Raw genomic sequence first — 288,358 nt, forward strand, 5'->3', positions numbered from 1 at the left:
GTCCCCATTACAACATTGTTGGATGAAGTGGTATGAAATACCTGTCTATTCACGAAAGTGGAAGGATTTGGAGGTGTTGTAATTGTAGTGGGCGAATCGGACGAACTCGGAGTCGAATTTAATTGGGAACCAGTATCACAACTAAATCGACGACTAGAAATAGAAGTCGATGTCAATGTTATCGCCAAAATGGGAGATCCTACTGTCATCTCACGATGTAAAAGACTGTGGTGTCTTTTATTGCAGTAAGAACAATTAAAACGGCTACTGCAATCCTTGACATGGTGCCCACGAGAAAGACAGTTGGCACAACAGTAATTCCGTTTTTCAGTACCAAAACGATCAGGAACTGAAAGTTTTTTAAATTCCCCACAAATTCGAAGATGATGTTTCTGTCGGAGACATACTGGACAATATTTCTTAGAATTGGAAAAGGGCGAATTAGAAGATGGTGCATTCGGGGAATGTCTTTTTTGATTTTTACCATCGGAGATGGGTTTCGAATCTAAGCCCTTTATATTGCGAAGACAATCTAAGGTTTGGATTCTTTCCGTAAGAAAGATATCCAGATCTTTCCATAAGGACAGAGCTGATTTATTTGTAATGCTTTGCTCCCATAAGGTAACAGTATCTCTTGGTAATCGCTGAATAGAAAGAAACACTAATAATGGATCCCAACCGTTAGTTGACACATCGTAGATCGTCAGGGCAGAAATGCACCTATTTATACCACGTTGTAATTTCTTCAGACCTGAACTTGTCTCTCTGTTTATGACCGGAAGGCCGAATAACACTTTGATTTGATTATTAACCAAGATGCGGACGTTGTCGTATGTATCTATCAATGCCTTCCATGCTAAATGAAAACTTCGATGGGTAAGAGGAAACTTGGAAACAAGTTCCCGAGCCTCACCGCTAGTTTTATTGATTAAATGGAACAACCGTTCAACATCGCTTATGCTGGAGTTCTTAATATAGACTGCTGAAAACAAGTCTCTGAATGTTGGCCATGACTCCAAACCTCCATCGAATACATCAATATCACAAGGAGGTAGGTTAAGATTGTGCGTAGCACTCTCTATTGTACAATGACCGAAGTGTGACTGCTAGATGGATGCGAATCATCCAACCTTGGAGTCATATTCGGCTGAATGGAAGGATTTGGTGTTGCACGAAGTGCACTTGTCTTTCTATTTAGGCTCGCCAGGACCTGAATATATGATCGGTATGCGATATCATATTTGCTCTTAGCGGAAGTGATGTCACAAGTATTTGACTTTTCGGAGGTCTGAAGATAATACAAGCACTTATCAAATGTGCCTTTGACTTTATTCCATAGTTCTTTGGCCTCTGACCCATAGATTTCTAGAAAATAAATGTCGAGATCTTCATCCCGTAAAGATGTAAAGCTCGCATCGAAATTAATGAGAGTATCAATTGCTCGAATAAAGAAATCGTATGGAGTTAGGACCATTTTAATAGAAGATTAAAAACAGAAATCCAAAAATAGGAATGAAATTTGGAATAAATTCCAAAAATGTTTCTAATTTTGTCGAAAATGTTTGATTGTAACGAAAATTACAGCAAATTGAAATTAGTATATCGAAATATATACTAATAATTTTTAACAGTGTATCGAAAGATGCACGTAATTTTGTTCAGTGTATCAAAAAATACACAATTTTTATAAATTTTTCAAGAAATTTCAACAAAAACAATATTTAAATAATTATTTAATTTTCTTCAGTGTACCGAAAATTACACATAATTTTGCTCAGTGTATCGAAAAATGCACTAATAAATTTTTCTTGTACGGAAACGTACTTAATTTTATTAATAATTTGCAGAATTATATTTTAATATAAATAATTATATTTTGTTACGACCCGCTTTATTATACCGCAAATGTGGTTACCGATTATTTACTTCTTAATAATCAAAACAAAATCAACGAAACTACAGCACTGATAAGTGATCTTATTGTAGTTGCTGTTACTACACACAACAAAATTACAGTGCTGGATATATTGTTGTTGCCAATTTCTTTTATTCTTTTTTATGCATGAAATTGACCACTAAATAGCAAGCAAGCACAGTTGTTTTTGTAAAAATCACTGATCACGGCTGCTAGTTACACCACATAAAACTGCTTATTTTCGCGTAACAAAAATAAGAGAATTATTATTGCAAATTTCGAAAGAGAATATTACAACAAAAACACTAACGCGGCATTATTGTAAGGCGATCGATGGATGTTTTTATTTTTGTGTGGTTATTGTTTAAAGGGTTACACTGCTCACTTTCGTAGAAAACTGACAGTACGTACCTTTTGTATTGATGAAATTGTTGATGATGCCGACGGAGCCAGGCGAAGTGGATGAAATCCTTGCTGATTATTATCCGGTACGAATGGACCAAATGTTTAATCCAGCTTGAAGAGACCAGATGTTTAGCTGCGAAAGCAGAAAGTTTAGGTGGGACACCAAATGATGAGTGGACTGTATATTTTAAAGCGTAGTTTGTGTTGTTGTTTGCCTCGTAGAGGTTGTGCGGTGTAAATAAAAGAAAAAGAAGAGAAATAAAAACACAATGGTTTTTAGTATTGATGTTTGGTATGTTTATTGAATGTTTGCTCGTAAAGCTTTTACCTTTTTTCGTAAACAATAATTGTTGTTAGTATTGTTAAGTGGGCGGAGTCCGTGAACGAAGTTCGTCTATTCTGCCTTGTGTCGAAAAACACACTCTACTCGAACGCAGCTTTAACTAGACTTTGGCGGGCAAACTGTCAACCTCTCTTGTCAGAATATGTCAATATTACTTTGCGCCGAAAGCGCAAAGTTGAATGATTTACGTAGTAGACTATTTCTGACAAGGGGGGTTGACACATGACTGAATGTCTTAAACTGAATGTTCTTAAACTAAGGTATAACAAAAATGGTATTTAGAGACAAGATATAAGAACGGGCCAATGTCTTATAATTTAAAGTACAGGTTTATAATTGCAAAATTGATCCGACTAATTCTAATATATTCTAATATATGAAAAATACATATTAAGTAAGGTTTCAAAAAGCAAAATGAAAGTTAAAATTTAATTAAAAAAATGATAATTAATAAAATAAACATTACAAAACAAAACAGTTAAACAATTATTGTTCTATTGAGTGAGAAAAATAATCTTTTAATTTATTTTTAAAGGTAAATACGTTACTCATGAGCCGTAAATTATATGGAAGAGTATTCCAAAGACGTATAGTTCCGATATAGAACTGCCACTCAGAGACCAGCCCACGTCGCCTTAGTGGTATAATACAGGTACGTACGCAGGGAGCCCAAAGGGCACGTTCATAAATAAACGATCATAAAAATAAATAAATAAATACATAAATACAAAAATTAAGAAATCTATATGTATATATATATATATATATATATATATATATATATATATATATATATAACTTGGCTGACCGTTTTTATAGAGCAGTTGAGTAATCGCCTTATGGACCAATTTAAATCTATGCTCAAAGAACCTTAAAATCGAATTCTCAACGAGTTGGACAGAAAATTTTGTGAATTGCGATCAGATTTAAATGATGTTAATGATCGGGTCCATCAGCTTGAGAATGTTCATAATGAAGTTTCACTTATGAAAGCGGACATACAAGATCTTCAAATTCAATTTCTTAGGCAAGAAAATTCACCAGTATCGTGTGAGATTCGGGTAAATGGTTTACCCTTCAATATTGATGAGAACCTGCCAAAAATGTTTCAAAATATATGCTGTTCCATAAACATACCTACTCCACAAATCAAACCTATCCATAGACTGCAGAACAGGAGTAACACCAAAAAGGTAAATTCGCCTGATGGAGTAATTCTTGTCAAATTTTTGTCGCCTTACGACAAAAATTTCTTCATAAAGGCGATATCTGCATTCAAAAAACAAAACAACAACAAGCTTACATTAAATTTAATGGGATTCAGTTCAAATTCCCAATATTATGTGAACGAAAACCTCTCAAATACCAATTATCAGTATCTACAACAAGCCATACACTTAAAGAAAAAAGGACTTATAAAAGCGGCGTATACAATTCGTGGCATTGTTTATATAAAATCCTACAATAGCGATGATCCAATCTGCATTTGCAAGCCTAAAATACTCGACGACTTTCGGAAATTGGGTGAAAATTCTCAAAATGTACCGCAAAACTTCTAGCAGCAAAACAATCATAGAATGTCGGATATGTGATTTTACATTTCACTCGTGTTTTTACACAGCTAGTTTTATAAAATTTAATTATATTAATTTTTTATATTTTATTTCCATTTTGTTTACTTTAGTTACATTTGCTATAATTCTTCTCATTTTATATGCGCTTCTGATGCCCCTTTCTCTAATGTCTTCTTTATTGATGACTCAATCAAAAAACACAAATAGGGATTCCAAAGACGCAACTTATAACATTGTTAGAATACTTAGCAAGCAACGCAAAGGAATTAAACTTCGTCACGTAAATGCCCAAAGTTTAGTTAATAAAACAGACGAGTTTAACTACATTCTTGAGAATACGGGCATTGATATAATATGCGTTTCTGAAACATGGGTTAGTTCTTTTATTCCCGATAGCTTAATTAATCTACATGGTTAGAAAGTGTTCAGATCAGATAGATAACGTCGTGGGGGTGGTGTAGAAATTTTTGCAAAAAACGCCCTTAATGCAAAATTCCGCCTCAAGTCCAATGTGAATGATGATATTGAACATGTTTTTATTGAATTTAAGTCTAATAATAACAAAATGCTTATGGGTTGCATCTATCGGTCCAACAATACCATTGATTTTGGCCAGTTCCACAATATTCTGGGAAACGTATCGCTCACCCAACACACTTTTCTTCATCTGCCAGCACTCTCCTTGATTCGTTCTTTGTTAATAACCATAATAATATCCTTCTTTATGATCAGGTTTCCGCTCCTTGTTTTTCGAAACATGATTTGATATTTCTGGCTTATAATTTCAACACTCCAATTGATGATGGATGCTTCTCGTTTAGGGATTACAAAAACATAAATTACAGCAACTTAGAGAACAGATTCAACCAAATCAATTGGATGGAGATGGAGACCTCAAATCATAAACCTTGCTTTAATTTCCATATCAAATCAGCCATCATAGATAGAGACAAAGCATATTCCAGACGGAAACGATTTAAAACTTCAGATCTATATGGTGATTTTCGTGCTGCGAGAAGAACAGTCAACAATTTAATTTCTACAGCAAAAAAAGATTATTATTTCAATCCATTTAGCTCAGCTGTTGATTGCAAAAACAAATGGAAAATCATTAATGAAATTGATGTCGGAAAGTCTAATGTTAATGACACTTGCCATAGTGATGCTGATGAACTCAACAGAATATTTGTCAATATTCCAACTATTCTGGCCGATCGATCTTTCTATGTCACTTATGATGATACACTAATTCGTGAGGGCAATTTTGGTTTCCGTTGTGTATCATGTTATGAAACTCTTAAATGTTTTGCAGAAATGAAATCAAACGCCATTGGTCTCGATGGGATAGATCCTAAGTTTATAAGGATACTTCTTCCTCGTTTATTACCATATATTACATTCCTCTTCAATAATATATTAACATCTAGTACTTTTCCGACATTATGGAAGCATGCCAAGAGTTGGGCCGAAATTGATGAAATAAAGTATGCTTTCTTGCTCTTCTTGACCATTCGAAAGCTTTCGATACTGTCGATCACCAAAATATTGACATCGATACATCGATTTTTCAGTTTTTCTGCTCTCATCGATAAAACTTATAATGTCTTATCTTACCAATCGGTCACAATCAGTATACACAGGTATTTCGAAATCTCGACCACTGCCAGTGTATGCGAACGGTCTGCCTTCTCAATTGGTTCACAGTCGTGTCCATATGTATGCAGACGACACGTAGCGACGTGCAGATCTACTTAAGTAGCCATCTAGGTGATACTAATGAGTCTATTGAAAAATTAAACTACGATCTACATCGTATCTATGTTTGGGCCAGGGAAATGGTTTGCTGTTAAATCCCAGTAAATCAAAATGCCTGATAATGCATAAAAATAAGAAATTATCAATACAAGACATTAATATATTTGTTAATAACGAACGGGTATATATAGTTCTCCGTGCTAAAAATTTAGGTGAAGTGTTCAACAAATCTCTTAGTTGGGAAAACCATGTCAATTTGATCGTTAGGCAGACCTTTGCAAAGCTACGAACACTTTGGTTAACACACTCGTTTACACCACTCAACATACGTTGTCTTCTCGCTAAAACCTATCTGATTCGTGGATTACTTTATGGTAGCGAACTTTTTGCAAATTGTGGTGCGACAAGTCTCCGCAAATTAATAGTAGAATTCAATAGCGTTATTAGACATGTGCATGGCTTGAGAAGGTCGCAGCGTGTCTCTCAATATACCACTTCCCTTTATGGAGTAAGTTTCAAGGCGCTTAAAATCGTTGCAATGTCTACACAAAATCATCATTACTCAAAAACCGAAGTATCTTTATCAAAGGCTAAAATTCGGTAGGTCAAATAGAGGAAGGAATATTATACCACTGAGGCGACGTAGTCTGGTCTCTGAGTGGCAGTTCTATATCGGAACTATACGTCTTTGGATTAATCTTCCATATAATTTACGGGGCATCAGTAACGTATTTACCTTTAAACATAAATTAAACGATTATTTTTCTCACTCAATAGAACAATAAATGTTTAACTGTTTTGTTTTGTAATTTTTATTTTATAAATTATCATTCTTTAAATTAAATTTTAACTTACATTTTGCTTTTTGAAACCTTCCTTAATATGTATTTTTCATATATTAGAATAAGTCGGATCAATTTTGCAATTATAAACCTGTACTTTAAGTTATAAGACATTGGCCCGTTCTTACATCTTGTCTTTAAAGTCCATTTTTGTTATACCTTAGTTTAAGAAAAGTAAGGAATAAAGTTCGCATTACATTTGAACTTGCTGCCAATTTTTTCTTCTTTGGTGCAGCATACTCTCTTGGGCGCAGTTTAAATTTTAAAAGGAACACAGAATTCCTTTTAGTTTATCTGTCACTTATTCTTAAAGCCAACATGTAAGAATAAAAAATGGGTTATCTGACCGCTAACGGCCAGTATATTACAGAAAGGATGTAATAACGGGCCATTGTCTTGTTGTACAGGGAAAACAAACTAATAAATAAATAAATAAATACATAAATAAAAAAATCTATATATGTATATACATATATATATATATATATATATATATATATATATATATATATATATATATATTTGAGCTTGGTGATAAGTGACTGACTGACTGACTGACTCATCATCAACGCCCAGCCAAAACGGCTAAAGCTATGAGCTTGAAATTCTCTGCAAGACATGTGTCAAATTAACAATGCTATAACTTCTTGATACCGTAAAAATCACACATAATTTCAAATTTTGTAGTTTACTTCTAGGCGCACTTATTTTATCGTAAACCACTAAATTATAGAAAGACAAGACATTTGTTATCTTCCATTGCAACAGATGTCGCAGTTGGTGATAATTGTATGAATATCAATTACGCAAAAAATACAAACCGATCCTGATTTTGTTTTCACATAACAGGTGTCGCAAGATTTTCATTCTTTAAAAGCCAGTTAGAAAAAATGATTACAAACGATGCATTTATAAAAATTTTGATTTTCAATTTAAAATTAAAACAAAAATTCTTTCAATAAATAATGTTGGGTTTGTTGAACAAATGAGTTGCTTTTGAAGACTAAATTAGGGGAATAAATTCAGAAATCTGCCAGAAATAACAACAACGTAAAACTGTATGGACCTGACTTTTTGGTAATAACTAAATGTTTGCAAATCAATGAAAGTGCAATAAAATTGTGCAAATTACCACGATTTATTTGCAATAAGGAATTTTATCGTATTTGGAGATCAATTTCCAATTTCAAAATCTGTAATTTGAAGTTAATGTAGGGAAATTGCAGTCCTGACATTGTTTCATATGGAGACGATACAGTCAGTGAATTGTCCTAATCTGAACATCTATATCTTAAAAATGGTAAAACCTACAAAAATATCATAAAGGGCAATTTTGCAGAGAATTTTCGATGCTACAACATTTTCTTTATTCCATTTTGATAGGGCGTGAAAACCTAAAAAACCCCAAAACATGTGAACTTTGATCGTGATTTATTTAAAAAGCGCTCAGGCGATTTTTTTTATTCCCAGGTGTAAGCTCCTTTCATTTAATGTTGGTTCAAGAGCACCGCATCATGTTATATGCTGTTAACCGACCCAAACAACAATACTCAACGTTTTTCGAAGACAATTTAAAAAAAAATCAAGATTTTCATTTATACATTTATCTGAGGATGTAGATTTCGTCAAAAACTAACCCCATACAGTTTTTGTTTGAACAACATATGATTACAATTGTATTTTTAATTCAATTGTTCTGTCAACAAACTCAATATTAATAAAATTGGTGAGAGCAGTCCTTTGTCTATACAATCCGTTTTTCTGTGGCATGGGTTGTATATAAAGCAAGGACTTTGGTAAAATACGGATTTCGGAGGAAACATTGAAAAATTATTTAATCGACAACGTCAAAATTGGGTTTTTGGACACTGAAAATTATAAATTATAATATAAACTCTAACAAGACAAGACAGTCTAGACAGACGTAAATCTTATTTACGTAGTACTTGGTTGTTATACAACTACAACAAAGACATCGACACTAAAGTCCAAAGTCCAAATATTAACCCCATTGAAAATTTATGGGTTCATCTGAAGACAGAAGTCGGGAATAAGACAGCCCACTAATATGAGAGACTTAATAAAGATCAATGACACAAATACCAATAAAATATGACATTTCGAATTGTATTTTTTAAATCCCAGGAGTTTACAAGCTGTAATTGATGCCCAAAGTAGGTATAAGTTATATTAAGACCAACTTTTCCTGAAAGTCACGATACGATAAATGTTATACAAATAAAATTTGTATAACATTTAGATAACTAAAACAGTCAAATGTATAAATTTTTCGCAGAATGCTTTCTTCGGACATCCTCAATGTTCATGTGAAAAAGAATGACAAAAGTCGACCAACCCTAAATATGTACATACAAAATGCATATACTACATAAGTTTAAACACATATGTAACACACGTGTAAAGTATCCATAATATATGTATATATCACATATTTAAAATTACAACGAAAATAAAAACATTTTCTCCTCTGCAGAAAAATTACAATTTTCAATACATTTACTATTCAGTGAAAAAAATCTGCGTTTTTGAATATAGGATATTGAATGATTACAGTATAGTAGATTTCTATTAACGCTGAATATTTTAAGACAAAATAATTAATTAATGGCCTGTTTCTCTAAGATGATTCGAAATCAATTCCGTTCGAATTACTACCAACCAAACTCCTGTTGTTGTAGAAAATATTTGTTTGACTGAAAACAAACATGACTCATAAATTTTATCATTTATTATCAATTTTTGCATTTGTATGTAACATGCAAAAGGAAACGAAATAGGTCAATGGTTCCTTTCGATGATCTACATAGCATCACATTCTGAGTCCATTTATGCGTTCCCGTCCATCCGTTAATGCACTTTTGTCGCATTTATTATCCTATCCGGGTTAAAATTTATGATGGTCGCAATTTTGACCAAAGGACTATAGCTATTGCTTTTGACGAGAATCGGTTGAGATTTGGATATAGCTCCCATATATTCTCCCGATTCCGTATATTCTATCCACCAAACAACTATTTTATAACAAATGTGTAATGAAATCGGTTCAGTAGTGCGATTCACTAACTAATTTTGTGAGTTACCGACAAGTGTCGGTAAAATTAAAATGCTTATAATTTCGGTAATTACAGATGTTTTTCGGTAAGTAAGCGATGAATAAAAAGCAGTCGTAAAGTTATACCGATAGCAACAGTGTTGTCAACTTTTTTTTGAACTTTTCATTTTTAATTTTGCGTTTAAATTTTACCGATTTTTGTCGTTAACTCAAAAAATTTGTTAGAGAATCGCACTACAGATTTGGATATAGCTCCATACATTTGAATTCCTAATTACTGCTTGATATGTTTAAGACATTGTCATTGTTTGCACTTATTTTTAATGCCAATAATACTGTAAGTAAGCAGATAATCGAGCCATGTTTAATGAAATACTGCTTAGTGTAGTACAATTCAACTGTTTTGCCCCTACGAGGAACATTGAAGTGACGGTTGAGCTAAGTACTTTCATTACTAAAGGCATTTAGTTATGCCATATTCGAAGTAGTGTAGGGTACCAAATGTTAAAGAAATATGTAGTTTTAACAACAGTCGTTGAGAATATAGTTTTAAAAATACTACGGCCCACATTTTTTGAAAACAAAATTTTGCCGTTGATAGCTTCTAGCTACTTCTACGCGGCATCAATAAAGCAAAATTAACACAAATCGATTGATCGATTTATGTAGTTCTATTTGAAAGCCACAGGTATGATTTTTAGAAAGAATATGTGGTAAAACCTTAAAATGTCGTACTTTACTGGATAATGAATTTGTATATCACCAATATTTTTGAAAATTTAACATAGCTGAAGCCAAGGTTTACCCTTTTGGAACACGCGACTCGTGATTGTATATTATACAAACTAAATACTTTTGGATAAAATGAAATGTTTTTGGACTAGGCAAAAAATATTGGCCTTAAAAGATAATTTGCGTGGAAGCTGTGGCTATATTTATGTTAAAAAATTGGTGAAAATAGGTTGAAGCCACCATGTCTTTTTTTGTTATCTCTAGAGTTGTGAGTAAACCACACTTCTCTCGAGTTTCCTGTCAAAGTAAAAGCAAAAGCAAACTAAATAAGGATCATCTCACTAATGTATTAGTTTTCAAAATTTCGTCTGCTTCTACCATTAAATGATGCTGACATTTTGAAGCCAGATTTACAGTGTTTTTTGAAATTTCCTTCTAATTTCATACCGCAAGCAGGTTTTTCAAAAAACCATATTTGGGATTGTAGTACTTGCGATTCTGAGTTATTTGATACGAATATTGTGAATGTAGTCTGCACAGCTTCATATAAATCTGCATCGAAAGGTTGAAATTTTGTGCGAACATTTTTCTAAAAATCATATTTTTCGGGTCTAATATTTGTAATTGTCATTAGAATACCTCATACTCCATTGCACATTTTGGTTTTTTACGTTCGGGATCCAATATATCACCTCCCGTGAAAATCCATCTACTAAAACGCGAGTTACAAGAAATTCCAAAGTAGAAAAATCATCTAAAATTGATTTTGGAAATATCGCGTATTTTATCGCCTTTTCTGCGGTTCGTTTCCACTGCTATGAAAGAACCAGTACAGCATCTTCGTTTTAGCGGAAACAGAGATTTGAAAACTTCACTTATAAGGGAGCTACATTCATTTTATCCCAAAAAATAGTGTGTGATGCTACATTCACGGTTCTTGATTGATCGCCTTGAAATAGATATATATTGATATAGATTTTCATGGTGAGCACTGAAAACGGATGCGGACAAAAATTGTATGCACTTTGCGCAAATTAGCGATATTTTATAGGTTTTTTAATGCTAGGATGCAGCCGATGCTACATCTTAGCCTCCAATGTAAATTTTGAAAAATATATATAAATTAAAAGATATAGTCTTGCTGTACATGAAAATCAGATGCGGACAAAATGATTTTGATAATTACGCGATTTAAACGTATTTTATAATGCATATTAATTAAAATGTGTTATATGACCTCTGTTTCCGCTTCAGAAGCTTTAGGATATATCCTCATCAGCCCAATTACCTTGCAATATTTACATTAGACGATGATAGTGAAAGTTCTATCGTAGTTTTTAAGTAACACTTGACACTTAGTTTATACGGTTTTACATATTCCCTGAAGATGGAAGGTAACTCATTGCGAAATATTGGAAACCAATAAAAAAAATAAAATCTGGCCTCAAGCTCAAATAAAGTCTTTCTTTACATAAATTTGGAAAAGGTCGAACAAAAACAACACTGAATAAATTTTTTCAAACAAAAAATTCTTTTTTGACCAAAATATGTGCTTATTTTGGCCGTAACATCAAAACTAAAACACCAATCTGAACGATTATAGTCTCATTTGATTCGCCGTGAAGTTTTGATCCACAACAAATTTTTATGTAATTTTATGACCACTAAATGGGCCTTAATTTTGAAAAAAATTTACTTATATTCAATAATTTATCAATTTTATGTACATTCCGCGAATTCTGTGTAACATTTTGAGGGTATTATGCAATCTGCTCGCTGAAGTCACTTCGAGAGAACTTTTTTGTAACAATGGTGCTCATTAAAATAATTAGCGTTTTTATAATATCCTCTGTCTTAAAAAGCGAAATAAAAGCGCCATAACTTTTGTCCGCAACAACCAAAAATTGGCTCGCGACCAGATTCGTACTGGGGATTTTTTTCTTAACCTACATATCAAAAATAGTTGATGTAGCGCGAAAAAAAATTATCCTTTTTTTCTGAAATGGAATATGAAATAATTTACAATATTCGTGATATATATGATATATATATATTTATCGCCCTTTTTTACGAGAACGTCGATTTGCCTGATCTCATTTAGAGTTTCTCAAATAAAAGTTCAATTTTCCGTCACTCTTTGTCAATTATTTCCAATCCATAATGTCGTTGGATTAATTTATTCGCAATGCTGACCAGTTGGTTGCATTCAGTGCTGGAGTCGCTGACGGCACTATACCGTTAACCTCCGCCCAGCTCCTAAAAATTCATATTTCCGAATTTAAAGCCTTGTGGGAACGCGCAAAATCATCCTTTGAGCAATTCATGACCGAGCGAGCTAGTGAAGAGGGTGAAGAAGAGGATGGCGATGAAGAGGTAGCGTCCGAGAGGGACACGTTCCAGGCTAAGTACAATAGCACGTACGTGACTTATTGTACCTGTCTAGCTAAGTTGTCTGAACTTTTGGAAGGTTTTCAGCCACCTTCTGTTCCAAAAACTTCCGAATCCACATCTTTACCCTCCAGTAGTCCCGTTCAAGATCATGATCACTCCTTCCGCCTTCCTCCGTGCGACACTGAAGTCTTCAACAGAGATTATATGTCATGGCCGAGACATGTTCACGGCTGTGTACATTAAAAACTCCAGTCTCACTCCAGTCGAGCGTTTATTCCACTTAACGCAGAATACAAGAGGTGAAGCCCGTGACATAGTCCAAGGATCGCCTTTGACTAATCAAGGTTTCCAATTAGCCTGGCAGAACTTATGCGCTAGATTAGAAAATAAAGGAATTCTTGTGAATGGTCAGCTAAAGGTTCTTTTCAATCTTCCTTTTATACAATCCAAATCTACCTCTGCCTTAAAGTCAATGCAGCGAGATATGAATTCCTGTAGATCTGCGCTTTCATTGTACGATATCGATGTCAAGAGTTGGGATCCAATATTCGTATTCCTGTGTTCCAACCGTCTTCCAGATTCAACTCTGACGTTGTGGGAGCAAGGTCTTACCTATAAAACTGCCATTCCAAAGTGGGAAGACCTCGATTCCTTTCTCACAAACCGGTATCGTACTCTTGAGTCCGTTTCCGAGATGCGCAATAATTCAAAGTCGGAGGACAACAAAGGGAAACCCCATTCCAATCCCAAAATTCCAAAGTTTAGTTCATTTCAGACTAATGTTTCTGTTCCAAAATGTCCTCTGTGCGCCAATTCCGCGCATATCCTTTGAAAATGTCCAAAGTTCATCGCAATGGACATGAAACAACGCTTATCCGAGGTTATGAAGCAAGGGCTCTGCCTAAATTGCTTCTCAAAGACGCATCATGTGCGTAATTGTTCCAGCAAGACCAATTGTTTCGAGTGACAGAAGAGACACAACACTATGCTCCATGACAATTCCGTGCATAGTCGTCCCTCCAATTATTCTTCCAACCCCAATAATAACTCAGCTCTGAGTGCTAGCTCTGTTCTTTCACTCCTAATTCAGTACAGTCCACTAGTCCGGGGAACGGAGTTATCCAATCCTGCTTCACAACAAGCTCAAGAGGAGTTTCATTGGGGACTGCTCTGGTGAACGTGATTCACTCAGGTGTTTCATATCCAGCTCGTGTGCTTCTCGATTCCGGTTCACAAGGAACCTTTGTTTCTGAGAAGTTCTTCAACCCATTGAAGCTTCCGTACCAGAGTACGAACGTGCAGATTTCCGGTCTCAACAATACCACTGCAGCTTCCGTTCGAAAACTTTGCAACCTACTTTTATGCTCCAGATTTGAGAAGTCCGTTCAAGTTGAAGTTCAGGCATTTGTAGTGCCGCAATTATCTGGAAATCTCCCTTCGCAGACTCTGCCGACGTCGTTGTTCTCTCGTCTTCCTAACATCAAACTGACAGATCCGCATTTCCATAAAAGTTCCACTATTGATCTGCTAGTAGGAGGTGATTTTATTCCTGAAATCATGCGATCCGGGGTGATGCATAATTTGTGCGAATCCCTGATGGGCCAAGAGACCATCTTTGGATGGATTCTCACAGGTCTAATTCCCATCTTTTCTCCATCGTCCACTGAAGTCTCCAACTTCTGCGAGGTTTCTTCAAGGTTTACTTCCAATTCTGATCAATTCTGTGAGGAATTGGTTGTATCCACTACGACGAGGAACAAAGATGGCTGGTATGTCGTTCGCCTTCCCTTCCAGGACGGATTTCCAGATGCAATTCTCCTAAGACAATCCCGTCCAAGCGCGGTCTCTCAATTTATCAGCAATGAGAGCGGCTTACTCCAAGACCCAAGCATTAAAATAGAGTATGATCAGGCCACTTGTTCCAGTAAAAACATTGAAACATGTTCTCTTAATTCTAGATGTAGTCTGTTAGTTTCTGATTTGTGGAATTACTCTCCTGGCAGTGTTATGCATCCAGTTCTTTCACTTCCTGGCTCCAATCCAGATACATCCATTTCTCCTTTCCAGGATGAGTTTCTTTCCGGTGTCACTCATCTATCTCTCGATGATTCCAATCCAAAGGACCCCTCCACTTCCGATAGGTCCCCTTATACATCCATTTCTCCGTTCCAGAATGATTTCCATGTCGGTGTTAGTTATCCAGTTCTTGCACCCCATGGTTACAATCCGAAGGAGCCCTCCACTTCCGAGAGGTCTCCTTGTGTTTCCATTATTCCGTTCCACAACGTGAATTTTTCTGGCTTGATGGAGTATGATAAGACCATTTCCAAATGCATTGGTCCGCAAGCTGACATTTTAATTCGTGGGTATCACAACTCCATTCCGATACACATATATTTCAAAGATACGATTTATATTCTCCACTATTGGGAATGTAATCACCTATTTCCAGAATTTATTCCAATTAAAGATACATTTTTAATTATGCCTCTGTGTTGGAATCAAAATTACTCCTTGCTGCTAGAAGCCACTAATGCGTCAAAGATTTTCCAACTGATTCCAAAGTCAAATTCGTTCCTTTTCGACAATCAGACTCCAAATTTGAGTATATTGCGGGATTCGAGATTTCCAGGCCATCCTCCAAAATTGAGGTTCCTACGAAACAACTTCATCATCCATGTGTCCAATATTCGCCATTCCAACCATACTCTATCCCAGATAGTTCATTTTAGCAACCACCTGGGTGATAAATTTCCTGAATTCCATTTACAAATCGGCACATTCCTTGTCGTTTGTAACTCGTACTGGGCTATTCAGATTTTCCATAAACGAGGTCGATTTCCAATTCCTGATGCAAGCAGAACACGGCGTGATGAACTTTGTTGTACACATTCATATGAAGCTGCAATCCGATTCGAAACACTTGCAAAAAGTGCGTTACCATCAGCTAGGTGTTCATTTCGAGTAACTCCACCGACTCCAGATTGGATCAAAGATCGTAACCATTGCAGTTATTCTCCACACTCTGATATCCAGTTTGTCGGCTTCATTCAACGTCCGAGAACCTCTCTCATTATTCCTTTCTACCTGCGAATAGCCACATGTACATCCGTATCCACTCACCAGGGTTTTTCCAATGTAAGTGTCCATTCCAAATATTATTCACGCATTGATTCCATCCAAATGCAATTTTCATTCTCCCAGTTGGTTGTACTGCTTCCAAAGTACAACTAAAAAATTCTACTCCAGCGAAATATTTTCCATATTTTTATACTATTTCCCGAGTACACCGACTCCAGATTGGATCAAAGATCGTAACCATTGCAGTTATTCTCCACACTCTGATATCCAATTTGTCGGCTTCATTCAACGTCCGAGAACCTCTCTCATTATTCCTTTCTACCTGCGAATAGCCACATGTACGTCCGTATCCACCCACCAGGGTTTTTCCAAAGTAAGTGTTGCGCCAGTGGAAACGTTGTCCATTCCAAATATTATTCACGCATTGATTACATCCAAATGCAAGTTTCATTCTCCCAGTTGGTTGTACTGCTTCCAAAGTACAACTAAAAAAATTCTACTCCAGCGAAATATTTTCCATATTTTTATACTATTTCCCGAGTACAAATTCAAGTGCCCGCTTTGAAAAAAGTTGTCCTATACGGCTGTACTCTTTCCGAAGTACAAGTTCAAGCTCATATTCCAAATTCTTTTCTATTCATTCAACACTTCGAAAGCACTATTATATTTTCCTTCCTACAAAGCACAAACTGTCTTTCCAGATACCTACATATCCTATATTCCGAAGAAGAGCTGCCAATCGATGCTGCAAAGGATCCATCCCAGCTGGAATCAACATGGCAGAGCATTTTTCCTTGAATTATATAGTTTAAATATAAAACATGTCTAATTAATTTCAAACTTCTGAATTCTAAAAGTTTTACCATATATTGTCAACGGAAGAGAGTGTACAATGCACCTAGTTGTGTTATCCATTGCAGTAGTACTGCAACAGGGGCCGGGATGTTTACGTCAGATTATGTATCCTGGGTAGCCCTAATAAACTTTTCTAACTCCTATTGAGTGATATTCTCTTTGTGCTCAACAACGAACTTTGTATGCTCTCTCTCCGAATACTTTCCTTTCCATATTGTTATAATAAACACTTGTTACCAGAATACCAACCATTACTGTTGTTCATTCGGTAATAGTCCGGTCAAAATAGACATGCGTATAAGGGGGAAATAGCAAAAATTCCCACAAAGCTGAATTTTGGTGGAGAGCTAGGGTTAGCCATTAGAAGCAACGTCCTAAAAGTCCCCATCGATCCCATGTGTGCAAAACAAGTTATTCGGGGTCAAAGGTCATTTTTGGAGGCATTATTCAGTTTATTTTAATTTTTCTCAAAAACGGTTAGACTTAGCAAAAGCCGGCTAAAGTAAAAGTTGTAGATTCAATAATTGTCTATAAGAGTGGTCTTTATGATACTTAAAAAATACTTACCATTTTCGAGATATCGCGATCTAAAGGTCAAATAAAAAATTAGCCGCGTAAGAACATTGTGAGGCGAACCGGTTAAAGTAACGAAACTATGTGTTAGATGCTTCCGTAATCTTTCAAACGATATCCACTTTGCAGTAATCGGTTCAGTAGAACCGGGTCTAAACCGGTTTTTAAATTTGGCCTTTCTGGTCAAATAACCGGCGAACCGGATTCGCAACCGTTGAAAATTATAAATTTCCGTAATCAGCGCAACAATCCCTACCTTCGGACAAAACTTGAAAAAAATCGGAGAGTTTCCGTTGGGGTCGTTCCCGTTGGCCTTTCGATTATACATGTGGGTTAAATGGGCTATTTTTGCATAAAATGAATTTAACATTGAATAACTCAACTAAACATGCTCCGATTTTGTTGGAATTTTTTTTAGAAGATAGCTATAATCTCGCTCTTCAAGAAAATATATATATTTTCGGGGGACAGACCCGATTACTTCGCTTATTTTAGCCGGTTCGTCTGAATATGTGCATATTTCCCTTATAAGTGCATAAAAATCATGTGTTTTTTAGAACAGCTATATCTCAAGAATGGTTCCTTCTAGGAAAAAAATTATAAACGTCAAACTTGTAGATAATTTTTCTGTGTACAATATTCACTTTAGTCACTTTTTGATTAGATCAACCGTTATCAAAAAATATATCCGAAAACCTAAAAACCCTTAATATTTGACCTTTGACCCCGAATAATTTTTTTTGCACACATGGGATCGATGGGGACTTTTAGGACGTTGCTTCTAAAGGCAAACTCTAGCTCTCCACCAAAATTAAGCTTTGTGGGAATTTTTGCTATTTCAATGTCTATTTTGACCGGACTATAAGCGCTTTATTCAAATATCCAAATTTGAATAAACAAAATAAAGAGCCAATATTGTTCTTTTCCACAAACTTGTACGCTCGTTTTATTTCTTTCTTTCTATTCCTGCCATAACTGCAACCGAGGGGAAAATATTTCGAATTCCTAGAAATATTTTTCTATCAAAACCACAGCTGTATATCAACCTTTTCTTTCCTCCAGAAATACCCATATCTGGCATATATATATATATATATATATATATATATATATATATACTAGCAAAATGCCCGCTACTTCGTATGCGGAAAGGATATAAAAAAAAACAAATAAACAATATATAATATGGAAATGACAAACACTGAAAATTTGGTCGCACTAATACCAATTTTAATCAATATTTATTTTTATCTTAGTACTGTACGTACCCCTTAAGTTCGTTTTTAAAAAAGATCAGCCGTATCTCACCCTTACACATTAACAGCGAGATCAACGTTGCACACCAATACACACCCTAACTCCAAAAAATAAAAATTCCAGCACTGTCCCTACACCCAAAAACAAATTGAGTACCATTAAGTAATTTTCGTATACTTATGGTACGTATTTCGACGACATATCTCAGCCACACACGGACATTAATACAAAATAATTACAGTAAATTCCATAATAATTACAGTAATTCCGAATCTCAAGATTCCAGCTGTATCCGTTCGTCCAATTCCAAATTGTACCAAACTTAGTATCAAGTCGAACTCTTCGTACCCATAAGAAAGATTTTCCAAAACTACCTCAATCCTTCACTTTAGTAGTAATCTTACTTCCAAATTTCAGGATTCAAACTCTATCCGTTAAACCAAATTAAAATTGTACTAAATTTAGAACAATTTAGAATTTTCGTACCAATTTTCAAAACTTCCTCAACGCAACAGGGCTACAATAATCATACTTTCAAATTGCAGGATTCCACCGCTATCCGTTCACCTACATACAAATTGTACTAAATTTAGTACCATTTAGTGCTTTTCGTAACCATAAGTTTGCTCTTTCAAAACAACCTGAATCCTACTCTTCGACTGTAATCGTAATTCCAAATTTCAGGATTCCAGCTCTATTAATTCACCCGAATCCAAATTGTATCAAATTTAGTACCATTTCTTTCCCAAACAAAAATTTCAGGATTCCAGCTCTACCCGTTCACCCAAATCCACATTGTACCATATTTAGTACCATTTAGTACTTCTCGTACGCACACGTACGACTTTTCAAAATTTCCTCAATACTACACTCCTACAGTAATCTTAATTCCTAATTCCAACACTATCCGTTTACTAAAATTCAAATTGTACCGAATTTAGTGCTTTCTGTACCCATAAGTACGAATTTCCAAAACTACCTCAATTCTACTGTCCGACAGTAATCTTAGTTCCATATTTCAGAATTCCAGCTTTATCCGTTCATCCAAATCCAAATTGTACCAAATTTAGTTCCATTTAGTACTTTTCGTACCCAAAGGTACAAATTTCTAAAACTATCTCAATCCTACACCCCTACAGTAATCTTAATTCAAAACTTTAGGATTCCAGCTCTATCCGTTCACCCAAATCCAAATTTAGTACTGATCGTAATCATAAATACGAACTTCCAAAACCATTTCCTTATTTCAACGCCATTTCCCAACCTTGATACTTAAAATTCAGGATTCCAGTTCTATCCGTTCACCCAAATCCAAATTGTAATAAATTTAGTACCATTTAGTACTTTTCGTACACATAAATACGAATTTCCAAAATTTCCCCAATCCTATGATCCAACAGTAATCTCAATTTCAAATTTCAGGATTCCAGCTCTGTCCGTTCACTCGAATCCCTATTTTACCAAATTTAGTACTTTTCGAACACATAAGTACGAATTTCCAAAACCACCCTCATATCTCAGTCCTACACTTCACAGTAATCTTAATTCCAAATTTCAGGTTTCCAGCTACATACATACGTTCACCCAAATCCAAATTGTACTAAATTTAGTACCATTTAGTGCTTTTCGTACCCATAAGTACGAATTTTCAAAACTACCTCAATTCTACACCCCACCAGTAATCTCAATTCCAAATTTCGAGATTCCAACTATATCCGTTCACCCAAATCCCCATTGTCCCAAATTTAGTACCATTTAGTACTTTTCATTCACATAAGTAAGAATTTCCAAAACTTCCCCAGTCCTACACTCCAACAGTAATATCAATTCCAAATTTCAGGAATCCAGCTCTATCCGTTCGCTCAAATCCAAATTGTACTAAATTTAGTACCAATTATTACTTTTCGTACACTCAAGTTTCCAAAAACCCTTTGGTGCATCTTTCTTACTCTTCATCAGTGATCCTCAGTCCAAATTTGAGGAATCAAGCCCTATCCGTTCACCCAAATCGAAACGGTACCAAATTTAGTGCTATTTAGTATTTTTCGTACCTTATGTACGAATTTCCAAAACTTCCACAATATTAAACTCCACCAGTAATCTCAGTTCCAAATTTAGAGATTCCAGCGGTATCCGTTCACCCAAATCCCCATTATACAAAATTTAGTTCCATTTAGTACTTTCCGTACACATAAGTACTAATTTCCAAAACCACCTTCATATCTCAATCCTACACTTCAACAGTAATATTAATTCCAAATTTCAGGTTTCCAGCTCTATCCGTTCATTCAATTCCAAATTGTACTAAATTTAGCACCATTTAGTACTTTTCGTACCCATAAGTACGAATTTTCAAAACTACCTCAATCCTACACCCCACCAGTAATCTCAATTCCAAATTTCGAGATTCCAGCTATTATCCGTTCACCCAAATCCCCATTGTATCAAATTTAGTACCATTTAGTACTTTTCATACACATAAGTACGAATTTCCAAAAGTTCTTCAATCCTACACTCCAACAGTAATCTCAATTCCAAATATCAGGATTCCAGCTCTATCCGTTCACCCAAATCCCTATTGTACCAAATTTAGTACTATTTAGTACTTTTCGTACACATAAGCACGAATTTCCAAAACTACCCTCATATCTCAATCCTACACTACAACAGTAACCTTAATTCCAAATTTCAGGTTTCCAGCTCTTTACGTTCACCCAAATCTAAATTGTACTAAATTTAGTACTTTTCGTACACATGATTGGTAATTTTCCAAACCATTTCCTTTTAGAAGCACCACTTCCCAACCTTGATTTCCATACCAAATTCCTATATTCCTATATTCCTGGGGCCTATTATTGATTTCATTAATTATTTAGCGATTTCATCAAATTACAGATTTTGAAATTGAAAATTGAATAGTTATGACTGTACATCTCCATATACGATAAAATTCTTAATTGCAAATAAATCGTGGTAATATGCACAATTCTATTGCACTTTCATTGATTTGCAAACATTTAGTTATTACCAAAAAGTCAGGTCCATACAGTTTTTAGTTGTTGTTATTTCTGGCCGATTTCTGAATTTATTCCCCTAATGTTGTCTTCAACAGCAACTCATTTGTTCATTTGCGTAATTGATGTTTATACACCATTATCACCAACTGCGACATCTGTTGCAATGGAAGATAACAAATGTCTTGTCTTTCTATTATTTAGTGGTTTACGATAAAATAAGTGCGCCTAGAAGTAAACTACAAAATTTTAAATTATGTGTGATCTCTTACGATATCAAGAAGTTATGGCATTGTTAATTTTACACATGTCTTGCAGAGGGCCAACTAAGTGAATAAGTACGTAATAGTAATGAAAAATAAGGATTTTTGTTGTTGTTATTTTTTGTGGTTCCAGGACGAATTTTCTAAAACCCGGCCTTATCTCGCACATTTGCATCAACAGTGACCCACTGGTAAAATTTCAAGCTCCTAGCTTTAGCCGTTTTGGCTGGGCGTTGATGATGAGTCAGTCAGTCAGTCAATCACTTATCACCAAGCTCATTTAAATATATAGATACTAGCAAAATGCCCGCTACTTCGTATGCGGAAAGGATATAAAAAAACAAATAAACAATATATAATATGGAAATGACAAACACTGAAAATTTGGTCGCACTAATAGCAATTTTAATCAATATTTATTTTTATCTTAGTACTGTACGTACCCCTTAAGTTCGTTTTTAAAAAAGATCAGCCGTATCTCACCCTTACACATTAACAGCGAGATCAACGTTGCACACCAATACACACCCTAACTCCAAAACATAAAAATTCCAGCACTGTCCCTACACCCAAAAGCAAATTGAGTACCATTAAGTAATTTTCGTATACTTTGGTACGTATTTCGACGACATATCTCAGCCATACACGGACATTAATACAAAATAATTACAGTAAATTCCATAATAATTACAGTAATTCCAAATCTCAAGATTCCAGCTGTATCCGTTCGTCCAATTCCAAATTGTACCAAACTTAGTATCAAGTCGAACTCTTCGTACCCATAAGAAAGATTTTCCAAAACTACCTCAATCCTTCACTTTAGTAGTAATCTTACTTCCAAATTTCAGGATTCAAACTCTATCCGTTAAACCAAATTAAAATTTTACTAAATTTAGAACAATTTAGTATTTTCGTACCAATTTTCAAAACTTCCTCAACGCAACAGGGCTACAATAATCATACTTTCAAATTGCAGGATTCCACCGCTATCCGTTCACCTACATACAAATTGTACTAAATTTAGTACCATTTAGTGCTTTTCGTAACCATAAGTTTGCTTTTTCAAAACAACCTGAATCCTACTCTTCGACTGTAATCGTAATTCCAAATTTCAGGATTCCAGCTCTATTAATTCACCCGAATCCAAATTGTATCAAATTTAGTACCATTTCTTTCCCAAACAAAAATTTCAGGATTCCAGCTCTACCCGTTCACCCGAATCCACATTGTACCATATTTAGTACCATTTAGTACTTCTCGTACGCACACGTACGACTTTTAAAAATTTCCTCAATACTACACTCCTACAGTAATCTTAATTCCTAATTCCAACACTATCCGTTTACTAAAATTCAAATTGTACCGAATATAGTGCTTTCTGTACCCATAAGTACGAATTTCCAAAACTACCTCAATTCTACTGTCCGACAGTAATCTTAGTTCCAAATTTCAGAATTCCAGCTTTATCCGTTCATCCAAATTGTACCAAATTTAGTACCATTTAGTACTTTTCGTACTCAAAGGTACGAATTTCTAAAACTATCTCAATCCTACACCCCTACAGTAATCTTAATTCAAAACTTTAGGATTCCAGCTCTATCCGTTCACCCAAATCCAAATTTAGTACTGCTCGTAATCATAAATAAGAACTTCCAAAACCATTTCCTTATTTCAACGCCATTTCCCAACCTTGATACTTAAAATTCAGGATTCCAGTTCTATCCGTTCACCCAAATCCAAATTGTAATAAATTTAGTACCATTTAGTACTTTTCGTACACATAAATACGAATTTCCAAAATTTCCCCAATCCTATGATCCAACAGTAATCTCAATTTCAAATTTCAGGATTCCAGCTCTGTCCGTTCACTCGAATCCCTATTGTACCAAATTTAGTACTTTTCGAACACATAAGTACGAATTTCCAAAACCACCCTCATATCTCAGTGCTACACTTCACAGTAATCTTAATTCCAAATTTCAGGTTTCCACCTACATACATACGTTCACCCAAATCCAAATTGTACTAAATTTAGTACCATTTAGTACTTTTCGTACCCATAAGTACGAATTTTCAAAACTACCTCAATTCTACACCCCACCAGTAATCTCAATTCCAAATTTCGAGATTCCAACTATATCCGTTCACTTAAATCCCCATTGTCCCAAATTTAGTACCATTTAGTACTTTTCATTCACAAAAGTAAGAATTTCCAAAACTTCCCCAGTCCTACACTCCAACAGTAATATCAATTCCAAATTTCGGGAATCCAGCTCTATCCGTTCACTCAAATCCAAATTGTACTAAATTTAGTACCAATTATTACTTTTCGTACACTCAAGTTTCCAAAAACCCTTTGGTGCATCTTTCTTACTCTTCATCAGTGATCCTCAGTCCAAATTTGAGGAATCAAGCCCTATCCGTTCACCCAAATCGAAACTGTACCAAATTTAGTGCTATTTAGTATTTTTCGTACCCTACGAATTTCCAAAACTTCCACAATATTAAACTCCACCAGTAATCTCAGTTCCAAATTTAGAGATTCCAGCGCTATCCGTTCACCCAAATCCCCATTATACAAAATTTAGTTCCATTTAGTACTTTCCGTACACATAAGTACTAATTTCCAAAACCACCTTCATATCTCAATCCTACACTTCAACAGTAATATTAATTCCAAATTTCAGGTTTCCAACTCTATCCGTTCATTCAAATCCAAATTGTACTAAATTTAGCACCATTTAGTACTTTTCGTACCCATAAGTACGAATTTTCAAAACTACCTCAATCCTACACCCCACCAGTAATCTCAATTCCAAATTTCGAGATTCCAGCTATTATCCGTTCACCCAAATCCCCATTGTATCAAATTTAGTACCATTTAGTACTTTTCATACACATAAGTACGAATTTCCAAAAGTTCTTCAATCCTACACTCCAAAAGTAATCTCAATTCCAAATATCAGGATTCCAGCTCTATCCGTTCACCCAAATCCCTATTGTACCAAATTTAGTACTATTTAGTACTTTTCGTACACATAAGCACGAATTTCCAAAACTACCCTCATATCTCAATCCTACACTACAACAGTAACCTTAATTCCAAATTTCAGGTTTCCAGCTCTTTACGTTCACCCAAATCTAAATTGTACTAAAGTTAGTACTTTTCGTACACATGATTGGTAATTTTCCAAACCATTTCCTTTTAGAAGCACCACTTCCCAACCTTGATTTCCATACCAAATTCCTATATTCCTATATTCCAGGGGCCTATTATTGGTTTCATTAATTATTTAGCGATTTCTTCAAATTACAGATTTTGAAATTGAATAGTTATAACTGTACATCTCCATGTACGATAAAATTCTTAATTGCAAATAAATCGTGGTAATATGCACAATTCTATTGCACTTTCATTGATTTGCAAACATTTAGTTATTACCAAAAAGTCAGGTCCATACAGTTTTTAGTTGTTGTTATTTCTGGCCGATTTCTGAATATATTCCCCTAATCTTGTCTTCAACAGCAACTCATTTGTTCATTTGCGTAATTGATGTTTATACACCATTATCACCAACTGCGACATCTGTTGCAATGGAAGATAACAAATGTCTTGTCTTTCTATTATTTAGTGGTTTACGATAAAATAAGTGCGCCTAGAAGTAAACTACAATATTTGAAATTATGTGTGATCTCTTACGATATCAAGAAGTTATTGCATTGTTAATTTTACACATGTCTTGCAGAGGGCCAACTAAGTGAATAAGTACGTAATAGTAATGAAAAATAAGGATTTTTGTTGTTGTTATTTTTTGTGGTTGCAGAACGAATTTTCTAAAACCCGGCCTTATCTCGCACATTTGCATCAACAGTGACCCACTGGTAAAATTTCAAGCTCCTAGCTTTAGCCGTTTTGGCTGGGCGTTGATGATGAGTCAGTCAGTCAGTCAGTCAGTCAATCACTTATCACCAAGCTCATTTATATATATAGATAAAAAACAAATAAACAATATATAATATGGAAATGACAAACACTGAAAATTTGGTCGCACTAATACCAATTTTAATCAATATTTATTTTTATCTTAGTACTGTACGTACCCTTTTTTCGATTTTCGAAAAGATCGATTTCGAAAAGATCGATTTTCAAAAAGATCAGCCGTATCTCACCCTTACACATTAACAGCGAGATCAACGTTGCACACCAATACACACCCTAACTCCAAAAAATAAAAATTCCAGCACTGTCCCTACACCCAAAAACAAATTGAGTACCATTAAATAATTTTCGTATACTTATGGTACGTATTTCGACGATATATCTCATCCATACACCGACATTAATACAAAATAATTACAGTAAATTCCATAATAATTACAGTATTTCCAAATCTCAAGATTCCAGCTGTATCCGTTCGTCCAATTCCAAATTGTACCAAACTTAGTATCAAGTCAAACTCTTCGTATCCATAAGTAAGATTTTCCAAAACTACCTCAATCCATCACTTTAGTAGTAATCTTACTTCCAAATTTCAGGATTCAAACTCTATCCGTTAAACCAAATTAAAATTGTACAAAATTTAGAACAATTTAGAATTTTCGTACCAATTTTCAAAACTTCCTCAACGCAACAGGGCTACAATAATCATACTTTCAAATTGCAGGATTCCACCGCTATCCGTTCACCTACATACAAATTGTATTAAATTTAGTACCATAAGTTTGCTTTTTCAAAACAACCTGAATCCTACTCTTCGACTGTAATCGTAATTCCAAATTTCAGGATTCCAGCTCTATTAATTCACCAGAATCCAAATTGTATCAAATTTAGTACCATTTCATTCCCAAACAAAATTTTCAGGATTCCAGGTCTACACGTTCACCCAAATCTATATTGTACCATATTTAGTACTTCTCGTATCCATACGTACGACTTTTCAAAATTTCCTCAATACTACACTCCTACAGTAATCTTAATTCCAACACTATCCGTTTACTAAAATTCAAATTGTACCAAATTTAGTGGTTTTCGTACCCATAAGTACGAATTTCCAAACTACCTAAATTCTACTGTCCGGCAGTAATCTTAGTTCCGTTCATCCAAATCCAAATTGTACCAAATTTAGTACCATTTAGTACTTTTCGTACCCAAAGGTACGAATTTCCAAAACTATCTCAATCCTACACCCCTACAGTAATCTTAATTCAAAACTTTAGGATTCCATCTCTATCCGTTCACCCAAATCCAAATTTATTACTGCTCGTAATCATAAAAACGAACTTCCAAAACCATATCCTTATTTCAACGCCATTTCCCAACCTTGATTCCCATACCAAATTTGAAGATTCTAGCTTTATCCATTAAAAATATGCAATTGGTACCAAATTTAGAAACTTGTAGTACTTTTCGTACACTTATAGGTCGAGTTTCTAAATACCCTTTGGTACATCTTCCTAACTCTCCACCAATGACCACTCGTTCAAAATTTCAGAATTCTAGCTCTTCGCGTTTGCCTAATACAATGGATTCCATATTTAGTACACTTTAGCACTTTTCGTACCTTTCTACGACGAATTTCCAAAAGCCCCTTTACACAAAAACAAATTGTACCAAATTCTGTACAATTCGATTTTCCAAAACAACCTTAATCCTTCACTTAAACAGTAATCATAATTCCAAATAACAGGATTCCAGCGCTATCCGTGCACTCAAATCCAAGTTGTACCATTTGGTACATTTCGTACCCATAAGTACGAATTTCAAAAACTACTTCCATCTCAATCTTATACTCCAACAGCAGTCTGACCGAATTCCAGGATTCCAAATTGTATCACAGGTAGTACCACTTAGTAATTTTCGTACCCTTACTACCTCAGTCCTACACTCCAATAGTTATCCTAATTTCAAATTTTCAGGACTCAAACACTATCCGTCACCCAAATCCAAATTCTACTCTATAGCCTACCGCGAACGGGTTTCAAATTCTAACTCTTTCCGTTTACTAAAATTCATACTTTAAATTAAAATAAATAAAATTAAAATACTTAAAATTCAGGATTCCAGTTCTATCCGTTCACCCAAATCCAAATTGTAATAAATTTAGTACCATTTAGTACTATTCGTACACATAAATACAAATTTCCAAAATTTCCCCAGTCCTATGCTCCAACAATAATCTCAATTTCAAATTTCAGGATTCCAGCTCTGTCCGTTCACTCGAATCCCTATTGTACCAAATTTAGTACTTTTCGAACACATAAGTACGACTTTCCAAAACCACCCTCATATCTCAGTCCTACACTTCACAGTAATCTTAATTCCAAATTTCAGGTTTCCAGCTACATACATACGTTCACCCAAATCCAAATTGCACTAAATTTAGTACCATTTAGTACTTTTCGTACCCATAAGTACGAATTTTCAAAACTACCTCAATTCTACACCCCACCAGTAATCTCAATTCCAAATTTCGAGATTCCAACTATATCTGTTCACCCAAATCCCCATTGTCCCAAATTTAGTACTTCTCATTAACATAAGTAAGAATTTCCAAAACTTCCCCAGTCCTACACTCCAACAGTAATATCAATTCCAAATTTCAGGAATCCAGCTCTATCCGTTCACCCAAATCCAAATTGTACTAAATTTAGTACCATTTAGTACTTTTCGTACACTCAAGTTTCCAAAAACCCTTTGGTGCATATTTCTTACTCTTCATCAGTGATCCTCAGTCCAAATTTGAGGAATCAAACTCTATCCGTTAACCCAAATCGAAACTGTACCAAATTTAGTGCTATTTAGTATTTTTCGTACCCTATGTACGAATTTCCAAAACTTCCACAATACTAAACTCCACCAGTAATCCCAGTTCCAAATTTCGAGATTCAAGAGCTATCCGTTCACCCAAATACCCATTATACAAAATTTAGTTCCATTTAGTACTTTCCAAAACCACCCTCATATCTCAATCCTACACTTCAACAGTAATATTAATTCCAAATTTCAGGTTTCCAGCTCTTTCCTTTCACCCAAATCTAAATTGTACTAAATTTAGTACCATTTAGTACTATTCGTACACATAAATACGAATTTCCAAAATTTCCCCAATCCTATGCTCCAACAATAATCTCAATTTCAAATTTCAGGATTCCAGCTCTGTCCGTTCACTCGAATCCCTATTGTACCAAATTTAGTACTTTCGAACACATAAGTACGAATTTCCAAAACCACCCTCATATCTCAGTCCTACACTTCACAGTAATCTTAATTCCAAATTTCAGGTTTCCAGCTACATACATAAGTTCACCCAAATCCAAATTGCACTAAATTTAGTACCATTTAGTACTTTTCGTACCCATAAGTACGAATTTTCAAAACTACCTCAATCCTACACCCCACCAGTAATCTCAATTCCAAATTTCGAGATTCCAGCTTTTATCCGTTCACCCAAATCCCCATTGTATCAAATTTAGTACCATTTAGTACTTTTCATACACATAAGTACGAATTTCCAAAAGTTCTTCAATCCTACACTCCAACAGTAATCTCAATTCCAAATATCAGGATTCCAGCTCTATCCGTTCACCCAAATCCCTATTGTACCAAATTTAGTACTATTTAGTACTTTTCGTACACATAAGTACTAATTTCCAAAACTACCCTCATATCTCAATCCTACACTTCAACAGTCATATTAATTCCAAATTTCAGGTTTCCAGCTCTATCCGTTCATTCAAATCCAAATTGTACTAAATTTAGTACCATTTGGTACTTTTCGTACCCATAAGTACGAATTTTCAAAACTACCTCAATCCTACACCCCACCTGTAATCTCAATTCCAAATATCGAGATTCCAGCTATTATCCGTTCACCCAAATCCCCATTGTATCAAATTTAGTACCATTTAGTACTTTTCATACACATAAGCACGAATTTCCAAAACTACCCTCATATCTCAATCCTACACTACAACAGTAACCTTAATTCCAAATTTCAGGTTTCCAGCTCTTTACGTTCACCCAAATCTAAATTGTACTAAATTTAGTACCATTTAATACTTTTCGTACACATGATTGGTAATTTTCCAAACCATTTCCTTTTAGAAGCACCACTTCCCAACCTTGATTTCCATACCAAATTCCTATATTCCTGGGGCCTATTATTGATTTCATTAATTAGTTATCGATTTCTTCAAATTACAGATTTTGAAATTGAATAGTTATGACTGTACATCTCCATATACGATAAAATTCTTAATTGCAAATAAATAGTGGTAGTATGCACAATTTTATTGCACTTTCATTGATTTGCAAACATTTAGTTATTCACGACATCTGTTGCAATGGAAGATAACAAATGTCTTGTCTTTCTATTATTTAGTGGTTTACGGTAAAATAAGTGCGCCTAGAAGTAAACTACAAAATTTGAAATTATGTGTGATCGTTTACGGTATCATGAAGTTATAGCATTGTTAATTTGACACATGTCTTGCAGAGGGCCAACTAAGTGCATAAGTACGTAATAATAATGAAAAATAAGGATTTTTGTTGTTGTTATTTTTTGTGGTTCCAGGACGAATTTTCTAAAACCCGGCCTTATCTCGCACATTTGCATCAACAGTGACCCACTGGTAAAATTTCAAGCTCCTAGCTTTAGCCGTTTTGGCTGGGCGTTGATGATGAGTCAGTCAGTCAGTCAGTCAGTCAATCACTTATCACCAAGCTCATTTATATATATAGATATATATACATATATATATATAATGTTGGATGACCGTTTTGTCAAACTGAGCGACCGTCTTACTGAAAATCGAATTCTCAACGAGTTGGACAGAAAACTTTGTGAATTGCGTTCAGATTTAAATGATGTTAATGATCGGGTCCCTCGGGGGAGGCTGAAACCCCTAGAGAGCGCGTCGCAGGTGGCGGATGGCGAATGCTTCCCATATGCGGAGGGTGGCGGATTTACCCATACTTCTCGCATATGGGTGGTAGGAGGGAAATCAAATACCTCCCGCGGACCAAACAGCACGGAGAGAAAACTTCGTAACAAATCATTAAGCAGCGTCTGTTCCCACATTGGGCGGCTGCAAACAGCGTCTGAACTCCAGAGGAGCGGCTTATAATATAGAAGGACAACTTTAAACCCTTCAGAAGGCAAGGGGAAACCACTGAAGTAATTATTTCCCTTGAAAATCATACAATATGCAAAACGAAAAAAAACGGCCCTCAGTCTCCGGCCAAACGAGGGTGCTAAGAATCCCCGGAGGTAAAAACAACAAGAAGCTGAAAATTGGAACGTGGAATGTCAGAAGTTTGCACGAAGCTGGAAAATTGAACAATACCATTAATGAAATGAATAAGCTCCAAATTGATATACTTGGTGTCAGTGAAACATGGTGGGACAGATAGAGGAGAGTTTAGGTCCCAAAATGCTATGGTGTATCACTCAGGAAATATGGATGGAATACACAGGAAAGGTGTAGCTATTATAGTCAGAAAAGACATAGCTAATAGCGTAGCTGGCTCGATAGCGACGTCAGATAGAGTAATGATGATAAAAATCACAGGAAAACCATTAAATTTAAACATAATTCAAGTTTATGCCCCCACATGTGATGGAAATACCGATGAAGTTGAAAACTTCTACAATGACATCAACGAACTGATAAAAATGACAAAATCACACGAAACAACGATTACTCAAGGTGACTTAATGCCAAAATTGGAAGCGAGAAGGTATATGGTATAACAGGAAAATATGGCTTGGGAGAAAGAAATGATAGAGGAGATAGGCTAATAGAGTTCTGTCAAGAAAATAATCTGACTATTACCAAACACACTTTTTCGATTACATCCCGCCACAAGATAATAGAGGAAACATAGTACGGAACCAAATCGATTTTATAATCATGACAAAATGCTCAACCTATCCAGGAGCGGACGTACCCTCAAACCACAACTTACTGATGATGAATATGCGAATAAAATTGACAGTAATCCGAAAAAAGAAAACATCCCGTAAATTGAACACAGAGAAACTCAACAATCCAACAACAAAAAAGTCTTTCTGATTCCAGTGCAGGTTTTGTATGCATCTTATGTATTTTTCTTCAATACCAATGTCTCTCAGATGTCTTACACATTAACAGCGAGATCAACGTTGCACACCAATACACACCCTAACTCCAAAAAATAAAAATTCCAGCACTGTCCCTACACCCAAAAACAAATTGAGTACCATTAAATAATTTTCGTATACTTATGGTACGTATTTCGACGATATATCTCATCCATACACCGACATTAATACAAAATAATTACAGTAAATTCCATAATAATTACAGTATTTCCAAATCTCAAGATTCCAGCTGTATCCGTTCGTCCAATTCCAAATTGTACCAAACTTAGTATCAAGTCAAACTCTTCGTATCCATAAGTAAGATTTTCCAAAACTACCTCAATCCATCACTTTAGTAGTAATCTTACTTCCAAATTTCAGGATTCAAACTCTATCCGTTAAACCAAATTAAAATTGTACAAAATTTAGAACAATTTAGAATTTTCGTACCAATTTTCAAAACTTCCTCAACGCAACAGGGCTACAATAATCATACTTTCAAATTGCAGGATTCCACCGCTATCCGTTCACCTACATACAAATTGTATTAAATTTAGTACCATAAGTTTGCTTTTTCAAAACAACCTGAATCCTACTCTTCGACTGTAATCGTAATTCCAAATTTCAGGATTCCAGCTCTATTAATTCACCAGAATCCAAATTGTATCAAATTTAGTACCATTTCATTCCCAAACAAAATTTTCAGGATTCCAGGTCTACACGTTCACCCAAATCTATATTGTACCATATTTAGTACTTCTCGTATCCATACGTACGACTTTTCAAAATTTCCTCAATACTACACTCCTACAGTAATCTTAATTCCAACACTATCCGTTTACTAAAATTCAAATTGTACCAAATTTAGTGGTTTTCGTACCCATAAGTACGAATTTCCAAACTACCTAAATTCTACTGTCCGGCAGTAATCTTAGTTCCGTTCATCCAAATCCAAATTGTACCAAATTTAGTACCATTTAGTACTTTTCGTACCCAAAGGTACGAATTTCCAAAACTATCTCAATCCTACACCCCTACAGTAATCTTAATTCAAAACTTTAGGATTCCATCTCTATCCGTTCACCCAAATCCAAATTTATTACTGCTCGTAATCATAAAAACGAACTTCCAAAACCATATCCTTATTTCAACGCCATTTCCCAACCTTGATTCCCATACCAAATTTGAAGATTCTAGCTTTATCCATTAAAAATATGCAATTGGTACCAAATTTAGAAACTTTTAGTACTTTTCGTACACTTATAGGTCGAGTTTCTAAATACCCTTTGGTACATCTTCCTAACTCTCCACCAATGACCACTCGTTCAAAATTTCAGAATTCTAGCTCTTCGCGTTTGCCTAATACAATGGATTCCATATTTAGTACACTTTAGCACTTTTCGTACCTTTCTACGACGAATTTCCAAAAGCCCCTTTACACAAAAACAAATTGTACCAAATTCTGTACAATTCGATTTTCCAAAACAACCTTAATCCTTCACTTAAACAGTAATCATAATTCCAAATAACAGGATTCCAGCGCTATCCGTGCACTCAAATCCAAGTTGTACCATTTGGTACATTTCGTACCCATAAGTACGAATTTCAAAAACTACTTCCATCTCAATCTTATACTCCAACAGCAGTCTGACCGAATTCCAGGATTCCAAATTGTATCACAGGTAGTACCACTTAGTAATTTTCGTACCCTTACTACCTCAGTCCTACACTCCAATAGTTATCCTAATTTCAAATTTCAGGACTCAAACACTATCCGTCACCCAAATCCAAATTCTACTCTATAGCCTACCGCGAACGGGTTTCAAATTCTAACTCTTTCCGTTTACTAAAATTCATACTTTAAATTAAAATAAATAAAATTAAAATACTTAAAATTCAGGATTCCAGTTCTATCCGTTCACCCAAATCCAAATTGTAATAAATTTAGTACCATTTAGTACTATTCGTACACATAAATACAAATTTCCAAAATTTCCCCAGTCCTATGCTCCAACAATAATCTCAATTTCAAATTTCAGGATTCCAGCTCTGTCCGTTCACTCGAATCCCTATTGTACCAAATTTAGTACTTTTCGAACACATAAGTACGACTTTCCAAAACCACCCTCATATCTCAGTCCTACACTTCACAGTAATCTTAATTCCAAATTTCAGGTTTCCAGCTACATACATACGTTCACCCAAATCCAAATTGCACTAAATTTAGTACCATTTAGTACTTTTCGTACCCATAAGTACGAATTTTCAAAACTACCTCAATTCTACACCCCACCAGTAATCTCAATTCCAAATTTCGAGATTCCAACTATATCTGTTCACCCAAATCCCCATTGTCCCAAATTTAGTACTTCTCATTAACATAAGTAAGAATTTCCAAAACTTCCCCAGTCCTACACTCCAACAGTAATATCAATTCCAAATTTCAGGAATCCAGCTCTATCCGTTCACCCAAATCCAAATTGTACTAAATTTAGTACCATTTAGTACTTTTCGTACACTCAAGTTTCCAAAAACCCTTTGGTGCATATTTCTTACTCTTCATCAGTGATCCTCAGTCCAAATTTGAGGAATCAAACTCTATCCGTTAACCCAAATCGAAACTGTACCAAATTTAGTGCTATTTAGTATTTTTCGTACCCTATGTACGAATTTCCAAAACTTCCACAATACTAAACTCCACCAGTAATCCCAGTTCCAAATTTCGAGATTCAAGAGCTATCCGTTCACCCAAATACCCATTATACAAAATTTAGTTCCATTTAGTACTTTCCAAAACCACCCTCATATCTCAATCCTACACTTCAACAGTAATATTAATTCCAAATTTCAGGTTTCCAGCTCTTTCCTTTCACCCAAATCTAAATTGTACTAAATTTAGTACCATTTAGTACTATTCGTACACATAAATACGAATTTCCAAAATTTCCCCAATCCTATGCTCCAACAATAATCTCAATTTCAAATTTCAGGATTCCAGCTCTGTCCGTTCACTCGAATCCCTATTGTACCAAATTTAGTACTTTTCGAACACATAAGTACGAATTTCCAAAACCACCCTCATATCTCAGTCCTACACTTCACAGTAATCTTAATTCCAAATTTCAGGTTTCCAGCTACATACATAAGTTCACCCAAATCCAAATTGCACTAAATTTAGTACCATTTAGTACTTTTCGTACCCATAAGTACGAATTTTCAAAACTACCTCAATCCTACACCCCACCAGTAATCTCAATTCCAAATTTCGAGATTCCAGCTTTTATCCGTTCACCCAAATCCCCATTGTATCAAATTTAGTACCATTTAGTACTTTTCATACACATAAGTACGAATTTCCAAAAGTTCTTCAATCCTACACTCCAACAGTAATCTCAATTCCAAATATCAGGATTCCAGCTCTATCCGTTCACCCAAATCCCTATTGTACCAAATTTAGTACTATTTAGTACTTTTCGTACACATAAGTACTAATTTCCAAAACTACCCTCATATCTCAATCCTACACTTCAACAGTCATATTAATTCCAAATTTCAGGTTTCCAGCTCTATCCGTTCATTCAAATCCAAATTGTACTAAATTTAGTACCATTTGGTACTTTTCGTACCCATAAGTACGAATTTTCAAAACTACCTCAATCCTACACCCCACCTGTAATCTCAATTCCAAATATCGAGATTCCAGCTATTATCCGTTCACCCAAATCCCCATTGTATCAAATTTAGTACCATTTAGTACTTTTCATACACATAAGCACGAATTTCCAAAACTACCCTCATATCTCAATCCTACACTACAACAGTAACCTTAATTCCAAATTTCAGGTTTCCAGCTCTTTACGTTCACCCAAATCTAAATTGTACTAAATTTAGTACCATTTAATACTTTTCGTACACATGATTGGTAATTTTCCAAACCATTTCCTTTTAGAAGCACCACTTCCCAACCTTGATTTCCATACCAAATTCCTATATTCCTGGGGCCTATTATTGATTTCATTAATTAGTTATCGATTTCTTCAAATTACAGATTTTGAAATTGAATAGTTATGACTGTACATCTCCATATACGATAAAATTCTTAATTGCAAATAAATAGTGGTAGTATGCACAATTTTATTGCACTTTCATTGATTTGCAAACATTTAGTTATTCACGACATCTGTTGCAATGGAAGATAACAAATGTCTTGTCTTTCTATTATTTAGTGGTTTACGGTAAAATAAGTGCGCCTAGAAGTAAACTACAAAATTTGAAATTATGTGTGATCGTTTACGGTATCATGAAGTTATAGCATTGTTAATTTGACACATGTCTTGCAGAGGGCCAACTAAGTGCATAAGTACGTAATAATAATGAAAAATAAGGATTTTTGTTGTTGTTATTTTTTGTGGTTCCAGGACGAATTTTCTAAAACCCGGCCTTATCTCGCACATTTGCATCAACAGTGACCCACTGGTAAAATTTCAAGCTCCTAGCTTTAGCCGTTTTGGCTGGGCGTTGATGATGAGTCAGTCAGTCAGTCAGTCAATCACTTATCACCAAGCTCATTTATATATATAGATATATATATGTATATATATATAATGTTGGATGACCGTTTTGTCAAACTGAGCGACCGTCTTACTGAAAATCGAATTCTCAACGAGTTGGACAGAAAACTTTGTGAATTGCGTTCAGATTTAAATGATGTTAATGATCGGGTCCCTCGGGGGAGGCTGAAACCCCTAGAGAGCGCGTCGCAGGTGGCGGATGGCGAATGCTTCCCATATGCGGAGGGTGGCGGATTTACCCATACTTCTCGCATATGGGTGGTAGGAGGGAAATCAAATACCTCCCGCGGACCAAACAGCACGGAGAGAAAACTTCGTAACAAATCATTAAGCAGCGTCTGTTCCCACATTGGGCGGCTGCAAACAGCGTCTGAACTCCAGAGGAGCGGCTTATAATATAGAAGGACAACTTTAAACCCTTCAGAAGGCAAGGGGAAACCACTGAAGTAATTATTTCCCTTGAAAATCATACAATATGCAAAACGAAAAAAAAACGGCCCTCAGTCTCCGGCCAAACGAGGGTGCTAAGAATCCCCGGAGGTAAAAACAACAAGAAGCTGAAAATTGGAACGTGGAATGTCAGAAGTTTGCACGAAGCTGGAAAATTGAACAATACCATTAATGAAATGAATAAGCTCCAAATTGATATACTTGGTGTCAGTGAAACATGGTGGACAGATAGAGGAGAGTTTAGGTCCCAAAATGCTATGGTGTATCACTCAGGAAATATGGATGGAATACACAGGAAAGGTGTAGCTATTATAGTCAGAAAAGACATAGCTAATAGCGTAGCTGGCTCGATAGCGACGTCAGATAGAGTAATGATGATAAAAATCACAGGAAAACCATTAAATTTAAACATAATTCAAGTTTATGCCCCCACATGTGATGGAAATACCGATGAAGTTGAAAACTTCTACAATGACATCAACGAACTGATAAAAATGACAAAATCACACGAAACAACGATTACTCAAGGTGACTTAATGCCAAAATTGGAAGCGAGAAGGTATATGGTATAACAGGAAAATATGGCTTGGGAGAAAGAAATGATAGAGGAGATAGGCTAATAGAGTTCTGTCAAGAAAATAATCTGACTATTACCAACACACTTTTTCGATTACATCCCGCCACAAGATAATAGAGGAAACATAGTACGGAACCAAATCGATTTTATAATCATGACAAAATGCTCAACCTATCCAGGAGCGGACGTACCCTCAAACCACAACTTACTGATGATGAATATGCGAATAAAATTGACAGTAATCCGAAAAAAGAAAACATCCCGTAAATTGAACACAGAGAAACTCAACAATCCAACAACAAAAAAGTCTTTCTGATTCCAGTGCAGGTTTTGTATGCATCTTATGTATTTTTCTTCAATACCAATGTCTCTCAGAATAGTCATTTTGAAAATACCTCGGACTGCGCGGGTCACAAATGAAAAAGTCTTAAGAAAAATTAATTTGGATCGACAATTGCTGAAATCTGTCAAAAGCCGTAAAATTGCATACCTAGGACATCTCATGAGGAACGATAAATACAAATTTCTGCAGACCATTATTAAAGGCAATGTTGAAGGAAATCGAGTTCGAGGCAGAAAAGAGTTATCTTGGATTAAAACATCCAGGATTGGACTGGATACAGTAATGAAAGAAATCTAATACACGCTGCAAGAAATAGAGAACTAATATCACTAACATAACATAAAATGAAGTATATAAAATAAAATGTATAAAGAACATATCTATTATATTGTATGATCGCTTTATATCCGAATACCGGATGTGCAAATAAAGAAGAAGAAGAATGATCGGGTCCATCAGCTTGAGAATGTTCATAAGGAAGTTTCATTTATAAAAGCGGACATACAAGATCTTCAAATTCAATTTCTTAGGCAAGAAAATTCACCAGTATCCTGTGAGATTCTGGTAAATGGTTTACCCTTCAATATTGATGAGAACCTGCCAAAAATCTTTCAAAATATATGCTGTTCCATTAACATACCTACTACCCAAATCGAAATTATCCATAGACTCCAGAACAGGAATAACACCAAAAAGGTAAATTCGCCTGATGGAGTAATTCTTGTCAAATTGTTGCCGCCTTACGACAAAAATTTCTTCATGAAGGCGATATCTGCATTCAAAAAACAAAACAAAAACAAGCTTACATTAAATTCAATCGGGTTTAGTTCAAGTTCCCAATAATATGTGAACGAAAACCTCTCAAATACCAATTATAAGTATCTACAAGAAGCCATACACTTAAAGAAAAAAGGACTTATAAAAGCGGCGTATACATTTCGTGGCATTGTTTATATAAAATCCTACAATAGCGATGATCCAATCTGCATTTGCAACCCTAAAATACTCGACGACTTTCGGAAATTGGGTGAAAATTCTCAAAATGTACCGCAAAACTTCTAGCAACAAAACAATCATAGAATGTCGGATATGTGATTTTACATTTCACTCGTGTTTTTAAACAGCTAGTTTTATAAAATTTAATTATATTAATTTTTTATATTTTATTTCAATTTTGTTTACTTTGGTTACATTTGCTAATAATTCTTCTCATTTTATATGCGCTTCTGATGCCCCTTTCTCTAATGTCTTCTTTATTGATGACTCAATCAAATAACACAAATAGAGACTCCAAAGACGCAACTTATAACATTGTAAGAATACTTAGCAAGCAACGCAAAGGAATTAAACTTTGTTACATAAATGCCCAAAGTTTAGTTAATAAAACAGACGAGTTTAAATACATTTTTGAGAATTCGGGCATTAATATAATATGCATTTCTGAAACATGGTTTAGTTATTTTATTCCCGATAGATTCATTAATCTACATGGTTACAAAGTGTTCAGATCAGATAGGGAACGTCAGTAGTAGGAGGCACTGTGTTCTGTATCAATTAAAAACTTAAATAAATAAACAATTGTAACTGAAAGTATCAAATTACATATCTTAAATAAACAACCCTTTAACTCAATCAATTAAAAACTTAAAAAACTAATTAGTGTCAAATTACATCAAAATAATAAAACTCTTTGATGTTTATGTTTAAGGTAAAGTCTATGGGTAAGATATTTTCAGAGTCCGAAGCAATCATGCATGGGATTTTAAAGATTCAGTGTCCTAGGCAATTGAGTTTGAGGTTTGTAAACGACATACTTTAGAATTGTTTATTATTGTGGACCACCATGCATCCATCATGTTTTTGATTGATGGATTCATGGTGGTCTTCAAGTGCAAAGATTTGTTCTTATTGACGACAATATTTATGTTGTATGATACAATTTTTAGTTTGTTTAAATAACTACATTTTTCTTATTGACGACAACGAAGAGTGAAACTAATTAATATATTTTGTTGTTATAAAAAATTCTTCTACATCATACATTGTGAGTTGTTTGGAAGGCAATCTCAACAATATATTCACTTTCTGTTGAGACTTCAACTATAAGGTATCATTTTTCTTCATAAAAAAAAAAAAAAAATAATTTTCATCTTTAAAATGCCTTCGATGAAATTTCAATGCAAATATTGCCTCACGCAATTGCGTAGTGCTGTTGCTTATAAAAGCATTTAGAATCGCATAAAATATGCAATATTTGTTTATTTTTCGGTAGTGTTTTGAGTGTTTGTGGCGACAATTAGCGATTTCAGAGTCCGAAGCAATCATGCATGGGATTTTAAAGATTCAGTGTCCTAGGCAATTGAGTTTGAGGTTTGTAAACGACATACTTTAGAATTGTTTATTATTGTGGACCACCATGTTTTGGATTGATGGATTCATGGTGGTCTCAAGTGCAAAGATTTGTTCTTATTGACGACAATATTTATGTTGTATGATACAATTTTTAGTTTGTTTAAATAACTACATTTTTCTTATTGACGACAACGAAGAGTGAAACTAATCAATATATTTTGTTGTTGTAAAAAATTCTTCTACATCATACATTGTGAGTTGTTTGTAAGGCAACAATAAGGTATCATTTTTCTTCATACAAAAAAAAAAAAAAAAATTATTTTCATCTTTAAAATGCCTTCGATGAAATTTCAATGCAAATATTGCCTCACGCAATTGCGTAGTGCTGTTGCTTATAAAAAGCATTTCCTCAAATATGTTGTTTAGATTGATGGATTCATGGTGGTCTTCAAGTGTAAAGATTTTTCTTATTGGCGACAATATTGATGTTGTATGATGCAATATGTTTGTTTGTTTAAATAGCTACATGAGTTTGTTCTTCATTTAACAGTGTATCCTTTATAAAAAAAGTAAGAAGAAGAAAAGGATTTCTTTGTATAAAAGTGATATTCGTTTTCGACAAATCATTCAGTTTAGTTATTCCATTCAAAGCAAAAAAACCATGCCTTCAAAAATTTTAAAAACAAGTTCCTCAAAGAATACACTTGGAATTAAAAGGTCATCAACGATGAAGTCCTACATCAACAAAGACTATAAAAACGTACCCCTCATCTGGTTAGATGATGAATATATATGGTATAACCCTGAAGCGGCAGCCGAATTGGACAACAAACTAGCTCGCCAAGGACTAATAATACATCCAAGTGTATGGCTGATGATAAATTAGGGACTTTCTATGGAAGGAGGAGCAGAAGATTTTGAAGAAGAGGATGTCGAAGAAGACACAAAAGATTCTAAAAAGGAAGAGGACACCAAAGATGAAGAAGAGGCACTTTCCATAGAAGTAGAAGATTTTCAAGAAGAGGACGTCGAAGAAGACATCAAAGATTCTGAAAAGGAAGAGGACACCAAAGATGAAGAAGAGGACACCAAAGATGAAGAAGACCCCAATGAAGGGGCAGAAAAAGAGAGCCAGGAATCAGAGGCTAGCATCTGGGATATACCGAGGGAGGAACTAATAAGTGAATGCCTCCGGGAATATGGTATGCATGAGGGGCAAGATTTAAATAATTTAGAATTTAGTGACTCATTTCTCAATAATGAAAATAATTTTATTCTACCTGAGGAGCCTGTTATCCTAGAGGTGGAAATTTTACCGAATATAAATGAGGATTCGATTATAAGTAGTATAGAAAATAATGATAATAATGTAATAGATTTAACCTCCGAAGATGAGGAAAGCAAAGAAAATGTTAAAAACTTTTTAAATATATAAGAATTAGTTTAAATTATATTAATAAAAGAAAATAAATACTTTACTATTAATATTTTTATCAATAAAAGAAGAAAAAAAATCTACAAGATATGCGTAAACAATATTAATGGGTGGAGCTAATTTGGGCTAAAAATACAATATCGTATAAATAGATGAAGCATTCTGTGAACAATATACAGTTTAAAAACAAGTCTCATACGATGAATTCCTATACAGAATTAGTGAATTCCTTCAATTTCTTACACTTTAAGAAAGTTCTTACCATGAAGGAAATGGAGTTTAGTAAGGAATATTACATCAATGGTGCATATAAAACACAAACTAAATTTGGAATGAAGATAGTTTTAAAACTGGATGACTACATTTTCTATCTACCAACAAGATTCCTCTCCTTGGGGGATGAAGCTACATATATCCAAATTGAATAAAGGAGGATTCTCAATAATCAAAAAACAACTACACGAGTCGGGCGATGGCAACACATATAAATTGGAATTGAATCACATTTTACCAAATGAAATGTATTACTCCTCATACACACCATAATAAACAATATACAAACAAAAACAAAAACTCTTCTTTTTATTTCTATAAAAGGCATTTCACATTTTCAGAAAAAAAATTAGTATTGAAGAATAAGTTTCAGCATAAACATGCTACTCTCTAGTTTCCAAAATTTAAAATCATTAAACTTTTTCAAGGATTGTTTTCATAGAGAAGATGAACGATTGAAGACATTCGACGCCTGGCCATTAATAAATCCTAAACCAAGGGATATGGCAATGTTTGGATTTTATTATACCGGACTAGCAGATAGAGTTGAATGTTACTTCTGCGGGGTCGAAATTTGTTGTTGGAAAGAAACAGACTCACCACTATCGGAACATATACGATGGTCTAGCAATTGTGCTCTTATGTGTGGAATTCCAACCAATAATATTCCTTTAAACTCAAAGGAATTGAATAGTCTCCTACCAGAAACCAGTTTTGACACATGTGGTATGCATAATATTACCATATCAGAGCAATCTCATTCCGAGGAAGTGGAGCGTTTAAATTCAAGGATTATAGCATCATCAGTACTGAGAACTTTAACAATGGATCATTTATTATTATTCTTCATATTTTTGCTGACAATTCTTGCATGCATTTATACTTTTTTAATATATACTTTTGTAAATAAAAATCAATAATATATAGAGAATGAAACAATTTGTTTTTTATTTATTTTTTATTTACATATAATCAGTTGTCTTAAATATTACACAATCTATTATATCCTTAGTCTATTTTTCAATAGAAACTCCAAAAATAAATGTCCGCAATTAAATGAGTTAAATTTTTGTTTTCTTGCATAATTGTAACATATATCCGTTCCTAAATATTGCAATATTTCCATAGGGGGCTGCAGATTGCCAAAACTATCAAAATATTCCTTTTTCTCATAATTTCTATAATACGCGACCCAATGGGTACCAGGGCCTTTGTATGCATCCAGATTTACGATACCGCATTCCACCATTTGTGGTTTCTTAGGGAGTTTATCACGCATGTAAACTCCTCTAAAATGAGGAATATGTTTCCTCGCAAATATTTTAATGTCTACATCAGTAAGAGGCCTATTGGGTAGCTGACTAATTAGTTTTTTGTCGATAATTTATTTTTACATATTATACCCATTCCTCTTTTAAATGGTTTGAGATAGAGTCCTTTTCCTATAGCAATCTTTTCCATGGATTTATTATGACGAATATTTTCTTCAAGTTGTTCCTTTGCATCTTTTGTTGCGTTTATTGCTTTTACTATAGATGACCCACCATTATCCAAAGCTCCTACAGCGCTTAGAGCGGTCAATATTGGTATTATTGGTAAAAAACCACCAATTTTCGGTACTCTTATAACTCTAGGAATAACAACATTGGATTTATTCCCCTTGAATGATTTTCCAATTGCTTTTCGAGCAATTTTTATAGCGGTGTTAATATCATGTGGCTTCTTCTTTTTTAAGATTGATGTTGCATTTTTCACTGCCGAAGAAAATAAATTCTTTTTACATATTTTTTTATTAGGTATACCCATACCAAATTTAGATTTGGCTTTCATTGTGTTGGTCACCAAATACGCACTAATTTTTTCTCCCCAAGTACTATCTTTTGCTTTCACTCTACTCCAAGCCTTTTCAGCTAGTTCCTGATCGGCTTTATTTCGTAGATTTATATCAGTTGTTTTGGAATATTCAATATCATGTAGTTTACAAGCAGCATCTAAACCATTTATTCCTTTATCACCTCGTTGTAATCTTTTTTCCAACTTTGTTCCGGGTCCGCAATATTGATAACCAGGCAAATGAAGCTCAAAAGGAAGTGAATTTATAATATTATTTAGTAATCCTCTTCCTTGAATGTTTCGAATGCGATTGAGCTTATTTTGTAAATAAACAATCATTTTATATTTTAAGATATCTAGAAATAAAGAATGAAAATATATATCTTTCATGATATTTCATAATTATATATAGTATATAAAATGCGTTTGATGGAACAAGATACAAACATCAAAGTGAGAAACTTTGATTTTAAGCAATATAATAAAGAAAAACCCAAGCATGGTCAATTGTTGCCAAACTCTATCAGAGCTATGATAGTTGGCCCCTCTAATTGTGGAAAAACAAACATTATGATTAGTTTAATTGAAAGTCCTAATGGATTGAAATTCGAAAATATATATTTATATTCAAAATCACTTCACCAACCAAAATATAAATATTTAGAAGCGCTTGTCACACCGATAAAAGGAATGGGGTTCCATACATTTTCGGAAAATGCTGATGTAATACAACCAAATGATGATAAAGAAAACTCTATAATGATATTTGATGATGTCGCATGTGAAAATCAAAACAATATTCGTGCCAAAACATCTTGTGAGAGATAATGCGAATTTCCTGATTATATTTAAACAAGATCATGTTAATATGAAACATATTTTCAATGAGCATGTTGGAGGAGATATGTTATTTAATAAGTTTGTTGAGATTTGTCGAGAATGCTGGAAAGACAAATATGGATTTTTGGTTATAAGCAAAGATGACAACATTCAAAAGGGTCGATATAGAAAAGGATTTAATGTGTTTATTCACATTTAGTATTCTTCAACACGTTGATTTAATCACACATTCAATAATACCGGTTTATTATAAAAACATAAAACCACCAGTTTAAAACAACCAGTTTACAACCACGGGTTTAAAACCACCAGTTTAAAACCACTGATTTAACACCATCAGTTTAAAACCACCAGCTTAAAACCACCAGTTTAAAACCACCAGTTTAAAACCACTGGTTTAAAACCACTAGTTTAAAACCATCAGTTTAAAACCACCAGTTTAAAACCACCAGTTTAAAACCATCAGTTTAAAGCCACTAGTTTAAAACCCCCAGTTTAAAACCAACAGTTTAAAACCACCAGTTTAAAACCACTGGTTTAAAACCATCAGTTTAAAACCACCAAAAACCATAAAATGGATGAGGATGTCCTAAAAGAACTTATAAAGTCAAGAAGTATTTTAAAAAGAAAATTTAAATCAATCTAGCAGGGGGAAGATGAAATAGGAAAACGATTGGAACACACCTTCAAACCTATAATAAAACCATTAAATGATGTTGTTAAATTATCACATTTAAATTTGGCAGAAACCAAAAACACAAGGAATACCATCAAAAAAGAAGAAATGTTTAAACCTAAAAGCGAAATAAAAGAAGAGACCAAGTTTAATATCAAGGGCAAAGATCATGATGATTCTGAAGATGAAAAGTTTTATTCTGAAGATGAATCAGATGAAAAGGAAAAGTTCTATGAGAGTGGAGCTGAAAGTCTGCATACATTACTTGAAAGAAATTCATTTGATACAACATACGGTCCTCGCAAAGATGAAAAAGGTGATTGGAATTTCGGCAATAGCAAGATGTATTTCGTTGATGATAAAATAAAAATTGGAAACCAAACTTGGGCTCTTACACCAGGCTTATATAGACTCCTATTTCATAAAAATCCAAAAGACTATGACACATATGAACTGGATATATATAAGAAGATTTTAGAGAATACATGCGTACATCGAAAAGATAACCAACCTAATGGAAATATAAGAGGAAACAGAGGTCCAAAATATACAAAAATAATCAAAAAACTATTTGAATCAACTCACACTGGTGAAGGTTTAATGACTGTTAATCTCAACAATCCCAACTATATATACTGGGATGATCCTAACGAATTAGTTGATCGTTTAAAATTATTAATAGCATCTAAAAATGCTGGACACACAAACCAAGACAACGAGATTGCATCTATTATTGAAGAGTTGAGAGAAGCTAATATAATACATTAACTTTAATGAAATGTAATCAATTATGAAATGAGCGTCGATAAATTCGGTCACTATTCCAGTTCTAATATTTTTAGAAAAAATGCCTCAAAACTTTTGGGGATTTCTATTGACCAGCATTATAACATCGATATCAAAAATAGGAAAATTAAAAACTTGGCGCCGCCATCGGAAAGTAACGACGCAGTCAACAAAGCTTACCTACAAACACAAATCTTACACACTAAAGAAATAATAAAAAGAGATTTAACAGCTGAAATAAGAAATCTACAAAGTGAAATAACTCGATTAAGGAAAGATCTCAGAACTGTTCGGGACCAACAAGATGTTAGACCACTTATGTCAATGCCTCAAAATATTATTCTCAACAGTGTTCTTAAAAAGTGAATAATGGAAAGTCTTGCAGTTGTAAACGAACTCCATTCTCAAGCGAGAAAACATTTTCCTCGCCGTCGAGTAATAACAAAAGGTATTGATGATTAATGGCAAGCATATTTAGTTGAAATGGGGAATTATTCAACAATCAATAGAGGAATCAAGTACTTGCTCACTGTTATTGATACTTTCTCCAAACATGCCTGGGCAGAAGCAATTAAAACTAAAAGCGCCAACGATGTCTGCAAAGCATTTAATAAAATTTTGAATCGTGGCAGAATTCCCAAGAACTTACAAACTGATGATGGCAAAGAATTTTTTAACAAAGACTTTAGCAAACTTATGAAAAAAATATTCGATTAATCACTATTCAACATATAGTGTAATGAAAGCATCTATTGTTGAAAGATTCAACCGTAGTTTAAAATCTATAATGTTTCGAGAATTTTCCTATAATGGTACATATCAATGGATTGACATGTATAAAAAGCTGGTAGATGAATATAATAGAAGGACACATCGCACAATTAACATGGCACCCATAGAAGTAAATAAGAAGAATGAGAAAATCCTTCTTAGTACTATTTATAATCAAAATAAAACACCTCCTTCACCCAAATATCGTAGAGGAGATCATGTTCGAATAAGCAAATATAAACATGTGTTTGAAAAAGGATATACACCTAATTATACTACAGAAATATTCCGTATAAAAGCAATTCGAGCTACAAATCCTGTTACATATATATTCGAAGACTATCAGGGTAATCCTATCAGGGGTGGATTCTATAAGGAAGAACTAAAACGTACTCGCTTCCCCAACACATATCTTGTGGAGAAAGTTTTAAAAACCAAAGGCGACAGAGCATATGTGAAATGGTTGGGGTTTTCCAACAATCATAATTCATGGATAAATAAAAGTGACATGTTATAAAAATTATATAATAATATTTGGTATATATATTTAATAAATAAATAAATAAACTTATACAGCATAACCATATATTTGTTTTTCATTTCAAAATAATCATTCATAATGTCAATTACGTTGGCTCTAAGCGGAAAGTCTTCAATTTTGACCGCAAATTATTTTCCACCAATTCAATTACAAAGCGACTATGAATGTGCACTAGTTGATTTTCACTCTTATAATTCTATACCAAATGTTGATTTTGACAATAACTTGTTTCATATCGGCAATCAAGTAATAGAAATTCCTATTGGATCGTATGAATTGGAGGATATTGTCGAAACGAAAACAACACCAAAACTATAGAGATTGTGGCTAATAACAATACACTACAACTTGAAATATTTTCATCTCACGACACTATTGATTTCAATAATGAACGCTCCATATGTTCGCTTTTTGGTTTCAATGGTGGGGTTCTAAGACCTGGCGTGAAACATTTTTCACATTATCCTGTAAACATTCTAAAAGTAAGCGCAATACAAATTCAATGTAATATTACAACAGGAGCATACATGAATAATGCACCAGTACATACTTTACATGAATTTGGAATAAATGTATCCCCTGGATATAAAATGGATGAAATTCCTAGCAACTTAATTTATTTACCAGTGAATGTGAAAGAAATAAGTTCTCTCAAAGTCTGGGTCGCTGATCAGAATCAACGACTAATAAATTTCCGGGGAGAAGAAATTACGCTTCGATTACATTTGAAACCAATTTCAAAATGATTATTTACAATAAATATATAAATAAACAGAAAGATATAGGCATTCCCATAAAAGCAATCAGACCTAAAACATTATCACTCACGGATAAAAATAAACAGTTTTTAAAATCTATTAAACTACGACTCATGGAAAATGACTGAAATGCTTAATGTAGAAGACAAGCCGTTCTCAGATGACACTATCATTAAAAAGGATTATCATAGCTATGTTCCGTATATTCGTTCTTTCAAAAATAATGATGAAATAAGAATTACAATCCAAAATCAAGATTTATACCTATTGCCAAGCGAAAGTTATATATATGTTGAAGGTTCAGTAACATTACCAGGAGGAGAAAAATCACCTAATGCTCGATTACATAATAATTGTGTAGCCTATTTTTTTTGATGAAATACGATATGAAATAAACGGCATTGAATTCGATCGCACCCGTTATTTAGGTGCATCGAGTACTATAAAAAATTTTGTTTCTCTTACGAATGCTGAGTGTAACATCATGAGAAATGCAGGCTGGAATAATGGTGAAGATTTAAGCATGGGAGTATTCAACTTTTGTGTTCCTCTTAAAATGCTTTTGGGTTTTGCTGAAGATTACAACAAAGTAATTTTACATAGTAAGCATGATCTTATTATGCTACGGAGCTCAGCAGATAAAAATGCATGCTATTCCACTGATGCAAAGGAGAAATTAAATTTAACAATTAATAATATTACATGGAGAATACCTCACGTTCATTTGTCTGATACATCAAAATTGCAAATTATGAAAACAATAAACACTGGAAAGTCGCTTCCTATTGCGTTTCGAAGCTGGGATTGTCATTTTAATCCAACTTTTCCTGGTTCCACCAAGTGTCATTGGAATGTTAAATTGTCAACAAATAGAGAAAGACCTCGTTTTGTATTATTAGCACTAGAAAATGATGGTAAATTTATCCACTCTAATTTAGTAAATGTGAAAGTTCATTTAAATTCCGAAACATACCCCTATGATGATTTAAACCTAAAATTTGAAGATGACAGATATGCAGTGCTTTACGACATGTATGTAAAGTTTCAACAAAACTACTTTTTTAAAGAGCCTCAACCAATTCTGTCGTGGGAAAAATTTAAAAATGCACCGATCGCAGTTATTGACGTTAGCTATCAAAACGAAGTCGTTAAAAGTGGACCAATAGATGTAAAGCTGGAATTTGAAACAAATACACCAATACCATCTAAAACTTCAGCATACTGTTTGGTACTTCATGATCGATTAATTGAATATACCCCACTTACTGGAATTGTTCGAAACATAATTTAAGCGATTGCTGTTCTAATTATTTCTTTTTTATTATTATTTATATTATATATTTTTTACTTACCTCTTATATAAATTACCAATAAAAATAAAGAAACATTTTTTTTAATTTATTGTAAAAAAAAATCATATATTTGTTTTATTTCTTTTTTCTTTTTATAAATATCTTAGTAATAAAAAACTTATAAATTAAAATAATAATACAATTTATATTCTTAAATCATGTCAAGCAAATCATCAAGTATACTATTGAGTCTGTCATTCTCCTCCTCCTCCTCCTTAATACGATAATGGCCCCATGCATATGTATTCACTTTATCTTCTCTTACCATTCTCTTACTATCTTCAAAATTTAAAACTACTTTATACATCTTGGAAGTATAAAGTTCATGCAATTTCGATCTAAAATTCAGCATATAATCACTAGTGGTTTGTTCGTTATATAATGTGTTTCTATAATTATCAATATTATAACGCCCAATGACACATTTTTTGACACCTTTAGCCTTCTTTATTTCTTGACCGTCTTCTACAGTATATGAATACATTTTTGGTCCTAACCCCACAAATTCTGTCATGATTTTCCCACTATTCTCATTCTTCATCATTCCAATAACCTTTTTGTTGCGTCGAGGTATATTGTATACATTATTTTCTGGATACGATGATGTATCGAAGAAATCATCAATGTCAGGCCTAATTTCTTCGTAAACATCATCTGAATATATTGTATAAATAAAGGAGTCAGTATCCATATAATTTAAAATACACGCTCACCGAATTTTTCTTTATGTATTCATAGTGGAAATCATACATTTTCCACTTGGCTAGTTCAAGTATACAAAACCCTAAATATATTGGTTTATTATAGATCACTTTTATTCTATTCATTTGAATAGCCCAAAAATTAGTACAAAATTCCGTCACACTATGGAAATTTGGTCTTGAAATTAAAGTTCTAGCGCCCGGTTCGTTGGTTACTCTATCTACCCAAGTTGTTACTAACTTTATGTCTTTCCTTTTGTCAACATTCTCCATTGTTTTACCAAATACTGCATTATTCAACAGTTTGAAAAAATTTCTAAGAAAATCGTTCGTTGCCTGTTGTCTTTCATTATTATTTTTCTCAATATATGAGGCCAACCATGGAGATTGGGTAAATGACAGACCCCGATGAACTTTTTTCAATACCAAACCGTTATCCAAACATTGTTTTAAGACCATATAATGAATTGGATATTCTATTTTGTCGGCAAAATCTGCGATAAGTTTTGGATACTTTGAACCTCCAATTTTCTTATTTTCTGGACAGAAGGGTAAGTCATTGTGTTTATCATGAAGTTCTTTCGGATAACCCAAGTCAACCACATACATGAACCCAGTTTTTTGATTTGGCTTAAAATTTCTAATTGACAGCACATCAATAATCATCTTATCAGGATCTACCCATGCAAAATCTCCTGAGGGAAGAAATTGTTGCATAGCCCAACCGTATAAATTGTTAGCATCTATATATAATAGATAGCTAGATGGTTTGCTTGCGTCAAAATCTGCCATATATTTATTGTTTGCCTTGGTATGTCTTTTAGAACATTGTGTCAAACCACCTCTAATACCATTTTTAAATACATTAAACATGTCTGAATCTGTTAACAAATCTAATTCTATTTTGGTATGTCGAAGCATTGCATCAAAAGACAAACCTGGGGCGGTATAATATTGGCAAGGGTCCAGTTTGTGAATACGTTTACAAGATTTTCTGAAATTTTCAAAAACATCCGTGAGAAGAAGCACGTCTTCCACACTTGTTGTGCGTGTTCATAATCTTCTATGCTACAACTTGTATTATTTAGTTCACTGTAAAACGATTCTATTGGGGGCAGAGCAGTTTCGTTTATTTTATCAAAGTTATTGATATATTCATAGCAAAATATACCCTTCCTCCTCATTAAATTAAATTCTATATCGTTTGGAAAATGTCTTCTTATAGATACTAAGTCAGCATCATCGCAATAACTAGCTAAAGCATCTAAGCTGGCTGCCATAAAACGTAAAGAATATAAAAATCTAAATTCCAACTTGTTGTATCTACCTTTACCCATTGTTATTGTATGTGATAGAGAAGTATACAATTCTTTATTTTGAGGTATAACATTTGTAGCACCATCAATTGTATTCAGCAAATTCTTTATGAATAAATGACAATCATAAGAAGAAAAGTTATGGAAGAATATCGGAATGAATTTGGAGACCTTATAATTTATATTGCACTCATTATGAGCTGCCCCCCTATATTGTCCTGTTATGTGACAATGATCCCGAACGCTATCAATACCTAACTTTTTACTACATATATGACAATCTCTAGAGGAATAAAAAGATTTTCGTTCATCTAAGGTTAGTGGTGTCATTGGGCGATTTACATTTAGATATTCATTGTAAATTCTCCTACCTTCTCTATCTAATGTTTCTACAAACACTTGAGCAGAATCTTCACCGGTATATGAAATATATTTATCTAACGTGCTATCGAAACTACACTTAATATTTAAACCAAAAGCACATGGAACGTGCTTATTTACATTATTACCCACTACCCCTATATTTACTAAAGCGCATTCAAAATCAGCGTAAAATATAAATGGAACATCCATTTGTTTTTGGTAGCTTGAATACTTCAGCTTATCCTTACCAAGTTTAGGAAATTCTGTCACAACGCCACTGCAGTTTTTATAATCGTGTTTCTTATAAACCTCATAATCTTTGGTATAGTATAAGCATTTGTTGCAGACATATAAATGCATTTTTTCGGAAGTGAGTTGACTAGTCAATAATCTAAAAAAAGTAAGTAATAATAATTATGATTTATATAGATATTGAAGATTAATAAATTACCTTGAAATATTATTCACTAATATGTAGTGAGCCTTGCCATCTTTCTCCAACAACACCAGATTGATATGAATACTCTTCACTGCCTTTGTTGTGCGGTATGGTCCAACAACAGAATTATTTTCGAACCCAAAAACGTTTACGCTTATATTGGGATTATTCTTTTCGAACGTGCTTATGGATCTCAAGTCTAATGGAAATTGCAATCCACTAAAATTTAGTACTACACCATTTGCTAGTATAATTATTGAATCCGCAATATTTTTGATTTTGTAGGCTGATGTTCTGTTAAAATTGATCAAATCATGATTTCCAAATGCGGCAATTATGCACCACTTGAAACAATATTCATCATTATTTTGAATATTAAGGCATGCTTTCTTATTTTGTAGTTCCCATGGTGTTTCTATATATTGTGATCCTTTAAGTGGGCACGATTGGTTGATACTTATTTCCAACGTCTTTAATTGGGATAGAGCCCATCCAGACCCCCGTGTTTGGAACTCTGACATTTGATTTTTGATATAATCAATATGTTTTTTTAGTATATCCTCTATATCATCAGAAAATGTAATTTGGGTTGTTTTACTGTTGTGGATTATTTGTTCGATTTCAGCAATTTCTGCAGATTCCATAAAGTATTCGCCAACAAGATTTAATTGAAATTTCAGCAGCTTGTGTTTGCTTAACCTGTCATTTATTAGTACAATGATGGGTTTTCCAGAGTTGGAAACGACTTCATCGAAATCAATTATATTATTATTTATTTTATACTGAAACTTTTCAATACGACCTCCGAAACCGCTACTGGTTGTTGGCAGGTTTTCTTTAATTATTTGGTCGCTTTTAGTTTTATGAGAAACCGATTTACAATGAAGTCTCCAATGTTTCAATAAAACATTTTCATTACATGCATAACATAATTTTGAATTTTTTAAATCTGGTTCATTTGATTCTGTAACTGTGGTTGATGTTGCTGTTGTGATGGACACCACTGCTGGTTGAAATATCCGTGTTGTTGGTGATGTGCTCCATTAAATTGAAGATTATTAGAGTTGTGATTATTCAATGGAGGCTGTTGTGGAAGATTCCATTGTTGGTTGTTATATTGACTATGTTGTATGTTTTGTTGTTGTTGCTGATTATCTTGTTGCAAGGTATAATGTTGTATGTTTTGATGTTGTTGTTGGTTGTTAAAATTTTGATTTTGCACCTGTGGTTGTTGTGTTATATTCCATTGTTGGTTGTTATGCTGGTTATATTGTTGATTAAACTGTTGTTGCTGTTGTTGATTAGATTTTTGCAAGTTTAAATGTTGCTGTTGTGTATACCCCTGTTGGTTGAAATATTCATGTTGTTGGTTTTGTGCTGAATTATATTGCTGATTGTTAAAATTGTGATTTTGCAAATGTGACTGTTGTGGTAGATTCCATTGCTGGTTGTTATGCTGGTTATACTGCGGATTAAATTGCTGCATGTTTTGCTGTGGTTGAAGATAGTGCTGATGTAGTTGATTAGCTTGTACGTTTTGCTGTTGTTGAAGACCTTGACCTTGCAGCTGTTGGTGGAGGTTTTGTTGTTGAATTGAATTCATTTGCTGGTGATGTAATAGATTTGATCTATTTAGTTGATTTCTCCACATATTTAACTCTTGGCGAAATTGATTTTCTTGTTGCTCGTACTCCCAAAGAGTTCTCTCTTGTTGTTGGTTTGCTGATTGTCCTGGATGTTTAACGAGATAATGCATTTTTAGTGCCAGGGTATGCTGACACCATTCTTTGCAAATATTGCATATTTTGTGCGATTCTAAATGCTTTTTATAAGCAACAGCACTACGCAATTGTGTGAGGCAATATTGGCATTGAAATTTCATCGAAGGCATTTTAAAGACGAAAATTATTTTTTTGAGTTCAAAGAAAAATTATACCTTATAGTTGAAGTCTCAACAGAAAGTGAATTGAGATTGCCTTCCAAACAACTTACAATGTATGATGGAGAAGAATTTTTTACAACAACAAAATATATTGATTAGTTTCACTCTTCGTTGTCGTCAATAAGAAAAATGTAGTTATTTAAACAAACTAAAAATTGTATCATACAACATAAATATTGTCGTCAATAAGAACAAATCTTTGCACTTGAAGACCACCATGAATCCATCAATCCAAAACATGATGGATGCATGGTGGTCCACAATAATAAACAATTCTAAAGTATGTCGTTTTCAAACCTCAAACTCAATTGCCTAGGACACTGAATCTTTAAAATCCCATGCATGATTGCTTCGGACTCTGAAAATATCTTACCCATAGACTTTACCTTAAACATAAACATCAAAGAGTTTTATTATTTTGATGTAATTTGACACTAATTAGTTTTTTAAGTTTTTAATTGATTGAGTTAAAGGGTTGTTTATTTAAGATATGTAATTTGATACTTTCAGTTACAATTGTTTATTTATTTAAGTTTTTAATTGATACAGAACACAGTGCCTCCTACTACTAACGTCGTGGGGGTGGTGTAGAATTTTTTGCAAAATTCCGCCTCAAAATGTTCGTGTTAATAACATACTTAGTGTTGTGCTCCGTGATAATTTCAAATAAAATTTAAATATTACAATTAAAAAGTGTTATCTGTGCATTATTTAGTTAAAAAAGTGTAGAAAAATAATTAATTTGAACAGTGTGATACAAATAATTTATCTAACAAAGTTTTATTGTCGAAAAATTTTTAATTTTTATTTGTGGCATAAATTTAAAGAGCTCCTTTTTGTGTTTGTTTTCAACTAGTTTGTGCTTATTTGTTATTGTAAATTTTTCATTTCTTTCTTATTTTTTGTTTTGTGTTCTCAGAGTTGCCATCGCGCATTTATTTTAATATATATTCTGGGATTAAATTCGAGTTACAGAATCTTTTTACTTACTTTAAAATATAATTTTAATTACTTTACTAATAATTCATAATGGTTTGTTCTTACGAGTTTTGTAATATTGGTGATGACACCTCACTGTTTATTACATGTTGGTTCTGCTTAAATCAGTGGCATGCTAAGTGCGTTGGTGTTCGAGCTAGTGTCGTTGATTCAATTAACGATAGTTCTCTTGGTCTTCGATGGTGCTGTCCCAATTGTAGGAAACTTAGTGCTGATTTTTATAATTTTGTTAAAGACGTATCGTCGGAAATTACATCTATGAAAGATGAAATTGCGTCGGTACATTCTCGATTGGAAAAATTTGGTTCTCTTTTCCAAAAATATCCGGATCTGGATGAATTTGTGTCCTCGCCGACAGTACCCGAGCCGAAACGTAAAAGGTCTGCTAAGAAGGCATCTGCTAAAACAGTGTCTCGCAAGCAGACTGTTTCGGGTGGTGGGTCTGGGTCCCAAGCAGTGCCTGTTAGTCAAACAGAAAGTGTTTGTACCCGATCTTATGCCAGTTTTTTGTCGGCTGCAGACTCGCGTGCTGATAAGATTGCAGCGGTGGAGGCGATAACTCCTTTATCCGTGCGTAGTGAAGGTGTTGAACCTAATGGAAATCAACATTCTTCACATGGCACTAAGGAGAAATTGCCTCCAAATGCTGAAACATCCTTAGCCACGACTGAATCCGCTACTATTGGCAATACCACGAAATCTGCACCAAAACCATTGGTTGTAGCACCAGCTATGAGAATGGTATTTGTTGCCAGATTTGCGTCAGATACCACAGTTGAGGACTTAGATTTTTATATTAGATCCAAGATTGAAGGTGACTTTTTTCTTAAATCGTTAAAACTTCGTTCAACTTTACACACAAATAGATTATCTTTCAAAATCATCGTTCCTTCTAACATTTTTGACATCCTAATTTCTAAAGAATTCTGGCCTAAAGAGGTTTTTGTAAAAGAGTTTGTTGAAAGATCTGACAACTTAGCTCACTTACCTCCTAGACATTTAAGTCCAATGTGAATGATGATATTGAACATATTTTTATTGACTTTAAGTCTAATAATAACAAAATGCTTATTGGTTGCATCTATCGGCCCAACAATACCATTGATTTTGGCCAGCTCCACAATATTCTGGGAAACGTATCGCTTGGATATAATGATGTAATCATCGCAGGATATTTTAACTCAAATATTCTCACTGACTCCTTCTTAACAAATAGTATGCTTTCACTAGGTCTATATCCCACTAATAACGCTCACCCTACACACTTTTCTTCATCTGCCAGCACTCCTCCTTGAGTTGTTCTTTGTTAATAACCGTAATAATATCCTTCTTTATGATCAGGTTTCCGCTCCTTGTTTTTCGAAACATGATTTGATTTTTCTGGCTTATTATTTCAACCCTCCAATAGATAATGGATGCTTCTCGTTTAGGGATTACAAAAACATAAATTACAGCAACTTAGAGAACAGATTCAACCAAATCAATTGGATGGAGATGTACTCATTAATTAATACTGAGCAACAACTTGACTTTCTGCAAGTCAATATTCTTTCTTTGTACAATGCTACCGTTCCGGTCAAGATAAAAAGAACCACCTCAAATCATAAACCTTGGTTTAATTTCCATATCAAATCAGCCATCATAGTTAGAGACAAAGCATATTCCAGATGGAAACGATTTAAAACTTCAGATCTATATGCTGATTTTCGTGCTGCGAGAAGAACAGTCAACAATTTAATTTCTACAGCAAAAAATATTATTATTTCAATCGATTTAGCTCAGCTGTTGATTACAGAAGTAAATGGAATATTATTAATGAAATTGATGTCGGAAAGTCTAATGTTAATGACACTTGCCATAGTGATGCTGATGAACTCAACAGAATATTTGTCAATATTCCAACTATTCTGGCCAATCGATCTTTCTGTGCCACTAATGATGATACACTAATTCGTGAGAGCGATTTTGGTTTCCGTTGTGTATCATGTTATGAAACTCTTAAATGTTTTGATGAAATTAAATCAAACGCCGTTGGTCCCGATGGGATAGATCCTAAGTTTATAAGGATACTTCTTCCTCGTTTATTACCATATATTACATTCCTCTTCAATAATATATTAACATCTAGCACTTTTCCGACATTATGGAAGCATGCCAAGATTATTACTGTAGCCAAATCGAATAAGGAATATCGGCCAATTGCGATATTGTGCTACATTTCTAAAATCTTTGAGAAGATTGTTCATAAACAAATCATGAACTATCTTCATAAAGAGTCCCTGCTAACTAGTGTTCAGTCTGGGTTTCGTGCGGGCCACAGCAGTATTACTGCCCTGCTAGAGGTTTCTGAGTCGATTTGGGCCGAAATTGATGAAAATGAAGTATGCTTTCTTGCTCTTCTTGACCATTCGAAAGCTTTCGATACTGTCGATCACCAAAATTTTTGTTTTAAACTACATCCATTTTTCAGTTTTTCTGCCTCATCGATAAAACTAATAATGTCTTATCTTACTAATCGGTCACAATCAGTATACACAGGTACTTCGAAACCTCCACCACTGCCAGTGGATAAAGGTGTCCCTCAAGGCTCTATTATCGGGCCCCTTTTATTTTCTATGTAAGCGAACGATCTTCCTTCTCAATTGGTTCACAGTCGTGTCCATATGTATGCACACGACACGTCGCGACGTGCAGATCTACTTAAGTAGCCATCAAGGTGATATCAATGAGTCTATTGAAAAATTAAACTACGATCTACATCGTGTCTATGTTTGGGCCAGGGCAAATGGTTTGCTGTTAAATCCCAGTAAATCAAAGTGCCTGATAATACATAAAAATAAGAAATTGTCAATACAAGACATTAATATATTTGTTAATAACGAACGGGTAGATATAGTTCCCAGTGCTAAAAAATTTAGGTGTAGTGTTCAACAAATCTCTTAACTGGGAAAACCATGTCAATTTGATCGTTAGGCAGACCTTTGCAAAGCTACGAACACTTTGGGTAACCCACTCGTTTACACCACTCAACATACGTTGTCTTCTCGCTAAAACCTATCTGATTCCTGGATTACTTTATGGTAGCGAACTTTTTGCAAATTGTGATGCGACAAGTCTCCGCAATTTAATAGTAGAATTCAATAGCGTTATTAGATATGTGTATGGCTTGAGAAGGTCGCAGCGTGTCTGTCAATATACCACTTCCCTTTATGGAGTAAGTTTCAAAGCGCTTCTCAGTATTAAATCTTTGCAATCTTTATCTTTATAAAAGGCTAAAATTCGGTAGGTCAAATAGAGGAAGGAATATTATACCACTGAGGTGACGTAGTCTGGTCTCTGAGTGACAGTTCTATATCGGAACTATACGTCTTTGGAATACTCTTCCATATAATTTACGGGGCATCAGTAACGTATTTACCTTTAAAATAAATTAAAAGATTATTTTTCTCACTTAATAGAACAATAATTGTTGAACTGTTTTGTTTTGTAATTTTTATTTTATAAATTATCATTTTTTAAATTAAATGTTAACTTACATTTTGCTTTTTGAAACCTTACTTAATATGTGTTTTTCTTATATTAGAATAAGTCGGATCAATTTTGCAATTATAAACCTGCACTTAAAATTATTAGACATTGGCACGTTCTTACATCTTGTCTTTAAAGTCCATTTGATTTTACATTTCACTCGTGTTTTTACACAGCTAGTTTTATAAAATTTAATTATATTAATTTTTTATATTTTATTTCCATTTTGTTTACTTTAGTTACATTTGCTAATAATTCTTCTCATTTTATATGCGCTTCTGATGCCCCTTTCTCTAATGTCTTCTTTATTGATGACTCAATCAAATAACACAAATAGAGACTCCAAAGACGCAACTTATAACATTGTAAGAATACTTAGCAAGCAACGCAAAGGAATTAAACTTTGTTACATAAATGCCCAAAGTTTAGTTAATAAAACAGACGAGTTTAAATACATTTTTGAGAATTCGGACATTAATATAATATGCATTTCTAAAACATGGTTTTAGTTATTTTATTCCCGATAGATTCATAAATCTACATGGTTACAAAGTGTTCAGATCAGATAGGGAACGTCGTGGGGGTGGTGTAGAATTTTTTGCAAAATTCCGCCTCAAGTCCAATGTGAATGATGATATTGAACATATTTTTATTGACTTTAAGTCTAATAATAACAAAATGCTTATTGGTTGCATCTATCGGCCCAACAATACCATTGATTTTGGCCAGCTCCACAATATTCTGGGAAACGTATCGCTTGGATATAATGATGTAATCATCGCAGGAGATTTTAACTCAAATATTCTCACTGACTCCTTCTTAACAAATAGTATGCTTTCACTAGGTCTATATCCCACTAATAACGCTCACCCTACACACTTTTCTTCATCTGCCAGCACTCCTCCTTGATTTGTTCTTCGTTAATACCCATAATAATATCCTTCTTTATGATCAGGTTTCCGCTCCTTGTTTTTCGAAACATGATTTGATATTTCTGGCTTATTATTTCAACACTCAAATAGATGATGGATGCTTCTCGTTTAGGGATTACAAAAACATAAATTACAGCAACTTAGAGAACAGATTCAACCAAATCAATTGGATGGAGATGTACTCATTAATTAATACTGAGCAACAACTTGACTTTCTGCAAGTCAATATTCTTTCTTTGTACAATGCTACCGTTCCGGTCAAGATAAAAAGAACCACCTCAAATCATAAACCTTGGTTTAATTTCCATATCAAATCAGCCATCATAGATAGAGACAAAGCATATTCCAGATGGAAACGATTTAAAACTTCAGATCTATATGCTGATTTTCGGGCTGCGAGAAGAACAGTCAACAATTTAATTTCTACAGCAAAAAATATTAGTATTTCAATCGATTTAGCTCAGCTGTTGATTGCAGAAGTAAATGGAATATTATTAATGAAATTGATGTCGGAAAGTCTAATGTTAATGACACTTGCCATAGTGATGCTGATGAACTCAACAGAATATTTGTCAATATTCCAACTATTCTGGGCCGATCGATCTTTCTGTGCCACTAATGATGATACACTAATTCGTGAGAGCGATTTTGGTTTCCGTTGTGTATCATGTTATGAAACTCTTAAATGTTTTGATGAAATTAAATCAAACGCCGTTGGTCCCGATGGGATAGATCCTAAGTTTATAAGGATACTTCTTCCTCGTTTATTACCATATATTACATTCCTCTTCAATAATATATTAACATCTAGCACTTTTCCGACATTATGGAAGCATGCCAAGATTATTACTGTAGCCAAATCGAATAAGGAATAACGGCAAATTGCGATATTGTGCTACATTTCTAAAATCTTTGAGAAGATTGTTCATAAACAAATCATGAACTATCTTCATAAAGTGTCCCTGCTAACTAGTGTTCAGTCTGGGTTTCGTGCGGGCCACAGCAGTATTACTGCCCTGCTAGAGGTTTCTGAGTCGATTTGGGCCGAAATTGATGAAAATGAAGTATGCTTTCTTGCTCTTCTTGACCATTCGAAAGCTTTCGATACTGTCGATCACCAAAATTTTTGTTTAAAAACTACATCCATTTTTCAGTTTTTCTGCCTCATCGATAAAACTAATAATGTCTTATCTTACTAATCGGTCACAATCAGTATACACAGGTACTTCGAAACCTCCACAACTGTCAGTGGATAAAGGTGTCCCTCAAGGCTCTATTATCGGGCCCCTTTTATTTTCTATGTATGCGAACGATCTTCCTTCTCAATTGGTTCACAGTCGTGTCCATATGTATGCAGACGACACGTCGCGACGTGCAGATCTACTTAAGTAGCCATCAAGGTGATATCAATGAGTCTATTGAAAAATTAAACTACGATCTACATCGTGTCTATGTTTGGGCCAGGGCAAATGGTTTGCTGTTAAATCCCAGTAAATCAAAATGCCTGATAATACATAAAAATAAGAAATTGTCAATACAAGACATTAATATATTTGTTAATAACGAACGGGTAGATATAGTTCCCAGTGCTAAAAATTTAGGTGTAGTGTTCAACAAATCTCTTAACTGGGAAAACCATGTCAATTTGATCGTTAGGCAGACCTTTGCAAAGCTACGAACACTTTGGGTAACACACTCGTTTACACCACTCAACATACGTTGTCTTCTCGCTAAAACCTATCTGATTCCTGGATTACTTTATGGTAGCGAACTATTTGCAAATTGTGATGCGACAAGTCTCCGCAAATTAATAGTAGAATTCAATAGCGTTATTAGATATGTATATGGCTTGAGAAGGTCCGCAGCGTGTCTGTCAATATACCACTTCCCTTTATTGGAGTACGTTTAAAAGCGCTTCTCAGTATTAAATCTTTGCATTCTTTATCTTTATAAAAGGCTAAAATTCGGTAGGTCAAATAGAGGATATTATACCACTGAGGTGACGTAGTCTGATCTCTGAGTGGCAGTTCTATATCGGAACTATACGTCTTTGGAATACACTTCCATAAATTACGGGGCATCAGTAACGTATTTACCTTTAAAATAAATTAAAAGATTATTTTTCTCAATTAATAGAACAATAATTGTTTAACTGTTTTGTTTTGTAATTTTTATTTTATAAATTATCATTTTTTAAATTAAATTTAAACTTACATTTTGCTTTTTGAAACCTTACTTAATATGTATTTTTCATTTATTAGAATAAGTCGGATCAATTTTGCAATTATAAACCTGTACTTAAAATTATTAGACATTGGCACGTTCTTACATCTTGTCTTTAAAGTCCATTTTTGTTATACCTTAGTTTAAGAAAAGTAAGGAATAAAGTTCGCATTACAAGGGATTTGTTATTACATCTTCCATTTAAAGTAAATGTTATGTTTTGTAAAAATATGGCAATATCAAGCAAAAAATCTGTATACCTAAAGTTTTCTCAAATCTGATTGGTTGATTTGCACTTGCTGCCAATTTTTTCTTGCTTTTGGTGCAGCATACGCTCGGGCGCAGTTTAAATTTTAAGAGGAACACAAAGTTCCATTTAATTTATCTGACACTTATTCTTAAAGCAAATTATGTAAGAATAAAAAATGGGTTATCTGACCGATAACGGCCAATATTTAACTACAGAAAGGATGTAATAAATAAATAAATATATATATATATATATGGCTGATTTGATATGGAAATTAAACCAAGGTTTATGATTTGAGGTGGTTCTTTTTATCTTGACCGGAACGGTAGCATTGTACAAAGAAAGAATATTGACTTGCAGAAAGTCAAGTTGTTGCTCAATATTAATTAATGAGTACATCTGCATCCAACTGATTTGGTTGAATCTGTTCTCTAAGTTGATGTACTTTATGTTTTTGTAATCCCTAAACGAGAAGCATCCATCATCTATGCCAATTTTGCTGCCAATTTTTTCTTGCTTTTGGTGCAGCATACGTTCGGGCGCAGTTTAAATTTTAAGAGGAACACAAAGTTCCTTTTAATTTATCTGACACTTATTCTTAGGGGTACTTTACACGGTATGTTTTTTACATATGAGTTGTCACTTCTGCCATATAAAATGTATATGCAAAGTGACAACTCATATGTAAAAAACATATCGTGTAAAGTACCCATTAAAGCAAATATGTAAGAATAAAAAATGGCCGATAACGGCCAATATTTAAGTACAGAAAGGATGTAATAAATAAATAAATCTATATATATATATATATATATATATATATAGCTAGAAAGTTGAAATTTTGGGTGTAGGTTGCTGTTGGTGTGTAGGGGTGAGATAAGGCTGGGTTTTGGCAAATTCCACCTAGAAGTGTACGAAAAGTACTAAAAGGTACTAAATATTGTATTAGGCAAATGGTAAGAGCTAGAATTCTGAAATTTGGAATGATGGTAACTAGGAGAGCTAGAAAGATGTACCAAAGGGTTTTTGGAAATTCGAACTAGAATTGTACGAAAAGTACAAAAGGGTAATAAATTTAGTACAATTGAGATTTGGAGCTGGAATCCTGAAATTTGGAATGAGAGTCACTGATGAAGAGAAGCGATGAAAGGTGTTTGGAAAGTCGACCTATTAGTGTAAATTTTTGGAAATTCGAACTAAAAGTTTACGAAAAGTACTAAATATAGTACAATTTGGATTTGAATTAACGAATTGTGCTGAAATTTGGAACAAGAGCCACTGATAAAGAGTAAGAAAGGTGTACCAAAGGTCGAAAAGTCCTAAATGGTAGTGAGTTTAGTATGATTTGGATTTGGATGAAGATAGACCTGGAATCGTGAAACTTGGAATTAAGATTACTGTTAGAATGTAGAATTGAGATTGGAGGTGACTATAGAAAATCATACTAATGTGCACGAAGCAGTACTAATAGTACAAAATTCGATACAATTTGTATTTGCGTGAACAGATTACTGTTGGAGTGTAGGATTGCGGTTACTTTGGAAATTCGTACTTATGAAAAAGTGCTAAATGAAGGTATATTGGCTCTAATTTGGATTTAGGTGAACGAAAGAACTGAGTTATGCAAGCAGTTTTTGGGAAGTCGTGTACGCTAAGTGGTAAATGGTACAAAATTTGGTATCTTTTGTTATTTCTTATATGGTACAGAATTTTGTACAATTTGTGATTTTGTAAAGGGGTAGAACTGGATTTTTTAAATTTGAAATTCGGTATTAGATTAGCAATTTTTGTTTATAGTGGAGGTAGGGATGAAGTTTTGAAAATTCGCACTTATTTATACAAAAAGTACTAAATAATAATATAATTGCTTTCAGCGGAACATATAAAGTTACGTCAGCTTTGAAACGTTGAATTATGTGCACGAAAAGTTTGGTAACATGTTGGTACCAAAACCATTTTGGTATTGTGTAAACGGTTAAAGTGAGAAATACCTACTATAGGTGAACGAAAATTACTAAATGGTACTAAATTTGGTGTTGGGTGTAGGAACAAAGCTAGGAATATATAATTTCGACAATAAAAGAAGATCACTCTGAACTTTGAGATAAATTTCGGAGTTGGGATGGAAAATGTGCATTAAATCTTCAAAATACTCTAAGTCTTCAAAATACCTCTTCTAATAAAAGTGGATTGAGGTAGACATTTTTTAAATTAAGCTTTTATATCCTGTGAGTATTCAAGGTCCAAATGTAAAGAAAATTGGACAGTATAGATTTGTTCTATTTTTAAAAAACACTAAGTCGTGGGGTGCCGTTATATGGGGATATATTCCGAAAATTTTACGACCCTATTCGGGTTCTTGGCGAAACCGCTGAAGCTACAACCTTGAATTGTGAATGTGCGTTATTGTTGTTGTGAAGGGGTGAGATAAAGTTTAGTGTTTGGAAATTCGTATTGGGAGGGAATGCTGTGTAAGTGAAGGAGTAAAACCAGAAGTCAAGTCTTAAATTTGCAATATGAGTCGCTGTTGTGTATGTCTGTGATATGAGGTCGTAGTTTTGAAAATCCGAAAAAAAAGTATGGTAGCTGTGTAGGGGTGCGATTGGAATTAAAGGAATAAAATCGATTAAATGTTGGTATTAAAAATAGGTTTTAATACAACAGAATCGTCAGTGCTCACCACTTCCACATTACCAGCATATTTTTGAAAAAAGTTTTTGCCCATTCGTTTGTCGATTTCATGAACGAAGACACAATTTGGTTTTCATAGCGATTGACGTTTGTATTCGTGTGACAAACAAATGAAAGCTTTTTATTTTCGTAATTTTTTGGTTTTCGTAACAAAATCAGACGAACGAATACGTCAGAAATAAACGAATGAAAAAGACCCATCGTTTTGAATAAAAATTAAATAATTTGAGTAATAAATGGCACAAAACACACGAAAACTGGAAGGGAATGCAATTTTATTTATTTCCATAGAAGCACACCCGTATATGTACATCCGTTTCTTCATATTATCACAATTATTTTTGGACAAATTTGATTACAATTTTTTTCTTATTTTTTGTTTTGTCATCTGTTTAACGGGGTTGCCATCAAGTAACATATTTTACGTACAGATGCCTATCCAAAATTCGCAAAACAAGTATCATGGAAACCCTGAAATGTAAAAGCTTTTATGAAATAGACGAAAGCTTTTAGATAAAAACGAATGGTTTGTAAAATTTTACAAAAACCAAATTTTCAACGTATACGTTTTAGTACGAACGGTTCGTGTGTTTTTTGCAAAAATACGCTGTAAATATTGTTCATATATATTTTGTGCCCTTTCCGCATACGAAGTAGCGGTAGGTAGTTTTGGAAAGTCATACGTATGGATACGAAAAGTACTAAATGGTACTAAATTTGGTACAATTTGGATTTTGGTGAACGGATAAAGCTGGAATCCTGAAATTTGAAATGAGAGTCGCTGATGAAGAATAACGATGAAAGGTTTTTGGAAATTCGAACTATAAGGGTACGAAAAGTACTAAATGGTACAAAATTTAATACAATTTGGATTTGGGTGAACGGATAGAGCTGGAATCCTGAAATTTGAAATGGGAGTTACTAATGGGGAGTAACAAAGAAAGGTTTTAGGAAATTCGAACTATAAGGGTACGAAAAGTACGAAATGGTACTAAATTTAGTACAATTTGGATTTGGGTGAACGGATAGAGCTGGAATACTGAAATTTGGAATGAAGGTCACTGATGCAAAGTAACAATCAAAGGTTTTTGGAAAGTCTACCTATTAGTGTACGAAAAGTACTAAATGGTACTAAATTTAGTACAATTTGGATTTGGGTGAACGGATTGAGCTGGAATCCCAAAATTTGGAATAAGGGTCACTGGTGGAGAGTAACAAAGAAAAGTTTTTAGAGATTCGAATTGTAAGTGCACGAACAGTACTAAATTTGGTACAATTTGGATTTGGGAAACGGATAGAGCTGGAATACTGAAATTTGGAATGAAGGTCACTGATGAAAAGTAACAATGAAAGGTTTTTGGAAAGTCGACCTATTAGTGTACGAAAAGTACTAAATGGTACTAAGTCTAGTACAATTTGGATTTGTGTGAACGGATTGAGCTGGAATCCTGAAATTTGGAATGAGGGGTCACTGATGGAGATTAACAAAAGTACTAAATGATACTAAATTTAGTACAATTTGGATTCGGGTGAACGGATAGAGCTGGAATCCTGAAATTTGGAATGAGGGTCACTGGTGGAGAGTAACAAAGAAAAGTTTTTGGATTTTCGAACTGTAAGTGCACGAAAAGTACTAAATTTAGTACAATTTGGATTTGGGTGAACGGATTGAGCTGGAATCCTGAAATTTGGAATGAGGGGCCACTGATGGGAATTAACAAAAGTACTAAATGGTACTAAATTTAGTACAATTTGGATTCGGGTGAACGGATAGAGCTGGAATCCTGAAATTTGGAATGAGGGGTCACTGATGGAGAGTAACAAAGAAAGGTTTTTGTAAATTCGAACTATAAGCGTACGAAAAGTACTAAATGGTACTAAATTTAGTACAATTTGGATTTGGGTGAACGGATAGAGCAGGAATCTTGGAATTTTGAATAAGGGTCACTGATGGAGAGTAACAAATACAGGTTTTTGGAAATTCGAACTAAAAGTGTATGAAAAGTACTAAATATAGTACAATTTGGATTTGAGTTAACGAATAGTGCTGAAATTTGGAACAAGGGTCACTGATAAAGAGTATGAAAGGTGTACCAAAGGTCGAAAAGTCCTAAATGGTAGTGAGTTTAGTATGATTTGGATTTGGGTGAAGATAAAGCTGGAATCGTGAAACTTGGAATTAAAATTAAAGTTAAAGTTTAGTGTTTGGAAATTCGTATTGGGAGGGAATGCTGTATAAGTGAAGGAATAAAACCAGAAGTCAAGTCTGAAATTTGCAATATGAGTCGATGTTGGTGTATGTCTGTGATATGAGGTCGTAGTTTTGGAAATCCGAAATAAAAAATATGGTAGCTGTGTAGGGGTGCGATTGGAATTAAAGGAATTAAATCCATTAAATGTTGGTATTAAAAATAGGTTTTAATACAACAGAATCGTCAGTGTTCACCACTTCCACATTAAATATTGTTCATATATATTTTATGCCCTTTCCGCATACGAAGTAGAGGGCCTTTGCTAGTATATTAATAAAAGAATAAAGTGATTTACTGACTGACTTAAAGAATCATCAACGCCCAGACCAAACGGCTGAAGCTAGAATCTTGAAATTTTGGGTGAGGGTCAGTCTTGGTCTGAAGGTATCAGATAAGGCTGGGTTTTTGGAAATTCGAACTAGAACGGTACGAAAAGTACTAAAAGGTACTAAATATGGTACCCTTTGTATTAGGCAAACGGAAAGAGCTAGAATTCTGAAATTTTGAACGAGAGTCACTAATAGAGTGTAGGATAGATATACCACAGGGTTTTTAGAAATTCGAAATAGAAGTGTACGAAAAGTACTAAAATGTACTAAACTTGGTACTATTTTGTATTATGTGAACGGATAGAGCTGGAATCTTAAAAGTTTAAAATCAGAATCAAGAAGGTGAAGTAGGTCTGATGGAAGAGGTGGTTTTGAAAATGTGTACGAAAAGTACAAAATGGTACTAAATTTGGTACAAATTCGATAGAGCTGGGATTCTAAACTTTGGAATTAAGATTACTGTTGGAGTGTAGGTCTGAGATATGGAGGTAGTTTTGGAAAGTCATACATATGGATACGAAAAGTACTAAATGGTACTAAATTTGGTACAATTTGGATTTTGGTGAATATATATATCTATATATATATATATATATATATATATATATATATATATAAAAGAGTAGTGAGGTGAGTGACTGATTGACTGACTGATTCATCAGCGCCCAGACGAAACCGCTGAAGCTAGAAAGTTGAAATTTTGGGTGTAGGTTGCTGTTGGTGTGTAGGGGTGAGATAAGGCTGGGTTTTGGCAAATTCCACCTAGAAGAGTACGAAAAGTACTAAAAGGTACTAAATATTGTATTAGACAAATGGTAAGAGCTAGAATTCTGAAATTTGGAATGATGGTAACTAGGAGAGCTAGAAAGATGTACCAAAGGGTTTTTGGAAATTCGAACTAGAATTGTACGAAAAGTACAAAAGGGTAATAAATTTAGTACAATTGATATTTGGAGCTAGAATCCTGAAATTTGGAATGAGAGTCACTGATGAAGAGAAGCGATGAAAAGTGTTTGGAAAGTCGACCTATTAGTGTACGTAAAGTATTAAATGGTACTAACTTTAGTACAATTTGGATTTGGGTGAACGGATAGAGCAGGAATCTTGGAATTTTGAATAAGGGTCACTGATGGAGAGTAACAAAGACAGGTTTTTGGAAATTCGAACTAAAAGTGTACGAAAAGTACTAAATATAGTACAATTTGGATTTGAATTAACGAATTGTGCTGAAATTTGGAATAAGAGTCACAGATAAAGAGTAAGAAAGGTGTACCAAAGGTCGAAAAGTCCTAAATGGTAGTGAGTTTAGTATGATTTGGATTTGGATGAAGATAGACCTGGAATCGTGAAACTTGGAATTAAGATAACTGTTAGAATGTAGAATTGAGATATGGAGGTGACTTTAGAAAATCATACTAATGTGCACGAAGCAGTACTAAATAGTACCAAATTCGATACAATTTGTATTTGCGTGAACAGATTACTGTTGGAGTGTAGGATTGCGGTTACTTTGGAAATTCGTACTTATGATAAAGTGCTAAATGAAGGTATATTGGCTATAATTTGGATTTAGGTGAACGAAAGAACTGAGTTATGCAAGCAGTTTTTGGAAAGTCGTGTACGCTAAGTGGTAAATGGTACAAAATTTGGTATCTTTTGTTATTTCTTATATGGTACAGAATTTTGTACAATTTGTGATTTTGTAAAGGGGTAGAACTGGATTTTTTAAATTTGAAATTCGGTATTAGATTAGCAATTTTTGTTTATAGTGGAGGTAGGGATGAAGTTTTGAAAATTCGCACTTATTTATACAAAAAGTACTAAATAATAATATAATTGCTTTCAGCGGAACTATAAAGTTGGAAAGTGAATTGCGGTCGGGATATATGCTGAGTATAAGGAAGTAAGCTTTGAAACGTTGATTATGTGTACGAAAAGTTTGGTAACATGTTGGTAGCAAAACCATTTTGGTATTGTGTAAACGGTTAAAGTGAGAAATACCTACTGTAGGTGAACGAAAAGTACTAAATGGTACTAAATTTGGTGTTGGGTGTAGGAACAAAGCTAGGAATATATAATTTGGACAAAAAAAAGAAGATCACTCTGAACTTTGAGATAAATTTCGGAGTTGGGATGGAAAATGTGCATTAAATCTTCAAAATACTCTAAGTCTTCAAAATACCTCTTCTAATAAAAGTGGATTGAAGTAGACATTTTTTAAATTAAGCTTTTATATCCTGTGAGTATTCAAGGTCCAAATGTAAAGAAAATTGGACAGTATAGATTTGTTCTATTTTTAAAAAACACTAAGTCGTGGGGTGCCGTTATATGGGGATATATTCCGAAAATTTTACGACCCTATTCGGGTTCTTGGCGAAACCGCTGAAGCTAGAACCTTGAATTGTGAATGTGCGTTATGTTGTTGTGAAGGGGTGAGATAAAGTTTAGTGTTTGAAAATTGGGTGCGATTGGAATTAAAGGAATAAAATCGATTAACTGTTGGTATTAAAAATAGTTTTTAATACAACAGAATCGTCAGTGCTCACCACTTCCACATTAACAGCGTATTTTTGTAAAAGTTTTTGCCCACTCGTTTGTCGATTTCATGAACGAAGACACAATTTGGTTTTCATAGCGATTGACGTTTGTATTCGTGTGACAAACAAATGAAAGCTTTTTATTTTCGTAATTTGTTGGTTTTCGTAACAAAATCAGACGAACGAACACGTCAGAAATAAACGAATGAAAAAGACCCATCGTTTTGAATAAAAATTAAATAATTTGAGTAATAAATGGCACACAACACACGAAAACTGGAAGGGAATGCAATTTTATTTATTTCCATAGAAGCACACCCGTATATGTACATCCGTTTCTTCATATTATCACAATTATTTTTGGACAAATTTGATTACATTTTTTTTCTTATTTTTTGTTTGTCATCTGTTTAACGGGGTTGCCATCAAGTAACATATTTTACGTACAGATGTCTATGCAAAATTCACAAAACAAGTATCATGGAAACCCTGAAATGTAAAAGCTTTTATGAAATAGACGAAAGCTTTTAGATAAAAACGAATGGTTTGTAAAATTTTACAAAAACCAAATTTTCAACGTATACGTTTTAGTACGAACGGTTCGTGTGACAGGCAAGCATTTTTACAAAAACACGCTGTAAATATTGTTCATATATATTTTGTGCCCTTTCCGCATACGAAGTAGCGGTAGGTAGTTTTGGAAAGTCATACGTATGGATACAAAAAGTACTAAATGGTACTAAATTTGGTACAATTTGGATTTTGGTGAACGGATAAAGCTGGAATCCTGAAATTTGAAATGAGTCGCTGATGAAGAATAACGATGAAAGGGTACGAAAAGTACTAAATGGTACAAAATTTAATACAATTTGGATTTGGGTGAACGAATAGAGCTGGAATCCTGAAATTTGAAATGAGAGTCGCTGATGAAGAATGACGATTGAAAGGTTTTTGGAAATTCGAACTATAAGGGTACGAAAAGTACTAAATGGTACAAAATTTAGTACAATTTGGATTTGGGTGAACGGATAGAGCTGGAATCCTGAAATTTGAAATGAGAGTTACTAATGGAGAGTAACAAAGAAAGGTTTTAGGAAATTCGAACTATAAGGGTACGAAAAGTACGAAATGGTACTAAATTTAGTACAATTTGGATTTGGGTGAACGGATAGAGCTGGAATACTGAAATTTGGAATGAAGGTCACAGATGCAAAGTTACAATCAAAGGTTTTTGGAAAGTCTACCTATTAGTGTACGAAAAGTACTAAATGGTACTAAATTTAGTACAATTTGGATTTGGGTGAACGGATTGAGCTGGAATCCCAAAATTTGGAATAAGGGTCACCGGTGGAGAGTAACAAAGAAAAGTTTTAGAGATTCGAATTGTACTAAATTTGGTACAATTTGGATTTGGGAAACGGATAGAGCTGGAATACTGAAATTTGGAATGAAGGTCACTGATGAAAAGTAACAATGAAAGTTTTTTGGAAAGTCGACCTATTAGTGTACGAAAAGTACTAAATGGTACTAAATTTAGTACAATTTGGATTCGGGTGAACGGATAGAGCTGGAATCCTGAAATTTGGAATGAGGGTCACTGGTGGAGAGTAACAAAGAAAAGTTTTTGGATTTTCGAACTGTAAGTTCACGAAAAGTACTAAATTTAGTACAATTTGGATTTGGGTGAACGGATAGAGCTGGAATCCTGAAATTTGGAATGAGGGGCCACTGATGGGAATTAACAAAAGTACTAAATGGTACTAAATTTAGTACAATTTGGATTCGGGTGAATGGATAGAGCTGGAATCCTGAAATTTGGAATGAGGGGTCACTGATGGAGAGTAACAAAGAAAGGTTTTTGGAAATTCGAACTATAAGTTCACGAAAAGTACTAAATTTAGTACAATTTGGATTTGGGTGAACGGATAGAGCTGGAATCCTGAAATTTGGAATGAGGGGCCACTGATGGGAATTAACAAAAGTACTAAATGGTACTAAATTTAGTACAATTTGGATTCGGGTGAATGGATAGAGCTGGAATCCTGAAATTTGGAATGAGGGGCCACTGATGGGAATTAACAAAAGTACTAAATGGTACTAAATTTAGTACAATTTGGATTCGGGTGAATGGATAGAGCTGGAATCCTGAAATTTGGAATGAGGGGTCACTGGTGGAGAGTAACAAAGAAAAGTTTTTGGATTTTCGAACTGTAAGTTCACGAAAAGTACTAAATTTAGTACAATTTGGATTTGGGTGAACGGATAGAGCTGGAATCCTGAAATTTGGAATGAGGGGCCACTGATGGGAATTAACAAAAGTATTAAATGGTACTAAATTTAGTACAATTTGGATTTGGGTGAACGGATAGAGCAGGAATCTTGGAATTTTGAATAAGGGTCACTGATGGAGAGTAACAAAGACAGGTTTTTGGAAATTCGAACTAAAAGTGTATGAAAAATACTAAATATAGTACAATTTGGATTTGAATTAACGAATAGTGCTGAAATTTGGAACAAGGGTCACTGATAAAGAGTATGAAAGGTGTACCAAAGGTCGAAAAGTCCTAAATGGTAGTGAGTTTAGTATGATTTGGATTTGGGTGAAGATAAAGCTGGAATCGTGAAACTTGGAATTAAAATTAAAGTTAAAGTTTAGTGTTTGGAAATTCGTATTGGGAGGGAATGCTGTATAAGTGAAGGATTAAACCAGAAGTCAAGTCTGAAATTTGCAATATGAGTCGATGTTGGTGTATGTCTGTGATATGAGGTCGTAGTTTTGGAAATCCGAAATAAAAAATATGGTAGCTGTGTAGGGGTGCGATTGGAATTAAAGTAATTAAGTCCATTAAATGTTGGTATTAAAAATAGGTTTTAATACAACAGAATCGTCAGTGTTCACCACTTCCACATTAAATATTGTTCATATATATTTTATGCCCTTTCCGCATACGAAGTAGAGGGCCTTTGCTAGTATATTAATAAAAGAATAAAGTGATTGACTGACTGACTTAATGAATCATCAACGCCCAGACCAAACGGCTGAAGCTAGAATCTTGAAATTTTGGGTGAGGGTCAGTCTTGGTCCGAAGGTATCAGATAAGGCTGGGTTTTTGGAAATTCGAACTAGAACGGTACGAAAAGTACTAAAAGGTACTAAATATGGTACCCTTTGTATGAGGCAAACGGAAAGAGCTAGAGTTCTGAAATTTTGAACGAAAGTCACTAATAGAGTGTAGGATAGATATACCACAGGGTTTTTAGAAATTCGAAATAGAAGTGTACGAAAAGTACTAAAATGTACTAAACTTGGTACTATTTTGTATTATGTGAACGGATAGAGCTGGAATCTTAAAAGTTGAAATCAGAATCAAGAAGGTGAAGTAGGTCTGATATAAGAGGTAGTTTTGAAAATGTGTACGAAAAGTATAAAATGGTACTAAATTTGGTACAAATTCGATAGAGCTGGGATTCTAAACTTTGGAATTAAGATTACTGTTGGAGTGTAGGTCTGAGATATGGAGGTAGTTTTGGAAAGTCATACATATGGATACGAAAAGTACTAAATGGTACTAAATTTGGTACAATTTGGATTTTGGTGAACGGATAAAGCTGGAATCCTGAAATTTGGAAAAAAAGATTACTGTTGGAGTATAGGATTGGTATGTGGTAATAGGATGGAAATTCGTAATTAAGTGTACGAAAACTACGAAATGGTACTAAATTTAGTACAATTTGGATTTGGGTGAACGGATATAGCTGGAACACTGAAATTTGGAATGAAGGTCACTGATGCAAAGTAACAATCAAAGGTTTTTGGAAAGTCTACCTATTAGTGTACGAAAAGTACTAAATGGTACTAAATTTAGTACAATTTGGATTTGGGTGAACGGATTGAGCTGGAATCCTTAAATTTGGAATAAGGGTCACTGGTGGAGAGTAACAAAGAAAAGTTTTTAGAGATTCGAATTGTAAGTGTATGAAAAGTACTATATATAGTACAATTTTGATTTGAATTAACGAATAGTGCTGAAATTTGGAACAAGGGTCACTGATAAAGAGTATGAAAGGTGTACCAAAGGTCGAAAAGTCCTAAATGGTAGTGAGTTTAGTATGATTTGGATTTGGGTGAAGATAAAGCTGGAATCGTGAAACTTGGAATTAAAATTAAAGTTAAAGTTTAGTGTTTGGAAATTCGTATTGGGATGGAATGCTGTATAAGTGAAGGAATAAAACCAGAAGTCAAGTCTGAAATTTGCAAAATGAGTCGATGTTGGTGTATGTCTGTGATATGTGGTCGTAGTTTTGGAAATCCGAAATAAAAAATATGGTAGCTGTGTAGGGGTGCGATTGGTATTAAAGGAATTAAATCCATTAAATGTTGGTATTAAAAATAGGTTTTAATACAACAGAATCGTCAGTGTTCACCACTTCCACATTAAATATTGTTCATATATATTTTATGCCCTTTCCGCATACGAAGTAGAGGGCCTTTGCTAGTCTATATTAATAAAAGAATAAAGTGATTGACTGACTGACTTAATGATTCATCAACGCCCAGACCAAACGGCTGAAGCTAGAATCTTGAAATTTTGGGTGAGGGTCAGTCTTGGTCCGAAGATATCAGATAAGGCTGGGTTTTTGGAAATTCGAACAAGAACGGTACGAAAAGTACTAAAAGGTACTAAATATGGTACCCTTTGTATTAGGCAAACGGAAAGTGCTAGAATTCTGAAATTTTGAACGAGAGTCACTAATAGAGTGTAGGATAGATATACCACAGGGCTTTTAGAAATTCGAAATAGAAGTGTACGAAAAGTACTAAAATGTACTAAACGTGGTACTATTTTGTATTATGTGAATGGATAGAGCTGGAATCTTAAAAGTTGAAATCAGAATCAAGAAGGTGAAGTAGGTCTGATATAAGAGGTGGTTTTGAAAGTGTGTACGAAAAGTACAAAATGGTACTAAATTTGGTACAATTTGGATTTTGGTGAACGGATAAAGCTGGAATCCTGAAATTTGGAAAAAAAAGATTACTGTTGGAGTATAGGATTGGGATGTGGTAATAGGATGGAAATTCGTAATTAAGTGTACGAAAACTACGAAATGGTACTAAATTTAGTACAATTTGGATTTGGGTGAAAGGATAAAGATGGAATCCTGAAATTTCGAATTAAAGTTATTGTTGGATCGAGGTTGTTTTGGAAATTCATACACATTCATACACATGAAAGTACGAAAAGTTCTAATTTGTACTAAATTTGGTAAAATTTGGATTTGGGTGAACGTATAAAGATGGGATCCTGGGATTTCGAATTAAGATTATTGTTGGAGTCTAGGAACGAGGTAGTTTTGGAAATTCATTCTTATGTATACGAAAAGTACCAAATATGATACCCTTTGTATTAGGCAAACGGGAAGAGCTAAAATTGTGAAATTTGGAATGAGGATCACAGATGAAGAGTTAGAAAGATTTACCAAAGGGTTTATGAAAATTCGACCTATGAGTGTACGAAAAGTACTAAAAGTTACTAAATTTAGTACCAATAGCTAAAATCTTGAAATTTGGTATGGTACAGTTTACATTTGGATGAACGGATAGAGCTGGAGACTTGAAATTTGGAATTAAGATTGATGTTGTAGTGTAGGATATATGTATGGAGGTAGTTTTTGAAATTAGTACTTATGTGTAGGAAAAGTACTAAATGGAACTAAATTTGGTACAAATTGGATTTGGTTGAACGGATAGAGCGGGAAATCTGAAATTTGGAACTAAGATTGCTGATAGAGTGTAGGATATATGTATGGATGTAGTTTGGAAATTCGTTCTTATGTATACGAAAAGTACTAAATGGTACTAAATTTGGTACAAGTTGGATTTGGGTCAAGCTGGAATCCTAAAATTTGGCATTATAATTACTCTAAAGAATTTACTTATGTGTACTAAAGTGTACTAAATTTGGTACAGTAGTTCTGTTGGAGTACAGGATATGCAGTTAGTTTTGGAAATTCATACTTATGTATACTGTAAGTACTAAAAGGTACTAAATTTGGTACAAATTGGATTTGGTTGAGCAGATATAGCTGAAATACTTAAAACTTGAACTAAGATTAATATTGGAATGGGAAAATTGAAGGATAGTTTTGGAAATTCCTACTTATGTGTACCAAAAGTACTAAATGGTACTAAATTTGGTTCAAGTTGGATTTGGATCAGCGGATAAAGTTGGATATAGAGATAGTGGTACTAAATTTGGTATCATTTGACTGACTGATCGATTGATCAAGTCCCAGACCAAACAGCTGAAGCTAGAAACTTGAGGATTGGTGTGAGGGTTCCTCTTGGTCTGAAGGTGTCAGATAAGGTTGGGTTTTTAGAAATTCCGACTAGAAGGGTTCGCAAAAGTACTTAATATGGTACCAATTCTATTGGGGGCTAACGTGCTAGAATTCCGAAATTTGGAATGAGGGTCACTTATGATGTGCAGGATAAATGTACGGAAGGGTTTTTAGAAATTCGAACTATAAATGTACTGAAAGTACTAAAATGTACAAAATTTGGTAACATTTGGTATTATGTGAACGGATAGAGCTAAAAACTTGAAATTTGGAATGATAATCAAGTATGGGAATTCGGGTTAATATAAGGAGGTGGTTTGTGTACGAAAAGTACTGAATGGTAGTAAATTTTATACAAATTAAATTTGCGTTAACGGATAGAACTGGAATCCTGAAGTTTGGGATTAGGATTACTGCTGGAGTGTAGGTTTGAGATATGGAGGTAGTTTCGGAAATTCGTACTTATGCATACTATAAGTGTACGAAAAATGCTAAATGGTACAATATTTGGAATAATTTTGGTAATAGATGAAGGGATAGAACTGGGTCACAGGTGATAAATGAATTTGTCTGGCAACCCTGATACGGAATAGACGTCATTTCAGTGAATTGTTTGTGCTCTCTTAAAAAAATATCATCAGAGACAGTGATTTTATTTGTGTTTGTTGAAATATGGCTGGAAAACAAAGAAAAAGTCTTCTAAGTAAAAAGAAAAAAGAAATGTGTTTGCACTGTAAAACTGAAGTGTTGGAAAACGACGATTCTTTACAATGCGATGTATGCAAAAAAATTATCCACTCTCAGTGCACTGAGTTAAATAAAGTGGAGTTTGAGAAACTATGGAAAGATAGATCTCTCCCTTTCAAGTGTCAATACTGCGCTCCGAGTAATAATGACAATGCAGATATAAAGGCTATTCTCACGGAAATGAGAGACCTTAAAAAAACTATGAGTTTTATGTCATCTCAATATGATGACATTTTAAAAGGGGTAAAGAAAAATACAAAAACAATTAAAAACTTAAAAAGAGAGAATGCAAATCTCAAAGAGGACGTGAAAAAGTTGCAATCGACGGTTACGTTTTTAAACGAAGTACGTGTACAGAAAGACTGTGTAATCAATGGTATTACAGCTGATGACAAAACAAAACCCATTGATGTTGTTATTGCCGTAGCAAATACCATTGGAGCGAATATTGCCGAAGATGATGTGGAAGACGCATATTTTTTGAGAACGAAACACCAGGCAAATCCAAAATCTGTTGTTGTTAAATTTGTTAGCAATAAAAGCAAATTGAAGTTTATGCAGGAGAAGAAGAATTTGAGAGAACACTTAGAAACAAAGTCTGTTTACATTAACGACTTTGTATCTAAAGATACGATGGAAGTCTTTCATCATGCAAAATCTTTGAAAACCGTTGGGTATAAGTTTATCTATACAAGTGGAGGGAAAGTTTTTGCAAAGAAGGAGGAAAAATCTAGACAGATACGGTTGAAATCGATGGGCGATGTTGATGATCTTTTAAAGCAAGTTGTATCGAAGGGCAAACATGAACGCAAGTTAATTGAGGTTGAGTCAAGCGATGAAGACGAGGATGATTCTGAAGACGAAGAAAATGATGATGAAGATGGCTTTCACTCGCCAATTTGAATTTTTATATTTTATTTGTTTTAAATTTAAATATCCTTTACTTTATTATGGATTCAAAATATTTTCACAAAGTAGATTTTTATAATGAATATGTTGTTGAAAATAAAGCGGAAAAATGTCTTAATATTATATCTGTAAACGCTTGAAGTGTGTCATCAATAGGAAAATTTAATAAATTTAAAAATGAGATATGTAATCTTCAAAAATTACCAGATATTATTGCGGTCCAGGAAACTTGGTTCAGCAGCCAATTTTTAAATATTTACCAAATTGATGGGTACAATGTTGTCAACTGTGAGAGGTCGGATGGATATGGAGGTACGTCGATTTTTATGAAATCATCTCATAGATACAAAGTATTGTTTAATGAGAGTGAGAACAATGTTGATGTTATAGCTGTTGAGTTTCCTGGCATTCGTTTACACAACTCGAAATTAATATTAGCCTCGTGTTATAGATCCCCAAAGTGCAGAGTGGGTGTTTTTGTTACGAAAATTGAAACTATGTTGCAACGTTTGGATTCTGGTTTTGTAATGATGGTCGGTGATATGAATATTGATTTCTTTAATAAAACAAAACAGCAAAAGAACTTGATTGATCTTTTAAGTTCTTATAATATGCATTCTTGCCATAATCACATAACGCGTCCTGTTTCAAAAAAGTGCATCGACTGGATATTTAGCAATTATAGCAGTAGTGTTGTGGTTCATAGTATAGAGAACGAATTGTCGGATCATAATATTCTGAGCTGTTTTATAAATGTTGACGTACACCTAGAAGATTTGCCCGAAAGTATTTCAAAAGTAAACCATGCTAAGTTTACAGAATATTTGAACACCAACTTAAACATTCTAACGGCAATTGATGATTCGTCTGAACTGTGTGAAAAGTTTGTTGACATAATACAAACTGGAGTTTGCCACAGTAATGAAGTTACAATGAAATTTGTTAATAGACGACAAAGTATTGCTCCGTGGCTAACAGATAAACTGGTCTCTTTGATTGAATATAAAACAAAGTTGCTTTATTTGAGGCGCAGAAAGAAAACTGATCCAAATATTAGAAATCAGTTGAAGCGGATAAGCAATGTTATAAAATTTTGCAGCAGAAGCCTTAAGAACGATTTTTATAAAAATAATATTACTTCATGCAACGGGGACGTAAGGAAAGTTTGGCAATTTCTGAACAACGAATTGGGTAGAAGCAAAAAGCCACTTGGAGATATTGTTGATGAGGATGGTAGTTCTGTAACAGAAGATGTTGACAAAGCCAACAAGCTGAACAGTTATTTTGATCGTTCTGTAGAAGAGTTAAGGCAAGACATACAGCATCGTCACGATGACAATATTAATGTGTTTAGGACACTTGCATTGGAAAGTAGTCAGTTTTCTTTACAGCCAGTTGACAGAAGTCGTCTATTGAATGAAATTGAGGCGTTAAATCCAAGAAAGAGCTGCGGGTTCGATAATATACGTCCATGGATGTTGTTGGTAAAGAAATCTGAGGTAGCAGACGTATTGCACAGAATATTCAATAGTATGATCGTAAGCGCAAAATATCCTGATATCTTGAAGATCCACAAAGTGATACCAGTACCCAAGATAACTAGTTCAAAAAGTATCACAAATTTTAGACCTGTTGCTGTGTTATCAGTCCTTGACAAAATTTTCGAAAGAATCATTTCCGAACAGATAGTAAAATATATAGAGGAAAACGACATTTTATTTGCCAATCAATTTGGGTTTAGAAAGGCATGCGGTACTGATGAAGCTGTATTTCATATTGTAGAGAATATTTGCAATGGACTTGATTCCGGATACAAAGGAGTTGCTGGTGTATTTTTTGATTTTACCAAGGCGTTTGATCTCGTAGACCATACAATATTAATTAATAAATTGGAACGTATTGGATTTACACAGGATACCTTGTTGTTTTTTAAAGACTTTTTAACCAATCGTTTTCAGTTTGTTAAAGTTGGCAATGCAGAAAGTAGTTGGGTACGTGTGCGAAATGGTGTTCCACAAGGAAGTGTTCTTGGCCCATTATTGTTCAAACTTTATATAAATGACTTGAAGAATTTGCCTTTTTTTGGAAAACTCGTGATGTACGCTGATGACGTGAGTCTCTTTTATAAATACATGGATGAGAAAGTACTGCAAGTGCAAATTGAATACGACTCATGTTTATTGGCAGAGTATGCCAGACTAAATACGCTGGTGTTAAATTCTTCAAAAACAAAATTTATTCGGTTTAAACCTCACACTGGTGGAGATACTATGTCTGTGCACATAAATGGCGTTCCTGTTAACGAATCAAGGTCAATTAAATATCTGGGTGTGACTATAAGCAGTAATTTGATATGGAATTCTCACATTGAAAATGTTAAGGCTAAAGTTTCTGCTGCAACAGGTATTCTACGGAAGTTTAACCGATTGTTGAGTACTGATACCAAGTTATTGATATATCAAGCATTGATTCACTCCCACCTTACGTATCTACCAGGAATATATGCCTATAAAAACAATAGCGCATTAAGAGAATTGCAACGAACACAGAATACTGCCTTAAAAATTGTTATGAATCTGCCAAGGCGTTATTCTTCCCTGCGACTTTATAGAAGTAAAATTAAAAATATTCTGCCGATAAAAGGGTTATATATGCAGCAAATTTTGACATATGTTTTCAAGTCTACAAGAGACAGAGGTACAAGATCAATAGAGTTCGCTGGTAATCGGGAAAGAACTGCAAGAAACACACGTCAATCTGACCAACTTCATGTTGTCAGGTGTCGTTTTGAGACCACAAAGCAGCGAATTGGTTTTGCTGGACCAAGTGAGTACAACAAATTGCCACTTGAAATAAAAAACTCAAATTCAATTTCTTCTTTTAAAACTAATTTAAAAAAATATTTATTGACAAAAATAGACACACTTCTTTCGTAAATTTTATTTTATTTTTTTTTTTAATCCAAATTCTTACACAAGCATGTATGTATGTTTATATGAAATGTAATTTTGATGGTTGTCAGTTTTGCCCCTATAAAGCTTTTTGGCGCTGGGGCTTCAAATGTAAATTGTAATAAAGAATTGTAAATGGAAAAAAAAAAAAAAAAAAAATGGGGTTGATATGATGAGAAAATTGGAACTATAAGCGTGGACTGGGATATATCTGGAATTCCGAAATTTAGTAATATGAGATAATGATGTCGTTTAAGAACTATAAGTACTATAATCGTACGGAAAGTAATATATGGTACTAAATTTGGTGCTACTTGGATGAAAGGATAAAGCCGGAATTTTGATATTAGAGTCACTGCTGTGCTAAGGTTTAAATAATTTCCAAAAATCACTAAATTTTTTATAGGGTGAAAGGATGGAATTGTGATTCTGAAATTTGGTGTGAGTGTCACTGTTATGTACCATTTGTTTTAGGGATGTTAGGAATCGAATTTTGTAATTTGAATAAATTTGTCATATTTTCCCTTATAAATTCTCAAAATATAAACGGGGTAAACAAAAAGTCTGTTTGCATCCCATTTTCTATTAATGTGAACTTTTCGCTAACGAAGTAGCGGGCACATGCTAGTAAATAAATAAATAATTATTTATTTTTAATAAATAAATAATTTAATAAATAAATAAATAAATAAATAAATAAATAAATATATAAATAAATAAATAAATAAATAAATAAATAAATAAATAAATAAATAAATAAATAAATAAATAAATAAATAAATAAATAAATAAATAAATAAATAAATAAATAAATAAATAAATAAATAAATAAATAAATAAATAAATAAATAAATAAATAAATAAATAAATAAATAAATAAATAAATAAATAAATAAATAAATAAATAAATAAATAAATAAATAAATAAATAAATAAATAAATAATATATACGAACTTACATACATACAGCTGCTTTTTTACGCGCTCTAAGTTACACTGTTTTTTCGCTTAAAATACGCAATACTGAGCTCCAAAAGAGATCGTGTTTTATACATCACTGTCAATCTAATTCATACTGGTGAAGTTTGGTGTCTTGCGGCGTGATAAACGAAGATTTTCGGCGTATTTTTTAATTATTTTTTCGAGAATATATCAAAAAGCTATTGGAAAGATTGGTTTGTTTACTAACACTAAGAAGACAACTGACAACATCAGCTGTGCTCTTCTTTCAAACCTACTTACAACTGTTATCGATACTAGCTGAAATCGTGTTACGACTTATCGACTATCATATGTTGTGCGGTGTTACCAGATGAGTAACAAACGACCATTATTAACGACTTCGCCTGAACAAGAAAATATTACACCGAAAAAATTTCTGCATTACCAAAAAATGAATTCTGACAAACAAGAAGATGTTTTTTCATGGAGTAAACTGGCAGACTTGTTGGATCATAAATTGAAGGATGTCGCCAAGAAGGAAGACGTGATGGCTATTAAACAAGAAATCGAAGATTTGAAAGCGGAGAATTCAAAACTGAAAAAGGAAGTTGAGAAGCTAACGAGTCGTATAGAACTCATTGATAGACGAACTAGATCTTCGAACGTTGTGGTGAGTGGTCTATTATGCAATAACGCTCTATCTGCTAAGAAGAGATTTATTACTATATGTAACGATGAGTTGAAAGTGGACGTTAATATAGTAAAATCAAGAATGCTCTCCTCCGGTAAAACCTTTATCTTCACTCTGGATACACAAGGTCAAGCTAACCGTGTTATCGACGCAAGACAAAAATTAAGTGGTAAAAATATATACATTCAAAAAGACTACACAGCGGATGAACAGATGACTAGATATAATCTGCGAAAACTTTCAAAAGCCTTAACGAGTTACAGTGGTAATTTGAAAGTCCGGTTAGGAGAGTTTTGTGTGTTCGTTAATGATAAAATGTACACCTGGCAACATGGAAAAATACTCGCTGCTTCAAAACAAGATGCAAACTTCCTCAATAATCTGCTAATTGAAGCTGGCACTTCCTTTGAAGTTTACAATAAGGAAAACGTTATTCCGAATAATGAAAGTACTAATTCTATTGCACAATAGCAGTTTGTTTCGTGCCATATAGTATCATATAATGTCTCAAATCTGCAAAGTTGTATTAACAGTGGCAACTTTGTTAACTTTTTAAACAATTTCGATATCTTTCTTTTATTTGAGACCCATGTTGATTCAAATAAAAAATCTAACTTTTCGTCTTTTTTTCAAAATTACAATCTGCTTTGGGTTGATGCTGTTAGAGTGAGTAGATATGGTAGAGCAAGTGGTGGCTGCCTATATGGCGTTAAAAAAGATATTAAACATAAGTTGAAAATTCAATTTATCACTTCATATGATTATCCTCTTCTGTCTATTGATATTTGTGATAATACATTTTATTTAATTCCCATTTACCTAAATTGTTCTAACTGGAAGCATGATATTGAAAAATTTAATTCGTTTTTATCAGATCTTAATCCTACACACTATTGTATAATGGGTGATATGAATGCGAGAATGGGGAATGAACAGGTTTTGGACAAAGGCATGATAGGTGACATTCCGAAGATTTATTCCGTCAGACGGTCCCAAAGATGTTACTTTTAACTCCAGCGGTAGGCAACTACTAAATATTATTGAAGATATTGGTGGAATTATAGTTAATGGCAGGATAGATGGTGATACTGAGGGAGAATATAGTTTCTGTGGTGTTATGGGTAATTCTATTATTGATTACTGTATATGTTCCCTAAATTTTTTTGCATTATATTGATAAACTTACGATTCCTCCTAAGCCATATTCGGACCATATGCCTCTTTGCCTCCAAATACAAATCCCAACAACCATATTTAGAGATAATAAAAATAGATCTCAACATAGGCTTATTGGAACAATAGATTCAAAACTCAGTACTGTCTCAAATTAAATGATTTCTCAATCGAACCACATGATATAATGGACTTACCTGTGGATACCATGCTTGAAAGAGTTAGAAACTCAATCAAAGAAGCCCAGCCCCAAAAAAGTAACAGGAAAGTCTTTGAGCCCAAACAAAAATGGTTTGACTGGTCTTGCTTTCGCTCCAGAGCACTCATGAAAAAAAGACTAAAATTATTACGGCGATTAAATACTGATTACAATAGAAGACTTTATTATATCGCAAGAAGCAAATATAAACAGTTATGCCAAAGAAAGAAGTTGGAACATTCTAATAATATGTTGAAGAAATTAGACAATATTACATGTAGTAAGCAATGGTGGGAGATCTCCAATTCTTTGAAACAAAAGAATGTTAAAGTCAATTGTAATCTTGTCCCGGATGATTTTAAATCTTACTTTAGTACCCTATTGAGTAGTACAGATATAACCCAGGATATAAGTTGGTGTATGCCACTTTTTCTCGACCCATTTTTGGATTCTCCATTCGAATACGGTGAATTGTTCAGTGTCATACGTAAGCTGAAACCTAATAAATCTCCTGGACAGGATGGCATCCCGTACGAATTCTATAGACATGCTCCAAGATCTTTTTTACTAAATCTGATACGTGTTTTCAATCGAATATTCCTTAAGGAAGACATACCAACAAGTTTCTCGGAATCTATTTTAATTCCATTACATAAAAAAGGCGATGTTAATGTTCCAAACAATTACAGAGGTTTATCCTTAATCGATTCCATTTGTAAAATATTCAATTCTATACTCTTAAATAGAATTTCCGATTGGCTTATGTCAAATAACATTTTAAACGAATTCCAAGCAGGATTTAGGCAAGGTTATTCTACTATTGATAATATCTTCAACCTCGTCAGCATAGTCAATTTAAATCAAGCGAAAAATAAAGCCACATATGCATTTTTTGTTGACTTTTCTTCAGCCTTCGATCTGATTCCTAGGAATAGTTTATTTTACAAACTCACTGCTTTGGGGCTATCTACAAAAATGGTATCAATAATAAAACTACTATACAAGAACACCAAAAGCAGAATATGGGATGGGAATGCATACTCCGACTTTTTCCCTGTGGAGCCGGGGGTTAAGCAGGGTTGTATACTCAGTCCTGTTCTTTTTTCACTGTATGTAAATGACTTGCCAAATGTTCTCCCCGGAGGTGTGAATGTTGCAAATATATGCATTAAAATATTACTTTATGCTGACGATATTGTTCTTTTATCTGATTCACCCAGTGAATTGCAACATATGATTAATGCCTTAGAACAGTACTGCTTCCAATGGAGTTTAAAAGTAAATCTCGCTAAATCAAAAATTATGGTTTTTAGAAAAGGCTCGAGAGTTTCTGCGAATCTGAATTTCCACTACAATAGCCAGGTTATTGAAATTGTAAATAATTATAAGTATCTAGGAGTAGATATCACATATAATCTCTCATTTAAAAAACACCTTAAAAACAAATTAACAGCATCTAAAATTGCCATTAACTCCACTTGGTCCAGTTACATAAATAATCCTAAAATTTCAAAATCAAATAAACTGAAAATATTCGATTCGTGCGCTAAATCAATTATGTGCTATGCAGACCAGATATGGGGTTATGAAAGATATGAAGATGTCGAAAAGATGTTCCGTTTTTTCATTAAAAGAATGTTATACCTTCCCAGTAATACTCCTAATTACATGTTACATCTGGAGACTGGCCTTCATTCCCTATTCTCATCTACTCTCAAAAGTCATCTCATATACATCAATAAAATACTGAAACTGAACACACATCGTCTTCCTAAAATATTAGCTCTTGAAATTTTGCATAATAATATTTCTTGGGCTAAAGCATGGTCAGATTTACGGCAAGATCTAAATTATCATCCTCCCAATAATGAGCTACCTTTATGTAATTATTGGGAAGATTTTATTGAATCCTTAAACAGAAAAGAAAATCTTGACTTTGCGTCTGCCGCTACTAACTCTCAATTCCACGATCTGTACTCCCAACTTGAGTATGACGTGATCCCAAAACTTATTGATAATTTTTCAGGCCGTGCTTCCAGTCTAATAATTAAGGCTAGAGGTGGATTACTCGATTTGAATTCAAAAGCATTTAAAAATACTAACGGCGGTATCTGCTCCATTTGCAACACCAACGAAAGAGAAAACACATATCATTTCATTGGTTCTTGTCCAATTTTCAATGAGTTTAGACAAATTTACTTTAACAAAAATACTCTCAGTGTAAATGAAATAATACATATACTAAATGGCACGAATCTAACTTCTCTCTATTTATATCTTGAAAGTTGTATTAAATACAGAGAACTAATCATAAGTAACTTCAACGTATAATGAATTGTATGAATGGTTTTATTTATAAATTGGCAAACAGCATTCCTGCTTAGTCAAATATAGATGGTAGATTACTAAATATGTACATATATACTCAATTTGTAATATTGTAAACCTATCTATTAATAAATAATAATAATAATAATAATAAATAAATAAATAAATAAATACATAAATAAATAAATAAGTAAATAAATAAATAACTAAATAAATAAATAAATAAATAAATAAATAGAAAAATAAATAAATAAATAGAAATAGAGGAGAACCAAAAAAATTTATTAAACTTTAAAAAACGTAAAAAACGACGTAAGTTGTTTCTTTTTATTATTACGTGGATTTTTCGCTAACGAAGTAGCTTTCACTTGCTAGTATAATATAAATTGACAAAGAGAATTAAAAACTTCTGGAGAAAGAAATGCCTATTTCGCGGTATCTATATGTATTTTCTTCGTGTGATGAAGTTAGACGCGTATAGTGGACGTTTAGGACTACTTTAGTTTCGTCCAGACAGGGTAATAAGTTTCATATATTTGGCAACTGTTTCCTCTTTAGTTGGTGTATCAGTGTTCAAGTATTTTCATGATTTTTCGAATTCTGCATTAACTATTCTACTTCCAAACAACTCCTTTTGTACACATTGGATCGACAAGTACTTTTAGGACATTGATTCTAATAGTAAACCTTACTCTCTGCAAAGTTCAGCTTTGTGTTAATTTGCTATTTCAATGTCTATTTCCACTAGTAGTATAAGGAATTCTTTATTTTTCTTGAAAAAGTTTTCGTTCTATCTTTTTATATAATTCTGTCTGCTCACACCGAATTTCCCCAACCGGCAACCCTAATTTCGATTTTCTTGCATGCCGAATTATACGCAGTAAGCATTTCTGATTTAACTCAGAATTGTACCATGTACGCTCTCTTTCTCTCTTTGCATTTTCTATTGTCCTAAATGACTTCTAGGACATTGATTCTAATGGTAAACCTTACTCACTGCCAAAGTTCAGCTTTGTGTTAATTTTTGCTATTTCAATGTCTATTTCCACTAGTAGTACAAGGAATTCTTTATCTTTCTTGAAAAAGTTTTCGTTCTTTCATAAATTCTCTATATAATTCTGTCTGTTCACACCGAATTTCCCCAACCGGCAACCCTAATTTCGCTTTTCTTGCATGCCGAATTATACGCAGTAAGCATTTGTGATTTCACTCAGTATTGTACCATGTACGCTCTCTCCCTCTCCTTGCCTTTATAATAAGCAGCCGCTTTGTTTCTTTGAATTTAATAGAGAAACATCACTGTTCTTACTTTCAAATTCTAAAACACTGCATTTTATTTTCCTTTGTTTACTTATAAATTCTTTGTGGATGAATCTTGAGGAAAATATTTCCATAACTGAAATATTTTCGAGGCTCACTGCAACCAACCGCCCTTCATTCTTGTGAAAATACCCAAAATTGGCGTTTTCATTTTGGTCCTAGTGGAACCGGATTGCGAGTCTTTTTGTTGCTGAGTTCATCCTTCCATTCCACCTTTATTTAATTTCATCAATAACAAGGTAAGTTTGTACTTTGTATATTCGATTCCCTAAAGTGATATTCAAGTCCAAAGTTCAAGTGCGTTTTGCCGTCGGCAATTTTAAATTTAATTTTTTTCATCGCACAGTGTTCCATATTCTATTTTCCAATTTCACACAAAAATTCAATTTGTGCCGTGCTACTAAATTCTAAATTTTTAATTATTCATTCGATTTTCTATTAACTTGTTCGTATTAATTGGTTCGAAGATTATTATTTATTCCTATTGAAATAATAATTTTCTTACATTTCATTTTTATATGTCCTTGCATCCAAATACAATTCAAATATTCAGTTTTTGTTTCGACTCGCGACAGTGTGTTCTCTTCGTTGCATTTGTTCCGTTCAGTTTGTCGTGAGAATATTTCGTTTTCTCTACTGCTTTTCTATTAATGTGTTGGTATGTTTATTTCTATCCATAATCGTTCAATAGTTACAGCAGTAGTTGTTGTTGTTAGAGACCCAAACAGCATTGCAGTCTCTTTACCAGCAGCACTGTTTTTTCATATAATCACCCACACACACATTCGTTCCATTATTTCTCGTTGGTTTCTGTTGAGTCGTTTACTTGTTCAGCCACCAAGCCGTGATCGATGCTGTGTTTTCACTCAACAGTGATCAATATACTCTCACTGCTATTCTCTTCGTTTATAAGTACACCCTACAGCAATCCCGTTTATATGGTCGTACTATAACCAGTTTGTGACATATATGTTATTATATATTAACGTGTATATAAAAGTGAAGGATCGAGACACGTCATTCCTGCTCATTAATAGTTCGCCATATTGTTAGAGGGCGCTGTTTATATACGAATATGCCTGGAAAATATTATTGTTTTCCTATTTGTAGTGGTTTTCGAAACTATTTCGGAATCTGTGGAGTTATCATCCAGTTCTACAACTCGCCGTCACAATTTAGTTCTGATTTCATTCGATAGGTGGCGCTCCACAAATAACTAAATTTCTCCAAAGAACACATTTCCATTATTTTTTCGAGAACTTTGCTATTTTATCGGAAAAGTACTAAAAGTTACTAAATTTAGTACCAATAGCTAAAATCTTGAAATTTGGTATGGTACAGTTTACATTTGGATGAACGGATAGAGCTGGAAACTTGAAATTTGGAATTAAGATTGATGTTGTAGTGTAGGATATATGTATGGAGGTAGTTTTTGAAATTAGTACTTATGTGTACGAAAAGTACTAAATGGAACTAAATTTGGTACAAATTGGATTTGGTTGAACGGATAGAGCGGGAAATCTGAAATTTGGAACTAAGATTGCTGATAGAGTGTAGGATATATGTATGGATGTAGTTTTGGAAATTCGTTCTTATGTATACGAAAAGTACTAAATGGTACTAAATTTGGTACAAGTTGGATTTGGGTCAAGCTGGAATCCTAAAATTTGGCATTATAATTACTCTAAAGAATTTACTTATGTGTACTAAAGTGTACTAAGTTTGGTACAGTAGTTCTGTTGGAGTACAGGATATGCAGTTAGTTTTGGAAATTCATACTTATGTATACTGTAAGTACTAAAAGGTACTAAATTTGGTACAAATTGGATTTGATTGAGCAGATATAGCTGAAAAACTTGAACTAAGATTAATATTGGAATGGGAAAATTGAAGGATTTCGATAGTTTTGGAAATTCCTACTTATGTGTACCAAAAGTACTGGATTTGGATCAGCGGATAAAGTTGGATATAGAGATAGTGGTACTAAATTTGGTATCATTTGACTGACTGATCGATTGATCAAGTCCCAGACCAAACAGCTGAAGCTAGAAACTTGAGGTTTGGTGTGAGGGTTCCTCTTGGTCCGAAGGTGTCAGATAAGGTTGGGTTTTTAGAAATTCCGACTAGAAGGGTTCGCAAAAGTACTTTATATGGTACCAATTCTATTGGGGGCTAACGTGCTAGAATTCCGAAATTTGGAATGAGGGTCACTTATGATGTGCAGGATAGATGTACCGAAGGGTTTTTAGAAATTCGAACTATAAATGTACTGAAAGTACTAAAATGTACAAAATTTGGTAACATTTGGTATTATGTGAACGGATAGAGCTAAAAACTTGAAATTTGGAATGATAATCAAGTATGGGAATTCGGGTTAATATAAGGAGGTGGTTTGTGTACGAAAAGTACTGAATGGTAGTAAATTTTATACAAATTAAATTTGCGTTAACGGATAGAACTGGAATCCTGAAGTTTGGGATTAGGATTACTGTTGGAGTGTAGGTTTGAGATATGGAGGTAGTTTCGAAAATTCGTACTTATGCATACTATAAGTGTACGAAAAATGCTAAATGGTACAATATTTGGAATAATTTTGGTAATAGATGAAGGGATAGAACTGGGTCACAGGTGATAAATGGGGTTGATATGATGAGAAAATTGGAACTATAAGCGTGGACTGGGATATATCTGGAACTCCGAAATTTGGTAATATGAGATAATGATGTCGTTTAAGAACTATAAGTACTATAATCGTACGGAAAATAATATAATATAATATAATATAATATAAAGCCGGAATTTTGATATTAGAGTCACTGCTGTGCTAAGGTTTAAATAATTTCCAAAAATCACTAAATTTTTTATAGGGTGAAAGGATGGTGTTTAATTTCAAATTTGTTTTAAGTAATTTAAATGATTTATATTCCATATGGGTTTTCCACCCCTGCGTTAGATTTTGTCCCCTACCTTTGTGTACAACTTTGTGTATCTCGTACACAAATACAAGGATAGTAACAAGATCTAACGAGTAACTTTTTTCTAAGCTCCGCTTTGTTACATCCTAGCTTTTCTAAAATCACTCGCTCTTTGGATTTCGTCCACAAAGCAATACAACCATTACACTCTGTAAAAGGTAAATAAGTGATTGTTCCACGAACAATCCATAATAAAACATAACTCAATATTGTTTGAGAAAAAATTCTAATCCTTTTGTGTTTAATTTATTTTCTTTTAATTTCATTGCTACGCAACCATTGGTCCAATCGAGCCGGATTGTTTTCAACGAAAACTACTAACGCTCTCCTTTTCTTCCTTTACAAGGCAATTCGACTACGTCGAGAACAACAACAACAATCTACACTGATCCACGATCATCCCCACCTCTCCTTTTTATTTATTTTCCACAAATAATATTTCATCAACAACACAGGTATGTACACTGCCTAATTTATTTTTCAAATAAAAGTGACATACCGCGAAAATATAGTGTTGTGATAAATAATTAAAAAAGCCGTCGGTCGTTTTACAAACGCGCATAAGTGTCCGTCCATTTGCCGTCGGTAAAATTCATATAAAATACCAACAAAACTAAGTGTCAAATCGTCCACTACTTCCTCACAGAAGAAACAACAACAATCACAGTGATTTTTTTAACTATTCCATTTGCATACATTCATTTTTATTTGTGTTTCCGCGCATTTCTTTTATATTTCAATACACGATCAATTGTTATTGTGGTGTTTTTCTTTTATTGTGCTTCTTTTTGTTCGCCAAAACACCAAAATCATCACAACAATAACAATTCCAATATAAAAGAATAAATGTCATTCATTTGTCATTACTGCTGATTGTTTCCACCTTTAATTAATACGGGTGGCAGATTTGGCACTTATATATCATTTACACCCAATCAATTGTATTAGGGGTATCCAAGTGTAACTAATAATACATTTCAATTTTTTAAAAATATTTTAGTGCCGTTTTCGGGTATTTCTTGAGTTGAATCTTTCGGATATCAACTAAAAATAAATTTTATTCGTGTTTTCGACACCGTGCACCCTATATTCGGTCATATATCTAAAATTATTATTTTTATATATTATATTACATACACATTTATTTCAAATCTTTTATTTAAATATTTTGAATTAAATTGATTTATTTGAATAATTTGTTGTTGTTCGCTAGCGATTACTAACGTGCATTTTTACAGTCCGTGCACCCTACAGTCGGTAATTGCGAAATTTTTGCGAATTTTCGATTTTATTTAATATTTTTGGAAATTTATTTTCGGCAAGTGCTATCTTCGATACATTGCCATAGTTTACGTGTATTATACGATACACTGTAAGCATTTTGTGGAAATTTGAATACACTGAAAGAAATTTAGAGTGAGTTTTGAATTTTTTCTTAAAATTTAAAGAATTTTTGGTGGTTTAATCACGTTAAACCTCAAATATATTGCCGTATCCACGATACATTATTGAAATAGTCTACGACTACTTATAAATTCAGTGTATTCTAACCAATAAAATTATTTTATTTTAAAGCATCACGTGTTTTAAAATTATTTTTGCTAATAGTTTGGTGAAAATTTAACATTTTTATTGGATTTTCGCATACAGTTTTTGACATCACGTGTCACTATCTTCAAATTTCTTGCATCTCGTGCAAAATAATAAATTTCCAAAATACTTTGGTGCATTTTCGTGCAGTTTTACAGAGTTTTTTCTATTACAAGAATTGTTTTTCGAACAATTACCTTGGAAATTCCTGGTGCAAGTGCTTCATTTTTAATATAAAAAACATCATTATAATAAAAAAAAACATCGTTTTCAACGAAACTTTACTTTGATTTTCTAATTACAATTTTTCTGAATTACGTTCAGTTTTTGATTTAAAATGTCTGTCACTCGACTAGATTTATTTATCAGAGCTACTGACGCTTTGGTTAAATTTGACGCTAGCTTCAGTGCCCAACGGGACGAGGAGCTCGATATTTACATATTAGAGCTACAAGAAGCTGAGGTCAAGAGATTATGGGACAGGGTAAAAACTACGTTTGACGATTGTCTCAATTTCTTTAAAGAAGATGAAAGTTCTGGTAACGACGTTACTGCTGTTGATGGCAAATATGAGGTTGCATTTAGATCTTATCTAAATGCTCTCGCCTCTATTAATAGGAAGCTAGATCGACTTCGGGCTCCGCCCAAGTCATCAGTAGCAACATCTTCCCCTCACGCTAGTGTAGGCAATAGATCACATCGTTCCGACTGTGCAACTTCAATGTTGGATGTCACGCATCATTCTCACCATTCCTCCAATACATCATTCACATCCTGTGGTAATGAACATATTGGACATAGGTTAAATTTACCACCCTGCGACATTGAAGTATTTAACGGTGACTTCCTTTCTTGGCCGACGTTTAGAGACCTATTTTCGGCTGTGTATATTAATAATACTGGCATTAGTGACATTGAACGTCTATGCCATTTAAATAAAAAGACCAGTGGCGACGCCCATGAAATTGTGGCAAAGTTTTCACTAACCCACAAAAACTTTGGTCCTGCGTGGAAAGCTCTTAAACAGACTTACGACAATCCACGTATTTTGGTGAACCACCAACTTAAACTTTTATTTGACCTACCAGTTTTAGAAAGTGAGACTAGTTCAGGGTTAAAGAAATTACAGAGGGGTATCAATGGATGTATTTCTGCCATGTCCAATTATGACGTCTCAACTGAAGACTGGGACCCTATCCTAGTGTTCATATGTCTTCAGAGACTTCCTAAAAATAGTGTCACACTTTGGGAACAAAGTGTTAAAGACAAATCTGCTTTGTCTTCCTGGGACGATTTGGACTCGTTTCTTACAGAACGAATTCAAACTCTTACCTGTCTACGTGACATTAGGGGTATAGAGACTGGCAAACCATCCACCAGTAAAAAAGTTCGTTCGCATTTCACGAATGCTGGCACGAACCGATCCCCCACATTGTCTCCTCGGAATTCCCCCCCTTCTTCGAGGTCCTCTCGTGCCTCTTCAAATAAAACATGTGTTCTTTGTCCACGACAAACGCATCACATCAGAGCATGCCAAAAGTTTCTGAATCTTTCAGTTCCTGAAAGAATAAATACAATTAGGCGACATAACTCTTGCTTTAACTGTCTGTCCTCTAAACATGTAGTTAATCACTGCAGTAGCCCCTACACTTGCAGTAAATGTAATAAAAGACATCACACTTTATTACACAGGGACAATACAACTGCTGGAACGTCTTCGACAGCAACTTCCAACAATAGGAGTGTAGCTTCTTCTGATCAACCCTCTACCTCTACAGGTATTAGATCAGATTCTTCGTCTTCTGCTAATAGACAGGTATTCCATACTGCACAAAGCAGGAGTGTCCTATTAGGCACGGCAATGGTGAACATCGTTCATCATGGTACCACGTACCCTGCCAGGGCACTTATTGACCCCGCTTCAGAAGCATCTTTTATTACAGAGCGTTTACAACGCCTTATAGGTATCACAGCTACTACAACGTTAGCTTCTATTTCTGGGATTAATCAGACAGTTTCGACCACGTCGCGCAAGTTATGTTCGGTTAGCATTACTTCTCCATTGGATGCATCGCGTTCAATAAATACTACGGCCCTAATTTTGCCATCTATTTCGGGCAATCTGCCCTCTTTTACCGTCAATGCTGACATTGTTTCTCAATTGCCAAATCTTCGTTTGGCAGATCCCAATTTATTCAAGAGTCGACCTGTTGATCTTTTGCTGGGAGCAGATCTTTATCCGAAGATCCTACAACAGGGTACTCACATCAATATCTTAGGGTCGCTAATAGCACAAAATACGGTCTTTGGTTGGATCATTACTGGTCCTATTCCCCCTCCAAATATTCCGGTATTTTCAACCAAGGTTAGCTTTTCAGAAGAGGAAAATCTTGACAAGACTCTTCTTCGCTTTTGGGAACTTGAGGAAATTCCCAAACGTAAAATTCTATCCCCCTCTGACCAATTATGCGAAGACTATTATAAGCGTACCACACGTCGGGATTCAAATGGTAGGTACGTTGTTAGCCTTCCCCTCAAGACTGAGATAGTTGGACAGGTGGAGTTAGGCTTCTCCCGAGCAAATTGTTTACGACAATTTCTTCGAAATGAGGCATCCCTCCTTCGAAAGCCACAAGTAAAGGTAGTCTATGATCAAGTTGTTAATGAGTACTTAGCATTGGATCATATGAGGCCTGTTGGCGCCGCTTCAACAAACTCTTCGGTTTGTTACTTGCCACATCATCCCGTGATAAATCCCGACAAACAGACTACCAAACTTCGAGTGGTTTTCAACGCCTCGAACAAAACCTCCAACGGGAAAAGTCTTAACGACATTTTACATGTGGGACCTACTCTGCAATTGGATTTAGTTTTGCTTATTCTGAGGTGGAGACTATTTAAATTCGTTTTTAATTGCGACATCACCCAGATGTATCGCCAAATACGTGTCGATCCGGCACATACTCCACTTCAACGAATAGTTTTCCGGGATTCTCCACAAAAACCTGTTCAGGATTTTGAATTGCAGACGGTGACATTTGGTGTGAATTGCGCCCTCTACTTAGCTATACGGACGCTTTTACAATTAGCGGACGATACTAACGATCGATATCCTCTCGCTGCACACATACTTCGTAGGTGCATGTACGTCGACGACGTACTAACAGGATATCATGACATACGTACAGCCCTAGATTCTAGAGACCAATTAATAGCAGCCCTTTCCTCTGCAAAATTTGAATTGAGGAAGTGGACAGCAAATGACCGTGCTATTTTGCAAAATCTTCCCACGGAAGATTTAATCGATGCTAAGGTTCTCTCCTTTATTGAAGCTAGCAGTTCCAAACCTCTGGGAATACGTTGGAATGCTCAGCTTGACTTGTTTTATTTCAGTGTGAGTGCTTTACCCTCAAAAGATCACTACACGAAACGAGAAACATTGTCAACTATTGCTAAACTATTTGATCCTTTAGGTTGGTTAGGCCCAATTATAGTTACTGCCAAAATAGTTCTGCAGAAGATCTGGACAGATAAAATCGGATGGGATGATGCACTTCTGTCTACGACAGAACGTGACTGGCAAAATTTCGTGGACTGTTACCAGGATGTGAATTCCATTCATATTCCTCGGTGGGTTCATTATACGCCAGATTGTTCCGCCGAACTTCATGTCTTTTCTGACGCCTCAGAAAAGGCATACGCGGGGGTGATATATATTCGGATAGTAACTCCGAATAAAACCATTTATACTCACCTCCTGACCTGCAAAACTAAGGTAGCCCCCCTAAAGTCAGTTTCTTTACCACGGTTGGAGCTTTGCGGAGCCGTTCTGGCTTCCGAATTATTAAAAAATGTTCAGAATGAAATTGACATTTCATTCCAAAAAATATATTGCTGGACCGATTCTACGATCGTCCTTTCATGGCTAAACAAAACTCCATCTACATGGACTACGTTTGTTGCCAACCGTGTTAGTAAGATTCAGGAGATTACAGACAGAGGTAGTTGGCATCACGTGCGCTCTGAAGATAACCCCGCTGATTTAGGCAGCCGGGGGGTCTCGCCCTCTGATCTCGCCTCATCCCAACTATGGTGGCATGGACCACATTGGCTTCGCCAAGATAGTTCTCAGTGGGATATTTCTAATTTAACCTCACTTGACACCGATATTGAAATACGTGCTGTCAAGGCGCATGCTTCATTTTTAACTGATTCTGAGGACTTTTTAGCGAGATTTTCATCTTTAGATAGGGCTTTACGAGTCCTATCTTATATGTATAGGTTTATCCATAATACTCACCGTGCATATAGAGGTCGTTACATTTACAATGATGACAACCTCTCAAGTTCGGAGCTTAAAGCATCTAGATTACGTCTAGCTGTTCTAGCTCAAAAAACACACTTCGCGGATGAGTATCAGTGTCTGTTAGATAAGGTTCCCTTGAATCCAAAAAGCTCTCTTCTCCCATTAAATCCATTTCTGGATGAGTCAGGTGTTATGAGACTTAACGGACGATTATCACGGTCACCCACTCTTTCTTATTCAGAAAGACATCCCATACTTCTCCCTTACCAAAGTCTCTTTGCACGTCTTCTGGTAAATTTTATTCATACCATTTCCACCCACGGTGGAAATCAATTGATGTTGCGCATCCTCAGAATTGAGTATTGGATCCCAAGACTCACTGCATTAATTAGGACAACAATTAATAAGTGCAAAACTTGCCATTTATTTAAAAGTCGTACGTGTACCCAAATTATGGCTGCTCTTCCACCGGAAAGAGTAACTTGTTCAAGGCCTTTTACCACTACTGGTGTTGACTTTGCAGGTCCTTTTGACCTCAAATCCTTTACAGGCCGCTTGACTAAAATCACTAAGGGGTACGTCTGTGTTTTTGTTTGCTTTTCTACGAAAGCAATCCATTTGGAAGCTACTTCGGATTTGTCCACGGCAACATTTATAGCAGCCTTCCAACGGTTCATTTCAAGACGAGGTTGTCCAAAAACTATATTTTCTGACAACGGCACCAACTTCGTTGGAGCTTCTAGGGAATTAGAGCAGGACTTCAAAGCCGTAGTCCGCGAAAGTCGAAATAGTCTGTGTTCCACGCTGCACTATCAAGAACTTTCGTGGGAGTTCATACCTGCCGGCGCTCCCCACATGGGTGGTCTTTGGGAAGCCGCAGTAAAAAGTTTTAAATTACATTTCCGTAAACAAGCTAAAAACTTCAAATTTACATTTGAGGAACTTTCTACGATTCTTTCCAGAATCGAAGCTTGTTTAAATTCACGTCCTTTATGTCCCATGAATGACAATCCGCAAAATACTGTAGCGCTAACACCAGGTCACTTCCTTATAGGGTCTCCGATCCTAGCTCCTCCGGAGCCATTAATAGATGAATCGCCTCTTCACCTTGTAAATCGTTTCCGGAAAATGAAAGCTCTTACTCAACAATTCTGCCTTCGGTGGAAAGAAGAGTATTTAAAGAGCTTGCATAAAAGATATAAATGGAAGTTTCCGCAACGCGATTTACAAACGGGTGACTTGGTAGTAGTACGGCACGAAAATCTACCTCCCACTTCGTGGAAATTAGGTCGAATAATAGCGGTGCACCCGGGAACGGATTCTAGAGTTCGCGTCGCGGACATTTATACAGAAAACGGGACTATTAGACGGCCAATCGTTAAATTAATTGCGCTACCATAATTATTATAGTCCATATCTCGTGTCGGCTTTCGCGTCCTCTATACTTTTTCGCGAAATGAAAAACGACTATTGATGGTAGCGAAGGAGCCGCGAATATTCGGGCTATGATAATTATAAAACGACCTACGGTTTTTTACATTGGTCATTCTGGCCAAATAATAATAATATGTTCCGCATCATTGTATTGTCGCATCCTCTCTATTTTTCACAGAAGATGGAAGATTTAGGAAAGATGGCTGCGACACTGCCTGATATTGAGGACGACGTCCCCATGTCTGATGAGGAACGGGAGCTTGATGCCTCGGCTGTCCCCATTACGGATTCAGAGCTTCCTAAAGATGCCCCTCCTTCGGAGGAAAGCAATGTTTCTAAAAATCCGTCTACGACGGTCCCTGAAGCTCCTTCAGGAGAACCTGTGGCAACGCCACCACTTTCGGCACCCGTCCGAAAGAACCAGGCTTCGAAAAAGGCGTGTGTAGTTTGCGAAGGCAATCACCAGTTACGTGATTGCAAAGAATTTAAAGCAATGCGCGTTGAGAGAAGGTTGCGTGCGGTAGCACTTCACAAGTGCTGTGGCAATTGTTTGGCCACCACGCACCATATGTCCAAATGTACCAGTCGGTATCATTGTAAGATCTGCAACAAGGAGCATCATACGTTGCTCCACCAGCCTTCTCCCAACGACCCTGCTCCAACCAAACAAATTTCAACCACACGCAAACTACGCAAAGGTAGATCTTCCAAAGGTCCGTCCGCTAAAACCAACCAACCTCCACTTCCAGGTCCCTCTATCGCTCCCCGACATCCCACACCGCCTTCGGCAACATATCGGCCTATATCTGCCATTCAGCCTGTAGCTACGCTCGGGCCTACTCTGGTGGCACAGGTCGTGTTATCTGATCGTCGGATACCAGTCAGAGCCCTTTTGGATCCCTGTGCAGGACACAGCTTAATCTGCCAATCATTGGCCAACAGCCTTAATCTGTGCCCGGTAATGGTGGGTCCTGAAAGGTTCTGCCAGGTACTCGTCGCATCGTGTTACGATAACATACAAATTAAGGTTTCGGCGCGAGTGATAGATTTGGGTCACCTCATCGCTCCTTCGGAGTCAGTGTCCGAGGACTATAGAGAACATTTCGCTGGACTGCAGTTAGCCGATCCTCGGTTTTACCAATCTGCTGCAGTCAGCCTTGTTCTAGGTCCAGAAGTCTACCATAAGGTAATGAAGCCTCAGTCCTATTCGAGACCTGGTTTCCCATGGGCCCAACTCACCATTTTTGGTTGGGTAATCTCGGGTCCCTGTAGTCTTTAAGCTAAATGTGAGGGGCAATCTTCAATTGCCTTGGCTCAACGAGTCCTCGTCACACGGCTCTACGAGTCGACTTGTTTTTATTTTTAATAAAAGGTTATAGGATTGTGGCTCCACGAGTCACACAACGGTCCTGCTCCACGAGCAAATAACTTTTTATATATTTATAATGTTTTTTGAAAAAAATGAAAAAAAGAGAATTAAAAAAACAAAAAGAATATGAGAAAAAAAAACTTGTAAATATATTTTTATTTTAAATTTATTATTAATTTTGCAACATAGCAGGATGTTGCAACGCGGGCGGCAATGTTTAATTTCAAATTTGTTTTAAGTAATTTAAATGATTTTATATTCCATATGGGTTTTCCACCCCTGCGTTAGATTTTGTCCCCTACCTTTGTGTACAACTTTGTGTATCTCGTACACAAATACAAGGATAGTAACAAGATCTAACGAGTAACTTTTTTCTAAGCTCCGCTTTGTTACATCCTAGCTTTTCTAAAATCACTCGCTCTTTGGATTTCGTCCACAAAGCAATACAACCATTACACTCTGTAAAAGGTAAATAAGTGATTGTTCCACGAACAATCCATAATAAAACATAACTCAATATTGTTTGAGAAAAAATTCTAATCCTTTTGTGTTTAATTTATTTTCTTTTAATTTCATTGCTACGCAAACAGATGGAATTGTGATTCTGAAATTTGGTGTGAGTGTCACTGTTATGTACCATTTGTTTTAGGCATGTTAGGAATGGAATTTTGTAATTTGAATAAATTTGTCATATTTTCCCTTATAAATTCTCAAAATATAAACGGGGTAAACAAAAAGTCTGTTTGCATCTCATATTCTATTAATGTGAACTTTTCGCTAACGAAGTAGCGGGCACATGCTAGTAAATAAATAAATAAATAATTTAATAATTTAATAAATAAATAAATAAATAAAAAAATAAATAAATACATAAATAAATAAATAAATAAATAAATAAATAAATAAATAAATAAATAAATAAATAAATAAATAAATAAATAAATAAATAAATAAATAAATAAATAAATAAATAAATAAATAAATAAATAAATAAATAAATAAATAAGTAAATAAATATCTAAATAAATAAATAAATAGAAAAATAAATAAATAAATAGAAATAGAGGAGAACCAAAAAAATTTATTAAACTTTAAAAAACGTAAAAAACGATGTAAGTTGTTTCTTTTTATTTTTACGTGGATTTTTCGCTAACGAAGTAGCTTTCACTTGCTAGTATAATATAAATTGACAAAGAGAATTAAAAACTTCTGGAGAAAGAAATGTCTATTTCGCGGTATCTATATTTATCTATATGTATTTTCTTCGTGTGAAGAAGTTAGACGCGTATAGTGGACGTTTAGGACTACTCTAGTTTCGTCCAGACAGGGTAATAAGTTTCATATATTTGGCAACTGTTTCCTCTTTAGTTGGTGTATCAGTGTTCAAGTATTTTCATGATTTTTCGAATTCTGCATTAACTATTCTACTTAGAAACAACTCCTTTTGTACACATTGGATCGACAAGTACTTTTAGGACATTGATTCTAATAGTAAACCTTACTCTCTGCAAAGTTCAGCTTTGTGTTAATTTGCTATTTCAATGTCTATTTCCACTAGTAGTATAAGGAATTCTTTATTTTTCTTGAAAAAGTTTTCGTTCTTTCATAAATTCTCTATATAATTCTGTCTGTTCACACCGAATTTCCCCAACCGGCAAACCTAATTTCGATTTTCTTGCATGCCGAATTATACGCAGTAAGCATTTCTGATTTAACTCAGAATTGTACCATGTACGCTCTCTTTCTCTCTTTGCATTTTCTATTGTCCTAAATGACTTCTAGGACATTGATTCTAATGGTAAACCTTACTCACTGCCAAAGTTCAGCTTTGTGTTAATTTTTGCTATTTCAATGTCTATTTCCACTAGTAGTACAAGGAATTCTTTATCTTTCTTGAAAAAGTTTTCGTTCTTTCATAAATTCTCTATATAATTCTGTCTGTTCACACCGAATTTCCCCAACCGGCAACCCTAATTTCGCTTTTCTTGCATGCCGAATTATACGCAGTAAGCATTTCTGATTTCACTCAGTATTGTACTATGTACGCTCTCTCCCTCTCCTTGCCTTTATAATAATCAGCCGCTTTGTTTCTTTGAATTTAATAGAGAAACGTCACTGTTCTTACTTTCAAATTCTAAAACACTGCATTTTATTTTCCTTTGTTTATTTATAAATTCTTTGTGGATGAATCTTGAGGAAAATATTTCCATAACTGAAATATTTTCGAGGCTCACTGCAACCAACCGCCCTTCATTCTTGTGAAAATACCCAAAATTGGCGTTTTCATTTTGGTCCTAGTGGAACCGGATTGCGAGTCTTTTTGTTGCTGAGAATTCATCGAGTTCATCCTTCCATTCCACCTTTATTTAATTTCATCAATAACAAGGTAAGTTTGTACTTTGTATATTCGATTCCCTAAAGTGATATTCAAGTCCAAAGTTCAAGTGCGTTTTGCCGTCTGCAATTTTAAATTTAATTTTTTTCATCGCACAGTGGTCCATATTCTATTTTCAAATTTCACACAAAAATTCAATTTGTGCCGTGCTACAAATATCTAAATTTTTAATTATTCATTCGATTTTCTATTAACTTGTTCGTATTAATTGGTTCGAAGATTATTATTTATTCCTATTGAAATAATAATTTTCTTACATTTCATTTTTATATGTCCTTGCATCCAAATACAATTCAAATATTCAGTTTTTTGTTTCGACTCGCGACAGTGTGTTCTCTTCGTTGCATTTTTTCCGTTCAGTTTGTCGTGAGAATATTTCGTTCGCATATTGCGTTTTCTCTACTGCTTTTCTATTAATGTGTTGGTATGTTTATATCTATCCATAATCGTTCAATAGTTACAGCAGTAGTTGTTGTTGTTAGAGACCCAAACAGCATTGCAGTCTCTTTACCAGCAGCACTGTTTTTTCATATAATCACCCACACACACATTCGTTCCATTATTTCTCGTTGGTTTCTGTTGAGTCGTTTACTTGTGCAGCCACCAAGCCGTGATCGATGCTGTGTTTTCACTCAACAGTGATCAATATACTCTCACTGCTATTCTCTTCGTTTATAAGTGCACCCTACAGCAATCCCGTTATTATGGTCGTACTATAACCAGTTTGTGACATATATTATATAAAGGATCGAGACACGTCATTCCTGCTCATTAATAGTTCGCCATATTGTTAGAGGGCGCTGTTTATATACGAATATGCCTGGAAAATATTATTGTTTTCCTATTTGTCGTGGTTTTCGAAACTATTTCGGAATCTGTGGAGTTATCATCCAGTTCTACAACTCGCTGTCACATTTAGTTCTGATTTCATTCGATAGGTGGCGCTCCACAAATAACTAAATTTCTCCAAAGAACACATTTTTCATTATTTTTTCGGGAACTTTGCTATTTTATCGGCACAACTTTTCGTTTATTCTCTATGTTCCTCATCTCTAGTGCTCCATTCTTCCGGTAGGGGGCGCTATATAAATCCAGAAATAACTGAAAACTTTAATTTTTCAAATATTTTGTGAATTTTTCCACTTTTCTTCAGTATTTCTTGAGTTATTCTGTATTTTAAGCTATTTTCCGGAAAGTAGGTCATTATTTCCCTGCGAATCTTTCCCTAAGAGTTTTTCTCCATTCAAGTGATAAAGTTTCTTTTTTCCGAAAGAACACTACTGTATGGTCTAGGACCATACTTATTGCAAGCACTGTACCTTTTGTTTGATGAATTTTGGGCTAGCGGTCCGCAGTATGTAAATTCGTACATATTTACACACATACAAATAACCTGCGGCCGCTAGGTATTAACCTTTTGCTCTCCTTCCAATGAATCCTGGAAATTTTCAACTTTAAAAGCAGTACCAAGAGCAGCATCAGTTCAGTTCGTCAGAATCTTTCAGAGCCTGCGTCCAAGCTTCCCCTCATCAGTGAAAGTTAAATACAACAAAACCTAAGAACAAATAGTTAAAACAAAATTACATGGTGTTACATTAACGATCACAAAAATTAAACATTGAACACAAAACATTGAAGTTAAAATACGCACTAGTACAAATGAAATAAATAATTAAAACTTTGCTATTTAACCTAATATATTGCACTTGGAATTAATCTAAAATTGCACTCCCCATGTAAATAAAATAAATAGAAATTGAACTTACCTAATTAAAACTTACATTAACTTATCCTAAAAATTGTGCTAAGTTAAACCTACAAACTACAGTAAAAACAGCTAAAAGCGAAAACCTATTGTACATAAAGCATTCTAATTAATTCTAGAAAAATTAAAACTTAAAATCTATTTTGAACCAAAATCTAAATTCTGATACTAAAACGTCGAAATTGCATTAAAACCCTCACCTTGTACATACACACACACTACCTATACCTTGAATTACAAATAAAACTAACTTGTGAAGAATTACAAACACACACATATACTTACCTTATTATTTCTAACTAAAAGGAAAAAACACAAAAAAGGTTTGTAATCAAACATTTGGCCCATTGCGAGCCAGATAGTGTTTTTTTTATAAATAATTTAAAAAATTGCAAAGTGTATTGTGCACAAAAAATACGAAAACTACAAAAAATTCAAAATGGATATAAATAAAATTAGTGAAATAAGTGAACGTGAACGCGTGGTTCATTACAGTGAACACATAACAGTTGAGCAGTTAAGGCAAATAAACGATAACAAACACAAAAAACCCGGCGACACTTAAATAAATTAAAAAATGAAAAAATACAAAAATTATTAACAGAAAAGTGCCACAAAAATACAAAAAAAAACAACAAATAAACATACTGTGAGGAAAATATTGGCAGTGAAAGAACGAAAAAGACAAAAAAGTGAAAGTATACAAATCAAAAAAGAGACAAAAATCAAATTTCCAGTGAGAGTGCCGGCAAAAATAAAAACACAACACCAAGTGGCTGAACATAGAACAGTGAAAAGTGCACAACAAATATATTTGGAAAAAACAACAAAAAGTGGGTAAACGACAAACAGAAAAACGCTGATTTGAAAACTGAGAAAGAAAATATCAATACAGTGGCTCAAAGCATTTTTCATGAAATTTTTGCAAATAAATTAAATATTTCCAACCGGCAAACCTAATTTCGATTTTCTTGCATGCCGAATTATACGCAGTAAGCATTTCTGATTTAACTCAGAATTGTACCATGTACGCTCTCTTTCTCTCTTTGCATTTTCTATTGTCCTAAATGACTTCTAGGACATTGATTCTAATGGTAAACCTTACTCACTGCCAAAGTTCAGCTTTGTGTTAATTTTTGCTATTTCAATGTCTATTTCCACTAGTAGTACAAGGAATTCTTTATCTTTCTTGAAAAAGTTTTCGTTCTTTCATAAATTCTCTATATAATTCTGTCTGTTCACACCGAATTTCCCCAACCGGCAACCCTAATTTCGCTTTTCTTGCATGCCGAATTATACGCAGTAAGCATTTCTGATTTCACTCAGTATTGTACTATGTACGCTCTCTCCCTCTCCTTGCCTTTATAATAATCAGCCGCTTTGTTTCTTTGAATTTAATAGAGAAACGTCACTGTTCTTACTTTCAAATTCTAAAACACTGCATTTTATTTTCCTTTGTTTATTTATAAATTCTTTGTGGATGAATCTTGAGGAAAATATTTCCATAACTGAAATATTTTCGAGGCTCACTGCAACCAACCGCCCTTCATTCTTGTGAAAATACCCAAAATTGGCGTTTTCATTTTGGTCCTAGTGGAACCGGATTGCGAGTCTTTTTGTTGCTGAGAATTCATCGAGTTCATCCTTCCATTCCACCTTTATTTAATTTCATCAATAACAAGGTAAGTTTGTACTTTGTATATTCGATTCCCTAAAGTGATATTCAAGTCCAAAGTTCAAGTGCGTTTTGCCGTCTGCAATTTTAAATTTAATTTTTTTCATCGCACAGTGGTCCATATTCTATTTTCAAATTTCACACAAAAATTCAATTTGTGCCGTGCTACTAAATTCTAAATTTTTAATTATTCATTCGATTTTCTATTAACTTGTTCGTATTAATTGGTTCGAAGATTATTATTTATTCCTATTGAAATAATAATTTTCTTACATTTCATTTTTATATGTCCTTGCATCCAAATACAATTCAAATATTCAGTTTTTTGTTTCGACTCGCGACAGTGTGCTCTCTTCGTTGCATTTTTTCCGTTCAGTTTGTCGTGAGAATATTTCGTTCGCATATTGCGTTTTCTCTACTGCTTTTCTATTAATGTGTTGGTATGTTTATTTCTATCCATAATCGTTCAATAGTTACAGCAGTAGTTGTTGTTGTTAGAGACCCAAACAGCATTGCAGTCTCTTTACCAGCAGCACTGTTTTTTCATATAATCACCCACACACACATTCGTTCCATTATTTCTCGTTGGTTTCTGTTGAGTCGTTTACTTGTGCAGCCACCAAGCCGTGATCGATGCTGTGTTTTCACTCAACAGTGATCAATATACTCTCACTGCTATTCTCTTCGTTTATAAGTGCACCCTACAGCAATCCCGTTATTATGGTCGTCCTATAACCAGTTTGTGACATATATTATATAAAGGATCGAGACACGTCATTCCTGCTCATTAATAGTTCGCCATATTGTTAGAGGGCGCTGTTTATATACGAATATGCCTGGAAAATATTATTGTTTTCCTATTTGTCGTGGTTTTCGAAACTATTTCGGAATCTGTGGAGTTATCATCCAGTTCTACAACTCGCCGTCACATTTAGTTCTGATTTCATTCGATAGGTGGCGCTCCACAAATAACTAAATTTCTCCAAAGAACACATTTTTCATTATTTTTTCGGGAACTTTGCTATTTTATCGGCACAACTTTTCGTTTATTCTCTATGTTCCTCATCTCTAGTGCTCCATTCTTCCGGTAGGGGACGCTATATAAATCCAGAAATAACTGAAAACTTTAATTTTTCAAATATTTTGTGAATTTTTCCACTTTTCTTCAGTATTTCTTGAGTTATTCTGTATTTTAAGCTATTTTCCGGAAAGTAGGTCATTATTTCCCTGCGAATCTTTCCCTAAGAGTTTTTCTCCATTCAAGTGATAAAGTTTCTTTTTTCCGAAAGAACACTACTGTATGGTCTAGGACCATACTTATTGCAAGCACTGTACCTTTTGTTTGATGAATTTTGGGCTAGCGGTCCGCAGTATGTAAATTCGTACATATTTACACACATACAAATAACCTGCGGCCGCTAGCTATTAACCTTTTGCTCTCCTTCCAATGAATCCTGGAAATTTTCAACTTTAAAAGCAGTACCAAGAGCAGCATCAGTTCAGTTCGTCAGAATCTTTCAGAGCCTGCGTCCAAGCTTCCCCTCATCAGTGAAAGTTAAATACAACAAAACCTAAGAACAAATAGTTAAAACAAAATTACATGGTGTTACATTAACGATCACAAAAATTAAACATTGAACACAAAACATTGAAGTTAAAATACGCACTAGTACAAATGAAATAAATAATTAAAACTTTGCTATTTAACCTAATATATTGCACTTGGAATTAATCTAAAATTGCACTCCCCATGTAAATAAAATAAATAGAAATTGAACTTACCTAATTAAAACTTACATTAACTTATCCTAAAAATTGTGCTAAGTTAAACTTACAAACTACAGTAAAAACAGCTAAAAGCGAAAACCTATTGTACATAAAGCATTCTAATTAATTCTAGAAAAATTAAAACTTAAAATCTATTTTGAACCAAAATCTAAATTCTGATACTAAAACGTCGAAATTGCATTAAAACCCTCACCTTGTACATACACACACACTACCTATACCTTGAATTACAAATAAAACTAACTTGTGAAGAATTACAAACACACACATATACTTACCTTATTATTTCTAACTAAAAGGAAAAAACACAAAAAAGGTTTGTAATCAAACATTTGGCCCATTGCGAGCCAGATAGTGTTTTTTTTTATAAATAATTTAAAAAATTGCAAAGTGTATTGTGCACAAAAAATACGAAAACTACAAAAAATTCAAAATGGATATAAATAAAATTAGTGAAATAAGTGAACGTGAACGCGTGGTTCATTACAGTGAACACATAACAGTTGAGCAGTTAAGGCAAATAAACGATAACAAACACAAAAAACCCGGCGACACTTAAATAAATTAAAAAATTAAAAAATACAAAAATTATTAACAGAAAAGTGCCACAAAAATACAAAAAACAACAAATAAACATACTGTGAGGAAAATATTGGCAGTGAAAGAACGAAAAAGACAAAAAAGTGAAAGTATACAAATCAAAAAAGAGATAAAAATCAAATTTCCAGTGAGAGTGCCGGCAAAAATAAAAACACAACACCAAGTGGCTGAACATAGAACAGTGAAAAGTGCACAACAAATATATTTGGAAAAAACAACAAAAAGTGGGTAAACGACAAACAGAAAAACGCTGATTTGAAAACTGAGAAAGAAAATATCAATACAGTGGCTCAAAGCATTTTTCATGAAATTTTTGCAAATAAATTAAATATTTCTAATTTCATACCAAAAACACGAAACAATTAACATCAAAAAGTTAATTAAAATCATTCAAAAACAAAAGAACATATACAGTGGAACAAAAGTACAATAAACAGTAAATTACAAAACTGTTATTTTTCAAAATAAAAAGAAACAAGTAAAAAAGCATTAAGTTCGGCCGGGCCGAACTTTTCATACCCTCCACCATAAAATATTCATTCCTGTCCCCAACTTTAAGTGAGTACGTTAAAATGTCAGATAATGTACATAAAATGCTTCATTCGGGAGGCCCTTTTTTATGGTGCCTATATCTAACTGTTGACAATTTTTGGTGGGCTAGAAATTGGGAGGTACTGTTATATAGGGGTTATAATAAAACATGGGCCTATGTTGACAGTTTTTGATGGGAGCCTTTAATGTCAAATAACTCCTAATTTGGTTAAAAAATTTAGCTAGAATCCTCAAAATATCGAAAATCGGTACATAACGTGGGAACTTCAAATATCATTAACAGCTAGTTCGGAGGTATCTGGGCTATACGAAAATATGAACTTAAATGAACAATTTTTGTTGCAGAATTTTTGTTGACTTTTAAATTTCAAATTACAGAAAGTTCGTCCAAAGAATAAAGCTAAGGTACGGAAAATCGGGAGGTTTGTTTTGGGGCTATACAAAAACATGGACCTACGTTCGGTTAAACATTTTAAGTAAAATCCTCAAAGTACCGAAAATAGGGAAGTATCGTTATATTGGGACTATGTTGAAAATTGTTGATGCAGATGTGTGGTGACCACTACAACCTTCAAATGTCAAATTACAGTTAGTTCTGTTAAAAATTGTAGCTAAAATTGCCAAATTACTGAAAATTGGGAGGTACCGTTACATGGGAGCTATATCCGAACAGGGACCTATGTTGACAATTTTTGATGGAGAGGTGTTGTGACCACTAAGAACTTCAAATGTCAAATTACTGCTTGTTCGGTTTAATATTGTAGCTAAAATCATCAAATTACTGAAAATAGGGAGGTACCGTTATATGGGGGCTTTCTTGACAATTTTTGGTGGAGAGGTGTGGTGACCACTAAGAATTTCAAATGTCAAATGTTCAAATTACAGATAATTCGGTTAAAACTTGTTGGTAAAATTCTCAAAATACCTGAAATCGGGCGGTAACGTTATATAAGGGCTATTCCAAAACATGGACCTATGTCCACTAGTTATATAAGTTTATTGACATTTAAGAACCCTAAATGTCAAATTATAGCTATATCGGTCTGAAAATGTAGCTAAGAACGTCAAAATACCGTAAATCGGGGGGTACCGTTATATGGGGGCTATACCAAAAAGTGGACCTATGTCCACAAGTTTTGTCACATAAGTTTATTGACATTTAAGAACTTCAAATGTCAAATTATAGCTAAATCGGTCTGAAAATGTAGCTAAACCCATCAAAATACCGTAAATCGGGGGGTACCGTTATATGGGGGCTATACCAATACGTGGACCTATGTCCACAACTTTTGTTATATAAGTTTATTGACTTTTAAGAACCCCAAATGTCAAATTATAGCTACATCGGTCTGAAAATGTAGCTAAAAACGTCAAAATACCGAAAATCGGGGGGTACCGTTATATGGGGGCTATACCAAAACGTGGACCTATGTCCACAACTTCTAATTTATAAGTTAACTAACACTTAAGAACTCTAAATGTCAAATTATAGCTACATCGGTCTGATAATGTAGCTAAAAACGTCAAAATACCGTATATCGGGGGGTACCGTTATATAGGGGCTATACCAAAACGTGGACCTATGTCAACAACTTTTGTTATATAATTATAGCTAAATCGGTCTAAAAATGTAGCTAAAAACGTCAAAATACCGCAAATCGGTGGGTACCGTTATATGGGGGCTATACCAAAACGTGGACCTATGTCCACAAGTTTTGTTATATATGTTTGTTGACACTTAAGAACCCTAAATGTCAAATTACAGCCAAATCGGTCAGAAAATGTAGCTAAAAACGTCAAAATACCGTAATTCGGGGGATACCGTTATATGGGGGCTATACCAAAACGTGGACCGATATAGCCCATCATCGAACTTGACCTGCCTGCAAACAAAAGACGCATTTTCCCAAAATTTCAGCGTCCTATCTCTATTTTTGTGGATGCTAGAGTGATTACCACAGACGGACGGACGGACGGACGGACGTGCTCAGATCGACTTAGAATTTTACCCTGATCAAGAATATATATACTTTATAGGGTCGCAAATGAGTATTTCAATGCGTTACAAACGGAAAAACAAACTTAATATACCCTCCATACTATGGTGGAGGGTATAAAAAAATACGAATACAACAACTACAAGACACAGAAACACAACAACAACAAAACTGTGCAAATACGAGTTTTAAACAACAAAATCAATAAATTAACAAAGAAAAACGGTACGGAACGGTGCAAAGTTTTTTAACAAATTACAACAACAACATCAAGCTCCAATAAACAAGGAAGAAGAAGACATCTCTGGACACTACAGGGGTAAACATACACAGACACACACTCCCAACAATACAAAAAGAGTGAAAAGTGAGTACGAATTTGTTTTTTGTATTTTGAAGCGTGGAATCGAGAAAGGATTATAGGGTGCGGCGAAATTTGATGCCGACACTGTACCTTTATATTATAAAAGCGCTATTTTCTTGCAAATTTGACACCCTTTAACACGCAGACCCAATTGCAATATACTTTTGGATCACGGACTGATGTTGACCCTTTTTTGCTCGTGGGAATACACAAATACGTCCACACTTACACACATACATACAAAAACTCTAGATTGCTCTCTTTAAATAGTGGGAGTTTGTGGAATTTTTTTCCAAAATCGGGAAAATTAACATTGATTTGCTAAATTGAGATAATTTTGTGGAAAAATTGGAAGTCTGTTGTTCGATTTAGAATCTCTTCTCTCTTGCTAATCGCATTGTCTGTCTGTTTACAGTGGGACCTTTGTAGAATTGACCCGCCATAATTAAAAGTTTTACATAAAAAGGTTTTTGGAGCCTTTTTGAGGACAAATACTTACATATTCTCACATACACATTACAAATCAATTCTCTTCGAAATTATTGATTCTTTTTGGAAATAACTGTTTGTTTTTTGGATTTTTTTTTGTCTCATTTTTTTGGAATATTCTCTTTACATACACAACAAGAGGTTTTTTTTGCGATTTTGGCGCAAAATTTTGGCGTCTTAATTGTGCCACAATAACTTACATAAACTTGTCAGACATTTTGTGGAATATTTTACATACCAACTACAATACAAACTTACATAGCGTTCATCTTTTATCAACCATAACCTTGAAATTTTTACATATATTTTTGTGGAAATTTTTTGGAAAAAATCGCCGTTTATCCAAACTCATACATAACCCTACAAAATAAAATACTTTGAGGTTAACTAACCACAAAACTTTGAGTATTCTTTACATAGCATTTGGTATACAAGCGCAGTGATTTGTAGGTTAACTAACCTTATTAAAAATTTTACTAAAACTATTTTCTATACATTTCTTTGAAAACAATTAACCTGAATTTACACTACAATTTGAAAACTTTTGAACAAAACTTTTTTGTATTATTGCTGATGGAAATTTTTGTTCTTGATACAAAATATTTTCATCTTTCTTGAACTCTTTTGCTGAAACATTTTACTATGATTTTTTACAACATTTTCTGTAATATTTTTACTTTGAAATTTAAATTACTTTAAACTTTGCTGAAACATTTTGCATCTGACCCAAGTCATTCTCTTTGATGGAACTAATTGGAGTTTTTATACGGCGTTTATATTATAGTTTTTTGCAGGGTTAACCTTCTTTATGAGGATTTGTTTGAAGTATATACAATGGAAATGACATTTGAAACCCAGACCCACTGGGTTAACCTTGTTATATATAAACGGCCTATTATACTTGTTTGCTAAAAAGTTGCTGCTGGGATTCTTAAATTTTCTGATTTAATTATTTTTTGATTCTCGACTCTGTCTTTTGAGCTGTAACAAATAATAAAATCCTCCTAACAAAGGAATTAAGTGATTTTATTGTCTTTCTGGTGCAAGACTCTTCGAAAATTATAATTTCTTCTATGCAACCCAACACACCTTTTCTAGTAGCATATTTTTTTGGATATTTTTTGGATTCAAATTTTTTCGTTTTTAGTTTCTTTTTGCTATCATTTCTTGAATTTGCCTTATATCTTTGGTGGAAAAGCAAAGCAGACATTTTTATAAGTTTTCTGACTCTTCGAAATAATTCTCCTTTGCGGTTTTTATTATCAAATATTGACTCTTTTTCTGGCTAAATAAATAAATAGAAATAGAGGAGAACCAAAAAAATTTATTGAACTTTAAAATACGTAAAAAACGACGTAAAATGTAGCTAAAAACGTCAAAATACCGCAAATCGGTGCGTACCGTTATATGGGGGCTATACCAAAACGTGGACCTATGTCCACAACTTTTGTTATATAAGTTTATTGACTTTTAAGAACCCCAAATGTCAAATTATAGCTACATCGGTCTGAAAATGTAGCTAAAAACGTCAAAATACCGAAAATCGGGGGGTACCGTTATATGGGGGCTATACCAAAACGTGGACCTATGTCCACAACTTCTAATTTATAAGTTAACTAACACTTAAGAACTCTAAATGTCAAATTATAGCTACATCGGTCTGATAATGTAGCTAAAAACGTCAAAATACCGTATATCGGGGGGTACCGTTATATAGGGGCTATACCAAAACGTGGACCTATGTCAACAACTTTTGTTATATAATTATAGCTAAATCGGTCTAAAAATGTAGCTAAAAACGTCAAAATACCGCAAATCGGTGGGTACCGTTATATGGGGGCTATACCAAAACGTGGACCTATGTCCACAAGTTTTGTTATATATGTTTGTTGACACTTAAGAACCCTAAATGTCAAATTACAGCCAAATCGGTCAGAAAATGTAGCTAAAAACGTCAAAATACCGTAATTCGGGGGATACCGTTATATGGGGGCTATACCAAAACGTGGACCGATATAGCCCATCATCGAACTTGACCTGCCTGCAAACAAAAGACGCATTTTCCCAAAATTTCAGCGTCCTATCTCTATTTTTGTGGATGCTAGAGTGATTACCACAGACGGACGGACGGACGGACGGACGTGCTCAGATCGACTTAGAATTTTACCCTGATCAAGAATATATATACTTTATAGGGTCGCAAATGAGTATTTCAATGCGTTACAAACGGAAAAACAAACTTAATATACCCTCCATACTATGGTGGAGGGTATAAAAAAATACGAATACAACAACTACAAGACACAGAAACACAACAACAACAAAACTGTGCAAATACGAGTTTTAAACAACAAAATCAATAAATTAACAAAGAAAAACGGTACGGAACGGTGCAAAGTTTTTTAACAAATTACAACAACAACATCAAGCTCCAATAAACAAGGAAGAAGAAGACATCTCTGGACACTACAGGGGTAAACATACACAGACACACACTCCCAACAATACAAAAAGAGTGAAAAGTGAGTACGAATTTGTTTTTTGTATTTTGAAGCGTGGAATCGAGAAAGGATTATAGGGTGCGGCGAAATTTGACGCCGACACTGTTCCCTTATATTATAAAAGCGCTATTTTCTTGCAAATTTGACACCCTTTAACAAGCAGACCCAATTGCAATATACTTTTGGATCACGGACTGATGTTGACCCTTTTTTGCTCGTGGGAATACACAAATACGTCCACACTTACACACATACATACAAAAACTCTAGATTGCTCTCTTTAAATAGTGGGAGTTTGTGGATGTTTTTTTCCAAAATCGGGAAAATTGATTTGCTAAATTGAGATAATTTTGTGGAAAAATTGGAAGTCTGTTGTTCGATTTAGAATCTCTTCTCTCTTGCTAATCGCATTGTCTGTCCGTTTACAGTGGGACCTTTGTAGAATTGACCCGCCATAATTAAAAGTTTTACATAAAAAGGTTTTTGGAGCCTTTTTGAGGACAAATACTTACATATTCTCACATACACATTACAAATCAATTCTCTTCGAAATTATTGATTCTTTTTGGAAATAACTGTTTGTTTTTTGGATTTTTTTTTGTCTCATTTTTTTGGAATATTCTCTTTACATACACAACAAGAGGTTTTTTTGCGATTTTGGCGCAAAATTTTGGCGTCTTAATTGTGCCACAATAACTTACATAAACTTGTCAGACATTTTGTGGAATATTTTACATACCAACTGCAATACAAACTTACATAGCGTTCATCTTTTATCAACCATAACCTTGAAATTTTTACATATATTTTTGTGGAAATTTTTTGGAAAAAATCGCCGTTTATCCAAGACTCATACATAACCCTACAAAATAAAATACTTTGAGGTTAACTAACCACAAAACTTTGAGTAGTTTTGACATAGCATTTGGTATACAAGCGCAGTGATTTGTATGTTAACTAACCGTATTAAAAATTTTACTAAAACTATTTTCTATACATTTCTTTGAAAACAATTAACCTGAATTTACACTACAATTTGAAAACTTTTGAACAAAACTTTTTTGAATTATTGCTGAAGGAAATTTTTGTTCTTGATACAAAATATTTTCATCTTTCTTGAACTCTTTTGCTGAAACATTTTACTGTGATTTTTTACAACATTTTCTGTAATATTTTTACTTTGAAATTTAAATTACTTTAAACTTTGCTGAAACATTTTGCATCTGACCCAAGTCATTCTCTTTGATGGAACTAATTGGAGTTTTTATAATTGTTTGCTAAACAGTTGCTGCTGACCCAAAAATCTGTTCACGATTGAAACATTTCGCTGGGATTTTTAAATTTTCTGATTTAATTATTTTTTGATTCTCGACTCTGTCTTTTGAGCTGTAACAAATAATAAAATCCTCCTAACAAAGGAATTAAGTGATTTTATTGTCTTTCTGGTGCAAGACTCTTCGAAAATTATAATTTCTTCTATGCAACCGAACACACCTTTTCTAGTCGCATATTTTTTTGGATATTTTTTGGATTAAAATTTTTTCGTTTTTAGTTTCTTTTTGCTATCATTTCTTGAATTTGCCTTATATCTTTGGTGGAAAAGAAAAGCAGACATTTTTATAAGTTTTCTGACTCTTCCAAATAATTCTCCTTTGCGGTTTTTATTATCAAATATTGACTCTTTTTCTGGCTAAATAAATAAATAGAAATAGAGGAGAACCAAAAAAAATTTATTGAACTTTAAAATACGTAAAAAACGACGTAAGTTGTTTTTTTATTTTTACGTGGATATTTCGCTAACGAAGTAGCTTGCACTTTGACAAAGAGAATTAAAAACTTCTGGAGAAAGAAATGTCTATTTCGCGGTATCTATATGTATTTTCTTCGTGTGATGAAGTTAGACGCGTATAGTGGACGTTTAGGACTACTCTAGTTTCGTCCAGACAGGGTAATAAGTTTCATATATTTGGCAACTGTTTCCTCTTTAGTTGGTGTACCAGTGTTCAAGCATTTTCATGATTTTTCGAATTTCCACTAGTAGTATAAGGAATTCTTTATTTTTCTTGAAAAAGTTTTCGTTCTATCTTTTTATATAATTCTGTCTGCTCACACCGAATTTCCCCAACCGGCAACCCTAATTTCGATTTTCTTGCATGCCAAATTATACGCAGTAAGCATTTCTGATTTAACTCAGAATTGTACCATGTACGCTCTCTTTCTCTCTTTACATTTTCTATTGTCCTAAATCCCTTGGGGGAACCTGTAACCCCTATAGGGCGCGTCCCCAGGTGGCGGATAGGGGAACGCTTCCCAGATATGGGTGGTAAGACGGAAATCAAATACGTCTCGTGGACCAACAAGTAGCTGCGTCTGTTCTTAAGTAAAGCGGCAGCAAACAGCGTCTGAAATCCAGGAGGAGCGGCTGTAAACGTGAAGGAAAACTATAAACCCTTCAGAAGGCAACGGGAAACCACTAAGGTAATTTCCCTTTAAAATCATACACAACACAAACCAAAACAAACGGCCCTCAGTCTCCGGCCAAACGAGGGTGCTAAGAATCCTCGGAGGTAAAACCAACCAAAAGCTAAACATTGGAACCTGGAACGTCCGAAGTTTATACGAAATCGATAAATTAAACAATACAATCAATGAAATGAACCGACTTGATATTTATATACTAGGTGTAAGCGAAACCTGGTGGACAGAATGCGACGATTTTCAATCCCAAAATGTAGTAGTATATCACTCAGGAAATATGGAAGGGATACACAGGAGAGGTGTATGCATTATTGTCAAAAAAAAAAGCATTGTAGACTGTGTAATTGGATTTATCCCCATGTCTGAAAGGACTATGATGATAAAAATCTCAGCAAAACCCTTGAATTTAAATATCATCCAAGTATATGCCCCTTCATGTGATGGAAATAATGACGAGGTTGAACATTTCTATGAAGAAATAAGTCAATTGTTAAACATGACGAAGTCACATGAAATAACAATAGTTCAAGGCGACTTCAATGCCAAAGTGGGGAATGAAGAAGTAAATGGTATAACTGGAAGATATGGGCTTGGCGAAAGGAATGAGAGAGGAGAAAGATTAGTTCAATTTAGTCAAGAGTTTAAGATGACCATAACCAATACAATATTCCGACTACATCCCAGAAGACTCTATACATGGAGATCACCATTAGATAACAGAAGGAATATCGTTCGAAATCAAATTGACTACATAATGATCAACAGCAGATTCAGATCTTGTGTGACCAAATTCTCAACGTACCCGGGAGCTGATGTACCATCCGACCACAATCTGTTGATGCTCAACGTTCGAATAAAAATTGCAAGATTTAAGAAAAGGAAGAAAAAATCTCACTAGATAAATACTGAGATACTCAACAACCCATCAACCAGATATGAAGTGAAGGTGCAAATCAATAATAAACTTGAAAACATAGATTCAAACGATGTAGAAAATATATGGAACAATGTCAAGGATACGATGTGCAAAATAACAAAAAAATATCTTGGAAACTGTACAAGAAGACCCCAAAATGAATGGATGAATAATGAAACTTCGTTTCGAACGAAGCAAATATAGGAATGTTGACTATGAACGTTACTGGGAAATCAACAAGGAAATCCGCACCGCTACGCGTGCTGCAAAAAATTCTCTATTGAATGAAAAGTGTAGAGAAATTGAACATCTGCAAAATAATCACGATGATTACAATCTTCAAAAAACTAAAAGAATCCGCAGGAGTGTATAAGAGAGCGTCACCATCAGTACTAATGGATGACAACAATCAACCAATCTTTGAGCCATTACACATAAAGAATCGATGGAAAAACTATATTGAACAATTATTCATTGACGACCAACGGTCAAGATATGATAACATAACTATATCTTTAACGGGAAAACCAATTACCAAATTCGAAGTAGAATATGCAATTCAATCACTAAAAGGTAGGAAATCAACCGGACCCGACGAAATTCCTTCTGAAGTCTTAAATTTAATAGATGGTGATAACATCTCAATCATTGTAAGACTTTTCAATCATGTGTATGATACTGGCCAATCTCCAAACGAATGGCTGAAATCAACTTTTATTGCGATACCAAAGAAATCTAATGCAAAAAAGTGTTGTGACTACAGGCTTATTAGCCTTATGTGCCACATATTAAAATTTTTTTGAGAATAATCCACAAACGAATTTACACGAAATGCGAAAGTGCTATGGGAGAGTCCCAGTTCGGCTTCAAGGAGGGTATGGGCACTAGAGAAGCCATATTATCCATCCAAGTACTGGTACAGGAATGCCGCGAAGTTCAAAAAGATGTTTATATATGTTTCATTGATTATGAAAAGGCATTCGATAACGTCCAACACGACAAATTGATCAATATACTAAGGGAAATTGGAATACAAGAAAAAGAAATTAGATGCATACGCAACTTATATTGGAACCAAACTGCAAGAATTGAAATAAATGGTGATCTGACTGACGAAATTCCCATATCAAAAGGAGTCAGGCAAGGATGCATATTATCGCCGCTTCTTTTTAATATATACTCCCATAAGATATTTAATGAGTCAATTGAAGGAGATCGAATTGGAATAAGAGTTCAGGGTAAAATTATAAATAATATACGCTATGCTGATGATTCCACAATTATTGCTAGCAATATATCTGGGCTGCAACAACTCCTAGACAAACTCACGTACGTAAGCGAAACATATGGCCTCAAAATAAATATAAAGAAGACAAAATATAAATATAAATATCAAAAACGAAAACATCGAACGCGTAAAATCTTTTACATACCTTGGCGTTTTAATTAACGACCAATGGAACACATCAAACGAAATTAAGCGTCGAGTGGAGATGGCCAGAAATGCCTCTTTTAAATACAAAAAAAAAAAACACTTACAAACCATGAAATTGGTCTCAAAACGAAGGCAAGATTTGTCAAATGCTACATTTGGTCTATACTACTATATGCAGTAGAAACCTGGACCCTAAAAAGTGCAGATGAGAAAAAAATTGAAGCATTTGAAATGTGGGTATACCGAAGAATACTGAAGGTACCCTAAGACGAATGAACCTCGATAGACAACTTTTACGCACCGCAAAATCAAGGAAAATCGCATACCTGGGTCACCTGACGAGGAACCATAAATATAAATTTATACAAGCCATTATTAAATGTAATATAGAAGGACACAGAACAAGAGGCAGAAGAGAGACATACTGGTTAAGGAACATCCAAGAATGGACAGGATACTGGGATGAAACGAATCTAATACATGCTGCTGAGAATCGAGAGCTGTCAATAATTTCATAACATAAAACATTAAAATATATTAATTTGTAATACATATAATATTGTATGATCGCTCGTATCCGAATAACGGATCCTCAAATAAAGAAGAAGAAGATTGTCCTAAATGACTTTTAGGACATTGATTCTAAGGGTAAACCTTACTCACTGCCAAAGTTCAGCTTTGTGTTAATTTTTGCTATTTCAATGTCTATTTCCACTAGTAGTACAATGAATTCTTTATTTTTCTTAAAAAAGATTTCGTTCTTTCAAAAATTCTCTATATAATTCTTCCTGTTCACATAGAATTTCCCCAACCGGCAACCCTAATTTCGCTTTTCTTTTCATGCCGAATTATACGCAGTAAGCATTTCTGATTTCACTCAGTATTGTACCATGTACGCTCTCTCCCTCTCCTTGCCTTTATAATAAGCAGCCGCTTTGTTTCTTTGAATTTAATAGAGAAACATCACTGTTCTTACTTTCAAATTCTAAAACACTGCATTTTATTTTCCTTTGTTTATTTATATATTTTTTGTGGATGAACCTTGAGGAAAATATTTCCATAACTGAAATATTTTCGAGGCTCATTGCAACCAACCGCCCTTCATTCTTGTGAAAATACCCAAAATTGGGTATTTGCGGATTGCGAGTCTTTTTGTTGCTGAGAATTCGTCGAGTTCATCCTTCCATTCCACCTTTATTTAATTTCATCAATAACAAGGTAAGTTTGTACTTTGTATATTCGATTCCCTAAAGTGATATTCAAGTCCAAAGTTCAAGTGCGTTTTGCCGTCGGCAATTTTAAATTTAATTTTTTTCAACGCACAGTGTTCCAAATTCTATTTTCAAATTTCACACAAAAATTCAATTTGTGCCGTGCTACTAAATTCTAAATTTTTAATTATTCATTCGATTTCCTATTAACTTGTTCGTATTAATTGGTTCGAAGATTATTATTTATTCCTATTGAAATAATAATTTTCTTACATTTCATTTTTATATGTCCTTGCATCCAAATACAATTCAAATATTCAGTTTTTTGTTTCGACTCGCGACAGTGTGTTCTGTTCGTTGTATTTTTTCCGTTCAGTTTGTCGTGAGAATATTTCGTTCGCATATTGCGTTTTCTCTACTGCTTTTCTATTAATCTGTTGGTATGTTTATTTCTATCCATAATCGTTCAATAGTTACAGCAGTAGTTGTTGTTGTTAGAGACCCAAACAGCATTGCAGTCTCTTTGCCAGCAGAACTGTTTTTTCATATAATCACCCACACACACATTCGTTCCATTATTTCTCGTTGGTTTCTGTTGAGTCGTTTACTTGTTCAGCCACCAAGCCGTGATCGATGCTGTGTTTTCACTCAACAGTGATCAATATACTCTCACTGCTATTCTCTTCGTTTATAAGTGCATCCTACAGCAATCCCGTTTATATGGTCGTACTATAACCAGTTTGTGACATATATGTTATTATATATTAACGTGTATATACAAGTGAAGGATCGAGACACGTCATTCCTGCTCATTAATAGTTCGCCATATTGTCGTTAGAGGAACATATTATTGTTTTCCTATTTGTCGCGGTTTTCGAAACTATATCTGAATCTGTGGAGTTATCATCCAGTTCTACAACTCGCCGTCACATTTAGTTCTGATTTCATTCGACAGGTGGCGCTCCACAAATAACTAAACTTTTCCAAAGAACACATTTTCCATAATTTTTTCGGGAATTTTGCTATTTTATCGGCACAACTTTTCGTTTATTCTCATTGTTCCTCATCTCTAGTGCTTCATTCTTCCGCTAGGGGGCGCTATATAAAACCAGAAATAACTGAAAACTTTCATTTTTCAAATATTTTGTGAATTTTCCCACCTTTCTTCAGTATTTCTTGAGTTATTCTATATTTTAAGCGATTTTCCGGAAAGTAGATAATTATTTCCCTGCGAATCTTTCCCTAAGCGTTTTTCTCCATTCAATTGATAAAGTTTCTTTTTTCCGAAAGAACACTACTGTATGGTCTAGGACCATACTTATTGCAAGCACTGTAGCTTTTGTTTGATGAATTTTGGGCTAGCGGTCCGCAGTATGTACATTCGTATATATTTACACACATACAAATAACCTGCGGCCGCTAGCTATTAACCTATTGCTCTCCTTCCAATGAATCCTGGAAATTTTCAACTTTAAAAGCAGTACCAAGAGCAGCATCAGTTCAGTTCGTCAGAATCTTTCAGAGCGTGCGTCAGAATCTTTCATCAGTGAAAGTTAAATACAACAAAAACTAAGAACAAATAGTTAAAACAAAATTACATGGTGTTACATTAACGATCACAAAAATTAAACACTGAACACAAAACATTGAAGTTAAAATACGCACTAGTACATATTAAATAAATAATTAAAACTGTGCTATTTTACCTAATATATTGCACTTGAAATTAGTCTAAAATTGCACTCCCCATGTAAATAAAGTAAATAGAAATTGAACTTACCTAATTAAAACTTACATTAACTTATCCTAAAAATTGTGCTAAGTAAAACTTACAAACTACAGTAAAAACAGCTAAAAGCGAAAACCTATTGTACATAAAGCATTCTAATTAATTCAAGAAAAATTAAAACTTCTGCTACTAAAACGTCAAAATTGCATTAAAACCCTCACCTTGTACATACACACACACTACCTATACCTCGAATTACAAATAAAACTAACTTGTGAAGAATTACAAACACACATATACTTACCTTATTATTTCTAACTAAAAGGAAAAAACACAAAAAAGGTTTGTAAGCAAACATTTGGCCCGTTGCGAGCCAGATCGTGTTTTTTTATAAATAATTTAAAAAATTGCAAAGTGAATTGTGCAAAAAAAAAAAGACGAAAACTACAAAAAATTCAAAATTGATATAAATACAATTAGTGAAAAAAGTGAACTTGAACGCGTGGTTCATTACAGTGAACGCATAACAGTTGAACAGTTAAGGCAAATAAACGATAACAAACACAAAAAACCCGGCGACACTTAAATAAATTAAAAAATGAAAAAAATAAAAAAATTATTAACAGAAAAGTGCCACAAAAATACAAAAAACAACAAATAAACATATTGTGAGGAAAATATTGGCAGTGAAAGAACGAAAAAAGACAAAAAAAGTGAAAGCTTAAAAATCAAAAAAGAGATAAGAATCAAATTTCCCGTGAGAGTGCCGGCAAAAATAAAAACACAACAACAAGTGGCTGAACATAGAACAGTGAAAAGTGCAAAACAAATATATTTGGAAAAAACAACAAAAATCAGTAAACGACAGACAGAAAAACGCTGATTTGAAAACTGAGAAAGAAAATATCAATACAGTGGCTCAAAGCATTTTTCATGAAATTTTTGCAAATAAATTAAATATTTCTAATTTCATACCAAAAACACGAAACAATTAACATCAAAAAGTTTACTAAAATCATTCAAAAACAAAAGAACATATACAGTGGAACAAAAGTACAATAAACAGTGAATTACAAAACTGTTATTTTTCAAAATCAAAAGAAAAAAATACGAATAAAACAACTACAAGACACAGAAACACAACAACAACAAAACTGTGCAAATACGAGTTTTAAACAACAAAATCAATAATTTAACAAATAAAAACGGTACGGTACGGTGCAAAGGTTTTTAACAAATTACAACAACAACATCAACATCAAGTGCCAATAAACAAGGAAGAAGAAGACATCTCTGGATACTAAAGGGGTAAACATACACAGACACAAACTCCCAACTATACAAACAGAGTTCAAAGTGAGTACGAATTAGTTTTTTGTATTTTGAAGCGTGGAATCGAGAAAGGATTACAGGATGCGGCGAAATTTGACGCCGACACTGTACCTTTATATGATAAAAGCGCTATTTTCTTGCAAATTTGACACCCTTTAACACACAGACCCAATTGCAACATACTTTTGGATCACGGACTGATGTTGACCCTTTTTTGCTCGTGGGAATACACAAATACGTCCACACTTACACAAATACATACAAAAACTCTAGATTGCTCTCTTTAAACGGTGGGAATTTGTGGAATTTTTTCCCAAAATCAGGAAAATTAACATTGATTTGCTAAATTAAGATAATTTTGTGGAAAAATTGGAAGTCTGTCGTTCGATTTAGACTCTCTTCTCTCTCTTGCTAATCGCATTGTCTGTCCGTTTACAGTGGGACCTTTGACCCGCCATAATTAAAAGTTTTACATAAAAAGGCTTTTGGAGCCTCACATACACATAACAAATCAATTCTCTTCGAAATTATTGATTCTTTTTGGAAATAACTGATTGTTTTTTTGGAATCTTTTTGTCTAATTTTTTAATAATATTCTCTTTACATACACAACAAGAGATTTTTTTCCGATTTTGGCGTCTTAATTGTACCACAATAACTTACATAAACTTGTCAGACATTTTGTGGAATGTTTTACATACCAACTACAATACAAACTTACATAGCGTTTATATGCAAACTTTGGCGCAACTTTTTTAATTTTTTAATAATATTCTCTTTACATACACAACAAGAGATTTTTTTCCGATTTTGGCGTCTTAATTTTACCACAATAACTTACATAAACTTGTCAGACATTTTGTGGAATGTTTTACATACCAACTACAATACAAACTTACATAGCGTTTATATGCAAACTTTGGCGCAACTTTTTGTCGTCATCTTTTATCAACCATAACCTTGCAATTTGTACATATATTTTTGTGGAAATTTTTTGGAAAAAAATCGCCGTTTATCCAAGACTCATACATAACCCCACAAAATATTTTACATAAAGACACAGACACATCTGAACATTGTTGTTATTTGTACATAATCGCCATGTTAGCTTCCCAATACATCAATTTTGGGAATTTTTGGAACGATTTGGCGCAAATAAAACACATATCAAGGAAGTAGACGCGTTTGGTGGACAAGCGCTAAAATACTTTGATGTTAACTAACCGCAAAACTTTGAGTATTTTTTACATAGCATTTGGTATACAAGCGCAGTGATTTGTAGGTTAACTAACCTTATAAAAAAAAATTACTAAAACTTTTTTCTATACATTTCTTTGAAAACAATTAACCTGAATTTACACTACTATTTGAATACTTTTGAACACTTTTTGAAATATTGCTGATGGAAATTTTTGTTCTTGATACAAATCATTTTCATCTTTCTTGAATTCTTTTGCTGAAACATTTTACTGTGATTTTTTACAACATTTTGCTGCAATATTTTTACTTTGAAATTTAAATTACTTTAAACTTTGCTGAAACATTTTGCATCTGACCCAAGTCATTCTCTTTGCTGGAAATAATTGGAGTTTCTATACTTGTTTGCTAAAAAGTTGCTGCTGACCCAAACATGTGTTCACGATTGAAACATTTCGCGGGGATTCTTAAATTTTCTGATTTAATTATTTTTTGATTCTCGAATAAAATCCTCCTAACAAAGGAATTAAGTGATTTTATTGTCTTTCTTGTGCAAGACTCTTCGAAAATTTTAATTTCTTCTGTGCAACCCAACACACCTTTTCTAGTCGCATATTTTTTTGGATATTTTTTGGATTAAAATTTTTTCGTTTTTAGTTTCTTTTTGCTATCGTGTCTTGAATTTGCCTAATATCTTTGGTGGAAAAGCAAAGCAGCCATTTTTATAAGTTTTCTGACTCTTCGAAATAATTCTCCTTTGCGGTTTTTATTATCAAATATTGACTCTTTTTCTGGCTTTCCTTTGGAAATAGTTGTTATCAATTATTTTAACTTTTTGTTCTCTACACTTTAACTTTGGTTCTCCACAAAATTAGATCCGCTTGTCGCCTATTAATTTATTTGGGAAGTAACGACAAAGGTATTGCAAAGACAAAATTTTTGATTTTTTTTTTTAAGACCCAATAAAAATAAAAATTGTCCTCGTAAAGGGCAACTTTGTCAAACTCTTGTAAAACAAAAATTTGTTCGAAAGTCTGACCCTCGCTACAACAAGGATGGATAAAGTTAAATGCTCAAAATTTGCAAACTCTTTTAACGACTTGCAGGATTACGTGTCAATTTCAAGTACTGCGAACACTGATGACGACATACATACTCTGGAGGCATCACGAGGTGAAGAAAGCTTATGTGGAATGCCGCGATTATGAGCCAGAAGAGGCACAAAAACCAATCGATAAAAACCAGCTGAGGAAACATTACTTAGAGGCTATTGACATTTATAAAAACATTTATAAAACAAATTCAGACGCTCAAGCAGAAGGAATCAGAGGAGAAAATAAAACGAGAGACCCTGTTGGCTCAGAAGCAAATCGATTCAACACCAATTTCAAGATTACCAGCATGTGACACAGACGTTTTTAAGGGAGACTATAATGCTTGGCCGAGTTTCCGTAACTTATTTACCGCAATCTACATAAAAGGCTCCAAATTGAGTAATGTCGAGAAATATTTTCATTTGACTCAGAAGACTGCTGGCGAAGCAACAGAATTAATAAGCCATTTTCCTCTTACAAATGATGGTTTTGAGCTAGCTTGGAAGATTTTAACCGACAGATATGAAAATAAGAGGATGCAGGTGAACGAGGAACTGAAAATTTTATTCAATTTACCAAATGTTACTTCCGACTCAAGACACAGCATTCAAAAGTTACAGAGAACGGTGAATAGCTGCATCCAAACTCTGGAAACTCTAAAGGTCGAAGTTTCAGGATGGGACCCAATATTAGTATATATTTGTTCCAGCAAACTTCCAAGGACATTTTTAGAAGAATTCGAGAACACTCTTGAAGATTGCAAGACACTGCCTACGTGGAACGGTTTTAATAATTTTTGACCCACAAATTCAAAACTTTGGAATCGGTCGGAAATATAAGGCCAAGTTTTTCGAAACAAAATCAACAAACTCCATACAGACAAGATAATTCGAAAAAAATGAGGCTCACAAGCAGCTTTCAAACTAATATAATTCAGAAGGATCAGAGTTCAAAGGGTAAATTAAATGCAAATGACTCTCAGCAACCCAAGACACAATATCAAAATTCGTGTCAAATTTGCAAAGCCAATCAGTTTGTTCGAGATTGCCCACAGTTTCTGGCTAAAAACGTGAATGACCGGATTCATGTTGTGAAAATTTCACATCTTTGCTATAATTGCTTATCTGCTAAAACCAGCTGAGGAAACATTACTTAGAGGCTATTGACATTTATAAAAACATTTATAAAAACAAATTCAGACGCTCAAGCAGAAGGAATCAGAGGAGAAAATAAAACGAGAGACCCTGTTGGCTCAGAAGCAAATCGATTCAACACCAATTTCAAGATTACCAGCATGTGACACAGACGTTTTTAAGGGAGACTATAATGCTTGGCCGAGTTTCCGTAACTTATTTACCGCAATCTACATAAAAGGCTCCAAATTGAGTAATGTCGAGAAATATTTTCATTTGACTCAGAAGACTGCTGGCGAAGCAACAGAATTAATAAGCCATTTTCCTCTTACAAATGATGGTTTTGAGCTAGCTTGGAAGATTTTAACCGACAGATATGAAAATAAGAGGATGCAGGTGAACGAGGAACTGAAAATTTTATTCAATTTACCAAATGTTACTTCCGACTCAAGACACAGCATTCAAAAGTTACAGAGAACGGTGAATAGCTGCATCCAAACTCTGGAAACTCTAAAGGTCGAAGTTTCAGGATGGGACCCAATATTAGTATATATTTGTTCCAGCAAACTTCCAAGGACATTTTTAGAAGAATTCGAGAACACTCTTGAAGATTGCAAGACACTGCCTACGTGGAACGGTTTTAATAATTTTTGACCCACAAATTCAAAACTTTGGAATCGGTCGGAAATATAAGGCCAAGTTTTTCGAAACAAAATCAACAAACTCCATACAGACAAGATAATTCGAAAAAAAATGAGGCTCACAAGCAGCTTTCAAACTAATATAATTCAGAAGGATCAGAGTTCAAAGGGTAAATTAAATGCAAATGACTCTCAGCAACCCAAGACACAATATCAAAATTCGTGTCAAATTTGCAAAGCCAATCAGTTTGTTCGAGATTGCCCACAGTTTCTGGATAAAAACGTGAATGACCGGATTCATGTTGTGAAAATTTCACATCTTTGCTATAATTGCTTATCTGCTAATCACGGCGTGAAAGAAAGCAAAAGCCGTTTTGGAAGCAGAACTTGTAATTTAAAACACCATACCTTGTTACACATGGGAAAGGATACCCTATCTGCAATACAAACTACAGTTCAAGAGAAAGCACGACCTAGTACCAGTGCTGCTGCTCTCACTACACTTATACAGTCCACAACAAATCAAGAACCGGAAAATATTACAACTTTGACTCTCCAGGAAATAGGTGGCAGGTGGCCACGTGGAAATAGGGATCAGCATCCCGGAGACACTTTACTTTTCACAGCCATAGTGCAAATTGAGGCAAATGGTCATTTTTATGATGCACGTGCGATAATCGACCCTGCATCACAATCCACGTTCATTACAGAGAAGTTAAAAAATCGTTTAAGTTTGCCATCTAAACGAAATCTTGTTCATGTTACTGGAATAAACCAACTCATTTCGGAAACTTCTGCTAAAGCAAGCGTTTTTAAACTACGATCTAGACTTGACCCAAATTTTAAATTGGAAGTTTGGGCGCCTGTTTTGAAATCTTTGCCTTCGAATTTACCACCATATACCTTAGAAAAAACACAAATGCGCGATGCTACGAACTTGGAGTTAGCAGACCTGAAATTTTACGTCAGCCAACCAGTGGATCTCCTAATAGGGATGGACATAGGACCCCTTATATTTACAATTGGAGCACCTATGAAGTCAATTGGATACCTTTAGGTCCAAAAAACAGTTTTTGGATGGATAATTGGCAGAAACTTGCAGGATGAAATTCAAAAGAAGAGACAAATAGCACTTCGCAATACAATATCAATTGAGAAAATTTTAACATGTTTTTGGGAGGTGGAGGAAACCCCAAAACAAGTTTTGAGATCAGATGATGATGCATTTTGTGAGCAAAACAACTTGGAGACTACTAAAAGGAACACGGAAGGGCGATACATAGTGACCCTCCCCTTTAAAAAATGTGAAGAACTTGGAGACTCAAGAAATATTGCACTAGCTCAATTTTATCGGATGGAAAGAAAGCTCATGAAGACCCCAGAAATTAAGGAATTATATGGTAGTACAATTCTTGAATATCTTGAGCTGGGACACATGAGAAAAATTTCTCCAAATGATATCTCCTAGACTCCAAACTACTATCTACCGCACCATGCAACTCTGGTGGACTGGGCCAGATTGGTTAAAATTACCGAAAAATATTTGGCCATCGAATGAAATTTGCGAAGTTACACTGGAAGCAAACACATCGAAAGTGCTGATGCTAAATATGGAAGAAATGACGGAAAAAGACCCCATGAGAAACATATCTTCTTTAACAAGAGTATACGGAGCATATGCGCAAGCACTCAGATTTTGGAAAAACACCCTTGTTTGTAGACAAAACCCTCTAACTTCTGAAGTTGAACTTACTGCTGATGAAATTCAGGCCGGAAAACGTGCCAGTATAATTCGCACCCAACGGTTCTTTTTCCCAGAAGAGTTTCAAGCATTAGATAAAAGATCCAGAATTCCTCCAAAGAGTCCTTTGCTATCTTTTAACCCATACTTAGATCCAAAGGGTATTATGCGAGCTCATGGTAGACTGGTTCAATCGCCAGCACTTACTTTCGAAGAACTACACCCAATCATTCTTCCTCACAACGCAAAATTTACTACTTTTCTAGTCGAACACACTCACAAGGTGACTTTACACGGTGGGAACCAATTGATGTTGAGAGTTTTGAGAATTGCCGAGCCTGCATTCTGTATAAGCGACGAACAGCGAATCAAATTATGGCTTCACTCCCACCAGAAAGAACTTTGCTTTACTAACACTGGCGTAGATTTTGCGGAACCCTTCATTACAAAAGGATATGTCTGCCTTTTCGTATGCTTTGCTACGAAAGCCATACACCTCGAACCAACTAGTGACCTCTCGACTCAGTCATTTCTAGCGGCATTCTCCAGATTTATTAGTAGGCGTGGATGCCCATCTTGTGTATACTCCGACAACGGAACTAATTTTGTTGGAGCAGTCGATGTCCTAATGAAAGACAGACTCTTGTTCATGAAAGAATTACAAAATAAAACGATTGTTCAAAATTCCCAACAAACTCTAGATTGGAAGTTTATTCCACCCGGCGCTCCACACATGGGCGGTTTGTGGGAGGCCGGCGTGAAGTCTTTCAAGACACATTTGAAGAAATGCATACCAAAAATGACTTTTACGAAGAATTTTCCACAATTTTGTCGAAAATCGAAGCTTGTCTTAATTCAAGACCCTTAAGTCCAGCTAGTGAGGATCCTAGCGATTTGTCGTCTCTGACCCCAGGTCACTTCTTAATCGGTACACCAATTTTAGCCCCTCCCGAACCCGATGTTTCAGACCAAGATGTTAGCATGGTCAATAGGTGGAAGCGTTTGAAAATTATCTCCCAATATTTTTGTAATAGATGGAAAACTGAATATCTACATGAGCTCCATCGACGTACTAAATGGAAGTATCAACAAGACAATCCTAAGGAGGGTGATTTAATTGTACTTAAAGACGAACGTTCAGCTCCAACCGATTGGAAGTTAGGACGAATTATAAAGACCCACCAGGGAACCGACCAAAACGTAAGAGTGGTAGACATAAAGACTGCTGGTGGTAACATCAGCCGACCCATAACGAAGGTTGTCAAGTTATTTCCGACTAAATAGTCGGACCCCTTCTTTAATAAAAAACATAGTACTCCTTCTCCCCGTTTATTTACAGATGGCACCATTACCAAATCAAGATTGCCGCCTCGAGCAAAGCCCAAGACGACCAGAGAGAAGAGAGGCCCGCCGATTTGTCGCAGAACGCAGCCCAGCACGTCCTGAAGTCCGCCCAGCCCGCCAAGTAGCAGAACGCAGCCCAGTCCGCCCAGCCCAACATGTGGCAGTCGTCCCGAACAACAACAACAGGCCACCCCGAGCCGAAGAGCGGCGCCCCAGCCCCGATCGTCGTCAGCGAAGCCGTTCTGACAATAGAGCCAGAGCAGGAAGACCAGGACATTGGCAATACTCCTGTGGCTTATGCCAACAAGATCATGCTATCAGTTCGTGCCAACGATTCAAGGAGAAGACCCCATACCAAAGGTACGAAACCGTTGAGCGAAGAGGGTATTGTAGGAACTGTTTGGCCAGAAGTCACCTGGCCCCAGACTGTCCCTGCATAACTGGCTGTCGAAGATGTGACTACCGCCATCACACGATGCTTCATGTGGCACCGCAACTTGAGGACAGCCTACAGCCGGGAGCGATAGCCGAGCCCCCTTACTCGTGGGACCTGGTCTTTGTGCCGACGGCTCTGTTGCGGGTAACCATCGTGGACACGCATTATACCATCAGGGCCTTGTTGAGCCAATCAGCGGTGATGTCACGTATCAGCTACACATCGTTCCAAAGGATGGGTCTGAGGTCATTTCGGTACCAAGATAGAAGATTCACAACTTTTAAAATTATGAGCCGTCGACCCAATTCAACTTGGGCGCTAAAGGTCAATGCCTTGGTGACAGACGAGCTACCAAGAAGAGTTTACTCGACCCTCTTCTAGAAGACCCAACATCATATTTTACTCTAGAGGCACTTGCTGACCCAGACCCAAGAAATAACATTCCAATAGAGTTGGAACTGGGTGCTGATACATACCCAGCTATAAGGAGAGAAGGATGTACGGCGGCAGGAGTGGGCGGCGTTCAGGCGTACAACACTCATTTGGGCTATGTCTTCACTGGGCCAATAAGGAATCTGCCGAATAATCAATGAGAAGGAGGCACTGAGTCTTGGGGGCGGAGAATGTATGGTCTAGGACCATACTTATTGCAAGCACTGTAGCTTTTGTTTGATGAATTTTGGGCTAGCGGTCCGCAGTATGTACATTCGTACATATTGACACACATACAAATAACCTGCGGCCGCTAGCTATTAACCTATTGCTCTCCTTCCAATGAATCCTGGAAATTTTCAACTTTAAAAGCAGTACAAAGAGCAGCATCAGTTCAGTTCGTCAGAATCCAAGTTCCCCCTCATCAGTGAAAGTTAAATACAACAAAAACTAAGAACAAATAGTTAAAAAAAAATTACATGGTGTTACATTAACGATCACAAAAAATTAAACATTGAACACAAAACATTGAAGTTAAAATACACACAGGTACAAATTAAATAAATAATTAAAACTTTGCTATTTAACATAATATATTGCACTTGAAATTAATCTAAGATTGCACTCCCCATGTAAATAAAATAAATAGAAATTGAACTTACCTAATTAAAACTTACATTAACTTATCCTAAAAATAGTGCTAAGTAAAACTTACAAACTACAGTAAAAACAGCTAAAAGCGAAAACCTATTGTTCATAAAGCATTCTAATTAATTCTAGAAAAATTAAAACTTATAATCTATTTTGAACTAAAATCTAAATTATGCTACTAAAACGTCGAAATTGCATTAAAACCCTCACCTTGTACATACAAACACACTACCTATACCTTGAATTATAAATAAAACCAACTTGTGAAGAATTACAAACACACACATATACTTACCTTATTATTTCTAACTAAAAGGAAAAACACAAAAAAGGTTTGTAAGCAAACAACTACTATATTCGATTGCTGAAGTTCCCATTGAGTACAGAGAACACTACTTTTTCTCAGTACATGTTTCGGTGCGAGTAGAACTTACTGCGATTTACTTCCTTTCGATTCGATTTACGATTTCCAGTGTGCTTATTACTACTACTTCCTGTTATCGATTTATTTTCGAAGCTTCCATTGGAATGCGAGAATATTACTTTTATTTTCGTTTCCTTTTCCAACACACATATTATATCGACATCGTTTCACTAAGCTTACGTCTATTTACTTCCTACGAAACAATTTTCAGAGTTTTCAATCCTATTCCTAACATTTTCCTCCTCCAAACATTTTCGTGAACAATCGCAAAATGGTCTATCCTAAATTCATAAGTTCCATTAGCCGGCTTGTACACGAAATTCCAAAACGCTTCCATCATGTATACTGCATGCTTCGAGAGATTAGAACAAGTTATGCACCATATTCAGAATTCAGTCTTATCTCCAAATTTAAACACTGCAAATATTCCGATTCCTATTCAAAGCGGATATTCTTTTCCAAAATGTCGACTTTGTTTATCGTCATTATAAACCATCCGAAGGTGTCTTACATTCATTTCCTAGGACCCGCGACAACGTTCGGCAGAGCAATTGTCCCGCAAAGAGTATATGTGTCCATTGTCAAAAGCGACATCATACTATGCTCCATGATAATTCCGACAATACCTGCTGATGAAATCAGTTACCTAGCAAAAGTTTCTGGTTTGAATGTCGACTCCACTAAAATTTCCAATCCTTCTATACAGTCCGCTATTCCGAGTGAAGACATTCAAACATATTTCCCATATTCCGAATGTGCTCTGGTAGGCTCTGATCTGGTAATCATTTTCAGCCTCTGTGTTTAGGGGTGGGGTGTGGGTTTTTAATTTGTCAAGGATGATTTTTATTTAGTTTTTGTTTAACTTTTGTGTGTTCTAAATTTTTAACCGTTTCTCCTTTTGTTTAGTAAAAGATTTTTATTGTCGTGTTTATATTTTGTGTATAATTTAATTTATTTTATATTTTGTAGTTTTTGTATTCAAGTGTTTGTTGTTTTTATTCTAAATTTATTTTCGTGTATAATTCATTTCATTTACAAATTCAGTTTTACAAAGTTCTATGTTTTATTTTATTTCCAAATTTCAATTATTTTCTTTTATTTATGTATACTAATATTTGTTTTTATTTATAATTTCTAATTTGATCTTATTTTGCAATTACAAATGTTTTGTTCTTTTTGCTTAGTTCTGTAATATTTGTTTTCTTTTGTACTTAATATTTAATGTCTAATTTTCAATATCTTTATTGTTGTCGTTTTTACTAATGCCTCTGTTTGATAAGGGATCTTTGTGAATGGTTGACGTTGACTTGCTGACTAAATCTTCTTTCTAATGAAGATGTCAACAGAAGTCTAAATCGAAAAAAATGGCAACAACAACACTTTATGGCTGCATTCGTTGATGGTAAAATGCAAGTGGATGCATAGATGTTGTTGTTGTCATTTAGAAAAAGAAAGAAGAAGGAATAAATTTAGCAACAATAGAAAGGTCCGCTAGTTATTTGGAGCATAACTAGAGATTAGCAGATTGTTGTTGTTGTTTGTTATTAGAGTGAGCGACGAAATAGAAAACAAGAAAATATACGTAAATTTAAAAAATAAAAATTGCATATGGGTCACACCATTGCTTCTAAGTTAAATTTAAACTACTAATAGAATTTTAATCAGAAACGCCAATAAAGTTATGGTTTAATGTCATCGAACGTTAAACACTCTGTGCTCGAAGAAGAATTACTCCTTACTGGCATTCACCACCGATGCGAAAATTCCACCACAAAAATTCCGAATTGTTTTCAATTTATATTTATTCCATATCGGCAATCACACTCCCAATTTGAGTCTATTCAAGATTGAAAATTACCAAGCAATCCTCCAAACTTGAGGATCACTCGAAACAACTTATTGATCTTTCTAACCAATATCCGTCTTTTCAATCATACTCCATACCAGATAATTCATTATAGAAACCACTCTGGTGACGCCATTCATGAATTTCAGTTACTAACCGACACATTATTTATCGTTGGTAACCCGTACTCGGCTATCCGAATTTTCTTCAAATTATCCGATAATGTTCCATTCCTACGTGGTGTGAGTAAGATTCTCCGTGATGTACTGTGTAGTACACATTCGGATGAAACTTCAGGCCAATTCGAACATTGTGCGAATCCCGCTTTGTTATCCAATTTATGGGAACATCATCTGACACCGTATTAGGTCAAAATTCATAACTACTTCTACGGTTATTGATATACGCGGATGTACAGCTTTTCGAGTTCTCCCAATTGCTAGAACTTCGTCCATTATTACATCCGATTTGCGAGTAGCTCCATGTACGTCCGTATCCGCTCATCTGGGTTACCCCAAAGTAAGTTTTGCTTACACTGTGATACAAAAGTGGACAAAATTTTTTTGCAGGATTTCTGATGCACACATTCGGTTTTGTGGGAGTCCATAGAAGACGAAAATACCTTTGGTTTCTTTGGGTCACTTCGGGTTTTGATTTTATAACGGTAAATGTAGTGAAAAATGGGCTTTCTTGGATTTTCAAATTTAAACGGACATTACTTCTTTTTTCCACAACCGATTTGAATACGCTGTTTTTCATTATAAAGGGGAGAGTAATGCCTTTCGAACAAGCTATAGATTTTTAAAATCGGTTAACAAATGGCTATGTAATAGTGGTCTAAATGTGACAAAAACGCATTAAAAAACAGTAAAATGTTTTTCCTTGTGTTCTAGGCTGCGTAAACGAAACCTAACAGTACAATTATTTACTGTTAGCAAGTAGGAAATTTAGTTGGTTGAAAAATGAATGCGTTATGGCATTTTTGTGTTTAAACTTTTTGATTTTTTTCATATTTTCCTTTATAAAAGATGGGTATCTTAGCATTAACGATTCTAATTGTGATTATCCTGCTTAACAATTACGCACAAGGTATCAATGTTTTATAAAGGAAAATATGAAAAAAACCAAAAAGTTGAAACACAAAAAATGCTATAACGCATTCATTTTTCAACGGATTTCGTTGGTTTTTCCCATTTTGGAAAGCCAACTAAATTTCTGTAAATAATTGTACTGTTAGGTGTCATTTACGCAGAGCACAAGGAAAAACATTTTACTGTTTTTTAATGCGTTTTTGTCACACTTAAACCACTATTACTTACCCATTTGTTAACCGTTTTAAAAATCTATGGCTTGTTCGAAAGGCATTACTCTCCTCTTTATAATGAAAAACAGTGTGGGCAAATCGGTTGTGGAAAAAAGAAGTAATGTCCGTTTAAAGTTGAAAATCCAAGAAAGCCCATTTTTCACTACATTTACCGTTATAAAATGAAAAACCGAAGTGACCCAAAGAAACCAAAGTTATTTTCGTCTTCTGTGGACTCCCACAAAACCGAATTTATGCATTAGAACCCCTGTAAATTTTCACTGTAGCACAGTGCTATTATTACATTACTTCCATCCGAGTGCAAGATACATTCTTCCATTTTGTTGTATTATTTCCAAAGTACAACTAACAAATTTTAATCCAGAGATATATTTTCCATATTATTGTTAAATTTCCAAAGTACAAGTTCAGGTTTTCGATTCAAAAAATCCTTCTCTATATTGTAAAATTTCCTTCGAATACGAAATTTCATTCTAAAATACTATCACTTCATCCCATACTTCGAAAGCACTTTCAAAATTTCCTCCAAACAAAGCACAAACTTCCTTTCCAGATACCTCCATATGCAATATTCCAAAGGAGATCTGCAAACCGACGCCGCGATGGATCCTTTCACCCTGGAAGCACCATGCCAGAATATTTCTACTTTAAATTCTTTAGCTTATGTACCATATTTTAATTATTAATTGTTCTATTAATAATTCTTTTCTTACTTATTACATAGTGAGAGAATACACGCTACAATCGAGGCATATTTTATTGTAGTGGTACTGCAATGGGGCCCGGGATATTCATGCCCAATTTCCTCATCCGATAACATATACAACGTATAAATTTAAAAAATAAAAATTGCATATGGTTCACTCCCTTAAGTTAAGTTAAACTTAAACTACTAATAGAATTTGAATCAGAAACGCCACCATGGCAGAATATTTCTACTTTAAATTCTTTAGTCTTATGTACCAAATTTTAATTATTAATTGTTCTCTTAATAATTCTTTTCTCACATATTACATAGTGAGAGAATACACGGTACAATCGAGGCTTATTTAATTGCAGTGGTACTGCAATGGGGTCCGGGATGTTCACGCCGAATTTCCTCATCCGACAATCCTAATTTCCTAATTTTCTTGCATGCCGAATTAAACGCAGTAAGCATTTCTGACTTCACTCAGGATTGTGCCATGTACGCACTCTTTCTCTCTTTGCATTTTATAATTTTCTTTATAATCTCCGTTCAATTGTTTCTTTCACTTTTCAACTAAGAATCAACCACAATAAAGAACCATCACTGTTCTTACTTCCAAATTCAAAAACACTGCATTTTTTCCTTTTTTTAATTACAAACTCTTTGTGGATGAATCTTGAGGAAAATAAGTCCATAGCTGTACTATTTTTGAGGCTCACAGCAAGAAACCAAACGCCCTTCATTCTTGTGAAAATACCCGAAATTGGCGTTTTCACAGTCTTTAACGTTGCGTTTCGTTTGAATTTTTTTGTTAGTATAACCTTGTCATATCCTTCATAGCTCAATATCAGCTATTGCGTGAAATTATAAAAAATTGCGGTTCTTTGTTGGTATGGAAAAATTGTACCAAATGACACTAACCATTTCCTCTAAAAAGGACATCTATTTAAGATTTATATTTAAACCAATGATTATTGTATTTGAATCCATAATTTACAAACAACATCTTTTTCAGTGTAGTTATTTTTTCGTCGTGGATTTCTTTCAGGTTATTTTTTGCATTATTCTTTTGCTCTGTGAATGTTTGAACGACAATTAGTCCTCTTGGTTCAAAACTGTTTGAAGATAGCTATAGGGTAACTATGGATATAATCGGCATACACAAATATGGAGTCATGTCCAATATAACGAATAAAACTAAACTGAATTTCTTATAAGTTAGAGTATAACCAGATAAAGTATATTAAAGTGTTAAAAAAGGAATGGCATTTTTTATACCGAAACTAGTTTTAGCATAAATACACAGATATTAATTCCTATAACAATGTTTTTGCTACTCCTGTTGTGGTTTTATTGTCGACCTTTGACTTTGATATTTATTTTTGTGATATAGTTCAGCTATTGGTATTTTTAAATAAAACAAAGAATTTTCGTTTTATTTTAATTATTTATTTTCGATATTTCGGCCGTCTCCGACGAACATCATCAGGGCCCTTTTAAAAGCAAACTAAAAAGTAGATAACATAAATGTTTTAACAATAATACTGGGACTTCCGAAATATCGGAAATAAATAGTTAAAATAAAACTAATATTCCTTGTTTTATTTAAAAAGACGCCGAATTGAATCACAAAAAGGTTTTGCTAATTTTTAAAAATGTTTTACTTATTATTCTAAACCCATGGAGAATAAAAGCACGACGAAATAAACGGTTGTTGTTTGGTTAATGACGGAGGACAACTAGATACACGTATAGAATTTGTATTAAAGTCAAAATTATTACTTTCAGACATTGATATTGAATTGTATGTTACGAATCCTGTGCTCAACTGAGGGGATTCAGCAGAACATATTTCAGATATAGGACAAGCCAAATTATCTCCCACATTAGGCGTGTTCCTTACAGGAAAACCGTCAAGTGCTTGTGCAGAAGCCGCATTACTTGGGTTATGTGATACTAAAGTCTGTCCATAGCCACTAAATTGTTGTTCATTACTAGATTCTGTTTCAGGCTGCTTCTGCAAGATCATTCGATTTGGCTTGCTTTTCTGTAGATTCGGATGAATTTGAGCAATATGCCGAAGTGGTAAGGAAATCTTTTTGTTGAAGTAGAGGAGTACTGCTTGGAGGCGTCATTGCAGGTCGAGCAAATGGTAGGACTGTAGACGATGAGGAACTACTTTAAAAGCGGAAATCCAGAATTGTAATCCAAATATTGAATGATTTATTTGGTTAAAATTAGGCTAATTCTTCTTCATAACGTTTATTCAATATGGCGACCTTTTTATGAATTTTATGTAGAGAATATATATCATAAATTATAACTATTAATTTTTATTTATTTTATCCAATTTTCGGAGTCGCCGATTGTTTATTTCTATATGGAATTTGAAATAATGATTTAAATAATTTAACTGATTTAAAATTGTCTATGAATTTTCCACCACTGTGTTAGATTTTGTAAACAAAATTGCGTATCTCGTACACAAAGACAACGATAGTAACGAAATTTAAGGGGTAAATTTTTTTAAGCGCCGCTTTGTTATACCCTCCACCATACTATGGGGGTATATTAAGATTGTCATTCCGTTTGTAACTCATCGAAATAATAATTCTAGACCCTACAGCATTGAATTCTACATGGATATAGCCACGTCCGTCTGTGGAAATACCTCTAGCATCCGAACGGATTGAAGTAGGTTTATACAATTTTGGTAAAATCTATAGGAGGTATGTAGGACATTTGGTATTGAAAGCGGGCAATATAAGGCCACGTTTTGGTATAGCCCCTGCTTAGGTAAGGGAGGGGAATCTATAGGCTTCTTCAACGATAGCTCAGTTACCGTATGATGAGCAGTGGAGGAAAAAAATAACAAGAAAATAAAACACAAGTCACCGTGGTGCAATGGTATGCACACCCGCCTTGCACACTAATGGTCGTGGGTTCGATTCCCCGTCCAGGCAACATCAAAAATTTCAACGGTGGCAAAATACCCCTCAGTAATGTTGTCGACATTTTCTGAGTATTTCAGCCATGTAAAACTTCGCTACAAGTGGTGTCTTAGGACACGCCGTTCGGACTCGGCAATAAACAGTATGTCACTTATCATTGAGCTAATATGAATCTGGGTGCACTCATTGATATGAGAGAAGTCTCACTTGTGCAGTATGGGATGTTTGTGGAACAATTATATAATTATCAGCTTAAATATTAAATAATATGCCGATTTATTGGTGATGTTTATTTATTTTCTTATATAACAAAGATTACCTTGTAATCGGGGATGGCGACAGAGGCCGGTTAGTACAACAAAGATTACCAATTGTAATCTGGGGTGGCGACAGAGGCCGGTTAGTATTAACGCGAGACGATTGGTTAATACGTGACAAGTGACTAATGACAAGTTAACTATTCAAAGGTTGGTCGGCAAGTGAATGCAGAGGTTCTTGCAATCTCAGAGGATTGCAGCGAGCGCAGAGGATCTGAGTCGACTTATACTATTACAATTACATTTTCCAATGAGAAAAAGCTCAACAACCACCGCTCGTTGGCATCTGCGTCCTACGGTGTCCGCAGAGGGAACGTGCAGAGGAGATGTCTGATGATGTCAATCAGCATCCGTGATCGACTCAGCTCGGGAAGTTGAGTTGGAACGTCTCAAATTAATACATTCCGCCTCCCTTGATAGACCAAGTGTCTAGCAATTTATTACAAAATTGGAATAGATTTGATTTAAATGCAAGGAAAGAACGTAAATTCAGATTCCCAAGTGAGCTATGCTTTAAATTATTGATTTTAATACGTGACCGATTCAAAAGTACTATGTGGGTTAGTTTTTAAACGATGTAATTTTAGTTTACAAGATATAGTACTGGTGATTTATTTCAACACTTGACTATTGTGGTTGATTTCAAAATCAGGTGCGAGATTACATACTAGATTTGGTAGGAACCGAACCGGTAAGTAGGTACCCGAAAATAGATTTTTGGGCAAACCACGAATCCAAAACGATTTTTGGGGGCTCAGCTTCTAGAATTTTGAGGTATAGATCAGCACCAAATAGCAATTCCATTGCGCTGTCATCAAAGGAATCTGCTAATTCGAGGTCAGGAATCCGGGTCTTCACTTCCGACATACGTGAAGGTGAGCGCAATTTCCGCTTGACTTTAGACAGAATTAATGACGATGTTTCAACTAGAGTGGAGGAGTTTTTAGGAGAGGACAATCTTGAGGAAAATAAGTCCATAGCTGTACTATTTTTGAGGCTCACAGCAAGAAACCAAACACCCTTTATTCTTGTGAAAATACCCAAAATTGGCGTTTTCACAATCTTTAACGTTGCGTTTCGTTTGAATTTTTTTGTTAGTATAACCTTGTCATATCCTTCATAGCTCAATATCAGCTATTGCGTGAAATTATAAAAAATTTCGGTTCTTTGTTGGTATGGAAAAATTGTACCAAATGACACTAACCATTTCCATTTTTGTGATATAGTTCAGCTATTGGTATTTTTAAATAAAACAAAGAATTTTCGTTTTATTTTAATTATTTATTTTCGATATTTCGGCCGTCTCCGACGAACATCATCAGGGCCCTTTTAAAAGCAAACTAAAAAGTAGATAACATAAATGTTTTAACAATAATACTGGGACTTCCGAAATATCGGAAATATATAGTTAAAATAAAACTAATATTCCTTGTTTTATTTAAAAAGACGCCGAATTGAATCACAAAAAGGTTTTGCTAATTTTTAAAAATGGTTTTACTTATTATTCTAAACCCATGGAGAATAAAAGCACGACGAAATAAACGGTTGTTGTTTGGTTAATGACGGAGGACAACTAGATACACGTATAGAATTTGTATTAAAGTCAAAATTATTACTTTCAGACATTGAAATTGAATTGTATGTTACGAATCCTGTGCTCAACTGAGGGGATTCAGCAGTACATATTTCAGATATAGGACAAGCCAAATTATCTCCCACATTAGGCGTGTTCCTTACAGGAAAACCGTCAAGTGCTTGTGCAGAAGCCGCATTACTTGGGTTATGTGATACTAAAGTCTGTCCATAGCCACTAAATTGTTGTTCATTACTAGATTCTGTTGAGGCTGCTTCTGCAAGATCATTCGATTTGGCTTGCTTTTCTGTAGATTCGGATGAATTTGAGCAATATGCCGAAGTGGTAAGGAAATCTTTTTGTTGAAGTAGAGGAGTACTGCTTGGAGGCGTCATTGCTGGTCGAGCAAATGGTAGGACTGTAGACGATGAGGAACTACTTTAAAAGCGGAAATCCAGAATTGTAATCCAAATATTGAATGATTTATTTGGTTAAAATAAGGCTAATTCTTCTTCATAACGTATATTCAATATGGCGATCTTTTTATGAATTTTATGTAGAGAATATATATCATAAATTATAACTATTAATTTTTATTTATTTTATCCAATTTTCGGAGTCGCCGATTGTTTATTTCTATATGGAATTTGAAATAATGATTTAAATAATTTAACTGATTTAAAATTGTCTATGAATTTTCCACCACTGTGTTAGATTTTGTAAACAACATTGCGTATCTCGTACACAAAGACAACGATAGTAACGAAATTTAAGGAGTAAATTTTTTAAGCGCCGCTTTGTTATACCCTCCACCATACTATGGGGGTATATTAAGATTGTCATTCCGTTTGTAACTCATCGAAATAATCATTCTAGACCCTACAGCTTTGCATTCTACATGGATATAGCCACGTCCGTCTGTGGATATACCTCTAGCATCCGAACGGATTGAAGTAGGTTTTTACAATTTTGGTAAAATCTATAGGAGGTATGTAGGACATTTGGTATTGAAACCGGGCAATATAAGGCCACGTTTTGGTATAGCCCCTGCTTAGGTAAGGGAGGGGAAATCTATAGGCTTCTTCAACGATAGCTCAGTTACCGTATGATGAGCAGTGGAGGAAAAAAATAACAAGAAAATAAAACACAAGCCACCGTGGTGCAATGGTATGCACACCCGCCTTGCACACTAATGGTCGTGGGTTCGATTCTCCGGCCAGGTAACATCAAAAATTTCAACGGTGGCAAAATACCCCTCAGTAATGTTGGCGACATTTTCTGAGTATTTCAGCCATGTAAAACTTCGCTACAAGTGGTGTCTTAGGACACGCCGTTCGGACTCGGCAATAAACAGTATGTCACTTATCATTGAGCTAATATGAATCTGGGTGCACTCATTGATATGAGAGAAGTCTCACTTGTGCAGTATGGGATGTTTGTGGAACAATTATATAATTATCAGCTTAAATATTAAATAATATGCTGATTTATTGGTGATGTTTATTTCTTTTCTTATACAACAAAGATTACCTTGTAATCGGGGATGGCGACAGAGGCCGGTTAGTACAACAAAGATTACCAATTGTAATCAGGGGTGGCGACAGAGGCCGGTTAGTATTTACGCTAGACGATTGGTTAATACGTGACAAGTGACTAAAGACAAGTTAACTATTCAAAGGTTGGTCGACAAGTGAATGCAGAGGTTCTTGCAATCTCAGAGGATTGCAGCGATCGCAGAGGATCTGAGTCGATTTATACTATTACAATTACATTTTCCAATGAGAGAAAGCTCAACAACCACCGCTCGTTGGCATCTGCGTCCTACGGTGTCCGCAGAGGGAACGTGCAGAGGAGATGTCTGATGATGTCAATCAGCATCCGTGATCGACTCAGCTCGGGAAGTTGAGTTGGAACGTCTCAAATTAATACATTCCGCCTCCCTTGATAGACCAAGTGTCTAGCAATTTATTACAAAATTGGAATAGATTTGATTTAAATGCAAGGAAAGAACGTAAATTCAGATTCCCAAGTGAGCTATGCTTTAAATTATTGATTTAAATACGTGACCGATTCAAAAGTACTATGTGGGTAAGTTTTTAAACGATGTAATTTTAGTTTACAAGATATAGTACTGGTGATTTATTTCAACAATTGACTATTGTGGTCGATTTCAAAATCAGGTGCGAGATTACATACTAGATTTGGTAGGAACCGAACCGGTAAGTAGGTACCCGAAAATAGATTTTTGGGCAAACCGAAACCAAAACGATTTTCGGGGGTTCAGCTTCTACAATTTTGAGGTATAGATCAGCACCAAATAGCAACTCCATTGGGCTGTCATCAAAGGAATCCGCTAATTCGAGGTCAGGAATCCGGGTCTTCAATTCCGACATACGTGAAGGTGAGCGCAATTTCCGCTTGACTTTAGACAGAATTAATGACGATGTTTCAACTAGATTGGAGGAGTTTTTAGGAGAGGACAATCTTGAGGAAAATAAGTCCATAGCTGTACTATTTTTGAGGCTCACAGCAAGAAACCAAACACCCTTCATTCTTGTGAAAATACCCAAAATTGGCGTTTTCACAATCTTTAACGTTGCGTTTCGTTTGAATTTTTTTGTTAGTATAACCTTGTCATATCCTTCATAGCTCAATATCAGCTATTGCGTGAAATTATAAAAAATTTCGGTTCTTTGTTGGTATGGAAAAATTGTACCAAATGACACTAACTATTTCCTCTAAAAAGGACATATATTTAAGATTTATATTTAAACCAATGATAATTGTATTTGAATCCATAATTTACAAACAACATCTTTTTCAGTGTAGTTATTTTTTCGTCGTGGATTTCTTTCAGGTTATTTTTTGCATTATTCTTTTGCTCTGTGAATGTTTGAACGACAATTAGTCCTCTTGGTTCAAAACTATATATATAATCGGCATACACAAATATGGAGTCATGTCCAATATATCGAATAAAACTAAACTGAATTTCTTATAAGTTAGAGTATAACCAGATAAAGTATATTAAAGTGTTAAAAAAGGAATGGCTTTTTTTATACCGAAACTAGTTTTAGCATAAATACACAGATATTAATTCCTATAACAATGTTTTTGCTACTCCTGTTGTGGTTTTATTGTCGACCTTTGACTTTGATATTTATTTTTGTGATATAGTTCAGCTATTGGTATTTTTAAATAAAACAAAGCATTTTCGTTTTATTCTAATTATTTATTTTCGATATTTCGGCCGTCTCCGACGAACATCATCAGGGCCCTTTTAAAAGCAAACTAAAAAGTAGATAACATAAATGTTTTAACAATAATACTGGGACTTCCGAAATATCGGAAATAAATAGTTAAAATAAAACTAATATTCCTTGTTTTATTTAAAAAGACGCCGAATTGAATCACAAAAAGGTTTTGGTAATTTTTAAAAATGTTTTACTTATTAGTCTAAACCCATGGAGAATAAAAGCACGACGAAATAAACGGTTGTTGTTTGGTTAATGACGGAGGACAACTAGATACACGTATAGAATTTGTATTAAAGTCAAAATTATTACTTTCAGACATTGATATTGAATTGTATGTTACGAATCCTGTGCTCAACTGAGGGGATTCAGCAGAACATATTTCAGATATAGGACAAGCCAAATTATCTCCCACATTAGGCGTGTTCCTTACAGGAAAACCGTCAAGTGCTTGTGCAGAAGCCGCATTACTTGGGTTATGTGATACTAAAGTCTGTCCATAGCCACTAAATTGTTGTTCATTACTAGATTCTGTTGAGGCTGCTTCGGCAAGATCATTCGATTTGGCTTGCTTTTCTGTAGATTCGGATGAATTTGAGCAATATGCCGAAGTGGTAAGGAAATCTTTTTGTTGAAGTAGAGGAGTACTGCTTGGAGGCGTCATTGCTGGTCGAGCAAATGGTAGGACTGTAGACGATGAGGAACTACTTTAAAAGCGGAAATCCAGAATTGTAATCCAAATATTGAATGATTTATTTGGTTAAAATAAGGCTAATTCTTCTTCATAACGTATATTCAATATGGCGATCTTTTTATGAATTTTATGTAGAGAATATATATCATAAATTATAACTATTAATTTTTATTTATTTTATCCAATTTTCGGAGTCGCCGATTGTTTATTTCTATATGGAATTTGAAATAATGATTTAAATAATTTAACTGATTTAAAATTGTCTATGAATTTTCCACCACTGTGTTAGATTTTGTAAACAACATTGCGTATCTCGTACACAAAGACAACGATAGTAACGAAATTTAAGGAGTAAATTTTTTAAGCGCCGCTTTGTTATACCCTCCACCATACTATGGGGGTATATTAAGATTGTCATTCCGTTTGTAACTCATCGAAATAATCATTCTAGACCCTACAGCTTTGCATTCTACATGGATATAGCCACGTCCGTCTGTGGATATACCTCTAGTATCCGAACGGATTGAAGTAGGTTTTTACAATTTTGGTAAAATCTATAGGAGGTATGTAGGACATTTGGTATTGAAACCGGGCAATATAAGGCCACGTTTTGGTATAGCCCCTGCTTAGGTAAGGGAGGGGAAATCTATAGGCTTCTTCAACGATAGCTCAGTTACCGTATGATGAGCAGTGGAGGAAAAAAATAACAAGAAAATAAAACACAAGCCACCGTGGTGCAATGGTATGCACACCCGCCTTTCACACTAATGGTCGTGGGTTCGATTCTCCGTCCAGGCAACATCAAAAATTTCAACGGTGGCAAAATACCCCTCAGTAATGTTGGCGACATTTTCTGAGTATTTCAGCCATGTAAAACTTCGCTACAAGTGGTGTCTTAGGACACGCCGTTCGGACTCGGCAATAAACAGTATGTCACTTATCATTGAGCTAATTTGAATCTGGGTGCACTCATTGATATGAGAGAAGTCTCACTTGTGCAGTATGGGATGTTTGTGGAACAATTATATAATTATCAGCTTAAATATTAAATAATATGCTGATTTATTGGTGATGTTTATTTCTTTTCTTATACAACAAAGATTACCTTGTAATCGGGGATGGCGACAGAGGCCGGTTAGTACAACAAAGATTACCAATTGTAATCTGGGGTGGCGACAGAGGCCGGTTAGTATTAACGCGAGACGGTTGGTTAATACGTGACAAGTGACTAATGACAAGTTAACTATTCAAAGGTTGGTCGACAAGTGAATGCAGAGGTTCTTGCAATCTCAGAGGATTGCAGCGATCGCAGAGGATCTGAGTCGATTTATACTATTACAATTACATTTTCCAATGAGAGAAAGCTCAACAACCACCGCTCGTTGGCATCTGCGTCCTACGGTGTCCGCAGAGGGAACGTGCAGAGGAGATGTCTGATGATGTCAATCAGCATCCGTGATCGACTCAGCTCGGGAAGTTGAGTTGGAACGTCTCAAATTAATACATTCCGCCTCCCTTGATAGACCAAGTGTCTAGCAATTTATTACAAAATTGGAATAGATTTGATTTAAATGCAAGGAAAGAAGGTAAATTCAGATTCCCAAGTGAGCTATGCTTTAAATTATTGATTTTAATACGTGACAGATTCAAAATTACTATGTGGGTAAGTTTTTAAACGATGTAATTTTAGTTTACAAGATATAGTACTGGTGATTTATTTCAACAATTGACTATTGTGGTCGATTTCAAATTCAGGTGCGAGATTACATACTAGATTTGGTAGGAACCGAACCGGTAAGTAGGTACCCGAAAATAGATTTTTGGGCAAACCGAAACCAAAACGATTTTTGGGGGTTCAGCTTCTACAATTTTGAGGTATAGATCAGCACCAAATAGCAACTCCATTGGGCTGTCATCAAAGGAATCCGTTAATTCGAGGTCAGGAATCCGGGTCTTCAATTCCGACATACGTGAAGGTGAGCGCAATTTCCGCTTGACTTTAGACAGAATTAATGACGATGTTTCAACTAGATTGGAGGAGTTTTTAGGAGAGGACAATCTTGAGGAAAATAAGTCCATAGCTGTACTATTTTTGAGGCTCACAGCAAGGAACCAAACACCCTTCATTCTTGTGAAAATACCCAAAATTGGCGTTTTCACAATCTTTAACGTTGCGTTTCGTTTGAATTTTTTTGTTAGTATAACCTTGTCATATCCTTCATAGCTCAATATCAGCTATTGCGTGAAATTATAAACAATTTCGGTTCTTTGTTGGTATGGAAAAATTGTACCAAATGACACTAACTATTTCCTCTAAAAAGGACATATATTTAAGATTTATATTTAAACCAATGATTATTGTATTTGAATCCATAATTTACAAACAACATCTTTTTCAGTGTAGTTATTTTTTCGTCGTGGATTTCTTTCAGGTTATTTTTTGCATTATTCTTTTGCTCTGTGAATGTTTGAACGACAATTAGTCCTCTTGGTTCAAAACTGTTTGAAGATAGCTATAGCGTAACTATGGATATATAATCGGCATACACAAATATGGAGTCATGTCCAATATATCGAATAAAACTAAACTGAATTTCTTATAAGTTAGAGTATAACCAGATAAAGTATATTAAAGTGTTAAAAAAGGAATGGCTTTTTTTATACCGAAACTAGTTTTAGCATAAATACACAGATATTAATTCCTATAACAATGTTTTTGCTACTCCTGTTGTGGTTTTATTGTCGACCTTTGACTTTGATATTTATTTTTGTGATATAGTTCAGCTATTGGTATTTTTAAATAAAACAAAGCATTTTCGTTTTATTCTAATTATTTATTTTCGATATTTCGGCCGTCTCCGACGAACATCATCAGGGCCCTTTTAAAAGCAAACCAAAAAGTAGATAACATAAATGTTTTAACAATAATACTGGGACTTCCGAAATATCGGAAATAAATAGTTAAAATAAAACTAATATTCCTTGTTTTATTTAAAAAGACGCCGAATTGAATCACAAAAAGGTTTTGCTAATTTTTAAAAATGTTTTACTTATTATTCTAAACCCATGGAGAATAAAAGCACGACGAAATAAACGGTTGTTGTTTGGTTAATGACGGAGGACAACTAGATACACGTATAGAATTTGTATTAAAGTCAAAATTATTACTTTCAGACATTGATATTGAATTGTATGTTACGAATCCTGTGCTCAACTGAGGGGATTCAGCAGAACATATTTCAGATATAGGACAAGCCAAATTATCTCCCACATTAGGCGTGTTCCTTACAGGAAAACCGTCAAGTGCTTGTGCAGAAGCCGCATTACTTGGGTTATGTGATACTAAAGTCTGTCCATAGCCACTAAATTGTTGTTCATTACTAGATTCTGTTGAGGCTGCTTCGGCAAGATCATTCGATTTGGCTTGCTTTTCTGTAGATTCGGATGAATTTGAGCAATATGCCGAAGTGGTAAGGAAATCTTTTTGTTGAAGTAGAGGAGTACTGCTTGGAGGCGTCATTGCAGGTCGAGCAAATGGTAGGACTGTAGACGATGAGGAACTACTTTAAAAGCGGAAATCCAGAATTGTAATCCAAATATTGAATGATTTATTTGGTTAAAATAAGGCTAATTCTTCTTCATAACGTATATTCAATATGGCGATCTTTTTATGAATTTTATGTAGAGAATATATATCATAAATTATAACTATTAATTTTTATTTATTTTATCCAATTTTCGGAGTCGCCGATTGTTTATTTCTATATGGAATTTGAAATAATGATTTAAATAATTTAACTGATTTAAAATTGTCTATGAATTTTCCACCACTGTGTTAGATTTTGTAAACAACATTGCGTATCTCGTACACAAAGACAACGATAGTAACGAAATTTAAGGAGTAAATTTTTTAAGCGCCGCTTTGTTATACCCTCCACCATACTATGGGGGTATATTAAGATTGTCATTCCGTTTGTAACTCATCGAAATAATCATTCTAGACCCTACAGCTTTGCATTCTACATGGATATAGCCACGTCCGTCTGTGGATATACCTCTAGCATCCGAACGGATTGAAGTAGGTTTTTACAATTTTGGTAAAATCTATAGGAGGTATGTAGGACATTTGGTATTGAACGCGGGCAATATAAGGCCACGTTTTGGTATAGCTCCTGCTTAGGTAAGGGAGGGGAAATCTATAGGCTTCTTCAACGATAGCTCAGTTACCGTATGATGAGCAGTGGAGGAAAAAAATAACAAGAAAATAAAACACAAGCCACCGTGGTGCAATGGTATGCACACCCGCCTTGCACACTAATGGTCGTGGGTTCGATTCTCCGGCCAGGTAACATCAAAAATTTCAACGGTGGCAAAATACCCTTCAGTAATGTTGGCGACATTTTCTGAGTATTTCAGCCATGTAAAACTTCGCTACAAGTGGTGTCTTAGGACACGCCGTTCGGACTCGGCAATAAACAGTATGTCACTTATCATTGAGCTAATATGAATCTGGGTGCACTCATTGATATGAGAGAAGTCTCACTTGTGCAGTATGGGATGTTTGTGGAACAATTATATAATTATCAGCTTAAATATTAAATAATATGCTGATTTATTGGTGATGTTTATTTCTTTTCTTATACAACAAAGATTACCTTGTAATCGGGGATGGCGACAGAGGCCGGTTAGTACAACAAAGATTACCAATTGTAATCTGGGGTGGCGACAGAGGCCGGTTAGTATTTACGCTAGACGATTGGTTAATACGTGACAAGTGACTAATGACAAGTTAACTATTCAAAGGTTGGTCGACAAGTGAATGCAGAGGTTCTTGCAATCTCAGAGGATTGCAGCGATCGCAGAGGATCTGAGTCGATTTATACTATTACAATTACATTTTCCAATGAGAGAAAGCTCAACAACCACCGCTCGTTGGCATCTGCGTCCTACGGTGTCCGCAGAGGGAACGTGCAGAGGAGATGTCTGATGACGTCAATCAGCATCCGTGATCGACTCAGCTCGGGAAGTTGAGTTGGAACGTCTCAAATTAATACATTCCGCCTCCCTTAATAGACCAAGTGTCTAGCAATTTATTACAAAATTGGAATAGATTTGATTTAAATACAAGGAAAGAACGTAAATTCAGATTCCTAAGTGAGCTATGCTTTAAATTATTGATTTTTATACGCGACCGATTCAAAAGTACTATGTGGGTAAGTTTTTAAACGATGTAATTTTAGTTTACAAGATATAGTACTGGTGATTTATTTCAACAATTGACTATTGTGGTCGATTTCAAAATCAGGTGCGAGATTACATACTAGATTTGGTAGGAACCGAACCGGTAAGTAGATACCCGAAAATAGATTTTTGGGCAAACCACGAATCCAAAACGATTTTTGGGGGTTCAGCTTCTAGAATTTTGAGGTATAGATCAGCACCAAATAGCAAGTCCATTGGGCTGTCATCAAAGGAATCTGCTAATTCGAGGTCAGGAATCCGGGTCTTCAATTCCGACATACGTGAAGGTGAGCGCAATTTCCGCTTGACTTTAGACAGAATTAATGACGATGTTTCAACTAGATTGGAGGAGTTTTTAGGAGAGGACAAGTTTCTCTTAGTGTGCCAGATTTAGTTTTATTCGAACATAATAATTTAGATCGGACAGGGTGTGTAGGAATTTTTATTTACTTTTTAAACTTCCTAGTGATAACTGAAAATTCTGAAGTTGTGTCTATAATTGCTCGAGCACTATGTGTTTGGCGTTATGAACTATGTGTACTTTTGCGGTTCCCAAATTATTATCTAGAGAGGAGTTAGGTACCGGGTGATTAAAGTTTTGTTTTATCAGAGTTACAAACAGGTTCGCGAATTTTGACCTTTGTAAAAGCCGGAGAGAGACTTTTGGCCTTCGTAAAAGCCGGAGAGAGTTTTGGTGTGGTAAATTAGAATTCTGTTCTCGACTTTTGACACCAGTAGAAGCCGGAGATGTTTTCGAAGTTGGCGAAGTAACAACTTTATTATTTGGTGTCCCGTGAAGAAGGCTGTTAACGTCAAAATCCTGGGTCTCAGATGTCCTTGTTGGCTTGTGGCAACTCAGGCTTTTCCCTATTCCATTTACTCTCTTTCTTTCTCAAAGCCACTCACCTACATATATATGTATGTGTGTCGTCTGTGCTTTCTCGGACTTTCATACTTTTCTTTTTGTTCAACATAAATCACTTGCTATTCAACCATCCTGTAACATTCGGTAAGCATCGATTTTCAACTAATTCTTTTCCACCTTCTTTCAATAAAAAGATAATTTTTCTGTTCAAATACACATCCTGATTCTGCCTGTGTTTTTCTTTTCTATTTCACGCAATACAATCTGGGAGAAATATTGTATTTCAAACAATATTTCTCTGGTTCGGGTGCTAAGCTCATCTTCATCTTCTACAGGAAAGCATCCAACGCGTCAGTTCTTGGTGTTTTCATTTGGTCCTAGCGATCCGGATTCCAAGCCCTGAAATTTCTGTTCCAGTTTGGATTTTCCCGCTGCAGTTTTTATTTCAATTTTTCATCACTTCTTACTTACTTACTTAGTTGGCCAATTACAGAACATTTGTTCCATAGACCGAACTAAGAAAAGATCTCCATTCCTCTCTGTTTTTCGCTTGACTTTTTGGAATACCGCGCCTTATCATTTCTTCATCCACTTGTATGCTCCATCGAAGCTTAGGCCTGCCGATTCTGCGTGCACCGCCATGTGGCATGTATTCATACGCCTTTTTAGCGGGTTCATCATCGCTTATTCTCATGATATGGCCTAGCCAACACAATCGTTGCATCTCGATACCTTTAACTATATTCATGTCTTTGTATAGCTTATATAGCTCGTGGTTCATACGACGTCGATATTCACCCTCAACGCAAATCGGCCCGTAGATCTTTCGAAGAATTTTCCTCTCAAACACACCAAGCACTGCCTTATCTGCTTGCGCATGTACCCATGCTTCGGAGCCATACATTAGCACGGGTAGTATCAGCGTTTTGTATAGTGTTATTTTTGTGTGACGAGATGTGGCTTTGTTTTTAAATTGCTTACTTAATCCATAGTAGCATCTGTTGGCCAATACAATTCTTCTTCTTATTTCACAACTGATGTTGTTTGTTGTGTTTATGGCAGTGCCGAGGTAGACGAAGTCTTTAACAACCTCAAAATTGTAGGTACCAACTTTCACAGTTGGTCCGAGCTCTATGGACGCTTTGCGCGTCGACACCATCAATTTGGCCTTTTCGCCGTTTACCGCCAGACCCACTTTCGCAGATTCTGCTTCGATCTTCCTAAAGGTATCAGTTACTTCCTTTACTGATCGTCCCATGATGTCTATGTCATCAGCATAGGCAAGTAACATGTGGCTATTGGTGTAAATTGTGCCATTTCTTTTGACATTTGCATCTCGTATTACCTTTTCCAGCAAAATGTTAAATAGGTCACACGAAAGGCTGTCTCCTTGTCTGAAACCTCTTTTGGTACAAAATTCTTCGGAGATGTACTTTCCAATTTTAACTGAGGACCTAGTATCAGTTAAAGTCATCTTACAAAGCCGGATGAGCTTTGCGGGGATACCAAATTCAGACATTGCGTGGAATACCTTTGATCGGAGGGGACTGTCGAATGCTGCTTTATAATCGACAAATAGGTGAAATGCGTCGATCTGCATCTCTTGGGTCTTCTCTAGGTCAATGGTGGACTTGCCAGGTCTAAACCACATAGGTATGGTCCAATTATTTCGTTGACCATTGGCTTTAGTCGTTCGCACAATATCCCTGACACTATCTTATAGGCAATAGGGAGAAGACTTATGCCCCTATAGTTGGAGCATACAGTCTTATCTCCTTTCTTGTGGACGAGACATAGGATGCTCAGGTTCCAATCGTCGGGTACGCGTTCTTCCTGCCAGATGGTGCTAACTAACTGATGCATACACCTTATCAGCACGTCGCCTCCGGTTTTAAACAGCTCGGCTGGTAAGCCATCGGCTCCTGCTGCTTTATTATTCTTCAGCCGATTGATTGCTGTTTTTACCTCATCTTGGCCGGGCGGTATTTGATGCTTCACTATTTGGTAGAATTTTCGGACTTCATTCTGGCTCCTGTACATCTCGATTTTTTCACACTCCCGCTTTTCCATTTCTCTCTTTTTCTTGCGGAAAAGACGTTTCTCTTCTCTCCTTTTCTGCCGATATCTCTCTCGTGCGCTACGCGTTGCTACTGATTGTAAAGTAGCTCTATATGCCGCATTTTTCTCTTCGGTAGCAGCACGATACTCCTGATCATACCATGAATTCCTTTGTGGAGGCCTCTGGAATCCAAGTATGGATTTTGCGGCTGTTTGCATGGAGTGGGCAATATTTTGCCATTGTGTTGTTATGTTATCGGGACAAGGAGTGCTCGCGTTAAGCAATTGGGCTAGTTGAGTGGAATATGCTGTGGCTATCTGTTGTGTTTGCAGCCTATCGATGTCCAACTTCCGGGTTGTGTCTGTTCGTGCTTTATTTGCAACGTTTAGACGGGTACGTACCTTTGCTGCAACAAGGTAGTGATCCGAATCAATGTTTGCGCCTCGGAACGATCGTACATCCAATACGCTGGATGAATGTCTTCCATCTATTACAACATGATCAATTTGATTACTTGTTCTTTGATCTGGAGACAGCCAGGTGCCCTTATGAATATCGAGATGATTAAATCTGGTACTGCTAACTACCATGTTTTTTGCAGCTGCAAAGTCTATCAGCCTCATACCATTGTCAGATGTTTCACTGTGGAGACTGAATTTCCCGACTGTTGGGCCAAAGATATTCTCCTTTCCAATTTTGGCATTAAAATCGCCTAGAATGATTTTTAAGTCATGGGCAGGGCAACGGTCATATGTTTCTTCTAAGCGCTCGTAAAATATATCTTTGGTCTGTTCGTCCTTTTCTTCAGTGGGAGCATGAGCGCAAATAAAGCTGATGTTGAAGAATTTAGCTTTTATTCGAATTGCAGCAAGTCTTTCATTCACTGGGGTGAAGCTGGATACCAGATGTTTTAGTCTCCGACTAACTACGAATCCGCAACCAAACTCATGCTTTACGTCATGGCAGCTATAATACAGTGCGTCACCTTTAGGTGTTGTTGTGACGCCTTTCCCGTTCCATCGTATTTCCTGTATGGCAGTAATATCGGCCTTGTACTTTTCAAGTACTTCTGCCTATGCGAAGACTGCACCTTCTCTATAAAGAGTGCGAACATTCCAGGTGCAGATTCGCTGATCATGGTCCCTAAAACGTTTGCGGGGTTCGTCAACTTTAGAGGGGTTTGTTTTTCTTTTCTTTTGTTTTTTCATAGTCGGATGTTTTTTCTAGGGAGTGTTACTAACCCGACGCCCAAACCCAAGTTTTTAACGTTCTTATGGGTGAACGCGCGGCACATGTTAGCTCACTACCTTTAACGGGTGTTAAAGGCAGTTCCCCAGGTGACACCACTGGGAGGTCAGTGTCTACTTGAGATGAAAGAGGGACAAAGATAAATCTTGGGCTTTGAAATGTTAAAGCCGGTCAAGACCGTTGCTTGGTATCATTCATCCCCTACGTCACCCTCTCATCACTTCATCCATCAAAAATTAAGGTAAGTTTGTGATTTCGTTCGTTTACAAAAGTGCAAATTTTTCTATACATAAAAAGTGCATTTGCCGTCGGCAAAACAACATTTCTTATTTCTTTCAATACGCGGTTTCGTTGGAAGAGTGTCGTTCTTTCGTTATATTTTCTAAGAGAAAAAGTGCAATTGTGTTTTTTCCCCTATTAAAAATTCCTATTCATAGGCTATTTTAATAAAGATTAATATTTTCTCTTTATTTCATTAAATTTCATTGCATTTGTTGTTGCATAAGAGAAGTTTTCTACTCTTTTTTCTTCATTAAAACATAATTGCATTATTTCTCATCCTTTTGTGCTTCATTCCCGCATTCAATTTCGAAAATCGCGCTGCATCTGTTCGTGTGTGGTATTCACAACATTCCTCCATTACACTTGTTCCCGCTGTGTACTGGTGATATTACAGTGTATTTTGTTGTTGTTTGTTTTCTATCCTATTCATGTGTTAATAGAGTTCTACACATTGATTTTCGACTCTTAGAGCACAATTAAAATACAGGGTTGTCAAAATCGACAAAATTCGACTTTGATATTTTGAAATTCGACTTTCACACAGGGTTCTCGAATTCGATTTTTTCTTTCCAAATAATATTAATTATTTGCATTTTTTCATAGTTTTTGATATTATCTATTCAAAAACAATTAAAATTATTTAATTTTCATTCGCATTGATACTATAGAATATTTTTTGAAACATTACTCTTGTTTTTTGAAAATATTTTATTTTTTTCTTTTCCTTTCAACGTATAATTTTGTTTCATATAATTATAAGTGTGGCTTTGAGTACAAGTGTATTTATTTATCATAAAAATACTTGTGTAAAAGGTATAATTTATTATCAAATTCTTGAATTTAGATTTTTTTTCAACATTTTCGGGATTTTTTCATATATTTCTGCCGTTTTAGTTGTCCGCTTTCTCTAAAACTGACCTATTTTCCAGATTTCTATGTAAAAGACTACGTTTCCGAAGCCCACGAGGAAGAAGAATCAGGTGACGAAGATCAAACTTCAGAATTAGACACGATTCGTGCTAAATTCAAGACCATATACCTCACTTATTGTAAGTGTATATCCAAGTTGTCCGAAATTTCAGACGAATTGCAGTCAACTGCAGTTCGTAAGAGTCTCCTGGTCATTCTAGTCCAGCTCCTTAATCCCATTCGTCCCATGTTGCTTCAGGTTATTCCTTCAGATTGCCGCCTTGCGATACGGAAGTTTTTTCAGGGGATTATATGGCATGGCCCACACTCCGGGACATGTTCACGGCTGTGTACATAGATAATTCCTGTCTCAGTTCTGTGGAAAACTCTTCCATTTAGTTCAAAAAACCAAAGGTGAAGCAAAAGAAATTGTTCAGAAGAGCCCTCTAACCAATAGTGGATTCGCTCAAGCTTGGTCCAGTCTTTGCGATCGTTTGTAAAACAAGCGAGTTCTCGTCAATGGCCAGCTAAAAGTCTTTTTCAATTTACCCGACGTTCGTTCCGAGTCCGCTCAGGGTTTGAAACGTCTCCAGCGAGACATAAATTCTTGCATTTCCGTCTGAAGACTTACGACATTGATGTGAAGAGTTGGGATCCCATCTTTGTCTTCTTGTGCTCAAATCGGCGTCCCTTATGTCCGAATGAGGCTCACATTATTCGAAAGTGTCCAAAATTCCTAAGGATGAATCCTGATGTTCGCAGTTCAGAGATAAAGCGACAGGGGTTATGTCTCAGTTGCTTCTCAAAAACACATTCGGTCAAGAATTTTCCAAGCAAGCATAACTGTTATACTTGCAATAAGCGACATAACACACTTCTTTACAAGATTCCCGTCAATTCCGCTTCCTCCGTACCGTCTTCTGTATCTAACACAGCTTCCAATTCAAATCTCAATCCCAACTCTGCTTCATTCTCTCGTTCAGAAATACAGTCCACTAGCAACGGGGTTGGGGATGTGCAAAATTATTTTTCGACTAGCGCTCAGGGAGTTTTGTTAGGTACAGCTATGGTAAAAATTTTGCATAATGGTGTAACATATTCAGTTCGTGCTCTGTTTGATTCTGGTTCTGAAGGTACATTCATCACAGAACGTCTGTTCAACCAAATAAAGTTACCCTTCAAGCGTACCAATGCCCAAATTTCAGGATTGAACAATTCCAATTCTGCCAGTGTACGAAAAACAGTGCACTTTCGTTCTTTCGTCCAAGGTTGAGCGCAACTTCAAATTGACAGTATCCGCTTTTGTTATTCCAAAGCTTTCGGGTAATCTTCCAAGCCATTCTATTCCAGCATCCTACTTTAAAGATCTTCTGAATATTTCGTTGGCTGATCCAAATTTCTTTAAGAGTTCGCAAGTCGACTTGCTTTTTGGTAGCGACGTTCTACCTTCTCTAATGCTTCCTAATTCAAAGGCAGGGATTTGCGGCTCACTTCTTGGTCAAGAAACTATCTTCGGATGGATCTTGACCAGTCCTATTGCTAATAATTCTTCCAGGTCAGTCATTCTTCCAAGGAAGAACTTCCTATCCACTTCCGAGCAATTTTGTGAATATTTGTTTAAATCCACTACTACGAGAGCGGATGATGGTATATTGTTCGTTTGCCTTTTAAGGAGGCAAATTCTAATGGTGTAGGTTTGGGACATTCCAGGTCCAGTGCTATGGCTCAATTCCTTAGGAACGAAGCTCGACTCATGCGAGCTCCCAAGTTAAAGGGAGAGTATGATCGAGTTGTTCGGGAATACAGTGAGTTGGGTCATATGCACTTGGTTTCTTGTCCACGCGGTGGTCAAGCCTGATCGCGCATCCACAAAGGTTCGAGAGGTTTTCAATGCCTCCTCTCCTTCTTCAAGTGGTTTGAGTCTCAATGATATTCTTCATACGGGTCCAATTTTTCTTTCGTTTGTTTTTTCATAGTAGGATGTTTTTTCTGGGGAGGGTTACTAACCCGACGCCCAAACCCAAGTTTTTAACGTTCTTATGGGTGAACGCGCGGCACATGTTAGCTCACATACCTTTAACGGGTGTTAAAGGCAGTTCCCCAGGTGACACCACTGGGAGGTCAGTGTCTACTTGAGATGAAAGAGGGACAAAGATAAATCCTGGGCTTTGAAATGTTAAAGCCGGTCAAGACCGTTGCTTGGTATCATTCATCCCCTACGTCACCCTATCATCACTTCATCCATCAAAAATTAAGGTAAGTTTGTGATTTCGTTCGTTTACAAAAGTGCAAATTTTTCTATACATAAAAAGTGCATTTGCCGTCGGCAAAACAACATTTCATATTTCTTTCAATACGCGGTTTCGGTGGAAGAGTGTCGTTTTTTCGTTATATTTTCTAAGAGAAAAAGTGCAATTGTGTTTTTTCCCCTATTAAAATTTCCTATTCATAGGCTATTTTAATAAAGATTAATATTTTCTCTTTATTTCATTAAATTTCATTGCATTTGTTGTTGCATAAGAGAAGTTTTCTACTCTTTTTTATACCCTCCACCATAGGATGGGGGTATATTAAGTTTGTAACTACGTTTGTAACTACTCGAAATAATCATTGTAGACCCCACAAAGTATATATATTCTTGATCAGCGTGCAATTCTACATCGATATAGCCATGTCCGTCCGTCTGTCCGTCTGTCCGTCTGTGGAAATCACTCTAGCGTCCGAACGGATTGACGTAGGTTGATGAAATTTTGGGAAAATATGTTATATTTACGTAGGACTTTTGGTGTTGAAAGCGGGCTATGTAGGTCCACGCTTTCGTATAGCCCCCATACAAAATGACGCGTGACGCGTCGTCGTTTTAAGGAATTTTTAAGATATTTGGCCCATTTTACCACCGAATTGGTTGTAATTTGGTACTTTGTGTCTCCAGAGGCCAACAAATATTCCTACCAAAGTTGGGTTATATAGGTCCACGTTTTGGTATAGCCCCCATATAAGGCCCCATATAAAGTACGCGTCATTTTAATATATTTTGAATGTATTAGACCCATTTGACCACAGAATTGGTTGTAATTTGGTATTTTGTGTCTTCAGAGGCCAGAAAACATTCCTACCAAAGTTGGGTTATATAGGTCCACGTTTTGGTATAGCCCCCCCATAAGGCCCCTTATAGAGTACACGTCATTTTAATATATTTTGAATGTATTAGACCCATTTGAATAAAGAATCGGTTGTAACTTTGTATTTTGTGTTTCCAGAGGCTAAAAACATTTCTACCATAAAATGTTATATAGGTCCACGTGTTGATATAGGCCCCATAATACAATATCTCCCGATTTTCGATATTTTGAACGTTTTAGCCTCATTATCACACCGATATGGCTGAAATTTGGTATTTAGTCTTCTTTAGGCGTATAAAACTTTCCCCCAGCAATTTGTAGGTATAGGTTCACGCCATCATATAGCCCCCATAGAACGGTACCTTCCGAATTTCGGTATTTTGAAGGTTGTGGCCACATTAATCCACCCAAATGGCGGAAATTTGTGGTGGAGGGTATAAAAAGTTCGGCCCGACCGAACTTAACGCTTTTCTTACTTGTTCTTCATTAAAAACATAATTGCATTATTTCTCATCCTTTTGTGCTTCATTCCCGCATTCAATTTCGAAATTCGCGCTGCATCTGTTCGTGTGTGGTATTCACAACAAGTGACAACAACAATTCCTTTAATCTCATTATTCCTCCATACACTTGTTCCCGCTGTGTACTGGTGATATTACAGTGTATTTTGTTGTTGTTGTTTGTTTTCTATCCTATTCATGTGTTAATAGAGTTCTACACATTGATTTTCTACTCTTAGAGCACAATTAAAATACAGGGTTGTCAAAATCGACAAAATTCGACTTTGATATTTTGAAATTCGCCTTTCACACAGGGTTCTTGAATTCGATTTTTTCTTTCCAAATAATATTAATTATTTGCATTTTTTCATAGTTTTTGATATTATCTATTCAAAAACAATTAAAATTATTTAATTTTCATTCGCATTGATACGATAGAATATTTTTTGAAACATTATTCTTGTTTTTTGAAAATATTTTATTTTTTTCTTTTCCTTTCAACGTATAATTTTATTTCATATAATTATAAGTGTGGCTTTGAGTACAAGTGTATTTATTTATCATAAAAATACTTGTGTAAAAGGTATAATTTATTATCAAATTCTTGAATTTAGATTTTTTTCAAACATTTTCGGGATTTTTTCATATATTTCTGCCGTTTTAGTTGTCCGCTTTCTCTAAAACTGACCGTATTTTCCAGATTTCTTTGGTTTCATTATCACTTTTGACTACTTTTCCTTGAATTCTGCCTAACAAAAAAGTTATCTTTTGCCATTTATACAGCAAATTTCTGTATTAAAGTTTTTATCTCACCTTTTTTTCTCGAAAATTTCAAATTCCGTCTATTCGACATACATTTGTTACGTTTTTTGTTCATTCTTTTTTCGATTCGAGGTTCTTCTCAAAATGTCTCTAGATTCGTTCATTCGCCTAAAGAAGACTAAATACCAAATTTCAGCCATATCGGTGTGATAATGAGGCTAAAACGTTCAAAATATCGAAAATCGGGAGATATTGTATTATGGGGCCTATATCAACACGTGGACCTATATAAACATTTTATGGTAGAAATGTTTTTAGCCTCTGGAAACACAAAATACAAAGTTACAACCGATTCTTGATTCAAATGGGTCTAATACATTCAAAATATATTAAAATGACGTGTACTTTATAAGGGGCCTTATGGGGGGGCTATACCAAAACGTGGACCTATATAACCCAACTTTGGTAGGAATGTTTTCTGGCCTCTGAAGACACAAAATACCAAATTACAATCCACTTCCGATCAATTTTGTGGAATATTTGTTCAAATCTACTACTACGAGAGTGGATGATGGTAGGTATATTGTTCGTTTGCCTTTTAAGGAGCCAAATTCTAATGGTGTATGTTTGGACATTCCAGGTCCAGTGCTATGGCTCAATTCCTTAGGAACGAAGCTCGACTCATGCGAGCTCCCAAGTTAAAGGGAGAGTATGATCGAGTTGTTCGGGAATACAGTGAGTTGGGTCATATGCACTTGGTTTCTTGTCCACGCGGTGGTCAAGCCTGATCGCGCATCCACAAAGGTTCGAGTGGTTTTCAATGCCTCCTCTCCTTCTTCAAGTGGTTTGAGTCTCAATGATATTCTTCATACGGGTCCAATTCTACAATCCGACTTAACCATGCTGATTCTCAGATGGAGGTTCTTTCGGTTCGTATTCAATGCCGACATCGTGAAGATGTATAGGCAAATTCTAGTTCATCCAGAAGATGCTAAATTTCAGAGGATCTTATTTCGTTCTACTCCAAATGAAGATGTTCAAGATTTTCAGTTACAAACAGTAACATTCGGTGTGAATTCGGCACCTTACCTTGCAATTCAACCATCCTGTCGTTCGGTAAGAATCTGCTTTCGTAATTTTCTACTGCTATTTTCTTTCAATAAAAAGAGCATTTTTCTGTTCAAATACACATCCTGATTCTGCCTGTGTTTTTCTTTTCTTTACTATTTCACGCAATCCAATCTGGGAGAAATATTGTATTTCAAACAATATTTCTTTGGTTCGGGTGCTAAGCTCTCATCTTCTACAGGAAAGCGTCCAACTTGGTGTTTTCAAAGCATGACCACGAGATAAGCAATTAATACAATAAGTTTACTTTTTAATGTGGGCGGTTAATAAAAGCTAATATACGAATATACTATTCAAATTCACAGTTGTCAGATTTCTCGTGTATCACAGTTTAGAACCATACAAAAACAAGAATGAAACGTTCGCTTTTATTTCTTTGTTTGTTACGTCATAATTGTACAAATAGCAGTTTGGCTATTTTTATTTTTGGTCTGAATTTTTGCTAAATATAACGAATATCCTTTCTTAATTTCATTGTGGTTTATGTCTTTGTTCAAGAGTTCTAATCAATAAAATCTAAAATCTATTGAGTATTTATAACATACAATTTAGTCCGGTCAAAATAGACATGCGTATAAGGGGAAATAGCAAAATTCCCACAAAGCTGAATTTTGGTGGAGAGCTAGGGTTGGCCATGAGAAGCAACGTCCTAAAAGTCCCCATCGATCCCATGTGTGCAAAACAAGTTTATTCGGGGTCAAAGGTCATTTAGCCCCCCCATAAGGCCCCTTATAGAGTACACGTCATTTTAATATATTTTGAATGTATTAGACCCATTTGAATAAAAGAATCGGTTGTAACTTTGTATTTTGTGTTTCCAGAGGCTAAAAACATTTCTACCATAAAATGTTTATATAGGTCCACGTGTTGATATAGGCCCCATAATACAATATCTCCCGATTTTCGATATTTTGAACGTTTTAGCCTCATTATCACACCGATATGGCTGAAATTTGGTATTTAGTCTTCTTTAGGCGTATAAAACTTTCCCCAGCAATTTGTAGGTATAGGTTCACGCCATCATATAGCCCCCATAGAACGGTACCTTCCGAATTTCGGTATTTTGAAGGTTGTGGCCACATTAATCCACCCAAATGGCGGAAATTTGTGGTGGAGGGTATAAAAAGTTCGGCCCGACCGAACTTAACGCTTTTCTTACTTGTTCTTCATTAAAACATAATTGCATTATTTCTCATCCTTTTGTGCTTCATTCCCGCATTCAATTTCGAATTCGCGCTGCATCTGTTCGTGTGTGGTATTCACAACAAGTGACAACAACAATTCCTTTAATTCTCATTATTCCTCCATTACACTTGTTCCCGCTGTGTACTGGTGATATTACAGTGTATTTTGTTGTTGTTGTTTGTTTTCTATCCTATTCATGTGTTAATAGAGTTCTACACATTGATTTTCTACTCTTAGAGCACAATTAAAATACAGGGTTGTCAAAATCGACAAAATTCGACTTTGATATTTTGAAATTCGACTTTCACACAGGGTTCTTGAATTCGATTTTTCTTTCCAAATAATATTAATTATTTGCATTTTTTCATAGTTTTTGATATTATCTATTCAAAACAATTAAAATTATTTAATTTTCATACGCATTGATACGATAGAATATTTTTTGAAACATTATTCTTGTTTTTTGAAAATATTTTATTTTTTCTTTTCCTTTCAACGTATAATTTTATTTCATATAATTATAAGTGTGGCTTTGAGTACAAGTGTATTTATTTATCATAAAAATACTTGTGTAAAAGGTATAATTTATTATCAAATTCTTGAATTTAGATTTTTTTCAACATTTTCGGGATTTTTTCATATATTTCTGCCGTTTTAGTTGTCCGCTTTCTCTAAAACTGACCGTATTTTCCAGATTTCTTTGGTTTCATTATCACTTTTGACTACTTTTCCTTGAATTCTGCCTAACAAAAAAGTTATCTTTTGCCATTTATACAGCAAATTTCTGTATTAAAGTTTTTATCTCACTTTTTTTTCTCGAAAATTTCAAATTCCGTCTATTCGACATACATTTGTTACGTTTTTGTTCATTCTTTTTTCGATTCGAGGTTCTTCTCAAAATGTCTCTAGATTCGTTCATTCGCCTAAAGAAGACTAAATACCAAATTTCAGCCATATCGGTGTGATAATGAGGCTAAACGTTCAAATATCGAAAATCGGGAGATATTGTATTATGGGGCCTATATCAACACGTGGACCTATATAAACATTTTATGGTAGAAATGTTTTTAGCCTCTGGAAACACAAAATACAAAGTTACAACCGATTCTTGATTCAAATGGGTCTAATACATTCAAAATATATTAAAATGACGTGTACTTTATAAGGGGCCTTATGGGGGGGCTATACCAAAACGTGGACCTATATAACCCAACTTTGGTAGGAATGTTTTCTGGCCTCTGAAGACACAAAATACCAAATTACAATCCACTTCCGATCAATTTTGTGAATATTTGTTCAAATCTACTACTACGAGAGCGGATGATGGTAGGTATATTGTTCGTTTGCCTTTTAAGGAGCCAAATTCTAATGGTGTATGTTTGGGACATTCCAGGTCCAGTGCTATGGCTCAATTCCTTAGGAACGAAGCTCGACTCATGCGAGCTCCCAAGTTAAAGGGAGAGTATGATCGAGTTGTTCGGGAATACAGTGAGTTGGGTCATATGCACTTGGTTTCTTGTCCACGCGGTGGTCAAGCCTGATCGCGCATCCACAAAGGTTCGAGTGGTTTTCAATGCCTCCTCTCCTTCTTCAAGTGGTTTGAGTCTCAATGATATTCTTCATACGGGTCCAATTCTACAATCCGACTTAACCATGCTGATTCTCAGATGGAGGTTCTTTCGGTTCGTATTCAATGCCGACATCGTGAAGATGTATAGGCAAATTCTAGTTCATCCAGAAGATGCTAAATTTCAGAGGATCTTATTTCGTTCTACTCCAAATGAAGATGTTCAAGATTTTCAGTTACAAACAGTAACATTCGGTGTGAATTCGGCACCTTACCTTGCAATTCAACCATCCTGTCGTTCGGTAAGAATCTGCTTTCGTAATTTTCTACTGCTATTTTCTTTCAATAAAAAGAGCATTTTTCTGTTCAAATACACATCCTGATTCTGCCTGTGTTTTTCTTTTCTTTACTATTTCACGCAATCCAATCTGGGAGAAATATTGTATTTCAAACAATATTTCTTTGGTTCGGGTGCTAAGCTCTCATCTTCTACAGGAAAGCGTCCAACTTGGTGTTTTCAAAGCATGACCACGAGATAAGCAATTAATACAATAAGTTTACTTTTTAATGTGGGCGGTTAATAAAAGCTAATATACGAATATACTATTCAAATTCACAGTTGTCAGATTTCTCGTGTATCACAGTTTAGAACCATACAAAAACAAGAATGAAACGTTCGCTTTTATTTCTTTGTTTGTTACGTCATAATTGTACAAATAGCAGTTTGGCTATTTTTATTTTTGGTCTGAATTTTTGCTAAATATAACGAATATCCTTTCTTAATTTCATTGTGGTTTATGTCTTTGTTCAAGAGTTCTAATCAATAAAATCTAAAATCTATTGAGTATTTATAACATACAATTTAGTCCGGTCAAAATAGACATGCGTATAAGGGGGAAATAGCAAAAATTCCCACAAAGCTGAATTTTGGTGGAGAGCTAGGGTTGGCCATGAGAAGCAACGTCCTAAAAGTCCCCATCGATCCCATGTGTGCAAAACAAGTTATTCGGGGTCAAAGGTCATTTTTGGAGGCATTATTTAGTTTTTTTAATTTTTCTCAAAAACGGTAAGACTTAGCAAAAGCCGGCTAAAGTAAAAGTTGTAGATTTAATAATTGTCTACAAGAGTGGTCTTCATGATTTTTAAAAAAGGCTGACCATTTTCGAGATATCGCGATCTAAAGGTCAAATAAAAAATTAGCCGCGTAAGTACATTATGAGGCGAACCGGTTAAAGTAACGACGCTATGTGTTAGTTACTTCCGTAAGCTTTCAAACGATGTCCACTTTGCAGTAATCGGTTCAGTAGAACCGGGTCTAACCCGGTTTTTAAATTTGGCCTTTCGGGTCGAATAACCGGTGAACCGGATCCGCAATCGTTGAAAATTATGCATTTCCGTAATCAGCGCAACAGACCCTACCTTCGGACAAAACTTGAAAAAAATCGGAGAGTTTTCGTTGGGGTCGTTCCCGTTGGGCTTTCGATTATACATGTGGGTTAAATGGGCTATTTTTGCATTAAATAACTCTACTAAACACGCTCCAATTTTATTGGAATTTTTTCAGAAGATAGCTATAATTTCGCTCTTTAAGAAAATATATATTTTTTCGGGGGACAGACCCGATTTCTTCGCTTATATTAGCCGGTTCGTCTAAATAATTGCATATTTCCCCTATAAGTGCATAAAAATCATGTGTTTTTTAGAACAGCTATATCTCAAGAATGGTTCCTTCTAGGAAAAAAGTTATAAAGGTCACACTTGTAGATAATTTTTCTGTCTACAATATTTACTTTAGTCACTTTTTGATAAGAACAACCTTTTTAAAAAAATAAATCCGAAAACCTAAAAACCCTTAAAATTTGACCTTTGACCCCGAATATTTTGTTTTGCACACATGGGATCGATGGGGACTTTTAGGACGTTGCTTCTAATGGAAGACCCTAGCTCTCCACCAAAATTCAGCTTTGTGGGAATTTTTGCTATTTCAATGTCTATTTTGACCGGACTAATTGTATGACAAAATAAATGACGCACAGACAGGCACATAAGATCTCTTACAGACGCACATCGACGTGTTGATACGTGTCAACGTGAACGACCACGTCAAATTATACGATTTTATGAAAGCAATAATAACAAAAAAATGAAGTTAGCATCCAACACAACTTTAGTGAAAGCATCCATCAACATACAGACATATATGAATGTATACAGTCTTATTTAAAGACATATTAAACTCCTAACTTAATCTCTTTTCCTTTACGCATCGGTAAACCTAGGTAACTCACACACCAGCACTCACTGACTTTGGCTCAGTGCATCTGCAAGTGAGAATCAGTACATCAGTAGTGCGATTCTCAAACACATTTTTTGAGATACCGACAAAAATCGGTAACTTTAAAACTCAAAATTAACTTACCAAATAATATCGGTTATTACCGAAATAATAAGCATTTTAATTTTACCGATTTTTGTCGGTAGCTGCAAAAATGTGTTAGAGAATCGCACTACAGGGGTGAGCACGCCTAGCACACAGCCAAATTGTAAAAACGTACTCTTAGCTTTTTGTGAACCATAAACAATTAAAAGTTTATGCAATTTTTTATTTATATTTTTTATTCATTTGCATTGTGGTCGATTTTGGACAACATTAATTTTTAAAAAATGTTGAAATACAGAGGTAATGATCAAGAAAAATTCAATATTATTTCTCCCTTAAATTTGCCTACCTCTCGATTTTGCTCAGCTCTGCAGTACATTCACTCTTTTCTTACATCCGCTGCAGCCATTACAAATAGTAGAAGCTTTGCAAAATTGTTCCCTGTCTCTTATACACAACTTCAAATAAACAGCACTCCGTTGGTAGAGGAAAAGTATTTCAATAAGAAAGAAATTCCCGAATGTGTTTGGCTCGGATGGAGAAAAGTTAGAAAAAAGTTTAAAATCTGTTAAACAAATGAGAGAATTTATCGAAATAAATTAATTATGACAGGAAAAATACAAAATTTAAAATTTGTTAAAAACCCAAACATTTCTAGGAAAACAACAAAATAAGAATGAAAAGTAAACGGTTTAACGACTAGTGTACATTCAAATCATAACAAATTTTGTCTTCTCTTCCACTGCAGTTGCATTTCTTGTCCATCGTTTCAAATTCGTGTACAAATTTAGAAACAAAAATCAAATGCCTGCCGGAATGTATGTATACAAAAAGTTATTGTGGCAGGTCTCTCTAGTTAATTTTTAAAATAGAAAAATTTGAAAATTTACTGAAAACACCAAATTTGTGAGAAAAAATGGAAAACATGAATGAAAATAATAGAATTTAATATTAAATAGATATCTGAAAGAAGGATAAATATTTTTTCAGTTCATATCAATTAACTTTACTCGTCTTTTGGCTGAAAATTTCTTTAAAATCAGTAATCAAAAACCATGAAAATATGAATCATGTTACTATGAATTGTGTTCCATGTCGTATGAACGGGTTAATTCGTTTACGGGATTATGAGAATGAACGACGTGATTCAAATGCTGGTAGGAACATGGCATTAGATCGGTTGAAGTGATTTTATATTAAACAATTTGGTTTCAATAGTGGCTTTTTTATTTATTTATATATTTCATTTCAATTTCATTACAATATTTATATGTCGCCCCAGCGCTTCAAAGCTATAGGGGCAAATGTATTTGATTATAATTTATTTATTTATTTTTAAAGTAGTGAAAATACATATTTAATTTTTATACCCTACACCACTATGTCGGGAGGGTATTATAAGTTGGATTTGGCCAAAAAGTTTGTAACGTATCGAAATAATGGTCGTACCCCCTTACTTATATATACCAAAATGAATGTCTCGACGAACTGAGTCGATCTGCCTCTATGTGTCCGTCCGTCCGTCTGTCCATCTAAACCTTGTAATCTCGCTACAGGTCGCAATTTCGATCGGATCGTCACCAAATTTAATGAAAGTAGAAAAAATCACCTTTACAGCGATGTATAGTAGGTTGTCGTAGGTCAAACAACGAAGATATCGCAATAGTCGCTAAAAAACCCAACTGTTCATTTTTGCGATTTTAATTATAATGACGAATATCAAAGCTTTGGATGGGGAACTTCCAAACGCAAAGCCTGACTATGAAGGTAGAATATCCCACCTTTACAATGATGCAAAGTAGGTGGCGTAGGTGGCCAAATAACGGAGATATAGATATAGTCGGTAATACATCCCGTTTTTAAATTTTTTTCGAAATCGCGCTACAGGTCGCAATTTTTATCGGATCGTCACAAAATTTTGGGGGTTGATGGGGGTCCCACAGAGGAAGAAGCGTACTGATTTTGATGGTGGTCGGATAATATTCAGGGGTCGAAATGAGCAAAAACCTATTTGGGGAAAAGGTTTATTCCAAAGCCAATATTTCTGTTTCCGTAAGAGGTATATCAAAACCAAAACCTGACAACGAAAGTAGAAAATATCGTAGGTGGTCAAACAACAGAGATATCGCAATAGTCGGTAATGCATCCCATTTTCCGATTTTTTGTAATCACGCTACAGGTCGCAATGATCGGATGGTCACGAATTTTTTGGAAGTTGATGCGGGTCCCGCGGGGGAAGAAGCCTATTAAGTTTGGTGATAGTCGGATAATATTCAGGAGTCGGAATAAGCAAAAAGCATTCAATTTTTTTTTCAATTTCAATTTATTTCATCCATATATACAATTTTCTTACAAAGTAAAAATATGTTTACATTAATGGGGTTTATCTACTAAAAGGATATTTCATCAAATATATATATATATATATATATATATGTCACGCACGGCAACCCCTACTTAAAATCCATGTATGGCATCGCTAGCACCCTTCGCCCTTTTCTAATGTTCGATGCTGTAAGCGAAGGAGAGAAGAAGATGTTAGTCTGTAAAAGTCCGTCGAGAGATTCGGTAACCATCGCACACAAGATGCTCAAGCACCACGGTCGTCGTTAAATAAACTATTTTCTTTTGTGTTTTTAATATTCTTAATTTTTCTTTTTTTTAATATTCAATAAATATGATTTCTTTTTAAACTGTAACAAAAGTCTTTTCGTGAGAAAGGCCTACAAACATTCGACATCCAGACTGTCTTTGACATCTATTTTCAGAAGTGGCATAGTCTTGCATGACGTTTTTTTTTTTGCAAGAAAAGAATTCGCCTCGTAAAGAAATCATTACGTGTCCGTATGTGTGTTGTATGTAAAAAACTCCTCGTGTGTGCTGTGCGAAAAGAAAGAAAACGAAAAGAGATCAAGAACTTTCGGACGTTACAAAAAGTAAATGATCATCACCATACAGAAGAAGTTGGTGACGAATATGTTTATGATGGTTAGACGTTTCAACCAGCGAGAACATCATAGGTTTGATCAAACAGACTCGACGTTGCATGTTATGTGTTATATGTTGTTAGTGTAATTTTTTTTTTGTATCGACGTCAACGCAACGACGGTTATGTTGTAGTTTTTTTTTTGTGCAAAAAAATAATAAGCTCGGTAAATAAGAAATAGAAAGACGAAATAAGAAAAAGACGTAAAAAAAATTCTGTGACGAGGGCAGAATAAAAATTATAAAAAATACGATATAAACGAAAGTGAAAATGATTAAAATAAACGATTTAAAAATTGAACAATTGAAAGACCTTTTAAAAGAACGAGAATTACCGCATACGGGATTAAAAGCTTAATTGGCTCAACGTTTAACCGAAGCAGTAAAAAGTGACGATATATTTCTTTCTGCTGAAAGTTCGGAATATAATTCTGCAACATCTGACGTAATGGCTGACGATAGTGCCAAGATGTTGGAAAATCAACTGGAAAATCAACTGATGAAACAATTAATTTCAGCTGTTCAAACGAATGTGACAAATCAAAGTAATGTAAATAAAAATGAGTGTCAATCGACAAAATCGTTGAATAATGTTGTTCAATTTCAAAACAGTACGGTCGAAAACTCTAATGACAATATTCGTGATGTTGCCTCTTTATTACCGGAATTTAACCCATTAGCTGATACCTCACTAAACGCGAAACAGTTTATAAATCGCATAGAAATGTTAAAAGCAGCCTATAAGTGGTCAGATAAGACAATATTATTTGTGGTACAACGAAAGCTGTTAGGTTCGGCTAAACTGTGGATTGACTCACAGGAAATCTTTGTGTCGTGGGAACAGTTTAAGAACAAATTTTTGATAGATTTTCCTTGTGATGAAAATGCGGCAAGTGTGCATATTAAACTATCAAATTCGTATAGGCTTGCAAACAAAACTCCACAAGAATATTGTTATAAAATGATGGCTATCGGAAACAGAGGAAGTCTGCGGGAAGAATACATTGCTCATCACATTATTAACGGTATAAACGACAACGATTTGAGAAAAGTGATTTCTAAGAACTACCAAAAATTAAATGATTTGTTGCGAGACATAAATTTGTACTGTGAATATAATGGTGTTAAAAACGAACACACATACAATCGGAATAGAAACACAGATGTAAACGCGAAATTCAAAAACGAACATAGAAACACAACGAATTACCAAAGTAACAACGAAAACAAACCGAAGATAGGAAAACCGAGTGCTCGTAATATTGAATGTTATAACTGTCGTCAGAAAGGGCACATTTCAATCAAATGTCCCGAAGCCCAAAGAAAAGAGAGATGTGTTCATTGCAACAAAACAAATCATAAGAGCGAAAATTGTTATAGAAAATGACAAAACGAAGCAAAATTGAATGTGAATAAAATAACGGACAAAAACCAAAATGAGAACGTTGTTAAAATAATTAAAGTCAACGGAAAAGAACATTCTTCGTTTATTGATTCGGGTAGTCCAATAACTTTGATTCGTGCATCTCTTATTGAAAATATGGACAATGTAGAAAAGTGCTTTAGGCCTTTAACCGGTTTTGTGGGAGGAAAATATGTGTGTACCGCGAAAGTAAATACATCACTAGATATCGATGGTCGCGTTCTAAATTCGGATCTTTTTGTTGTAAAAGATGAACTCTTACCCGAAGATATTTTGCTCGGACGAGATATATTGTGCCGCGAAGGAAATAAATTCGTAATTAAAGGTGATGAATGCTGGTTGGAAGCCGATGATAAAATCAACATAAGTGATGAGGTAAAGCCAGATGAATTATCAGAGCTGAAAACGATAATCTCCAGTAACCGTAAGTGTTTTGCTTTCAATATTTCCGAATTGGGTAGATGTACCATACCAAAGATGACGATACAGCTAAAAACGGACGAGCCAATAAATCTGAAACCATATCGGATACCCTTCGCCAAAGGAGCTATTGTATCTGATATTGTAAACGATTTGTTAAAATGCGAAATTATTCGACCATCAAATTCTCCGTACGCCTCTCCAGTTGTTTTGGTGGAGAAAAAGAATGGCGAAAGTAGACTATGCGTGGACTACCGGCTTTTAAATAGTAATACAGTAAAGACGCGATATCCTATGCCCATTTTGGAAGAACAATTTGCTCAGCTAGCCGGAAATAAGATATTCACTACACTCGATATTAAAATGGGTTATCATCAACTGGAAATTGACGAATATTCGAAAAAGTATACCGCATTTGTGACGACGGACGGTCACTACTAATACAATCGCATACCATTTGGATTGGTTAATGCTCCAGCGTGTTTCCAAAGGATGATTGACCAGATTAAAAAGGAAATGAATAGAGGGGAAATCTTAGCGTATTTAGACGATCTTATACTTCCAAGTAAAACGATAGCCGAAAATCTGAAATTAGTCGACAAATTTTTGAAGATATTGGGAAAATATGGATTGACATTGCGACTCGATAAATGTAGTTTCCTGCAGAGAGAAATAAATTACCTAGGGCACATCGTAAATGGTGACGGCATTAGGCCAGGAGAACAAAAGATTAGAGCCATCAAAAATTTAAAGAGCCTGCTAATGTGACCGAAGTAAGACGATTCCTGGGACTTACAGGATTTTTCCGTAAATTTGTACCGGATTATTCAATGATTTCGAAACCTCTCACATTATTGACGCATAAAGCTGAAAGGAACAAATTTAGATGGGAAAAATCACAACAAACGGCGTTTGAAACCTTAAAGGAAAAGTTGATTAACGCGCCAGTGTTGGTATTATATGATCCCAATGCAACTCATGAATTACATACAGACGCAAGTTCATTAGCCGGAATCTTACTTCAATCAACGGACGATAAGCAGTTTCAACCCGTCTTCTATTTTAGTCGACATTGTACGGAAGATGAACAACTATATCATAGTTATGAACTCGAAGTGTTAGCAGTCGTTGAATCGTTAGAGCGTTTTAGAGTATATTTGCTAGGAAAACATTTTCGACTTGTAACAGATTGTTCAGCAGTAGCAAAAGTACGCGAAAAGAAGGAGCTGAAATCAAGAATTTCGAGATGGTGGATGAAACTATTGGAGTTTGATTTTGAAGCCGTACATCGGAAAGGCAGCGGTTTAGCTCATGTAGATGCTTTAAGCAGGTCACCAGATGAACCATCGAAGGACGTGGAACCAGCCGGATTTGTTTTTATGGTCGACGAAGACGTTAATGATTGGGTTTTGACAATGCAATTGCAAGATACGAGAATAAATCATATCATGGCCGTTTTAGCAGGAAAATTGACATCGCCGGAAGAGAATCAGTTGCGGGCCGACTATGAAATATGTAATCATCGATTGTATCGTAAAGTGGGTACAGAATTGCGGTTCGTTGTACCAAAAGCAGTAAGATGGCGAATAGTGAAATATTTCCATGACGAATTAGGACATTTTGCAACCGAGAAGACGATCCAGCGTATTCAAAAGCTAATTTGGTTCCCTAAAATGAGGAAATACGTAAAGGAATATATACAGTCATGCATAACCTGTTGTTATAACCGTAATCAAGGAGGAAAACCGGAAGGACGAATGCATTTTGAGCCGCCAGAGCCGATACCGTTTTATACGATCCACATAGACCACTTAGGACCTTTTATTCGATCTAAAAGAGGAAATACTCATATTTTGGCAATATCAGACGCGTTTTCTAAATTTTTAATTGTATAGGCCGTTAAAAGTATAAAAACTGCTCCCGTGATAAACGTCTTAAATGAGATGACTGGATATTTTGGAACTCCTAAGAAAATTATAAGCGATAGAGGGACAGCGTTCACCTCAAAAGTTTTTGAAGGTTATTGCAGCGAACATAATATTCAACATATAAAAAATGCTGTACGTACTCCACGCGCAAACGGCCAAGTGTAAAGGGCAAACGGTATTATACTGAATTACCTGAGAACGACAACAGATGATCCGAAAAATTGGGACACTAAATTAAACGAATTTCAATGGATATCAAATTCCCAATTAAACTCAACAACCGGTTTTACCCCGAACGAATTAGTCTTCAACTTTAAAATAAACGACGTAGTCCAAAATCATTTAGTTAATGCTATTCAAAACGACGTAGATAAAAATGATGATGAAGTATCACCCGAAGAAAAACGAATTATCGCTCAGGAGAACATTGCAAAGCAACGAGAGAAATGGAAAGTCCGATTTAATAGTAAACACTCTACTCCGCATAAATATGCCGAAAATGATATTGTAGTAATCCAAAATGAACCAGGAGCCACAGGCGAATGACGTAAACTTGAACCAAAGTATAAAGGATCGTATATCATTTCAAAAGTATTACCGAATGATCGATACCTAATTGAAGATATACCTGGACTCCTGACGACGACCAGAAAGTTTTGTTCTGTCTACGCCTCCGAAAAACTCAAGCCTTGGTGTAGATTGTATCCAGAAATTGATGCTACAGACAGCGACGACGAAACTCAAATCGAGGACGATTTGCTGTCAGGATTGGCCGAGTTGTCACGCACGGCAACCCCTACTTAAAATCCATGTATGGCATCCCTAGCACCCTTCGCCCTTTTCTAATGTTCGATGCTGTAAGCGAAGTAGGGAAGAAGAAGTTAGTCTGTAAAAGTCCGTTGAGAGATTCGGTAACCATCGCACACAATATGCTCAAGCACCACGGTCGTCGTTAAATAAACTATTTACTTTTGTGTTTTTAATATTCTTAATTTTTCTTTTTTTTTAATATTCAATAAATATGATTTATTTTTAAACTGTAACAAAAGTCTTTTCGTGAGGAAGGCCTACAAACATTCGACATCCGGACTGTCTTTGACATATATATATATATAGTTAACAAGTGGTGGTGATTATATAATAATGATACAATTACAAGGCAAAAAGGATGTAAAAAACCTTAAATGTGATATGTAAATATTTCAAAATATTCCAGGAAACAATTGATTATTAATGGGTTGTTCTGAAGACAATCCGTAATAAATTCAACGTTTCCAAATTGATAATTTCCGTTTTTATAATTGTGTTAAATAAATGTTATTCTTTACATTCCCTTATTAGTGAATAAGAGGAGTTATTAATTCTTTCGAAAAAGTTGTCATTAATTCTTTTAATGAAGTCTCTAATTAACTCGTATCCGGTTTCTTCATGAAGACGTGATGTGGGATAACGCCAGTGTTTTTGAAAAATCATCTTAAGACATTTGTTTGGCACTATCTGCATATGTTTTAGGTGGGAATTTGCTGCTCGATACCAAACTGGTAATGCATACGTAAGGCTGGGTCTGATAATGTATTTGAATATCAGATTCTTATTTTGCATGCTTAAAAATGACCGCCTATTTAAAAAAGGCCATAATGCACGAAATGATTTAACCGCTTTCTCGCAGGCAGTTTGTATATGAGTTTTAAATAGGAGCTTTAGATCTAGAATTACTCCAAGATAATTTACGTTGTGTTGGAAGCATATTTCATTCCCTTCGAACTGTATTTGCCTTAAAGGTAGCCTCTTTGGAGATTTGTTGTAAGGGAAAATGATGCACTGAGTTTTGTTGTGGTTTATTTTAATCTTCCATTTTTTGAAGTAATTGTTGCAAGCATTGAGATTTCTTTCCATTTTCTTTATCAAGGCTTTGGTCAGTTTACTTGAAGAGATGAGTGCTGTATCATCGGCATAATAAGCAACATCTGATTCTCTATGTGGAATAAAATCCGATGTATAAATAGAATACAACATTGGAGATAAGATGGACCCTTGAGGAAGCCCTGAAGGTATATTTTTGAAGGCAGAACATTTATTTTTAATGACAACTTGAAATTCACGATTTTCTTGGAAACTTGATATAATATTGCACAAATATCTTGGCATGTTACTACATACAAGCTTACGTATCAGACCGTTATGCCAAACAGTATCAAAGGCCTTTTCTATGTCTAAAAGTATAAGACCTGTTGATTGTTTTAAAGTCCTGTTAGTACAAATTGTATTTTTGATGCGAGCAACATGATGAACCGTGCTATGATCTTTTTTGAATCCAAATTGTTCTTCAGGGATTATGTTATGCTGGTATGCAAACTCTTCGATTCTTGAATGTATTAGTCTCTCAAAAACTTTTCCCAGATTACTGAGGAGACTAATTGGCCTATAGCTACATGGACTGCTTACTGGTTTGTTCGGCTTATGGATTGGTATAACTTTTGCTTTTTTTAAAAGACGTTGGAAAATAATTTAAAAAAAAAACTATTAAATATTCGAGTCAAAAGTTCCACAGCCTTTGCAGGAAGATTTTTGAGTAATATATTTGGGATGTTGTCAATACCAGGTGCTTTTGATGCTTTTAACCCCTTTAAGACGGAAGTTACTTCATCTGTTGTTATTAAAACTGCATTTTCAATATGTGGACCCTCTCTCTTAAGATTAAGAACAGTAGAGTTTACTGTGTCATTTATAGCATTTCTATAACTTAGAGTAAGTTTGTATTTGCTAGAATTTCACATTTCTCTTCATTAGATACAAAGGTTCTGCTACCAACTTTGAGAATTGGTATTTCTTGTCTTTTCTTACCCCTTAGAGCCCGGCTTATTCTCCAGAATTATCGCCTGGTTTCATATTTTCCAAAAGTTTTGACCACATGTTGTTTTTTAGTAAATATATTTTTTTGTCTATGATTTTATTCAAAAATTGTATAGATTGATTGTACAAGGAGTAATGTGGTTCGGTATTGGTTCTTTGCTGTTTTCTTTTTAATATTCGTCTCTGGCGAATAAAATGCATAATATCATTTGGTAATGATGTAGAGCGTGATGTTATAGCTGTAGGAGTGGATTGATTTCTAGCATTGAAAATCAGATCAGTAAATTTTAATATGTATTTCATTGTCTATGCTCAGATCTGATGTGTACAATGTTGTTGAAAAACTAATGCTACGATCTACGATTGTTCTAAAAAGATTCCAATTGGTGTTTTTATAATTAAATTAAGGCGTTTCAAAAACTTTATATGTGCTGCAATTTATGGAACATAAAACGGGGAGATGATCTGACGGGACTTCATACTCTAATGTTTTCAGGTGGAATGGTAGAGATATATTACTTAAAGCAATGTCGACGGTCGAAGGGATACAGCCTCTACGATGAGGATATAATGTGTACTTATCAGGATGATAAACAAAGAAGTTTTCTGTATGCTGAAGTTGGTTCAAAACAATTCCGGCCTTATTATTATTGATACAATTCCAAGCTTGATGTTTTGCATTTAAATCGCCAATTACGATAAAATCGGTGCCTAGAGGAATTAGTTTTTTAATTTCATTTTTAAAAACTGATGTATATTTCGGAAAATACGCTGTAGTTACTATCGTTCTCCTGTTATTAATATATACCCAGCAAAAATACTCATTACAAATTGGCCTACTTTTAACATGGACATGTCATAGGGAGTAAGTACTTATTTTTTGGTCACTAAAAAGTAGATAAATAAGCAGTTATTCCCTGGTTACTTCAAGTCGTAACTAATTATTTAAGTACTTATTTATTTACTTTTAAGTGCCAAAAAATAAGTACTTACTCCCTATGACATGCCCGTGTTAAAATAATGAGAAAGCAGGCCAATTTGTAATGAGTATTTTTGCTGGGTATCTCTATAGATAGGTTTTCTATATATAGATTGTTGACCATTGGTATTTGCTTATAACACAAAGATTTGTGTATTAAGAGAGCAACACCTCCCCTATGTCTATTAGGTCTGTCTTTACGCAAAATAGAATAGTTTACAAAAAAAGGATGGTGGTTCTCTTTAAAAAAAGTTTCATTTATACAAGCAATATGGATGTTATAAAATTGTAGAATACTTTCCATTTGTTTTAGATGAAAATACGATGTAAATCCATTTGAGTTCCAATGGAGTTTGATGTCATGAGCATATTTCAATAGAGACATCACAACTTGTATTTGTTGTACTTTTGTGGTACATTTACTCAATTCATCAAGAGATGATGAGAATATGTTAAACAATTGATCAATGCCGAAGAGAGCATTGTTGCTCTCTCTTGTTACATGAGCAAATGACGAACGGTTTTGTTGTTGGGAGAAAATATGGCTATTCCCAGTGATGTGTGAACTGTTCCCACTTTGTGGATTGGGAGAGGTGGTATTTACATACGAACGTTGGTGATAAACTCTAGCTCTCTGTGATGTTCGATATGTTGCTTTTGAACGTATTTCCAGATAAAGGTCACGTAGAGGACAATTTATGTCGTTGGCTGAGTGATCAGTTCTTTCGTATCCATGCTTTTTTGAGTGAATTGACAAACGGCAGTTGAGTGTGGTTTGGCACAGGTCATGCATGCTGGCATACGGTTGCAGTGTTCTCCGCCATGACCGTACATTAGACAATTCCAACATTGAGTTGGTTTGCCATTCTTTTTCGGCTTACTTTTTCTCCAAGTAATCAATACATCGCATATTGTTTTGACGTTGTATAGTGATTTTGGGTTAAAAGTCTTTTTCGGAAATTGGACTTTATAAATCGCATCATGTACTGAGCTAAATTTTGTTTTGATTTCAGTGACAGATTTTGGTGAAAGATTGTAGTTCGCCAATTCGGTTGTGATATCCTCAGTATTTAATCTTGGTAAACCATGCAGGAATATGGTATATAATCGATTTTCTTTCGAATTGAATGAATGGAACTCGATTTTGTTATCTTTCAATGCTTTAATGCAAAATTCATATTTTTCAGTGGTTTTCGGAAAAACTTTTGTTCCGATTGAGGTACGCTTATAGGCACAGTCTGAGCCTAATATATGTTGAATCTCTCGAAGCGGGATATTTACATCAGCAACAATTGGAGGTGGTTTATGTTCTTTTACCATAGGGGTAATGTTGGATTCTTCAGGTTCGTCAAAACAATCCATATCAGATAGACGGCTGAAGCGATTAAATCGTGAAGGCACATCTCTAGGAGAGTCTATGTTAACGATTTTGTTTTTATTCTTTGCTCTTTTAAGCAAACAGCTTATATGGCGAAAAGTCAACGTTTTTTTCTTATGCGAATATCTCCGCTTCTGGTAGGAGTATTCCAAAAGGAAAGCCCCTCAATGGAAGAAGAAAAGATCTCCTTTGTACTGATGCAAAATATTGTTACGAAAATAACTAATAGATTTAAGCAATTTAGATGAATTTCTGTTAAATTAAGAATTTGAATTGTAATGTAAATTCTTAGTAAGCATTTAGTTCATTTAAATCAAGTTTACAACAACAATTACGCTATAGAATTCCAATCGCTATCGTTTACATTTTCAGTTCTCCCTCTCTTATTTATTTCTGCAACAACAACTATTATTCCAATTATGAAATTATCACTTAGTCCTCATTTACACTTTTACTTGCCTAAATTGTGTTAGTAATCTCACTCTCTTTCTATGTTTATTTGTTTTACGTCATTACATTCTGACGTCATATATATGCCCTCCTGCGCTCGCGTGTTTATTGCCGCTGCCCTACTGTTTACATTAAATTTGTCTGTTTGTATACTGGTATGTGTGTTAGTGCATCCGGATCTCGTTGGAACATAGTGGAACATTCTACTTGAGGGATGCTAGAAAAGTCTATGCATCGGCGAGCGGATATAAATACGCGGGTGCAGTTGCCGGCCGAGTTAGTTATGATCTGAACGCGATATTTAAACCGGAAGTGTGAGTAAAAAAGTAAAGTGGAAACCAACTAAAGTGAAGTCTTGGTTGAATAGCTGAAGTGAAGAAAGTCAATAAAGCATTGTAGAATCGTAATCTAAAACGAACCCTGTTTTATTCGATACAAATCGTATTGGGGAATAAAACAACGTATACACGGGATTGAGTTCAAACCCTAATTCCGTAACAATTGGTGTCAGAAGTGGGATTACGAAAATCGTACAATGAAGATCAAGGATCTACGAGTGGAAGACTTGAAAAAGGAGCTTCGCAAGTTGGAGTTGTCGACTACCGGAAATAAGGTTGAGCTACAGAAACGGCTTTTGGGTGAGTTTGAGCGCCTCGGTAAGAATATCGACGAACAGGAGTTCGACGTTGGGGAGCCAGCTTTGGAGGCAGCTGCTGATAAAGGTGACGTAAAATCAATGCTGGCGTTGATAATGCTGCAGTTTAATGAGAAATTGGACGAGAACTCCAGAAAACTGGACGAAAACGCAAAAAGTTTGAAGGAGGAATTGTGTGCCAAATTAGAAGAAAGTTCTACGGAAATTTCAAAGAGCATGGAGGAGAAATTGGAAGAAAATTCTAAAACTCTCAGATTGGAATTAAAGGATAGCATAGACGAAAAAATTTCCAAGTTCGACGGTAGAGGAAAACTCCAGAAAAATAAACGAGAAGCTCGAAAATGTTACAAAAGTTATTGAAAAGCGAGTGGAAAATGTCGAAGGCCAGATAAAGGTGTTGGATAATAAAGTTCAGCCCGTCGACGATAAAATTCAGTCTGTTGACGACAAAATTCAGTCCGTTGATCTGAAATGTCTGGCTCAGAATGAAAAATTGTTGGCTCACGACAAGAAATTTCTGGACGTCGAGAAGAAAATGCCAGAATTGTAAATCAATGGTATTCCCACGAGAGTTTTAGATAACACTGTGCAAATCAAACCTCCTGAGTTCGATGGTACTACGTCATTCAATGTCTTTAAATTACAGTTCGAGACTGTGGCTTCCAGAAGTTCATGGAAAGACAACGACAAGGCTGTATATCTCCTTCTTGCATTGAAAGGCGGGGTTGCAGATATATTACAGAGTATTCCAGACCCACGAAAATGTAGAGCAGAACGCAAACGGTCCAGATCATCTTCGCCACCTCCATCAAATCGCAGTAAAAGGGATACCCTACATTCTTCTAATGAATCACCGTTAAACTAAATCGAGCTAGTCCAGCGGGCCATGAACTGGCTCCCATCGACGATGGCCCCACAATCTCCATAGCGATAATTCAGCAGATCTGGCGAAGGGGAAAATAACGCCGTTGAATGGAGTCAGACTGCTCACGGCAGCGGGAAAATCCGCAGGAGTGCATGGAAAGATCACCGTGAAGCTAACTATGGCTAATAAATCAGCAACCTATGAGTTTGTAGTAGCCGATATAGTAGACGAGGTCATAATTGGTGCAGACTTCATGATCTCTTTTGGTATCAATCTGGACATGAAAAATCATGTGATGACCTGGTCTAACGTTGAAATTCCGTTAAAAGTGGGGTATGATAAGAGTTCACGTATTAGACATCTGACTACGGAGCATCCAGAAATAATACCACCAAATGCCGAAGCAATAATATGATTGTGGAGCGCACAATTTGTGGGTGGTCGAACCAGCAAAAATCAGAAATGGCTACATTCTAATAGCAAACGCCTTGGTAAGAAGCAACGAGAAGGGCTTAATTCCAGTTCGAGTTCTGAATCTGTTGAACAATGAAGAGCAAATTAACAAATTTTCCGACGTTGGACAATGTATTCCCGCTGAAGCCGTAATTAATTTGGAGAGTAACGCTGGAAAGTCGTCAGCGCTGGAGAAGATGCACGTTGATGCTTATACCAACGATTGGACACGTAACTTATCACCCTCCGAAAGGAATAAAGCCAAACAGCTCCTCTGGAAGCATGTATCCGATTTTGCTTTCACAAAAACTCAACAAGGGAGAACATCAGTGGTTAAACATGAAATAAATACTGCAGAAGCTTGACCAATAAAACAGGCTCCAAGAAGCGTGCCACGGGCAAAAAGAGGCGAGGTCCAGAAGCTTGTAGCCGAAATGGAGGAGAGCGGCGTGATAGAACCATCGTCAAGCCCATGGGGCTCCCCAGTGGTGTTGGTTGAAAAGACAGATGGAGGCACCCGATTCTGCGTGGACTATAGGAAATTAAATGATTTCACCAAGAAAGACAGCTACCCGCTCCCAAGAATTGACGACACATTGGATACTCTAGCCGGACTCTGCAACGCCCCGGCCACTTTTGAAAGGCTAATGCAGCGGGTATTAAAGGGGCTAAACTGGAAGTCTTGCCTAATATATCTGGACGACATTCTCGTCATTAGAAAAATTTTCGACCAACACCTGAAGAACTTAAAGGATGTTCTCCAAGCACTATCGTCCGCAGACCTAAAATTGAACCCGAAAAATGTGCCCTCTTCCAACGGGAAGTAAAGTTCCTGGGGCATCGTGTTACAGCCGAGGGCATATGGACGGATAACGACAAAATTCAAGCCGTCAAAGACTGGCCGAGGCCTCAGAACCTACATGAGTTGCGGAGCTTCTTGGGTCTTTGCACGTACTACCGTCGCACAGTGTTGCCGCGTGGACAAAAATCAAAAATTGTGATGTTAACTTTTATATATGTTTATGTTTTTTTCTTACAGTAAACACATTCGATACAAGGAATCTGAAAGAATTTTGTCGATATGCGCATCCATAATGATGTTATAGCTCTTTAAATATGAAAAATATTTCCCAGGTAATCTAACGCGATAACCATATAAAAATTAGACGACATTTAAAATAACATTTTCAAAAAAATTTGTTGATAATACTAAAAGTTTTGAATGGGGATTTGATGAGTGGGCTAGAAATATAACGTTTTAGTACAAAAACTTGACATAAACTGCACATGGGCAATGTACCGTTATCAAAAATCAAAATTAAAATTTGATAAAAAAATTTCAAAATTCAGTAGAGCAGATCTTTAGATTTCCACCTATTGTCACCTCGGCTCCTGTTTTCTGTTAATTGGACATCTCCTCCAAATCAAAATGTGTAAAAACACTCTGCCCATCCCTGCAACCTTCTGAGATATATCGATTCAGATTTTATATAGCCCCCATATATATCTTTTCCTGATTTTGCTACAACTCGGCCAATTTTAATCGAATAGCCTTCGAATTTAGTATGCGTTAGTTTCTTAGGCCCATGAGTAGCTACACTGATTTTTACAACAATCGGTTCAGGTTTGGATATAGCCCCTATATTATATCTTTCCTGATTTTGCTATAATTCGCTCATTTTTAGATGAAAAGCCTTCAACTTTAACATGGGATTCCTCAGGCCCCTATTCAGTTTACCGTTGACATGGGTTGATGAATGTTTGCACAAGTACTTATGAGGGCACAGACCAAAGAAAACATCCCATCTTAAATTTGAAGGTTATTTTTCAAAAATGTACCGATTTATAGTAAAATCGGTGAAAGATATATATGAAGGCTATATCTAAATCTGTACCGATTTTTGCGAAATCAAAATCGGTAAAACTGAACAGGGACCTGGGGAAACGTCCCATGTTAAATTTGAAGACTATTCCTCAAAAATTGAGCGATTTACAGCAAAATCGAGGAAAGATATATATAGGAGCTATATCCAAACCTGAACCGATTTTTACGAAAATCGGTAAAACTACTCAGGTGCCTAAGAAAATATAACATATTAAATTTGATGGCTATTTGATTAAAATTGACCGAGATAGAACAAAATCAGGGAAAGATATATATGGGGGCTATATCCAAATCTGAACCGATATGGACCAAAGTTGATATTTTTCATTCCTGTGTCCTCATAAGTACCTAGGTCAACGCCTTTTATTTTTGTCCACATTTGTATAGAAGCGGCAACACTGTGTGTCGGTTCGTTCCAAATTTTGCCAGCGTGGCCGTCAACCTCCACCGATTAACACAGAAAGGGCAAAAGTTTCGTTGACCAAGCCTGAGATGAATTATTGCGTGACGAGAAAGTGCTTCTGGCAGTTGTAGCGAGCGTCAAACACTACCATAAGTACCTATATGGCCAGACTTTCCTCCTGAGAACAGACCATTCATCTCTCCGATGGCTGCTACAGTTCAAAAATCCGGAAGCACAACTGGCTCGATGGATAGAGAGGCTTGAAAGTTACGACTTCAGCATCGAGCAAAGAAAGGGTGGAAAACATGGTAATGCTGATGCCCTGTCCCGTCGACCATGCAATTTAGAATGCAGACATTGCTCAAAGGCTGAGAACAAGGAGAGCATCGTCGACATTCGGCTGCTGCAGGTTGAATCCGACTAAGATTGGGCAACAAAACAACGAAGATATCCCATTCTGAGCAAGATAATTTCGGCGAAAGAAGAAGACAAACGACCTGGACGGGAAGAGATAGCGTCCGAAAGCCCTCTTTTGAAATCCTATTGGGCGCAGTGGAATAATCTTCTCCTAAAAGATGGCTGCCTACATTGTAATTCGGAAAGCGAGGATGGTAAAACCCACAGGCACCTAATTGTCGTACCAGAACCTAAAGTTAAAGAGGTTTTGACTGAGTTTCATAATGGCGCAAGTGGAGGACATTTGGGAATAACCAGTTCAAAAATCCGGAAGCACAACTAGCTCGATGGATAGAGAGGCTTCAAAGTTACGACTTCAGCATCGAGCAAAGAAAGGGTGGAAAACATGGTAATGCTGATGCCCTGTCCCGTCGACCATGCAATTTAGAATGCAGACATTGCTCAAAGGCTGAGAACAAGGAGAGCATCGTCGACATTCGGCTGCTGCAGGTTGAATCCGACTAAGATTGGGCAACAAAACAACGAAGATATCCCATTCTGAGCAAGATAATTGCGGCGAAAGAAGAAGACAAACGACCTGGACGGGAAGAGATAGCGTCCGAAAGCCCTCTTTTGAAATCCTATTGGGCGCAGTGGAATAATCTCCTCCTAAAAGATGGCTGCCTATATTGTAATTGGGAAAGCGAGGATGGTAAAACCCACAGGCACCTAATTGTCGTACCAGAACCTAAAGTTAAAGAGGTTTTGACTGAGTTTCATAATGGCGCAAGTGGAGGACATTTGGGAATAACCAAGACCACTAAAAAGGTGAAACAGAGATTTTACTGGGTCGGATGCCAAAAATCCATTGCAGAATGGATATTAAATTGTGAGAGGTGCACAAAAGCCAAGGGCTCAACACGGAAGAGTCGAGGCCACATGCAACAGTACAATTCGGGGGCACCATTTGAAAGAATAGCAATGGATGTGGCTGGACCGTTCCCCATAATCAACTCTGGGAACCGTTATGTATTAGTGGTTATGGACTACTTTAGCATATGGCCAGAGGTTTATGCAATCCAGAATCAAGAAGCCAAAACAATTGTAAACGTTTTCAGCCAGAATTGGATTTGTCTCTATGGTGTTCCATCCGAGATACATTCCTACCAAGGTAGAAATTTTGAATCAGCGATATCCAAGGAAATGTGTGACTCATACGGAATTAAGAAAACCCGGACAACACCTCTGCATCCCCAATCCGACGGCATGGTGGAAAGGTTTAACCGCACTCTGGAGGAACATTTACGGAAAGTGGTGGACAGCGGCCAAAAAGACTGGGATGAGCATATACCGAAATTCCTGCTGTCATATATATCTGCCACCCATGATTCTACATCTCGCACCCCAGCTAAAGTTTTGTTCGGAAGTGAATTAAAGCTGCCTGGTGATTTGATCTTCGGAGCCACACCAAAGGATCACGATAATGAAGGCGAGGATAGTCAAAACTACTTCAGTGAAATACACAATGCAGTACGTCATTGAATTAAAATGGTCAGCAACCGAATGAAGGAAAGGTACGACCGAGCGGCGAATACGAATGGATTCCATGAAGGACAACTGGTGCTATTGTTCAATCCACAACGGAAAAAAGGACTGTGCTCCAAACTAAAAACCCACTGGGAAGGACCTTACAAGGTGATCACAGGGATAAACGACGTAGTGTATCAAATTCAGCGAAACGACAGTCCTAGGTCAAAGATGAAAGTGGTGCACCTGGAGCGGTTGGCCCCCTATGGAACGGAAACTGTGCCTATTCTGGACGAACAGGCTTAAGCGGGAGGCAATGTTTTGAAAATAACTGATAGATTTAAGTAATTTAGATGAGTTTCTGTTAAATTAAGAATTTGAATTGTAACGTAAATTCTTAGTAAGCATTTAGCTCATTTAAATCAAGTTTACAACAACAATTACGCTATAGAATTCCAATCACTATCGTTTACGTTTTCAGTTCTCCCTCTCTCATTTATTTCTGCAACAACAACTATTATTCCAATTATGAAATTATCACTTAGTCCTCATTTACACTTTTACTTGCCCAAATTGTTTTTGTAATCTCACTCACTCTTTCTCTGTTTATTTCTTTTACGTCGTTACATTCTGACGTCATACTTATGCCCTCATGCTCTCGCTTGTTTATTGCCGCTGCCCTACTGTTTACATTAAATTTGTCTGTTTGTATACGGGTATGTGTATGTGCGTTATAACATAATGGAACATTCTACATGAGGGATGCTAGAAACGTCTATGCATAGGCGAGCGGATATAAATACGCGGGTGCAGTTGCCGGCCGAGTTAGTTATGATCTGAACGCGATATTTAAACCGAAAGTGTAAGTAAAGATGTAAAGTGGATACCAACTAAAGTGAAGTCTTGTGTGAATAACTGAAGTGAATAAAGTCAATATAGCATTGTAGAATCGTAATCTAAAACGAACCCTGCCTTATTCGGTACAAATAGTATCGGGGAATAAAACAACGTCTACACGGGATTGAGTTCAAACCCTTATTTTTTTCCTTTATTACTCCTCTTGGAAGCATAGGTCTTCTACAAGATGGTTCCACTTATTTCTATCATTACAATATGTTTTTAATTCATCAAAGGATATATTAAGTTTCTTGATGTCTGTGAGGATTTTTCGTCGCCATGTTGTTATCGGCCTGCCACGCCTTCTACTGCCTTGGGGGTTCCATTCAAGAGCATCTCTACATATCCTTTGTGGCGGTTTGCGTAGAGTGCTTCCGATCCATGACCACTTCATAATTTGTATATTTATTGGCGTCTCGTTTATTTTCCTCCATAGATAAGCGTTGGAGATTGTATTTGGCAAAAATATTCTGCATATTCTTCGTAAAAATTTGTTGAACTGGGTTTGAATTTTTTGATTAGTTGCATTAATTGTTAGCCACGTTTCACTTCCATATAATAGCGTCGGTTTGACGCATGCATTGAAAATATGCAGTTTAGTTTGAAGGGATATCTGTGTTGAACGCCATATATGGTTTAATCTACCAAAGACTGATCGAGCTTTCCCTAACTTGTATTGGACGTCGTCATATATGCCGCCATTGTCCGACATTATACACCCCAGATAGCAAAAGGAGGTCACCCATTCAATTTCTCCTTGTCCATTTACAAGAAATTTATTGGTATTGTTGTGGTTGATATGCATGGCCTTAGTTTTTTTGATGTTGACTGTTAAACCGGCTTGTGCAGACAACTTCACTTTCTCGTCCAGTTTGGATTGCATATCACTGTGTCTATAGACATAAGACATATGTCATCGGCGAAATCAAGATCTTCGAGGTGGTTTTGAAGATTCCAAACTATCCCCCTTTTCTTTTTACTAACTTCACCTATTATGTTGTCTAGTGTGACGGCGAACAGTAGAGGTGATAATGGGCAGCATTGTTTCACTCCAGCGTTAGTGGAAAAGGTTTTGCTGTACATTGTGCCATGTCGAACCCGTAGTGTGGCTCCTTCGTACATTGCTTTTATTAAGTTGACAATTTTAGGGGGTACTCCTTTGGCTTTCAGTGCTGTCCATATTACGCTTCGGCGCATGGAGTCAAATGCCTTCTGGAAATCAATAAATACCAGGTAGAGTGGAGAGCGCCATTCTGGTCTATGATAATTCGAAGCGTGTTAGCTTGGTCTACGCAACTGCGGTGGGGACGGAACCCAGCTTGTTCGTCTCGTAGAGTGCTTTCTATTTCCTGGAGCCTTGTGCTAATTATGACTGCAATTAGTTTGTATATTGTATTAAGTAATGTTATTCCTCTCCAGTTATTGCTGTCAGTTAGGTTGCCATTTTTTGGCAATTTTATAATAATCCCCGTTTTCGAAGTTTCTGGGAGTTGTTCCTGTTGCCAGGTTTCCACTATGAATGGAAGAAGGATTTCAGCTGAAACTAGTGGGTCGACTAGGAGAATTTCGGATGGTATGCCATCGTCTCCGGGTGCTTTGTTTCGTTTCATGGCTTTTATTGCTGTTGCGATTTCGTCAACACAGGGCGGATCGATGTTTGTAGCTTCTGTCGCCGATGGTGATTGATATGTATTACCAGTTGCGACTTCGCTTTCCTCATTTGGATTTATGTTGCTGGTTGCTTCGAAATGTTATTTCCAACGCTGGGTTTGTTGTTCAGTTGATGTCAGAAGCTGTCCATTGGCATCCATAATAGGTTTGTTTTGTTTAAAGTTTTGTTTTCCAAGTCGTCCTATGATTTGGAATAGTTGACGCATATTATTTGATCCTGCGGCTTTCTCTGCTTCGTCTGCGACGGATTCCAGATATTTTCTCTCGTCAGCGCGAGCAGAACGTTTAACTGCTTTGGCTATTGCTCTATATTCAGCCCTTAGGCCGTTGTCTACGTTGCTCTGCATTTTGAGGATGTTTCGCCTTTGAATAAGATTCAATGTATTGTCGCTAAATTTTACGTTCATTTTTATTTGCGTATCATAGATTCGCTTCTGCTATATTGTTTATGGATTTACAAGTTTCTTCCCACCCTATACGTTGGTCCGCACTCAGCATTTCTCTCATTGAGTCCGCAATATCTTTTTTCTTCCATTTACTAGAAAGCATTTTTAGGTCATATCGCTTGGTTGTTGCTTGTTTATTGTGCTGTTTATACAATTTGTTTAATTTGAGTTTTATGAGAGCTAGTACTAGTTCATGATCAGAGTCTATGTCTGCGCCGCGTTTAGTTCGCACATCAATTAAGGATGATTTCCAACGGTGGCGCATGCAAATGTGGTCTATTTGGTTTTTGGTGTAGCCATTTGGCGATGTCCACGTATATTTGTGTATATCTTTGTGGAAAATAGTGAGCCTACGATAACTAGGTTAAATTCCTGACAGAATCCATGCCATGTTTCATTATTTGCACCAATTTGCACGTCACTGTGTGGTACTTTATTCATTACCGCTGTTAGTTCATTATAAAAAAGTGTCTTTCGTGGTATCATCCGCATCTTCAGTAGGCGCATAACATTGAACGATCGTTATGGATTTCTTTATAGAACTGTAGAATCGTGCGGTTATGATCCGTTCATTAATGGGTTCCCAGTTGCATAACGCCTTTTTAGTATGTTTTGAAATCATGATTCCTACAACCCTCTCACATCGGCCTTTATTTCCGCTGAACAATATTATGTTGTCATTTGATGATAAGTGTTCGCCCTTATCGCACCATCTCATTTTACTTATTCCTAATATATCCAGCTTGTATTTTGCAAACTGTGCCTCTAGTTGCGCAACTCTTATTGTTTCTCTTAGCGTCCTAACATTCCATTGAGCTAATCTTATCCGTTTTCGTGAGCCAAGGGTCGTCGTCGTTGATTGGGGTGGATTTGTATTTTCTCTTGTTGAAGTTTCATAAATCGTTTTCAGTTCGGATAGGCGGATGATCGGTCCACCGTATCCTAGGATGGTAGTGGGACTGCCACTTTAGGAGCGCCATCCCGCCCGCTGTTGCAACAGTATTTTTGCTGTGCTGATGGGTAGGTTATACCGCCTTTTCTCGGTCGACAGAGCCTCGTTGGCGAAAACAGGGAGCACCAAGTCACGGGGGACAGTGGGTGAGGTTGCCATTTGAAGAGGCTATGCTGTATATTCGCTGCACTCTTCCCTCAAACCCTTATTACGTAACAATATGTTGGCGTAAGTGAGCAAACAACCGAGATATCGCAAAAGTCAGTAATATATCAAATTTTTCCATTTTTTGTAATCACGCTACAGGTTGCAATTTTGATCGGATAGTCACGAAATTTTGGGGTAGATGGGGCAAATGAAAAGCCTATTGATTTTGGTGACAGTCTGATAATATTTAGGAGTCGGAATAGGGAAAAACTCATGTGGAGACAAATTCAAAGTTTTATTCATTGTGAATATATCGGCTTCTAGTAGGGGTATTCCAACGGCAAAGCCTGTCAATGGAAGATGAAAATATAACCTTTACATTGGTGCAAAGTAGGTTGGCGAAGGTGATCAAACAAGGGAGGTACCACAATAGTCGGTAATGCATCCAATTCTTCCATATTTTGCAATCAGCGTGATAGGTTGTAATTTTGATCAGATAGTCACGAAATTTTGGTTGCTTATGGGGGTCCCAGAGAGAAAGAGGCATATTATGTTTGGTGGTAGTCGGATTATATTCCCTAAAAGTGGGTAGTGGTGCAGGGTATCATATGGTCGGCCCCGTGCCGACTATAGCCTTTTTTCACTTGTTTATATATATATATATATATATATATATATATATATATAAATTAAAACAATTATTATTGTTTTTATTTTTTAAAAAACTGCGGACGTGCGACTGCACGTCTTACTTTATTGAATGTTAAAAATGGACACAGTTCTTACAATTATTTTAATAATAAGCTAACCTACATTTGCTGTGTTCCCTTTACACGTTTTGTTGATTAGGCTTTTCTCACAGTGAAATACAATACCCGTCGTTGGCATATTAAATGCTTTTATGAGAATAAATTCGTCCAAACGTTCACATGCTAACAAAGCATATCATGTTGCAATATGAGGTGATGTCTGGACAGTAGAGTAAATGTATTTGTCGTTAACTCCTCCCCCTTTAAATTTCATACGTCCCGTATGAACATTCTTCTGTATAGAATTTTTCCTCAAAAAAAAAAACGGGATGTTATTTAGATTCTTAAATCTTTTACTCCTTTTTGCAGATGTTGGTTTTTCTTCGATATCGCCTTGCACTTCATCATTTTCTATATTGCTCTCAGTTCTTCTATTTCTGTATGAACGTATCCAGATTAACAAAATTAATATTACGATTGCCAAACCAAGGGACACATTTATCCAAATGTTTATGTGTTTGTCAAACTTTAGGGTTTCAATGGTGTTGATGTTATCATTCGTGAGTGTTTTCATCATTTTTAATGATAAGGTCTCTTCCTGAAAGTTTGATTCTTCAATTTGTAGCAGCGCTGGTAAAGGTTTGTAGCAGCGCTGGTAAAGGTTCTGTGTTGTTAGGAATGATCTTCCTTCAATGTTGAGGCTTGTATTCGAGTGATGAATGAGAAAGGTACCGTTTAGGGAAACGGGGGAGTTATCGGCCATGATTTCTCCATTAAACTGATTAAGGAACAGCAATCCGTCTTCTATTTCTTCAATCGAGGGTATACTTTCATTGTTTGTTACCGTGCAGGATGATGGTTTACTAGTTATTAATTTGGGAATACAGCTCGATTCTGTTATGTTAACTATGTCATTAAAGTTACAAATATTTAAATTGTCAAAATTATTAGAATTATTTTTTAAACCGTATATTTGGTTATTACAAATTAGGATGTTACTGAAATTTATTTTATAAACATTATTTTGAAATTTTACAGGTTTAATTATGTTTTTTCTAAAATTTTTTTAATCTGTAGTAGGTATGCTTATGATATAGAGAAGTGTTTCTTGATTGGAAGCAATTTTTATATTGGCAAATATCAAAAGTTCATCAATGTTGGAAAATGGTATTTCAGACTTATCGAATATTTCTTCAAATATTTTTATTTCTACATTGGAAAACACAACTGAATTCACTATGTTAGCTTTCGCCCATTGGATGGCAAATTCTATATTTGATAATTCTCCTTATCCAATGTTTGTTCTTCTTTAATTTTCTTTATTATTCTATTTGTTTCATTTGTAATTGTGTTTAATTTTTCTATTGTCAATTGATTTATAATGGCTTGATTATTATTATCTTGCAAATATGTTATTTATTTTTTGTGTTATTATCTCTAAGTCATGGTGATCTGGTGTTCCAGCCAACCATTTCCAAGCACTGCCTAACAGATCTATAGATCTCTTCGGTCTAAGTTTGGGTTTTAAGCGGGATAGACAGGATTTTATTCGGGATGTATAGTCGAGTAAGTAGGGAAGGATAGGATGGTGAATACCAATGTTTTTTCCAATCAGAGTTTCCATATTTATAGCAACATCTTCATAATTTTTCAAATCGAACACGTGTACTAGCTTAAATGTACCAGAATGGATTTTTGCTAAACCAGCATCAATTGTAACCAATTTGGTGTTGGAATAATCCAGTATTTGAATTTTTCCGGCACAGCTGCCTAGAATCGATATGAACCTGTAACGAAAATGCCTTTAATTTCTAATATGTTTCTTATGGACGACTCTTCCACTTAGTGTCACTATTGTGGAAGTTCTATCTTCTTTTACTATTTCTTCTTTATATTTTTGGGTCAATTTAGTTCCCAATCTTTTATTAATTTTGACAAAAACTGTTTGACCAGGAATATAAGTTTTAGGTTCTGATTTTTTCTTATTATGAAATTTTAAATCATTTTTCCCAGGTGAAAAATCGACTGTCCTTCCAAAGAACAGATCTACTGGGTTTTTACCCACCGTCGAGTGAACAGAATGATTATATTCATTCACTGCTCTTTCTACCAATTCATCAAAATTCTTGCATATTTCATCTTCCTTAAGGCATCTCATAATTTCCGCAAGCGTAGAATGGAAACGTTCAATCTGTCCATTGGCTTCGCTTCTGTAGGGTGGTGTTGTGAATACATTTATGCCTAACTCATCTTTCATCATGAAGAGTATAGAAGCAGAATTTAAAAATTTTTCATTGTCCATAACAATTGTTTTAGGAACACCAAAAAAGAATACAAGTTCCCTTAATGGTCTCCTAATGTCTTCAATTGATTTTCCATTTAGTATTTTCGCTTGTGCGTATTTTGAAAAATTTGTCCAAGGATGTCAAGATTAGAAAACAAGTTAATGTGCACTACTTCTCCGGGATATGAAGGAATTGGAGTTTCGCTTAACCTGGGTTCATTAGGGTGTCTATCGTACTTGATTTTCTTGCATATGGAACATAGTTTTACTATTCTTTTGATTTTGGACAACATACTAGGAAAATAAAATCTTTCTAATATATGAGCCTTGTTTTCTACTGCATTTTTTGGGCTCGCTTATGAGTCTCGATTATAATATCCTCTTCTTCATCCTCAGATGTAATGTCCTCAACAAATTGTTGGGTATAACGTACCTTATAACTAACGAAATGATGTGGATATAATTCCTGTATTTTCCCATTACCGATTCTGGAGCTTTGATGCCATTTATAACCGAAGGATTGAGATATCTTTTTAGAAAATTGATTAAATTTGTGCTATTAAATTCTGGTTCTACAATGGTGTGTCTATGAAATACTGGGAATATTATTTTAAACTGATAAGATGACTTCTACACTAGGTATTAAATTTTCAGAGGAACTTTCATCGCTGTGGACAGTTCCTGTCAGAGTATTTATGCCAGAGGTCGGGGGTGTTGATAAGGTATCTGCAACTATGTTAGTGCTGCCTGGTTTATACCTTATTTCGTGATTGTATTCTTCAAGTATGGCTTTCCACCTTTTCATTTTCATATTACTATTTTTGTTGCTAAGTGCATACGTAAGGGGCTGATGATCAGTGAAGATGACCACTTTTGATTTGCCATATAGGTAGTTTCTAAGATTATCTAATGCCCAGACTATTGCTAACATTTCTCCCTCATTAGTGGCATACGACTCTTCTTCTCCTGAGAGAGCTCTTGAGATAAATGTTATTGGTCGACCTTCTTGACTTAGCACAGCACCAATTGCCATATTTGATGCATCTGTTGTTAAGTGAAATTCTTTTTCGAAATTTGGATAGGATAATATTACTTCTTCAGATATTAAAGAATTTTTTATTAAGTCGATGGCTTTCTTTTCCTGCTCCTTCAAATATATTTTGATTTTACTAGATTCATTTCTAGAAACCCTTCCATTACTTCCTCTTAACAAGTTTGTTAAAGGTTTTGCCATTTCAGCGAATCCTTTTATAAACCGTCTGTAATAATTAAAAAGTCCCAAGAGTGAGCGAACTCTTTCAGGGTATTAGGATAAGGGAAATTTATGATAGCTTCTACTTTTTTGGGATTTGTCTTGACTCCGTCAACAGATACTGCAAAACCTAAGAATTCTAGTTCTTGTTTAAAGAACTCACACTTATCGAGCTGAACTTTCATGTTCATGAAAGATTATGTTAAGATGTTTAATATGATCTTCTTCGGTTTTGCTGAAAATTATGATATCGTCTATGTAAACATAGCATATTTTCCCTATAAAGTCACGTAGAATATCGTCTAATGTTCTTTGGAATATTGCTGGTCCGTTTTTTAGACCGAATGGGATTCTTGTGAATTCATATTTTCCGTTACATATGGAAAATGCAGTTTTTTCTCCATCCTCTTCTTTAAGTGGAATTTGGTGGAACCTACTTTTTAGGTCTATTACCGAAAACAATTTATTTCCTCCAAGATTAGACAAAACTTCTGTAATCTCGGGAATAGGATATTTGTCTGAAATTGTGATAGCGTTCAACTTTCTATAGTCTATTACTACCCTATACTTTTTTTGACCAGACGCATTTTCTTTCTTCGGCACCACCCATATGGGAGAATTATATGGGGATCGAGATGGTTGTATTATTTCATCCCTAAGTAACTTTCTTATTTCCTCATCAACGACTCCTCGTAAGGAAAGTGGGTAAGGATAATTTCTAGTGTACAATGGCATATCTGAAGTCGTTCTTATTTCAGCAACCACTTTTGTAGTATAAGTTAATTTTTCATCAGGATCTGTAAATAATTTAGGATGCTTTTTTATAACTTCCCTTAAGTTTATTGATTGATCCTTAGTTAGGTGTCCTGTTCTTAATTCTATGTTGTTGACGTCTTGGAAGAAATCTTGAGATGTAGCTAGTTTTCCAATGTGTTTTACCCAAAAATAGTTCTCAGAAGTGTAAATAACGGCGGATAATTCTCTCATAGTATCACTACCTAGTATTGCATCAAATGTTTTTAATCCTGGCAAAAGACAATTTATCGGCTCTATTTTTGGTCCGAAAATATCCAGAAATGTATGATGGGTTATTTTTATATTTTCACTTACTGAATTTGCTGTAAAATGTCCTTGATTACATATACGATTCTCTACTAACTCGGGTTTAATGTAATTTTTATTGCTTCCTGTGTCCAAAATAATTTTCAACATTTTGCCGTTCCTCGTTCTAATTTTGAAATATGGCAACGAGGAACTCCTTATGCAAAAAAATTAAGATCCGCATTAAAATCTTCATTTGAGTATTCATCCAGGATATTATCTGGTACTCCGATTCCATATTGATTGCTAGCAATATCCTCAACGAATTCATTTTCAATAGCTTGAGTATAATTTCCAAGCTCTAATTCAAAATTTTCATTGCCCTCTGGGACGCAGGAGTCCCTTTTTTCATCTATGTACCGAACACATAGATGAAAAAAGGGACTCCTGCTGAAAATTTCTTTGAACCTTTGCTGGAATTTGGAATGATCCTGCTGCAGGTCTTTTGTTCGCAGGGATTTAAAGGAGGCCTATTGGCGTAGTTTAGTTGTCTTGTTTGCATTGAATGATCTATATCCATAGGTTCAGATCGTTGAAAAGTCTGTTGACTTTTTGGAAAATTGTTTTGGTAGCCTATATTCGGTGAAGAATAATTTCTAGGTGAACAGAAAGATTATATTCATTCACTGCTCTTTCTACCAATTCATCAAAATTCTTGCATATTTCCTCTTCCTTAAGGCATCTCATAATTTCCGCAAGCGTAGAATGGAAACGTTCAATCTGTCCATTGGCTTCGCTTCTGTAGGGTGGTGTTGTGAATACATTTATGCCTAACTCATCTTTCATCATGAAGAGTATAGAAGCAGAATTTAAAGATTTTTCATTGTCCATAACAATTGTTTTAGGAACACCAAAAAAGAATACAAGTTCCCTTAATGGTCTCCTAATGTCTTCAATTGATTTTCCATTTAGTATTTTCGCTTGTGCGTATTTAGAAAATTTGTCCAAGGATGTCAAGATTAGAAAACAAGTTAATGTGCACTACTTCTCCGGGATATGAAGGAATTGGAGTTTCGCTTAACCTGGGTTCATTAGGGTGTCTATCGTACTTGATTTTCTTGCATATGGAACATAGTTTTACTATTCTTTTGATTTTGGACAACATACTAGGAAAATAAAATCTTTCTAATATATGAGCCTTGTTTTCTACTGCATTTCTATGGGCTCGCTTATGAGTCTCGATTATAATATCCTCTTCTTCATCCTCAGATATAATGTCCTCAACAAATTGTTGGGTATAACGTACCTTATAACTAACGAAATGATGTGGATATAATTCCTGTATTTTTCCCATTACCGATTCTGGAGCTTTGATGCCATTTATAACCGAAGGATTGAGATATCTTTTTAGAAAATTGATTAAATTTGTGCTATTAAATTCTGGTTCTACAATGGTGTGTCTATGAAGTCCTGGGAATATTATTTTAAACTGATAAATGATGAATTTTCTCCAATAATTAAGAAGATCTGATTTTAAAGACATTAATAGGGACTTCTACACTAGGTATTAAATTTTCAGAGGAACTTTCGTCGCTGTGGACAGTTCCTGTCAGAGTATTTATGCCAGAGGTCGGGGTGTTGATAAGGTATCTGCAACTATGTTAGTGCTGCCTGGTTTATACCTTATTTCGTGATTGTATTCTTCAAGTATGGCTTTCCACCTTTTCATTTTCATATTACTATTTTTGTTGCTAAGTGCATACGTAAGGGCTGATGATCAGTGAAGATGACCACTTTTGATTTGCCATATAGGTAGTTTCTAAGATTATCTAATGCCCATACTATTGCTAACATTTCTCCCTCATTAGTGGCATACGACTCTTCTTCTCCTGAGAGAGCTCTTGAGATAAATGTTATTGGTCGACCTTCTTGACTTAGCACAGCACCAATTGCCATATTTGATGCATCTGTTGTTAAGTGAAATTCTTTTTCGAAATATGGATAGGATAATATTACTTCTTCAGATATTAAAGAATTTTTTATTAAGTCGATGGCTTTCTTTTCCTGCTCCTTCAAATATATTTTGATTTTACTAGATTCATTTCTAGAAACCCTTCCATTACTTCCTCTTAACAAGTTTGTTAAAGGTTTTGCCATTTCAGCGAATCCTTTTATAAACCGTCTGTAATAATTAAAAAGTCCCAAGAGTGAGCGAACTCTTTCAGGGTATTAGGATAAGGGAAATTTATGATAGCTTCTACTTTTTTGGGATTTGTCTTGACTCCGTCAACAGATACTACAAAACCTAAGAATTCTAGTTCTTGTTTAAAGAACTCACACTTATCGAGCTGAACTTTCATGTTCATGAAAGATTATGTTAAGATGTTTAATATGATCTTCTTCGGTTTTGCTGAAAATTATGATATCGTCTATGTAAACATAGCATATTTTCCCTATAAAGTCACGTAGAATATCGTCTAATGTTCTTTGGAATATTGCTGGTCCGTTTTTTAGACCGAATGGGATTCTTGTGAATTCATATTTTCCGTTACATATGGAAAATGCAGTTTTTTCTCCATCCTCTTCTTTAAGTGGAATTTGGTGGAACCTACTTTTTAGGTCTATTACCGAAAACAATTTATTTCCTCCAAGATTAGACAAAACTTCTGTAATCTCGGGAATAGGATATTTGTCTGAAATTGTGATAGCGTTCAACTTTCTATAGTCTATTACTACCCTATACTGTTTTTGACCAGACGCATTTTCTTTCTTCGGCACCACCCATATGGGAGAATTATATGGGGATCGAGATGGTTGTATTATTTCATCCCTAAGTAACTTTCTTATTTCCTCATCAACGACTCCTCGTAAGGAAAGTGGGTAAGGATAATTTCTAGTGTACAATGGCATATCTGAAGTCGTTCTTATTTCAGCAACCACTTTTGTAGTATAAGTTAATTTTTCATCAGGATCTGTAAATAATTTAGGATGCTTTTTTATAACTTCCCTTAAGTTTATTGATTGATCCTTAGTTAGGTGTCCTGTTCTTAATTCTATGTTGTTGACGTCTTGGAAGAAATCTTGAGATGTAGCTAGTTTTCCAATGTGTTTTACCCAAAAATAGTTCTCAGAAGTGTAAATAACGGCGGATAATTCTCTCATAGTATTACTACCTAGTATTGCATCAAATGTTTTTAATCCTGGCAAAAGAAAATTTATCGGCTCTATTTTTGGTCTGAAAATATCCAGAAATGTATGATGGGTTATTTTTATATTTTCACTTACTGAATTTGCTGTAAAATGTCCTTGATTACATATACGATTCTCTACTAACTCGGGTTTAATGTAATTTTTATTGCTTCCTGTGTCCAAAATAATTTTCAACATTTTGCCGTTCCTCGTTCTAATTTTGAAATATGACAACGAGGAACTCCTTATGCAAAAAAATTAAGATCCGCATTAAAATCTTCATTTGAGTATTCATCCAGGATATTATCTGGTACTCCGATTCCATATTGATTGCTAGCAATATCCTCAACGAATTCATTTTCAATAGCTTGAGTATAATTTCCAAGCTCTAATTCAAAATTTTCATTGCCCTCTGGGACGCAGGAGTCCCTTTTTTCATCTATGTACCGAACACATAGATGAAAAAAAGGACTCCTGCTGAAAATTTCTTTGAACCTTTGCTGGAATTTGGAATGATCCTGCTGCAGGTCTTTTGTTCGCAGGATTTAAAGGAGGCCTATTGGCGTAGTTTAGTTGTCTTGTTTGCATTGAATGATCTATGTCCATAGGTTCAGATCGTTGAAAAGTCTGTTGACTTTTTGGAAAATTGTTTTGGTAGCCTATATTCGGTGAAGAATAATTTCTAGGTGAACAGAATGATTATATTCATTCACTGCTCTTTCTACCAATTCATCAAAATTCTTGCATATTTCCTCTTCCTTAAGGCATCCCATAATTTCCGCAAGCGTAGAATGGAAACGTTCAATCTGTCCATTGGCTTCGCTTCTGTAGGGTGGTGTTGTGAATACATTTATGCCTAACTCATCTTTCATCATGAAGAGTATAGAAGCAGAATTTAAAGATTTTTCATTGTCCATAACAATTGTTTTAGGAACACCAAAAAAGAATACAAGTTCCCTTAATGGTCTCCTAATGTCTTCAATTGATTTTCCATTTAGTATTTTCGCTTGTGCGTATTTAGAAAATTTGTCCAAGGATGTCAAGATTAGAAAACAAGTTAATGTGCACTACTTCTCCGGGATATGAAGGAATTGGAGTTTCGCTTAACCTGGGTTCATTAGGGTGTCTATCGTACTTGATTTTCTTGCATATGGAACATAGTTTTACTATTTTGATTTTCGACAACATACTAGGAAAATAAAATCTTTCTAATATATGAGCCTTGTTTTCTACTGCATTTCTATGGGCTCGCTTATGAGTCTCGATTATAATATCCTCTTCTTCATCCTCAGATATAATGTCCTCAACAAATTGTTGGGTATAAAACAAAAACACAAAACATTGTTCCACAACATCCCATACGGGACAAGGGAGACTTCTCTCATATCAATGAGTGCACCCCGATTCATATTTAGCTCAATGATATGGGACCTACTGTTTATCGCCGAGTCCGAACGGCGTGTCTTAAGACACCACTTATGGAGAAGTTTTTCAAGGCTGAAATACTCAGGAAATGTCGCCAACATTACTGAGGGGTATTTTGCCACCGTTGAAAAATGTTTGATGTTGCCTGGCCGGGGAATCGAACCCCCGACCTTCTGCGTGCAAGGCGGGCGTGCATACCATTGCACCACGGTGGCATAACGTACCTTATAACTAACGAAATGATGTGGATATAATTCCTGTATTTTTCCCATTACCGATTCTGGAGCTTTGATGCCATTTATAACCGAAGGATTGAGATATCTTTTTAGAAAATTGATTAAATTTGTGCTATTAAATTCTGGTTCTACAATGGTGTGTCTATGAAGTCCTGGGAATATTATTTTAAACTGATAAATGATGAATTTTCTCCAATAATTAAGAAGATCTGATTTTTAAAGACATTAATAGGGACTTCTACACTAGGTATTAAATTTTCAGAGGAACTTTCGTCGCTGTGGACAGTTCCTGTCAGAGTATTTATGCCAGAGGTCGGGGGTGTTGATAAGGTATCTGCAACTATGTTAGTGCTGCCTGGTTTATACCTTATTTCGTGATTGTATTCTTCAAGTATGGCTTTCCACCTTTTCATTTTCATATTACTATTTTTGTTGCTAAGTGCATACGTAAGGGGCTGATGATCAGTGAAGATGACCACTTTTGATTTGCCATATAGGTAGTTTCTAAGATTATCTAATGCCCAGACTATTGCTAACATTTCTCCCTCATTAGTGGCATACGACTCTTCTTCTCCTGAGAGAGCTCTTGAGATAAATGTTATTGGTCGACCTTCTTGACTTAGCACAGCACCAATTGCCATATTTGATGCATCTGTTGTTAAGTGAAATTCTTTTTCGAAATATGGATAGGATAATATTACTTCTTCAGATATTAAAGAATTTTTTATTAAGTCGATGGCTTTCTTTTCCTGCTCCTTCAAATATATTTTGATTTTACTAGATTCATTTCTAGAAACCCTTCCATTACTTCCTCTTAACAAGTTTGTTAAAGGTTTTGCCATTTCAGCGAATCCTTTTATAAACCGTCTGTAATAATTAAAAAGTCCCAAGAGTGAGCGAACTCTTTCAGGGTATTAGGATAAGGGAAATTTATGATAGCTTCTACTTTTTTGGGATTTGTCTTGACTCCGTCAACAGATACTACAAAACCTAAGAATTCTAGTTCTTGTTTAAAGAACTCACACTTATCGAGCTGAACTTTCATGTTCATGAAAGATTATGTTAAGATGTTTAATATGATCTTCTTCGGTTTTGCTGAAAATTATGATATCGTCTATGTAAACATGGCATATTTTCCCTATAAAGTCACGTAGAATATCGTCTAATGTTCTTTGGAATATTGCTGGTCCGTTTTTTAGACCGAATGGGATTCTTGTGAATTCATATTTTCCGTTACATATGGAAAATGCAGTTTTTTCTCCATCCTCTTCTTTAAGTGGAATTTGGTGGAACCTACTTTTTAGGTCTATTACCGAAAACAATTTATTTCCTCCAAGATTAGACAAAACTTCTGTAATCTCGGGAATAGGATATTTGTCTGAAATTGTGATAGCGTTCAACTTTCTATAGTCTATTACTACCCTATACTGTTTTTGACCAGACGCATTTTCTTTCTTCGGCACCACCCATATGGGAGAATTATATGGGGATCGAGATGGTTGTATTATTTCATCCCTAAGTAACTTTCTTATTTCCTCATCAACGACTCCTCGTAAGGAAAGTGGGTAAGGATAATTTCTAGTGTACAATGGCATATCTGAAGTCGTTCTTATTTCAGCAACCACTTTTGTAGTATAAGTTAATTTTTCATCAGGATCTGTAAATAATTTAGGATGCTTTTTTATAACTTCCCTTAAGTTTATTGATTGATCCTTAGTTAGGTGTCCTGTTCTTAATTCTATGTTGTTGACGTCTTGGAAGAAATCTTGAGATGTAGCTAGTTTTCCAATGTGTTTTACCCAAAAATAGTTCTCAGAAGTGTAAATAACGGCGGATAATTCTCTCATAGTATTACTACCTAGTATTGCATCAAATGTTTTTAATCCTGGCAAAAGACAATTTATCGGCTCTATTTTTGGTCCGAAAATATCCAGAAATGTATGATGGGTTATTTTTATATTTTCACTTACTGAATTTGCTGTAAAATGTCCTTGATTACATATACGATTCTCTACTAACTCGGGTTTAATGTAATTTTTATTGCTTCCTGTGTCCAAAATAATTTACAACATTTTGCCGTTCCTCGTTCTAATTTTGAAATATGGCAACGAGGAACTCCTTATGCAAAAAAATTAAGATCCGCATTAAAATCTTCATTTGAGTATTCATCCAGGATATTATCTGGTACTCCGATTCCATATTGATTGCTAGCAATATCCTCAACGAATTCATTTTCAATAGCTTGAGTATAATTTCCAAGCTCTAATTCAAAATTTTCATTGCCCTCTGGGACGCAGGAGTCCCTTTTTTCATCTATGTACCGAACACATAGATGAAAAAAGGGACTCCTGCTGAAAATTTCTTTCTTTTCAGTGTCCCTCAATTTCTCATCACTCATTAATTTTTGCCTCATTGGACTTTTTCATGCGTCCTAGGGATATATATGTAGAATATCGCGATTTCAACAATATTGATTGGGATGGTTTTTTCTTGTATCTATCAAATATTTCCCTTGATCTTACTTTTTCTTCGTTGGATGTGAACTCGCAGATTCAGGCGCTTAATAATGTTATATCTAATTTATACTCCTATGTTCCCACCATTCGTCGCCAACTTAGTAGTAATACAGATTCCTGGCTAAAATGCGGGGAAATTGTATTGTCTCGGTCGTTGCGTGATGTGGCTTACAATGAATATTTGAGGGACCCGACGACTGGTAATTGGAAAATTTTTTGTACCTACCGTAACAAGGCCAAGTCAGTTTTACGGAGAGAAAGAAGGAAGTATTATACAAATTTGTTTGATGGTTTAGATAGCTCCCAGATGTGGAAAAGAGTTCGTGCAGGTGGCTATATGGATGAGGACTCCAACCCAGAGGAGATTCCAGTTGATGTTGAAACTCTAAACGATTTTTTTGTTCAACCCCCTTCCACCTTGGGTCCGAGACCTGTTGATCTTACTGGTTGTGTTACTCAAGGCCATACATTCTCATTTAATTGCGTATTTGAAGAGGATGTTGTTCGTGCTTTTGGTGCTGTGAAGTCGGATGCGGTAGGTTCGGACGGTATTCCGATCAAATTCCTGAAGATAATTTTTCCTTATTTGTCTGTTTATTTCCTAAAGTTTTTCAACTCAATTCTTACAACTTCTTGCTTCCCCTCATGTTGGAAAATTGCCCGTGTGGTTCCAATACCTAAATGTAAAGAGTCATTATGTATGGAAAATTTGCGACCCATAAGTATACTTCCCGCTTTGTCTAAAGTAGCCGAGCATCTTATGAAAAATCAGATCATTGATTATATAGAAGATAAAAAGTTGTTAAATAAATTTCAATTTGGGTTTCGTCGTGGTCACAGTACCGTAACGCATCTTCTTCATCTTACGGATACTATTAGAGAGAATATCGACGTTGGAAATTTTGGTGTGCTTGTAGCTCTTGATTTGTCTAAAGCTTTTGATAAAGTTGACCATGTATTATTGATTGAAAAGCTAAAGAATAACTTTTCCTTTGATAGCTCGTCATGCAGATTGATTTATTCATATCTTTCAGACCGTTCGCAGTTTGTTAGCCTTAGTGGTTCTTCCTCAAGCCAACGCATTATCAATAGTGGTGTTCCGCAGGGATCCGTCTTGGGCCCGCTTCTCTTTATACTATATATCAATGATATCGTTAACTGTATAAGTAGTCGAGATTGTTTCCCATTTTTGTATGCAGACGACATGCATTTATTCTTTAGAAATTGTTTGATTACAGATTTAGAAACTGATGTTAATTGTTCCTTAGAAATTATAAATCGTTGGCTTAACTCTAACAACTTTTCGGTTAATGTTCAGAAATCTAAGGCAATATTATTTAAACCCAGGAGAAATATTAGTTCTTCCATTCGTATTTATTTGAATGGCTTAAATATAGTATTTGTAGAAAAGATGAAATGTTTGGGATGCATAATTGATGATAGGCTAACGTTTAGTAGTCACATCACATATCTTCATTCTGTTGTTATGTCCACATTGCGTAGGTTATACTGCAATAATATGTATTTGCCACTGTCTGTTCGTAAGCGACTTGCTTTTGCTTTGTTGATGTCTCGGCTTAGCTACTGCATTGAGGTTATTTCTGGCACTAACCAAGGGAATTTGAAGAGGATTGAGAAGCTTTACAACATGGTTTTGCGCTTTGTTTATAAATTGAAGCGCCGTGACCATGTCACGAGCTACTCTCTAATGTTTTTGGGAGTACCGTTTGACAGTTACGTTAGTCAACGTTTAATGATAACGTTTTACAAGATGATTTGTACTAATTGCCCCGATTTATTGCTTACAAAGTTTCACTTTTCGCATTCAACGCGACATACACAGCTAATTATACCTCGATTTACCTCTTCGATATTTGAGCGATCGTATATTATTAGAGTTGCACGTATTTGGAACCAGCTTCCTCCATTATTACGCACATTTTCGTACACGGTACATGTATTTAAACAAAAATATACTGCTTTTGTTTTAAATCAGGTCTGATAAGTTATCCACAATGGTGGCAACAAGTATAGTAGTTCTCTTAGTTGATTTATATATTTTGTATGCTTATTTAACAGTAATATACATATATACATTTTTTTTTTCTCAGTTTGGATTTTTTATACATTGGGGAACCAAATTCTTGGTCTTAAATTGTTAAGTTTACATTTAATATTAATTGCTTGAAATTATGTTGTATGATCCATTGAATTAAAGTAGAACTTACTGTAATGTAATTATTTGGCTGCCTTCAGCTTTTGCATTATTAAGTAAATAAAAATGAAATGAAATGAAATGAACCTTTGCTGGAATTTGGAATGATCCTGCTGCAGGTCTTTTGTTCGCAGGATTTAAAGGAGGCCTATTGGCGTAGTTTAGTTGTCTTGTTTGCATTGAATGATCTATGTCCATAGGTTCAGATCGTTGAAAAGTCTGTTGACTTTTTGGAAAATTGTTTTGGTAGCCTATATTCGGTGAAGAATAATTTCTAGGTGAACAGAATGATTATATTCATTCACTGCTCTTTCTACCAATTCATCAAAATTCTTGCATATTTCCTCTTCCTTAAGACATCCCATAATTTCCGCAAGCGTAGAATGGAAACGTTCAATCTGTCCATTGGCTTCGCTTCTGTAGGGTGGTGTTGTGAATACATTTATGCCTAACTCATCTTTCATCATGAAGAGTATAGAAGCAGAATTTAAAGATTTTTCATTGTCCATAACAATTGTTTTAGGAACACCAAAAAAGAATACAAGTTCCCTTAATGGTCTCCTAATGTCTTCAATTGATTTTCCATTTAGTATTTTCGCTTGTGCGTATTTAGAAAATTTGTCCAAGGATGTCAAGATTAGAAAACAAGTTAATGTGCACTACTTCTCCGGGATATGAAGGAATTGGAGTTTCGCTTAACCTGGGTTCATTAGGGTGTCTATCGTACTTGATTTTCTTGCATATGGAACATAGTTTTACTATTCTTTTGATTTTGGACAACATACTAGGAAAATAAAATCTTTCTAATATATGAGCCTTGTTTTCTACTGCATTTCTATGGGCTCGCTTATGAGTCTCGATTATAATATCCTCTTCTTCATCCTCAGATATAATGTCCTCAACAAATTGTTGGGTATAACGTACCTTATAACTAACGAAATGATGTGGATATAATTCCTGTATTTTTCCCATTACCGATTCTGGAGCTTTGATGCCATTTATAACCGAAGGATTGAGATATCTTTTTAGAAAATTGATTAAATTTGTGCTATTAAATTCTGGTTCTACAATGGTGTGTCTATGAAGTCCTGGGAATATTATTTTAAACTGATAAATGATGAATTTTCTCCAATAATTAAGAAGATCTGATTTTTAAAGACATTAATAGGGACTTCTACACTAGGTATTAAATTTTCAGAGGAACTTTCGTCGCTGTGGACAGTTCCTGTCAGAGTATTTATGCCAGAGGTCGGGGGTGTTGATAAGGTATCTGCAACTATGTTAGTGCTGCCTGGTTTATACCTTATTTCGTGATTGTATTCTTCAAGTATGGCTTTCCACCTTTTCATTTTCATATTACTATTTTTGTTGCTAAGTGCATACGTAAGGGGCTGATGATCAGTGAAGATGACCACTTTTGATTTGCCATATAGGTAGTTTCTAAGATTATCTAATGCCCAGACTATTGCTAACATTTCTCCCTCATTAGTGGCATACGACTCTTCTTCTCCTGAGAGAGCTCTTGAGATAAATGTTATTGGTCGTCCTTCTTGACTTAGCACAGCACCAATTGCCATATTTGATGCATCTGTTGTTAAGTGAAATTCTTTTTCGAAATTTGGATAGGATAATATTACTTCTTCAGATATTAAAGAATTTTTTATTAAGTCGATGGCTTTCTTTTCCTGCTCCTTCAAATATATTTTGATTTTACTAGATTCATTTCTAGAAACCCTTCCATTACTTCCTCTTAACAAGTTTGTTAAAGGTTTTGCCATTTCAGCGAATCCTTTTATAAACCGTCTGTAATAATTAAAAAGTCCCAAGAGTGAGCGAACTCTTTCAGGGTATTAGGATAAGGGAAATTTATGATAGCTTCTACTTTTTTGGGATTTGTCTTGACTCCGTCAACAGATACTACAAAACCTAAGAATTCTAGTTCTTGTTTAAAGAACTCACACTTATCGAGCTGAACTTTCATGTTCATGAAAGATTATGTTAAGATGTTTAATATGATCTTCTTCGGTTTTGCTGAAAATTATGATATCGTCTATGTAAACATAGCATATTTTCCCTATAAAGTCACGTAGAATATCGTCTAATGTTCTTTGGAATATTGCTGGTCCGTTTTTTAGACCGAATGGGATTCTTGTGAATTCATATTTTCCGTTACATATGGAAAATGCAGTTTTTTCTCCATCCTCTTCTTTAAGTGGAATTTGGTGGAACCTACTTTTTAGGTCTATTACCGAAAACAATTTATTTCCTCCAAGATTAGACAAAACTTCTGTAATCTCGGGAATAGGATATTTGTCTGAAATTGTGATAGCGTTCAACTTTCTATAGTCTATTACTACCCTATACTTTTTTTGACCAGACGCATTTTCTTTCTTCGGCACCACCCATATGGGAGAATTATATGGGGATCGAGATGGTTGTATTATTTCATCCCTAAGTAACTTTCTTATTTCCTCATCAACGACTCCTCGTAAGGAAAGTGGGTAAGGATACTTTCTAGTGTACAATGGCATATCTGAAGTCGTTCTTATTTCAGCAACCACTTTTGTAGTATAAGTTAATTTTTCATCAGGATCTGTAAATAATTTAGGATGCTTTTTTATAACTTCCCTTAAGTTTATTGAATGATCCTTAGTTAGGTGTCCTGTTCTTAATTCTATGTTGTTGACGTCTTGGAAGAAATCTTGAGATGTAGCTAGTTTTCCAATGTGTTTTACCCAAAAATAGTTCTCAGAAGTGTAAATAACGGCGGATAATTCTCTCATAGTATCACTACCTAGTATTGCATCAAATGTCTTTAAATCCTGGCAAAAGACAATTTATCGGCTCTATTTTTGGTCCGAAAATATCCAGAAATGTATGATGGGTTATTTTTATATTTTCACTTACTGAATTTGCTGTAAAATGTCCTTGATTACATATACGATTCTCTACTAACTCGGGTTTAATGTAATTTTTATTGCTTCCTGTGTCCAAAATAATTTTCAACATTTTGCCGTTCCTGGTTCTAATTTTGAAATATGGCAACGAGGAACTCCTTATGCAAAAAAATTAAGATCCGCATTAAAATCTTCATTTGAGTATTCATCCAGGATATTATCTGGTACTCCGATTCCATATTGATTGCTAGCAATATCCTCAACGAATTCATTTTCAATAGCTTGAGTATAATTTCCAAGCTCTAATTCAAAATTTTCATTGCCCTCTGGGACGCAGGAGTCCCTTTTTCATCTATGTACCGAACACATAGATGAAAAAAGGGACTCCTGCTGAAAATTTCTTTGAACCTTTGCTGGAATTTGGAATGATCCTGCTGCAGGTCTTTTGTTCGCAGGATTTAAAGGAGGCCTATTGGCGTAGTTTAGTTGTCTTGTTTGCATTGAATGATCTATGTCCATAGGTTCAGATCGTTGAAAAGTCTGTTGACTTTTTGGAAAATTGTTTTGGTAGCCTATATTCGGTGAAGAATAATTTCTAGGTTAGTATGTGTTTTGAGCATAAAAATTATTTTGATATCCTGGATTTGGTGAAAAATTGTTTTGGTACCCTGGGTTTGGTGAAAAATTATTTTGGTATCCTGGATTTGGTGAGGGATAATTTCGAGGTTGAAATGGCATTTGACCACTAAAGGACTGTTGCATTGGTCTTGGAGGAGGTCGTAGAGGTAGTGGTGGTCCTACAGCTCTACCTATGTGAGCTAACTGTGGATAAAAATTTGCAAAAGTTCCTACAGTATTTTTTCTTACATTTTCCATCCTCTGAGAATGTTCATATGTCTGGTTCATACGGTAGTTCATATTATCCAGTTTAAGACATATATGTAGCGCTTGAGGCAATGAAGATGGTTCTCTGACACTTAGATGTCTTGGCAGATCCCCTCTTAAACCCCTTATAAATGTATCTAGGGCCTTATCTCGATAGGCGTTAGTCATGGCCAACGTACTATTATTGTCTAAATCTAGGCAAGCAATCTTGTCCAAAATTAACGATAGATGCTGGTATACGACCTGATAATATTCAGTTATGGACTTTTGGCCCTGTGTCATTGTAGATAGTTGGTATTCTAGGGTTCCTATGTCCCTCTTATCAGAGTAATGCATCATTAGGCATTTTCTAATTCGAGGCCAATCTAGAGGGGTTCTGTAGGAGTCAAGAGCGGTATCCGCCTCTCCCACTATTTTTGTCCTAATTGTATGCAAAATAGCATAATATTTACTGGTTCCCTTGAGTTCCTTGAAAAGGTCTAATACCCTTTCAACGGATTTTCTCCAAGACCCAAACTCACCAGGTTTGCCTGCAAATTCTCTTATAGTTTTAACGATATCTGGAATTTTTTCCAGTTCCTCAAATTTTACAACACCTATTGGATGATCGCAATCCTCATCCAAACCTGAGTCTTATTTGAAAAATTCTGACACTATAGCTTTGATTTCATCCCTCTGAGAAGAGGTAAATTTTGACGTTCCACTAGTAGTTATGGCACTAAGTTTTTGTGTTAAAGCGTCAATTAATGTTTCTGGCATTTTTTATTTAGGAAATAGGGTTTTTAAGGGAGCTTAAAATAGTTTTTTACCAGAAATAGCTGGGTATCATGTTTTTGCTTGAAAATGGTTTTTTAATTTGTTAATTTATATTTCTAATAATTTTCTTATTCACTTCTCAATAATATTTTCTAATTAATATTTTTTCAGATTTGTTTAACTTTCAATTCAAACATTATATTTCTTTTCGTAATTAATTTCTTTATTTCTACTTTTAATAATTTTTATTCACTTGTTATTTTTCAATTCAAACATTATTTTTCTTTTCCTAATTAATTTCTTAATTTCTACTTTAAATAATTTTTATTCACTTTTTAACATAATTTTTATTTTGTTACTCTATATTTTTTCTATCTTTTGTAATTTTCCTTATTAGTATTAATTTTTTAAATTATAGTTTTATGCTTCTTTTCTTAGTGTTCGTTTTATTCTTATTTTCTATTTTAATTTCTTAATTTCTAATCTTTTATTTTTTAATGATGTTTATATTCTTATTATCTTTTTATTTTATATTTTTTCACATTTGTTAAATTTTCCTTTTTACTGTTCTTTTTATAAAATATAGTTTTATGTTTCTTTTCTTAATATTCTTTTTATTTCTGTTTTTAATTTCTACTTTTTAATGAGTTTTATATTCTTATTCACTTCTAATGTAATTTTATTTTCTTAGTTTAAATTTGTTCACGTTTGTTTAATTTTCCTTTTTAATATTCTTTTTTAATTTTAGCTTTATGTTTCTTCTCTTAATGTTATTAATATTCTTTTTCTTAACCTACATCGCGGCCGCTGTCCATTACAGACTCCCGTTTCCGTTTTTAATGGTACTTGGGCGCATCATGTCCGCGATCTATAAATTCAATTAAAACAATTATTATTGTTTTTATTTTAAAAAAAAACGGACGTGCGACTGCACGTCTTACTTTATTGAATGTTAAAAATGGACACACTTCTTACAATTATTTTAATAATAAGCTAACCTACATTTGCTGTATTCCCTTTACACGTTTTGTTGAATAGGCTTTTCTCACAGTGAAATACAATACCCGTCGTTGGCATATTAAATGCTTTTATGAGAATAAATTCGTCCAAACGTTCACATGCTAACAAAGCATATCATGTTGCAATATGAGGTGATGTCTGGACAGTAGAGTAAATGTATTTGTCGTTAACTTATATATATATATATATATATATATATATATATATATATATATATCAAGCTTTTTGTAGAAAATTAATTTATGTTGAAACTGAGGTATGGGGTATTGTAACTGTATGTATTGTATGCTGTGGTCGTACTAATGTAAAAAAATCGAACAAAAATCGTTGAAAGAAACGAGTTTCATTATGTTATTTTCCAATAAGTCGTTTTACAACATAATGTAGAGCTTAATGCTCAAAGGAGAAGTTAAAGAGTACACTTCAGAGTTAAAGTTTCTAATGTATGGTTTTTTAATATATCCACTGTATATACCTCAACCGGATGCTGCCATTTTGAAACCTGAAAAATGGGGTTTTTTGAATGTTTGCTCTAATCGGGACGCGCAGCTGGCTTTCCCTAAAAGCTTATTACTTGATGGTAGTACTCGAGATTTCGCAATTTTAATGCATAACATGAGGGTGTAGCCCTCACAGGATCACAGTAATCTGCGCCTAAACAAGAAATTTTTGTGCGTAAATTTTTCTCAAAAACCTATTTTTTTAGTTTAAAATTTACAAACGTCATTCGATTTCCGAGGAAACCCGCGTAAATTTAGTTTTTTACGTTCTGAATCTAACAAGCCACGACGCGTAAATATCGCATATTAAAACTCGTTTTGGATGTGTCAGTTCTACTTAAATAAATAGATCGATACGCGTGTTTAAACTGCGCGAAAACAGATATTTAAAAACTCTCGTAAATCCAGAGATATAATAGATTTTTCCTAAAAATTGAGTGCGATGCTACATCCACGGTTCTTGATGGATCGCATTGAAACGGCATAGAATGATGTATTTTTTTTAATGGTGATTATTGAAATCGGATGCGCATAAAATGTAAATAAACTTCGCGGAAATTATGACCGTTTTACTGTATTTTGCACCCAAATATTCAGCAGATGCTACATCGTGGCCGCCAAATAAAATTTGACAAACTGTACATCAAGTAAAAGGGATTGATTCCCTGTGTTGAAAAATCGGATGCGCATCATGTCATTTTCATAATTACGCGGTTTATATGCGTCTCAGATGTTGTAATATTCAATATAACATTATTTTAACGTTATGCCACAATTGGAATTCCGTGTGATTTAATATAAGGTTCTAACAATATTATCCAATAGGAAAACTATAAGCGAAAATTTGTTGCAACGGAATATCACCATTATTGCTTGAAATTTTGACGAAAATGCCGAAGAACTCAAACATTTTTTCTCCAACTTTTCCTATAAAACCATAAAAAAAATTAAATCAGAATAATATGATTTTAATTTTTTCGTAATATTTTCTTGGTATTTTTGCAAATAACATGGATACTATAGCTCCAACTTTCACAACTTAGGTTTCATTTTATTCCTCACAATGTCTGGATGCTGTTATGATTTTTTTATATATTTTTCGTGAGTATGAGCGCTATTGTTTCAAAAATATGTTTGTAAATACGTGAAATTATTTAACATATTTGATTTTTTGCGAATCTATTGAGACTTTGCGATTATTTTTTGCATCATCGCAAAGGTTACGAATTCAGTTAACGATGATAGGATATAACAGCTAACTATATTAAGCCGCGATTTTTTTAGAATTTTTTCTAACTATCATAATTAAAACGGTCATATCTTTTGGGAGAATTATATGGGGATCGAGATGGTTGTATTATTTCATCCCTAAGTAACTTTCTTATTTCCTCATCAACGACTCCTCGTAAGGAAAGTGGGTAAGGATAATTTCTAGTGTACAATGGCATATCTGAAGTCGTTCTTATTTCAGCAACCACTTTTGTAGTATAAGTTAATTTTTCATCAGGATCTGTAAATAATTTAGGATGCTTTTTTATAACTTCCCTTAAGTTTATTGATTGATCCTTAGTTAGGTGTCCTGTTCTTAATTCTATGTTGTTGACGTCTTGGAAGAAATCTTGAGATGTAGCTAGTTTTCCAATGTGTTTTACCCAAAACTAGTTCTCAGAAGTGTAAATAACGGCGGATAATTCTCTCATAGTATTACTACCTAGTATTGCATCAAATGTTTTTAATCCTGGCAAAAGACAATTTATCGGCTCTATTTTTGGTCCGAAAATATCCAGAAATGTATGATGGGTTATTTTTATATTTTCACTTACTGAATTTGCTGTAAAATGTCCTTGATTACATATACGATTCTCTACTAACTCGGGTTTAATGTAATTTTTATTGCTTCCTGTGTCCAAAATAATTTTCAACATTTTGCCGTTCCTCGTTCTAATTTTGAAATATGGCAACGAGGAACTCCTTATGCAAAAAAATTAAGATCCGCATTAAAATCTTCATTTGAGTATTCATCCAGGATATTATCTGGTACTCCGATTCCATATTGATTGCTAGCAATATCCTCAACGAATTCATTTTCAATAGCTTGAGTATAATTTCCAAGCTCTAATTCAAAATTTTCATTGCCCTCTGGGACGCAGGAGTCCCTTTTTTCATCTATGTACCGAACACATAGATGAAAAAAGGGACTCCTGCTGAAAATTTCTTTGAACCTTTGCTGGAATTTGGAATGATCCTGCTGCAGGTCTTTTGTTCGCAGGATTTAAAGGAGGCCTATTGGCGTAGTTTAGTTGTCTTGTTTGCATTGAATGATCTATGTCCATAGGTTCAGATCGTTGAAAAGTCTGTTGACTTTTTGGAAAATTGTTTTGGTAGCCTATATTCGGTGAAGAATAATTTCTAGGTGAACAGAATGATTATATTCATTCACTGCTCTTTCTACCAATTCATCAAAATTCTTGCATATTTCCTCTTCCTTAAGGCATCCCATAATTTCCGCAAGCGTAGAATGGAAACGTTCAATCTGTCCATTGGCTTCGCTTCTGTAGGGTGGTGTTGTGAATACATTTATGCCTAACTCATCTTTCATCATGAAGAGTATAGAAGCAGAATTTAAAGATTTTTCATTGTCCATAACAATTGTTTTAGGAACACCAAAAAAGAATACAAGTTCCCTTAATGGTCTCCTAATGTCTTCAATTGATTTTCCATTTAGTATTTTCGCTTGTGCGTATTTAGAAAATTTGTCCAAGGATGTCAAGATTAGAAAACAAGTTAATGTGCACTACTTCTCCGGGATATGAAGGAATTGGAGTTTCGCTTAACCTGGGTTCATTAGGGTGTCTATCGTACTTGATTTTCTTGCATATGGAACATAGTTTTACTATTCTTTTGATTTTGGACAACATACTAGGAAAATAAAATCTTTCTAATATATGAGCCTTGTTTTCTACTGCATTTCTATGGGCTCGCTTATGAGTCTCGATTATAATATCCTCTTCTTCATCCTCAGATATAATGTCCTCAACAAATTGTTGGGTATAACGTACCTTATAACTAACGAAATGATGTGGATATAATTCCTGTATTTTTCCCATTACCGATTCTGGAGCTTTGATGCCATTTATAACCGAAGGATTGAGATATCTTTTTAGAAAATTGATTAAATTTGTGCTATTAAATTCTGGTTCTACAATGGTGTGTCTATGAAGTCCTGGGAATATTATTTTAAACTGATAAATGATGAATTTTCTCCAATAATTAAGAAGATCTGATTTTTAAAGACATTAATAGGGACTTCTACACTAGGTATTAAATTTTCAGAGGAACTTTCGTCGCTGTGGACAGTTCCTGTCAGAGTATTTATGCCAGAGGTCGGGGGTGTTGATAAGGTATCTGCAACTATGTTAGTGCTGCCTGGTTTATACCTTATTTCGTGATTGTATTCTTCAAGTATGGCTTTCCACCTTTTCATTTTCATATTACTATTTTTGTTGCTAAGTGCATACGTAAGGGGCTGATGATCAGTGAAGATGACCACTTTTGATTTGCCATATAGGTAGTTTCTAAGATTATCTAATGCCCAGACTATTGCTAACATTTCTCCCTCATTAGTGGCATACGACTCTTCTTCTCCTGAGAGAGCTCTTGAGATAAATGTTATTGGTCGTCCTTCTTGACTTAGCACAGCACCAATTGCCATATTTGATGCATCTGTTGTTAAGTGAAATTCTTTTTCGAAATTTGGATAGGATAATATTACTTCTTCAGATATTAAAGAATTTTTTATTAAGTCGATGGCTTTCTTTTCCTGCTCCTTCAAATATATTTTGATTTTACTAGATTCATTTCTAGAAACCCTTCCATTACTTCCTCTTAACAAGTTTGTTAAAGGTTTTGCCATTTCAGCGAATCCTTTTATAAACCGTCTGTAATAATTAAAAAGTCCCAAGAGTGAGCGAACTCTTTCAGGGTATTAGGATAAGGGAAATTTATGATAGCTTCTACTTTTTTGGGATTTGTCTTGACTCCGTCAACAGATACTACAAAACCTAAGAATTCTAGTTCTTGTTTAAAGAACTCACACTTATCGAGCTGAACTTTCATGTTCATGAAAGATTATGTTAAGATGTTTAATATGATCTTCTTCGGTTTTGCTGAAAATTATGATATCGTCTATGTAAACATAGCATATTTTCCCTATAAAGTCACGTAGAATATCGTCTAATGTTCTTTGGAATATTGCTGGTCCGTTTTTTAGACCGAATGGGATTCTTGTGAATTCATATTTTCCGTTACATATGGAAAATGCAGTTTTTTCTCCATCCTCTTCTTTAAGTGGAATTTGGTGGAACCTACTTTTTAGGTCTATTACCGAAAACAATTTATTTCCTCCAAGATTAGACAAAACTTCTGTAATCTCGGGAATAGGATATTTGTCTGAAATTGTGATAGCGTTCAACTTTCTATAGTCTATTACTACCCTATACTTTTTTTGACCAGACGCATTTTCTTTCTTCGGCACCACCCATATGGGAGAATTATATGGGGATCGAGATGGTTGTATTATTTCATCCCTAAGTAACTTTCTTATTTCCTCATCAACGACTCCTCGTAAGGAAAGTGGGTAAGGATACTTTCTAGTGTACAATGGCATATCTGAAGTCGTTCTTATTTCAGCAACCACTTTTGTAGTATAAGTTAATTTTTCATCAGGATCTGTAAATAATTTAGGATGCTTTTTTATAACTTCCCTTAAGTTTATTGAATGATCCTTAGTTAGGTGTCCTGTTCTTAATTCTATGTTGTTGACGTCTTGGAAGAAATCTTGAGATGTAGCTAGTTTTCCAATGTGTTTTACCCAAAAATAGTTCTCAGAAGTGTAAATAACGGCGGATAATTCTCTCATAGTATCACTACCTAGTATTGCATCAAATGTCTTTAAATCCTGGCAAAAGACAATTTATCGGCTCTATTTTTGGTCCGAAAATATCCAGAAATGTATGATGGGTTATTTTTATATTTTCACTTACTGAATTTGCTGTAAAATGTCCTTGATTACATATACGATTCTCTACTAACTCGGGTTTAATGTAATTTTTATTGCTTCCTGTGTCCAAAATAATTTTCAACATTTTGCCGTTCCTCGTTCTAATTTTGAAATATGGCAACGAGGAACTCCTTATGCAAAAAAATTAAGATCCGCATTAAAATCTTCATTTGAGTATTCATCCAGGATATTATCTGGTACTCCGATTCCATATTGATTGCTAGCAATATCCTCAACGAATTCATTTTCAATAGCTTGAGTATAATTTCCAAGCTCTAATTCAAAATTTTCATTGCCCTCTGGGACGCAGGAGTCCCTTTTTCATCTATGTACCGAACACATAGATGAAAAAAGGGACTCCTGCTGAAAATTTCTTTGAACCTTTGCTGGAATTTGGAATGATCCTGCTGCAGGTCTTTTGTTCGCAGGATTTAAAGGAGGCCTATTGGCGTAGTTTAGTTGTCTTGTTTGCATTGAATGATCTATGTCCATAGGTTCAGATCGTTGAAAAGTCTGTTGACTTTTTGGAAAATTGTTTTGGTAGCCTATATTCGGTGAAGAATAATTTCTAGGTTAGTATGTGTTTTGAGCATAAAAATTATTTTGATATCCTGGATTTGGTGAAAAATTGTTTTGGTACCCTGGGTTTGGTGAAAAATTATTTTGGTATCCTGGATTTGGTGAGGGATAATTTCGAGGTTGAAATGGCATTTGACCACTAAAGGACTGTTGCATTGGTCTTGGAGGAGGTCGTAGAGGTAGTGGTGGTCCTACAGCTCTACCTATGTGAGCTAACTGTGGATAAAAATTTGCAAAAGTTCCTACAGTATTTTTTCTTACATTTTCCATCCTCTGAGAATGTTCATATGTCTGGTTCATACGGTAGTTCATATTATCCAGTTTAAGACATATATGTAGCGCTTGAGGCAATGAAGATGGTTCTCTGACACTTAGAAGTCTTGGCAGATCCCCTCTTAAACCCCTTATAAATGTATCTAGGGCCTTATCTCGATAGGCGTTAGTCATGGCCAACGTACTATTATTGTCTAAATCTAGGCAAGCAATCTTGTCCAAAATTAACGATAGATGCTGGTATACGACCTGATAATATTCAGTTATGGACTTTTGGCCCTGTGTCATTGTAGATAGTTGGTATTCTAGGGTTCCTATGTCCCTCTTATCAGAGTAATGCATCATTAGGCATTTTCTAATTCGAGGCCAATCTAGAGGGGTTCTGTAGGAGTCAAGAGCGGTATCCGCCTCTCCCACTATTTTTGTCCTAATTGTATGCAAAATAGCATAATATTTACTGGTTCCCTTGAGTTCCTTGAAAAGGTCTAATACCCTTTCAACGGATTTTCTCCAAGACCCAAACTCACCAGGTTTCCCTGAAAATTCTCTTATAGTTTTAACGATATCTGGAATTTTTTCCAGTTCCTCAAATTTTACAACACCTATTGGATGATCGCAATCCTCATCCAAACCTGAGTCTTATTTGAAAAATTCTGACACTATAGCTTTGATTTCATCCCTCTGAGAAGAGGTAAATTTTGACGTTCCACTAGTAGTTATGGCACTAAGTTTTTGTGTTAAAGCGTCAATTAATGTTTCTGGCATTTTTTATTTAGGAAATAGGGTTTTTAAGGGAGCTTAAAATAGTTTTTTACCAGAAATAGCTGGGTATCATGTTTTTGCTTGAAAATGGTTTTTTAATTTGTTAATTTATATTTCTAATAATTTTCTTATTCACTTCTCAATAATATTTTCTAATTAATATTTTTTCAGATTTGTTTAACTTTCAATTCAAACATTATATTTCTTTTCGTAATTAATTTCTTTATTTCTACTTTTAATAATTTTTATTCACTTGTTATTTTTCAATTCAAACATTATTTTTCTTTTCCTAATTAATTTCTTAATTTCTACTTTAAATAATTTTTATTCACTTTTTAACATAATTTTTATTTTGTTACTCTATATTTTTTCTATCTTTTGTAATTTTCCTTATTAGTATTAATTTTTTAAATTATAGTTTTATGCTTCTTTTCTTAGTGTTCGTTTTATTCTTATTTTCTATTTTAATTTCTTAATTTCTAATCTTTTATTTTTTAATGATGTTTATATTCTTATTATCTTTTTATTTTATATTTTTTCACATTTGTTAAATTTTCCTTTTTACTGTTCTTTTTATAAAATATAGTTTTATGTTTCTTTTCTTAATATTCTTTTTATTTCTGTTTTTAATTTCTACTTTTTAATGAGTTTTATATTCTTATTCACTTCTAATGTAATTTTATTTTCTTAGTTTAAATTTGTTCACGTTTGTTTAATTTTCCTTTTTAATATTCTTTTTTAATTTTAGCTTTATGTTTCTTCTCTTAATGTTATTAATATTCTTTTTCTTAACCTACATCGCGGCCGCTGTCCATTACAGACTCCCGTTTCCGTTTTTAATGGTACTTGGGCGCATCATGTCCGCGATCTATAAATTCAATTAAAACAATTATTATTGTTTTTATTTTTAAAAAAAACGGACGTGCGACTGCACGTCTTACTTTATTGAATGTTAAAAATGGACACACTTCTTACAATTATTTTAATAATAAGCTAACCTACATTTGCTGTATTCCCTTTACACGTTTTGTTGAATAGGCTTTTCTCACAGTGAAATACAATACCCGTCGTTGGCATATTAAATGCTTTTATGAGAATAAATTCGTCCAAACGTTCACATGCTAACAAAGCATATCATGTTGCAATATGAGGTGATGTCTGGACAGTAGAGTAAATGTATTTGTCGTTAACTTATATATATATATATATATATATATATATATATATATATATATATATATATATATATCAAGCTTTTTGTAGAAAATTAATTTATGTTGAAACTGAGGTATGGGGTATTGTAACTGTATGTATTGTATGCTGTGGTCGTACTAATGTAAAAAAATCGAACAAAAATCGTTGAAAGAAACGAGTTTCATTATGTTATTTTCCAATAAGTCGTTTTACAACATAATGTAGAGCTTAATGCTCAAAGGAGAAGTTAAAGAGTACACTTCAGAGTTAAAGTTTCTAATGTATGGTTTTTTAATATATCCACTGTATATACCTCAACCGGATGCTGCCATTTTGAAACCTGAAAAATGGGGTTTTTTGAATGTTTGCTCTAATCGGGACGCGCAGCTGGCTTTCCCTAAAAGCTTATTACTTGATGGTAGTACTCGAGATTTCGCAATTTTAATGCATAACATGAGGGTGTAGCCCTCACAGGATCACAGTAATCTGCGCCTAAACAAGAAATTTTTGTGCGTAAATTTTTCTCAAAAACCTATTTTTTTAGTTTAAAATTTACAAACGTCATTCGATTTCCGAGGAAACCCGCGTAAATTTAGTTTTTTACGTTCTGAATCTAACAAGCCACGACGCGTAAATATCGCATATTAAAACTCGTTTTGGATGTGTCAGTTCTACTTAAATAAATAGATCGATACGCGTGTTTAAACTGCGCGAAAACAGATATTTAAAAACTCTCGTAAATCCAGAGATATAATAGATTTTTCCTAAAAATTGAGTGCGATGCTACATCCACGGTTCTTGATGGATCGCATTGAAACGGCATAGAATGATGTATTTTTTTTAATGGTGATTATTGAAATCGGATGCGCATAAAATGTAAATAAACTTCGCGGAAATTATGACCGTTTTACTGTATTTTGCACCCAAATATTCAGCAGATGCTACATCGTGGCCGCCAAATAGAATTTGACAAACTGTACATCAAGTAAAAGGGATTGATTCCCTGTGTTGAAAAATCGGATGCGCATCATGTCATTTTCATAATTACGCGGTTTATATGCGTCTCAGATGTTGTAATATTCAATATAACATTATTTTAACGTTATGCCACAATTGGAATTCCGTGTGATTTAATATAAGGTTCTAACAATATTATCCAATAGGAAAACTATAAGCGAAAATTTGTTGCAACGGAATATCACCATTATTGCGTGAAATTTTGACGAAAATGCCGAAGAACTCAAACATTTTTTCTCCAACTTTTCCTATAAAACCATAAAAAAAATTAAATCAGAATAATATGATTTTAATTTTTTCGTAATATTTTCTTGGTATTTTTGCAAATAACATGGATACTATAGCTCCAACTTTCACAACTTAGGTTTCATTTTATTCCTCACAATGTCTGGATGCTGTTATGATTTTTTTATATATTTTTCGTGAGTATGAGCGCTATTGTTTCAAAAATATGTTTGTAAATACGTGAAATTATTTAACATATTTGATTTTTTGCGAATCTATTGAGACTTTGCGATTATTTTTTGCATCATCGCAAAGGTTACGAATTCAGTTAACGATGATAGGATATAACAGCTAACTATATTAAGCCGCGATTTTTTTAGAATTTTTTCTAACTATCATAATTAAAACGGTCATATCTTTTGCGCGCAACGATCAAACTTAGTAACGAAAACAGATTTGGAATGCTGATTTTTTTTTTAATCTATGTACCAAAAATCATTGATGTAGTATCAAAAATGTTTTTAAATTTTGTTTGTTTTGTTTTAGTTGAAGATTCAATCATATGATTGTCTAAGTCTGGAGTTTCCCCCATTGGCTTAACTTCATCACTTTCCTCTTTGCAGAGAAAAATGTTTACAAAACGCACTGACAGCTTGCAAAATTTACTGATCGCTGCCAATATCATGATTTCATCCCGGCGAAGGGAATTATCAATTGGCTTTTCAGTTTTTGAAATGATGATTTTTTAGTGAAAACCTGAACTCTTTAAGCATCGAGTATTCTCATGTTAATGAGAATGATGCTCACTTTTCGGCTTTCCCAAAAAAACACCAAAACAAAATATTTGCAAGCTGACAGCACGATTCAACTAAGAAATCATCGATTTCTGTTAAGTTGAAATAACATCAACACAGTTACCTGTGAGTATGTCGATGGAATTTTATTTACAAAATTCCGTTTTGCGCGTGCCTTCGCTGTTTTTTGTTTGTTTTGTTTTAGTTGAAGATTTAATCATATGATTGTCTAAGTCTGGAGTTTCCCCCATTGGCTTAACTTCATCATCTTCCTCTTTGCAGAGAAAAATGTTTACAAAACGCACTGACAGCTTGCAAAATTTACTGATCGCTGCCAATATCATGATTTCATCCCGGCGAAGGGAATTATCAATTGGCTTTTCAGTTTTTGAAATGATGATTTTTTAGTGAAAACCTGAACTCTTTAAGCATCGAGTATTCTCATGTTAATGAGAATGATGCTCACTTTTCGGCTTTCCCAAAAAAACACCAAAACAAAATATTTGCAAGCTGACAGCACGATTCAACTAAGAAATCATCGATTTCTGTTAAGTTGAAATAACATCAACACAGTTACCTGTGAGTATGTCGATAGAATTTTATTTACAAAATTCCGTTTTGCGCGTGCCTTCGCTGTTTTTTGTTTGTTTTGTTTTAGTTGAAGATTCAATCATATGATTGTCTAAGTCTGGAGTTTCCCCCAATGGCTTAACTTCATCACTTTCCTCTTTGCAGAGAAAAATGTTTACAAAACGCACTGACAGCTTGCAAAATTTACTGATCGCTGCCAATATCATGATTTCATCCCGGCGAAGGGAATTATCAATTGGCTTTTCAGTTTTTGAAATGATGATTTTTTAGTGAAAACCTGAACTCTTTAAGCATCGAGTATTCTCATGTTAATGAGAATGATGCTCACTTTTCGGCTTTCCCAAAAAACACCAAAACAAAATATTTGCAAGCTGACAGCACGATTCAACTAAGAAATCATCGATTTCTGTTAAGTTGAAATAACATCAACACAGTTACCTGTGAGTATGTCGATGGAATTTTATTTACAAAATTCCGTTTTGCGCGTGCCTTCGCTGTTTTTTGTTTGTTTTGTTTTAGTTGAAGATTCAATCATATGATTGTCTAAGTCTGGAGTTTCCCCCATTGGCTTAACTTCATCACTTTCCTCTTTGCAGAGAAAAATGTTTACAAAACGCACTGACAGCTTGCAAAATTTACTGATCGCTGCCAATATCATGATTTCATCCCGGCGAAGGGAATTATCAATTGGCTTTTCAGTTTTTGAAATGATGATTTTTTAGTGAAAACCTGAACTCTTTAAGCATCGAGTATTCTCATGTTAATGAGAATGATGCTCACTTTTCGGCTTTCCCAAAAAACACCAAAACAAAATATTTGCAAGCTGACAGCACGATTCAACTAAGAAATCATCGATTTCCGTTAAGTTGAAATAACATCAACACAGTTACCTGTGAGTATGTCGATGGAATTTTATTTACAAAATTCCGTTTTGCGCGTGCCTTCGCTGTTTTTTGTTTGTTTTGTTTTAGTTGAAGATTCAATCATATGATTGTCTAAGTCTGGAGTTTCCCCCATTGGCTTAACTTCATCACTTTCCTCTTTGCAGAGAAAAATGTTTACAAAACGCACTGACAGCTTGCAAAATTTACTGATCGCTGCCAATATCATGATTTCATCCCGGCGAAGGGAATTATCAATTGGCTTTTCAGTTTTTGAAATGATGATTTTTTAGTGAAAACCTGAACTCTTTAAGCATCGAGTATTCTCATGTTAATGAGAATGATGCTCACTTTTCGGCTTTCCCAAAAATTTTGCAAGCTGTCAGTGCGTTTTGTAAACATTTTTCTCTGCAAAGAGGAAAGTGATGAAGTTAAGCCAATGGGGAAAACTCCAGACTTAGACAATCGTTTTTAAATTTTTTGAAATGGAAAAGACAATTTTAGACATTTTTCCTGATATATACTCGCCGTGGTCGAGACTGCCGGCACCAAGAAAGATTATTTGATCGGGGGCGCAACAACCGTTGTCTCGACAATGAATTTGCAAACCGATCCATTCATAATTTTAGCAAATATAGCGATTATAAAACAAAAGGTCCCCGAAATTCATCAGCAAATATATAGCATTTTTGACCACGGGACATTTCTGAGCATTTTCTTAAAATTTTATGAGATCAGGTTAAATAGTTTTAAAAATAATGTATTAAAAGGAGGGGGCGTTATAATCTGTTTTCAACATTAAAACACGGTATTTTGGAGGCACAACCCCACTGTCTTCCAAAATTAATGGGCTTTATGCTTTACATTTCAAAAATAGGTTTTTTCTACGTCATTTCTTTGGGTTCATTGTCAAACCGAGTTATTCATTGAGGATATTAAATTTATCAAGAAATTTTGTCTGCACTCTTTCTTTCTCTTACGGACTTTGTTAAATTTTCTTCGCCCATTGATGCTGTTTAAAATTTATTATCGTCCATATCCCCTATATTTATCCTTAAGCGATCTTATTATAAAAGTTAAAAATGGTAAAGTCGGATACTCTCGCTTATTTAGACTTACATATTTTTAGTTTTTCATTGCTCATGGACCGTTGAACTTCAACATTTCGCTCATTTACTAAAAGAGTGACACATCTCAAAAAATCTAGTTTCGAAAAAAGCGTTTTATGTCGGCGATTGAAATTTGACTTCTCTACTTGAAAAGATTATTACACAAAAATCAAAATAACAATTTGGACCATATTTTGCAAACAGCTAGCCAGATATCAGTGCTTAATTTCTGTGCAACATCAAGCACAGTGTTTTAGTGCTTCATAAACTCCAAAAACGTTTGTGTTGAATTATGCTAAACACGTAGTAAATGAGCTGCAACTCGTTGAGTTTGAGAGATATCAGTATGAAAATTTTACACACGATAAAATAGAAGTCGTAGAAAAACAGAAATTATTAACTCAGAAAACACGTTTTTTGAAGTTGATGCGGGTCCCTCAGAAGAAGATGCCTACTAAGTTTGGTGATAGTCGGCTAATTTTCAGGAGTCGGAATAAGCAAAAGGCTTATGTGGAGAAAAGTCAACGTTTTTTCTTATGCGAATATCTCCGCCTCTGGTAGGAGTATTCCAAAAGGAATGCCCGTCAATGGAAGAAGAATAGATCTCCTTTATATTGATGCAAAATATGTTGGCGTAAGTGGGCAAACAATCGAGATTTCGCAAAAGTCAGTAATATATCCAGTTTTTCCATATTCTGTAATCACGCTACAGGTTGGAATTTTGATCGGATAGTCACGAAATTTTGGTTGCTTATGGGGGTCGCAGAGAGAAAGGGGCATATTATGTTTGTTGGTAGTCGGATTATATTCCCTAAAAGAAATGTTTACCACTGAAAAGCTTATGCACAGGGGTAGTGGTGTAGGGTATCACATGGTCGGCCCCGTGCCGACTATAGCCTTTTCTCACTTGTTTTTATTTACCCCAGAAGCTTTCCTGTGTTTGCAAGTAAAAGCAATTTTAATTCTCTTTTAAAAGAAGAAATTTGTGTCAGATTCTTAATATTGTTCGGAACATGGTTATATTCCAGACATCCATTATGTTATGTACATTGTTTTGTGATTTCTAAGCGGCTTCTTTCTTAGATTCGAACAGTTTCTGGTATATACCAAATTTTGACATATATGCTACAAAGTGCAATTTGTAATTTGTATACAGTTTTGAGAGCATTATTTTGGAGTCTATGTAATGATATTCCAAGGGCTGGCGATATTTTGGCCTTTAACACATCAATATGCACATTCCATGACAAATTATTCTGCAAACGAATGCCCAAATGCAACGCTAAGCGTTTGTCATGAAAGCCATACAAAGATTTGAACAAAAAATTCAACTTTGTAAAAAACAACTTGCATTTGAAAGAGGAAATAAGTTAGAGCATAGAGCATAAACCAAAGGCGAAACATGCATGTCACACAGTGGTGATTGTGTGGGTTCGTATCGTCGGCTTTCCTTTTTCAAAAAGCATCTTGGTCAGTAAGCTCGTCTCTAACGAGAAAATTCATTAAAAAATTAATAAAAAATGACCTTCGCCTAATAGGCAAAATTTTCAAATAAAAATCAGCTTGAGCCAGGCTGGGGTTCGAACCCACGTCCTTGAAAAACACATGGAAAAAAGTTTTGTCACGGCGTGTTAGTGTTCAGAACCAAACTCATAACTTTCAAAGGCGACGCTAAGCGTTTGTCATGAAAGCCATACAAAGATTTGAACAAAAAATTCAACTTTGTAAAAAAGAACTTGCATTTGAAAGAGGAAATAAGTTAGAGGATAGCGAAGCCGCCCCACAGTCGATGTGTCTGAGGAGCCTTCCTAAACCAAAGGCGAAACATGCATGTCACACAGTGGTGATTGTGTGGGTTCGTATCGTCGGCTTTCCTTTTTCAAAAAGCATCTTGGTTAGTAAGCTCGTCTCTAACGAGAAAATTAATTAAAAAATTAATAAAAAATGACCTTCGCCTAATAGGCAAAATTTTCAAATAAAAATCAGCTTGAGCCAGGCTGGGGTTCGAACCCACGTCCTTGAAAAACACATGGAAAAAAGTTTTGTCACGGCGTGTTAGTGTTCAGAACCAAACTCATAACTTTCAAAGGCGACGCTAAGCGTTTGTCATGAAAGCCATACAAAGATTTGAACAAAAAATTCAACTTTGTAAAAAACAACTTGCATTTGAAAGAGGAAATAAGTTAGAGGATAGCGAAGCCGCCCCACAGTCGATGTGTCTGAGGAGCCTTCCTAAACCAAAGGCGAAACATGCATGTCACACAGTGGTGATTGTGTGGTTCGTATCGTCGGCTTTCCTTTTTCAAAAAGCATCTTGGTTAGTAAGCTCGTCTCTAACGAGAAAATTAATTAAAAAATTAATAAAAAATGACCTTCGCCTAATAGGCAAAATTTTCAAATAAAAATCAGCTTGAGCCAGGCTGGGGTTCGAACCCACGTCCTTGAAAAACACATGGAAAAAAGTGTTGTCACGGCGTGTTAGTGTTCAGAACCAAACTCATAACTTTCAAAGGCGACGCTAAGCGTTTGTCATGAAAGCCATACAAAGATTTGAACAAAAAAAATTCAACTTTGTAAAAAACAACTTGCATTTGAAAGAGGAAATAAGTTAGAGGATAGCGAAGCCGCCCCACAGTCGATGTGTCTGAGGAGCCTTCCTAAACCAAAGGCGAAACATGCATGTCACACAGTGGTGATTGTGTGGGTTCGTATCGTCGGCTTTCCTTTTTCAAAAAGCATCTTGGTTAGTAAGCTCGTCTCTAACGAGAAAATTAATTAAAAAATTAATAAAAAATGACCTTCGCCTAATAGGCAAAATTTTCAAATAAAAATCAGCTTGAGCCAGGCTGGGGTTCGAACCCACGTCCTTGAAAAACACATGGAAAAAAGTGTTGTCACGGCGTGTTAGTGTTCAGAACCAAACTCATAACTTTCAAAGGCGACGCTAAGCGTTTGTCATGAAAGCCATACAAAGATTTGAACAAAAAATTCAAAAATTGTAAAAAACAACTTGCATTTGAAAGAGGAAATAAGTTAGGGGATAGCGAAGCCACCCCACAGTCGATGTGTCTGAGGAGCCTTCCTAAACCAAAGGCGAAACATGCATGTCACACAGTGGTGATTGTGTGGGTTCGTATCGTCGGCTTTCCTTTTTCAAAAAGCATCTTGGTCAGTAAGCTCGTCTCTAACGAGGAAATTAATTAAAAAAAGAATGCCCAAATATTTTAATGATTGGCTTTCATAAATAATAGTTTCTGCAATAGAAAAATTGCATTGTAGATCATTTTGTGGGCATCGGTGTCTAAATCTTATAACTTTTTTTTTTTAATGGAATTAATGACAAGTTTATTAATATGACAGGATTCAGTTAACATTTTTGCATCATCTTCCATTTGGCTTTTTAATATAAGTTCGTGGTTATATAGATATAAAAAGTTATGTCATCTGCATACATGATTAATTTTCCATGAAGATTTAGCTCAGATCTGTCGTTCCAATACTTCCTTTTACGTCATCGATTTCAAGAAATTACTTTCTGTTTTTTATGTAGCTTTCCAAAAGTTTCAGTTCCTTGTCTTGAATACCATAATACGGAAGTTTTAAAGTAATTTACGGTGATCAATTGGATAAAAGGCTTTCGAAAAACCATAAAATGCAGCACATCTCTAAAGGCTTTCACAGATTCTGTTTACAACGTTTACTACGGCCTCTAAGGCACCACTGTGTTTTTTTGAACCCGAATTGCATATAAAATAATTGCCGAGCCTCTTCTAGAGAATTCGACAGCTGCATGTAGATCAACACTTCATATAATTTACCTATTAATGGCAACAAAGCAATTTGAAGATTTAGGTATTTGGATTATTTTGGAAATTTTAAGCACTTCAGGGTATACTGATGTGCTTACCATTATATTAAATATATGGGCTAGGTGTTGGCTTATTCAATCTTTAGATTCACTTAGTACTTTGCCACTCATTTCGTCGAACGCAAAGCTTTTGCTACTGTCTATATTTTCTATTAAAACTCTTATATCACATTGATCTACGATTTCAGAGTGAAATATTGAGTTAGATTGAGTTAAACTGTGTAATGTATTGCAATGGTCGTCATCACTGTAGTCAATGTTACTCTTTAAAACTTTGTGAATATCCAAACAATACTCCTTGAACATGTAGCATTTGACTGTGTCGTCATAAGCTATCTCATCCATATCATTTCTTAATAGAATTTTTTTCTTTTCTCCCAAAACATTCGTTAAAAAATCCCAGTATTTTCGATGGCTTTGATTCATTCCTGAATTCCGACTCAAGTACGAATTCATACCAGTTGAGGTAGCAATTTTTATCACGCGACTTAAGTGCTTACGAGTGTACTCAGTTTTTGCATCCTTGCCATTTTTCCTTCTTCTTGCCAATAATTTCTCTTTAGATTTTGTTAGGTATTGAAGCTCGTCATTCTCCCATGGTGTTAGTAACTTTTTGAGTTTACTTCGATTTCTTCTGTAGCAGTGTGCGTACTTATACCTTCTGAAATTATAGCTACGAAATTTTCCATATTGAAGGATTTTCTGAACATATGAAATCTGCTGCATATTTATAATTTCGCAGCTTTATGAATTTAATAGTTATCTGACTAATTTTATATAATGATGTGGTCTGAAAGTTCACATTGGATTGAGTCAATACACATCCTTTTATAGCCCGTTTCCACGGTACGTCGTTCGTTCTCTATTCGTTGTGCGGCCCTCAAATTACGAATAAATTACTTAATTCCCCACACAAAATTCTGAGAACGAACAACGATTTTTCTACGTTGTTCAATTAGACGTAGGGGATGAATGATACCATGCAACGGTCTTGACCGGCTTTATCATGGCAAAGCCCAGGATTTATCTTGGTCCCTCTTTCATCTCAAGTGGACACTGACCTCCCCGTGGTGTCACCTGGGGAACTGCTTTTAACACCCGTTAAAGGTAGTGAGCTGACATGTGCCGCGCGTTCACCCATAAGAACGTTAAAAACTTGGGTTTGGGCGTCGGGTTAGTAACCCTCCCCTAGAAAAAACATCCTACTATGAAAAAACGAAAGAAAAGAAAAACAAACCCCTCTAAAGTTGACGAACCCCGCAAACGTTTTAAGGACCATGATCTGCGAATCTGCACCTGGAATGTTCGCACTCTTTATAGAGAAGGTGCAGTCTTCGCATTGGCAGACGAACTTGAAAAGTACAAGGCCGATATTACTGCCATACAGGAAATACGATGGATTGGGAAAGGCGTCACAACAACACCTAAAGGTACACTGTATTATAGCTTCCATGACGTAAAACATGAATTTGGTAGCGGATTCGTAGTTAGCCGGAGACTAAAACATCTGGTATCCAGCTTCACCCCAGTGAATGAAAGACTTGCTGCAATTCGAATAAAAGCTAAATTCTTCAACATCAGCTTTATTTGTGCTCATGCTCCCACTGAAGAAAAGGACGAACAGAACAAAGATATATTTTACGAGCGCTTAGAAGAAACATATGACCGTTGCCCTGCCCCTGACATTAAAATCATTCTACGCGATTTTAATGCCAAAATTGGAAAGGAGAATATCTTTGGCCCAACAGTCGGGAAATTCAGTCTCCACAGTGAAACATCTGACAATGGTATGAGGCTGATATACTTTTCAGCTGCAAAAAACATGGTAGTTAGCAGTACCAGATTTAATCATCTCGATATTCATAAGGGCACCTGGCTGTCTTCAGATCAAAGAACAAGTAATCAAATTGATCATGTTGTAATAGATGGAAGACATTCATCCAGCGTGTTGGATGTACGATCGTTCCGAGGCGCAAACATTGATTCGGACCACTACCTTCTTGCAGCAAAGGTACGTACCCGTCTAAACGTTGCAAATAAAGCACGAACAGTCTCAACGCGGAAGTTGGACATCGATAGGCTGCAAACACAACAGATAGCCACAGCATATTCCACTCAACTAGCCCAATTGCTTAATGCGAGCACTCCTTGTCCCGATAACATAACAACACAATGGCAACATATTGCCCACTCCATGCAAACAGCCGCAAAATCCATACTTGGATTCCAGAGACCTCCACAAAGGAATTCATGGTAGGACCAGGAGTGTCGTGCTGCTACCGAAGAGAAAAATGCGGCATATAGAGCTACTTTACAATCAGTAGCAACGCGTAGCGCACGAGAGAGATATCGGGAGAAAAGGAGAGAAGAGAAACGGCTTTTCCGCAAGAAAAAAGAGAAATGGAAAAGCGGGAGTGTGAAAAAATCGAGATGTACAGGAGACAGAATGAAGTCCGAAAATTCTACCACAGAGTGAAACATCAAACAGATGGCTTTAGTACAGGCACATCCTCCTGTAGAGACCAGCAAGGTAATCTGGTAACAGATACAGATAGCGTGCTCAGGATATGGAAGGAACGTTTCTCCAATCTGCTGGTATCCAATAGTAGCGAAGACGATGATACCACAGATCCAATCCCAGAAGATGGTATAGAATGTATACCGCCCGGCCAAGATGAGGTAAAAACAGCAATCAACCGGCTGAAGAATAATAAAGCAGCAGGAGCCGATGGCTTACCAGCCGAGCTGTTTAAAACCGGAGGCGACGCGCTGATAAGGTGTATGCATCAGCTAGTTAGCACCATCTGGCAGAAAGAACGCGTACCCGACGATTGGAACCTGAGCATCCTATGTCCCGTCCACAAGAAAGGAGATAAGACTGTATGCTCAAACTATAGGGGCATAAGTCTTCTCCCTATTGCCTATAAGATAGTGTCAGGGATATTGTGCGAACGACTAAAGCCAATGGTCAACGAAATAATTGGACCATACCAATGTGGCTTTAGACCTGGCAAGTCCACCATTGACCAGATATTTACCCTCCGGCAAATCCTAGAGAAGACCCAAGAGATGCAGATCGACATATTTCACCTTTTTGTCGATTATAAAGCAGCATTCGACAGTCCCCTCCGATCCAAGGTATTCCTCGCAATGTCTGAATTTGGTATCCCCGCAAAGCTCATCCGGCTTTGTAAGATGACTTTAACTGATACTAGGTCCGCAGTTAAAATTGGAAAGAACCTCTCCGAAGAATTTTGTACCAAAAGAGGTTTCAGACAAGAAGACAGCCTTTCGTGTGACCTATTCAACATTTTGCTGGAAAAGGTAATACGAGATGCAAATGTCAAAAGAAATGGCACAATTTACACCAATAGCCACATGTTACTTGCCTATGCTGATGACATAGACATCATGGGACGATCAGTAAAGGAAGTAACTGATACCTTTAGGAAGGTCGAAGCAGAAATTGCGAAAGTGGGTCTGGCGGTAAACGGCGAAAAGACCAAATTGGTGGTGTCGACGCGCAAAGCGTCCATAGAGCTCGGACCAACTGTAGAAGTTGGTACCTACAATTTTGAGGTAGTTAAAGACTTCGTCTACCTCGGCACTGCCATAAAGACAACAAACAACATCAGTTGTGAAATAAGATGAAGAATTGTATTGGCCAACAGATGCTACTATGGTCTAAGTAAGCAATTTAAAAACAAAGCCACATCTCGTCAAACAAAAATAACACTATACAAAACGCTGATACTACCCGTGCTAATGTATGGCTCCGAAGCATGGGTACTTGCGCAAGCAGATAAGGCAGTGCTTGGTGTGTTTGAGAGGAAAATTCTTCGAAAGATCTACGGGCCGATTTGCGTTGACGGTGAATATCGACGTCATATGAACCACGAGCTATATAAGCTATACAAAGACATGAACATAGTTAAACGTATCGAGATGCAACGATTGCGTTGGCTAGGCCATATCATGAGAATGAGCGATGATGAACCCGCTAAAAAGGCGTATGAATACATGCCACATGGCGGTGCACGCAGAATCGGCAGGCCTAAGCTTCGATGGAGCAAACAAGTGGATGAAGAAATGGAAAGGCGCGGTATTCCAAAAAGTCAAGCGAAAAACAGAGAGGAATGGAGATCTTTTCTTAGTTCGGTCTATGGAACAAATGTTCTGTAATGGGCCAACTAAGTAAGTAAGCAATTAGAAATACTCTCCGAACAACGATAAAATATGTCCCATCTCTAACAAATGAGAGCATTTATCGAAATAAATTATTTATGACAGACAAAATACAAAATTTAAAAATGTAGGACTTTTTAGAAAAATGCAAAACATGAATGAAAAGTAAACGGTTCAACGATTAGCGTACATTTAGAGCATAGCAAATTTTCTATTCTCTTTCACTGCCGTTACATTTTTGCCAATTGTTTTAAATTCGCGTACAAATCTAGGAACAAAATTCAAATACCTGCCTGAAAGTCTGTATACACAAATATTGTTTTGACATGTCTCTCTCCCCTTAATTTTAAAAATAGAAATACATAAAAATATATGGAAAACAGTAAAATTTACGGAATTAATGAAAAATATGAATGAAAAGTGTTTAATTAAATATAAAACATACATTCAAAGGAATCGCAATTGTTTTTCCTGTTCATTTAATGTGCATTATATGTGTTTTTCTGTTCAAATTTTCTTAAAAACCAGGAAACAAAAAGTGAGAAGAAATTAAGTATGTTACTGTGAACGACGAATGGTGTCGTGGAAACGGGTTAATTCGTGTACGTGTTTCGACTCTCGAACAACGTACTTCAAACGCTCGTGTGAACATGACATTAGCCACATTGCATTAGTTTCGTAACCTATTGGTCTGTTCCAGTACCTGCAAGAAGCTACTAATTTTTACTACGATAACAATTTTTCCTTTATGTTATCGGAAAAAAATAGTAGAAATTAGTAGATTCTTGCAGTTGTGGAACAGACCAAATGTTTGATATGTCTCACAGTCCACAGAAGCTGGTCTCATTCATATCTCCAACAACAATAGACGCTACACCATAACTACCACATAACTGATTTTCTAGGTACTCAACAATTGTGTTTAGATGGCATTTCGGAGAACGGTAAGATTAAAGATTAAATTCCCAACGGTGTCCTATCAATGATGAATGTATCCAAGGAAATAGATTCTATAAAGTTTTGACTTTCGCAGAGTTCAACTGATTATGCAAGATTTTCTCGTATGTATAAGGAGGTTCCTCCGTACTCATCAAAATGACAACTATATATGGCATTATATCCAGGAATTTTATACAATTGTGTTAAGACTCTTTTAAACCAGGTTTCCTGAGCCGCTATAACGCTTTTAGATATGAAATTATATCCGACAGTTTTCATTATCTTACCACCATTATTATAAGTCTTCTTTTGTTATAGTTTGGATTTGCCGAACTGATATACAGCGTTCCGGTTAAGTTAAAGTTAAAAGTGATGATTAAATTTCAAGGAGGAGCTTCTTGCCATTAACTTTCAATGCAATTATGCTCTCTCGCTCACTTCACTCTCATAATTTTTCGTTTTCTTATATTTTGTTATGCACCGACGATGTTTCTTGATATTTTATTTTAATATTTGTTAAACAATCATTACAACCATTGAAGCTTCTCAAACTATAGTATATCGCAAGCTAGCTAGCTACTGCTAATATGGAGAAAATAAACAAAATTCCCAAAAAATCTTTTTCCCTCTGTCTAATAAGTGACTGAATTTGGAAAGAGGGCCACATATATATATGTATATATATATATATATATATATATATAAATAAAAGCGGAAAAGGTAAATGTTGTTTGTAAAGACAGGAAAGACCTGGGAAAATTTTTCATTTAAAATTAACCCAATAACATATATGTACCATATATCTGCTCACCGCAGTCGGGACTTCTGGCACCAAGAGAGATCATTTGATCGGGGGCACAACCATGTTTGTCTCGAAAATGAATTCATTAGCAAATATATAGCATTTTTTAACACGGGACATTTCTGAGCATTTTCTCAAAATTTCATGAAATCAGGTTAAAGGGTTTTAAAAATAATGTATTGAAAAAAGGAGGCGTGATAATCTGGTTTCAACATAAAAAAACGGTATATTGGCTTCAAATATGTACCTAAGGTCGGGTGTTTAGGCCCAAAAGAAGTACCTAGATCTAGATTAATTCCTAAATTTTCAAATCGATACATTCGTTGTTATTGGCGTTGTTGTTAGCGTTTTTTGAATATCAAACAAAATGTGTCACTGGGAGCCATCCCTGTAGATAATAAAGTAAAATTGGTTCAGTAAAAAAGTAAAATCGGTCCAGTAGTTTTGAAGATGTAACATATTTTAAAAAGTGGGCGCTGTCAATCTTTTGGTTGCCAATAAGTACGTAAGGTCGGCCACACAATCACAATTCTCTCGCAAATAGGGTATAGGGGAGGTACCTCTCTCCTTCCGAAATTCAACATAATATGTGCCTTATTGTACCTTATTTTTCAATTTCAGAAAAATCGGCTTAGTAGTTTTTGTAGAAAAAATTTAAATTTAAAATTGGGGGTAAAAATTTAAGTTGGGTTATGACGAACATTTCCAAAAAATATTATCCAAATAGGTCCAGCCGTTCTCAAATGATGCAATTACCAACGAACGACATTTGATTTTTATTTATACAGATATATGAAACTTAGATAATCATTATGGAATAGTCAGCAAACATGTTTGTGTATAACGGTAATGCAAATTTTTGGTCTGAAAGACGTTTCGCATTCCAATGTTTTGAAATCAGTTCAACAACTTAGTTTTAATAAATTTGATTGACTTCAGTCTCCATTAAATAAAATTACATTTGTTCTTGAATTCAACATCAAAAATCTAAATAATTGAGAGTCTAATATTAATAAATAGCCGCCATACGGCAACGCTGTACCCACTACAGCGAAAGCTTTCACCCAGTGGATAAAGGGCTCATTGAATTCCAATAGTTTCAATGTACAAAATGAATTTAAATTGCTGTTAGGAAGTTGAGATATTCTCACTTCTCCATTGTCATCTCAACGGTAAGCAGCCGCATAAAAGAATAAGATACCGCAGAAGACTACCAAAATACCCCTTGTTTCATTCTTTTATCTTTTTATGCCTCGTTGGGATTTGTCGCTATACATTTGGAGCTAACAAAGCCCGCTAAATTTCAGTCCACCACTCGTTCATGGTCCTTTCGATCCTTGAAGGAATTGAAGAAACCAGACTTTAAAACCGCTTACTGAGAAGATACTAGCGATTGTACAATTATCCGCTAAAAAATGTCATCCTAACCGCAATAGAGAAAAAGTAGTAGTAGGAAAAGCTAATATATGTATATGATGATGTAAATGACGATGATGAGCCTGCTAAAAAGGCGTATAAATACGGGCCACATGGCGGTACACGCAGAACTGGCAGACCAAGGAATCGATGGAGAAAACAAGTGGAAGAAGAGATGAAAAGGCGTCGTATTCTAGAGAGCGAAGCATCAAATAGAGAGATTTGGTATTTACTATACAAATTAAGAGTCCTCCAATTTGTCGTCCATACAAAAACGCTCTGAAAACAAGAATGAAACGTTCGCTTTTATTTCTTTGTTTGTTACCTCATAATTGTACAAAAGGCGGTTTGGCTATTTTTCTTTTTTGCCTGCATTTTAGCTGAATATAAGGAATGTATCTTTCTTAATTTCATTGTTGTTTATCTCTTCGTTCAAGAGTTCTAGTCAATAAAATCTATTGAGTATATTCCTTATTCATGTTTATTGCAATCAATGACGAACAGACAGGCACATACGATCCTCTAACAGACGCCCATTCACTTGCTGGTACGTTGACGACCACGTCAAATTATACGATTTTATCAAAGAAATAATAATAAAAAATAGAGTTAGTGAAGGCATCCACCAACATGCAGACATATACAGTACCGTGCAAAATAATAGCAGTGCGGAACTGCTATGTACGAAAATTGCAATAACACTGCTATAAATCCTTAAATGAATTTAATTATCTGCATCAGGCGAATGCTTATAAGGTTCCAGACCTCACGGCCTAAAATATTTTACATAAATATGCAACTATTAAGAAACACCTTTAAAGCTTTCTGCTCAGGAAGTTTTTTTCGTGTGCAAAATAATAGCAGTGCAAATAAACCATGCAAAATGAACATGTTAGAAGCTATTTATTAATAACTTTTTACTGTTGAAAAGTATTTTGGAATGAAAATAAGACGAAATACTGACAATATGTGCACAAATGTGGATCATCACTGCCTTTAGTGCATCACTGCAGCCCAGATGGTCATAAACATAAAAAATGTAAAATTTTCAAGGAAAAATATACCACATATTGGAAGAAATCGGTGGTATTTTCTAAAAAATTATTTGTAGTTGTCGAAAATCATCGTACGTATCCTCAAAGCAACTAACATTCATATAACGAATAAATTTTTTGGAATTTAATGTAAAAATCATCTGATAAAGCGAAGGAAATAAAAGAAAATCTTTTCGAAACGGTCTTAAAAACCACTTTTATGGATTGGTATGGTCTTCATTTTTATTATCCAGAACTAGAGCTACAAGTTTGCCAAAGATCCAAAAATGAAAATCTAATCGGTTTCCGAGATATGAAACTAACAATTTATAAACATAAACTAAGATTAGCCGGCTGTAGATGAAGCCATAAAGTGACCGGGCAGTTATTGCAGATAGATTAAACTTTACAACACTTAAAAAACATTACATTTAAAATTCTTTTTCAAGACTATACAAATTGTCAATATCGATTTTTAGTGGTAAATAATGTAATCTATCTGCTATAAGTGCCCGGTAACTTTATGGCTTCATCTACAGCAGGCTAATCTTAGTTTATGTTTATGAATTTTTGGTTTCATATCTCGGAAACCGATTGGATTTTCATTTTTGGATCATTGGCAAACTTGTAGCTCTAGTTCTGGATAACAAAAATGAAGACCATACTAATCCATAAAAGTGGTTTTAAGCCCGTTTCGAAAAGATTTGCTTTTATTTCCTTCGCTTTATCAGATTACTTCTACATTAAATTCCAAAAAAATGTATCCGTAATATGAATGTTAGTTGCTTTGAGGATACGTACGATGATTTTCGACAACTACAAATAATTTTTTAGAAAATACCACCGATTTCTTCCTCTATGTGGTATATTTTTCCTTGAAAAATTTACATTTTTTATGTTTATGATGATCCACAGTGATGATCCACATTTGTGCACATATTGTCAGTATTTCGTCTTATTTTCATTCCAAAATACTTTTCAACAGTAAAAAGTTATAAATAAATAGCTTTTAACATGTTCATTTTACATGGTTTTCTTGCACTGCTAATTAAATTCTTTTAAGGATTTATAGCAGTATTATTGCAATTTTCGTACATAGCAGTTCCGCACTGCTATTATTTTGCAGGCAATTGTACATATGAATGTATCCATTCGTAATTAAAGACATATTAAACTCTTAATTTGAACAAGCTGACCCAAATACAAGCTCCCAGTGACTTTGGCTCAGTGCATTTGCAAGTGAGAATCAGTACATTCAATATTCTCTTACATTCGCTGCAGCCATTACAAATAGAAGAAGAGTTTCAAAATTGTTCTCTGTCTTTTATACACAACTGGAGCAAAAGAATTTCAGTAAGAAGGAAATTCTCGAACGTGTTTGGCTCGGACGGACAAAAGTTAAAAATGTGTTATTATTATTTCATTGCATTAGATCGGTTGAAGTGATTTTATATTCAACAATTTGGTTTCAATAGTGGCTTTAGCTACTACTAATGTGGAGAAAATAAACAAATATATAAATAAAAACAGAAAAATTAAAAGTTCTTTGTAAAGACAGGAAAGAGCTGTTGCCCAATTTCGATTTAAAATTCACCCAATAACATGGTACAATTATTGTGCGATGCCAAATATTTTGTTCCGGGAAAGAAAAATATAAAAAACGTTATACAAATAATACCTTTAAAAGTTCTGAAAATAGGCATCAAACATAAGGAAAAGAAACAAGGAGAAAATAACTGTCAAAGCGAAATTGAACATTAAACCTCTAGGAAAAAATTAAAAAAAAGGGAAGCAGAAAATATAATGTAAAGAAAGAAGTGGAATTTTTACCATTTGCAAATCAAAAGGAAGAATAATTTCAGTGCCTGGAACAGAGCAAAAACAGTTTTTTAATTTTCAACAGAAAGTTCATCAGCATTGTGGCGGCTGAGAGTAGGTTGTTTAATGTATAAAAAGTTGAATCAGGTCAATGAAATGTCAAGTCTTATACGATTAAAATAATATTTCTGTTTGAACATAACATTTAAGCTATTAATAGTTTCATTTACTTGAAAATCATCATATAACAGTTAGAATAAACGCAAAGGACGAAATTACCATTGTCTTTGAAAATATTATCATAACAAGCGTTTGTGTTACTCGTCATTTTGTAATGATTGTTATAAAATCTTCCTGAATGTGGCTTAACTCAAGGGTTGCACATTTTTGCAAAGACAGTATACTCAGGGATCCCACTGAGTTGTCTTTGGATTTGCTTTTCTCCCTCACGCATACTGTACGTAAAGAAAAAACAAACGATAAACATCATTTGGTTGCTGCATTTTTTTCACTCATACATTCACACATGTTTTGGTTTTGATTGTATTTTGTTGGTCTCCACTGCTTTACTCTAACTTTTTAGCAACGTTCCTGACGAAATTGGTTTAGCAAAATTTTCGGAAGTACAAAACAAAGAAAGAAAGTGTAAAATAATATCTACTGATATCAGATGATATCTACTGACTGTTTTCAGCGACCCACATTTTATATTTCAGTTCACGTTTTATTGATATTGGGTATTTTCAAACCAAAGTAGCAGTAATTTCTGTATTTATGATATCAAAATTTAGAAAACCAACTTCCTCTGTTTAGTGCTTCGCTTTCTGGAATACCGCGCCTTGTTATCCCTTCATCCAGTTGTTTGCGCCATATATTCTTTGGCCTGCCAAATCTGCGTGCACCACCATGCGGCCCGAATTTACATGCCTTTTTAGCGTGTTCATGATCGCTCATTCTTATGATATGGCCTAGCCAACGCTATCGTTATATCTCGATACGTTTATCTATACTGATGTCGCTGTATACAGCTCGTGGTTCATACGACGTCGATATTCACCGTCAACGCAGATTGGCCCATGGATCTTTCGAAGAATTTTTCTCTCAAACACACCAAGCACTGCCTTGTCTGCTTGCGCAAGTACCCATGCTTCTGAACCATACATCAGCACGGGTAGTTTCGGTGTTTTGTAAAGCGTTGTTTTTGTTTGACGAGATGTGACTTTATTCCTAAATTTGCTAACTCAGCCCAAAGTAGCATCTGTTGGCAAACACTATTCTTCTTCGTATTTCACAACTGATGCTGTTGGTTGTGTTTACGGCGGTGCCGAGGTAGACGAAGTCCTTTACTACCTCAAAATTATTAGAACCAACGGCAACAGTTGGCCCGATCTCTATGGAGGTATTGTGCGCGACTCCATTAACTTAGTCTTCCGTTTACTGCCAGACCCACTTTAGCAGATTCCCTTTCGACTTTTTCAAAGGTATCAGTTACTTCCTTTACCGATCGACCTATGGTGTCAATGTCATCGGCATAAGCAAGTAACATATGGCTGTTTTGTGCCACTTCTTTTCACCTTCGCATCTCGTATAACCTTTTCACACGAGAGGCAATCACCTTGTCTGAAACCTCTTTTGGTATTTAAACTGACGATCGAGTATCAGTTAATGTCATCCTACAAAGCCGGATGAGCTTTGCAGGGATACCAAATTCAGACATGGCTTAGAATACCTTTGAACGTAGGGGGCTGTCGAAGGATGCTTTGTATTCAACAAAAAGGTGGTAAGTGTCGATCTGCATGTCTTGGGTCTTCTCCAGGATTTGCCGCAGGGTAAATATCTGGTCAATGGTGGATTTGCCAGGTCTAAAATCGCATTGGTATGGCCCAATTATTTCATTGACCATAGGCCTTAGTCGTTCGCACATTATACCTGACACTATCTTTCAGGCAATAGGGAGACGACTAATACCCCTATAGTTAGAGCATACAGTCTTATCTCCTTTCTTGTGGACAGGATGCTCAGGTTCCAATCGTCGGGTACTCGTTCTTCCTGCCAGATGGTGCTAACTAGCTGATGAATACACCTTATCGGCGTGTCGCATCCGGTTTTGAACAGCTCGGCTGGTAAGCCATCGGCTCCTGCTTCCTTATTATTCTTCAGCCGATTTATTGCTGTCTTTAGCTCATATTGGCTGGGTGGTACACATTCAATACAATCTTCTGGGATTGGGTCTGTGGTATCTTCGTCGTCTTCGCTGCTATTGGATACCTACACTTTTGAAAAATGTTCTTTCCATATCCTTAGCACACTATCTGTATCAGTTCCCAATTAATTTGCTGGTCTCTACAGGAGGATGTGCCTGTAACAAAGCCATCAGTTTGATGCTTGAATCTTTGGTAGAATTTTCGGACTTCATTCTGGTTCATGTACAGCTCGATTTTTCACACTCCCGCTAATTATGTCACAGCTTAAAACTTTGGGGTCACAATGTTTTTGATTTTTGTTGCGTCTCGTTACTAGACAAAAATAAGAGAGGGGATGAAATGTTACTAATCAGTCAAATATTCATGTGTGTGTCTAAAATTTTGGTGATATGTTTTTGATTCTTTTGTTGCATGTCGTTACTAGACAAAAAATAAGAGGGGGAAATTTTTAAGATTAAAGTGTGTATTGCTTAAATATCTTGAGTGTCTGCCTTTTGAGTGTCTGTACTTATTATTTATTTTGTAAAGTGTGGTATGTTTTGATTTTTTGATGCATCTTGTTACTAAGTGTAAATCTGAGGAGAGGAATGACTAAGAATGTATTGTGTGTATGTATTTGTTGTATGTACAAATCGGCTAAAAACCCATGTAAGATCACACTTCATAAAAATATACATATTTGAAATGCCTAAATATTTTTGGGTGGTGATTCTCATTGACTAATTTATAACATGCAATTGTTGTTGTTGTCGTTTTCTGTTACATGTTTGTAAGAAACAGTCACAGAATTCGTCAATTGATTCGTCTTCAATGCATTTGTGGGTATTGTGAACCCCATGAACTGAAGGCTAATTTTGATTCTTGTTGCTTAGATGTACTTTCTAGTGTTGTAAGTATGGCTTGTGCTTATCAGCTAGCTATTCATGTGAGTGAGTGTTCCTCAATTTTGGTGATATGTTTGATTCTTGTTGCATCTCGTTACTAGACAAAAAGTAAGGGGGGGGGGAGGAAATTTTACTAATCTGCTAATTTGTAAAATGTGGTATATTTGATTCTTTTTACATCTCGTTACTAGGCATGCATCTGATGAGAGGAATGACTAAGAATGAAATGTGCAATGTTTCAAAAAAAAAAAAAAAAAAAAACTAATGACGACAATCAAACAAATAGATCATAGCTTAAAACTTTGGGGGAATGCAAATTGGGAGCAATGAACTGAAGATCATGTTTTGATTCTTGTTGCTTAGGTGCACTTGTTATTGTTGAAAGTGTGACTTGTGTTTATCAACTAAATATTCATATGATTGCGTCTCAATATTTGGTGATATATTTTGATTCTTGTTGCATCTCGTTATTAAGCATTCTTCTGAAGGGAGGAATGACCAAGAATCACACTTTGTAAAAAATATACATATTTGAAATTTGAATGTGTTAAATATTTTGGGTGGTGATTGTCACTGACTGATTTATGAAATACACTTCTTGTTGTTTGCTTCTGTTACGTGTTTTGTAGGAAAATACATCAATCGATTCGTCTTCAATGCATTCGAGGGCTTTTTGTGATGTTTGTTGTTTTTATTTAATTATTTAAAAATTACATGTAATTATAGGGAATGGTTGGTAAGAAGGGAAAATTCTATTGCTAAGATGCAATTAATATTTCATGTTTTATTGTTGATTTGTATAAACTTGTTGTTGCATATTACAATAGAATGCTATAGTTCCAAGTTGATGTAAACATTTCTGGTTTCTGACAAGGTATATGTTTTTTTTTTTTCAAAAATCTTCGTCATATTCTTCCAAGTCAAAACTATTGAGATAAACTTTTTCATATAGTTACACTTGTAGTTTGTACTAGGCAGCATATGAAAGTGTCTAAATTTTGGGTGGTATGTTTTAATTCTTGTTGCACCAAGGCATAATTCTGAGGTGAGGAATGACAAAGAATAAATTGTGTTACTAAACAGAAGTCTGGTGCATTTAGCTACATGGCAAAATATCTTAGGGGAAGAATCAACCAAAATTATATTGTGCGTCTGTCTTTAGATGTACTTTTTATTATTGTAAACTGTGTAGTATGTTTCTAAATACCCGTGTTAGATCACTCAAAATAAAATTTAATGATTTGAAAATCATGTTCTGTTCTTATATGACATAAACTGTTGTTGTTGTTGTTTTTCAGTCCTGGAAATCGTCAATCGATTTGTTGTTGTGTTAGTTAAAGAATTAACTATAAATATTATAAATTTTTACTGATCTTTAACATTTAGTTGTTGTTATGTACTGCGTTGTTGTTGCATATTATAAAGTATTGTAGTCAAATTTGATTAATACATTTTTAAGTTTTGACGAGAAACATATTTTTTTGTTACACAACATTGTTAGAATTTTGCAACTCGAAAATATTGAGATAAAAGTTTCTCATAATCATATCTGTTAGATATAATAAATAGCACTTTCAGTTGAGATTTCGAACACTTTAAACGTGTCTCGTAAAGAGTTTTACTTTAGTAAATATATGGTAAATATATTGTTACGAATGTAACTGATAGGTTTAAGTTAGTTTAGTTTAATTTCCGTTAATTTAAAAATTTGAATTGTAACGTAAAGTTTTTATTACGCAGTTACTTTATTTAAGCAACAACAACTACCATGTAGAACTCTCTTCATTATTCTAGATGTCACTTTACCTTTCATTAATGTGCTTTTATTTTGTTTTGCCATAATCATGTAATTATTGTTTAGTTTGTTACTTCTTTGCACTGGTTTGTTGTTGTTACGTCATTACTGTGCTTGTCGTCCAATTGTATTCCCCCATGTATGTATGTGAGTATGGTTGTTCGCTTAGTGCCAATGTGCGTCTGTGTGTTCGTTGTACATATTCGAGGAGTTGCCAGACATTTTCTAGAGGACTCTCGAACAGGGAGACTTTGGTATATAAATACAGGGGAACTGGCAATGACAAGTTGAGTTGTGTTTTAAGCGTTGAACTGAACAGATCGGTTAAAGAAGTGCTGCGTGCTAACTAGAGACAAGCTATGTGCTTAGTAATTAAAGTCGGTTACGAATAAGTGTAATAAAGTAAATAAAGCATTGTAGAAACGTAATCTAAAACGAACCCTGTTTTATTTGGTACAAATCGTATCGGGGAATAAAACAACGTCTACACGGACATTAGTTAAATCTAATTCCGTAACAATATGGAATCCTCAAAATGTGTATATCCATTCGTTAAAAAACGAAAATCTTATTCATAAAGTAAATCATAGCTTTAAATTTTGAGGGAAATTATTTTTTGGGGTCAATGAACTTTGAATTCTCAACATTACTTTTCTTCATACATCTCGTATCTTGACCTTAAATCTGATAGAAGGGTTGACTAAAAATCAATTTAGTTTGCCGTTTGATACTAATACTTTTTGTCAGTCATTGAGTATGGAGTAACTTGTCACTAGGCAACTTCGGTCCCATGAACTACAAATTGTAAGATTTGAAAGGAAGTGTGATGATTGCTACAGTATATAATATATTGTTTAGGAATTTGTCAAAGAAATTTATTTAGTGAATTACATCTCTAGCCTAAGCAGTGGTTGGGAAGAAGTAAAAAATAATATTTCAATAGCATTACTAAATTGGTTACAAATCCATATATACAAATCATATTTGTTATTGTTAACTTTTACTACATTATCATTGAATGCTGTAAAGTAGTTTCAAGTACATTCATATGCATCTGAAAATTTGTTTATGTTTGTGATTATTACGGGATTGAAGTTCATTTGTTTTTCTCATTCGGTAAGGTGAATGATCAAAAGATTTTCCATATGAAAATAACACGACATGTTTGGTTATGGTGATCATGAAGTGTATTAAGTTGAGACCGTCTGGCTATATATTTCCTTAGTTTGCGTTGTATATTTTACTTAAAAATATCAAATTTTGTTTATACATTTATATATAATTATAATATTACTACTAATCAATGAAAACTTTAAATTCTTTACGTAGGGGGTAATTAGAATTGTTCTCTGTTTTTAAGTATATCATTGCTATAAGGAACACGTGAGGGGAGTGGTGACTAAGAGTGTATCTCTTTAGATCATATAGTTTGTACGGCAACTTTGCGATGTTGATAACAAACTCGGTTTTGATTTTCCTTAAATCGTATTTATGAGTAATTTTGATCTTCAAGACCTTAGATATATGTACGTTTTATCATTTTTAAAGTAGCTCCTAATATCAAATGAATTTCAAACATTCGAAACAAAGTGTGGCTGCATTATTTGGTATTGGATTTCAATGATTTTCTTAAATCATACTCTTGTTGCTGTCTTGGCAGTTTGTCTAAGAAACCAAATCAGATTATCCAAAGATGAAATCGAGCTAAATGTGCATGCATTTTAGGTTTAGTGAACTACTTCTAGAGTAAGAAAAATATTATGACATTTTCTTATATCATGTCACTCGCTATCGATGTACATTGTTGTTATTGACTAGTAAAAATCATTACTTTAGCATATTATTCAGTTTGCTGTATTTAAATTATGTTTTCTAGAGAAGAAAAAATGTGTTATAAACTATATTAGACTTCATTCTTGGAAGTTGGCATTAAAAGTAAAATACAGGTCTGTTCAGTAAATTATATCTCTAGGGTAGGGTATGTGGAAACAAGAAAATAATATGATGATCATATAATTTTTAATTGGTTGCTGATATATATTTTTTTACTTGTTAACTCGAGTCAAGTTTCGTCTACTCTTTCTTTATTTTCTTTCTTTTGAATTTCTTTAACGAAAATTAATATTTTTTTTGGTTGGAAATAATATACCCATTAATACAGCAAACATTTTTTAAATTTATTGTACATCTACTAGAAACAATTGCAGAACAGTATCTTTTTAACGAATATCACATTTAAACTCAAATTTTAAAGTAGCATGAAAATTAATATAGCCGGCCCTATTAGATTGATTCATTTTTTATGTTTTCTATTTTTATTTCTTTATTTATTTTCCATACTAGTAAAACATTGCTTTACATATTATTTAGTATGTAAATTAGATTTTCTAGACAAGAAACATGTATATAAGAAAATATATTCGTGATCAACTATCAAAGCTTTGTTCTAGAACATTCAAATGCTACTAGTTTTGCAAATTTTACAATATCTTGCTCACCACTCGTTTAACACACTACTCAAAGTATACTTGTCGTAGAATTTTTCCAAAAACTGATTTGTTAGTATTTTTTTTTTATCAAATCCTTAAATGTTGTGTGTCGCATTTGTTTTTTTTTTTTTGATATTTTTTCCACTACCATATTCTCATGGGAAAAAATGATATTTGTAACAGCTCTTGGAAACAAATTTGTTATACATAATTTTCGACTGGTTTGAAAATAATTTTTATTGTAAAGTTGATTATTTCAAATTCTTAAAAATGGATATTGCGGTTAGCTGATACATATACTCTTTTTTAGGTCCCCACGCCAAAACTTGTATATAGCTTCTTTATTATAGCTAACTAGCTAAATTCATTCTATATGGGGAAATCAATTCAATATGAGAAGACTTTATTTCGTTTATTATTATTTAACGTTTATACAGATTCCTAATAACCTAATATACATTTTAAAAATTATTACAACTCATTTAGTTATCAGAGTGGTTTTTATAAACCGCCCCAGTTTATAAAAACCATTGAATGCTGTAAAGTAGTTTCAAGTACATTCATATGCATCTGAAAATTTGTTTATGTTTGTGATTATTACGGGATTGAAGTTCATTTGTTTTTCTCATTCGGTAATGTGAATGATCAGAAGATTTTCCATATGAAAATAACACGACATGTTTGGTTATGGTGATCATGAAGTGTATTAAGTTGAGACCGTCTGGCTATATATTTCCTTAGTTTGCGTTGTATATTTTACTTAAAAATATCAAATTTTGTTTATACATTTATATATAATTATAATATTACTACTAATCAATGAAAACTTTAAATTCTTTACGTAGGGGGTAATTAGAATTGTTCTCTGTTTTTAAGTATATCATTGCTATAAGGAACACGTGAGGGGAGTGGTGACTAAGAGTGTATCTCTTTAGATCATATAGTTTGTACGGCAACTTTGCGATGTTGATAACAAACTCGGTTTTGATTTTCCTTAAATCGTATTTATGAGTAATTTTGATCTTCAAGACCTTAGATATATGTACGTTTTATCATTTTTAAAGTAGCTCCTAATATCAAATGAATTTCAAACATTCGAAACAAAGTGTGGCTGCATTATTTGGTATTGGATTTCAATGATTTTCTTAAATCATACTCTTGTTGCTGTCTTGGCAGTTTGTCTAAGAAACCAAATCAGATTATCCAAAGATGAAATCGAGCTAAATGTGCATGCATTTTAGGTTTAGTGAACTACTTCTAGAGTAAGAAAAATATTATGACATTTTCTTATATCATGTCACTCGCTATCGATGTACATTGTTGTTATTGACTAGTAAAAATCATTACTTTAGCATATTATTCAGTTTGCTGTATTTAAATTATGTTTTCTAGAGAAGAAAAAATGTGTTATAAACTATATTAGACTTCATTCTTGGAATTTGGCATTAAAAGTAAAATACAGGTCTGTTCAGTAAATTATATCTCTAGGGTAGGGTATGTGGAAACAAGAAAATAATATGATGATCATATAATTTTTAATTGGTTGCTGATATATATTTTTTTACTTGTTAACTCGAGTCAAGTTTCGTCTACTCTTTCTTTATTTTCTTTCTTTTGAATTTCTTTAACGAAAATTAATATTTTTTTTGGTTGGAAATAATATACCCATTAATACAGCAAACATTTTTTAAATTTATTGTACATCTACTAGAAACAATTGCAGAACAGTATCTTTTTAACGAATATCACATTTAAACTCAAATTTTAAAGTAGCATGAAAATTAATATAGCCGGCCCTATTAGATTGATTCATTTTTTATGTTTTCTATTTTTATTTCTTTATTTATTTTCCATACTAGTAAAACATTGCTTTACATATTATTTAGTATGTAAATTAGATTTTCTAGACAAGAAACATGTATATAAGAAAATATATTCGTGATCAACTATCAAAGCTTTGTTCTAGAACATTCAAATGCTACTAGTTTTGCAAATTTTACAATATCTTGCTCACCACTCGTTTAACACACTACTCAAAGTATACTTGTCGTAGAATTTTTCCAAAAACTGATTTGTTAGTATTTTTTTTTATCAAATCCTTAAATGTTGTGTGTCGCATTTGTTTTTTTTTTTTGATATTTTTTCCACTACCATATTCTCATGGGAAAAAATGATATTTGTAACAGCTCTTGGAAACAAATTTGTTATACATAATTTTCGACTGGTTTGAAAATAATTTTTATTGTAAAGTTGATTATTTCAAATTCTTAAAAATGGATATTGCGGTTAGCTGATACATATACTCTTTTTTAGGTCCCCACGCCAAAACTTGTATATAGCTTCTTTATTATAGCTAACTAGCTAAATTCATTCTATATGGGGAAATCAATTCAATATGAGAAGACTTTATTTCGTTTATTATTATTTAACGTTTATACAGATTCCTAATAACCTAATATACATTTTAAAAATTATTACAACTCATTTAGTTATCAGAGTGGTTTTTATAAACCGCCCCAGTATACCGACCGGTTTATTTTTATACTGACCCAGTAATCCGTCCGGTTTCTTCTTGAACCGACTTCTTTGTTTTTAAACTGCGCCAGTTAACCGACCGGTTTCTTCTTCAACCGCCTCACCTAAACGACCTGTTTGTTTTTAAACAGCTCCAGTAAACCGTCAGACCCAGTTAACCTATCGGTTTCTTTTGAAACCACCTCAGTTATCTCAGCAGTCTTTATAAACTGAGAATATTATTATAAGTCTTCCTACAACCTACTTCATTTTATAGGAAACAGTATAGCCTAGTCATACATCTAATATATAATTTACCACAGTAAAAGTAACATAAATCGAAATAATTATGAAATTTATTAAAATAGTTTTACTTATAATGATAGCAAAGTTATATTGATTATTCAAATTTAATCTAGAACTAAAACAAGTAAGAAATGACTAGTCGGACAGTACCGACGAAAGTTTTTTCGTGATTATACCATCGAATCAAACAAAGAAACAATTTACCAATATATCGAGGTACTTCTAGTTTTACCAAAGGTAACACTTAAACTTCAAGATTCGTTGTAATTTGCATCAATGTAAAAACTAGGATTTTTCTAACATAATTACTAGTAATTCTCTACTATAATTGCGACAATTTATAGAATGGAAGGAAAATTTCGTTCCGAATATTTTTCGGAAGTCAATGTAGAAATGGAAAACGATTTATTTCGGATGCTGGGTGGGTTTGGTTTCCTATAAAGAAACATCAAACTCCAAAACACAATTAAGAAAAACGACAACCAGAATCAAATCATGCAGTTGCCGAAATTGAAATGTAATTCGGGTCCGTTGGAATGGTTTTATTCTTACCGTTGGTTTATTATTACCTCGAAATAAAAAGAAAAGATGGTGTATGCTGCTGTTAGTACGGAATTCACTTCAACTTTATTGTTCGTATGGTGCAGCGAAAATAGAACGAACGACTATGAATTCGTTTCGCTGTCGCATTAATGCCTACAATTCAAGTATCTTATACTATAGGTTATTTTACTTTACAGTGACCTCTGTAGTTGAGGTTCATAATATATTTACCGTGATGCAAATAAGTATTTGGCATAAACATACCGGCCCCTGTTGCAGGAATGCAATACTTAACACTAGCTAATTGTAAAAATGAGAAACATTTTAATGCAATTATGTTAGATAGTTCTGAGTAATTCAAATTATTTAAATTTAGGTGATAAAATAACATGTATAATTTGTACTAATAATTAATTCGAAAATGCGCATGACCCCGATAGTACCCATCCAAAGATCGTTTTCATAGCTACTGGTAACCCTGCGTTGCCTGGCAATAATCTCGGTTGAATCAGTCTAGCATATATGTCTGCCCCAAATACGATTGCAAATGGTCCACTTCGGTAGAAATGTGGATCTGCCAGAACTAAGTTGGGAAATTTCGTAGCAATGGAAGCTGAAATTGATTTTTTTGGAGTTTCCATAGATATTCGATTGTTCACCGTCATCATTGTTTCCAGGCATGAACTTGGATTTTGCCAGGATTGTACCGTGACTGAACAAATAGTATGATTCCCCTGAGACGTAGTTGGAAGATCGAGGTCTTTAACCGACTGATTTGAGATTTTGCTGGTGGATGAACACGGATCGATAACAGCTCTAACGTGATGAACTTTCTTACCTTTAATAACATTTACCACGGCCGTTGGAAATAATGAAGTGGAATGTTGCGAGGCGATGGACTCCAGGCTGACTGATTTCGAAATGGATTGGGATGATATTGAAGATTTTCTTTTCGGGATGGCTTTAGTTGTCTTTTGGAGTGGTGATGGTTTAGGTTTGGAGTTATCATTCTTGAATATGTGCAGCAATGAATGGTGGTTACTCCCGCAATATTTACATCCTAGATTGGAAAAACATCTCCCAGACGAATGTTTGTGAGCGAGACAATTGGGGCAATAACTATGACTTATGACCATTGTCAATCAATTGTCATCTTTAAAAAAGGTGCACAATGCCGTGATCTCCTTTACAAATCTTACATGGAAATTTAAACCATTTTCCCTTTGATTTGGATACTCTGTTTTTAATGGGAGTCATGCTGTAATTAAAGAAAAGGATACATACAAAATTTTAACAGGGAGGAAGTATCACAAGCTTTACAATAGGACGAGATATTACACCCTTTGCCGTGAGGATGTCTGCCACTCTTACCAGATTATCTTTTCCTTTATAAATTTTTGATATTCTACCTAATCTCCACTCATTGGCAGGGAGATTGTCATCGCGGATAACAACCATTGATCCTACATCTAGATTTGGTAGTGGAACTTGCCACTTATTTCGTTTGGACAATTCCTTAAGGTATTAATGTTTCCACCTTATGCAGAATTGTTGACTTAATACCTTAACACGTCTCCAGCGATTAATTATTGACAAATTAGTTTCAGTCTCAGTTGGCTCCGCAACTTAAAACGTAAATTGTGATGAGATTTGCTCGCGGGATGAACGGAAAAAGTTCAGGGCCAGTTCTTTGCTTGCCCCTACAAAGTTTTTTCCATTGTCGGAAGAAAGGTTCACTGGACAACCGCGTCTTGAGACAAATCGATTGAAAGCTGCTACGAATGCCGGAGTGGAAAGGGAACTAATAATTTCTAGGTGTATAGCTCGGGTAGAGAAACATACAAAAAGGCAGACGTTGAAAAATTGCAAGCATACAGGAGTATAATGGGATATTGTTTATTGTAGGTCAAACTTTCGGATCCCACAAGACGACTACATACTCTCATAACACCGGTAGGGTCAATAAATGGATTAAGATTGGAAAGGGGACTTGATGATGACATTAATTCCTTTTTGGAAAGATGTTGGTATTCTTTAGGATATAACAGTTTCTGGGCTATAATAATGAATTACGGGTATTTTCAATTTCGTTCTTATGGAGATCCTGAGAATAGGCGAGTGTGGAAGGATGTTTCTTTACCTTATAAATAAAGCGAAATACATACGATAGTACTCGAAGGGCTCTGCCATAGGAAGAGAAGCGGTTAAAAGGATCATCGTAATTGGAAAAATAGGCAAAATTCACTGAAAGGACCCGACTACCATAGCTTACTTTCGGATAATTCTTCAGGAAAAGCCCCGCGTGAAGCAATATCTGCTGGATTATTTTTGGAATCAACATGAAGCCAACTATCTACGTTTATAATTTCGGAAATCCGAGCTACCCGATTCGCTACAAACGTCTTCCAATAATAAGCAGGTTTTTTAAGCCATACCAGGACGATCATTGAATCAGTCCAACAGTACAATTTAATATTCGGAATAGGAATTACCTCCATCAAGGAATCAATGGATTCTGCTAGTAACAAAGCACCGCACAGTTCGAGTCGTGGAATCGACATCGTACGTAGGGGTGACACTTTGGATTTGGCCATAAGTACGTGAGTAGTTACGTTTCCACTTGGGGACATTATTCGAAGGTATACCGCAGCTGCGTAGGCTTTCTCCGTCTGTAATTCATATTCTTGTAGGTCTTTGTGGCTGTCTTCACGATGAAGTATACGTTGGAAAGGGGTATGGCTGGGGGTGACCAGGATCTGGCGGTAAATTTTTTCGATGTCGCTATTAAAAACGATTTTGTAAAACCGCCACTGGAGTAGAAGATTTGTTAAATCAAGTTGTAAAGACGGTCCACAATGAAGCACGTCATTTAAACTGATACCATTTGATGTTGGATTTGACGCGTTAAAAACTACTCGGACTTTGGTAGTAACGCTATCTGGACGGACTACTGCGTGGTGTGGCAAATAATATTGATTGTAATGCACAGACGAGTCTGATTTTACGTATTTCATATGACCAAGAGTTAAATACTCTTTGAGGACATTGTCGTATTGATGTTTCAAATTAGGATTGCGGATAAGTCGGGACTCATTGCGGAAGTATTGAGCCATAACATTACTTTTGGATAATCCTAAGCGTAATGTTTTCTGAAACTCTTCTTTGAACGGAAGTGCCACTATATACCGTCCTGATGCATCCCTTACCGTAGTATTTTTGTAGTAGCTTTCGCAATATTTATAGGAATCTGACAAGTGTTTCCTTTTAGGAAATTTGGCAATTTCGTTGCTAAGTTTTGTCTCCTCAAGGTACGAAGCAGAAGCAGTAAAGGAAGAAATAGATACCGGCGGTATTGGTCCAGACAGAACCCACCCAAATACGGTCTCCTGAGTTATAAGAGAACCGCAAACACTATGTTTTATACCTTGTAACATTATCTTATGGATTAAGTCAGAGCCAATCAACATATCAATATACGAAGTTTGGTAGAATTGTGGATCGGCTAAGCGCATATTAGGTAAATTTGGAAACATTTGTAAATTAGCTGAAAATGTCGGTAAAGAAGACGTAAGATGAGGAAGGACAATGGCGTCTGTATTAATGAGAATCGAGGAGTTCAATGGAGAGCTAATGCAAAGTTCTCAGATTTTTTGCGATTTTGCAGAAATGGTCCCATTGAGACCTGAGATTTGAGCTGAAATTTTACTTGGTTTTATTTGAAGGAGATTAAAAAGATTATAGGAAATGAAGGAGGCCTCAGAACCAGAATCCAATAAAGCTCTGGCTTTAAATAGTTATCCTTTATGTACGATATGAATAATTGCTGTCTCTAAGAGAACTTTTCCGCTGGTAGTAGCAGCACAGGATTGTATGGAATCCGTTGGATATTGCATGCGAGTTTCGGGAGTGGACTGTATGGATTCTGATCTGAATACGGATTGGGTTTTGTTATCGGATCCCTTTGTAGTTGTACATAATAAAGTATTGTGTCGACGTTGACATTTTAAACAATTAAAAGCGGTTTTGCAATCCTTAGCTGAGTGTCCTTTGGCAAAGCAATTGATACACAATCGGAGTTTTTTGACCCAGTCCATCTTCTCATTATAACCCATGCCAACAAACTTTGGACAGAAGCGAATAGTATGCACTTGATTTAGGCAAATTTTGCATGTAGGAGAAGATAAACTGTTTTGATAAGAGTTTATACGTTTTGGTGGTGTACCTTTATGGACATTTTTTGAGGATTCAGGACCTTTCTTCTCGGTATGAAAATCAGATAAGTCATAGACTGTTTCTAGAGTGTGGTATCGGCTTGTAAGGAAGCTGTCCAGTTCCTTCCAAGACGGACATTCAGTTTTGTTGTTTACCGACTGTTCCCATAGTGATAAGGTACTTTCGGGAAGCCGGGTGCAACACAGGTAAACGAATATAGGGTCCCAGCTTGAAATGTCGCCCTCATAGAGCTTTAAGGCCGATATTACGCTGTTAATTGAGCTTTGAATAACCTTAATAGATTCTCCTGATTCAACTGAAATCTGTTTCAAATTGAACATTACTTTTAACTGGCTATTGATGAGCAGTCTTTTATTATTGTACCGCACTTCCAAAGCCTTCCAGGCGATATCAAACCCTTCGTTTGTTAACGGCGCTTTCCTGACCACCTCCCGAGCCTTGTCCCGAGTTTTGTTGTTAAGGTGAGATAATTTCTCAACTGGAGAAAGGCTATTGTTTTTTATATATATTGCCGTGAACAAGTCACGGAAGGTTGGCCAGGAAAGATAATCCCCATGGAAAGGCTCTGTGTCACAGGGCGGAAGGTGCGCGGACGAACGTTCATTTCGGATTGTTGTGGCTTCCGATCTAGGGATGGAAGATCGTTTAGATTCTATAGTGCTGCTCATCCTTGCCATACAGTCACCGTAAGTAACATACGTTGTTTGGTATTTGTCTCTAATGGTATCTAGAACGTTTTTATCACTATCTTCCTTTGATGCTAGGAGTTCTTGTACAGTGTCTTCGTATGTACGCTTCACTCTTGACCAAATGTCCCTCAATTCTTCTTTGTGTACTTCCAGGGAATGAACGGTGGAATTGTTAATAGCTTCTCCACAAATGTCTGCATTGAACATAATCAGCGCGTCTGATATTTGCGTGAACTTGGGAAGACAAGACATTTTGAAAAAAGGGAAGAGTTTTGGAATGTGTATCAAAAGACGTTGCCTAGTTTAGAAGTGTGTTATGAACGTATAAACTGTGTAAGCTAGTTGTACGCTTTTAGCAGTAACAACGTGAAGGTATAAAGCGGAGTGACAAACGATTTGTAATTCAGATAATCTGGAAAGGTATGCAAAATGGAATCACTTGATACGTCTAACGAAAGTTGAAGAGGAATTACGTGAATCTTATGGAATAGAGTTATGGGATGGAATGACAGTTGACACACTTTGGATCTGTGAACTGACAGCTTATAATAGGACCAAAAGGTTTAGATTGGTTTAATTATCCAACACGAAAGGTGTCTGGTTTTTATTTGTTAAACTGTTTTCAATCCAAGGCAAATTCTTAACACACGGATCTTATAGTATTTGTTTTAGATAGGTATCCAAAATGTTTGTTTTTATATTGATTTTAGACCTATTGTAGGAAGTATTGTGTTCAATTTATATATGCAACACAATAGTAATGTATGTTTAGAAGTAATCTTGAAGTCAAATTTAACTATTTTGAACAAAATTTAAACGTTAAGAAGATATCGGAATGGTAAAGAATGTAAAGAATTTGTTAAAATATGTGATACGTACGAAAACAGTAGGTTTATTTGGCACTGTACTCATATATAACAAAATTATTTGTTATTAAAAATCTGGCACATTTATCAGTGTAACTACACAACAATGCTTTGGATATTAGGTACATATGTAAACAATGTCCACATTTACTTTTTGATTTGCCTTATAGAAGTAGCCCATTAGCTCATGGGACTGTGGAGTTTGCTAATTGCAATGGATTACTCTCACTCAACTTGGAAGGCTCAGTTGACAATTTTATAAATGAAATAAATTTAGCACTTTTTATTTTATTTTTTTTTTAATCAAAAACCTTTTAATATATTTTAAAGTGGTTGTATTCATACCTGCGTGGATATTTGAAAAAACAATAACTTTGAAGAAGAAGTTTTAAGTTGATTCAGCACTCGTCGTATATATTGATAGCGGCTCACTTACACATTATTGTGTTTAATTTAATAAAAATAATATAACCAATATCTCCAAAAATTCATTGGAAGTATAAAAAACATTTAACTCAAAAATTGAAAGCACCATCACAAACAAAAAGTAAACAAAGACTGTTTATTTCATTCACATTAAATATTGGTTTTTGTTTTGATGTTGCCACATTGTTGAAAATCATCTGATCAGCTAATCTACTACAAATTCATCTTAACTTTGACGTGTGGCACCATCTTAAATATTGACGTGTGGCTCCACCTTACATATCGTCGTGTGGCAATAAGTAAAAATATGATGTCAAATAAACCCGTCAAAGATACAAATACTCCCACTGGCACCCTGACCCATGATGCTCAAACCTCAAAACGCAAACTTGCGGAAACGTCACCAGGGCACACATCAGTAGTGGGCAGTATGTCAGGTACTGATCTTATGCATCTTATGTCTAAACTGTTGGACGAGAAAATGGAAAACCTTCCGACGAAATCAGATATCTCTGAAGTAAAAGACGCTATAGAAGGTGTTAAAGGTGAAGTGCAGCGTTTAACGGAAGAGAACTGCGTAATCAAAACAGAACTTCAAAAGCTAAGAGAAGAAAAAGAGGCAGATAAACGTCGCATTCAAAGGCTTGAGGAAGAACTGGGAAGGAAGAAAATAATAATTCGAGGTTTGGGAAACCAGAACTCATTATATACAGCCGTAAAGAAACTGTTTAAAAGTAATTTAAAAATGAAAACTGATATAGATATCGAGTATGTTAAAAAACTACAACAAAACGGAGACAAAATGACAGTATTGGTAGAGTTGCAGTCGTCAAGAATGGTTACTGAAATAATGAAAAACACTAGATTGCTCAGTGGATCCGATATCTTCATCGAAAGAGATTTGACTGTATCCCGTCTTGAAAATAAAAAGGTCACGCTTCAGTTGAAAAAAGAACTTCAGAAGATAAAGAAAGACAAGAAAGTAGGTGTACGTGGGGATCGGTTAGTAGTTGAAGGAAATCTCCTGTATTGGAATGGGAAAAAAAGAGCTAATGTGCGACCAAAAAGAAGCGGCAGAGTTATTGGTAAAGCTTTACGGAGATGAAATAAGGAGTGTGGATTTTGATTATGATATACTTTTAAATAAAAATTATTCAAAAAACTTTTAAAATCAAATACAAAAAATAAAAATTTAAAAAAAGAAACAGAAGAGAAAAAAGAAAGAAAAATTGAATGTAAAAAAGATTTAGTGTTAAATATAATCGCCTACAATATTCACGGTTTAGCAAGCAAATACTTCCACCACCAATTTTACGAATATATAGACAACTTTGATATATTTATTTTGTTGGAAACGCATGTAGAGGAAAAAAATCGTGATAACTACAAAAACAAATTTGTTAACTTTAATACTTATTGGAGATTCGCGACCAGAAACAATAACAGGGGAAGAGGCATTGGAGGAATGATTTGCGGAATAAAGAAGAACTTATTGGAAAAAGGTTTTACATACGAAGTAACTACTAGGGAAAGCTGTGAAATATTATGCTGCTCAATAAATACATTAAAATTTGAAATCATACCTATTTACATACGAGGAGCTAACTGGTTGGATGACTTTGATCGAGTAAAAAAGGCAGTGGAATTTAATAATACACACAAAATTGTTATAGGCGATCACAATGCACGCATTGGGGAAGATCAGAAAATTCCAGAAGAAATAATAGAAGAGTGTGCTACCGTAACAAATTCAAGAAGATCGAACGATAAAGTTATTACTGCAAAGGGTAAAAGATATATTGATTTTTGTAACGACAATGGGCTTGTCATTCTAAACGGTAAAGTTAAAGGAGACGAGGAAGGATGCTTCACATTTGTGAACCAAAATGGTAGCTCCGTCATTGATTTATGCGCAATATCAATGGATCTTTTAACTGACATACAAGACTTCAGTGTACAGAAGAAGATTTGGTCGGACCATCTACCGATAACGCTTCGTCTTAAAACATCAAACTTGATACAGAGTGAGTCAGAAAAGTTGAAATTGTTGCCTAAACTTACATGGAACGAATATAACGCAGACTATTATCAACAAACTATGACTCGGAATATGTCACTATTACAACAAGGATCACTTTTGTGTGATTACATTTCTGTGATTAAAGAATCTTATCCTTCAAACTCACAGATGAAACGAACGCATTTCAAATGTAAATGGTTTGACAATGAATGTTTAAAATCACGAACCAAAACAATGCTGAAGCTAAATAGATACAGAGCGACTCAGGAATCTGGTGATAGAGAAGCTTACATTGTGATGAAGAATACATACCAAAAATTATGCACACAGATGAAAAAGGATTATTACCTTAGAATTGAAAGCAAATTAGATACAATAAGAGATAGCAAAGCTTGGTGGAAAATGGCAAAAGAGATACGACAAAAAGACAATATAATTGGATGTAATACATCGGCAGAGGAGTTGAAACATCATTTTGATTCGTTACTAAATTCAACCGTACATTCCCCTGAAATATTCTACGTACAAAATGAATCTCGAGACGTTATGCTAGACAGCAATTTTTCAGTCGCGGAAATAAGGAGCCTTCTTAAAACCCTCAAAGAACACTCTGCACCAGGTATAGATAGAATCCCGTATGATTTCTTCTTTCATGCAACAAACGACTTTTTAACTTCACTGTGTGAGACATACACACAGATATGACACACAGCTATGATGATTTCGAAATGTTTCGGTCTAGCATAATATTTCCGATTCATAAAAAAGGAGAACCAAACGATCCTAGCAATTATAGAGGTATTGCTTTTATGAATTGTATAGCAAAATTAATGATGGGTATGATAAATAATAGAATTTCGGAATGGATAAATAGAAATGAAACTCTCAACGAATACCAAGCTGGGTTCCGCAAAGGATACTCAACTGCAGACAATATTTTCAATTTGGTCTCAATCGTAAATCTCAAACTAACGGAAAATAAAAAGGTATACGCATTTTTTGTTGATTTTAAAGCCGCATTTGATAGAGTACCTCGTGGACTACTTATATATAAGTTATATAATTGTGGACTATCAAATAAAGTATTGAACTTTATAGAGAAAGTCTACACAAATACAAAATCAGCAGTATGGTCCGGAGAAAACCTTTCCGAATTTTTCGAGACAAAACCTGGAGTAAAACAAGGATGTTTATTATCCCCTACATTATTTGCTTTATATCTCAATGACCTGCATGATGCCCTAGATGGTGGTCTGTATATATATGATAGGAACATCAGGGTATTAATGTATGCAGATGACATAGTCATTCTTGCCGATAATGCACTTGTATTACAAAAAATTATCGACAATCTGGCTGTGTATTGTGACAAATAGGGAATGGAAGTGAATCAATTAAAATCTGAAATAATGATTTTTCGCAAAGGAGGCAGAATTAAATCAGAAGAAAAATGGATGTATAATGGAGAATACCTAAGAATTGTAAATGAATATAAATACCTTGGCATCTTATTAACTCCTAAACTGTCATTTGCAAAGCACATAGCAAAGAAAAATGAAGCAGCAAAGTCTTGCATAAATGCTACATGGAAGAATTTTATAGGAAAACCAAACATCTCTTTGGACGCTAAGTGGAAAATATTTCTGGCGGTACGTCGCTCTATACAAAGTTATGGATCACAAGTGTGGGGGAATCACTATTTTGAGGATGTTGAAAAGTTATACAGATACTTTATCAAGCGCATTCTGAAGTTGCCAAGTAACACCCCCAACTACATATTAACCTTAGAGACTGGATATGAACCAGGGTACATTTATACTTATACACTCCATTTGAAATATGTGGCAAAAGTGCTTTTTCAATATGGTTCCAACAGACTTCCTCAAATCCTTGCAAAGAAAATAGTTGAAAACAATATATCATGGTACAAAGATTATGTAGACCAATTGAATTACTACAATATTGATAATCAAAATGCTTCTATGTCCAAAGAACAATGGTTTAATACTTGCCAACAATTAATATTTGAAATTAAGAATAATAACTACGATCGTAACATGCAAATGGCACAAGAAAGCGAACATCGAATTTACAAATACCTCAATCCAGGGATGGGAGCAACATATTGCAACAAACAATATAACCAAGCACAAATAACGAGTATAATGAAGTTGAGATCTGGGCTGCTTGGGTTAAATTCTAACAGCTATAGATCGGAACAACTTGGTCTCTGTTCCATATGCAATCTTCGAGAATTAGAAAACACGCAGCATTTTATAGGAAGGTGTCCTATTTATAACAACATCCGATATCACCATTTCAACACAAATATATTGTCTGATAGTGACGTAATAAATGTACTAAATGGTGGTGGAAATAATGATTGGCTAGGCCTTTATAATTATGTGAAAGAGGCGCTTAAATACAGGCACATACTAGTACAAGAATTCAACTATTAACTACATTGTAAAACTCAATATTCCGGCAGACGGTTTGTATATAAACCATGCTGTAAAACTTTACATATTAAATCTACTTATAAACTAAATAAGAATTATTATGTTTTATAACTGTAATAAACTCAAAATGAAACGCGAGTTTATTATAAAAATGATTAAACTTTATTTTTGTTAAAAATGCAATTTGGCAGCTACGCTTCACAATGATGAGTGATTTGTTCTTCTTAAAACAAAGTTGCAGGTGGCCACCAAACAGCAATCCTGTTTTTGTAACGGCATCGTCAATTCTTGTTGTTGTTTATGTTTTTGGGATTGCTGGATTAGGAGAGTATCAGAGAGCGTGTGTGCTTGCGAGAATAATTCTATGTTTTTAATTAGTTATTTTGATATTGGTTTTTTGTTTACTCTCATTATAAATTACTTGGGCATAGCTACATATGTTTTCAAATACATAGTTTTACATTGTTAACAGGGACGTAGTCAGAAATATAATAATGTGGAACACCACAACTACCCCCTCCTTAATTTTTTGCACAAACAAAATTTTGATTATTCAATTCACTTATCACTTCTTATAAAATTTTGTATTGTGAAAAAAAATTAATTGGATTTTATATTATTTTTTGGTTTTCTTTCTCTTAAATTATACTTCACAATTTCTTTTTTATTATCAGGTAAAATTTGTGGTTCCTGATTTTCTTTTACAATTTCATTTTTTTCTTCAGTTTTATTTTCATTATGATTTTCTTGGATACTGGGAGAAATTTTTTGTAACGGGTCTAAAATTGTACTTGGAATGTCCGGTTCTGGTTCCTTAGGTTTTATACAAGATATAATTTGGTTTACATGATGTTTCCATATTTTACCATTATCCATTTCAATAATATAAGTCTGTTTTCCAATAATATCACGTATGAAACCTTTGGACCATGAAACTTTTCCCGGAACGGAATAATCTTTTACAATCACATTTTCCTTGATTCTAAAACAAGACTTTTTGCTACCCTTATAGTATTTCTTTTGATTATCTTGTTTGTTTTTGGCAAATTCTTCAATTTGTTTTAAACTTTTATTCATAACAATTCTCTTCGGATTGAGAAGATCCAATCGAGTTCTCAACTTTCTTTTATTAAACATTAAATAAGAGGGAGAAACACCCGTGCTCATATGAGTGGTGTTTCGATAGTCAAAGAGAAAACGACATAACACTCTGTTGAATTCCGACAATGGTGTATTTCGCAAACTACATTTAAGAGCGTTCTTTATGGTTTTAACAGCGTTTTCCGCCTGGCCATTTGTTGCTGGATTTCCTACTGGTGACGTAACTTGCTCAATACCATTCATTTTTAAAAACGTCCTAAACTCATTTGACACAAAAGATGTACCATTGTCCGAAACGACATATTTTGACAAACCAAAACGAGCAAAGAGTCCCCTCAAAACTGCTATTACGGCTGTACTCGTTGTATTTGTACCCATATCAATACATTCCAACCACTTGCTGTAACTATCCACTTCCACCAGACACCAACGCTTCATAAACGGACCAAAAAAATCTATATGAATTCTCGACCACACTTCATCTGTTCTAGGCCACGGAATCAATTCCTGCTGAGGTGGAGTTGGTCGTGTCATAAGGCATGGTTCACAAGATTTCACAACCATTTCCAAATCCTTGTTCTGACCGGGCCACCAACAACACTCTCGAGCCATAGCTTTCATTTTCACTATTCCCATATGGGACGCATGTAAGAAATTTAATAGATCCTTCCTAAACGCGGTTGGTATAATAACGCGATACCCCCAAAATATGCAACCTGACTCTTCCGACAATTCATGTCTTTTCAAAAAATAGGGTAATAACTCCTGGTCAAGACATTTTTTCGGCCAGCCACCAGATATCAAATCCTTAACCTTCATCAAAATTTCATCCTTTTCTGTTCCATTGCGAATACTTTCGAAATTCAACAATTTGCTTTCACTGTGTATTACTTGCAAAAAATTCAAATAAACATTATTTGGGAACTGTTTTGAAGAAAAATCAGATTCTTTTGGGTATCTAGAAAAATAATCAGCAACGTTATATTTTGATCTAATATGCGACACATCAAACTGATAACCCGATAACGTTAGTGCAATACGCTGCAATCGGCTAGAAGCCATTAATGGAATTCCCTTCTTAGGGCCCAAAATATAATGAAGCGGTTTGTTATCTGTCACCAAAGTGAAATGACGTCCATACAAAAACTGATGGAATTTTGTAACACCAAATAAAATTGCTACCGCCTCTCGATCTAATTGCGAATACCTCCTCTCACAATCAGTTAATGTCCTAGACGCAAATTCAATTGGCCTCTCTATACCATTTTCTTCTATCTGTGACAACACAGCACCTACACCAACTGGGCTTGCATCCACAGTTAATTTTGTTCTAAAATTTGCATTGAAATGAGCCAAACAATTTTCACTAAGCAAATGCTTTTTCAATTTGTCAACCGCAGCTGAACAAACATCATTCCGTTCAAATTTGGAATCTACTTTCAACAACTGGTGCAATGGATGTAGCAATGTTGATACCTCTGGTACAAATCTTCTATAAAAATTTACAACTCCCACGAATGCCTGGAGTTCTTTTACATTCTTTGGGTAAGGAATTTCGGCTATCTCCCGAACCTTATCCGGATTCATGTGCAATCCGTTTTTGTCAATTACGTGACCCAAATATTTAATTTTCTTACAGAAAAAATCACACTTCTCCGGGGACAACTTAAATCCAGCATTGGATAAAATTTTTAAAACATTTTCGAGCCTGTCTAAATGAAGTTTTCTGTTACGAGCAGTAATTAAAATGTCGTCTAAAAAAACCACAACACCATCCATACCCGTAAATAAGGTATCCATAATTCTTTGAAAAATTGCTCGGGCCGAAGCTAACCCATAAATTAGCCTCGTATATTGAAAAAGGCCCTTGGATGTCGAAATAGTAGTATATTTCCTGGATTCTTCATCCAATGGTATTTGTTGGTATGCCATGCTCAAATCTAACTTCGTAAATTCCTCCCCGCCATGTAGCTTTGAAAATATCTCTTCTATCCGCGGCAGAGGATACTTTTCCACTAATAAATGGGGATTAAGTGTGACCTTAAAATCACCACAAATACGAATATCACCGTTCTTCTTCAACACAGGCACTATAGGAGTTCCCCACTCACTATATTCAACCGGCTGCAACACACCTAATTCAACCAACTTTTCAATTTCCAACTCTACCTTATCTTTAATGGCTATAGGAAGTGGTCTTGGCCTAAAAAATTTTGGAACTGCGTCTTCTTTTACCATCAACACTGCCTTACTCATCCTAAACAGCCCAAGTCCACCATCAAACAAACTTCTAAATTTTGACATAAAATCCTGAACGACCTTGGAACCTGTCGAGGAATAATCCAAATTAGAAATTTTGATGCCAAACGTCTTCAAAAAGTTTCTACCTAATAGTGGTGGGCCCCCATTACGAATCACTACAAGCGGAATAACCTTGATCTTATTTCCGTATCTCACAGTTACGTCACACTCACCAATCGGGGTTATACTAACACCATTGTAAGCCCTTAACAGCATGTCTGTCTTTTTTAGTTTATGGTCACCGAAAAATTTGTCAAAAGTACACTCCGAAATCACATTATTTTCTGACCCAGTATCCAGTTCCATCACAAATGGTTTTTCATTAACAAAAATTTTAATTTTAATGGGGTCGTCACCAGAACTAGTAATGGAAAATAAAGATACATCGGTATTATCTAAATAATTAAAATTTTGAGATTTACACATTTTCTTTAAATGACCTCGCTGTTTACATTGATTACATTTGTAATTTCTGAACTTACAACTCTCGCTTTTATGATTTTTGTAACCACACACACTGCACTGGTAATCACTCTGCTTTTGCTTGTGTTGTGACGTCATCTGCTTCGCTCCATCTCTTTTGCCGCAACCACCCTTACTTCGTTTAATAAAATTCAGATCTTGCTCTTGTTTCACCTCCACTGCATCGTACTGATGTTTTACATATTCGGCACTATTAGCAATTTTAACCACTTGCTCAAATTTAACCGTCACTGCCTCCAAAAAAATTTTGTCCCGGGCCGGACCCTTTTCCAGTCCCATCACGAACTTATCTCGAATGGCAGTTTCCAAACACGTTCCAAATTCACAGTTCACTGCTAATGACCTCACACGAACGGCCCATTCGTTTACCGTCTCCGTTGATGATTTTGTGGCATTATAAAATTTAAACCTTTCTGCAAAACCTGCTGTTTGAGGTGTAAAATGCCGGGTCATTGCCGCCGCACACTGTTCAAACGTCACTGTTGTAGCTTCCACTTTAGCCGGACTCATCAAATTTGTTAACAAGATGTACGACGTCTCACATAGGGATGTTAGAAGAATTGCTTTTTTCTTTTCTTCAGCAACGATTTCGTTGGCAATAAAAAATTGCTGAAGTTGGTTCTGGAACACCGACCATACCTTTTGTGTATGATCAAAATATGGCACTTTTCCAATTATTGATGATTCCATTTTTCTGGACAAATTTTACTTTTAAATATTTGCAAACTTAGTTTTAACCTCGTCGCCACTGTAATAAACTCAAAATGAAACGCGAGTTTATTATAAAAATGATTAAACTTTATTTTTGTTAAAAATGCAATTTGGCAGCTACGCTTCACAATGATGAGTGATTTGTTCTTCTTAAAACAAAGTTGCAGGTGGCCACCAAACAGCAATCCTGTTTTTGTAACGGCATCGTCAATTCTTGTTGTTGTTTATGTTTTTGGGATTGCTGGATTAGGAGAGTACCAGAGAGCGTGTGTGCTTGCGAGAATAATTCTATGTTTTTAATTAGTTATTTTGATATTGGTTTTTTGTTTACTCTCATTATAAATTACTTGGGCATAGCTACATATGTTTTCAAATACATAGTTTTACATTGTTAACAGGGACGTAGTCAGAAATATAATAATGTGGAACACCACAATAACGTTTTTGAAAATAAAGTTTATTGTATTGAAATTGAAAAATAGTGTTTATAATATGTATTAATATTATTTCTTTAAACTCAATCACCATTAATTATTAAATTTATTCTTTTCACAAAATATTTCACGTTATGTCTCTATCACCAGCTAGAACAACTAAACATGTTGAAACAAGAAGGAAAGGAAAACAATAAAGAAAGATTGGTGAATTTCTTTCCCCCTTTTGATTGCTCCAAAAACAAAAGTGTTATGCATTTTTGTCGTAAGGATCAGCCTCAGCCCATGTATTGAGGGGAATCAACACAAGAGAACAAACTGTTATACAGGAGAAATCGAGTGTAATTGATGTAAAAGAGAGATGTTATAATTTCTCAAGCAAGGTGATATGAAACTGGTTTTGACGAACGGCAGATAAAATAAAATGAAATCTCACCCAACAAAAAAAGAAGGCACAATCAATAAGTAGGAAATATTGAAGGTGAATTTAACGCTGCTATGCAAAGAGGAACGTACAAGAAATATTAGTGATATTTTGCAACAACAAACAACTAATAAAATATTCACTTCAATTTTGTTTCTGTTGTTTCTTTTCATGAATATATGGATGTTTTATGTATGTACATATGTATATACATATGTATGTTACACGTCGTGGCGGAATTGTTTTTATATGGAATGTTTGAAAGGTTACACTTTGAAACTAATTTAAAACGAAGTTTCAGTAAACTTGCAGTTGTAAAATTCGGACGTATCTTTAATTATGCTCGGAGTCGTATTTAGGTTCACTTGTTCTTTTATAGGTTTTCCAATCCGGCTCGCGAGGACCATGAAGAAATGAAATGCGAACATTTTTCGGAAGCCAATGTAGAAATGGAAAACGATTTATTTCGGATGCTGGATGGGTTTGGTTTCCTATAAAGAAACATCAAACTCCAAAACACAATTAAGAAAAACGACAACCAGAATCAAATCATGCAGTTGCCGAAATTTAAATGTAATTCGGGTTTATGTCCGTTGGAATGGTTTTATTCTTACCGATGGTTTATTATTACCTCGAAATAAAAAGAAAAGATGGTGTATGCTGCTGTTATTACGGAATTCACTTCAACTTTATTGTTCGGATGGTGCAGCGAGAATAGAACGAACGACTATGAATTCGTTTCGCTGTCGCATTAATGCCTACAATTCAAGTTTCTTATACTATAAGTTATTTTACTTTACAGTGACCTCTGTAGTTGAGGTTCATAATATATTTACCGTGATGCAAATAAGTATTTGGCATAAACATACACAAAAAAAAATAATTAAGAAACTTATTTATATATTAGATAGTAACACCGCTATCTAAACGCTACACTATTGTAAATTCCATTAAGGGAAAGTTCAAAGCTCTTTTTCCATAGATGAGCTACTTTGCCGGTATATATTCTTCAGAAATCTAAATACGAAGCAGAATTATAATTTGATATTGTAACACAAAATGTTGTTCAATTTAATTCCACTTAATACTGTCAAATTATCATACAAAACTTTTAGCATCTGGTTTGATCTTAAATGTATGTCCAGCAAATTTTTGTGAGCTTTGAGTTATAATTGCAACATTTAGCCTGATTATGGTTGATCTACAAATCAATAAAACTGTGGTATTCTTATATATGTATATTAGGTTGTAACTTTGATAAATCAGTCAGAATAATCGAAATTTTGGATGTGTTTTCTAGGAATAAACATATAGGGTGCATATTAAAAAAATTCCAACAAAAGTGTTGATCCACTTCTTCTTTTTTTTATAAACTAAATCCTATTATTGCGACCTACAGAGTAGATACAAAATTTGATGAAAACGATGTACTGTTCCATTTTACCCCCAAAATATTATGATCATCGCTAATAAATGTAGGTGCATACACACCATCCAATTTTAAACTTCTTAAACATTATATTATAAACCGGCACCCAATCCTTTAAGCCAATCGATTTATTTCAAACGGTACAGGTTAGCTATTGTGGTCTATTATAAACCGTCCCAGTAATAGCCGGTAAACGTACTGTTTTCAAAAAGTCAAATAAAGTGCATTTTCTCATCAAATATAATTTTTTAATTTGTACAACTTCTCCCTAGTGGAGCTAGTAAATTTCTGTTAGGATTGTCGAATTTAATCTAATATTCAAAACATAAATATCTCTGTTTTCACTAATCATAAGCCAAAAATAAAATCATATGCAAAATTATAATTAAAACTGTCATCGTGGAAGGACATTTTCTATCAATTAAACCAGGAGAAGATGAAATTGAGAAGCGTTTTTATTATATATTCTTAAATACTTATAATTCATATGGCTGGTTAGCACAATGTGTAACGGTCACTTAGTTCGACATTTCAAGCAGAACATTCAGCTGATAATTATTAATTTGTTGTACCTTGAAGTGGTGTAATTGTTAGGGTTATTATTACTTAATTACTTGAGGAATTGTATGTATCTTTTGTGACAATATAAGGATACAATTACATTAAAATACTTTTATATTGATGTTGTTTGGAGTAAACCGTTTAATATTTTCTATAAGATTGTTAGGGTAAAGTAGGCCTGCTCACACACATACAAAGACATTTTGTTATTGTGTTGGTTTTGAAACACAAACATTTCGATAGTTTCCCAACATATCATTCAGTCTGATTTTGTAAAATTTACGAAAAACAATTCGTATAAATACATTCTACAATTACACGGATAAGCTAATAATTAGCATTCAAAAATGAAGATATTTTGTTTATTCTCCAGTTGCTACACAAGAATTTAGAATTCAAATATGACGTTATGTTCGAGTAGTATTGGTTTGTTGGGTTGTCTTGTGTAATGGAAAAAATGTGTATAGAAAATTTTCATTTCAAAAACATAAGCTCCATTTTTCAATTGTGTGAGTGAGCAAATTGACGCACACCGACAGGAGAAGTGCGCCCTTTGAGCAGCCTTGGTGTAAATGAAAATATGTTTTATGTACATGCATACACTTTTATAACCATTTCATTGAATTCATACTTAATGCATCGATTTTATAAAAATTTTCGAAAGATGCGAATTGGAGAAGGTTTTTCTTCTTTGTTGAATATTCTACATTTCACTTGTTTGCATTTGTAATCATCTAAATTTTAAGTAACAGTATTTGTTGTTTGAAAGCTGTTAATATATCTGTAATATATCTGTACTACCGCACTTTTCCATACTTATAATATAGTTATTAGGCTAATATCTTGTAATGACTATTTAAGACAATATATTTAATATTAAAAAAAAATTGGTCCCTAACGTATTTAAAATTATCATCATTATACACTTCACGACATCCATCCATCCATTAAAAAATTAATAAAACTCCAGGTAGCAGTTATGGACATATTATGACGAAAATACGTATGGTGTTTAGGTTTGGTTAGGTTTCTATCAGAATCGACTCATATATTTATTGGAAATGATCATAATAGTATATGGCAAAAAAACGTACGATTTACGATGATGATCAGATAAAATTTAGCGGGTCAAGTAGATCAACACTTTTGTTGGAAATTTTTTTAATATGCACCCTATATATTTATTCCTGGAAAACAAATCCAAAATTTAAATTATCTGAGTTATCAAATTTTTTTTATTGATTTGTAGATCAACCATAATCAGGCTAAGAAATCGTTCGGTTAACTGTGGCGGTTCAAGAAGAAACCGGTCGGTTTAAAAATAAACCGGTCGGTATACTGGGGGCGGTTTATAAAAACCACTCTGATAACTAAATGAGTTGTAATAATTTTTAAAATGTATATTAGGTTATTAGGAATCTGTGTATACGTTAAATAATAATAAACGAAATAAAGTCTTCTCATACTGAATTGATTTCCCAATATAGAATGAATGTTGCTAGTTAGCTATAATAAAGAAGCTATATACAAGTTTTGGCGTGGGGACCTAAAAAAGGAGTATATGTATCTGCTAACCGCAATATCCATTTTTAAGAATTTGCAGCCACACTTTGCTTCGAATGTTTGAAATTCATTTGATTTTAGGAGCTACTTTAACAATGATAAAACGTACATATATCTAAGGTCTTGATGATCAAAATTACTCATAAATACGATTTAAGGAAAATTAAAACCGAGTATGTTATCAACATCGCAAAGTTGCCGTACAAACGATATGATCTAAAGAGATACACTCATAGTCACCACTCCCCTCAAGTGTTCCTTATAGCAATGATATACTTAAAAACATATAACACTTCTAATTACCCCCTACGTAAATAATTTAAATTTTCATTGATTAGTAATAAAATTATATTTATATATAAACAAAATTTGATTGTTTTAAGTAAAATATACAACGCAAATTAAGGATATATATAGACAGACGGTCTCAACTTAATACACTTGATGAGCACCATAACCAAACATGTCGTGTTATTTTCATATGGAAAATCTTCTGATCATTCATACCGAATGAGAAAAACAAATGAACTTCAATCCCGTAATAATCACAAACATAAAAAATTTTCCAAATGCATATGAATGTACTTGAAACTACTTTACAGCATTCAATGATAATGTTGTAAAAGTTAACAATAACAAATATGATTTGTATATTTGGTAAAACTAGAAGTACCTCGATATATTGGTAAATTGTTTCTTTGTTTGATTCGATGGTATAATCATGAAAAAACTTTCGTCGGTACTGTCCGACTAGTCATTTCTTACTTGTTTTAGTTCTAGATTAAATTTGAATAATCAATATAAATTTGCTATCATTATAAGTAAAACTATTTTAATAAATTTCATAATTATTTCAATTTATGTTACTTTTATTGTGGTAATTTACATAATGGATGTGTGACTAGGCTATACTGTTTCCTATAAAATGAAGTAGGTTGTAGGAAGACTTATAATAATATTCTCAGTTTATAAAAACTGCTGAGATAACTGAGGTGGTTTCAAAAGAAACCGAAAGGTTAACTGGGTCTGACGGTTTACTGGAGCTGTTTAAAAACAAACAGGTCGTTTAGGTGAGGCGGTTAAAGAAGAAACCAGTCGGTTAACTGGCGCAGTTTAAAAACAAACAAGTCGGTTCAAGAAGAAACCGGTCGGATAGCGGTTCAAGAAGGAACTGGTCGGTTAACTGGGAAGGTTCAAGAAGAAATCGTTCGGTTAACTGTGGCGGTTCAAGAAGAAACCGGTCGGTTTAAAAATAAACCGGTCGGTATACTGGGGGCGGTTTATAAAAACCACTCTGATAACTAAATGAGTTGTAATAATTTTTAAAATGTATATTAGGTTATTAGGAATCTGTGTAAACGTTAAATAATAATAAACGAAATAAAGTCTTCTCATACTGAATTGATTTCCCAATATAGAATGAATGTTGCTAGTTAGCTATAATAAAGAAGCTATATACAAGTTTTGGCGTGGGGACCTAAAAAAGGAGTATATGTATCTGCTAACCGCAATATCCATTTTTAAGAATTTGCAGCCACACTTTGCTTCGAATGTTTGAAATTCATTTGATATTAGGAGCTACTTTAACAATGATAAAACGTACATATATCTAAGGTCTTGATGATCAAAATTACTCATAAATACGATTTAAGGAAAATTAAAACCTAGTATGTTATCAACATCGCAAAGTTGCCGTACAAACGATATGATCTAAAGAGATACACTCATAGTCACCACTCCCCTCAAGTGTTCCTTATAGCAATGATATACTTAAAAACATATAACACTTCTAATTACCCCCTACGTAAATAATTTAAATTTTCATTGATTAGTAATAAAATTATATTTATATATAAACATATGTATAAACAAAATTTGATTGTTCATGGGACCGAAGCTGCCTAGTGACAAGTTACTCCATACTCAATGACTGACAAAAAGTATTAGTATCAAACGGCAAACTAAATTGATTTTTAGTCAGCCCTTCTATCAGATTTTAGGCCAAGAAACGAGATGTATGAAGAAAAGTAATGTTGAGAATTCACAGTTCATTGACCCCAAAAAATAATTTCCCTCAAAATTTAAAGCCATGATTTACTTTATGAATAAGATTTTCGTTTTTTAACGAATGGATATACACATTTTGAGGTCTCCATATATTTTTTACTAAAGTAAAACTCTTTCAGAGACACGTTTAGAGTGTCCGAAATCTCAACTGAAAGTGGTATTTATAATATCTAATAGGTATGATTATGAGAAACCTTTATCTCAATATTTTCGAGTTGCAAAATTCTAACAATGTTGTGTAACATAAAAATATGTTTCTCGTCAAAACTTAAAAATGTATTAATCAAATTTGACTACAATACTTTATAATATGCAACAGCAATGCAGTACATATCAACAACTAAATGTGAAAGATCAGTAAAAATTGATAATATTTATAGGTAATTCTTTAACTAACACAACAACAAATCGATTGACGATTTACAAGACTGAAAAACAACAACAGTTTATGTCATATAAGAACAGAAAATGAATTTCAAATTTAGAAACATACTACACAGTTTACAATAATAACAAGTACATCTAAAGACAGACGCACAATATAATTTATTTATTTTTTTTATTTATTTATTTATTATTCATACATTGTAATGCCAATAAGTCAAATAGACCCAAGGTAGCATCACCATTAATACAATAATTAAGCTTATACACATGACCAGATAATAAAATCATTCACTATTCCGTATAATTCAAATAATTTAACAAAAATCTATATAGCAAATTCAAAGTATAAAAAAAATCAAAAACCTATGAATGTTTTGGCTCCCCAGCCAATAAAAATTAAATAAATTAAAAAAGTTAACCCCATAGCAATATTGACAACTATACCCTCTACTGTGACAATTAAAATGTTCCTATTCAAATAAATGTGGATGACGAAGATACAATAGATAACGTTACTTGAAAGTATGAGGCGAATAAGCAAAATTACGCAGGCTAATCGGAAGAATATTCCACAACCTAGCTACTCGAACAACAAATGAACGATCATAAATCTGCGACCCAAAACGTGGAAACGTGATTTGGGGGTTACGCATTGATCGAAAGAAAGAGAATTTTTCACAAAGCATTTCCGGAAATCCATTCCTTATAGTTTTGTAAAAACATGTAATAACTCGAGCATTCACAAATGATTGGAAGGGGGAACCCAAAAACTCCTCAACATAGCTCGAAACGTGATCACGATAATTCAATCGATAAACAAAACGAACTACCATGTTAATAATTCGTAAAATCTTATCTAAACACTGTTGACTAGTGCCGGATATAACTTCGATGCCATATGCAATAGTAGACATCAATACCGTATGCGCGAGCTGCCTCCTCACAAAAAATGGTAAATAAAATGTCGTACAATTCAGTTTACGCAATATAGAAATGACTTTGGGGAACAAAGCATCAATATGAGCACTAAACTCAAGCTTATGATCAATGTATACACCCAAGCATTTACTCTTATCCACTACTTCAACAATATTGCCATTCATATACATTGTAAATACATGGCTACTCTGCCGAATAGAACCAAATAACAGTGATTTTGTCTTGTTAACATTGACAATGAAATTGTTCTGCTCCATCCAATCACCTACTGCATTTAAAGTTGAATTTATAACAGGTAGTAAATACGCGGCAATAGGAGAGTGGAAAAACAGGTGGATATCATCAGCGTATATAAATGGAGAACATACATTCATATCAATAGAGACATTGACATCATTGATGTACAAGATAAAAAGCAAAGGACCAAGAACGGATCCTTGCGGAACTCCACTGCTAAGAGAACGTACACTAGAAATTGATCCATTATAGTCCACGAACTGAGATCGACCATTCAAAAAGGAGAAAATGAGCCTGCATGCCGTGGCATCAAAGAAGTATTCATTACATAGTTTTTGAATGAGAGTAGCATAGTCTACTCTGTCAAATGCTTTGGACAAATCAAGTGAAACCAATACACCATTATTACCCATATCTACAGCCTCTCTAATTGTCTCAGTAAGATGCAAAAGGTGGGACACGGTACTGTGACCACGTCTAAATCCATATTGAAACGGATTTAGCAGTTTAAAATTATCAATGAAGTTTAACATCTGCTTTTTCATAAGATGTTCACAAATTTTTGAAAGTGAAGGTAGAATACATATTGGACGCAAATTGTCCACCGAGGATAAACCTTTTGCTTTGGGTATAGGAACTACTCTGGCTACCTTCCACGCTGCTGGAAAAACGGAAGTCGTAAATATTGTATTATAGAAACGAAGTAAATAATTCGATATATAGGGATATATAATCTATATATATAAATGAGCTTGGTGATAAGTGATTGACTGACTGACTGACTGACTCATCATCAACGCCCAGCCAAAACGGCTAAAGCTAGGAGCTTGAAATTTTACCAGTGGGTCACTGTTGATGCAAATGTGCGAGATAAGGCCGGGTTTTAGAAAATTCGTCCTGGAACCACAAAAAATAACAACAACAAAAATCCTTATTTTTCATTATTATTACGTACTTATGCACTTAGTTGGCCCTCTGCAAGACATGTGTCAAATTAACAATGCTATAACTTCATGATACCGTAAACGATCACACATAATTTCAAATTTTGTAGTTTACTTCTAGGCGCAATTATTTTACCGTAAACCACTAAATAATAGAAAGACAAGACATTTGTTATCTTCCATTGCAACAGATGTCGTGAATAACTAAATGTTTGCAAATCAATGAAAGTGCAATAAAATTGTGCATACTACCACTATTTATTTGCAATTAAGAATTTTATCGTATATGGAGATGTACAGTCATAACTATTCAATTTCAAAATCTGTAATTTGAAGAAATCGATAACTAATTAATGAAATCAATAATAGGCCCCAGGAATATAGGAATTTGGTTTGGAAATCAAGGTTGGGAAGTGGTGCTTCTAAAAGGAAATGGTTTGGAAAATTACCAATCATGTGTACGAAAAGTATTAAATGGTACTAAATTTAGTACAATTTAGATTTGGGTGAACGTAAAGAGCTGGAAACCTGAAATTTGGAATTAAGGTTACTGTTGTAGTGTAGGATTGAGATATGAGGGTAGTTTTGGAAATTCGTGCTTATGTGTATGAAAAGTACTAAATGGTACTAAATTTGATACAATGGGGATTTGGGTGAACGGATAATAGCTGGAATCTCAATATTTGGAATTGAGATTACAAGTGGGGTGTAGGATTGAGGTAGTTTTGAAAATTCGTACTTATGGGTACGAAAAGTACTAAATGGTACTAAATTTAGTACAATTTGTATTTGAATGAACGGATAGAGCTGGAAACCTGAAATTTGGAATTAATATTACTGTTGAAGTGTAGGATTGAGATATGAGGGTAGTTTTGGAAATTAGTACCTATGTGTACGAAAAGTACTAAATGCTGTTGTTGTTTATTGTTGACCTGACTATTTTTAATATTGATGTTGTATTTGTTTCGGCTGAAGGTCATTAAAAATCAGTGTTTTTTATTTTAAATTTTGTTCTCTTTATTCATCCAATATTTCGATTGTCGTCGACAATCATCTTCAGGGATCTGTTGCAAAAACACAATATATTATAAAAAGATAAACATACTAGTATAACACAAACATTACATTATTTTAGGAGAAAAAACGTCTATCCGAATTTAACGTCAAAGCTAAACTAAGTTTTCTTTCGGCTGTGCTTATGAACTAGATTCCTGTAAATGTGTGCACAGTGGTCCGTATCACTTTTGTAATTCATTCTTTTGTCGTTGGGTGTATTTATGATATGTAGCATCTCTAGTGTGTAACGTCTCTTGTAGTTATTTTCTTGAGCTAAAATGTCGACTTCTTTAAAATTGGGCTTGTGTCCTGTCAGTGTGCAATGTGCTGCTAATGCCGTCTTTTGTTCAAGCGGTTTGTCTGATTTTTGATCCGACTTATGTCCGGAAAGTCTAGTTTTAAGTTTTGTTTTTGTCGTACCAACATATACCTTTTGGCATACGTTGGTTTCGTCACCGTTACAAGCTATCTTATAAACTACATTGCACTTATCTTCTTTTTTTATCTTAGATTTTGTTTTGCTAAACATCTTGTTAACATTATAATTGGTTCTTAAAGCTAGTTGATATTTGTCTTTATTATAAATGTCCGAACAACAATATCTTTCCGAAAAACCGGGGATATACGTTATAGATTTGTATGACTTTTTGTTTTCTTCTCTTATTGCTGATTTACGATTATTTTTAGCGTGTTTTAGTAACTCTTCTATAGTTTTTTGTGGGAAGTCATTTTTCGCTAAAATCGTTTTTATCTTTAATTCGTTATTTAAGTGAAATTGCTCGTCACTTATACTGAAAATCCTGTTGATGAAATTCATAGCTGTATTCACCTTCACTCTTCTGGGATGCTTTGAATAAAAGTTTATCAATCGTCCGGACGCTGCTGGTTTTTGGTACCAATCTAACTTAAGTTCACTGCCTTGTCGTACTATAATTGCATCTAGGTATGGTAGCTTATTATGTTGTTCTATTTCATGTGTAAACTGGATGTTCTTGTCGAATGAGTTCAAAATCTGCAATGTGTTTTCGATTTCAGTTTTCTTAATTATGCAAAATATATCGTCCACGTACTTAGTTAATAGCCTCGGCTTCGTCGTCAGCTTTTCAATAGAAGCGTCCAATAATTCTTCCATTACTACGTCAGCAATAATCGGTGACGCTGGCGATCCCATTGGAAGTCCTTTTCGCTGCTCGTACACTTTGTCTTCAAATATGAAATATCTAGAATCTTTAATGCAAAGACTCAGTATTTCTATAAATAAGTCTTTAGGTATTCTTGTGTGGTCCTTAAGTATATTCCATTTTTCCGTGATGGTCTTTAATGCTAAATTTATTGGTACGCTTGGAAATAACGACACTACGTCAAAGGAAATTAATATTTCGTCTTCGTTGATATTCATATTGTTAATTTTTGCCTTAAAATCCACTGCATCTTTGATATTATATATTGAGTCCTTCGTCAAGTGTTTCAAAATATCAACCATATATTTGGACAGTCCGTAGGAAGGCGAATTTATTGATGAACATATCGGTCGTAGTGGTATTCCGTCCTTATGAATTTTCGGAAGACCGTATATTCGTGGAGCGATTGATGTACTTGTCGTCAATTTATTTTTCTCTACGATAGTTATGATGTTTTGATTATATAATTTTTCGACCAATTTATTATTTTTGCTTTGTAGTGTCGAAGTTGGATCCCTTTTCAATCTTCGATATGTACACATATCCCTTAAAATATCCTTCATTTTCATATCATAGTCCTTTTTGTACATAGCGACAGTCTTTCCCCCTTTATCAGCGTTTAATATTAATACGTCTTTGTTATCCTTTATGAATTGCTCTGTTTGGCCCACTGTGTCAATTATAAGTTTGTCTCTTATATTCAATTTTCTTCTTCGTAAGTGGTCGTCAATGAGTGATACTAATTTTACTCTTGCATTCTCCTGCTCTTCTTTATTTTCTAATGTCTGAATGCACTCTTCGCTCTCAGCGATAACGTTGAGTAGGGGGAATGCTGTGCTTGTTGTTGGCAATGCAAACTTCGGCCCCATCGACAGCAGCCACTGAACGTCGTTTGGTATGTTAACGTCTGTGTTGTTGGTACTAAATAGTACTAAATTTGGTACAATAGGGATTTGGGTGAACGGATAGAGCTGGAATCCTGATATTTGGAATTGAGATTACTGTTGGAGTGTAGGATTGAAGAACTTTTGGAAATTCGTACTTATGTGTATGAAAAGTACTAAATGGTACTAAATTTGATACAATGGGGATTTGGGTGAACGGATAAAAGCTGGAATCTCGAAATTTGGAATTGAGATTACTGGTGGGGTGTAGGATTGAGGTAGTTTTGAAAATTCGTACTTATGGGTACGAAAAGTACTAAATGGTACTAAATTTAGTGCAATTTGGATTTGGGTGAACGTATGTATGTAGCTGGAAACCAGAAATTTGGAATTAAGATTACTGTGAAGTGAAGGACTGAGATATGAGGGTGGTTTTGGAAATTCGTACTTATGTGTTCGAAAAGTACTAAATTTGGTACAATAGGGATTCGAGTGAACGGACAGAGCTGGAATCCTGAAATTTGAAATTGAGATTATTGTTGGAGCATAGGATTGGGGAAATTTTGGAAATTCGTATTTATGTGTACGAATAGTACTAAATGGTACTAAATTTAGTACAATTTAGATTTGGGTGAAAGGAAAGAGCAGGAAACCTGAAATTTGGAATTAATATTACTGTTGAAGTGTAGGATTGAGATATGAGGGTGGTTTTGGAAATTAGTACTTATGTGTACGGAAAGTACTAAATGGAACTAAATTTTGTGTAATGGGTATTTGGGTGAACGGATAGCTCTGGAATCTCGAAATTTGGAACTGAGATTACTGGTGGAGTTTAGTATTGTGGAAGTTTTGGAAATTCGTACATAGGGTACGAAAAATACCAAATAGCACTAAATTTGGTACAGTTTCGATTTGGGTGAACGGATAGAGTTTGATTCCTCAAATTTGGACTGAGGATCACTGATGAAGAGTAAGAAATATGCACCAAAGGGTTTTTGGAAACTTGAGTGTACGAAAAGTACTAAATGGTACTAAATTTAGTACAATTTGGATTTGGGTGAACGGATAGAGCTGGATTCCTGAAATTTGGAATTGATATTACTGTTGGAGTGTAGGACTGGGGAAGTTTTGGAACTTCTTACTTATGTTAATGAGAAGTACTAAATTTGGGACAATGGGGATTTGGGTGAACGGATATAGTTGGAATCTCGAAATTTGGAATTGAGATTACTGGTGGGGTGTAGAATTGAGGTAGTTTTGAAAATTCGTACTTATGGGTACGAAAAGTACTAAATGGTACTAAATTTAGTGCAATTTGGATTTGGGTGTAGCTGGAAACCTGAATTTTGGAATTAGGATTACTGTGAAGTGTAGGACTGAGATATGAGGGTGGTTTTGGAAAGTCGTACTTATGTGTTCGAAAAGTACTAAATTTGGTACAATAGGGATTCGAGTGAACGGACAGAGCTGGAATCCTGAAATTTGAAATTGAGATTATTGTTGGAGCATAGGATTGGGGGATATTTTATTAAAAGCATATAAAAAATAGAATCAAATAAAAAAAAAATCTGAAATTTGTTTTTCAATTTTTGTCTGATTTACGGAAGAAAAACTTTATAAATAAAGATAACATATTTTGCTTGTGCAAATAATGGGGAAACACCCATCCCTATCTCAGGCAGGAGGAAGGCCTCCTAATGGGAACTCAATTGAAGATTCAAATGGCGCTTCAGTTGGAATTCAATTGGATCGTGCCAACTTATGTAAAGAAGCTAATTTAGAATCGCAACGGCGAGGTGATTTATTGGAACAATCAAGTGATTGTGCCCTCCAGACAGATTCTTCAATGTCAAATAACAATGAATTATGCTATGATTGTGACCAGGAGACAAGTCCCAACATTCAAAATGATCAAGAATTCCATGAAGTTAAAGGGAAGAAGAAAAGAAAGCTTGATGGTGATGTTGTAGTTGATTTTTCTAAGCACACGTTCAAAAATGCTGATAAACCTCATGATGGTATAAATCGTTCCAATAGATACTCACTCTTAGGAGATTTAGATATAGAGTCTAATGTTAATAGTGTTCGAAATAATATTACCAAAAATAAGGAGAATGCCAAAGCGGTTATAAGAGAGTCGTTTTGTCCACCAATTTTCTTAGAAAACGTTAATATAACATCTCTTATTGAGCAGTTGAAATCTAAAAATGTCCAAGACAAAAGGTAATATGTAGAGGTCTATACTATAAGTCTGATATCAATGATATTAAGTCTGATATTGATCATTTTGTACCGGATACTGTAGAAACAGTTACAAAGTTTTCAACAGAGTTCTCTAGAAAAAATGGATTTGATACTGGTTTATTTTTAATAACTCTTAAACCTAATCGGAAAGTAAATGAGATCATCGGCATAAAGAAAGTCCTTGAGCAAACGGTTACGTGGGAAAAACCCAAGATTTCTACGAAAATACCCCAATGCTGGTCGTGTCAGCAATGGGGTCATTTTTCTAAAAATTGTACTCGCCCTTTCTCTTGTGTTAAATGTGACAAAGCACATGAACGAGGTTCTTGCCAGTTAGGTTTGGATGACAAAGTTTTCTGCGTAAACTGCGGAAAGTATGGCCATACGGCAAATTATAGAGGCTGTAGCTCTTACAAGAATTACGTTTCATATAGGAAAAAGATTGCTGAAGCTTCAAAAGCTCAAAATAGGACGGCTGTTAGAAATGTGGCTAGTGTTTTGAAAGCATCAGAAGTAGTTTCAAATAGAACTTTTGCTAGTGCTATTAAGGAATCTGGGGGGATTTATGCTAACCAGGAAAAGCCTGATTTGATTCAAGAATTTTTAAAGGTAGCAAAGGTGATATGTGGCACTGAGGCTCTAACCCTCGAAGATAAGATTAGAAATTTTATGTCTAATTACAAAAATATGTCAAAGGATCAAGCGAAATCAGAGTGCTTGAAATTAGTAAAAGATATTCAAAATGGGTACTCCCCGTAAATATTTGAACTTAGTTACGTTTAATGTTGGCTCTCTTGTCAACATAGGCAGAAAACTTGAGCTAAATGTATTACTGGATCAGCATCAAGCTGATATAGCTTTTTTGCAGGAGTTACATTTACCTGTGGGCAAAAACATATACTTAGATAATTTCACCGTTTTAAGAGATAATAGTTCTCTTGGTGTAGGTGTAGCAATTAAAAATGGTGTGTCATATTCAAAAGTAATAATCCCAAATTTACATTTTCCAAATTTATTTGTAGAAGTAAAGGTAATGATTAACGGTTCAGTGCGTAAACTCCTATGTGGCTCTGTTTACTTTCCTACCAACTTTGATAGAAGATTTATTTGCGAAGGCTTATCATCAATTTTGAATTTCTCAGAGAGTTACGATGGTCTAATATTAGCAGGAGACTTAAATGCTAAAAACATAGTTTGGGGAGATGCTGTTAATAACTATAATGGTGAAGTGTTATCAAATTGGATTAGTTCCGAAAATTTAAATGTGTCTAGAATCTGTGATTCTTATCCCACCTATCCAGGTGGTTCGTCTCATTTGGACCACTTTATCGTCAGTTGTAATTTAATATGTAACCAAAATTTTACGACAAGTACGTTGCCGACCTTTTCAGACCATTTACCATTAAAACTTAAACTGTCATTTTTGGAATTTAATTTTATATTAGATTCTCCCGACAACTTCGTTTCTTTCAAAAACATTAATTGGAGTATATTTAAAAACGATGTTGCAAATGCATTATTATGTCATTTTCCTCCAATAGACCAAAATTTAACAAATAGTGAAATTGATACATTTGTCGATGAGTTCGTCACAACGATAAATTTTATAGTTAAAATACACTCTTCGGATGTTAAAAAATGTAATTCTAAATTTGTAGTCTCTGAACTTTTGAAGAATTTGTTCAAAATTAAGTATAATTGGCAAAGAGACTTAAAGAGAATTTACGCTCGAACACTTAATAGGAAACATCCGGACTATTTGCTGGTCTCTAAACAAATTGATCTGATCAAGATAATTATAAGAGAACAAGTAGAGTTAGAGCAGGCAGGTGTCTTTAATTCGAAACTTCAGAAAATAAAACCTGGTCCTTGGGCATTTAAGCAGATTTACAAACTTATAGGGAAAAAACATAAATCGAAAATTGATGATATTTCGGTTGATGGTCAGAATATTTCCGATTTGAATCAAAAATTAGGAACCCTTAAGAATCATTTTACTTCTATTTATCAAGGATCTCCTCCTAATAGAGACATATCGCACATCGACGAAACTATAGACCGAACTTTATCTAGAGTTCCTGAAATTATCCACGTATTTGATGATGCTTTCACAGCTTTAAATAACCAGAACAGTGCTATATTTACATCTTTGAGTTCTCTTTTAAATAACTTAAAGGATATAAATAACAAGAAGTCATGCGGTGTGGATAACATTTCCAATTATTTAATAAAGAAACTTCCAGTAAAAGCTTTTGAGTACTTAACAATCATTTTTAATAATTGTATAAATAACGGTTATTTTCCGAGTGCGTGGAAAATTGCAAAGATAATAACAATACCGAAAAAAAGAGGCGATAATGATATTAATAATTTAAGGCCTATTTCTTTACTATCAAATCTTGGAAAATTTTTTGAAAAGATCATAAAGGAAAAAATGGACGTAGGTTTGGATGTTCCTTATATATCACAGTATCAATTCGGTTTTAAGAAGGCAAGTTCCACTGTACATGCACTGTTAAAATTTCAAAATGATATTGTTCAAAACTTAAGGGAGAAGCGTTGTACTGTCGTGGTGTCTTTTGATATCGAAAAAGCTTTTGACAAAGTTTATCATAATGGTATATTATTTAAAATGATTTCTATCGGCTTTCAACCTGCGATAGTAAAACTGTTCAAAAGTTTTTTTGATAATAGGAAATTCTGTGTTCAAATTGGAAATACTTTGTCGTCTTTGGGTTCCATGACATGTGGGGTGCCACAAGGCTCAGTGCTGGCACCTCACTTATACAACATCTCCATTTATGATTTTCCCCACGAAGTTAATGGTTCAAAGGGTATATTGTATGCCGATGATTCTCTCCTCTATGCCCATGATGAATCTCCGTTGGTTGCACTACAGCGTGCGTCGTCGCATCTGGATCAAGTAAATCATTTTTACTCTCATTGGGGTATAAAAATTAATGTATCTAAAAGTAATGCTATCTGTATCCGTAATGCTTCCGGTAAATGCAAATATACAGTAGTTCCAGAAAGTAAAAGACTAGACTTGGTTTTGAATGGAAACAGAATAGAGTTTAAAGATAGCCTGAAATACTTAGGGGTGGTTTTTACTAAATTACTTAAGTTTAACAAACACGCCGCATATAATTTAGAAAGAGCTAATAAGGTAAAAGGCGCATTTGCCAGTTTATTTAATAATAAATTCTTGTCCAGAGAAACTAAGTTATTAATATACAAAGTAAGTTTAAGACCTCTTCTCCTTTATGCTTTTACAATTTGGTTTAGCATATCGCCTACGACAATGAAGAATTTAGAAATTTTTGAACGACATGTACTTCGTAAATGCATAGGTCGAAATTTTCAGTTGCCCAACAAACGTTTTTCAAATGAATATATTTATAAGGAGAGCAATATTACTCCGTTATCTGTTTACGCTCTTAATCTAATGAAACGGTTTGTAGAAAATCTGTTTCATTATGATGGGGAATTGATTCAAAGTATTTTGAACCGTGAAGAAGAATATAGCTGGTCAAACACCAATTATCTTTCAGCTATTGGCATTCTCCAAGAACAATTTGATGGTCCTGTTCCAAATTTTTATTTATGTTCTACTCCCGGCACTCATAGGGGATAGTTTTTAGTGTAAGTTTAATATTTTTTTGTTTAGTTTAAGTTTTTAGTTTTAAGTTTTTTTACCATAATAGATACAACTCTATGCGCAACATCAAGTGTCGGGAGCAAGCACTGTTTTAACTTAATTAGTTATGGGATAATTATAATTTTTAATACACTTAAAATTGTATAAGCATGTCGCATTTCAAATCCACTTAATAGTTATTAAAACAATACACTCTAGTTTTACGAAATGTTATTGTTATTAGTAATGCTATGATGGAAAAAAAAGGAAGTCTCAATAAAATAATCTAATCTAATCTAATCATAGGATTGGAAAAATTTTGGAAATTCGTATTTATGTGTACGAATAGTACTAAATGGTACTAAATTTATTACAATTTGGATTTGGGTGAACGGATAGAACTGGAATCCTGAATTTTAAGTATTTTAATTTTATTTATTTTAATTTAAAGTATGAATTTTAGTAAACGGAAAGAGTTAGAATTTGAAACCCGTTCGCGGTAGGCTATAGAGTAGAATTTGGATTTGGGTGACGGATAGTGTTTGAGTCCTGAAATTTGAAATTAGGATAACTATTGGAGTGTAGGACTGAGGTAGTAAGGGTACGAAAATTACTAAGTGGTACTACCTGTGATACAATTTGGAATCCTGGAATTCGGTCAGACTGCTGTTGGAGTATAAGATTGAGATGGAAGTAGTTTTTGAAATTCGTACTTATGGGTACGAAATGTACCAAATGGTACAACTTGGATTTGAGTGCACGGATAGCGCTGGAATCCTGTTATTTGGAATTATGGTTACTTTTTAAGTAAAGGATTAAGGTTGTTTTGGAAAATCGAATTGTACAGAATTTGGTACAATTTGTTTTTGTGTAAAGGGGTTTTTGGAAATTCGCCGTAGAAAGGTACGAAAAGTACTAAAGTGTACTAAATATGGAATCCATTGTATTAGGCAAACGCGAAGAGCTAGAATTCTGAAATTTTGAACGAGTGGTCATTGGTGGAGAGTTAGGAAGATGTACCAAAGGGTATTTAGAAACTCGACCTATAAGTGTACGAAAAGTACTAAAAGTTTCTAAATTTGGTACCAATTGCATATTTTTAATGGATCAAGCTAGAATCTTCAAATTTGGTATGGGAATCAAGGTTGGGAAATGGCGTTGAAATAAGGATATGGTTTTGGAAGTTCGTTTTTATGATTACGAGCAGTAATAAATTTGGATTTGGGTGAACGGATAGAGATGGAATCCTAAAGTTTTGAATTAAGATTACTGTAGGGGTGTAGGATTTAGATAGTTTTGGAAATTCGTACCTTTGGGTACGAAAAGTACTAAATGGTACTAAATTTGGTACAATTTGGATTTGGATGAACGGAACTAAGATTACTGCCGGACAGTAGAATTGAGGTAGTTTGGAAATTCGTACTTATGGGTACGAAAACCACTAAATTTGGTACAATTTGAATTTTAGTAAACGGATAGTGTTGGAATTAAGATTACTGTAGGAGTGTAGTATTGAGGAAATTTTGAAAAGTCGTACGTATGGGTACGAGAAGTACTAAATATGGTACAATATAGATTTGGGTGAACGTGTAGACCTGGAATCCTGAAAATTTTGTTTGGGAATGAAATGGTCTTAATTTGATACAATTTGGATTCGGGTGAATTAATAGAGCTGGAATCCTGAAATTTGGAATTACGATTACAGTCGAAGAGTAGGATTCAGGTTGTTTTGAAAAACCAAACTTATGGTACTAAATTTAATACAATTTGTATGTAGGTGAACGGATAGCGGTGGAATCCTGCAATTTGAAAGTATGATTATTGTAGCCCTGTTGCGTTGAGGAAGTTTTGAAAATTGGTACGAAAATTCTAAATTGTTCTAAATTTTGTACAATTTTAATTTGGTTTAACGGATAGAGTTTGAATCCTGAAATTTGGAAGTAAGATTACTACTAAAGTGATGGATTGAGGTAGTTTTGGAAAATCTTACTTATGGATACGAAGAGTTTGACTTGATACTAAGTTTGGTACAATTTGGAATTGGACGAACGGATACAGCTGGAATCTTGAGATTTGGAAATACTGTAATTATTATGGAATTTACTGTAATTATTTTGTATTAATGTCGGTGTATGGATGAGATATATCGTCGAAATACGTACCATAAGTATACGAAAATTATTTAATGGTACTCAATTTGTTTTTGGGTGTAGGGACAGTGCTGGAATTTTTATTTTTTGGAGTTAGGGTGTGTATTGGTGTGCAACGTTGATCTCGCTGTTAATGTGTAAGACATCTGAGAGACATTGGTATTGAAGAAAAATACATAAGATGCATACAAAACCTGCACTGGAATCAGAAAGACTTTTTTGTTGTTGGATTGTTGAGTTTCTCTGTGTTCAATTTACGGGATGTTTTCTTTTTTCGGATTACTGTCAATTTTATTCGCATATTCATCATCAGTAAGTTGTGGTTTGAGGGTACGTCCGCTCCTGGATAGGTTGAGCATTTTGTCATGATTATAAAATCGATTTGGTTCCGTACTATGTTTCCTCTATTATCTTGTGGCGGGATGTAATCGAAAAAGTGTGTTGGTAATAGTCAGATTATTTTCTTGACAGAACTCTATTAGCCTATCTCCTCTATCATTTCTTTCTCCCAAGCCATATTTTCCTGTTATACCATATACCTTCTCGCTTCCAATTTTGGCATTAAGTCACCTTGAGTAATCGTTGTTTCGTGTGATTTTGTCATTTTTATCAGTTCGTTGATGTCATTGTAGAAGTTTTCAACTTCATCGGTATTTCCATCACATGTGGGGGCATAAACTTGAATTATGTTTAAATTTAATGGTTTTCCTGTGATTTTTATCATCATTACTCTATCTGACGTCGCTATCGAGCCAGCTACGCTATTAGCTATGTCTTTTCTGACTATAATAGCTACACCTTTCCTGTGTATTCCATCCATATTTCCTGAGTGATACACCATAGCATTTTGGGACCTAAACTCTCCTCTATCTGTCCACCATGTTTCACTGACACCAAGTATATCAATTTGGAGCTTATTCATTTCATTAATGGTATTGTTCAATTTTCCAGCTTCGTGCAAACTTCTGACATTCCACGTTCCAATTTTCAGCTTCTTGTTGTTTTTACCTCCGGGGATTCTTAGCACCCTCGTTTGGCCGGAGACTGAGGGCCGTTTTTTTTTCGTTTTGCATATTGTATGATTTTCAAGGGAAATAATTACTTCAGTGGTTTCCCCTTGCCTTCTGAAGGGTTTAAAGTTGTCCTTCTATATTATAAGCCGCTCCTCTGGAGTTCAGACGCTGTTTGCAGCCGCCCAATGTGGGAACAGACGCTGCTTAATGATTTGTTACGAAGTTTTCTCTCCGTGCTGTTTGGTCCGCGGGAGGTATTTGATTTCCCTCCTACCACCCATATGCGAGAAGTATGGGTAAATCCGCCACCCTCCGCATATGGGAAGCATTCGCCATCCGCCACCTGCGACGCGCTCTCTAGGGGTTTCAGCCTCCCCCGAGGGACCCGATCATTAACATCATTTAAATCTGAACGCAATTCACAAAGTTTTCTGTCCAACTCGTTGAGAATTCGATTTTCAGTAAGACGGTCGCTCAGTTTGACAAAACGGTCATCCAACATTATATATATATATGTATATATATCTATATATATAAATGAGCTTGGTGATAAGTGATTGACTGACTGACTGACTGACTGACTGACTCATCATCAACGCCCAGCCAAAACGGCTAAAGCTAGGAGCTTGAAATTTTACCAGTGGGTCACTGTTGATGCAAATGTGCGAGATAAGGCCGGGTTTTAGAAAATTCGTCCTGGAACCACAAAAAATAACAACAACAAAAATCCTTATTTTTCATTATTATTACGTACTTATGCACTTAGTTGGCCCTCTGCAAGACATGTGTCAAATTAACAATGCTATAACTTCATGATACCGTAAACGATCACACATAATTTCAAATTTTGTAGTTTACTTCTAGGCGCACTTATTTTACCGTAAACCACTAAATAATAGAAAGACAAGACATTTGTTATCTTCCATTGCAACAGATGTCGTGAATAACTAAATGTTTGCAAATCAATGAAAGTGCAATAAAATTGTGCATACTACCACTATTTATTTGCAATTAAGAATTTTATCGTATATGGAGATGTACAGTCATAACTATTCAATTTCAAAATCTGTAATTTGAAGAAATCGATAACTAATTAATGAAATCAATAATAGGCCCCAGGAATATAGGAATTTGGTATGGAAATCAAGGTTGGGAAGTGGTGCTTCTAAAAGGAAATGGTTTGGAAAATTACCAATCATGTGTACGAAAAGTATTAAATGGTACTAAATTTAGTACAATTTAGATTTGGGTGAACGTAAAGAGCTGGAAACCTGAAATTTGGAATTAAGGTTACTGTTGTAGTGTAGGATTGAGATATGAGGGTAGTTTTGGAAATTCGTGCTTATGTGTATGAAAAGTACTAAATGGTACTAAATTTGATACAATGGGGATTTGGGTGAACGGATAATAGCTGGAATCTCGATATTTGGAATTGAGATTACAGGTGGGGTGTAGGATTGAGGTAGTTTTGAAAATTCGTACTTATGGGTACGAAAAGTACCAAATGGTACTAAATTTAGTACAATTTGGATTTGAATGAACGGATAGAGCTGGAAACCTGAAATTTGGAATTAATATGACTGTTGAAGTGTAGGATTGAGATATGAGGGTAGTTTTGGAAATTAGTACTTATGTGTACGAAAAGTACTAAATAGTACTAAATTTGGTACAATAGGGATTTGGGTGAACGGATAGAGCTGGAATCCTGATATTTGGAATTGAGATTACTGTTGGAGTGTAGGATTGAAGAACTTTTGGAAATTCGTACTTATGTGTATGAAAAGTACTAAATGGTACTAAATTTGATACAATGGGGATTTGGGTGAACGGATAAAAGCTGGAATCTCGAAATTTGGAATTGAGATTACTGGTGGGGTGTAGGATTGAGGTAGTTTTGAAAATTCGTACTTATGGGTACGAAAAGTACTAAATGGTACTAAATTTAGTGCAATTTGGATTTGGGTGAACTTATGTATGTAGCTGGAAACCTGAAATTTGGAATTAAGATTACTGTGAAGTGTAGGACTGAGATATGAGGGTGGTTTTGGAAATTCGTACTTATGTGTTCGAAAAGTACTAAATTTGGTACAATAGGGATTCGAGTGAACGGACAGAGCTGGAATCCTGAAATTTGAAATTGAGATTATTGTTGGAGCATAGGATTGGGGAAATTTTGGAAATTCGTATTTATGTGTACGAATAGTACTAAATGGTACTAAATTTAGTACAATTTAGATTTGGGTGAAAGGAAAGAGCTGGAAACCTGAAATTTGGAATTAATATTACTGTTGAAGTGTAGGATTGAGATATGAGGGTGGTTTTGGAAAGTACTAAATGGAACTAAATTTTGTATAATGGGTATTTGGGTGAACGGATAGCTCTTGAATCTCGAAATTTGGAACTGGGATTACTGGTGGAGTTTAGTATTGTGGAAGTTTTGGAAATTCGTACATAGGGTACGAAAAATACTAAATAGCACTAAATTTGGTACAATTTGGATTTGGATGAACGGAACTAAGATTACTGCCGGACAGTAGAATTGAGGTAGTTTGGAAATTCGTACTTATGGGTACGAAAACCACTAAATTTGGTACAATTTGAATTTTAGTAAACGGATAGTGTTGGAATTAAGATTACTGTAGGAGTGTAGTATTGAGGAAATTTTGAAAAGTCGTACGTATGGGTACGAGAAGTACTAAATATGGTACAATATAGATTTGGGTGAACGTGTAGACCTGGAATCCTGAAAATTTTGTTTGGGAATGAAATGGTCTTAATTTGATACAATTTGGATTCGGGTGAATTAATAGAGCTGGAATCCTGAAATTTGGAATTACGATTACAGTCGAAGAGTAGGATTCAGGTTGTTTTGAAAAACCAAACTTATGGTACTAAATTTAATACAATTTGTATGTAGGTGAACGGATAGCGGTGGAATCCTGCAATTTGAAAGTATGATTATTGTAGCCCTGTTGCGTTGAGGAAGTTTTGAAAATTGGTACGAAAATTCTAAAGTTCTAAATTTAGTACAATTTTAATTTGGTTTAACGGATAGAGTTTGAATCCTGAAATTTGGAAGTAAGATTACTACTAAAGTGAAGGATTGAGGTAGTTTTGGAAAATCTTACTTATGGATACGAAGAGTTTGACTTGATACTAAGTTTGGTACAATTTGGAATTGGACGAACGGATACAGCTGGAATCTTGAGATTTGGAAATACTGTAATTATTATGGAATTTACTGTAGTTATTTTGTATTAATGTCTGTGTATGGATGAGATATATCGTCGAAATACGTACCATAAGTATACGAAAATTATTTAATGGTACTCAATTTGGTTTTGGGTGTAGGGACAGTGCTGGAATTTTTATTTTTTGGAGTTAGGGTGTGTATTGGTGTGCAACGTTGATCTCGCTGTTAATGTGTAAGGGTGAGATACGGCTGATCTTTTTGAAAATCGAACTTAAAGGGTACGTACAGTACTAAGATAAAAATAAATATTGATTAAAATTGGTATTAGTGCCACCAAATTTTCAGTGTTTGTCATTTCCATATTATATATTGTTTATTTGTTTTTTATATGCTATCCGCATACGAAGTAGCGGGCATTTTGCTAGTTTTTATAAAAGCAATTGGAATACCATCAGTACCCAACGCCTGGGATTTAATGGAATTCAAAGCGTTAAAAATGTCTTCCTCAAAGACACAATCAAAGGAAAAAGAAGGATGCTCACCAAAGTAACCAGATAAATCTACCCTATCAGCAACTGGAACAGATACAGACTGAACAAATGAGTCGTTTATCTCATCAACATCAAACTGACCACCAACATTTCCTGAATGGTCACCAACTAAACCGCCAGATCGCAACCTACTCCAAATCTGAGAGGAATTCATCCCTCTAAAAAATTCAGTAAAGTACTTCCGGCGTTCACGCCGAAGAACAGATTTAGCTCGGTTTCTGTACAACCGAAAAATGTTCCAATTTTCCGGCGTAGGTCCACGCATGTACTCCTTATATGCTAGATCCCTTAAAGATCTAGACAACAAAATGGACTGCGATTTAAGCCAAGCATCATTTGCATAAGATAACCTCTTTTTAACAATAGGCACACATGAATGCAAATTAGATATAACAGAATTCAGAAAGGCAAGTTGCTCATTGACATCGGATGTCAATGAAAATACATCATAGTTAATATTTGATATGTATTGGAAAAATTCTTCCCACCGAATATGCTTATAATCACGATATTCAATAAAAACTTCGTGCGACAAGACGTTAGCCTTTAACAAGCCATAAATGAATGCATGGTGGGAAATAGAAGGGCATTGCACCTGACCGGAGTGCTCCAGCAAATCTATGCGGCTCAACAAACAAAAATCAATTAAGGATGTAGATGAGTGTGATATGTCATAATGAGTAGGCAAAGAGTTGTGGGCTACCGAAAGTCCCAATCGCAAGCAAACTGATCTCATACGATCAGACCGGCTAATTTCAAATAGATTTAAATTGAAATCCCCAACAACAACGACATGAGAGTACCTTGCAAATAGGTTACAGTGAAACTCTTCGAAGACATTTACCTGCCCCTGAGGCAAATAAACTACTCCAAATAGAACAGTATCACTGTTACATAAAATTTCAATAAAAATACTTTCACAAATACCATACTCTTCGCACCGATATACTACTCGAAATTTCAACTTATCGGAAATATAAATCCCTACACCACCTCCACGCGAGGTAGGCCGATCATTTCTTACAAAAGAGTAGCCAGGAATACGCCATGTCTCTGAAATAGCAAAAACGTCAATACCACTGCCATTGATCAATCTTTGAACCTCAATAAATTTCAAGTTATAATTTGAGGGGCAAATACTTTGGCAGTTTAAGTGACCAAAAGCAATATTATTATCAGATTTATGAAATATATTTCTAAAAAAGGTAGAATTGTCAACTATGGGTCCAATGTTGAATTCATGTACCATTGGAAATAATGTAAAACAATTTGCCGGGGAACCAAACATTGATCATTTTAATAATAAATTTGAAAAACATTATAAAAATCACAAAAACAAATTCAAATATAATCACATCAAAGTGTTCCTGAAAAACAATTAAATTGCATACATGAACATTTATCATTATCGTATAAAATCTGAAAAGTTATAGAACAATCATTCATTTACAAAATCAAAATCTCCAAATAAATT

Source organism: Musca autumnalis, unplaced genomic scaffold (assembly GCF_047663935.1).
Source record: "Musca autumnalis isolate F117 unplaced genomic scaffold, ASM4766393v1 scaffold_55, whole genome shotgun sequence".
NCBI lineage: Eukaryota > Metazoa > Arthropoda > Insecta > Diptera > Muscidae > Musca > Musca autumnalis.